Genomic DNA, 283,580 nt, shown 5'->3' with positions numbered 1-283,580 from the left:
TTTTGCATCAGTTTCACTCTTCTTAGATACTGCTACGAAAATCAAAATACCAACATTTTCTGCAGACCAATCTCATGTAGCCTGACAGGATATCATAATTCATTGTCATTCCTGCCCAAGTGTTCTTGAGGGAACTTCAGGCTCTTTTTTGATTAGTATTCTAGCCCATAATTGCCCAAGGCTTATGCTTTGCTCTCTCCTCTGTTGTCTTCTGTCCCTCCAGATTAGGTAAGTAGATGACTTCTCTGAGCTGTGTCTAACTGGATTCTAACAGGGCTTTGGATGAAGCCCTCATGTATTCCTTCTAGTGTGGATGACCCTTGTTGCAAGTAACACAAAATTCAGTGTTAGTATTTGTTTTATTCTGAAACTAGTTTCCTGGTGGATTTTGGTTTTGTTGTATAAACTTGTCCAACAAGAGCTTTTTGGCCACTTCTGTCTAATCTCCAGTCATTGGTGCTACTTGAAACAGAAAGTGAATACTGAGGGCTGATGAAATGTTAGTGTGAAAAGATGTTGTAAGCCACATCAAAAATAGTTTACAAGTAAAAGGGCTTTGTTCTAAAACCAGTTTTTAAATATGTAGAAACAGAACAGTGTGTCTGGATCGTCATCAAGTTAATTTACAAATAGACGTGCCCCAGCATATCCCAGATACAGTGACACAAACACCTGGATATCTGATGGTAAGTTACAGTTATTGCTTTTTCCCTTGGTTTGGTGTACCAAGAACACATCTTAAATACCTCCTTAGCATATTACCTTCATGTTAATGTAGTACATATCCCACATCTCTTGGGTATTTGGGAGATTTTTAGCTTTTTTAGTTTCTCTGTTGCTTAAGTGTGTCAGATTTTCCCTTAATCTTTAGCTTGACCTCAAATTGTTTTGTAGGTGGCTCTGAGTTTACCTTAGATTTTCTCCTGCATTGGAGGCTCGTGTTCTATGGGAAGAGGGCATTTGTTCTGTTTATTCCTTTCCTCTATCAATTTAGAACATAAACCAAAATAGGCAAAGATTAAAGGTCCTGTAAATGTCATTATTTTTGTAGTAGAGCAAACACAATCCTCTGGAGTGAAGAAACGTTGCAGTGGAAGATCATGCCTGTTTAACAAGAGTTGAAGGGAGGATTTTTCCTTCTCTGTCACGTTGATGCAGACTTCCTGAAAAATGAGTATATTCTGGCCTTGTCAATTGAACCAAATATTTTCTCTATTTGCACTGTCCATAGACATGGGATATAAATTCTCTCTTCTAGATGGAGCAGTTGCTTCCTACTAAGGTGTCATTGTGGTTTTGAAAACAGTTTTGATAGAATCCTGTTACATTCAGACTGCCATTTTTTAGTAGTTAAATAGTCATGAAACCTTCCTGGTTACTGGTTTGACTTTGCTATAGTGGTTCTTCACATCTCAGTAACAGTTTGTATGTCAAAACTCCCTTCACTTGGCTTTTCAGTCCCGACTTTCTAGTCTTCCTGTACAGCAGTACTGTAGAGTCTGTCTCGTCTCCACCTTGGATAATGATTGCTGAGGGCAGATGTGTAGACACTGGTGCTTCCTTTCAAGGTTAGTACTTGAATCTGAGAACTGCTGGGTGCTTTCCTTTTTGGATGAGCTGCTTACACTTTCTTCCTCTCCTGTCTTTTGCTAGAATTCAGGTGCACTCAAGTCATGCAATCCCATTCCCAAAAATCATAGGTTGTGAGAATAGACAATAAAAACTGGGTGGATTCCTTGGTGTCACTCCATTTCTGCCTAATAAATAAGCTTTTGTTGGCAGCTGGTAGTTGAAACTCGTTGATAACCTATAGATACAATCTGAGTGCCTGAAACCTGGACAGATTTCATAACACTCCTGTTATAAACTTGTACTTCCCTTTTGTGCACTCAAGACAGCAGTTGTGGCCTCTTTCCTCATCTAGTTCTGCTTCTGCTGACTGCAGAGCCTGGATATATGTCTTACAAATCAGTTGTCAATTGGATAAGTGTTCACTGTCTCTTTTGTTTAGAACTCGGTATCATGTTGCTTTCCTTTAAGAATCTCTAGTTGCACTGTGAGAGTTTTAGGGTTTTAGTAAGTGGAAATTACCTTTCTGGTCTTCTTTTCTGTCTGGCCTCATACACTCAGCTGTATCTCAGTACTTGTGCCTAGCATGAGCCTTTGGATGAAATGCACCAGCATTTTGTGAATTGGTGTTCTTGATAGCTTATGTCAAGCATTTTCTGTGCAAAAAGAGGGAAGGCGTCACGCTTCCCCAGTCAGTTCTTCTAAATCTCATTGTAAGGTTGGAGAACACTTAAAATTAAGCTTGGATGATGTGAAATGCCTTCACTAGTGTTCATTTAAGTGGAATACCACCAAGACCTAATAGATCTTGCTCTATAAACTTGTGTCCAGTCTGGACTGGGCTATGGACAGTTACTATTCATAAGGATTCATTCATTCAGGATTATTCCTAATCTTTGGAGTAATAAGAGGTCATCATCTTCTGAAATGCATGTGTACAGCAGTATTTGTCATCTCTTTAGGCTGGAAAGAGGTAGGTCTTCTTCAATATGAAAACGTCTCATTAACTTAAGAAACCATCAGTTGTCTTTATAACGTATTTTATGCTTTCAGATTCTGCCTCTCCACGTTGTAAATGCAGCAAACTACTTTGGTCAAAGAGTAGATCAGCAGAAGAACCAATATACAATTCTTGCTGAAGGAATTAATGGGTATTTTAAGGAACCTGGTAATAAGATTGCTGTTAAAAATGTGGAGAAAAGACACATTTCACACTTTTCTGTGGGGAAAAGAGGGTATTTCTGTTGGGATTTAGAGGGGAAAAGTGCGGGTTTGTGGGAGTTGTGAGGGATAACATGAGGTGTGGGGGCAAATCTGAGGGGAAAAGTGAGGTTTGGGTGGCATTTTACAGGAAAACAGTTGGGATTTGGGTGGAATTGTGTAGAGGAAAAGCGGTGTTTTTGAGCAATTCTGAGGGAAAAAGTAGAGTTTTTGTTTATTTCTGAGAGCAAAAGTGAGGTTTTGTTGGAGTTTTAGGAGAAAAAGTGGGTTTTGGTGCATCTTTGCAGGGAAAAGTGTAGTTTGGAAGAGTTTTGAGAGGCAAAGTGGGGATGGAGTACATTTCTGAGGGCCAAAAGCAGTGGAGTTGTGGGATAAAATGAGGCTTTGGTGCAATTCTGAGAGAGAAAAAAAAGGATTTTGGAGGAGTTTTGATGCAAATTGCCTTTGCATCAGGCCAGTGCAGAGAGCCTCAGGTTCCATCAGAAATCATCTGCTGGTTGTTTCAAGTGCAGAGCACAGAGTCTGGATAAATGTCCAGCAAGAACTGTAAAGGGAGAATCCCAGGCAACAAATGTGAAAAGGGGGGTGGAAAAGGGAGGGAGAATTCTCAAGTCCAGGTGGCCAAAATGTCAAACCAAACGCAAAGTAAAGTCCCCAGGAGATCAACAGAAACTTGTCACCACTGCAGTGAGAGGGAGACTTTTAAAACACCCCTTGTTTGCTCTTCCAGATGCTGGGTTAGTGAGGAAACACTGGGCTGGAGAAGAGCAGGAAAGAACAGGCAGCTGCGTCATTGAAACACCATCACTCAGTTTTGCTACTACCCAGACGACAGCCAAAGTATGTGCTGTAGAAGATACCACATCTGATGTTTTCCTTTATGTGACAATAAAAGGTGAAAAGGTAAGATATTTTTATCTCTACAAACCTCTTTGTGCACTGTGCTGTAGAAGTTATAACTTTGTGACAAATTTAAGACGGAAAAGTGTTATTTGCAAGTGAATTTTGTAATTTGCCATATACAGTAGAAGTGCAATCATTAACTTACAAGAAGATTTCTTTTCTAAATCGGTTGTTTGTGAACTTTGGAATGAATTCTGTGAGGTGGAAACTTGTGAACCGCTTTGGAAGGTATTGACAAGCAAATGAAGTCCCCCAAGTACTTCAGATGAACAACTATGTGAGTTTACTGTACTCTTGTCCTTCTTTGTGATACACTTAAAGATATTTCAAGAAGGCAGTTGCATGGTGTTATGAAAATAAATACAAGTTCATATGTGCATAAGGCTGAGTTCCCAAACAGTTGGGAGAAAGGAAGAAAGCTCGTTGCACTTACCAAAGTGCGTAACTCCTGCTAAATCTCTGCTGCAGCTACTGTCAGACTTAAGCAGCTGCCTAGTAGACAAAAATAAATGTGTTTGAAAACTGCTACCATTTGGAGTATTTTACCAAGACTTTTAACATTAGAGCTGTGGTCTTCACTGTAGACAATAACTTGGATTACATCTTAATTTGAATACCTTCTCTGTTCAGAGTCACAGTTGGCAAGTGTCACTTCTCTCTGAGCCAGTGAGAACTTTTAAGTTGAATATTGTTTTTTCCTGCCAGGTTTGGATGCACTCTGAATCAAAGGGACATAAAACTAAGATAGTTTTTCTAAAAATGTTTAAAGCTCGTAGAAAACTGAGCACAGAATTTTAGGCAAAAGCATGAAACTGGTAAGTAACACCTCTTTGGAGAACATAGAGGAAGATATGACCAACTTTCCTGTCCTGGAATGAGTACTCTTCAGAAAGCATTTGTACATACTGCATATGTCTTCCTGTTGTCTCCAGCTTCAAGTAAATTCTACAGCAGTATGTGATGGTGACTTGCTTGTTGATTCTGGTCAGTCAAAGACTTGGGTTTTTTAGGTATGCATTAATGATGATCTCGTCTTAAGCAGCTTTGCTCATTTTGAGCAAGCTGAAGAGAATGCAGTGAGTTCAGCAGATTATCAGGAGACCCAAACATCATTAAATCTTGACTCTCTTCCAATGAAAGTTGTTAATCCTGCACGTGATTTGAGGACAGTGCTGCTCCAGCAGAAGGTATCAACAGATCCTGAAACAAGTGGGAACCGTGTGTGTTGGCAGCAATCATTCATGCAGTGCATCATTTGTCTTTACCTGGATATATTGAACTACTGTATCAGTTGGAATCCAACAAGTGGAACAAAAGGTATCCTAACAAACACTGCCTATGTATCAGACTTTACAAAGAGCAATCAAATCAGCAGATGCAGGAATATTCTAAAGCATTTTGTACTTGATAAGACAAAGGGTGAGTTGCAGGGTCATTTGTTGATATGCTGAAAAGCATTAGATACTGTTGAAATAACTTGTAGCATTGATCAGTGATACCTTACTGTTTGATTTGAGTTTAGAGGGATTTCTCTACACAGAGGTAACTTGAATGTTTTCTGTGAGTTGTCTTGTTTAAAACAGACTGGAATCACTATAAATATCCTCTGTCCTTGTTCACTCGGTTCATGTGCATATCTTTTTGTAAATACAACTGTCTTTTGGTTGTTCTTTTTGCCATTAGAAATGAGACAAGCAGAGAAAGAAGTCAGTTGCAACCAACTGTAAAAAGACTGGCCTTTCATAGATTCAGATAATCACAAACGTGTTTCTACATCTTTTAAAATTGTCTTTCTAGATCTTGCTGTATCTGGTTCTGTTCTTGAAAAGACATGACAAAGCTCCAACACAGATGACAGTGAAACTACCACATCTGTAAGTGTTAGATTTTCTATTCAAATGTCAGAATGAATTAAGTTAAGCATCTGTAAGGCAGATTAGGAATACTGTAGTCAGCTATCACGTCCTTTCATGTAACAAATCTGGGACTAACTCTTGATCTAGTTAAAAGAGAACGTTGTCCTTCAAGTTTGTGGTTCTGGTGGTTTTGGTTTTTTAGATTGCAACGATGGACTTTGAACAGGTTGTGTCTCCTTTTGTACTCACTTGCTCTAGTGCTGTGAAGATGTGTAGTGGTTTTGTGTGGCCAGCTTTTGGTAGTTGTTGGGGGAATACAGGGGCGGATTCTTCAAAGAAAGAGCTGCCAGAAGCTATAGCTTGAGCTGTGAACATGAACTGATTCTCCTGTGTGGTTGATGTTCTTGTTGCATGCTTGATTCTTAATGAAGAAAATTCGGTTAGGTAAGAAAACCACCTTGAGCTCAGTAATCTTTTTTTTCTAAAATGTTGCTCTTAAACAGTATTTTACTGCCAGAAAAGGGTTTGTCTTTTCTTGATAGATTGTCAAAACAACCCCGGGATTGCCTTTCAAGGAAACTCCAGCAGTTCACACAGACAGGTATGGTACAGTATGTTACATATTTGAACCAATTGTGTAGCCAGATAATTAGGAGCTGTAGTATGTTTCCAGTTACTCTTCTTAGACAGCTAAAAGGGCAGAGGGTAAGACCAGATGTGTGCACATGGTATTGGGGAAGGAGGCCATTAGAAGCTGCTGATACTTATCCAGACCACAGTAAAAATAGCAAATCTTTCTAAACAGTAACTTGAAAACAAGGCTGTGATGAGGCAGTACGTTTCTGCACACTCAGCATATTCAGTTGCCTTCTCTTATTCTTAGTGTGATTTATAAAGTTTTCAAGCTGAATGAAATCTGACTGAGTTGACTTGTGCAAGGCTTTTGTTATGCTGCAAATCACTTGCTGCATATGTAAACAACCTGAGGGGTGTTTTTAATTCAAGTTTTAACTGTTGCAAAGATACATTGTTTCATGGTTTTGCAACTTTAAGACACCTTTTTCCTGCAGTCCCATCTGATTTTCTTCTGAAGTTGAGGAACCCACCAATTGTCTTGGTTAAAAAAACCTTTGGGTTATTTTCAGATACCTAAAACCTAATAGTAAATTTTACATCCAAAATGGTCCTTTTTGATTTCTTCTGTCATATTTGAGGGTTTTTGTTGGCACAGGTAATACATCAGAGATATTTTGTAGGAGAACTGTTTCGTGCCATTTAGAAATATTGGTGATATTTATCGATTGCACTTTCCTTTTGCATTTACATTGAATTTAATATTTGTATATTTCTCAGGCTTCAGCAGTACTTAAATTCTGATCCTTTGAAGACACATAGAACTGAAAATGAGCAACAGGTAATTCCAGGATATAACTTCCATTTAAACCTCTGCAAACGTGTGTCATATATGTGGAGGTGTGGGTAGTGTTGAGGCTACAAGAGTGGTCATTGTGGAGGGACTCTGTGGAGGGACATCAGGGACTGAATCCAGCCACATCAGCAACAAGACCAGACCAAAGGTCAGCAAGCCAGCAAAGTTGATGGTGCCTCTGTGAAAATATGAAGGGCAAAAAAAAATGCAGGGGAAGAGACAAAAAGAAAAAAAGCAAGAAACAGAGGCAACGGCCAAGTCAGGGGATAGTAGGAGTCTCAGCACTGTTCTGTGTGACGTGTGTGTGAGTTGTACTTCATTTGTGTTTACATTTCTTTGGCTAATTCTTCTCAAAAAAAACAGTTTTTAAGTTGGATGTAAGCTCAAACCCATCTACTAAGTATTGCCTTTGTCATCTATTTCATATGGTTTCAGAGTTTTCAAAATCTTGAAGAAAGAAACTTTGTCTTTCTTGACAAGAAAATGAAGCCACCATCAATTCTGGAAACAGCACCACTTCTTGAAGATCTGGAAAGGGTAATGCTAACGTAATACATTACATTTAGTATTTTTAAGACTAGTATCATACCTTAACTTTCAGATACTAAATATGACAGTAGCTAATTTTGATTGAGTAATGTGTAGGAGGTTGTTCATACGGTTGAGTAAATTATGCTTCAGAGAGACTGTAGAATTGTACAGTTTCATCTGATCTATCAACCACTGCTACAAATGATGGCATTTGAATGAGATGTAAGAATTTAACTCCTCATCCCAGAAGAACTCTTATCATATTGTGTGTTAAGGAAATGTATTATGCAGTGGGTCAAAGGCTTTTAAATTGCTCAGTGCTTTGTGTTGCCTTGTTGGTGTTTCAAGCACACGATTTTCAGGTAGAACTCTTCATTTCTCTTTCTGTAGGAACTTACTTGGAAAAAAGTTTTAGGCCGTAACTCCACTGAATCTTACTGTTGGCCACCAATAGCTCAAGGATGCGATGTAGTTGCCATCTCATGTCAGGGAAATAATCCTTTCTTGTATATTCCACCAATTCTTACACTTTTGCAGTCGAGCAGTTGCTACAAACCTTGAGAAACAGGAGTGGAGGATGTATATATTAGATTACTGCAGGTTTTGTGTTCTAAGGTGCAAATGTCAATGAATGATCCAAAAGGTAGTGCATGTTGAGAATGGGTGCATCTGATGTAGTCTTAGAGTATCTTCATGATGCTTCCCAGGTTATTTAGGCCATCTGCTTAGACATTGACAGAGATGGACTGCATGAGTGTGGGAGTCTGTAACTTATTTATCAAGTAATATCTAACAAGTGGTTAATGTCATATCACTTTCATACTTGATGAAGCTTGATTTTTAAGGGGCTGTTACATAGTGAAATGGAAATGTCTGGTTTGATTTTTAAAACATTGTCATTCATTTTCTAATGCATTAGATCACAGAAACATAGACTTACTGAGGCTGTAAGGGACCACTGAAAATGGCTCACACAGCTCCAAGTAAGACAAGATGTTTCTGCTTCTATGAAACTTTTGGACCTTTCACCGTGTGTTGCTGCACATCCATTTGTCTCCAGCTTGGTGCACGGTTCCTCGGGCCTGTACCATCTGCATTTAAGAGGTGATATGGTGTTAAAAGCTTCTGTTTGAAGCATTGAAAGGCCTGTTTTGCGGATTTTAGTTTTGCCCTAAATTCTGAAATAGTACAATGACTAAGATTCTAAACAGTTGTCTCATGCTATACTGTAACTCTTTTGTACATACACACCTAGCCACTAGCACTTATCTTGTGTCCTGGGTGGAAGAAGGCACAACTTGTTTTTGAGCTACTGAAAACATACCAGAGATGCTCCAGACAGCTTCATCCAATGTTGTTAATACTTGGGCAGAACAAAGAAGCAGCTAAAAGTGTGAAAATCCGAGGATGTAAGAATACTTCTGTCGTCTTAATGACACTTGAAAGCAATGTAGGCTGTCTTAGTTGCACAAAACTGTAAGAAATGAAGTTTTACTTTTTCCTATAAAATGATCATTTTGTTTCTTAGATGCTGTAACTCTAGTGATGCATGAAAGTTCATTAATGCTATTGAACAGTAAATAGCATTAAAGCTGTTAAAATGATCTGTGTTTTTGCAAGTCTCATAACCACTTTTTTGAGTCAAATGAGTGGGAGGGGTTTGCTGAGGTTCATGCTGAATTAAGATTCATCATAGATGTTCCTGATTTAGAAGCAGGTTTTACGATAGTGGTTTTATTTTTACATGTGTGTATTTTTACATACATGTGTAGATATGGAAGATACAATATTGGCTTTATTTTGTTGCTAAAACCAAACTTCTAAAGGCTATGCTTGAATGTATTTAAATATTTACCTTCTATTGATCTGGTTCTACCATGGTCCTGTTGGGAAATGAAATGACATCCTGCTCTGTAAAGCTGTTAACAAAGATTTTCAGTGTTTCAGAAACACAGTTTTGCCTACTCAGATCTTAAAGCCACACAGGGGTAAAGAAATAGAAGCGAACTAAAATGACTGTTGACTAGAAGTCAGAACATGGAGTTATATGGTTCCTATTTAAAACAAACCAAAACAAAAACCCCAACCAAAAATGAGGATAAAAGCTATGGTATTGAAGATAGCTCCCACAGGAAAGCAGCTGCAAATGTTGACACAGTGCTGGCTGATAGACTGCATGTGGACCTACTTACCAGTGAAGATAAGGTCTGCCTTCCTGCTTTCTGGTAGCTCCCATACTCAGTGGTATACCTTAACAGACACATGTATTTTTTCAATGAGTGCTCAGGAGAAAAAGTGTGGTATTGAAGATAGCTCCCACAGGAAAGCAGCTGGAAATGTGACACTGTGCTTACTGATAGACTGCATGGAGACCTACTTACTAGTGTAGCTGGGGTCTGCCTTCCAGCTTTCTTGTAGCTCCCATACTCAGTGGCATAACTTAACAGACAAAATGTATTTTTTTCAATGGGAGCTGAGGAGAAAAAGTGTGGTATTGAAGATAGCTCCCACAGGAAAGCAGCTGCGAATCTTAACACCATGCTTACTGATAGACTGCATGGGGACCTACTTACTCCTGTAGCTGGGGTCTGCCTTCCTGCTTTCTTGTAGCTCCCATACTCAGTCGTGTAACTGAACCGAGAACATGTATTTTTTTCAGTGGGAGATGAGGAGAAAAAGAGTGTGGTATTGAAGATAGCTCCCACACGAAAGCAGCTGCAAATGTGACACCATGCTGGCTGATAGACTGCATGGGGACCTACTTACTACTGTAGCTGGGGTCTTCCTTCCTGCTTTCTTGTAGCTCCCATACTCAGTCGTGTAACTGAACCGAGAACATGTATTTTTTTCAGTGGGAGATGAGGAGAAAAAGAGTGTAGTATTGAAGATAGCTCCCACACGAAAGCAGCTGCAAATGTGACTCCGTGCTGGCTGACAGACTGCATGGGGACCTACTTAGTACTGTAGCTGGGGTCTGCCTTTCTGCTTTCTTGTAGCTCCCATACGCAGTGGTGTAAGTTAACCCACAACATGTATTTTTTTCAATGGGAGTTAAGGAGAAAAAGATTGTGGTATAGAAGATATCTCCCACACGAAAGCAGCTGCAAATGTGACGCCGTGCTGGCTGATAGCCTCCATGGGGACCTTCTTACTACTGTAGCTGGGATCTGCCTTCCTGCTTTCTTGTAGCTCCCATATGCAGTTGTATAACTTAACAGTCACATGTATGTCTTCAATGGGAGCTAGGGAGAAAAAGAGTGTGTTATTGAAGATAGCTCCCACAGGAAAGCAGCTGCAAATGTGACACCGTGCTGGCTGATAGACTGCATGGGGACCTACTTACTACTGTAGCTGGGGTCTGCCTTCCTGCTTTCTTGTAGCTCCCATATGCGGTGGTGGAACTTAACCGACATGTATTTTTTCCAATGGGAGATGAGCCGCCCCCGCACAAATTCCGAAAACCCAAGCCTGCTACGGGTCCGGGGTCCGTTGCGCTTCTCCACCGTCACCCCGACAACGACTTCATTGTGACGCAGGCCGACCCCGCCCAAACCTTGCAAACCCAGGCCTGCTGCAGGCCTTGGGTCTGTTGCCCCTCTCCGCTGTCACCCCGACAACGGCTTCCTTGTGACGCACGCTGCTCCCGCCCAAATTCCGCAAACCCAGGCCGGCTACAGTTCTGGGGACCGGTACCCCTCTCCGCCGTCACGCCGACAACGGATTCATTGTGAAACAAGCCACCCCTGATCAAACCTTACAAACCCAGGCCTGCTGCGGTCCCGGGGTTTTTTGCCCTTCTCCGTCGTCACCCCGACAACGGGCTCATTGTGACGCAGGCCGCCCCCGCCCAAACCTTGCAAACCCAGGCCTGCTGCGGGCCTTGGGTCTGTTGCTCCTCTCCGCCGTCACCCCGACAACGGGTTCATTGTGACGCAGTCCGCCCCCGCCAAAACTTTGCAAACCCAGGCCTGCTGCGGGCCCTGAGTCGGTTGCCCCTCTCCGCCGTCACTCCGACAACGGCTTCCTTGTGACGCAGGCCTCCCCTGCCCAAATTCCACAAACCCAGGCCGGCTGCGAGCCTGGAGACCATTGCCCCTCTCTTTTGTCACCCCGACAAGGGGTTAATTGTGACACAGGCCGCCCCTGACTAAACCTTGAAAACCCAGGCTTACTGTATGCCCAATGTTTTTTGCCCCTCTCCGCCGTCACCCCGACAACGACTTCCCTGTGACGCAGGCCGCCACCACCCAAAATTCCGAAAACCCAAGCCTGCTACGGGCCCGGGGACCGTTGCCCCTCTCCGCCGTCACCCTGACAACAGGTTCATTGTGACGCAGGCCGCCCCCGCTCAAATTTCGCAAACCCAGGCCTGCTATGGGCCTTGGGTCCGTTGCCCCTCTCCGCTGTTACCCCGACAACGACTTCCTTGTGATGCAGGCCAACCCTGACCAAACCTTACAAATCCAGGCTTGCTGCGGTCCCAGGTTTTTTTGTCCCTCTCCGCCGTCACCCCGACAACGGGTTCATTGTGACGCACGCCGCCCCCGCCCAAACCTTGCAAACCCACACCTGCTACGGGCCCTGGGTCCGTTGTACCTCTCCGCCGTCAATCCAATAACGGCTTCCTTCTGACGCAGGCCTCCCCTGCCCAAATTCCGCAAACGCAGGCGTGCTACAGGCCTTGGGTCCATTGCCCCTCTTCGCCGTAACCCCGACAACAGGTTCATTGTGACGCAGGCCGCCCCCGCCCAAACTCCGCAAACCCAGACCCGCTGCAAGCCTGAGGTCCGTTGCCCCTCTCCACCGTCACCGCGACAACAGGTTCATTGTGACGCGGGCCGCCCCCGCCCAAACCTTCCAAACCTAGGCCTGCTCTGTACCCTGGGTCCGTTGCCCCTCTCCACCGTCACCCCGATAACAGGTTCACTTTGATGCAGGCCGCCCCCGCCCAAACTCTGCAAACCCAGGCCTGCTACAGGCCCTGGGTCTGATTCCCCTCTTCGCCGTCACCGCGACAAGGACTTCCCTGTGACGCAGCCTGCCCCCGCCCAAATTCCGCAAACCCAGGCCTGCTACGGGCCCAGGGTCTGTTGCAGCTCTCCTCCCTCACCCCGAAAACGAATTCATTGTGACAGAGGAAGCCCCCGCCCAAACCTTGCAAACCCAGGCCTGCTGCAGGCCCTGGGTCTGTTGCCCCTCTCCTCCGTCACCCCGACAACGACTTCCCTGTGACACAGGCCGCCCCCGCACAAACCCTGCAAACACAGCCCTGCTGCGGGCCCGGGGTTTTTTTCCCCACTCCGTCATCACCCCAACAACGGGTTCATTGTTACACAGGCCGCCCCAGCCAAAATTTTGCAAACCCAGACCCGCTGCGAGCCTGGGGACCGTTGCCCCTCTTTGCCGTCACTCTGAGAACGGCTTCTTTGTGACGCAGGCCGCCACCGCCCAAACTCCGCAAACCCAGGCCTGCTATTGGTCCGGGATCCGTTGCCCCTCTCCGCCGTCACCCCGACAACAGGTTCATTGTGAAGCAGGCCGTCCCCGCCCAAATTTCGCAAACCCAGGCCTGCTGCAAGCCTGGGGACCGTTGCCCCTCTCTGCCATCACCCCGACAACAAGTTCATTTTGATGTGGGCCGCCCCCGCCCAAACCTTGCAAACCCACGCCTGCTGCGGGCCCTGGGTCCGTTGTCCCTCTCCGCCGTCACCCTGACAACAGGTTCATTGTGACGCAGCCCACCTACAGCCAAACCTTGCAAAACCAGGTCTGCTATAGGACCGGGGTCCGTTGCCCCTCTCCGCCGTCACCCCGACAACGACTTCCTTATGACGCAGGCCGCCCCCGCCAAAATTCCACAAACCCAGGCCCGCTAAAGGCCTGGGGACCGTTACCCCTCTCCGCCGTCACCCTGACAATGTGTTAATTGTGACGCAGGTTGCCTCTGCCCAAACCTTGAAAACCCACGCCTGCTGCGGGCCCTGGGTCCGTTGCCCCTCTCTGCCGTCACGCCGACAACTTCTTCCTTGTTTCGCAGGCTGGCCCCGCCCAAATTCCGCAAATGTAGGCCTGCTATGGGCCCGGGGTCCGTTCCCCTCTCCGCCGTCACCTCGACAACGGCTTCCTAGTGACGCAGGCCACCGCCACCCATATTCCGCAAACGCAGGCCCGCTCCGAGCCTGAGGACCGTTGCCCCCTCCGCTGTTTCCCTGACAACGGGTTCATTGTGACACAGGCCATCCCTGACCAAACCTTGAAAACCCAAGCCTTCTACGGGCCCGGGGTCCGTTGCCCCTAACCGCCAGCACCCCGACAACAGGTTCATTGTGACGCAGTCTGCTCCCGCCCAAACCCCGCAATCCCAGGCCCGCTGCAGGCCCGGAATTTTTTGCCCCTCTCCGCCGTCACCCTGACAACGGCTTCCTTGTGACGCAGGCCGCCCCCGCCCAAATTCCGCAAACCCAGGCATGCTACGGGCCCGGGGTCCGTTGCCCCTCTGGGCTGTCACCCCGACAACAGGTTCATTGTGACGTGGGCCGCCCCCACCAAAACCTTGCAAACCCAGGCCTGCTGCAGGCCCTAGGTCCGTTGCCCTTCTCCGCTATCACCCCGACAACGGGTTCACTGTGACGCAGGCTGCCCCCACCCAAACCTTGAAAACAGATACCTGTGAGGGCGCTCAGTCCGTTGCCCCTCTCCGCCGTCACCCCGACAATGGGTTCATTGTGACGCAGACCATGCCCGCCCAAACCTTGCAAACCCAGGCCTTCTGCTGTCCCTGGGTCTGTTGCCCCTCTCCGCCGTCACACCGACAACGACTTCCCTGTGACGCAGGCCGCCCCCGCCCAAATTCCGCAAACCCAGGCCCGCTGCGAGCCTGGGAACCATTACCCCTCTCCGCTGTCACCACGAAAACGGGTTCATTGTGACGCAGGCTGCCCCTGACCAAATTCCACAAACTACAGGCCTGCTGCGGGCCCGGTGTTTCTTGCCCCTTTCCGACGTCGCCCTGACAATGAGTTCCCTGTGAGGCAGGCAGCCCCCGCCCAAGTTCTGGAAACCCAGGCCTGCTGTGGGCCTGGGGACTGTTGCCCCTCTCCGCCATCACCCCGACAACAGGTTCATTGTGAGGCGGGCCGCCCCCACCCAAACCTTGAAACCCAGGCCTGCTGCGGACCCTGGGTCCGTTGCCCCTCTTCGCCATCACCCCGACAACAGGTTCATTGTGATGCAGGCCGCCCCCACCCAAACCTTGCAAACCCAGGACTGCTGCGGGCCCGGTGTTTTTTGCCCCTCTCCGCCGTCACCTCAACAACGACTTCCCTGTGACGCAGGCCGCCCACGCCCAAATTCCGCAAACCCTGGCCCGCTGCGAGCCTGGGGACCGTTGCCCCTCTCCGTCGTTACCCCGAAAACACGATCATTGTGACGCAGGCCGCCACAGGCCAGATTCCACAAACCCAGACCCGCTGCGGGCCCGGGATGCGTTGCCCCTCTCTGCCGTCACCCCGACAACGGCTTCATTGTGACGCAGGCCGCCCCCACCCAAACTTTGCAAAGCCAGGCCTGCTGCGGGCCCTGGGTCTGTTGCCCCTCTCCGCTGTCACCCCAACAACAGCTTGATTGTGACGCAGGCCGCTTCTGCCCTAATTCCGCAAACCCACGCCAGCTACGAGCTTGGGGTCCATTGCCCCTCTCTGTCGTCACCCTCACAACAGGTTCATTGTAACGCAGGCCGCCCCCGACCAAACATTACAAACCCAGGCCTGCTGCCGGCCCTGGGTCTCTTGTCCTCCGCCATCACCCCGACAACGGCTTCCTTGTGATGCAGGCCGCCCCCGCTTAAATTCCGTAAAAACAGACCCGCTGCGGGCCCGTTGACCGTTGCCCCTCTCCGCTGTTACCCCGACAACGACTTCCCTGTGACGCAGGCTGCCCCTGCCCAAATTCCGCAAACCCAGGCCTGCTGCGAGCCTGGGGACCGTTGCCCTTCTCATCCATCTCCCCGACAACAGGTTCATTGTGATGCAGGCCGCCCCCACCCAAACCTTGCAAACCCAGGCCTCCTGCGTGCCCTGGGTCTGTTGTCCCTCTCCGCCGTCACCCCAATAAAGGATTCATTGTGACGCACGCCGCCACTGCCAAAACATTGCAAACCCACGCCTGCTGCGGGCCCTGGGAGACTTGCAGCTCTCTGCCGTCACCCCCACAATGGGTTCCTTGTGACGCAGGACGCCCCTGCCCAAATTCCGCAAACTCACGCCTGCTACGGGCCCGGGGTCCGTTGCACCGCTCCTCCGTCACCCCGACAACGGGTTCATTGTGACGCAGGAAGCCCCTGCCCAAACCTTGCAAACCCAGGCCTGCTGCGGTCCCTGGGTCCGTTGCCCCTCTCCGTCATCACCCCGACCACGGCTTCCTTGTAACGTAGGCCCCCCCTGACCAAACCTTGCAAACCCAGGCCTGCTGCAGGCCCAGGGTCCGTTGCCCCTCTCCTCCGTCACCCTGACAATGCCTTCCTTGTGACGTAGGCCGCCCCCGTCCAAACCCAGCAAGCCCAGGCCCGCTGCAGCCCCGGGGTTTTTTACCCCTCTCCAACATCACTCCGACAACAGCTTCATTGTGACGCAGGTCCCCCCCGCCCAAACCTTGCAAACCCAAGCCTACTGCAGGCCCTGGGTCTGTTGCCCCTCTCCGCCGTCACCCCGACAACAACTTCCCTGTAACGCAGGCCGCCCCTGCCCAAATTCCGCAAACCCAGGCCTGCTGCGAGCCTGGGGACCGTTGCCCCTCTCCGCCGTCACCCCAACAACGGGTTCATTGTGACGCCGGCCACCCCCGGCCAAATTCCGCAAACCCAGGTCTGCTACGGGCCCGGGATCAGTTGCAGCTCTCCGCCGTAACCCCCACAACAGGTTGTGTCGCACACCGCCCCCGACCAAACCTTGCAAACCCAGGCCTGCTACGGGCCCTGGGTCTGTTGCCCCTCTCCGCTGTCACCCCGACAACGGCTTCCTTGTGACGCAAGCCGCCACCACCCAAATTACGCAAACCCAGGCCTGCTACGGGCCCGGGGTCTGTTGCCCCTCTCCACCATCACGTCGACAACGGGTTCATTGTGACGCAGGAAACCCCCGGCCAAATTCTGCAAACCCAGGCCTGCTACGTGCCCCTGGTCCGTTGCCCCTCTCCGTCGCAACCCCGACAACAGGTTCATTGTGACGCAGACCGCCCCTGACCAAACCATGTAAACCCAGGCCTGCTACGTGCCCCGGGTCCGTTGCCCCTCTCCAACATCACTCCGACAACGGCTTCCTTGTGACGAAGGACGCCCCCGCCCAAATTCCGCAAACCCAGGCCTGCTACGGGTCCGGGGTCTGTTGCCCCTCTCTACCGTCACCCTGACAACGGGTTCATTGTGACGCAGGCCGTCCCTGCCCAAACCTTGCAAACTGTCCTGGTTTGAGCCAGGGTAGAGTTAATTCCCATGAGGAACCAGGAAAGGGCACAGCCTGAACAGCTGACCCAGGCTGGCCAGCAGGTATTTGATACCATCCTAACCGTCATGCCCAGGGTACTGGTGGTGGCTGGCTGGAATAAGCTGTTCCCCGGAATAAGCTTCCGGGGGCGCGTACTCTCGGTCGCCGGTTGGGAGCAGTCGCTCTCGTCGGGTCCCGGGTGCTGAGCAACTGTATCACTCACCAGTTTTCTTTGTAATATCCCCTTGTCTTTGTTCAATTTCCCCAGTAAACTGTTCTTATTTCAACTTACGTGGGCTCTTTTACTTTTTTCCTCCCTCTCCGATCCCCTCCACATTCCGTCGGGAGGGGGAGGAGTCGCGGTTTCCTTCCCCTTTGCTCCGGCTGGGCAAAACCACGACATTTATTGGCGCCCAACGTGGGGCCCGCGAGGTTGAAATAGAACAGAGTGGGTTTAAACAAAATCCTTGTGTACACTCCTGACACTAGCTGATTGCTGATCACAATGTTGGTTGATATGCTCATATGGTGGTATTACATGTCCTCTTATCTGCATCATATATGTCCTGTGATAGTGTTTCTCGTCGGTGGAAAATGTATAAAAATTCCCATGCTACTGCACTGGATGGGATTGGCTTATGATATGATTTTGTCGTGGGTTATTAAGTTGGGTTGGAATGTGTACATGGCTTTTCTATCTCTTCCACACTTTCTCCTAGAACTTAATAATGGCACTCAATTTATGGGAAAAGCTGACATGTGTAATTCCTCTCACTATGTCATTTACCCTCATTTCAATAATATTTGGAATGTTCTAATTACCATATCTGTATTATTTTCCCATGTTTCTACCTTGGCTTGGATTGTAAAATTTTTTTTGAGAGCTGTGAGGAAAGGCATACAGAATATGGACAGGTGTCCAGGGAGCTTTTTACCTGTAAAGATTTGGAGAACACAGGAACCCTCATTTTATCCCTCAGAAATACCCCAAAACCTCATTTTATCCCCCCAAATTGCCCCAAAACCTCACATTTCCCCTCAAAACTCCACTTTTCCCCTCAGAAACACCCCAAACCCCCACCTTTCCCCTCAAAACTCCTCCAAAACCCCACTTTTCCCCTCAGAATTGCTCCAAAACCTCACTTTTCACCTCAAAACTCCTCCAAAACCCCACTTTTCCCCTCAGAATTGCCACAAAAGCTCATTTTATCCCCCCAAATTGCCCCAAACCCCCACTTTTCCCCTCAGAATGGATGTGCGGCCTACCCAGACTCTGACCTTTGGCACTGGGAGGCAACTGGGAGGGAACTGGGAGGCAACTGGGAGCGGCTCCTGCTTCTGAGCGCGGCCACGGGCGCTGATTGGACGGAGAGAGGAGGGCGCCGAGCGCTGATTGGTTGCTATGGGGGTGGAGTCTGCCCGGCAACGGGACTAAAGAGAGATGATTGGCTGAGAGGCGGAGCAGCGTCTGTGTGTTGGGGGGGGGAATGGGAGGGAGCTGAGATGAACTGGGGAGGGAACTGGGGAGGGACGGGGATGAGCTGGGAGGGACTGGGAGGGAACTGGGACAAACTGGGAGGGCATTGAGAGGGAACTGGGAGCAACTGGGATGAGCTGAGAGGGCACTGGGAGGGACTGGGAGCAACTGAGAGGGACTGGGAGCAACTGGGAGGGAACTGGGAGCAACTGGGATGAGCTGGGAGGGCACTGAGAGGGAACTGGGAGCATCTGGGAGGGAACTGAGAGCAACTGGGATGAGCTGGGAGGGCACTGAGAGGGAACTGGGAGCAACTGGGAGGGAATTGGGAGCAACTGGGATGAGCTGGGGGGGACTGAGGGGGCTGGGAGCAACTGGGAAGGAACTGGGATGAACTGGGGAGGAACTGGGAGGGAACTGGGAGCAACTGGAATGAGCTGAGAGGGCACTGGGAGGGAACTGGGAGCAACTGGGAGGGGACTGGGATGAACTGGGAGGGAACTGAGGGGAACTGGAGGGAACTGGGAGCAACTGGGATGAACTGGGAGGGAACTGAGGGGAACTGGAGGGAACTGGGAGCAACTGGGATGAACTGGGAGGGGACTGGGATGAACTGGGATCAATTGGGAGGGGACTGGGACAAATTGAAGGGAACTGGGAGGGACTGGGAAGGGGTTTTGGTTTTTTATCCCACTTTCAGCCAGTTTTGACCCATTTTTTACCCATTTATTGCATTATCCTCCAATTTTATCCCATTTTCAGCCAGTTTTGACCCATTTTGACCCATTTTTTACCACATTTATTCCATTAACCTCCAATTTTATACCACTTTCAGCCATTTTTGACCCATTTTGAGCCATTTTTGACCCATTTTGACCCATTTTTTACCCATTTATTGCATTATCCTCCAATTTTATCCCACTTTCAGCCATTTTTGACCCATTTTTGACCCATTTCGACCCATTCCCCCCATTTTTGACCCATTTTTGACCCCATTTATTCCATTTCCCCCATTTTTTACCCATTTTGACCCATTTTTGACCCATTTATTCCATTATCCTCCAATTTTATACCACTTTCAGCCATTTTTTACCCATTTCCCCCCATTTTTGACCCATTTTGAGCCATTTGACCCATTTTCGACCCATTTCCCACCCATTTCCCCCCAGTTTTGACTCATTTCCCTCCATTTTCAGCCATTTCTGACTCATTTTCGACCCATTTCCCCCCATTTATCCCAGTATCTCCCACTTTTATCCCATTTTTGATGCATTTTGACCCGTTTTTGACCCATTTATTCAATTTTCCCCCATTTTTTACCCATTTTGACCCATTTTTGACCCATTTATTCCATTATCCTCCAATTTTATCGCACTTTCAGCCATTTTTGACCCATTTCCCCCCATTTTCAGACATTTTTGAACCATTTCCCCCCATTTTGCCCCATTTCTGCCCCATTTCCACCCCATTTTGCCCCATTTCTGCCCCATTTCCCCCCATTTCCCTCCATTTTGACCCATTTTTGCCCCATTCCCGCCCCATTTTTGCCCCTCAGCCTGCCCCCTCCAGTGCCAGGTAGATCCCCACGGGACAGTGGTCGCTGCCTTTGGCCCGCTGCTCGATCCTGCTGTCGCACAGATCCTTCCTGCCCCTCTGGGACCACAGGCAGTAATCCAGCCTCCAGCCCACGTTCCTGGCCCTGGCCCCGCTCAGGTAGGTCCAGAAGGTGAAGGCGTTGGGCAGTGAGGGGTTAAACACCCAGAAGCTGTCGAGGAAGCCCGCCCCCAGCAGCTCCCCGAACGCCTCCCTCTCCTCCCGCGTGAACCCGGGGCTCCTCTTGTTCCCCGACAGGTTCCTCAGGTCCAAGGGCTGGTGGGCGACGTTGAGGTCGCCGCAGATGGCGACCGGTTTGGACCGGTCCAGCTGGGACACGAAGGAGTGGAAGCGCTCGTCCCAGGCCTGCCGGAAGCTCAGGCGGCCCAGGCCTCGCCTGGAGTTGGACACGTAGACGCAGACGACACGCAGGGCAGGGAACTCGGCCGTCAGCACGCAGCCCTTGGCGTCCAGCTCGGGGTCACCTGGCAAGGGGACACACAGACGGGGATAAAAAGGTGCTTTAGGGGCCCAAAAAGGGGCTCTAGAGGCCCAAAAAGTCACTTTAGTCCTCAAAAATCAACTTTAATGGCCTAAAAAGGCACTTTAGTGGCTCAGAAAGTCACTTTAGAGGCCTAAAAAGGGGTTTTAGAGGCCGAAAAAGTCACTTTAGAGGTCAAGAAGGGGATTTATTGGCTCAAAAAGGGGCTTGAGTGGCCCAAAAAGGGACTTTAGAGGCCTAAAAAGTCACTTTTGTACCTAAAAAGGGACTCTAGTAGCTCAAAAAGGGGCTTTAGTGGCCCAAAAAGTCACTTTAGTGGCCAAAAAGGGGCTTTAGAGGCCTAAAAAGTCATTTTGGGGCTCAAAAAGTCACTTTAGAGGTCAAAAATGGGGTCCAGTGGCCTAAAAATACACTTTAGTGGCTCAAAAAGTCACTTTAGTAGCCAAAAAGGTCCTTTAGTGGCCAAAAAAGTCACTTTAGGGGCCCAAAAAGGGACTTTAGAGGTCAAAAAGGGGCTTTAGTAGCTCAAAAAGGGGGTTTAGAGGTCTAAAAAGTCACTTTCGTAGCCAAAAGGGACTTTAATGGCCTAAAAAGACATTTAGAGGCCTAAAAAGGGGCTTTAGAGGCCCAAAAAGTCACTTTAGAGGTCAAAAAGTGGCTTGAGAAGCCCAAAAAGTCACTTTAGTGGCCCAAAAAGTCACTTTAGTGGCCAAAAAGGGGCTCTAGAGGCCTAAGAAGTCACTTTTGTAGCCAAAAAGACACTGTATTGTCCCAAAAGCCACTTTAGATGCATAAAAAGATACTTTAGTAGCTAAAAAGAGGGTTTAGAGGTCTAAAGAGTCACTTTAATGGCTCAAAAAGTCATTTTATTGCCCAAAAAGGGGCTTTAGAGGCCTAAAAAATCACTTTAGAGGTCAAAAAGGGGCTTTAGAGTCTCAAAAATGGACTTTAGAGGCCTAAAAAGTCACTTTACTGGCCAAAAAGTCAATTTAGAGGCCCAAAAAGTCACTTTTTGGCCTAAAAAGTCATTTTACTGGCCTAAAGAGTCACTTTAGAGGCCTAAAACGTCACTTTTGTGGCTTTAATGGCTCCTGAGGGCCCCAAATGGCCACTTAAGGCCTCAAAATGCCCACTTAAGGCCTAAAAATGGCTCCTAAAGGGCCCCAAATGGCCAGTGAAGGGCCCCAAATGGCCACTTAAGGCCCAAAATGGCCACTGAAGGGCCCCAAATGGCACTTAAGGCCTCAAAATGGCTCCTGAGAGCTTCTGGTGGCCATTAAGAGCCCCAAATGTCCACTTAAGGCCTCAAAATGGCTCCTGAGAGCCCCAAATGGCCACTTAAGGCCTGAAAATGGCCACTGAAGGCCCCAAATGGCCACTTAAGGCCTCAAAATGCCTCCTGAGACCCCCAAATGGCCACTTAAGGCCCCAAATGGCCACTGAAGGCCTCAAAATGTCTCCCGCGAGCCTGTGGCGGCCACCCAGGGCCTGGAAATGGCCAGCAGCGCCCCAGCTTTGGCTACTCACCCATGCCATAGGTGACAGCCAGGAGTTTGGTCCTGCTGAGCAGCCCCACGCCGCTGTAGCCGGGCCGGTCGCTGGGGCTGTGCTGGTGAGGGAAGGCCCCGAGGCTCCGCAGCTCCTCTGGCACCGACTCGGCCCCACATTTGGTCTCCTGGAGGCAAAGGACTTCGGGGGCATCGGCCTGGACCCATTGGGGGGGGGGGGGGGGGAAGGGAGGTTTTGGGGCGATTTGAGGCGGTTTCGGGGCCGTTTTGAGCCCGTTTCAGGCGCCATGTTGAGTCTCTTGGCGGGCGCCATTTCGTGGGGGGGTTTTGAGGCATTTTTGGGTTGTTCTGAGGCGCTTTTGGGTCATTTTCTGAGTCATTTCTTTGGATCTGTGTTTAAGAGGTTTTTTTGGGTCATTTTGGGTCATTTTGAGTGATTTTGAGTCACTTTTAAGTGGTTTTTTAAGGCCTTTTTGCATCCATTTCTGGCGCCATTTTCTGTCGGGTTTTTGAGGCATTTTTGGGTCATTCTGAGGCACTTTTGGGTCATTTTTTAGGTCATTTCTTTGGATCTGTGTTTAAGAGGATTTTTTGGGTCATTTTGGGTCATTTTGAGTGATTTTGAGTCACTTTTAAGTGGTTTTTTAAGGCCTTTTTGCATCCATTTCTGGCGCCATTTTCTGTCGGGTTTTTGAGGCATTTTTGGGTCATTCTGAGGCACTTTTGGGTCATTTTTTAGGTCATTTCTTTGGATCTGTGTTTAAGAGGATTTTTTGGGTCATTTTGGGTCATTTTGAGTGATTTTGAGTCACTTTTAAGTGGTTTTTAAAGCCCTTTTTGCATCCATTTCTGGCACCATTTTGTGTCTCTTTGTGGGTCATTCTGAGGCATTTTTGGGTCGTTCTGAGGCACTTTTGGGTCATTTTTTGAGTAATTTCTTTGAATCTGTGTCTAAGAGATTTTTTTGGGTCATTTTGGCTCATTTTGAGTGATTTTTAGTCACTTTTAAGGGTTTTTTTAAGACTTTTTGCATCCATTTCAGGCACCTTTTTTAGTCCTGTGATGTCACAGAGCACTATTGCAGTGCCCAGATGTGCTGTCATGTCACACAGCCCTGCTGCAAAGCCCAGATGTGCTGTTGTGTTACACAGTCCTGTTGCACTGTGCACATGTTCTGTGATGTCACAGAGCACTGCTGCCTTTCCCAGATGTGTTGTGATGTCACAGAGCACCGTGCCAGTGCCTAGTGATGCTGTTATATATCACAGCAGTGACTGAGTGCTCAGATGTCTTGTAATGTCACAGAGCACTGTAGCAGTGTGCAGTTGAGAGAAGATGTTATAGAGCACTGTTGCAGTGCCCAGATGTGCTGTGATGTCAGAGTCCTGTTTCAGTGCCCAGATATTATGTGAAGCCTTAGAGCACTGCTACAGTGCCCAGACGTCCTGTGATGTCACACAGCACTGTTGCAGTGCCCAAAGGTGATGTGATGTCACAGGATACTGCCGCAGTGTCCAGATGTGATGTGATGTCACAGAGCCCCGTTCCAATGCCTAGATAAGCAATGATGTCACAGAGCAGTGTAGTGGTGCCCAGATGTGCTGTGATGCAACACACACAGCACATCCTCTGCAATGCCCACATCTCCTGCAATGTCACACAGCTGTGTTGCAGTACCTAGTTGTGCTGTGATGTCACAGAGCACTGTTGCAGTGACAACGTCTGCTGTGATGCCACAGAGTCCCGTTTCAGTGCCCAGATATGATGTGAAGTCTTAGAGCACTGCTACAGTGCCCAAAAGTGCTGTCATGTCACACAGCCCCGCTGCAAAGCCCAGATGGGCTGTTGTATTACACACTCCTGTTGCAGTGCGCACCTGTGCTGTCATGTCACAGAGCACTGTTACAGTGCCCACATGTCCTGTGATGTCACAGAGCACTGTTGCAGTGTTCAGTTGTGCTGTGATGTCAAACGTCCGCGTAAGAGGAAGACGGAGCACTGGAACAGGCTGCCCACAGGGTTTTTGGAGTCTCCTTCCTTGGAGGACTTCAGCATAAGCCTGGACACGTTCCTGTGCGACCTGATCTAGGTGAACTTGATTCTGGAGGAGGGGGTTGGTCTAGATGATCTCTAATGGTCCCTTCCAACCCCTACCATTCTAGGATTCTATGATGTCACACAGCCTGGATGCAGTACCCACATGTGCTGTGATGTCATGGAGCACTGTTGCAGCGTCCAGAGGTGATGTGATGTTATAGAGCACTGTAGCAGTGCCCAGATGAGCTGTGATGTCACACAGCCTCTCTGCAATTCCTCCATGTGCTGCAATGACAGAGCCCCATTGCAGTACCAACATGTGCTGCAATATCACACAGCCCTGTTGCAGTTCCCAGATGTGATGTCGCAGAGAACTCTTGCAGTGCCCAGATGTGCTGGATGTAATAGACTCCCACTGCAGTTCCCAGATTTGCTGTGATGTCACAGAGCACAATGGCAGTGCCCAGATGTGCTGTAAGGTCACAGAGCACTGTAACAATGTCCATTTGTGCTGTGATGTCACAGAACACTCTTGCAGTGCCCTGGAGTGCTGTGATGTCACAGAGCACTGTTGCAGTGTTCAGATGTGCTGTGATGTCAAACGTCCGTGGAAGAGGAAGGTGAAGCACTGGAACAGGCTCTCCAGAGGACCTTAATCTGAATGAACAAATTGGGTAATGTCACTCACAGTAGAAAAACAAAAGGTTCAAAACCATTGCTCCCCATGCACTGCAGCAAAAATGTGTCTTAAACATTTGACCCTTAAGGGGGAAGATCTGTTCCAATATATACACCCCCTCTCACTTACCCGCTCCCCAACATGAACCTGAACAGGGACCCAGCAACCTGACAAGGATACATCCTGGAGGGCTGGTTCTAGGGAGGGCTCCCAGCCCTGTCCAGATAGTAGTAATGTGGAAAAATGAGGACTCTGACACAGAATCTTCCTCATTGGTGTCCATGAGAACTCAATGCTGTACTCATTTAATAACCACCTTAAACATCCCCTTAAATTCTAAAGTCAAACAGCATATAATTGCCCCATTAAGGCAGGGTGAGCCAGTACACATGAAAGTGCCTTTCTCACCTTCTGATTTAATTCTCTGAGAAAAAATCAACTGATCAATACTATAAGGAGCATCCAGATAAAGTTGGAAAGATAAAAAAAAAAAACAAAAGAGGAAAAAAACCCCACCAAAAAAAAGGAAAAAAAAACCCAACAGAGAACAGAACCCAATATAAACATGGGATTAATGCATTCAGTTTTAAATACATGTAGAGGCACAAAAGGAACTAAAACTGCAAATATTGTGGCAGCCACAGGGAAAGAGGAAAATGGTCCATTTTTGCAACCCTTAAATTTGCAATTTGGCAATAAAGTGATAACATATGAATTTTTGTATGTTCCAGAATGTCCCATACCCCTGATGGGGAGGGACTTGTTGTCTAAATTAAATGCACAAATTGTCTTTGAAAAGGGAGACTTGTTACTAAAAATATTTGCATCAAAGACAGGACAAATATTGATGATAAAAGAAAAACTAAAGGTGCTAGAATTACCTCCAGAAGTGGAGAATGCAGCGATCCCAATGGTGTGGGAAACTGAGATTCCAGGAAAATCGCAATTGACACAACCAGTAAAAATTGAAATTAAAAAAAAAAGTAAAATCGGTCAGGGTGAGACAATACCCAATAAAACCTGAGGCAAAACAAGGATTAAAAGTACCAATTGACAAATTTCTGAAATATCAAAATCTAGAAGAATGTCAGTCAGAGGATAACACACCTATTTTACCAGTACGGAAACTGAATGGAGAGTATAGGTTAGTTCAGGACTTAAGGCCCATAAATCAGATTGTGAAAGATATACATCCAGTTGTAGCAAATCTATATACCTTACTCACAGCTCTGAGAGAAAATGATCAGTGGTTTATAGTGCTTGATTTAAAAGATGCTTTCTTTTGTATCCCTTTGGAAAAGGAAAGTCGGAAACTATTTGTTTTTGAGTGGGAAAGCCCCAAACAGGACACAAGGTGCAGTTAACAGGGACACGGCTACCCCAAGGATCCAAGAACAGCCCGACTATCTTTGGAAGACAACTAGCAAAAGAACTGGAACTCTGGACTAATGAAACGGCAGTGAAACCGAGACCAGAGCATCTGCTTCTCCAATATGTGGATGACACCCTAATTGCCACAAGGGAAAGGTCAGCCTGCATACAAGTAACATTGAACTTTTAAACTTTTGGGCATTAAACAGGTACAAGGTATCAAAAGAAAAAGCTCAAATAGCAGCCAAACAGTGATATATTTGGGCCTTGAAATTTCAAAAGGAGAACGGAGGCTGGGCACAAATGGAAAGGAAGCGATTTGTGCTATTCTGGAGCCACACACTGTGCATGAGTTACGGGCATTTTTGGGAATGACAGGATGGTGCAGGCTCTGGATCATGGATTATGGTCTTATAGTCAAACCATTATATGAAGGCCAAAAATCTACCCTTTTACGTGGGGCAAAGAACAGCAGGAAGCTTTCCGGAAGCTTAAAATAGCTCTGATGACAGCCCCAGCCTTAGGCTTGCCAGATTGAACCAAAGACTTTCAGTTATTTGTTCATGAAAACCAGCATTTGTCTCTAGGAGTTCTGACACAGAAACTAGGAAGCTGGAAGAGACTGGTGGGATATTTTTCCAAACAACTGGACTTGGTGAGCAAGGGATGACCTTCCTGCCTGCGAGCAGTAGGTGCAACTGTCACACTGATCCAAGAAGCAAGAAAGCTGACCTTGGGAAGGACTGTTACAGTCTGTGTCCCACATATGGTAACCACAGTCTTGGAGCAAAAGGGGGGACATTGGTTATCCCCGAGCCAAATGATGAAATACCAGGTAATTCTCACTGAGCAGGATGATGTGGTGTTGAAAACAACTCACCTTCTAAATCCTGCAGTGTTTCTGAGCACTTCACAGGAAGAGCAACAACTGGAACATGACTGCATTGCAACCATTGAACATACATATTCCAGCAGAGAGGACCTGAAGGATGATCCTCTTGAAAACCCTGAATGGGAACTGTTCACAGGTGGCAGCATCTTCGTCATGAATGGAACTCGCCACGCAGGATATGTGGTAACAACCGAAAACATGATAATAGAAGCAAATGCATTGCCAAGCACAACTTCTGCACAGAAGGCAGAACTGATTGCATTGACAAGTGCTTTGGAATTCAGTAAAGGAAAACGAGTTAGTATTTGGACTGATTCAAAATATGCTTTTGGAGTAGTCAGGTCCATGGCACCCAACATTGTCTGAGTTACTAAATGCAGAGAAAAATTCAGAAGGATGGTGGACGACAAGTACAGGTCAGGTAGTATTGCCTCCCTTAGTCATGAGAGAGATTTTGCAAACAAAGCACAGGGAGTGTCATTGGGGTGCAGAAGCTATGACTCAGCTTCTGAAAAGAAGTGTAATATCAATAAAATGTTGGAAATGGCCAAATGAGTAATTGTGAAATGTGAAATTTGTTTAAAGAACAATCCAATAGTAAAAAAAAGGGCACAGATGGGTGCTGAAGATGACGGGAGACAAGCCCACCCTGTAGTGCAACAAGTCTCAACTTTATTTGCAAAGATACAACTCTTTTATAGATACAATAATCAGGCTCATACATATTGCAAAAGCTAAGCTCATCATTGGTTCCCAATTACGTACAAACCCCCCCCCCCCCCCCCCCCCCCCCATTTCAACATACTTCGGATGCTTGCGGCTGCTCAACCCAAACCAGGCTCCTGATTTTCTCATCCTGTTATCATACCACTCTCTTGCTCTCACAGCCTTGAGCAGGAGTCCACTATCTTATCGCTTAGTGCTCACTGCCTAACCAGCTGTATTCTATCATGTCCTCTTTTCTCTAGCCAAGTCTCTACAAAACTCCCCACATTTCCCCCGTTTTCTTTTTGGAAAATGGTATTAGCCTGCCACATCCTCTCAAATGTTCTTTCTATTGTCTGTGGGCTAATAAAAGTCTATGGCAGCTCTATTTCGTAGCACTGCATGATTTACACTTTGAACATCAGCTGTTAACATACCAATAATTTCTGAAGTTTAATTGACCTCGTCCTTAATCCAACATCCTAACTGTTTAGCCAAATTCATGGCCTTATTGGCTGCTGCTCCTGGCAAAAAGGGTGGCAACTATGACTTGCTTCAGTTCACTCCAAAATCGTGGGAGACCAATATTAGCACAATCAAACTCATAATAACTACGTTTTTTGCGGGAGCTATTATTATGGTCAGCAAGCTGCATTAGCGCGGTTAAGTTAGGGTGGAATAAAGAGAGTTTCCCCAAAGAACAGGGTCCACCTGGGGGATTTACTGGTATTCCGTTCCAGGCCCTTTCCCCACAGGTTAAAAATATAACCGTGGGTAATTTCTTCGGTGATGTGATACTAGAGCCATTACAGCTGGAATGCAATTGCTTAAATACCATTTCTGACTTCAAAGAAGAGTCTAAGGTGGCCCAATATTTTCAATTTCTATTAAAATTGTGGATATCCCATGACATAAAACTTACCCAATTTTCCCCCAGTTCCATTAATACCAAAGCTTGCATTGGCACTTTCAAACAGATCTATTTCCTCAGGGGGTGAGGCTAATGTGGTATTAAGGGACTTAATTATCTTACATTGATGTTTCTCATCCTAATTGTGCTTAGTCCCGTTCTATTACACAAGGTGTTATTATCTATTAATCCACAAAGTTTCACACGGGCAATCCTATCAAACATGTTTTAAAAGGATTAGTAACCCCTCCCAAACTAAGACAAAGAGATGATTGACCAGTTTGATTACAAAGGTTATCCAAATATTATCTCTAGGCTGATTAAAATGCATCAAGCTGTTAGCAATGATAGTTACACTAAAAGCTATGGTTATAACAAAACATTACATTATTATTCATTAAAAATCGCTATATTTCTGTTATATAACCTTCAGTCTTTTGATTGTTAGCCAGTCCTCCAATGACTGCAAGACGAGGGTGTATGTATTCTTCAATCTCTTCCTGTCCTTTTTCATCAGATGATTTGATCTCTGCAGCTTCAAGGACAGCTCTTGTCCACTTGGCTGGCACCCAAATGGATCCTGTATGAGAATCAACACACAAATACCCACGTCCCCAGTATAATACTTTGGCCAGAGGCTGCCATATCCCTGTTTTAGGGTCACGATATTTAACCCCTTGTTTACACCATGTGCTCACACCTGCCACCACCAGCACCTCCTCTCACTCCACCCCGTGCCCACCTCTACTGTACCTTTCACCTCTCACGTTACAACCGGAGATCTTCCGGATGCCTACCACATCTCCCGTTCCCTATGCTTGATGACTCCAGTGTCCTGTGGCACGGGCTGATACACAACGTGTCTGCCCAGCACATGTGCTAGCTCAGCCAATTGCAGGAAGATATGATCAGGTGCTGGTCGTGTTCCACTTCACTATTCAATCTTGCCAATAGTTGAGTGACTCCATCTTGATCTGCGTCACGGCGAGCACTCCGAGAAACACGTAAATCTGCAAGAGAGACTCAGTAGACCGTTATATCTTCTATGCCCCATGCTCTCCCCCTCCCTAAGACTAGTGTGAGGGATACCATGGCTCAATGCATGGGGATAGCTGGTATGTCCATGACCCCTGCGGGCAGCCTATAACTCAAATTGTACTAACAAGCATCAGACCTCCATAATCAGCAGCAAAGCCAGCGTGTTTATAGTACTTCTAATTGGTCCTTTCTCTAAAAGCCAGCTGTAGTTTTCTGCAAGAAGCCTTGCAGTTTCACATGCTGCCTCAGCCTCCTCCTTGCTCCAAGTTGTTATCTCGTAGGTATTTTTGCTTCTTTGTTTCTCATAGTAGAGAGCAGCTCAAGGACAATCTGCACATTAATTTTAGCAACTCATGCCTGGTAAGCTTCTTCTTATACACTGAAAAAAAAAAACACAGCTGACAAACAAAGTTATTATACTTGTGCTAAAGGTAAAATCTCTAGCAGGTCTATGTTGCAAAGTTGTATGGCTGATACTACTTACATCACTAATCAAGCCTTCTAATGTCATTGAGGTTTGGTTACTTTGTTTGCTAAGCCAGCATCCTAATTTGCATAGCTGAGTTAATAAAGCAGATACTCCTACACCTGGAGCAAATATACTAGTTGCTGTTATTGCTGAGGAAGACCAAAGGTAACATGGTCATCACATTTGTCAGTAAATGCATGCACAAATTGTTTTGGACAATGATGTTTCTAAATCATTGTGTGATTAGGCATCAAGAGCGTCAGTTGTCCCAAACTGCATGGTCCCCTTTGTAATCTTGAGGGTATCCCAGGCCATGTCTGGTCCCCACAGATCAGAAAAATTCCCTTTGGTAACTGTATAGGCACAAGACTAGACCTGGATCTTTTTGGTGAAGTATAATTGCACCAAGATGTTGTGTTCTTATACACGCCCAGGATGGGATCCACATTCTGTCCCAAATGTTTTGGTATTGCTGGTAAAATTAAACATAACACAAAAATCCATCTTTATAGATCCCAATAATTCTAACTCCTGTGGCTCTGTTGTTATTATTGGCAACCAGGAAATGATCAAATCCCACCTGTCAACTTTGCCATTACCCTGAACTAAGGGATTTGTTTTTAATGCATTTGGTGCAGGCCATTGTGCCACATCTGATGGAACTCCCACCAAACAGGTAGAAAAAGGATTATCTGGAGTGGCCATTGATAAACATATTGTAGACTGATTGATTGCTTTGGCCAGTGTAAGCCACATGTTTTGCTTGGTTTGTTGAAATTGCCTAAAACTATTTACTACAATCATTTGAAGCATCATCAGTCCTGATAAAAAAATCCTTCACCAATGAGTCTAAAACACAAACCACCTTTTAGCTTCTCAATGTCAAAATGTTCTGTTCCTGACACCTAAAACACCTTAGAAAGTTTCCACTGTAAGAAAACCACTATTCACCATCACATTTACAGCAAAATGCATAACATCACGACCAACAGCTTTTACACTCGTTGAGGCAAGGGACTGAGGATGGAAAGGACGAGCCCAGCGGTCCGTGAGGGCCGGGGCCGGCGGTGTCGGCGCGGTGTGTGTGGGGGGCTCCGGAGACACCGACCGGGCGCGGGAAGCGGCTGCGCGGCGGCGGCTGCGGATGGAAGGGGCGGGGGGATCTGGCTCACTCCGTGCCGTCCCCGGCGCCGGCGGCGCAGCCGCTGTTACTCTCTCCCGTGTTTTCTTTGTCTCCCCTCACATGCCGATGGTGCCCAGTCTAACACGGGGTCGCGCTCCCCCACTCTCCTCTGATCATCCTGCGCTGCATCCCCGCCCGACTCCGCCCGCTCGGCATTCCCCTGCGAGTCGTCCCAGGGGTAACTCGGCGGGCTGGGCTCGAATGGGAAGCAGCTGTCCCGCTGGGGCTCTGCTCTGAAGCCCCTTCGCCTCTCTGACTTTGTAAAAACTCTTGTGTAGAGAAGAACCTTTTTCTTTTTTCTTTCTTTTCTTTTTTTCTCTCAGCACGCCCCGCTCAGCGCCGGGCGGCACCGGGCTGGCTTTCAGTGGCGACAGGCTGTGTTTCCATGGTCTCTTGTTGCTCCAGTTTCTTTAATACTTCCTGCAGGAACCTGTCCGTTCCCTTGTCTGTCTCCTTCAGCCTCGGCGCAACAGTCAACGCCTGGGCTGCAGCCATGGCCACACGCTGCTCTGCTTGCATTTCTTTTAAATTATTTATCACGTCTCTCCAAACGAGACCTAAATTTTTACTGATCTTACTATTGTCCTTATCACCATTAATAGTGGCTTCCCAGAGAAGGTTTCCAATTTCTCGCCACTCACCAGAAAAGGGAGGTGAGATATAATTAGTCCTGATACCAAACAGTCCAGCTGTTGATTCGGCTACAGTCTCAGGCATATCAAGCCGCTGAGTTACAGCAGCGGCCAAATCCTTTTCCAACTTATACTTTTTCAAACAGTTAATTACTTCTCTCCATGGTTTTATCAGTTTCCGAGCAGTCTTATCTTCGTCTATAACCAAGTCCCAAAGACAAGTCCCATATGCTCTCCACTCCTCCTCATCAAAATATTTCTCAGAGTCCTTAAAAACGCCTTTACAATTACCATGTACAAGTAGACCAGACAAATCGGTCAGTTTAAAGTCCACCCCCTGCTTTTCTAAAAAGCGATGTGAAAGTGAGAGTGCTGCCTCCTTATCCATGTTGTCGGATCCTCGTCTCACCGCAACCTGTAGTCACTCCCCCGGGTACAGCAACCTCTGCTTGGGGTCCGGCAGGCTTCCTCCGACGACTGCCTCTGCCTCCGGATTTTCAAGTCTCAGCTCCCCACAGGCAGGCTCCTTACCCGGTAACACCCAGTGATGGCCCCACGTTGGGCGCCATATGCCACGAAGTTTTCGGCTCTTGGCCTGAAAAACCCAGGCTCGAAGCCTGAAACCAGGCTCGAAGCCTGAAACCCAGGCACAAAGCCTGAAAAACCCAGGCTCAAAGCCTGAAACCAGACCCTAAGTCTGAAACCAGACGCTAAGTCTGAAAAACCCAGGCTTGAAGCCTACTTCATGCGGCGATCAACCCAGGGTCCGATTCTCAGCTGGGTGGGAAGAAATCAGTCCTACTCAATGTGAGTGATAGCAGAAATCTTCTTTATTGAGAGCAGGCTCTAACTTATATACACAGCAGCTTCAAAGCTAGCTCAGCAACAGCAGCTAATAGATTACATTCTTGTGTTCATCCTACCTGTGGTTTCTGCCATAAGCAAGCTCCCTCACATCTTCCCATCTTGTTTTTCTCCGAAGTTGTTTTCCACCTTGAGCTGTTAGCTCGTTAGCTGAAAACAGCCCGAGAGAAAGAGAGAAGAGAAGAGAAGAGAAGAGAAGAGAAGAGAAGAGAAGAGAAGAGAAGAGAAGAGAAGAGAAGAGAAGAGAAGAGAAGAGAAGAGAAGAGAAGAGAAGAGAAGAGAAGAGAAGAGAAGAGAAGAGAAGAGAAGAGAAAGCGGCCTGCTGTCTGCATGACAGCAACTGCTTTAACCATGGTTCTGACTCTGGTCTTGATTGTGCATTAAATTCGTATAACTAGAACTCAGATTGCCTTGCCCCATCAGGCCTAACATTATACCCCGGGATCCATGTCCATGCTCCCTCATTTTTTCTCCACAGTCCTCATCTGAGAAGACAGAAGCGGCAGAGCCCATCTATGAGAGACTGAGCACATCCCCCATTCCCTGCCCCCCTGAGCCACTGAGAGGCGAGGAGGTAGAGATATCAGGAGCAGTGAAATGGGATGGGGAAGAAAGGAGGGATGGGGGAGGGAGATCTTAAAGTGCCAGTTGTAATATTCATCATCCTGCTCCCTTTTTGCTTTTATTCCATTCTGTTTCTTGTAGAATAAACTTTCCTATTTTCCTCTCTCAGTCGAGCACTGGAGTCTGTTTTGCCTGGAACTGTAATTGACAGCGAGCCCTCCCTGCCCTTGTCTTAATCCACAACAATCTTGCTTATCTTTTTACTCCCATTTCACTGAGGTCTCTGCCGTCCTAACAAGGGTGGGGGTGAATGGGGGCATCGAGTGAGAGACTGTGCTGGTGCTGCTGTGCTGGCTGGGCCAAACCACGACAGGACATTTGGGTACTGTAGCAGTGCTCTGAGACATAACATAATATCTGGGCACTGAAACGGGACTCTGTGGCATCACAGCACATGTGGGCACTGCAACGGTGCTCTTTAACGTCATATCATAACTGGAGATTGCTACAATGCTCTGTGACAGCATATCTCGACACTGCACCAGTGCTCTGTGACATCACAGCATATGTAGGCACTGGTAGGGGGCTGTGTGACATCACAGAATATCTCTGCACTACAACAGTGCCCCGTGAAATCACAGCAATCCAAGATACTGCAGCGGGGTTCTGTGACATCACATCACCACTGGGCACTGCACCAGTGCTCTGTGACATCACAGCACATGTGCACACTGCAACAGGACTGTGTAACACAGCAGCACTTCTGGGCTTTGCAGCGGGGCTGTGTGACATGACAGCACGTCTGGTCACTGCAAAAGTGCTCTGTGACAACACAGGACGTCTGAGCACTGTAGCGGTGCTCTATGACTTCACAATATATCTGGGCATTGATGGGACTCTGGCATCACAGTAAAGGTGGGCACTGCAACAGTGCTCTGTAACATCATATCACAACTGCACATTGCTACATTTCTCTGTGACATCATATCTCAACACTGCAACAGTGCTTTGTGACATCGTAGTATATCTTGGCACTGGAAGGGGGCTGTGTGATATAATAGAACATCTTGACACTGCAACAGTGCTCTGTGAAATCACAGCACTCCAGGACACTGCAGCGGGATTCTGGGATGTCACATCACCAGTGGGCACTGCAATGGTGCTGTGTGACATCACAGCATATGTGAACACTGCAACATGATTCTGTAACAGAAAAGCACATCTGGGCGTTGCAGCGGGGCTGTGTGACATGACAGCACATCTGGGCACTGCAAAAGTGCTCTGTAACATTACAGGACGTCTGGGCACCGTAGCAGTGCTCTGATGTATAATAGCATATCTGGACACTGAAACAGGACTCTGTGGCATTACTACACATGTGGGCACTGCAACAGTGCTGTATAACATCACAACTGCACATTGCTACAGTGCTCTATGACATCACAGCAGTACTAGGCATTGCACCAGTGTTCTGTGACATCATAACATATCTAGGCACTGGAAGGGGGCTGTATGACATCATAGAACATCTTGGCACTGCAACATTGCTCCGTGGAATCACAGCACTCCTGGACACTGCAGTGGCATTCTGTGATATCACATCACCACTGGGCACTGCAACAGTGCTCTGTGACATTACAAGACATCTGGGGAGTCCATCACTGCTGTGATATATAATAGCATATCTGGGCACTGCAATAGTGCTCTGTGACATCACAGGATGTCTGGGCACTGTAGCAGTGCTCTAAGACATAATATCATATCCTGGCAATGAAACGGGACTCTGGCATCACAGCACACGTGGACACTGAAACAGTGCTGTATAACTTCATGTCACAACTGCACATTGCTACAGTGCTCTGTGAAAACACAGCATATCTAGGCACTGGAAGGGGGCAATGTGACATCATAGAGCATCTTGGCACTGCAACAGTGCTCCGTGAAATGACAGCACACCAGGGCACTGCAGCGGGGTTCTGTGACGTCACATCACCTCTGGGCACTGACACATTGCTCTGTGACATTAAAAGATGTAGAATCTTAGAATCATAGAATCATAGACTGGTAGGGGTTGGAAGGGACCTTTAGAGATCATCTAGTCCAACCCCCCAGCAGAAGCAGGGTCACCTAGATCAGGTGGCATAGGAACATGTCCAGGAGGGTCTTGAAGACCTCGAAGGAAGGAGCCTCCACAACTCCTCTGGGCAGCCTGTTCCACTGCCCTGTCACTCTCATGTTGGAGGCCTGTGGCCAGTGGGGTTCCACAGGGATGGGTTCTGGGGCCAGTCTTGTTCAATGCCTTCATCAAGGACCTGGATGAGGGGACAGAGGGACCCTCAGTGAGCTCCCTGATGGCACCAAACTGGGAGCACTGGCTGACTCCCCAGAGGCTGTGCTGCCAGTCAGTGAGAGCTGGACAGGCTGAGAGTTGGGCAGAGAGGAACCTGCTGAGGGTCACCAGGAGTAAGGGCAGAGTCCCCAGCTCCAGAGAGACAGGGAACGGCTGGAGAGAGGCAACACGGGGCTACTGAGATGCTGAGGGGATGGAACATGTGTGTGAGGAGGAAAAGCTGCGGGCCTTGGGGCTGTTTAGGTAAGAGGAGACTGCAGGGGGTTCTCATTAATACTGACAGATATGTCACTGGTGGGTGTCAGGGGGCTAGGGCAGCACTTTTGTTCTGTTGTATCCAGTGACAGGACAAGGGCTGATGGAAAGAAGCTGCAACACAAAATGTCCCATTGAAACATGAGCAAAAGCCATTTCCCTGCTGAGGTGAGGGAGCCCTGGCCCGGGCTGCCCAGGGAGGCTGCGGAGGCTCCTTCTCGGCAGGTTTCCAAGCCCAGCTGGACACGCTCCTGTGTGACCTGATCTAGGTGGGACCCGCCTGAGATGGGGGTTGGGCTGGATGAGCTTTAGGGGTCGCTTCCAACTGCCACCGTTCTGTGACTCTTTTTAGTGACGGCCCTTCCAGCTGCCACCCTCGGGCGATTCTTACGCCTGTGCCCAGAGGTGATGATGCTGCTGGGCGGGAGCGGGAGCGGGAGCAGCGGCAGCCGCGGGACAGGCGCCGTTTCCCCGCGGCCGCCCCGCGGACTCCATTTCCCGTCAGCGCCCGCGCCTCGCTGTCGCGCAAAGCCGCCGGCGGGAGCCGCGGTGCCTGCCGGGAGTCGTAGTCCCAGCGTGCCCCGCGCGGAGCCCGCGCCGCCGCCCCGCTCGCGCCGCCGCTCGCGCTGCCGGGGTCTCTCAGCGCGGGGGCGGCGCCGGCGGCTGCTCCCGGGGGTCCCGGCGGAGGCGGCTCCGGCCGTGTCGGGCGAGGAGGCGGCCGAGCTCCCCACGGCTGCGCGCCGGGCGGCGAGCGAGCGCAGGATGGGGGGCGCGTGGCCGGCGGTGAGCGCGGACCGCGGCCGGGCCGGGGGGCGGCGGGAGGGCGGCGGGGAGGGGGCTCCGCAGCGGGCCGGGGGTGTCCGGTGAGGCGGGGCCGGGCGGAGGCGGCGGCGGGCCCGGGGCGGGCGGCGAGGCCCCGGGAGTCCGAGAGCCGCCCGCGGGCGCCGGTGGGGGGGAGGCGGCCGAACGCGGCTCCGCGGCGGCTCCTCGGGCCCCGGCGGCGGCGCGGAGCGGGGCGGGGGGAGGCGGGGCCGCGCCGTCCCTCCGTGCCGCGGGGGAAAGCGGGAGCGGGGTCCGGGCCCGGCGGGGGCTGCCGCCCGCGGCCCGCCCCGGCGCTGCCCCGCTCCGCTCTTCTGTTCGGGGTTTGACCCGCTCCCGCTTCCCCGCCGCCGCCTCCCGCTGCAGCCGGGCAGCCGCGGCGGAGCGGGACGAGCCCCGGGCAGCCGGGAACGACCGGGCTGGGCCCCGTTCTGCGGCGGGGAGTCCCGGGGGAGGCGGCCCCGGCGCTGGCAGCTGCCTGGGACACGCTTCGCTCACCGCAAACACTTTGTGTCCCGCTCTTCCCCCGCCCCGCGTTATTTCCTTCGCGCTGTTGTGTTTAAACGCTGCTTGATGCGGTCCCATGGCGGGGGAGGGGGAGGAAGTTCAGCCCCAGAGAGGGGTGACAGCAGCTGAAAGGGCTCCTGGAGCCCCCCTGGAATCGCATCGGTAGTGCCAGGTCCCTCTCTCCAGCAGCTGACTTGGGGATTTCTTCTGAAGCCACCTCTCTGGAGGGGACGGTGGCTGCAGCTCAGGAGGGAGCCACGGGGCTGTGGGGCGGCTGCCTCTGGCCTGGCTTCCTTTTGGGACGGGAGGTTGCAACTTTGGCTCAGTCTCTCTGCTGCCACTTCTCCCTCACGGGTGGTGTGAGCACGTCTGGGGGCAGCAAACACACAACTGTGGTGAAAAGTTGGTTGCCCCACAGGTTCTCATCTGAGTCAGGTGTTTTAAAGTGATATAAAGGGCTTTGGATTCCCTACAGGAAGCCCCGTGAGGGCCATCAGTGGGAGGGGGCTCTTGGTCAGTGCTGTCTGCTCCTTGGGTTCATGTGGTGGGCACAGCTCTTTGTTCCTCTTCCCACTGGGTGTGGTTGAACTTGTCCTGCCCTCACCTCTGTGTGTCCCTCTGAACTCCCTCCTTTGGGGTTTTATCTGTACTTCCAAGTCTACTCCTCCCTTTTGAATGCTTGTGGCAGGCAGGAAGGTGACAAAAGGAGTTGTGTTGGTGATTTGTTGGGTAGTTGCAAGGCTTTGGGCTCTCACTGGGTGTTGTCAGCACCCTCCTGCTCAGAGCCATCCCCTTCCCCTAAACCACACACCATCAGTCACAGAAACAGCCCCCAGCAGAGGCACTTCCCAAACCAGCCTCATGCAAAAACCAAGGTGCTCACAGAAAGAGGAGAAGCTCGGAGGGTTTGGAAACATCTGGGGGTGAACTTTGTGAGTCCCTGTGCAGTGTTCCAACTGGAGCTGTGAAAACCTTCTCCAAGCCTCATTCCACTGGGGTGTCTGACTGTCCCCAGCCCCTTTCTCTTGATGATCTGAGTTGAGAGCCTTGTCCTCTTTTAGGAGAGAGCCAGATCCTGCAGGTTGCTGGTTGTTGACGTGCTCTGTGTTTGTGTTTCAGGGGCCCTGTGGGCGGTGGTGGAAGCGGCCAGCGCCGGCACCTCGGTTCTCTGCCTGTGTGAGAAGGGAGATGCCAAGGTCACAGAAGAGACAGGCGAGATCTCCAAGAAGGAAAAGGAAATGAAAACAGGTGAGACCCATCCCCAAAGAGATTGTTTCCTTTTCATCCACTGTTGTGTTTCAGGCTCCCGTTGGGCAGCTGGCGTGAATGGGCAAGGGCACAGAGAGCAGGGCTGTGGCTGGTGTAAGAAATGCTTCATTCTTCCCAGAAAGCCCAGTTTTAACCCAAATCCTGCTGCTGAAGCATCACTAATGAGCTTCAGCTTCCCAGCTGGATACATTCAGTCATCCAGGATGGGCAAGAAGGCCAAGGGCACCCTGGCCTGGATCAGGAACAGTGTTGTCAGCAGGAGCAGGGAGCTGATCGTTGCCCTGGACTCGCCTTTGGTGAGGCTGCACCTCCAATAGTGTGCTCAGTTCAGGGTCTCTCTCTACAAGAAGGACATATTGGTGCTGGAGAGGATCCAGAAGCAGCTACCAAGCTAGGAAAGGAATTGGAGCACGTCTCAGATGAGGAAGGGCTGGGGGGACTGGGGCTGTTTAGCCTGGAGAACAGAAGGCTCAGGGGAGACCTTCTCACTTTCTACATCTACCTGAAAGGAAGCTGCAGCGAGGTGAGGGTCAGTCTGTTGTCCCTGATAACAAGCAATAGAAGAAGAGGAAACAGCCTCAAGTTGTGCCAGGGGAGGTTCAGACTGGATGTGAGGAGGAATTTCTTTGCTGACAGGACTGTCAGGCCTTGGAACAGCTGCCCAGGGAGCTGCTGGAGTCACCGTCCCTGGAGGGGTTTCAGAGCCGAGTGGGTGTTGCACTGAGGGAAATGGGCTGGTGGGTGATGGGGCTGGGACAAAGGCTGCACTCCAAGAGCTGAAAGGTCTCTCCCAGCTGAAATGATCCTGTGATCCTGTGATGCCTGTGAAGTGATGTGACTGTTGGGCTGTGTGGGGCTCTGCAGGGAAGGCCACGTCCAGCCGTGACTGTGGCAGCTGGAGACAGGGCCTGGCTGCTCCCCACAGAGTCACAGAATGATGGGGAACCTTTAGAGATCCTTCAGCCCAACCCCCTGCTAAAGCAGGTTCTGCTTGGTCAGGGGCACAGGAACATGTGCAGGTGGCTTTGGAAACCTGCCGAGAAGGAGCCTCCACACCCTCCCTGGGCAGCCTGGGCCAGGGCTCCCTCACATTAACAGGGAAATATGTTAGTTATGTTTAAATGGAAGCTCCTCCTAAAGCCCACAGGGGATACTTGCAGCAGCTTTTCACACAAGCCAGTGTTTGCCCATGGGATAGAAAGCAGGGGAATCTGGGGCACTTGTGGCAGGTTCTGTCCCTTCCCTGTCCCTCTGACCATGTGGCAGGATGGAGCTCAGCCCAGACGGCACCGTGCCAGGGTTCCTCTCTGCCTGGACACACTCCGTGTCCAGGCTTTGACCCTAAGCTGTTCCTGCTTTACTTCCTTGGCCTGTGGTTGTTGTTCTGTGGGGACAGGCTGAGCAGGTGTCACCTCCTTCACCCCATGAGCTGGGGACAAGGAGGGCTGCGTGGGTAGTGCCCGTTGGCTCTGCAGGGCAAGGGCTCAGCAGCTGGAGGCAGGTAGCCACGGCTGCCCACTGCCTGTCCTCAACTTGCCATCTCCTCTGCTAGGAAAGTGCCACGTCCTTGTTGCTGTTCCGAGGGTGGTGTTTCTCACAGAGCCTGCGGCAGCTGATCTTCAAGATCCTGCAGGAGATCTGCAGCCTACTGGCAGTACCTCCTAGGTAGGCACCGAGCCCTTTGGACTGGCTGTTTCTGCACTGCGTGTGTCTCCTCCTGGAGCTGCAATGTGCTGCAGAACAGCCGGGGCTTCCTGCCCCCGTGGCTGCCGCAGCCGCTGCCCTGGTGCTCTGAGAGACGTGGGCTCCGGCGTCAGGTTTCCCTGCAGCGCTGCGGGTGCAGCTCAGCAGCTCCTGTCAGCCCGGCTGAGCCTGCTGGGTGGTGCCTGCCCCATGCTTCTGCTCTCCCGCAGGCTACCTGCTGCTCGGGGGCTTCGTGGCCTTGGGTGTGTGCTCCAGGAACGGCCCAGTGGAGAACCAGCGCAGCATCTGTCGCCTCTGCTGGGGCCTGCAGCTCCTGCTCACGGCTCAGGCATCCAGCTCCATTCTGTGTCCTTGCCCGTGCTGCTCACTGTCGCCTGCACCGAGAACATCGAGCACGTGGCCTCTTGGGCTTCCACTGCCCACAGGGGAGAACTCTCAGCGCCCTGGCTGGCTCCTGGTGCCCCTCTGGCTTTACAGATGGGGAGAGGGGGGTACAGGAGCTGAGGGGTGTGTGGAAGCCGGGCGTGCTGGGGAGGAAGGGCAGATACTGCTTGTGGATTTAAGTCTGTTTCTGGTTTTAATAAAGATGTATTTTGTAGCTAATGAGACCGTCTGTAATTCAATGAGTATCAGAGAATCACACGGGAACAGTGTCCAAGTGGGTCTTGAAGAGCTTCAAGGAAGGAGCCTCCACACCCTCCCTGGGTAGTTTGTCTGGGACTCCCTCACCCCCTCAGTCTCCTCCAGACTAAACAGCCCCAGGTCCCGCAGCCTTTCCTCGTAAGGAAGATGCTCTGGTCCCCTGATCATCTTGGTGGCCCTGCACTGGCCTCTCTCCAGCAGTTCCCTGTCCCTCTGGAGCTGGGGAGCCCAGAGCTGGACACCTACAGATGAGAGGGGGAGGAGAACCTCCTTTGATCTGCTGCTCATACTCTAGATGCCCCCAGGCTGCCATTGGCTTCTTGCCCACGAGGGCACGTTGCTGGCTCACATTCAGTTTATCAACCAGCACTCCCAGGTCTCTCTCTGCAGAGCTGCTCTCCATCAGGTCACCCTGAGCCTGTCCTGGTGCAGGGGGTTGTTCCTCCCCCACTGCAGGACTCTGAACTTGTCCTTGTTGAACCTCAGGAGGTTCCTCTCTGCCCAACTCTCCAGCCGGTGGAGATGCTGCTGAATGGCAGCACAGCCTCTGGGGAATCAGCTGGGGCTGGGCCAGAGCTTGGCAGGGGACAAAGCCAGAAGAGCTGCCCCAAGCTGACCCCAGGGGGATTCCATGCCCTGGGGTGCCCTGCTCAGCAACACAAGCCCAGAGGAAGAAGAAGTCATTGAGTCATTTGTCTTCCAAAGCACCTGCAGGGCATCCTGAGGCCCTTCTTCCCACAAAGGGGCTGGGCAGCAGGAGTCAAAGGGAAGGAGAGAAGGAAATGTTGTTCCCCTTTGCTGCCACACACAGCCTTTGCTTTTCTTTGTGAAACTGTCTTTGTCAGGATATGTGTCATTCCTGCTGTTGCTGGTGGTGTCTATGCTTGCAATGTTGCTCTGGAAATGTTTGGCTTCCTCTCCCTTCATCTCAGGCCTGAACCTGCTCTGTCCCAGCTGCAGCCCATTGAGCAGCGAGTGCGAGGCTTCCTCAGAGCTGGCTCGCTCACAGCATCTCTCTGTTGGAACGGGATGCAGTGGGTTTGTGTGGGCAGGTTTGGCAGTGGGGGGCTCCAGGGGTGGCTGCTTTAAACAAAGAGCTGCCAGGAGCTTCCCCTGTATCTGGCAGGGCCAGGCCAGTCAGCTCAGGGCTGGACCCGCTGCTGCCCAAGGCCTGGCCAGTGAGTGATGGAGGTAAGGCCTCTGTGATGGACGGACTGGAGAAGGGGAAGAAGATGCTGCAGCAGAAGGGAGTGAGAAAGTGAGAACAACATGTTAGGGGTGCCTGTATGTGGGTGTGAGGTGACATCCCTGCAGTGCCCCCCACGGCCATGGGGCTCAGTGTGGAGCATCCATGTGCAGCGAGGCCGTCCCAGGGGCCAGGAGCTGCGATTGGCGTCTCTGCGAGGCCGAAGGAGCAGCCCCGGCAGGAGCAGTGGGGCTGGGGGTGTGTCGGGGCCCGTGGGGCTGTGCCTGGGCTGGGTGCCAGGAGGAAACCTCAGGCTTCCTGGCTGGGCGCTGTGGGGGAAGCGCAGCGAGTGCTGCGAGGCCGCGGGGGCTGCGGTTTGTGCAGCTGCAGCTGCAGCTCCCGATGCATCTGCCTGCAGGGAACAACGGCCCCTGGGGGACACGGGGACGGCTGGGGACACGCTGGGGCCTCTCCTGCTGCCGGGCTGGGGACGTGTCCCAGCGCGGCTCCTGCCGGGGCCCTGTCCTGAGGCTCTCCAGGAGGGATGTTCCTGCAGGCCGGGGCTGCAGCTCTGCCCCCAGCCCAGGGCTGTCCCACAGGGGCTGCAGCAGGGCAGGGGCTGTTCCCTTTCCACCCCAACACAGAGCCAGTGCAGCCCCACAGCTCGGGGGCTGCTGGACGCTGCCCTTGTGGGTTCTCTGATGAGTGTACCCTGGGGATGCTCAGTGCTCCCAGTGCTCCCAGTGCTCCCAGTCGAGGGCCTGGAGACCCATCTCCCCTCTGCACCTGCCTCGGCCCATAACTCTGCCCCATGGCAGCAGCCGTGGCACCCGCATTGGGACCGTGGTGTCCCTCATATATGGGCATGAAGGGCACTGGAGAAGCTCATTGGCGGGCTGAGCTGTGTAAGAGGGGAGAGAGCTCCTGATCACATCTCAAAAGGTGCTACTGCTTGGATTGGCTCCTGCAGCTGCGTTGGCATCTCTCAGAGATCTCACCCTCCCATCAGCAGCAGCCCCACGAGGGTGCGGGAGCCGTGCCGGGGAGTGGGGAGCAGCAGGGCTGTGCCCGCGGGGCAGGAGGCTCAGGATGGGCACGGAGGGACTCCTGTGGCCTCGGGTGCTGTGGCTGCTCCTCGGGCTGCAGCTGTGCAGGGGTAAGTGCTGGCTCCATTGTCCCACAGCCAGGGCCAGTGGGCACCAGCGTGCTCATCGGGATACCTCTGTCAATTCGGTTTCTTCACGGGTGCCGCTGGGACGAGGGGCAGAAGGTGCTCAAGGGAGTCGATGCTGTGCCTGTGTGGGTGGGAGAGGGAGGTGTGGGGCTGCGGCACGGGGCCATACGGGGGTTGCTGTGCTGGGGAGGAGAGAGGGGATATGGGAAAGGGGGGTTTGAATTAGTGGGGATGTGCTGCAGGCTGTGGGGCTGTGAATGGTACAGCAGGTCTGCTGCTGGGCAGCCTCAGCCCTTTGCAGAGCTGGGGAGAAAATGGACCCCCAGACTGCCCCAGGGACAGCCCAGGATGAGGAGGACTGTCCCTCAGGTGCCTTTACCTCTGGCTGGGCAGGGGGGACCCCAGAGCTGTAATCTGGAGCTCAGTGCTCTCCTGACCAGCCCCGTGTTGGCGTTTCAGGGGCTGCAGAGTTGAGGCTGGTGGATGGCGGCAGCCGCTGCGCTGGGAGAGTGGAGGTGGAACACGAGGGACACAGTGGGGAACTGTCTGTAGTGTCAACTGGGACTTGAAAGATGCTGCAGTGGTTTGCAAGCAGCTGGGATGTGGGTCTGCTGTTCAAGCTTTTCGGCACGGAAATTTCGGTCCAGGATCTGGCCCCATTTGGTTGATTGATATTCAGTGTCGTGGCTCCGAGCCTGCCCTGTCCAACTGTACACACAGCGGATGGGGTGAGAACAACTGTGTTCACAGCATGGACGCTGGGGTGAGCTGTTCAGGTAAGAGGCCAGAAAGGGTCCTGGCTGTGTCCTCCAGGAGCAATGAGTGTGTGTGAGAGCAGGGTCCAGGCTGGCTGGTCACACTGCCAAGCTGCAGCTGGTGTTGCTGGTGTCTCCAGTCCCGACAAAGGGCAATAGGAACCCAGCCCGGGTTCTCATCACAAACCTGGACCCTGAGGTTGCTCAGCTCACTCTCAGTCGGTGCCTGCCCTGCCTCCTCCCTGCCCCATTGTGTCTCAGTTCCCATCTTCCTCCTCCCACTAAGCCAGGAGCAGTCTGGCATTGCCACGGGCCAGGTCCCACCATGCCAGAGGCACCCACAGCCCTGGGGAACAGCAGGAGACAACAAGGGACTTTGGGGCTATTGGCACCTTATTCCTCTGCCAGTGTGACCCTCTGAGCTGCATCCCACAGAAACACATGCCATGCAGTTGGGGTGACCTGTTGCTGCACCTTTCCTGCCTACCCCAGCCCCAGCTGCCCTGTGCCACAGGAGCTTTGCCAGCACTTGCACTGTCCTCAGTGCCCGTCCTTACCGTGGGAGCTGTTGCAGCCCAGAACTGTTCCTGGTGTGTTTGTGACAGCGGCATCCACTGGGAGCTGCTGCAGAGCTTGTGGGGCGCTTTGTGGCCTCCTTGGAGATGAGGTGGGATGAGGGCAGGTAACTGCCAGCAGGCTCTGGGAACTCACAGGGGATTTGTCTGCTCCAGGGTTTGTCCGGCTGGTCGGAGGGGACAATGACTGCTCAGGACACGTGGAGATCCATGATGGGGAGAAGTGGAAAAGTGTCTGTGCCTCAGCCTTTGGTGCCAGAGCTGCTGCTGTGGTCTGCAGGGAGCTGCAGTGTGGGGCAGCCCTGAACATCCAAGGGGCAGCTCGTGATGGAGCCAGCACCGGTGCCATGTGGGACAGAGAGCTGCAGTGTGCAGGGAATGAACCCTTCCTCCAGTTGTGCCCCAGGGAGCCCCCAGAGACCAGCTCTGCACCCCCAGAGCTGCTACTTGGCTCAGCTGCACACGTAAGGACTCTCACTGGGGTGTAAAACACCAGGGATGTGCTGGGGACAGGGCAGCGGGGCAGGGACCGTGCTGGGCCTGAGGACAGAGGGGCTGATGTGGGGTCTGCAGCCCCACAATGATGCGGGAAGAGGTGGAGGAGGAGGATGGCAGCTCTCCTCCATTTGACCTCTCCCCAGCTCCTGAAGGAGCCAGAGCACAAGTCCATCCCCTTCCATTGTTCTCTGTCTCTGTGCTTGCAGGGTTCAGGCTGGTGAACGGCAGCACGGCGTGCGAGGGGAGGGTGGAGCTGCATGTGCAGGGGACCTGGGGCAGCCTCTGTGCCTCCCGCTGGCACCTCTCCGACGCCCACGTCCTCTGTGGCCGCCTGGGCTGTGGCTTTGCCGTGTCCCTTCCCAGAGGAGGGAGTTTTGGGAGAGGAATGGGCCCCGTCTGGAGAGACTCGTTCCACTGCAGTGGGACTGAAGCCCACCTGGGACAGTGCCCAGTGACCGTGCTGGGGGCCTCCCCGTGCTCCCATGAGGATGCTGCTGCTGTCGTCTGCTCAGGTGAGGGCTGGCAAACCCTGGATTCGCTCCTTTGTCTCCTGGCATGACAGCAGCCCAAGGCAGTGGACCTGGGGCAGGCCCAGGCTGCACTTCCCCCTGCAGAAGCCCTGAGGACTGCAGAGACAGGTTGTCCCTGCCCCCCAGGGCAGCCCCAAGGGCCACCTCCAGGCTCAGGCTCTCTTGATGTCCCCCGTGGCGCTGGGTGCGGGACAGGGCTGTGGGGCTCATCCCACCCCTCTGGCTGCAGACAGCCCTGTCCCAGCAACACAGAAATAGCCCCAGGCATGATCTCAGCCCCACGGGGCTGCCTGGCTGCCCCCAGCAGCAGCAGCAGAGCAGGGGGTGAGGCACAGAGCCAGGCTGAGGCTTCTGGTGAGCACCAGCCCCAAAGCTGTCCTTTCTGCTGGGGCAGACTCCTCAGCTCTGCTCCCTGCCAGGGACACTGGCTGCCAGGGCCCATCTCCAGCAGAGAACCAACGGTTTAGGTTGGAAAAGGCCTTGAAGCTGCTTCAGTCCCAGCCCTGCCCTCACCCTGCCAAACCCACCACTGACCGAGCACCTCAGCTCCAATCTCAGCCTGCTCTAGGGAAACCTGAGCCCAGCCCTGAAGGGATCCCAAAGCCGTGGGGCTGAGGTGCTGAGGGCCGTGGGTCAGTGCTGGGCTGGGCAGGGTGAGGGCAGGGCTGGGGCTGCAGCAGCTTCAGGGGCTTTTCCCGTCAGCCCAAAGGGTTGTGTGAGTCCATGATCGGTGATTCCACGACTCCCCAGGCCCCGCTGGCTCCGGGTCCCTGCGGCTGGTGGGGGGAGGGAGCCGGTGCACCGGGCGAGTGGAGATCTTCCAGCACGGGACGTGGGGCAGAGTCCTGTCTGAGCAGTGGGACGTGGCGGAGGCCCGTGTGGCGTGTCGGCAGCTGCGGTGTGGAGAGGCAGAGATGGCCTACAACCCGCCCAAGGCCGAGCGAGGGCCGGGCCCCGTGGGGCTGCGAGGGGTGCGGTGCCAGGGGCACGAGGCCCAGCTGAGCCTCTGCAACGTCTCCTGGCCGGCAGCGGGGGTCGTGGAGGACGTGGGGGTGGTTTGCCAGGGTGAGTGTCCCCACGGGCCCACCGGGGCACAGGGTGGGTGGGCAGCCGGCCCCCGCCGCCATCTGGGCTCCATCCCCGCCGCAGGGAGCCGGCGCGTGCGGCTGGCTAACGGGCCCGGGCGCTGCGCTGGGAGAGTGGAGATCTACTCCCAGGGCAGCTGGGGCAGCGTCTGCGACTACGGCTGGGACCTGCCCGATGCCGCCGTCGTGTGCCGGCAGCTGGGCTGCGGAGAGGCCGTGGAGGCGCCGGGCTCTGCCGCCTTTGGGGAGGGCTCCGGGCACATCTGGCTGGACGGCGTCAACTGCTCCGGGGCCGAAGCCGCTCTCTGGGACTGCCCGGCCGGGCCCTGGGGGCGGCACGACTGCGGGCACAAAGAGGACGCCGGAGCCGTCTGCTCGGGTGCGTGGCGGGAGCTGTGGCGGGAGGCTGGTGCTCAGGGAGGCCGGGCCAGCAGGAGAGCCGGGCACGGCCAGCGCTGGCCCGGGCTGCCGCTGAGCTCCTGCGCGGGCACGTCCTGCGCACAGCCAGGCACGGGCAGCCCCGGGGCCGCCGGGGTCCCTGGGGAGCTCAGCTGTGCCTGGGGGTGGGCGGCAAGGGCAGCGGTGTGCGGCCCTCAGGGACTCGTCTCCCTCCCCTGCCAGAGTTCACGGCCCTGAGGCTGGAGAGCAGCGACGGCTGCTCCGGCCGCCTGCAGGTTTTCTACAACGGGACGTGGGGCAGCGTTTGCTCCAACTCCATGACCCCCAAAACGGTGTCACTGGCGTGCGAGGAGCTGGGCTGCGGGAAGGAAGGGACTCTGGATACACAATGGCCACGGGGCAGAGTGTCTGGCCCCGCCTGGCTGGACCGTGTGGAGTGTGAGGAGAGACACGGCTCCTTCTGGCTGTGTCCCTCCGATCCCTGGAACCCGCGGTCGTGCGACGAGCTGCGAGATGTGACCCACATCACCTGCCGTGGTAATTCTGAGCTGCATGGGCACCAGCATCCACCCAGCAATTCCTCCCTGCTGGCTGGGATCAGCACTGGGGTGGCAGCAGGAGCAGGGCAGGGATTGTCCCCTGTGCTGGGCTCTGGTGAGGCTGCAGCTCGAGGGCTGTGTTCAGTGCTGGGCCCCTCACTCACTGCCAGAGGGACACTGAGGGGCTGCAGCGTGGCCAGAGCCGGGCAGCAGAGCACGGAAGGGAGCTGGAGCACAAGGGTGCTGGGGAGGGGATGTTGAGCCTGGATAAGAGGAGGCTGAGGAGAGACAGGAGCAGTCTCTGCAACTCCCTGGCAGGAGAGTTCGGAGTTCGAACTCCAAATGAGGTGGGAGTTGGTCTCTTCTCTCCAGTAATGAATGACAGGACAAGAGGAAAGGGACTCAAGTTGCCCCAGAGCAGGTTCAGGTGTGAGTGTACAAGTACCTAAAGGGTGGGTGTCAGGGGAGGGGATGATATTTTTTCTGTACTGTCCAGTGACAGATGTCACAGAGAACTGTTACAGTGCCCAGGTGTGCTCCAATGTCACACAAACCAGATGCAGTTCCGAGATGGGTTCTGATGTCACAGAGAACTGTTGCAGTTCCCAAATGTTCTGTGATGTCACAGAGCACGGTTTCAGTGGCCATATGAGCTGTGATGTCACAGAGAACTGTTTCAGCACCTAGATGTGCTGTGATGTCACAGAGCACTGTAACAGTGCTCTATGACATCTAGAACATCTGGGAACTACAATGGGGTTGTGTCACATCACAGCAATTCTGGGCACTCCTAAAGTGGTCTGTGACATCACAGCACATCTGGGCACTGCTACAGTGCTCTGTGACATCACAGTTCATACGGCAACTGCAATGACACAACTCTTGACATCACATCACAACTGGACACTTAATGCTCAGTGATATTACAGCACAACTAGGCCATGCAATGGGGCTGTGTGGCATCACATCTGGTACCTGCAACAGCATTGTGTGACAAAACACAACACTTGAGCATTGCAACAGGGCTGGATGACATCACAGCACATCTGGGCATTGCAACAGTTCTCTGTGACATCACAGCTCATATGGCAACCGCAACAGTTCCTGTGAGAACACATCACTACTGGCTACTTAATGCTCTGTGACATCACAGCACTTCTGAGCACTTCCACAGTTCTTTGTGACATCACAGCTTGAACATGCAAATGGACTATGTGACATCACAGCATATGTAGCTTTGCAGTTGGACTGTGTGACATCACAACATATCTGGGCACTGAAACAGGACTGTGTAACATCCCGGCACATTTGGGCATTGTAGCAGGTCTCTGTGACAGCAAAGCACATCTGGGGACTATGAAAGTGCTTTGTGACAGAACAGCTCATCTGGACACTGCAACAGTGCTCTAGAACATCACATCACAACTGGACACTGAAACAGTGCTGTGTGACATTACAGCACATGTGGGCAATGCATGTGGGCTGTGAGACATCACAGCACATGTGGGAACTGCAGTAGGAGTCTGTGACACAACAGAATATCTAGGCACTGCAGCATTGCTCTGTGATATCACGGAACATTTCGGCACTGTAATAGTGTTGTGTGACATCACAGCACATCTGGGAAGTGCAACAGGGATGTTTATCATCACATCACATCTGGGTTTTGTAATGGGGCTCTGTGACATGACAGCCCACCTGGGCACTTCCATGGGGCTGTGTGACATCACAGCACATGTGGACATTGCAGAAGTCCTGTGTCACATCACAGCACAGATGGGAACTGCTACAGTGCTGTGTGACATCACAGCTCTTGTGCGCACTGCAACAGGGCTGTGTAACACAACAGCACGTCTGGGCTTTGTAGCAAGCTGTATGACATCCCAGCACATCTGGATGTGGTAGGTGTCCAGAAGATCTCGGGTTGTAACGTGAGTGGTGGAAGGTACAGAAGAAGTGGGCACAGGGTTCCTTGGTTGCCTGGCTGTGGTGGATACATGTGACTCCAAACCGTCCTTGGGTCCAGGCTGACTAAGAAGCAGCAGGCCTCACATGTGAGGTGAGCCTGTGTGCTGGGGAGCCCTGGGCTCATGGCACGGAGTGAAGGTGCCTTGGAAAGATATTTTGGAAAGTCTCTTTCAAATCCAATAAGGCAAAACAACCAAAGGACAGAACAAGATTCCTGAGCTAAAACAAAGACATCTCTTGTCTATACTATTGACTAGCAGCCAACTACTGCACTCCATAAATATCACCCTCAGGATGGGCTCAGTTTGAGCACTCCCCAACTGCAGCTGGGCTGCACAGCACGTGACTCTCCCCTTGAGCAAGGGCTGCCAGTTAACCTTAGGGATTCCTTACCTGAGACTAAAAGACCCTTCCTTCCCCAAGGCAGAGAGATTCTTTCCCTGCGACAGATCCTGGGTGAGGGACTGACAGCATGCTGAATTAACTAATGAAACACTGCTAATCCATGTAGCTGCTCAATAGAGGTATAAACACTGTTCAGAGAACTCTGTTAGGAATAAACTGTGTTTCAGGTCTGAGACTAAGATTGATGCAGATTGGATTGGATCCACACCTTGGCCGGGTAAAGAGTTTAGAAAGCAAGGGGGTCCGCTCTGAACCTTGTGACTCACTGGGAGGGTCTTCCTTACTCTTTGTGTCCCCACGTGAATCTGTTTCTGTGTGAATCATTCTACCTTTCTAAGTTTCTTCCGTGCAGGAATTTATCAAGTGAGGCTTGACATCAAACTTCCTGAACCTTGTCAAACCACTGCCCAACTTTGTTACATCCCATCAAACGTGTTGCACTCAGGTTATTATTTTGCCTCAGTACTGCTCCCTCTCTCTTTTGAGCGAGTTGCATTCCACTTATCTGCAACAGATGCCTGTACTCAAGGAGCTTTTCAGGAACAACACGTGGGGGATTCTCTCTGTGCACCTGCTGCTTGAGATGAGCTTGAAGCAGCTGCCTGAGTGCCCGGAGCTCCTCAATGGGACGGGCAACAGGCTGGGTGAGGTTGTGCCTGAGGGTCAGAGAGACCAGTGAGGGAAAGATCTTGCTGGGAGATAAAGAACTTGCACCCAGCATGAGGAAGTGGGCAGAGTCTTAGGCTCTCTAAGGGTGTCTTTGGATCAATGACCTCAGCTCTTGCTGTTGGCTGGTATTCACCAATAACATGTGAAACTGAGGGGAGCCGATACTACACTGGAGGCATGAAAGACTTACTCTGAGTGGCAGAGGATCATGTTAGGGAACATGTAGGCAAATTGGATAGAAACAACTCTGTGGGGCGGGACAGATGCAGCCATGAGTGCTGAAGGAGCTGGCCAATGTCGTTCCCAGCCTGCTTTCAGTTCCCTTTGAAGGATGGTGAAGCTGGACTGTGGTTCCAGAGGACTGGCAGAAAGTAACTGTTACTTGGATCCTAAAGAAGGATGATGAGGAGACTCCAGGTAGTCAGTCAGCCTTCCCCATGTGCCTGGGAAGGTGATGGAGAAATTAGTTCTGCCAACTGTTTGCAGACAAGCGACAGACAGGAACATGACTGGGACGAGTCAGCAAGAGTTTATGGAAAAGAAAATGAGGTGAAGCAACTTGGCAGCTTCCACTACCTGACATCATAGGGTGGTGGAGGGTGGTGGATGGAAGAAGAGCAATGGGTGTGGTAGTTAGTAAGGCTTCTGGCACTCTCCCACAACATCCTCATAGACAAGCTGGTGAAGTATGGACCAGGTAAGTGGAAAGTGAGGTAGTTTGGAAGTTGGACGAACACCTGGGATCAGAAGGATGTGACCAGAGATACACAATCCAGCTGAAGGTCATTCACCACAGCTGTACATTCACTACAGCTGTACATGGAGAGTTGATACCAAGGCCAACTAGCCAGCCCTGTTTAGCAGCTTCATTACTGGCCTGGACTATGGGGCACAGCTCACACTCAGCAGGCTGGCCAGCGACCTGAAACTGAGAGGAGCAGCTGATACACAAGATGATTGTGCTGCTGGACCTCAGCTGGCTGGAGAAATGAGCAGAGGGGAACCTCATCAAGTTCAATGAGGAGAAATGCCCAGGTAGCAGTAACACCATTCACAGTGATGTGCTGGAGGGCAACAACTAGAAACCAGCTTTGCAGAGAAGGACCTTAGTTTTCTGGTGAACAACAAGCTGAACGTGAGCTCTCCATGTGCTCCTGCAGCAAAGACAACCACCAGTATCCTGGTGGCCAGGGGCCTGTCAGTATCCTGGGCTGGGATGGACAATATAGGTAGATTGATTTCCTTTTCCTTCCTGCTCTGCAGAAGGCTTGTGGTCATGATTGTGAGATGATGCTGGGACATGGGGATCAGCAGAGAAGACCACCAGCAGCTTCCCTTCACACCTGGGTAGGGAGAAACACACCCAGTGCTGCTCCTGAGTGAGGAGGATGACACAGGAGGCATCGTGAGGTGCAGTGCAGGGAGACAACTCTTGCCACGTGTCTTGGGTCCCCTCAAGACACCCCTGAGCCCTTGAGCAGCAGCAACTCCTGTCATGGCTGTGAGGAACTGCTCTGGCTGCAGAGGGGCTACAGTCAGACCTCCCAGCCATGCTGTCCCCTGAATTCACATTCCCACCCTTTTGCCAGATGCATCCTGCTGCCTCCCAGCCCAACTGTGCAGGCACCACACAGGGGAAGGTGCAGCCAGGGTGGGGAAATGTCCTGCTGGCCTGCTGTGACAGCAGACCACAGTGTCCCGTCCCCTGGCACCCTCCTGTTCTGGTAGCCCTCTCCAGCATCCAGCCAGGCTGGATTTTGTCTGCAGCCAGCCACAATCCACAGTCAGTCTGGGAAGGGTTTGATGTTCTGACAGTGTAGACGGATGTCAGAGATCAGCCCAAGTCTGGACTGTGGTAAATGGCCAGTTCAGGAAGGGAGAGCCACAAAGGTATGAGACTGGGGATGAGTTTGGGGGTAGGAGCCAGCACACAGCAGGGTGGGGGGAGACCGTGTGACGGACATGTGCTGGGCACATAGACAGCAGTGACTTGACATGGCTGCTGGGTCACGCTTCCCTCAGTGAAAGCCCTGACACAGGGTCCCAGCCTTCCTCTCCATACCACCCTTCAGGAGAGAAGACCGCACTAAGAGAGTGTGGGGCACCAGCTCTTCTTCAGCCATCTTCAGGCCTGCTGGAGCACCAGGACAGCAAGGACTTCAGGCTCTGACCTTGAGCCAGCGTCACTGTTACTCCAAGCAGGACCAGGCTCCCCTCTTTAAGGACACCACCTACAAGTTCATGTGTGGGACAGCCTTTGGATACATACCTCTGCTGCTGTTCACCAGCTTTAGAAGAAGAGCCCAGTGCACCAGGGACATCACACTTTATTACAGACATGATGAGAGTCACCTCTGACAATGACATTGCTGATCATGAGAATGCTCACCAGCAAATATAAACCAGCAAGACACAGAGGCCTGTAATGGGACATGCTGGGATTCATTTGTGCAGAGTGTTGAGAGCTTTCTCACTGCTGAGAAATAGCCATGAAATTACTTTCTTAATAGAGTCCTTGAGCTCCTGGTTCCTGATGCTGTAGATGAGGGGGTTCACTGCTGGAGGCACCACCGAGTACAGCACTGCCATCACCATATCCAGGGATGGGGAGGAGATGGAGGGGGGCTTCAGGCAGGCAAAGGTGGCAGTGCTGAGAAACAGGGAGAGCACGGCCAGGTGAGGGAGGCAGGTGGAAAAGGCTTTGTGCCGTCCCTGCTCAGAGGGGATCCTCTGCACCACCCTGAAGATCTGCACGTAGGACAGAACAATGAACACAAAACACCCCCAAAAGACACAAGCACTAAACACAAGGAGCTGAAACTCCCTGAGGTAGGTATCAGAGCAAGAGATTCGAAGGATCTGGGAGATTTCACAGAAGAACTGGTCCACAGCATTGCCCTGGCAGAGGGGTAGGGAAAATGTACTGGCCGTGTGCAGGAGAGAATAGAGAAACCCACAGCCCCAGGCAGCTGCTGCCATGTGGGCACAAACTCTGCTGCCCAGGAGGGTCCCGTAGTGCAGGGGCTTGCAGATGGCAAGGTAGCGGTCGTAGCACATGACAGTGAGGAGGAAATACTCTGCTGACATGAAAAAGACAAACAGAAACACCTGTGCAGCACATCCCATGTAGGAAATGGCCCTGGAGTCCCAGAGGGAACTGGCCATGGCTTTAGGGACAATGGTGGAGATGGAGCCCAGGTCAAGGAGGGAGAGGTTGAGCAGGAAGAAGTACATGGGGGTGTGGAGGCGATGGTCGCAGGCCACGGCGGTGATGATGAAGCCATTGGCCAGGAGGGCAGCCAGGTAGATGCCCAGGAAGAGCCCAAAGTGCAGCAGCTGCAGCTCCCTCCTGTCTGCAAATGACAAGAGGAGGAACTGGGTGATGGAGCTGTTGGACATCTGCTGTTTTTAGGCATGTGGGGCTGTTGCAGGAGAAAAAGTGACAAGTTAGAAGAGGCTTCTCAGAGCAAAATCAAAGCCATTTCTCACAGACCTTCCCCTATCACATACAGAGCCCTTTTCCTTTTCAAGGAGACCTTCCTTCAGCTCTAAGGCTAGAGCCCAGCTCAAGTGCCATGAAGAGCAGAGCCTCTGCCCATGGGCTCTTACCAGCCAGCCCTGCCCTGAAGTTGGTTCATGGGGATGGTAGGGGCAGAGGCCAGTCCTGATGTTTGATTTGTCAGGTGGAATTGCTCCTGATGCAGAAGGGCTTGTCAGCATCTGCACTCACAGCACTAAAGAATGGAGAAGGCAACTGAGTTCTTGTTCTTTTGACACCATCTCCCATGTGGAGTGTTCTTGGGTGTCAGAAACCCTCAGCAGTTGTGCTGTACTCACGGAGCAGAGAGGGAGCCCTGCAAGGCAAAAGACTTGCCTGTGGCTTAGAGCAGAGCAAAGGGAGCTGGTTTCCCCTTCTGTCCAGTTCTCTGATTCCCTGGGCTGGCCTCTTTCAGAAGTGGAAGGTGATCACAATCCCATGTGATCCTGAAAAGCCACCAGAGACTGCTGAGAGCAGAGGGATCCATGGCAGGCAACAAAAAGTCTCACTCCATTTCAGTCAAGGACACACAGAGCTCACTCACCAGCCACAAAGCATTTCCTCAGCTCTAAAGGCTCTGGGTCTCTTTGGGGCTTTCAGATCACACCAAGCTGCTGTGGGACAGGTTTATATCCTGCAGGCAGCTCACTGCTTGGAAGGCCACTTTGAGGAGGCAGCCAAGGGTCCTAACGATGATCTCTACAGAGGAAAACCAGCTCGTTCCCCAGCCCCACAGGTCAGAGGAAAGCTGGGACACTTGTTCCCACGCACACTCCCACATAACTGCACCCACAGATCAGTGTGTGACTCGGCAGCTGAAACTCCCATCCCTAGAGAGTCTGACTGAGAGAACAAGACAACCATCACACAGGCAAGTGCAGAGACAGGAAAACTGAGTGAGAGTCTGTGTGAGAGGCCAGGGCAGAGGCAGCCGGGCACTCGGGACAGCCTGACCCTCCCCAGCCTGACACCTCCCAGACCCATCCGTGCTGGGCAGCTGCTCTCAGCCCCGAGCTCTGCAGAGAGACCTGGGCATGGGGCTGGAGAGCTGCCCCACGGCTCTGCTGGAGCTCTGTCGGCAGAGAAGGAAGGTCAAGCCTTGTGCCCAGGGCCCTGAGGGCAGAGGCTTTGATGGGTGAGGAGGCCAGGGGGCTTGCTCAGAGGAAGGGCTCTGCATTGGAGGGGATGACACAGGATTTTCCCAATTCTCCCTCCCAAAACATTTTATGTTTCGTTTCCTCTCCTTCTGCTGACAGAAGATTTTCCTTCTAGGAGATGTTTCCCTGTCCCGTGTCTTTTCCCTGATCACAGACCCCATCCCAACCTCTCTGCACTCCCCTGGGCCCTCCAGAAACCTGCCTGTTTATGGGGCACTGGCTGGGCACATGTTCCAGTCTGGAGGTTCAAAAGGTTGGAGCAACCTGATGGGTCCAGCAAAGGTGATGCTGGTACTGTCCAAAGCCAGGGAAGTGGCTGAGGCACTTTAGGAGGCTTTTAGCAGACCTACTGACCACTCAAAGTTACGTCTCAGGGACTTATTTCAACTTGACAGGTCCTTTTCTACTTCTCTTTTCCACTCCTACCACACACTTGGACCCCCACTCTCAGAGAAGGAAACCGAAAACACCCACTTGGGGAAACTCCCTCTCTTTAGAGTAAACCCTGCCTTGATCTTCCTCTTGAAACGTCTCCTGGAATCTGCTAGTGCTCACCTGGAGCTGTGAACAGTCCTGACCCAACTTCTTGACAGCAGAACACCGCAGACATACCTGAGAGAGGGCTCCTGCTCTGCCCCGTCCCTCCGATGCTGCAGCAGCCAAGCCCTGTCTGGATCATGTTCTTCCCCTCCACAGCACAGAAACTGTGAGACACCTCCTGACCAAGCCTGTCAGCTGTGAGATGTACCAGCTTTGGGACATCCCTCCAGGACCCACACCTGCACCATCCTACAGCCAGAGACTTACCACCTTAAGGACAGGGAAGATCTGTTGCTCAGTCAGCTCTCAGCAGCCTCCCACTCTCCAATGCCTGTCCCATCTCTCTGCCTCACTCCACTCCTCTCGCTGCCTGCAGGCACTTCTGCCTCTTGCACGGGAGCTGCTCCTGGGCAGAGCTGTCTCTCATAAGCACTGCCCAGGTCTCATGGGCTCTCTCCATCCCAGGAGCCTGGCCCAGCTCAGCAGCAGAGGACCAGCCCATGGCAGCACTTGCTCTGCCCCTCTAGGCTCCCTCAGGTGGGGCTCCTGGGGCTCCAGCACAATCTGCTGGGAAACAGGCTGAAGCAATCACTGATATTCCCTCCCACATCTGGGGACAGACTCATGCCCTGTGGCATTTCTGTTATTGCAAAAAGAGTTGGCTGTGAGAATCACTTGTTCCCATACGAGACAGCACACCAGGAAGGCAAAAAGAACAACAACCTAGGTTTGTCCAAGCTAGGAGGGTGATAATGTAGTGAACGAAGGCATTTCCTCCTGGGTGTCGGGGCAAGAAAGGCTTTCAGAAATCTTTTGTCCATGCCATTTTGCTCTGAGGCAAAGCCTCTGCACAGGCAGGGCCTTGGGCACCTGGTAGCAAGTTTCCAGGCTTGTCTGGTGCCAAAGCTGGGGTGCTTCAGCCCAAATGTGCAGCAATGCCTCAGCCAAGATGAGCTGGAGCCATTACTATGAGACAGAGCTCTGGCACTGGTGGGACTCGAAGCGGGACTCTGGAGGAGAACAGACAGTAGTGGATGGGGATCAAGTCACGAATTACTGGAACTAATGCAATCCTTATCAGTCCCTGGAAGCAGAGGGGGGTCCCAGGGAGCTGAGGGAGCAGCACAATAGTAATAGAATAGCTGTGCTTGGTGTGCTTTTTCTTTGTATAAGACCTGCTCCAGAGAGGATAATGGAACTTTTTGACCAAGAACTGTAAGATGTGGAATTTGTATCACTTTTGCAAATAAAATGAGAAATCCCAGCGCACACTGACAGACATCAGGGCTCTGCCTTCTACAGCAGCGTACGAATCGCTTCAGAATCATCCAAAGAGATGCCATATGAATAATGCAAAACCAATCAGCTTGCTTACTGGGCCCTACTCCAGATTGAAACGGGGAAATCTGGATGTCAGAGCTACTTCTTCCCTCTTGCAGCCCAGAGGCTCCAAACATTTTAGACTATGCTGCAAATAATTAACTAAAAGAATACAAAAGCTGGAATAGCATTTGAAATAAGGGTTTTAGCTGAATCCAATGGAATGACTGAACACTCTACAGGACCGTGAGTCCTGGTAATGTGCTCCAATTGTTGATGGTCATCCATGAAAAGTGGCATTTCCCTCGCATGTGAACTTAGTATGTGGAATCTTCTGAGGACACCTTGGTAAAACTGATAGAACAGCTAGTCATCAACATGGGAGAGTGACTGCTTTCTCCTGAAAGCTAAACAGGAGCGGACAGTGTGAAAAGGCATGTAATTGCAGCCTTGGGATGTAGACCATGATTAAAAAGGACAGGTAATAGAAAACAAAGCTGGGAAGCATGATCCAGATAGTCCATCCTGCTCCCTAGAGGCAGGATCAGTTCTACTTTAGCTATTTCTCACAGTTTCTCTATTTTTAAATGCCTTTAGTCATGGAGATTCCACAAACCCTCTAAGTCATGTTTCACTACTTCTCTTCTTACTGTTCAAAACCTTTTCCTAGCACTTGGCCTGAATTTTCCTCTCTGAAATCCAAGATTGCTGCTTTCTCACGAGAGTATTTCTTTTCTGCATCAGCATTTTACAGCTCTCAATAGCTGTCACAGTTTACTTCTATTTTCTTCAGCCCGTATGAACTCAGTCTTTTCAGTCTTTCTTGTTCCCCTGTGTCTTCTTGATTTCTAAACCATTTTTGATGGGTCTCTTCTGATCCTTTTTAGTTGGTCCACCTTTTTCTTCTAGAGTACCTAAGCCTCACCACTGCTTTGTAGACTGGAAAAGCTCTTCCACGCTGACTCTGTGTTCCATGTCAGTTTACATCATTTGTGGAATAAAAAGGACATTTTTCTCCTCACAACCAACGGTGCTCCAAATGTCCCTGCTTTTAGTAAATTTTAGGTGCTTCTCTTTCAGGTTTCAAGAGACATTCTGGGGTCTGACCTCCACAGTGCAAACAGCACTTCTCAGGTTGGTAAATGTCAATAAATACACTGAGCAGTCCATTGCTGGCAGAGTTAATGAAAACAAATTTTAACACACTCTGGATGCAACCCTTTTAAGCCTTTGGTTTGATGCTGAACCACTGCTAATTTCTCCTTGGACCAAAAACCCTTCAAAAAGAAAAGAGAATTCCTGTTCCACAACTGATGCCCACAAGGGTCTACATGAGTCTCCTGGGTCTATAGACCAGTGCTGTGAATTCCCGTTGCTTTCCCACAGGCTTGTTTGTGCGATGCAGTTTCCTCTCCAGAAATCCACACTACTCGCCATCCCCTGGGTATTCTGTACATTATTTGTTCCAGTATCTTTCTGAGCATTGTTACACTAACCATCATACAGTTCTCCTGAAAAGTAGGTTAACAAAGGATATCACACTTTCCTGGAGAGTCGCATTCATCCTCCAACAGTCTTCAAACTTAAACAATGAGATTTCAATTGTTCCTTGAGCTAATTCTTCTAAGGTGCACATCTGCATGTTCAACCTACCTGAAAACACCTAATCTTATGTTCCAATGGGACTTTTTGTGTTCCAGCTTCATCCCATCACCCCTTGTCCTGTTGCTAGAAAAAAGTGCTGCCCCAACCACCTGACACACACCCTTTAGATGTTTGTAAATATTAATGAGCTCCCCCCCCTCAGTCTCCTCTTCTCCAGACTGAACAGCCCCAGGCCCCGCAGCCTTTCCTCAGAAGGAAGATGCTCCAGTCCCCTGATCATCTTGGTGTCCCTGGACTGACCTCTCTCCATCAGTTCCCTGTCACTCTTGAACTGATGGAGCCCCGAACTGGACACAGGACTCCAGATGAGGACTCTCCAGATATGGCAGAGGAGAGGGGGAGCAGAACCTCCCTCACTCTGCTGCTCACACTCTTCTTGATGCACTCCAGGATGCCATTGGCCTTCTTGCCCACGAGGGCAGGTTGCTGGCTCATGGTCAGTTTTTTATCAACCTGCACTCCCAGGTTTCTCTCCTGGAGTTCCTCTCCATCAGGTCAATCCCCAGCCTGGCCTGATGCAATAGGTTAATCACAGAGGCATTACTTCAGTCACTAATTTGCCGGGCCAATTAATTGGCCAGGCCTGGGTCAGCTGCAGATCCAACTTAGAACTGACTGGCATTAGCCCTGTCAGGGAAGCTTCTGGCAGCTCTTTGTTTAAAGAAGCCAGCCCTTATAACCCCCTGCTACCAAAACTTGTCCCAGGCAAAACCACTACACCTGTGCCAGTGCTCCCTCACCCTCAGAGTAAAGAAGTTTTCCTCGTGTTGCAGTGGCACTTTCTGTGTTCCAGCTTGTGCCTGTTACTCCTTGTCCTGTCACTGAGCACTATGCAAAAAACACTGGCCCCAGCCTCTCCACACCTGCCCCTCACATGTTTAAAAGTGTTGTAAGATCCCTGTCCTGGTTTAGGCCCATCCAGGTACAAAGACCTCGATCGGGCCCAAGCACTTGAGGGCCTTTGGAACTCCCTAAGGACAGGGAGGGCTCTCTCACCACCTGTGGTTCTGGGAAAACAGACAGGACTACTCGACTGGGGGAAGAAAACAAGCACTAATTTGATGGGAGATCCCCTTTTATTGAGGAGTTGTTCTTGGACAGGTCATACCTCACTAAGCACTGTGGCCCTGTCAGACACAGGCAGATGAAACCTCCAGAGAAGCAGTATGAACTGAAGAAACGTGTCAAAGTATGATTGCAGAAAGGAAGAAAACAGACAGGTGGGATGAGATATACGCTGAGAACCGTGTAGAGAAAAACAGTCATGTTATGGTGAGTGAAACAGGATCCTTTGGGTAACTGCACAGAGCATCCTTGAGCTCCTGGTTCCTCATGCCATAGATGAGGGGGTTCATTGCTGGAGGCACCACAGAGTACAGCACTGCCAACACAAGATCCAGGGATGGGGAAGAGATGGGAAGGGGGCTTCATGTCAGAAAATATGGCTGTGCTGAGAAACAGGGAGAGCACGGCCAGGTGAGGGAGGCAGGTGGAAAAGGCTTTGTGCCGTCCCTGCTCAGAGGGGATCCTCTGCATGGCCCTGAAGATCTGCACATAAGACACCACGATGAACACAAAACACACCAAACCTAAAGCAATGCTAACATAAGAAGCCCAACTTCCCCGAGGTAGGTATGTGAGCAGGAGAACTTGAGAATCTGTGGGATTTCACAGAAGAACTGTCCCACAGCATTGTCCTGGCAGAGGGGCAGTGAAAATGTATTGGCTGTGTGCAGGAGAGAATTGAGAAACCCACTGGCCCAGGCAGCTGCTGCCATGTGGGCACAAACTCTGCTGCCCAGGAGGGTCTCGTAGTGCAGGGGCTTGCAGATGGCAGTGTAGAGGTTGTAGCACATGACAGTGAGGAGAAAATACTCTGCTGACATCAAGAAGACTAAGAAAAAGAGCTGTGCAGCACATGCTGAGTAGGAGATCTCCCTGGTGTCCCAGAGGGAATTGGCCATGGCTTTGGGGACAGTGGTGGAGATGGAGCTCGGGTCGCAGAGGGAGAGGTTGAGGAGGAAGAAGTCCATGGGGGTGTGGAGGCGGTGGTCTCAGGCTATGGTGGTGATGATGAAGCCTTTGGCCAGGAGGGCAGCCAGGGAATTCACCTTTCCGACACATCTCTGACTTCAGTTTCCCCTCATTCCCTAACCATCTCATAACAATCGCTCCATGTTGCAGCTCAGGTGTCTCAGTGACTTGTTCAAGCATTAGAGATATTTTTCCATTTCTCCCCATGAATTCCCCAATAGTAGGAAACTTGAGAACACAGTCTCAGGAAAGCTCCTTCCCCTAACAGTAATCTCTGCCTTCATCTGCCCCTGGGAAAGTGACCTCAGCCATGTCCTGGGGGTGATGGAGATCTAGGACCAGCCCTGACCCACACGGCACCCCCTGACAACAGAAAAAGGTCCCTTCCCTGCCAGAAGATTCTTTTAACCTCTCTCCCACTTCATTTCCTTCCTCTCTCTCCCCTTTGGGCTCCCTCCAGCTGTCCCTGGGTCTCCAGCTTTGAAACAGGCTGAAACCATCCCTGATGTTTCTTCTTTCAAGCAGCCACATTTCTCCCCTCAGAGGCAGAGTTGGCTCTAAGACCAGGAGGCAAAATAGACAAAATTTACATTTTGAGGCTCTGGACTTAGTTTATTCTGTCTTAGTTCCTCTCTTTCTTTCTCAGCCTCAATGCCACCTTAACGGGGTTTTGAATATCTGCAGTTAGGGCCTCCAGTTCATTGCTTTAACGAGTCCCTGGAGAAGCTTTATCAGTAACAGCCCTCAGTGGGACCCATTAATGCTTCAAGGTACGTGGAGTTCTGCTTCTGACTTGGACTTCTTGAGACATTTCCTTGGTCTCCTTCATCATCTGATGTTCATGGACTCAGCTCCTCAGACACCATGGGGCTCATTAAAGTACAGAAAGCCCTAATGAGCTCTTTCATTTCACTTTCTTCAAGTGTTCACAACTTGTGCAGGTAATTGGAGTCATTTCATTGTGCAGTTAAAGAGGAAGATTTCCAAGTGCACTTAATAACAAATGGACTTAGGGAGTCCATAACCATAGAGTCAGATAGTGAGTCAGTGAGACATCAGGTCACAGAGTCACAGTCACAGAATTATGAATTCAATGTCTCACAGAGTCATAAATCAGTGAGCCAGCAAGTCACAGAGTGATAGAGTCAAAGTGTCAGAGTCATAGAATCAGGGTCATTGAGCCATGAAAGCAGTAACAGATTCACAGTGTCAGTCACAGATTCCTTGACTCAGAGTCAGTGAGTCACAGAATCACAGAGACAGTGACTCAGAGTCACCCCAAGGTGGTGGAACTCTGTCATAATGGGAGCCCCTGACACTCTCTAACAATCCATTTCCATCTGCTGGTGGACTTCCTCCTCTCTGAGGTCCACCAGCCTTTGCAGACACTCTCTATTCCCATATCTTCCTTACAAATAGCATATTGATTTCTTCCCAGCCAAGGCTTGGGCTGGCTCATTCCTGGTAGCCACCCCTCCCCTTTGGTCTCAGGGCTCCAAGCTGTCATGGTTTGACATAACAGCCTTACCTGGTAAGGGGGAAGGGGCTGTAAAGATGGCTCCTGTAAGAAGTTGCTCTCAACTCTCCCCAGCTCTGAGCCAGACCCACTGCTGGGGCTGAGCCGATTAGACGCCTCCATGGTCACTTTTTAAGAAGAAACTGGAAGAGGAGGTTTCTCCCTCCATCTTCCTCTATATTCTTCCTTCTTCTGCCCCATCTTCTTCTTCTGGCTGCTGGTGGTGCAAGGAGTAGGAACAGTGAGAGAAACAACCATGTGGATTCCAAGGTCAGTGATGGAAGAGAGGAGGTGTGCTGCAGCAGAGACTCCCCTGCATTCTATGGACAGAACTGGTGAAGCTGAGATTTATTTTCATTTCTTTAAAGACCCTACATCAGAGGTAGAGACTTGTTTTGATAATGACCTCAGACCAGGGGCAGCGATTCACCTCATTAAAGGCCCTGAGCCAGGGACAGTGACTATGGCCGGAGTGTTGCCACCACCAACAACACCACCAGGCCGCCTGCATGGATTACTCAGCCCCCCCACTGAGGGGACACGGATCACCACACACTCAGCATGGATGATACTTTATTCCAACCCCTTGTTTACGCCATGTGCTCACATCTGCTACCACCAGCACCTCCTCTCACTCCACCCCGTGCCCACCTCTTCTGTACCTTCCACCTCTCACGTTACAACCCGAGATCTTCCGGACGCCCACACACTAAACATCTCCCCCTCCCTATGCTCCATGACTCCAGTGTCCTGTGGCACGGGCTGATACATAACGTGTCTGCCCAGCACATGTGCCAGCTGAGCCAATTGCGGGAAGATATAAACAGGTGCTGGTCATGTTCCACTTCACTGTTCAATCTCGCCAACAGTTGAGTGACTCCATCTTGATCTGCGTCACGGCGAGCGCTCCAAGGAACACGTCAATCTGCAAGAGAGACTCAGTAGATGGTTATACTCATATCTTCTATGCCCCATGCTCTCCCCCTCCCTAAGGCGGTTGAGCAAAAAGCACAGCTGACAAACAAAGTTATTATACTTGTGCTAAAAGTAAAATCTCTAGCAGGTCTGTTGCAAAGTTGTGTGGCTGATACTACTCACATTACTAATCAAGTCTAAAATACAAACCATCCCCGGTCTCCGCACCAGACTCCATCTTCTAGCTCTCATTTCTGCCATTCCTCTGGGTACATCACTCATCTTCGGTGGTCAATGAGGCAGTTGACTTTTCTGGGTATCACCCGCCTCAGTGCCGCTCCCGGCGCCGGCGCCGCAGTCGGTATCACTCTCTCCTGCGTCTTCTCCGTTTCTCCTCACGTACCCAGTGGTACCCAGTCTAACATGGGGTCGCGCTTCCCCACTCTCCCCTGATCGTCCTGCACCGTACTCCCGTCCGACTCTGCCCGCTCGGCATTCCCTATCTGCACGGCATTCCCTGTCTGCTCGACATTCTCCGTCTCCTCTCCCAGATTCTCTACCTCCATGCTCGTCTCCTGATCTCTACGAACTCTCTCCTCTGTCCGCACTCTCCGTTCCTTCCCCCAGAGAGCTTCCTGCATTGATAACCGAAACTGTTTTTTCTCTGCTGTTTTTACCAGAACCTTTTTAATATTTCCCCACGCATCAAAAAGCCGACCCATTCCCTCGGCCCCCTCTACGAAAGCCTGACACAGCTCCCTGTCCACCACCGTCCACTTCTGCACATTTAGTAATTCTATGGGTGTCCGTATCACACCCCACCCCTGCAACCACATGATGCAAGTGGCTGTGGGCATGTACTGAATCTGTTCAACCACCTCAGACGCCGTTGTCTTAAGTCCCTCAATCATTTGCTCCAACTGTGCCATGGCTGCGGACATCCTGCGTTCCGCCGATCACGTCGGGGTCACCATATGTTGCCGCCACAGCAACACCACCAGGCCGCCTGCACGGATCACTCATCCCCCCTGCTGAGGGGACAAGGATCACCACACACTCAGCATGGATGATACTTTATTCCAACACCTTGTTTACACCATGTGCTTATATCTGCTACCACCAGCACCTCCTCTCACTCCACCCTGTGCCCACCTCTGTACCTTCCACCACTCACGTTACAACCCAAGACATCTACCACATCCAGATGTGCTGTGATGTCATACAGCTTGCTGCAAAGCCCAGATGTGCTGTTGTGTTACACAGCCCTGTTGCAGTGCGCACAAGAGCTGTGATGTCACACAGCACTGTAGCAGTTCCTATCTGTGCTGTGATGTGACACAGGAATTCTGCAATGCCCACATGAGCTGTGATGTCACACAGCCCCATGGAAGTGCCCAGGTGGGCTGTCATGTCACAGAGCCCCATTAGAAAACCCAGATGTGATGTGATGACAAACATCCCTGTTGCACTTCCCAGATGTGCTGTGATGTCACACAACACTATTACAGTGCCGAAATGTTCCGTGATATCACAGAGCACTGCTGCAGTGCCTAGATATTCTGTTGTGTCACAGACTCCTACTGCAGTTCCCACATGTGCTGTGATGTCTCACAGCCCACATGCATTGCCCACATGTGCTGTAATGTCACACAGCACTGTTTCAGTGTCCAGTTGTGATGTGATGTTCTAGAGCACTGTTGCAGTGTCCAGATGAGCTGTTCTGTCACAAAGCACTTTTATAGTGCCCAGATGTGCTTTGCTGTCACAGAGACCTGCTACAATGCCCAAATGTGCCGGGATGTCACACAGTCCTGTTTCAGTGCCCAGATATGTTGTGATGTCACACAGTCCAACTGCAAAGCTACATATGCTGTGATGTCACATAGTCCTTTTGCATGTTCAAGATGTGATGTCACAGAGAACTGTGGAAGTGCTCAGAAGTGCTGTGATGTCACAGAGCATTAAGTAGCCAGTAGTGATGTGTTCTCACAGGAACTGTTGCGGTTGCCATATGAGCTGTGATGTCACAGAGAACTGTTGCAATGCCCAGATGTGCTGTGATGTCATCCAGCCCTGTTGCAATGCTCAAGTGTTGTGTTTTGTCACACAATGCTGTTGCAGGTACCAGATGTGATGCCACACAGCCCCATTGCATGGCCTAGTTGTGTTGTAATATCACTGAGCATTAAGTGTCCAGTTGTGATGTGATGTCAAGAGTTGTGTCATTGCAGTTGCCGTCTGAACTGTGATGTCACAGAGCACTGTAGCAGTGCCCAGATGTGCTGTGATGTCACAGACCACTTTAGGAGTGCCCAGAATTGCTGTGATGTGACACAATCCCATTGTAGTTCCCAGATGTTCTAGATGTCATAGAGCACTGTTACAGTGCTCTGTGACATCACAGCACATCTAGGTGCTGAAACAGTTCTCTGTGACATCACAGCTCATATGGCCACTGAAACCGTGCTCTGTGACATCACAGAACATTTGGCAACTGCAACAGTTCTCTGTGACATCAGAACCCGTCTCGGAACTGCATCTGGTTTGTGTGACATCAGAGCACACCTGGGCACTGTAACAGTTCTCTGTGACATCACAGTACATCTGGGAACTGCAGTGACAGAACTCTTGACATCACATCACATCTGGCTTTTGTAACAGGGCTCTGTGACAGCACAGCCCACTGAGCGCTTCAATGAGGCTGTGTGATATCACAGCATATGTGGGCATTGCAGCCCCATTGCAGTGCCCAGATGTGCTGTGATGTCACACTGCCAGGTTGCAGATCCCAGAGGTGCTGTGATACCACAGAGCCTTGTTTCAGTGCCCAGATGTTATGTGACGTTACAGAGCACTGCTACAGTGTCCAGACATCTGTGATGTCACACAGCACTGTTGCAGTGTCCAGATGTGCTGTGATGTCACAGAGAACTATTGCAGTGCCCAGGTGTGCTCTAATATCACAGAGAAGTGTTGCAGTTGCCATATGAGCTGTGATGTCACAGAGAACTGTTGCAGTGCCCAGATATATTGTGATGTCACATACCCCCATTGCGATGCTTGTCCTTCTGTGATGTCACACAGTCCTGTTGCAGGTCCCAGATGTGAGGTCCCAGAGGACTGTGGCAGTGCTGAGAAGTGCTGTGGTGTCACAGAGTGCCATGGCAATGCCCAAATGTGCTCGGATGTCACACATTTCTTTGTTTCAGGGCCCAGGTGTACTGTGATGTCACAGGAAACCGTTGCAGTGCCCACGTGTGCTGGGATGTCATTGAGTACTGATGCAGTGCTCAGATGTGCTATGATGTCACATAGCCCGGATGCAGTTCTCTCATGTACAATAACGTGACAGAGCACTGTTGCAGTGCCCAGATCAGCTGTGAAGTCACAGAGCACTTTTGCAGTGCCCAGAAGAGCTGATCTGTCCCAGAGTTCAGCTGCAAAGCGCAAATGTGCTGGGAGGTCACGCAGGCCTGTTATAGTGCCCAGATGTGCTGTGATGTCATAGAGCTCTGATGCAGTGTCTAGACGTGCTATTTATCAGAGCAGTGATTGAGAGCCCAGATTTGCAGTAATTTCACAGAGCACTGGAGCAGTGCCCTGATTTGCTGTGATTTGACACAAGCCCCCCTGCAATGTCCACATGTACTGCTATGTCACACAGCCTTGTTGCATAGCCAGGATGACCTGTGAGGTCACAGTGTCCCCTTGCAATGCTCAGATGTACTGTGATGTCACAGAGAACTATTGCAGTGCTCAAATGTGTTTTGAATTCACACAGCCCTGTTGCAGTGCCCAGGTGTGCTGTGAGGTCAGACAGGTATGTTGCAGATCCCAGAGGTGCTGAGGTATCACAGAGCCTCGTTTAAAATTGCCCAGATGTTATGTGATATTACAGAGCACTGCTACAGCGTTGAGACATCCTGTGATGTCACAGAGCACTATTGCAGGGTCCACATGTGCTGTGATGTCATACAGCTTGCTGCAAAGCCCAGACGTGCTGTTGTGTTCCACAGCCCCGTTGCAGCGCACACATGAGCTGTGATGTCACAGAGCACTGTAGCAGTTCCCATCTGTGCTGTGATGTGTCACAGGACTTCTGCAATGCCCACATATGCTGTGATGTCACACAGCCCCATGGAAGTGCCCAGGTGGACTGTGATGTCACAGAGCCTCGTTACAAAACCCAGATGTGATGTGATGACAAACATCCCTGTTGCTGCACCCAGATGTCCTGTGATGTCACAGAGCACACTTTCAGTGGCCATATCAGCTGTGATGTCACAGAGAACTGTTGCAGTGCCCAGATGTGCTGTAATGTCACAGGTTCCCACACTGACTGTGATGTCACTCAGCAGCACTGCAAACCCCAGATATTCTGTGATGTAATAGACCACAGCTTCACTACCCAGATGTGCTGTGATGTCTAACAGTCTGGATACAGTTTCCAGAATAGCTGTGATGTCACAGAGCACAGGTTCAGTGGCCATGTGAGCTGTAATGTCACAGAAGACTGTTGCAGTAACTAGAAGTGCTGTGATTGTCACAGAACAATGCAACATCACAACACATCTGGGAACTGCAACAGGGATGTTTGACATCTGTCCTGGTTTAGCAAGGAGCAGCTTTTGGCTTGGTAACAGGGGGAGCGGGTTGCAGTGAAGACGCTCCCCCGGCTCCTAGGTTCAGACCCACCTCCGGCCCGGCTGGGCCAATCTGGCGCCTCTGCCAGCACTATTTAGGGGACGGGAATTTGAAATGCGAGTCAGGAGGTGGAGAGTGATACAAGATGGAGGCCACCACGCGGACCCTTCAGCCAGAGAAGGAGGAAGGAAGGAGAAGCAGTAGACCGGAGACCCTTCTGCAAGCTGTGGCGAGAATACAAGCTGTGCCCCTGAAACCTATGGAGATTCGTGGCAAGACTGAGAGCCACCAACAGCTCCGTGTGAGTGAGCCCGGACGGGCGGGGGACTGTGTGGGGAGGGGCCATGGCCCAGGCCGTGCTGGAGAGCCTGCACGCCGCAGAGCAGCCCCACACGAGAGGCAGAGACGAGCTGCAGCCTTTGGAGTCAGTGGGCATCGGAGCAGCCCGTGCAGGGCTGCCATGCGTGTGAGTTACCCCACGGACTCGCAGGGAGGACTGGTGTGGAGTTCAACCGGCCTGAGGAGGGACAAACGGCAGAAGCTCTCGGAAACCGACTAACTGAACCCCCCACTGCCTGCCCCCCCGAACCGTTCGGGGGGGGCAAGGTAAAAACACCGGGATCAGGGCTCTGAGCCCGGGAAGAGGGGAGGGGTGGCAAGAAGGTGTTCTTAAAAAGGCTGGTTGGACTCTTCATTGATGTATTACTCTGGGTTGTTTCATTTTGGTTATGTTTTGGTTGATTTTGCATTAAATTATTTTCTGTTTTCTTCCCCAAACCGAGTGGCCTGGTCTGTTTTGTCCTGAACCTTAAGCGGCAATTAAGCCCTCCCTGCCCTCGAGCAATCCTCAGCCTCTTCGGTACTCGAGGCTAATCGTGGCCTTTGTTCCCTGATGGGCCTAAACCACGACAACATCACATCACATCTGGGTTTTGTAACGGGACTCTGTGACATCAAAGACCACCTGGGCGCTTCCATGGGGCTGTGTGACATCACAGCTCATGTGGGCATTGCAGAAGTCTTGTGACACATCACAGCACATCTGAGAACTGCTACTGCGCTCTTTGCTATCACAGCTCATGTTCGCACTGCAACGAGGCTGTGTAACACAACAGCACATCTGGGCTTTGCAGCAGGGCTCTGTGACATCCCAGCACATGTGGGCACTGCAACTGTTTCCTGTGACATCACAGTACATCAGAGCTCTGTAAAAAAGAAATGTGTGACATCCGAGCACATTTGGGCTTTGCCGTGGCACTCTGTGACACCACAGCACTTCTCAGCACTGCCACAGTTCTCTGGGACCTCACAGCATATCAGAGAACTGTTGTGTGACATCACAACACACATCAGACTCAATGGTCTTAAAGGTCTTTTCCAGCTGCAATGATTCCATAGGTCTATGAGCTATTGCACAGCCGTGGAGCTGAGGTGCTGAGGGACAGGGGTTGGTGATGGGCTCGGCAGGCCGAGGCTGGTGATTGGACTTAATGATCTCAAAGATCTTTTCCAACCCAAAGGATTCTTTGATTCAATGATTCTATGTCAGGATGGAAATGTCTGTGTCAGCAGGAATCTTCCCCAGGGACCAGAGGCCCTTGCAGACCCTGAGCCCGCTGTCCCCAAGACGTGCCCCTTCCCCACTGTCACGTCTTTGTGCTCTGATCCCCCCCAGTCAGCCTCGGGGACAGTCCTTGACCCTTGGGCAGCCTGGCACCAGCTCTGGCCCAGACCCCCAAGGGATTTTAATCAGAACAAAGAGGAGGCACAGCCTGAACACAGGACACTGAAGGCAGAGGAAATGGCTGGCAAGGGCCGAGGGCTCCCTGGAGCTCAGGGCTCTCCCAGCCGCACAGCTCCCTCCTCCCTCCCAGCTGCTCCCAGCCCCGCGGCAGTGACGGGCTCTCCTGGCCCGGGGATGGGCCACCCTTGTGCCCTGAGCTGCGGTGTCACGGCCTCGCTGTCCTCAGGGGGATGTGCCAGGGACACCTCTTGGGCATCGTCGTAGCTCCAGCTCTCTGGGCACAGGCACTGGGCATCTCCCTCAGCTCCAGGGGCCCCGGCACTGCTCTGGGAGCACAGCTTTGTCTCTGCAAAGCAGCAAGGCAGGCTGTAGCACATTTGGACATCTCCTTCCTTCCTTCTCCTCACCACTTCAGAGATGCTGAGCCCTGTCCCTCATTCTCATCCCCATCCCCTCACCTCCAGGTGCGTCCCTGGGCCCTGCTCCCTCCTCCGCTGCCCTGGGCACTTCCCAGCCTCTGTGCCCAAACACAAGGTCCTCCCCAGGGTCAGAAACCTCCCTGGCATCATCATAGCCATCTGCTGGGCCACCTCTGGGCAGGACAGGGACATCTGGAAGCAGAAAGGAGCCGAGGTTGTTGAGAAGATGCATAGTGCAGAGAAGAGGACGGGAGGAAGCACAGGGACACGGGGCTCAGACACTGGTGGCTACAGCGGCACAGGAGATCCCCATCTGCTCCCCAACTCTGATGGTGGCACTCAGGGGCACCACTGTCCATCTCGAGTCTGCAGGGATGAGACATCAACCCCTTCCTGCCCCCCACTACCTCGTGCTGACCCCAGACCATCTTCCTCCTCGCTGTCCATGTGATGGAGCTGCAGTTTGGTCAGGGACCCCTCCAAATAGGAGCCTGGAGAGGGGACCCACAAAGCCAGGGCTGAGTGGGGAGGAGGGCCCAGGACTGACCCTCTGCCCTGGGACAAACCCAGCTGGGGTGGGCAGAGCTGATGGGGAGGAAGCTTCTGTCCTGGGCCAGGACGTCTCTGTTCTCCCCACATTGCTGCAGGGACCTTGGGCCTGGGGGCTGCAGGGAGTCAGCTGCAGGTGGGGACCAGGGGACAGAGTGCCCAGGGATGGACCCAGACCCACCTGATGGGCTGAATCTCGCCTGCTCCTCCCACACAGGGCTATAACCGATCTCCTGGTACACGGCCTCAGGGAAGGGCTCCAGGGCTGTCTGGGAGCCTGTGGATAGAGGCCGCTCTGGCTCACGGACAGGCAGCTCCCACCTTCCCTCCCCTCTGCAGCTGCCCCCTCTCTGCCCCATGGATCCACAGCACAGCCCCTGCACTGCCACGGGGAGCTGAGGGCTGGGCAGAGGAGCAGCCTGGGGCCTGACACCACGGGAATGGACCCTGCTGCCCTGCATTCCTCCTGTGCCCATCTGCCCCAGCCCAGCTCTGGCCACTTCTGGCCCCATCCCCAACTCCCCCGTGTCGGGACTCTCTTCCCCTGGCTGCTGCTGGCCCATCATCAGGCAGTCAGTGGCACAGCAGCAGCACACGCCTGTGCCCCCAGCTCTGCCTGTGCTGACACACACACCCCACAGCGCCCTGGCCCTGCCAAGAGGCACCTTCCCGTGGCAGCGTGGGGCAGGACCCACCTCTGCGCTCAGTCCTGGCGCTGAGCACTCTCCAGGCCAGGAGGGCCAGCAGCAGGGAGACAAGGGCTCCCAGGATCATGCACATGATGACGGGCAACGAGACGCTTCTGCTGCTGGTCGGGCGGCCCCGAGTGGGATCTGCACAGGCAGCGACACACAGAGGGAAGCACCAGGCCAAGGAGCAGTGGGGGGCTGGAGCACCCAGCCCTGACCCCCATCATACTGTGGGCAACTCACAGCCCTCCCCACCCCCGGCACCCATAACCCGCTGCCTCCTCTTGGGAGTTTCACCCCCAGTGAGGATCCCCTTCCCTCTGGCTGGGTCACAGCCCTGCCCCGAGGAGACTCGTTGCTGATGGGAAGGACACGTCACCTGCTCGAGGGGTCGGTGCTGCTGTCCCGGACGCAGCTGCAGAGGAGGAGAAGGAGAGATGAGCTGAGAGGGGGGTACGTGGGTACCAGGAGCCTCCACCCTTACCTGGCCTGTGTGTGCAGACACCCCTGGCACAGCCCCCCTGAACCACCCCTTCCACAGGGCTGCTCAGGGGGCTGCGACAGAGCCCAGGGCCCTGCTCTGGGCCTTGGCCAGGGCAGCACCAGCAGCCTGGGAGTTCAGAGACTCATTGGATAGTGGGGGTTGGAATGGATTTCCAGAGCTCATCCAGCTCACATCCTGCTACAGCAGGTTCCCCTCGCTCAGGGGGCAGAGGAACGTGACCAGGTGGGCTTGGAGAAGGAGCCTCCACACCCTCCTTGGGCAGCCTGGGCCAGGGTTCCCTCACATTAATAGTGTAAGAGCTTCTCTTTGTGTTTTAGTGGAGCTTTTTGTTTTGCAGCTTTTGTCCATTACCCCTTGTCCTGTGACTGGACATTGCAGAAAAAATGTCACCCCATCCCCCTGACACCCACCCTTTAGGTACTTGTCAGTGTTAATGAGATCTCCCCGAAGCCTCCTGCAGACTAAACAGCCCCAGGCCCCACAGCCTTTCCTCATAAGGAAGATATTCCAGTCCCCAGATCATCTTGCTGGCCCTGCACTGGCCTCTCTCCAGCAGCTCCCTGTCCCTCTGCAGCTGGGGTGCCCAGAACTGGACATAGGACTCCAGATGACGCCCCACCAGATATGGCAGAGCAGAGGGGGAGTAGAATCTCTCTCGACCTGCTGCCCACCCTCTTCCTGATGCCCTCAGGATACCATTGGCCTTCTTGCCCACGAGGGCATGTTGCTGGCTCATGTTCAGTTTATCAACCAGGACTCCAAGGTCCAGAAGTGCCCCTGGGGCTGCACAGCCTGGCCGGGCAGCAGCTGGAGGACATCCAGCCCCGCAGAAGCTGCTGCCCACATGGGACCAGGCTGCCATGCTCTGCAGGAACAGCCTCGCTCTCCAGAGCTCTGAGGGCAGGATGGGACCTGCCCCAGCTCCATGCAGTGCCCCGGGCAGAGCTGCAGCCCCTGCACTCACCCGCGCAGCGCACGGCCGCATCCTCCTTGTGCCGGCAGAGCCCGCGGTCCCCGGGCCAGGCCCAGCAGTGCTGCAGAGCCGCCTCTGTGCCCTGACACTCCACCTGCTCCAGCCAGATGGGGCCCGTGCCCTCCCCAAAGGCAGCCTCAGGCAGGGCGGCCATGGCGGGCCCACAGCCCAGCTGCCTGCAGGCCACCTCGGCATCCTGCACGTCCCACGCGTCGTTGCACACCGTCCCCCAGGAGCCGCGGTGCCACAGCTCCACCCGGCCCGAGCAGCCGTCCTCTCCTCCCACGGCGCGGATCCTCTCCCTGTCTGCAGGAGGCAGAGAGCTGCTGGGGCAGCAGGACGGTGGGCACAGCCCTGCCAGGCCAGAGGGGCAGCAGAGGAGCAGCTCCCTACCTGTGCAGCTCGTGGCGTTGGGGCACGCAGAGCCCGGGGTTGGGGTCATTTTGGGCCGTGTCCCTGCAGAAGGAGATCAGAGAATCATGGAGTCATGGAATCATTTGGGTAGGAAAAGCCCCTGAGGCTGCTGGAGTCCCAGTCCTCCCCTTACCCTGCCCATCCCACCACTGACACACGGCCCTCAGCACCTCAGCTTTGGGATCCCTCCAGAGATGAGGACTCCCCCACCTCCCTGGGCAGCCTGGTACAGGGGCTGACAAGCCTCTCAGGGAAAAAGTTCTGCCTCAGCTCCAATCTCAACCTCCCCTGGGGCAACTTGAGTCTTTTTCCTCTTGTCCTGTCACTCATTACTGGAGAGAAGAGACCGACCCTAACATCACTCCATCTCCTGGCAGGGTTTTGCACAGACTACTCCTGTCTCATCTCAGCCTCCTCTTATCCAGGCTCAACTCCCTGATTCCCTCAGCCCCTCCCCAGCACCCTTGTGCTCCAGCTCCCTTCCGTGCTCCTCTGCCCGGCTCTGGCCACGCTGCAGCCCCTCAGTGTCCCTCTGGCAGTGAGTGAGGGGCCCAATACTGAACACATCCCTCGAGCTGCAGCCTCACCAGAGCCCAGCACAGGGGACAATCCCTGCCCTGCTCCTGCTGCCACCCCAGTGCTGATCCCAGCCAGCAGGGAGGAATTGCTGGGTGGATGCTGGTGCCCGTGCAGCTCAGAATTACCACGGCAGGTGATGTGGGTCACATCTCGCAGCTCGTCGCACGACCGCGGGTTCCAGGGATCGGAGGGACACAGCCAGAAGGAGCCGTGTCTCTCCTCACACTCCACACGGTCCAGCCAGGCGGGGCCAGACAGTCTGCCCCGTGGCCCTTGTGTATCCAGAGTCCCTTCCTTCCCGCAGCCCAGCTCCTCGCACGCCAGTGACACCGTTTTGGGGGTCATGGAGTTGGAGCAAACGCTGCCCCACGTCCCGTTGTAGAAAACCTGCAGGCGGCCGGAGCAGCCGTCGCTGTTCTCCAGCCTCAGAGCCGTGAACTCTGGGAGGAAAGGCCCCAGAGGGGAAGGGGCTGGTCTGGGGCTCTGGGAGCAGGGACAGCCCAGCTCCCCCCAGCCGCTCAGCCGGGCAAAGTGCCCCTTTGCAGCCACCGGCACAGACACGTCTGTGATGGACACACGGCCCTGCCCTGGGCCATGGCGGAGCAGCACAGGGAGCCCGGGGCACGGAGGGGACCCTGCGTGGCCGTCCCTGGGCTGGGCTGGGGCAGGAGCTCAGAGGCAGCCAGGAACAGTTTGTGCCCTGGGCCCTGGGCTCCCGCCACACACCTGAGCAGACGGCTCCGGCGTCCTCTTTGTGCCCGCAGTCGTGCCGCCCCCAGGGCCCGGCCGGGCAGTCCCAGAGAGCGGCTTCGGCCCCGGAGCAGTTGACGCCATCCAGCCAGATGTGCCCGGAGCCCTCCCCAAAGGCGGCAGAGCCCGGCGCCTCCACGGCCTCTCCGCAGCCCAGCTGCCGGCACACGACGGCGGCATTGGGCAGGTCCCAGCTGTCGTCGCAGACGCTGCCCCAGCTGCCCTGGGAGTAGATCTCCACTCTCCCGGCGCAGCGCCCGGGCCCGTTCGCCAGCCGCACGAGCCGGCTCCCTGTGGCGGGGACGGAGCACAGATGGCGGCGGGGGCCGACTGCCCACCCACCCTGTGCCCCGGGGGGCCTGTGGGGACACTCACCCTGGCAAACCACCCCCACGTCCTCCATGACCCCCGCTGCCGGCCAGGAGACGTTGCAGAGGCTCAGCTGGGCCTCGTGCCCCTGGCACCGCACCCCTCGCAGCCCCACGGGGCCCGGCCCTCGCTCGGCCTTGGGCGGCTTGTAGGCCGTCTCTGCCTCTCCGCACCGCAGCTGCCGACACGCCACACGGGCCTCTGCCACGTCCCACTGCTCAGACAGGACTCTGCCCCACGTCCCGCGCTGGAAGATCTCCACTCGCCCGGCGCACCGGCTCCCTCCCCCCACCAGCCGCAGGGACCCGGAGCCAGCAGGGCCTGGGGAGTCGTGGAATCACCAATCATGGACTCACACAACCCTTTGGGCTGACGGGAAAAGCCCCTGAAGCTGCTGCAGCCCCAGTCCTGCCCTCACCCTGCCCAGTCCAGCACTGACCCACGGCCCTCAGCACCTCAGCCCCACGGCTTTGGGATCCCTTCAGGGCTGGGCACTGCCCCAACTCCCTGGGCAGCCTGGCACAGGGGCTCACACCCCTCTCATAGAAAAAGTTCTGCCCCAGCTCCAACCTAACTAATGAATGACAAGACAGGAGAAAACAGGCTCAGGCTTCCCTAGAGCAGGTTGAGATTGGAGCTGAGGTGCTGGGTCAGTGGTGGGTTTGGCAGGGTGAGGGCAGGGCGGGGACTGCAGCAGCTTCAAGGCCTTTTCCAACCTAAACCGTTGGTTCTCTGCTGGAGATGGGACCTGGAAGCCAGTGTCCCTGGCATGGAGCAGAGCTGAGGAGTCTGCCCCAGCAGAAAGGACAGCTTTGGGGCTGCTGCTTACCAGAAGCCCCAGCCTGGCTCTGTGCCTCACCCCCTGCTCTGCTGCTGCTGCTGGGGGCAGCCAGGCAACCCCGTGGGGCTGAGATCATGCCTGGGGCTATTTCTGTGTTGCTGGGACAGGGCTGTCTGCAGCCAGAGGGGTGGGATGAGCCCCACAGCCCTGTCCCGCACCCAGCGCCCCGGGGGACATCAGAGGAGCCTGAGCCTGGAGGTGGCCCTTGGGGCTGCCCTGGGGGGCAGGGACAACGTCTCTCTGCAGCCCTCAGGGCTTCTGCAGGGGGAAGTGCAGCCTGGGCCTGCCCCAGGTCCCCTGCCTTGGCCTGCTGTCATGCCAGGAGACAAAGGAGCGAATCCAGGGTTTGCCAGCCCTCACCTGAGCAGACGACAGCAGCAGCATCCTCATGGGAGCACGGAGAGGCCCCCAGCACAGTCACTGGGCACTGTCCCAGGTGGGCTTCAGTCCCACTGCAGCGGAAGGAGTCTCTCCAGACGGGGCCTGTTCCTCTCCCAAAACTCCCTCCTCTGGGAAGGGACACGGCAAAGCCACAGCCCAGGCGGCCACAGAGGACGTGGGCGTCGGAGAGGTGCCAGCGGGAGGCACAGAGGCTGCCCCAGGTCCCCTGCACATGCAGCTCCACCCTCCCCTCGCATGCCGTGCTGCCGTTCACCAGCCTGAACCCTGCAAGCACAGAGACAGAGAACAATGGAAGGGGATGGACTTGTGCTCTGGCTCCTTCAGGAGCTGGGGAGAGGTCAAATGGAGGAGAGCTGCCATCCTCCTCCTCCACCTCTTCCCGCATCATTGTGGGGCTGCAGACCCCACATCAGCCCCTCTGTCCTCAGGCCCAGCACGGTCCCTGCCCCGCTGCCCTGTCCCCAGCACATCCTTGGTGTTTTACACCCCAGTGAGAGTCCTTACGTGTGCAGCTGAGCCAAGTAGCAGCTCTGGGGCTGCAGAGCTGGTCTCTGGGGGTCTCCCTGGGGCACAACTGGAGGAAGGGTTCATTCCCTGCACACTGCAGCTCTCTGTCCCACATGGCACCGGTGCTGGCTCCATCACGAGCTGCCCCTTGGATGTTCAGGGCTGCCCCACACTGCAGCTCCCTGCAGACCACAGCAGCAGCTCTGGCACCAAAGGCTGAGGCACGGACACTTTTCCACTTCTCCCCATCATGGATCTCCACGTGTCCTGAGCAGTCGTTGTCCCCTCCGACCAGCCGGACAAACCCTAGAGCAGACAAATCCCCTGTGAGTTCCCAGAGCCTGCTGGCAGTTACCTGCCCTCATCCCACCTCATCTCCAAGGAGGCCACAAAGCGCCCCACAAGCTCTGCAGCAGCTCCCAGTGGATGCCGCTGTCACAAACACACCAGGAACAGTTCTGGGCTGCAACAGCTCCCAGGGTAAGGACGGGCACTGAGGACAGTGCAAGTGCTGGCAAAGCTCCTGTGGCACAGGGCAGCTGGGGCTGGGGTAGGCAGGAAAGGTGCAGCAACAGGTCACCCCAACTGCATGGCATGTGTTTCTGTGGGATGCAGCTCAGAGGGTCACACTGGCAGAGGAATAAGGTGCCAATAGCCCCAAAGTCCCTTGTTGTCTCCTGCTGTTCCCCAGGGCTGTGGGTGCCTCTGGCATGGTGGGACCTGGCCCGTGGCAATGCCAGACTGCTCCTGGCTTAGTGGGAGGAGGAAGATGGGAACTGAGACACAATGGGGCAGGGAGGAGGTAGGCCAGGCACCGACTGAGAGTGGGCTGAGCAAACTCAGGGTCCAGGTTTGTGGTGAGAACCTGGGCTGGGTTCCTATTGCCCTTTGTCGGGACTGGAGACACCAGCAACACCAGCTGCAGCTTGGCAGTGTGACCAGCCAGCCTGGACCCTGCTCTCACACACACTCATTGCTCCTGGAGGGCACAGCCAGGTCCCTTTCTGGCCTCTTACCTGAACAGCTCACCCCAGCGTCCATGCTGTGAACACAGTTGTTCTCACCCCATCCGCTGTGTGTACAGTTGGACAGGGCAGGCTCGGAGCCACGACACTGAATATCAATCAACCAAATGGGGCCAGATCCTGGACCGAAATTTCCGTGCCGAAAAGCTTGAACAGCAGACCCACATCCCAGCTGCTTGCAAACCACTGCAGCATCTTTCAAGTCCCAGTTGACACTACAGACAGTTCCCCACTGTCCCTCGTGTTCCACCTCCACTCTCCCAGCGCAGCGGCTGCCGCCATCCACCAGCCTCAACTCTGCAGCCCCTGAAACGCCAACACGGGGCTGGTCAGGAGAGCACCGAGCTCCAGACTACAGCTCTGGGGTCCCTCCTGCCCAGCCAGAGGTAAAGGCACCTGAGGGACAGTCCTCCCCATCCTGGGCTGTCCCTGGGGCAGTCTGAGGGTCCCTTTTCTCCCCAGCACTTGGAGCACTGGGAGCACTGAGCATCCCCAGGGCTACACTCATCAGAGAACCCATGAGGGCAGTGTCCAGCAGCCCCCGAGCTGTGGGGCTGCACTGGGTCTGTGTCGGGGTGGAAAGGGAACAGCCCCTGCCCTGCTGCAGCCCCTGTGGGACAGCCCTGGGCTGGGGGCAGAGCTGCAGCCCTGGCCTGCAGGAACATCCCTCCTGGAGAGCCTCAGGACAGGGCCCCGGCAGGAGCCGCGCTGGGACACGTCCCCAGCCCGGCAGCAGGAGAGGCCCCAGCGTGTCCCCAACTGTCCCCGTGTCCCCCAGGGGTCGTTGTTCCCTGCAGGCAGATGCATCGGGAGCTGCAGCTGCAGCTGCACAAACCGCAGCCCCCGCGGCCTCGCAGCACTCGCTGCGCTTCCCCCACAGCGCCCGGCCAGGAAGCCTGAGGTTTCCTCCTGGCACCCAGCCCAGGCACAGCCCCGCGGGGCCCCGACACACCCCCAGCCCCACTGCTCCTGCCGGGGCTACTCCTTCGGCCTCGCAGTGACGCCAATCGCAGCTCCTGGCCCCTGGGACGGCCTCGCTGCACACGGATGCTCCACACTGAGCCCCACGGCCATGGGGGACACTGCAGGGATGTCACCTCACACCCACATAGAGGCACCCCTGACATGTTGTTCCCACTTTCTCACTCCCTTCTGCTACAGCAGCTTCTTCCCCTTCTCCAGTCCGTCCATCACAGAGGCCTTACCTCCATCACTCACTGGCCAGGCTTTGGGCAGCAGCGGGTCCAGCCCAAAGCTGACTGGCCCTGGCCCTGGCAGGTACAGGGGAAGCTCTGGAAACACCTCCTGCTCAACAACAACCTGCAGCTGCTCAACAACTTGGGCAACTTCATCAACAGGTTGCGTGCCAGGCTGGCAGGGGGCTGCTCCTCGTGCCCAGGCTGTGCTCTCCTCACACTCTGCTCTCCCCGTTTCACAGAGCGAGCGTGTTTGTGTGTAAGTTCTTTGGTGGCATCATCCCTGACACGATCTAGACCCCAGATGACAAGAGGGTCTTGGCCCGTGTCACCCTTGAACTGCACCAGTGCCACCAGTTGCTGGAAAAAGCCCAGTAGATACCCAAAAATCTTGAGGCTGGTCACAAGAGCTGGGGGAGGAGTGGTGATGCCCCAGAGTGCTGATCAATGGCACAGAGTCGAGTTGGAGGCCTGTGGCCAGTGGAGTTCCACAGGGGTGGGTTCTGGGGCCAGTCTTGTTCAACATCTTCATCAACCACCTGGATGAGGGGACAGAGGGACCCTCAGCAAGTTCCCTGCTGGCACCAAACTGGGAGCACTGGCTGATTCCCCAGAGGCTGTGCTGCCATTCAGCAGGATCTCAATCAGCTGGAGAGTTGGGCAGAGAGGAACCTCCTGAGGTTCAACAGGGACAAGGGCAGAGTCCTGCAGCTGGGGAGGAACAACCCCCTGCACCAGGACAGGCTGGGGATGACCTGCTGGAGAGGGAGCCCTGGCCCAGGCTGCGCAGGGAGGGTGTGGAGGCTCCTTCCTTGGAGCTCTTCAAGACCCACCTGGACACTGTTCCCGTGTGACCTGATCTAGGTGGGACCTGCTTCTGCAGGGGAGTTGGGCTGGATGATCTCTACAGGTCCCTTCCAACCCCACCATGCCGTGATTCTTTGATACTCATTGAATTACAGACGGTCTCATTAGCTACAAAATACATCTTTATTAAAACCAGAAACAGACTTGAACCCACAGAGGGGATGGAAGAACACAGAACCAGGCGGAAAAGAGGGCAGGGAGGAAAAGGCAGACACAGCAGGGGAGTGAAGCCTGGAAGGGAAATAAACACACAGCAAAAGCCCCAGCAGTGGCGAGACTGAGGTCTGGGCCAGCTGGTTGGGGCACTCCAGGGGTAGGAGTTCTTCGTCAAGAGCTGCTCCTCAAGGAAGCTGCTGCCCAGGCCGTGCTCCAGCTTCCCAACAGTGCCGTCTGGGTTGAGCTCCATCCTGCCACATGGCCAGAGGGGCAGGGAAGGGACAGAACCTGCCACAAGTGCCCCAGATTCCCCTGCTTTCTATCCCATGGGCAAACACTGCCTTCTGTGAAAAGCTGCTGCAAGTATCCCCTGTGGGCTTTAGGAGGAGCTTCCATGTAAACACAAGGAACATATTTCCCTGTTAATGTGAGGGAGCCCTGGCCCAGGCTGCCCAGGGAGGGTGTGGAGGCTCCTTCTCGGCAGGTTTCCAAACCCACCTGCACACGTTCCTGTGCCCCTGACCAAGCAGAACCTGCTTTAGCAGGGGGTTGGGCTGAAAGATCTCTAAAGGTTCCTGACAAGCCCCATCATTCTGTGACTCTGTGGGGGGCAGCCAGGCCCTGCCTCCAGCTGCCACAGTCACGGCTGGACGTGGCCTTCCCTGCAGAGCCCCACACAGCCCAACACAGCCACATCACTTCACAGGCATCACAGGATCACAGGATCATTTCAGCTGGGAGAGACCTTTCAGCTCTTGGAGTGCAGCCTCTGTCCCAGCCCCATCACCCACCAGTCCATTTCCCTCAGTGCAACACCCACCTGACTCTGAAACCCCTCCAGGGCCTGACAACCCTGTCAGCAAAGAAATTCCTCCTCACATCCAGCCTGAATCTCCCCTAGCACAACTTGAGGCTGTTTCCTCTTGTTCTGTTGCTTGTTACCAGGGAGAACAGATTGACCCCCACCTCGCTGCAGCTTCAAGTAGTTGTAGAAAGCCCCAGACCCCTCAGCCCTTCCTCATCTGAGATGTGCTCCAAATCCTTTCCTGGCTTGGTAGCTGCCTCTGGATCCTCTCCAGCACCTCCATGTCCTTCTTGTAGACAGGGGCCCTGAACTGAGCCCAGCATTGGAGGTGCAGCCTCACCAAAGGCGAGTCCAGGGCAATGATCAGCTCCCTGCTCCTGCTGACAACACTGTTCCTTATCCAGGCCAGGATGCCCTTGGTCTTCTTGCCCACCCTGGATGACTGAATGCATCCAGCTGGGAAGCTGAAGCTCATTAGTGACGCTTCAGCAGCAGGATTTGGGTTAAAACTGGGCTTTCTGGGAAGAATGAAGCATTTCTTACACCAGGCACAGCCCTGCTCTCTGTGCCCTTGCCCATTCACACCAGCTGCCCAACGGGAGCCTGAAACACAACAGTGGATGAAAAGGAAACAATCTCTTTGGGGATGGGTCTCACCTGTTTTCATTTCTTTTTCCTTCTTGGACATCTTGCCTGTCTCTTCCGTGACCTTGGCATCTCCCTTCTCACACAGGCAGAGAACCGAGGCGCCGGCGCTGGCCGCTTCCACCACCGCCCACAGGGCCCCTGAAACACAAACACAGAGCAGGTCAACAACCAGCAACCTGCAGGATCTGGCTGTCTCCTAAAGGAGGACAAGGCTCTCAACTCAGATCATCAAGAGAAAGGGGCTGGGGACAGTCAGACACCCCAGTGGAATGAGGCTTGGAGAAGGTTTTCACAGCTCCAGCTGGAACACTGCACAGGGACTCACAAAGTTTACCCCCAGATGTTTCCAAACCCTCCCGGCTTCTCCTCTTTCTGTGAGCACCTTGGTTTTTGCAAGAGGCTGGTTTGGGAAGTGCCTCTGCTGGGGGCTGTTTCTGTGACTGATGGTGTGTGGTTTAGGGGAAGGGGATGGCTCTGAGCAGGAGGGTGCTGACAACACCCAGTGAGAGCACAAAGCCTTGCACCTACCGAACAAATCACCAACACAACTCCTTTTGTCACCTTCCCGTGTGCTACAAGCAACAAAAAGGGAGAATTAGACTTGCAAGTACAGATAAAACCCCAGTGGAGGGAGTTCAGAGGGTAGCAGCACAGAAAGAGGTAGGACACATCAAACTGAACCAGCATGAAGAGGAACAAAGAGCTGTGCCCACCACATGAACCCAAGGAGCAGACAGCACTGACCAAGAGCCCCCTCCCACTGATGGCCCTCACGGGGCTTCCTTTAGGGAATCCAAAGCCCTTTATATCACTGAAAACACCCGACTTATATGACAACCCGTGGGGCTTCCAACTTTTCACCACAGTTGTGTGTTTGCTGCCCCCAGACGTGCTCACACCACCCGTGAGGGAGAAGTGGCAGCAGAGACACTGAGCCAAAGTTGCAACCTCCCGTCCCAAAAGGAAGCCAGGCCAGAGGCAGCCGCCCCACAGCCCCGTGGCTCCCTCCTGAGCTGCAGCCACCATCCCCTCCAGAGAGGTGGCTTCAGAAGAAATCCCCAAGTCAGCTGCTGGAGAGAGGGACCCGGCACTACCGATGCGATTCCAGGAGGGCTCCAGGAGCCCTTTCAGCTGTTGTCACCCCTCTCTGGGGCTGAACTTCCTCCCCCTCCCCCGCCATGGGACCGCATCAAGCAGCGTTTAAAGACAACAGCGCGAAGGAAATAACGCGGGGTGGGGCGGGGAAAGAGCGGGACACACAGTGTTTGGGGTGAGCGAAGCGAGTCCCAGGCAGCTGCCAGCGCCGGGGCCGCCTCCCCCGGGACTCCCCGCCGCAGAACGGGGCCCAGCCCGGTCGTTCCCGGCTGCCCGGGGCTCGTCCCGCTCCGCCGCGGCTGCCCGGCTGCAGCGGGAGGCGGCGGCGGGGAAGCGGGAGCGGGTCAAACCCCGAACAGAAGAGCGGAGCGGGGCAGCGCCGGGGCGGGCCGCGGGCGGCAGCCCCCGCCGGGCCCGGGCCCCGCTCCCGCTTTCCCCCGCGGCACGGAGGGACGGCGCGGCCCCGCCTCCCCCCGCCCCGCTCCGCGCCGCCGCCGGGGCCCGAGGAGCCGCCGCGGAGCCGCGTTCGGCCGCCTCCCCCCCACCGGCGCCCGCGGGCGGCTCTCGGGCTCCCGGGGCCTCGCCGCCCGCCCCGGGCCCGCCGCCGCCTCCGCCCGGCCCCGCCTCACCGGACACCCCCGGCCCGCTGCGGAGCCCCCTCCCCGCCGCCCTCCCGCCGCCCCCCGGCCCGGCCGCGGCCCGCGCTCACCGCCGGCCACGCGCCCCCCATCCTGCGCTCGCTCGCCGCCCGGCGCGCAGCCGTGGGGAGCTCGGCCGCCTCCTCCTCGCCCGACACGGCCGGAGCCGCCTCCGCCGGGACCCCCGGGAGCAGCCGCCGGCGCCGCCCCCGCGCTGAGAGACCCCGGCAGCGCGAGCGGCGGCGCGAGCGGGGCGGCGGCGCGGGCTCCGCGCGGGGCACGCTGGGACTACGACTCCCGGCAGGCACCGCGGCTGCCGCCGGCGGCTTTGCGCGACAGCGAGGCGCGGGCGCTGACGGGAAATGGAGTCCGCGGGGCGGCCGCGGGGAAACGGCGCCTGTCCCGCGGCTGCCGCTGCTCCCGCTCCCGCTCCCGCCCCGCAGCTTCATCACCTCTGGGCACAGGCGTAAGAATCGCCCGAGGGTGGCAGCTGGAAGGGCCGTCACTAAAAAGAGTCACAGAACGGTGGCAGTTGGAAGGGACCCCTAAAGCTCATCCAGCCCAACCCCCATCTCAGGCGGGTCCCACCTAGATCAGGTCACACAGGAGCGTGTCCAGCTGGGCTTGGAAACCTGCCGAGAAGGAGCCTCCGCAGCCTCCCTGGGCAGCCCGGGCCAGGGCTCCCTCACCTCAGCAGGGAAATAGCTTTTGCTCATGTTTCAATGGCACATTTTGTGTTGCAGCTTCTTTCCATCAGCCCTTGTCCTGTAACTGGATACAACAGAACAAAAGTGCTGCCCCAGCCCCCTGACACCCACCAGTGACATATTTGTCAGTATTAATGAGAACCCCCTGCAGTCTCCTCTTACCTAAACAGCCCCAGGGCCCGCAGCTTTTCCTCCTCACACACATGTTCCATCCCCTCAGCATCTCAGTAGCCCCGTGTTGCCTCTCTCCAGCCGTTCCCTGTCTCTCTGGAGCTGGGGACTCTGCCCTTACTCCTGGTGACCCTCAGCAGGTTCCTCTCTGCCCAACTCTCAGCCTGTCCAGCTCTCACTGACTGGCAGCACAGCCTCTGGGGAGTCAGCCAGTGCTCCCAGTTTGGTGCCATCAGGGAGCTCACTGAGGGTCCCTCTGTCCCCTCATCCAGGTCCTCGATGAAGGTGTTGAACAAGACTGGCCCCAGAACCCATCCCTGTGGAACCCCACTGGCCACAGGCCTCCAACATGAGAGTGACAGGGCAGTGGAACAGGCTGCCCAGAGGAGTTGTGGAGGCTCCTTCCTTCGAGGTCTTCAAGACCCTCCTGGACATGTTCCTATGCCACCTGATCTAGGTGACCCTGCTTCTGCTAGGGGGTTGCACTAGATGATCTCTAAAGGTCCCTTCCAACCCCTACCAGTCTATTATTCTATGATTCTATGATTCTACATCTTTTAATGTCACAGAGCACTGTGTCAGTGCCCAGTGGTGATGTGATGTCACAGAACCCCGCTGCAGTGCCCTGATGTGCTGTCATTTCATGGAGCACTGTTGCAGTGCCAAGATGCTCTATGATGTCACACAGCCCCCTTCCAGTGCCTACATATGCTGTGATGTCACAGAGCACTGGTGCAGTGTTGAGATATGCTGTGTTTTCACAGAGCACTGTAGCAATGTGCAGTTGTGACATGAAGTTATACAGCACTGTTTCAGTGCCCACGTGTGCTGTGATGCCAGAGAGTCCCGTTTCATTGCCAGGATATGATATTATGTCTTAGAGCACTGCTACAGTGCCCAGACGTCCTGTGATGTCACAAAGCACTATTGCAGAGCCTGGATATGCTATTATATATCAGAGCAGTGATGGAGTGCCCAGATGTCTTGTAATGTCACAGAGCACTGCTGCAGTGCCCAGTGGTGATATGAAATCACAAAACCCCGCTGCAGTTCCCTGGAGTGCTGTGATTTCATGGAGCACTGTTGCAGTGCCAAGATGTTCTATGATGTCATACAGCCCCCTTCCAGTGCCTAGATATGTTATGATGTCACAGAACACAGGTGCAGTGCGTAGTACTGCTGTGATGTCACAGAGCACTGTAGCAATGTGCAGTTTGATATGATGTTGTAGAGCAGTGTTGCAGTGCCCACATCTGCAGTGATACCACAAAGTCCCATTCCAGTGCCCACATATTATGTGAACTCACGAGCACTACTACCGTGCCCAGACATCCTGTGATTTCACAGAGCACTATTGCAGTGCCCAGATATGCTATTATATATCACAGCAGTGATGGACTGCCCAGATGTCTTGTAATGTCACAGAGCACTGTTGCAGTGCCCAGTGATGATGTGATATCACAGAATGCCACTGCAGTGTCCAGGAGTGCTGTGATTCCACGGAGCAATGTTGCAGTGCCAAGATGTTCTATGATGTCATACAGCCCCCTTCCAGTGCCTAGATATGTTATGATGTCACAGTGCACTGGTGCAGTGCCTAGTACTGCTGTGATGTCATAGAGCACTGTAGCAATGTGTAGTTGTGATGTTATACAGCACTGTTGCAGTGCCCACATGTGTAGTAATGCCACAGAGTCCTGTTTCAGTGTCCAGATATGCTATTATACATCAGAGCACTGCTACGGTGCCCAGACGTCCTGTAATGTTACAGAGCACTTTTGCAGTGCCCAGATGTGCTGTCATGTCACACAGCCCCGCTGCAACGCCCAGATGTGCTTTTCTGTTACAGAATCACGTTGCAGTGTTCACATATGCTGTGATGTCACACAGCACCGTTGCAGTGCCCACTGGTGATGTGACGTCACAGAATCCCGCTGCAGTGTCCTGGAGTGCTGTGATTTCACAGAGCACTGTTGCAGTGTCAAGATGTTCTATTATATCACACAGCCCCCTTCCAGTGCCAAGATATACTACGATGTCACAAAGCACTGTTGCAGTGTTGAGATACGATGTCACAGAGAAATGTAGCAATGTGCAGTTGTGATATGATGTTACAGAGCACTGTTGCAGTGCCCACCTTTACTGTGATGCCAGAGTCCCATCAATGCCCAGATATATTGTGAAGTCATAGAGCACTGCTACAGTGCCCAGACGTCCTGTGTTGTCACAGAGCACTTTTGCAGTGACCAGACGTGCTGTCATGTCACACAGCCCCGCTGCAAAGCCCAGATGTGCTGCTGTGTTACACAGTCCTGTTGCAGTGTGCACGTGTGCTGTGATGTCACAGAGCACTGGTGCAGTGCCCAGTGGTGATGTGATGTCATAGAACCCCGCTGCAGTGTCCTGGAGTGCTGTGATTTCACGGAGCACTGTTGTAGTGCAGAGATATTCTGTGATGTCACACAGCCCCCTACCAGTGCCTACATATGCTGTGATGTCACAGAGCACTGGTGCAGTGTCGAGATATGCTGTCACAGAGCATTGTAGCAATCTCCAGTTATGATATGACGTTAAAGAGCACTGTTGCAGTGCCCACATGTGCTGTGATGCCACAGAGTCCCGTTTCAGTGCCCAGATATTATGTTATGTCTCAGAGCACTGCTACAGTACCCAAATGTCCTGTCGTGGTTTGGCCCAGCCAGCACAGCAGCACCACGACAGTCTCTCGCTCAGTGCCCCCATTCACCCCCACCCTCGTTAGGACGGCGGAGACCTCAGCGAAATGGGAGTAAAAAGATAAACAAGATTGTTGTGGATTAAGACAAGGGCAGGGAGGGCTCGCTGTCAATTACAGTTCCAGGCAAAACAGACTCCAGTGCTCGACTGAGAGAGGAAAATAGGAAAGTTTATTCTACAAGAAACAGAATGGAATAAAAGCAAAAAGGGAGCAGGATGATGAATATTACAACTGGCACTTTAAGATCTCCCTCCCCCATCCCTCCTTTCTTCCCGATCCCATTTCACTGCTCCTGATATCTCTACCTCCTCGCCTCTCAATGGCTCAGGGGGGCAGGGAATGGGGGATGTGCTCAGTCTCTCATAGATGGGCTCTGCCGCTTCTGTCTTCTCAGATGAGGACTGTGGAGAAAAAATGAGGGAGCATGGACATGGATCCCGGGGTATAATGTTAGGCCTGATGGGGCAAGGCAATCTGAGTTCTAGTTATATGAATTTAATGCACAATCAAGACCAGAGTCAGAGCCATGGTTAAAGCAGTTGCTGTCACACAGACAGCAGGCCGCTTTCTCTTCTCTTCTCTTCTCTTCTCTTCTCTTCTCTTCTCTTCTCTTCTCTTCTCTTCTCTTCTCTTCTCTTCTCTTCTCTTCTCTTCTCTTCTCGTCTCGTCTCGTCTCGTCTCGTCTCGTCTCGTCTCGTCTCGTCTCGTCTCGTCTCGTCTCGTCTCGTCTCGTCTCGTCTCGTCTCTTTTCTCTTCTCTTCTCTTCTCTTCTCTTCTCTTCTCTTCTCTTCTCTTCTCTTCTCTTCTCTTCTCTTCTCTTCTCTTCTCTTCTCTTCTCTTCTCTCTTTCTCTCGGGCTGTTTTCAGCTAACGAGCTAACAGCTCAAGGTGGAAAACAACTTCGGAGAAAAACAAGATGGGAAGATGTGAGGGAGCTTGCTTATGGCAGAAACCACAGGTAGAATGAACATGAGAATGTAATCTATTAGCTGCTGTTGCTGAGCTAGCTTTGAAGCTGCTGTGTATATAAGTTAGAGCCTGCTCTCAATGAAAAAGATTTCTGCTATCACTCACATTGAGTAGGACTGATTTCTTCCCACCCAGCTGAGAATCGGACCCTGGGTTGATCGCCGCATGAAGTAGGCTTGGGGCTGGTTTTTCAGGCTTTGAGCCTGGGTTTTTCAGACTTCGAGTCTGGTTCATTTTTCAGGCTTCGAGCCTGAGTTTTTCAGGTTTCGAGCCTGGGTTTCAGGCTTTGAGCCTGGGTTTTTCAGACTTAGAGTCTGGTTTCAGGCTTCGAGCCTGGTTTGCAGACTTCGAGTCTGTTTTTTTCAGGCCAAGAGCCGAAAACTTCGCGGCATATGGCGCCCGAACAGGGACATCACTGGGTGTTACCGGGTAAGGAGCCTGCCTGCGGGGAGCTGAGACTTGAAAATCCGGAGGCAGAGGCAGTCGTCGGAGGAAGCCTGCCGGACCCCAAGCAGAGGTTGCTGTACCCGGGGGAGTGACTACAGGTTGCGGTGAGACGAGGATCCGACAACATGGATAAGGAGGCAGCACTCTCACTTTTACATCGCTTTTTAGAAAAGTGGGGGGTGGACTTTAAACTGACCGATTTGTCTGGTCTACTTGTACATGGTAATTGTAAAGGCTTTTGTAAGGACTCTGAGAAATATTTTGATGAGGAGGAGTGGAGAGCATATGGGACTTGTCTTTGGGACTTGGTTATAGACGAAGATAAGACTGCTCGGAAACTGATAAAACCATGGAGAGAAGTAATTAACTGTTTGAAAAAGTATAAGTTGGAAAAGGATTTGGCCGCTGCTGTAACTCAGCGGCTTGATATGCCTGAGACTGTAGCCGAATCAACAGCTGGACTGTTTGGTATCAGGACTAATTATGTCTCACCTCCCTTTTCTGGTGAGTGGCGAGAAATTGGAAACCTTCTCTGGGAATCCACTATTAATGGTGATAAGGACAATAGTAAGATCAGTAAAAATTTAGGTCTCGTTTGGAGAGACGTGATAAATAATTTAAAAGAAATGCAAGCAGAACAGCGTGTGGCCATGGCTGCAGCCCAGGCGTTGACTGTTGCGCCGAGGCCGAAGGAGACAGACAAGGGAACGGACAGGTTCCTGCAGGAAGTATTAAAGAAACTGGAGCAACAAGAGACCATGGAAACACAGCCTGTCGCCACTGAAAGCCAGCCCGGTGCCGCCCGGCGCTGAGCGGGGCGTGCTGAGAGAAAAAAAAAAAAAGAAAAGAAAGAAAGAAAAAAAAAAGTTCTTCTCTACACAGGAGTTTTTACAAAGTCAGAGAGGCGAAGGGGCTTCGGAGCAGAGCCCCCGCGGGAGAGCTGCTTCCCATTCGAGCCCAGCCCGCCGAGTTACCCCTGGGACGACTCGCAGGGGAATGCCGAGCGGGCGGAGTCGGGCCGGGGTGCAGCACAGGATGATCAGAGGAGAGTGGGGGAGCGCGACCCCGTGTTAGACTGGGCACCATCTGGCATGTGAGGGGAGACAAAGAAAACACAGGAGAGAGTAATACCGGCTGCGCCGCCGGCGCCGGAGACGGCACAGAGTGAGCCAGACCCCCCCCGCCCCTTCCATCCGCAGCCGCCGCCGCGCAGCCGCTTCCCGCGCCCGGTCGGTGTCTCCGGAGCCCCCCCACACACATCGCACCGACACCGCCGGCCCCGGCCCTCACGGACCGCTGGGCTCGTCCTTTCCATCCTCAGTCCCTTGCCTCAACGAGTGTAAAAACTGTTGGTCGTGATGTTATGCATTTTGCTGTAAATGTGATGAACAGTGGTTTTCTTACAGTGGAAACTCTCTAAGTCGTTTTAGGTGTCAGGAATGGAACTTGGAAGAACAGAACATTTTGGCATTGAGAAGCTAAAAGGTGGTTTATGTTGATGCTTCAAATGATTGTGGTAAATGGTTTTAGGCAATTTCAACAAACCAAGCAAAACATGTGGCTTACACTGGCCAAAGCAATCAATCAGTCTACAATATGTTTATCAATGGCCACTCCAGATAATCCTTTTTCTACCTGTTTGGTGGGAGTTCCATCAGATGTGGCACAATGGCCTGTATCAAATGCATTAAAAACAAATCCCTTAGTTCAGGGTAATGGCAAAGTTGACAGGTGGGATTTGATCATTTCACGGTTGCCAATAATGACACCAGAGCCACAGGAGTTAGAATTATTGGGATCTATAAAGATGGATTTTTGTGTTATGTTTAATTTTACCAGCAATACCAAAACATTTGGGACAGAATGTGGATCCCATCCTGGGCGTGTATAAGAACACAACATCTTGGTGCAATTATACTTCACCAAAAAGATCCAGGTCTAGTCTTGTGCCTGTACAGTTACCAAAGGGAATTTTTCTGATCTGTGGGGACCAGACATGGCCTGGAATACCCTCAAGATTACAAAGGGGACCATGCAGTTTGGGACAACTGACACTCTTGATGCCTAATCACACAATGATTTAGAAACATCATTGTCCAAAACAATTTGTGCATGCATTTACTGGTGAATGTGATGACCATGTTACCTTTGGTCTCCCTCAACAATAATAGCAACTAGTATATTTCCTCCAGGTGTAGGAGTATCTGCTTTATTAACTCAGCTATGCAAATTAGGATACTGGCCTAGCAAACAAAGTAACCAAACCTCAATGACATTAGAAGACTTGATTAGTAATGTAAGTAGCATCAGCCATACAACTTTGCAACATAGACCTGCTAGAGATTTTACCTTTAGCACAAGTATAATAACTTTGTTTGTCAGCTGTGCTTTTTTTTTCAGTGGATAAGAAGAAGCTTACCAGGCATGAGCTGCAAAATTAATGTGCAGATTGACCTTGAGCTGCTCTTGACTGTGAGAAACGAAGAAGCAAAAATACATACGAGATAACAACTTGGAGCAAGGAGGAGGCTGAGGCAGCATGTGAAACTGCAAGGCTTCTTGCAGAAAACTACAGCTGGCTTTTAGAGAAAGGACCAATTAGAAGTACTATAAACACGCTGGCTTTGCTGCTGATTATGGAGGTCTGATGCTTGTTAGTACAATTTGAGTTATAGGCTGCCCGCAGGGGTCATGGACATACCAGCTATCCCCATGCATTGAGCCACGGTATCCTTCACACTAGTCTTAGGGAGGGGGAGAGCATGGGGCATAGAAGATATGAGTATAATGGTCTACTGAGTCTCTCTTGCAGATTGACGTGTTTCTCGGAGTGCTCGCCGTGATGCAGATCAAGATGGAGTCACTCAACTATTGGCGAGATTGAATAGTGAAGTGGAACACGACCACCACCTGATCATATCTTCCTGCAATTGGCTCAGCTGGCACATGTGCTGGGCAGACACGTTATGTATCAGCCCGTGCCACAGGACACTGGAGTCATGGAGCATAGGGAGGGGGAGATGTGGTAGGCGTCCAGAAGATCTCGGGTTGTAACGTGAGAGGTGAAAGGTACAGAAGAGGTGGGCACGGGGTGGAGTGGGAGGAGGTGCTGGTGGTAGCAGATATGAGCACATGGCGTAAACAAGGGGTTGGAATAAAGTATCATCAATGCTGAGTGTGTGGTGATCCGTGTCACCTCAGTGGGGGGGCTGAGTAACCCGTGCGGGCGGCCTGGTGGTGTTGCCGGTGGCGGCAACAACTATTTATGACTGCAAGAGCCAGAGCATGGGAAGCTGCATTTTTAACCTAACCCAGTATGATCTATGTAGAGAAGGGAACAGGACCATCCTAAAGAACTCCCTTATCAATATTGGGGAGAAATGAGGACAAATTCGGGAAAAGGGAGATTAACTGGAACAAGTAACGTTATAACCAGTGTGAACGCATCGGTGTCGCTCATTCTGGATGCATGTGATATTATAGATGATGATCCAAGCACTAATTGCAGGGAGATGGTACTATAGGAATCAACCAAAGTATGTTTGCCCAGGTGGAAGCCACTCCAGACTAGATCCTAATAATGTAGTTTCTCAAACAGCCCTCGGCATTTGGTCAGGACACCTCTGTGGAAGCAATGGATGGTCCTGTGTGTGCTGGGATACTGCAGGCGGTAAATCTGAGAGACAATGTGGGAATTTACAAGCTTCAATCACCGGGATGCAAACAGACGGTAACTGTACACCCAAAGCCTGCAGCCCAGGAAATTTAACCCTTATAAATCCAGGAATTTGGAAACAGAAACAAATAACCAACATTGGACTTATGAGATATGGATCCGGGTGTAGCTAGTAATGCTGGAATAAAAGAAAGGACAAGGGAATCGGTGCAGCATAGGCTGTTATTTAACTCATTTTGTCACGAAATGGAAACAGGAGGGAAACATGAAGTTCCCACAGCTGCTAAAAATCTATCTGTAAACCTTGCTGAAAACATTGCCAAGTCATTGAATGTAAGTAATTGTTGTGTCTGTGGTGGGACAAACCAAGGGGAACGATGGCCATGGGAGTCTATGGAGAGCAACATCAGTGATCCCCAAGTATGGAAAACAATGGAAAAGGGTAACGGGAAACAACAATGGGTGCTCCAAATGAGTGTCATTGGAAGGAGTTGTTGGCAAAATCTAAGAGAAGATGGAGTACAAGTATGTACTTGTACTTCACATTTGGAATGTGAAGGAGATTACCTACGGAACGAAACTAGGAGTAGATGGGATAAGTGGGGAAGACCACTGGAAATGGATCATCAATTTAAGAATTGGATCAATGGGACAAACATACCAAATGGCTGGCCAGCTCCTGAAGGACATGATTGCATTTGCACTAGACTGGCTTATGCATATTTGCCACCAAATTGTGCAGGATCCTGTACATTAGGGACTATAAGGCCCAGTTTTTTCCCGCTACCTATAAATCGGGGAGAGCGATTGGGAGTCCAAGGGTATGCTGAAGCTGATGAGTGAAGAAAAAGGCGCCATAAACGGAGCCTACAAGTTGGAGATTGGAAAGATAACAAATGACCTCCCGAGATAATCATTGTCCACTACCATCCAGCTACATGGGCAGAAGATGGATCCTGAGGCTATAGGACCCCAATATATATGCTAAATAGAATAATTAGATTACAAACTGTAGTAGAAATAGTTGTAAATGAAACTGGAGATGCACTTGGATTAATTGCGAAACAAAACACCAAGATGAGAACTGCTTTGTATCAAAATCGCCGAGTTTTGGACTATTTGTTAGCAACAGAAGGGGGCGGTTGTGGAAAATTTAATCTTAGTAACTGTTGTTTAGAAATTGGTGATGAAGGAAACACTCTAAATGAACTTGTAAAAGAAATGAAGAAAATTGCACATGTCCCAGTTCAGACTTGGAATGGAATCGATCTGGGAGGACTATGGGGGAACTTGATGAAGGGTGATTGGCTTACTAACATTGGGATAGTAGTACTGGGGATATTTGGAGGATTGTTAGTAATTCCATATTTAATACCTTTTTTTAAGAGAGTACTACACTTGGTTGTACAAGGAATGCAGATAACTGCAGGGCCTGTTGATTCAGAACCAGGGAAAGAGAAAACTCATTCCTTGATGATACTAAAAACAAAAGAAGATCCGAAATTGATACCAATTCGGCAAGTAGTGACTCGATTAGAAACAAAACCACGAATCAGTATCATACAAAACAAGATGGGGGATTGTGAAATGTGTTCACCTGATTCGTGTCCCTATGAAACAATGCTGGGGCCCCAGGGTGAAATGTGACTTTTAACCATTCTGTTTGTCCCTGTATAACCACAGGTTTCGGAGAAGCAGGATGGTGTGTATATAGTTCCTATTTTTATGTATATAGTTGTTTCTTGCAAAGGCCACCTGGCAGACACTCTGGTAGAGCAGCTTAGGCCGTTTCTTGTTGCTACCTGCACGCTGTTAGGTAAGAGAGGCCTATTGAGCGCAGGCCTATGGATATGTATTAGCAGAGGAAATACAAACCGACAACTGGAGCTGTGCGGCGTGCATCTTGGTTGAGCAGAGACTCCCGGTGCACCCAGCACTGTTTGCTTGCCTCTGTTTACTCAGTTGTGAGTTTCACTGGAATCCTGTTTGGGACTAAGTCATTTATCACACAGGTGGAAGTGGAAGGCGAGCACGGAACGGCATTCACATGAACCACGTGGGTTGTGCTGCGGAACCCATTGGCGGCCCTGCACCCTCCAGCTGGCGTGGGCTAGCAGGGGAGCTGGGGCTCTGTGGTGGGGACACCCTGGGTCTGCCTGGGCTGTCCTGCAGGCAGCAGCAGAGGCCGGGAACGGCCCAGCTCAGCACCCTCGGGGCCCTAGGAAAAGGACACCTTGTGACAGGGCTTGTGCTGCCAGGTTTAACATCGACAAGTCGCTCTTCAGAGGTGGCCATGCTCAGAGAATCGCAGAAACACAGAATGGCAGGGCATGGAAGGGACTTTCCAAGGTCATCAAGTCCAAACCCACTGCTACAGAAGGTGCAACTAGATGAGGTCACACGGAGCAGCAGGAGGCGGGTTTGGAAACCCTCCCTGTGGGCAGAGCAGAGGGGGAGCAGAACCTCCCTCCCCCGCGGCCCACACTCTGCTGCTGCCCCCAGGCTGCCGCGGCCCTTCTTGCCCACGAGGGCACGCTGCTGCTCAGGGTCTGTTTATTATCAACCTGGCGCTCCAAAACGCCGGGTGCCTGGGGAACGGCCACGGCCTGGGCAGAGCCGGGTGGTCCCGGCCCCTGGACGGCTGCGGGGGGCGACCGAGGGGCGAGTTCGCAGCCGAAGCGAAGAGCTCCCGGGCGGAAGGATACGGCAGCGCGGCCGGGCGCGCACAACGAGCGACACGAGCGCTCACACCGGCCCTCCCCGCCATTGGCCGGCCGGGCCGCCACTCAGCGATCTCGCGCGCCGATTGGTCGGGGCGGCGCGCCGTGGGCGGGCCTCGCCGTTCCCCTCAGAGCGCCGGCGGCAGCGCGGGGGGAGGGAGGGAGCGGTCCGGGCGCTCTGGCGGCGTCCCGCCGCGCCTCAGCCCGAGGAGGCCGAGAGCCGGCAGCAGAGCCGGAGGCAGAGCGTTTGCTGTCGCCCCTGTGCGAGGCCGGCGTGAGCATGGAGGGGGCTGACAGCAGCCGTGTCCCGGGGCTGGGCGTGCAGCCGGCACCGGGCTGCTGAGATGGCCCCTGGCTGCAGGGCAGAGGGAGGGCAGCCAGGCCGTGCCACAGGGCCATGAGGAGGCAAAAGGGGCTTCTTTCATTCCTTAAGGCTTTTCTTGGTTATAACTCTGTGTCAGTACTTTTCCATGTCAAGGTTCCATGGCACGCACACCCCTGCGGCTCTGTGGCATCCCTGCACAGGCCCAAGACACAGCCAAACTTCACAGCAGCAACAAGAGAGGCAGGCGGTGGTTTAGCCCTGGCTGAACGGTAACCAAAGCACCCGGTCACTCACTGCCACGGGCCAGCTGCTGCCCTGATGTCCCGAGTGTGACGGCACTTGGGATAGAGCAGCCTGGCCACGCTCCCTGGCCTAGGTGAGGCACACGGGCCACCTGCACGTACTGGTTGCACTCCACGGGCCGGTCCAGCTCCAGCAGGGCAATGTCGTAGTCGGTGATGTTGAAGGAGCTCTGGTGGAGCAGCGCCCGTGTGGTGTATCGCACCTGCACCTCGGGGCCCGTCAGAGTCAGCTGGTTGGCCCCAATCACCACTCAAAACCATGTCTTGTTCCTGGAAGGCAGATGGGGAGCAGAGGGCTCAGTGCCACTCAGCTGCTGGGTGTGGGCTGCTGGATGTGTCCGACGAGGACCAGAGGAGCAGGAAGAGCCGCAGTGGCTCTGCATGGTGTGAAGGACTCCAGCAGCTGCTGGATCTCCTTGCAGTGCTCCAGCTGCGTGTTGGTGTTCCTCTGCAGCCAGGATGCGCTGCCTGCGCCTGCTCTCTGCTCTCCGTCATCGTCCTCAGCTCATCCAGCTGCAGGAAAGGCAGGCGGCCTCGGCTCAGAGAAGGGATGGACGTGGCCAACAAGCCCAGGTGCCCTGGAGGCTCACTCAATGACCCCATCCAGCCAGGGGCCGTGGCTGGCACCCCCCCAGGACCTGCCTGCCAAGCCAACAGGCAGCTGGAGTGCTGCCCCTCGCCTGCCCCTGCAGCTGCTCGGCCACTGTGGCCACCAAACCCCACTGGTCCCCTCAAAACTCCATCAAGACCCCGCTTTTTCCTCAAAACACCACCAAAACTCAAGTTTGCTCTCTAACCTTCAGCAAAATTCAATCTTTTCCCCCCAAACTCCACCTCTTTCCCTCAAAACACAACCAAAATCCCATTTTCTCATCCCCATTTTTAAGCCCCATCAAATCTCAACCTTTTCCCCTCAAACCTCTAGAAAAAAATATCACTTTCCCCTCTCAAGTTTACCAAAAAGCCATCCTTTTCCCTGAAACTGAACCAAAGCCTCACTTTTGCCTTCAACATCCCACCACAACCCTACATTAGCCTAAAAACCCCACCAAAACCCCACCTTTCCCTCAAAACTCAACCAACCCCCCACATTTCCCTCAACACTACACCAAAAAACGCACTTTCCCTTCAGAACTCCACCAAAACTTCACTATTTCCTTCAAAACTCCAACACTGCTCCACCTTTTCCTCAAAACTCCACCGACGCTGCGCTTTTCCTGCCAACACTCCATCAAACCGCCACGTTTCCCTCAGGACTTCACCAACCCCCTGCTTTTCCCATCAAACTCCATCAAAAACCTCACCTTTCCCTCATACAAAAAACACAAACTTTTGCCCTCAAAGTGCACCACAAACACCACTTTTGCCCTCAAAATACTATCACAACCCCACATTTGCCTCAGAACTCCAAGAACCCCACAGCTTTTGCTCTCAGAGGTCCACAAAACCCCCACTTTTGCCCTCAAAACTCCATTACAACTCCGCTTTTCCCCCTCACAACTGCACCAAAGCTCAGTTTAATCCTGCAAACTCCATGAAAAAAATCACTTTCCCCAGAAGTTAACTTTTACCCTCAAACAGTACTAAACCCCCACGTACCTCTCAAAACACCACCAAGATCCAATTTTCCCTCAAAATCTCCAACAAACCCCAACTTTTACTGTAAAAACACCACCAAAACTCCACCTTTACCCTCAAAACCCCAACCAAAACTCCACCGTCTCCCTCAAAACCCCAACCAAAACCCCCAGACCTTGATAAAATCCCGTCTTTTCCCTCAAAACTTGTACAAAACCACACCTATGGGCTGCCAAGTGCCCAGGATGAGCTTTCTAGGGCTTGGGCCAGAAAAGTGTCATTTTCTGCCCCAAGAGAAGGCTACGGCCAGGGACAGCTCGTGGAGATGCCTCCTCCCCTGGGGCAGCACCCACTCTCTGCAACCTCCCGTGCCCTGCAGTGGGGGAGAGCCCCCGACGGTGTGCGTGATGTGCAGATTGTCCACTGAGCACAGGGCTCTGCACAGAGCTGAAGGAAAATCCTCAGTGTGTGTCTCGAGTCCCAAACTGGGAACTGAATCTCCCGCTTGGACAACAAAGCTGTCTGTGGGACCTCTCTCCTCTCACCTTCAACACGCACCTATGAGGCTCTGTCTGAAGCCCTGGGAGGATGATGGCAGAGGGCTGGGAGGTGCAGGGGGTTGATTCCATCTCCAGCGGGATATGGAGGTTTCTCAGCCACTTCTGCACGAAGCAGTTGTCTGAAACGTGCAGCTGTGGGCTCTGGAGTGGGGGCAGATGAGCTGCGCTGGCTGGGCAGGGCTCTGGGCTGGTGAGGGACAATGTCACAGGGCTGTGTGGCAGTTGGGAGACATTTTCCAGGCACTGGCAGTTCCATGTGTTGTGGGGTGCAGCTCTCAGGGGTTCTAGGCATTGCAGGAGGACTGCTTGGGCACAAGAAGTAGCTGCGGGTCTCCATGCTGCATCCTGAAGCTGAGGTGGTGCCACTTTCTCCAGCCCTCTCAGGACTTTGCATCCTTCCTTCGGGCTGTGAGCAGAAAGTCTTTAATCTCCTCAGTCTTGCGAGGCATGGCTGCGGCCCAGGCTCAGTGTGCTACAACCCACAACGGCCACCAGCTCCACTGACCGTTGCGTTTCGGGTTTCTAAGGACTGCTGGAAGATGTTTCTTTGTCTGGTTCCTCCTGGGCTGTTCACAGACCTTTACAAGAAGGAAAACTTAAATATCTCCAGTAACTAAATACACAAAACTAGAGTTTTTGGGGGTCCCTGAGGGAGTTTGGGGGATCCCTGAGGAGCTTTAGGGTGTGGGGGGGTCCAGTGGCTGTGGGGTGACCCCGATTTTGAGGGGGATCCCCCTTTTCCCCTCAGTCAGTGAATGGGCGGCAGATTGGGCCTAAAGGCTTTGGAGGGCCCCTGAGGGGATTTGGGAGCCATGAAGAGGTTTTGGGGTCCCTAAGGGGATCTGGGGGGATCCCGTGTCTGTGGGGTGACCCCGTTTTTGAGGGAGGTCCCGCTTTTTCCCTCGGTCACTGAATGGGCAGCAGATTGGGCCTAGAGGCTTTGGGGGGTGCCTCGGGGGGTTTTGGGGCTCCCTGGGGGGATTTGGGAGTCCCTGAAGAGATTTTAAGGGTCCCTGAGGGGATTTTGGGGGTCCCTAGGGAGCTTTAGGTTATGGAGGGGCTCTGTGACTGTGCAGTGACCCTGTTTTTGGGGGAGGATCCCCTTTCCTAGTCAGTGAATGGGCAGCAGATTGGGCCTAAAGGCTTTGAGGGATCCCTGAGGAGATTTGGGGGTCCTGAAGCAATTTGGGGGTCCCTGAAGAGATTTTAGCTGTCCCTGAGGGGATTTGGGGGGTCCCAGAAGCGCTTTAGGGTGTGAGGGTTCACATGACTGTGGGGTGATCCCTTTATTCGGGCGGGTCCCCGATTTTGGGGGGGGGTCCCCCTTTTCCCTCAGGCACTGAATGTACAGATTTGACCTAAAGGTTTCAGGGGGAAATTTGGGATCCCTGAGGGGATTTGGGGGTCCTTGAGGAGCTTTAGGTTGTGGGGAGGCCCCATAGCTGTGGGGTGACCCCGATTTTGAAGGGGTGTCCCCCCTTTTTCCCCCAACCCAGTCTCTGATTGGGTGCCAGATGTGGCACTGAATGGATTCGGGGGGGTGTCCCTCAGGGTTTTCGGGATCCATGAAGAATTTTCATGATCCCTGAGGGAGTTTTGGGGGTCCCTGAGGAGCTTTAGGTTGTGAGGGGATCCCATGGCTGTGGGGTGACCTCGTTTTTGGGGCAATCCCCCTTTTCTTCTCAGTCACTGAATGGGCAGCAGATTGGGCCTAAAGGTTTTGGGGGGGTCCCTGTGGGGATTTGAGGGTCCTTGAAGAGATTTTAGGGGTCCCTGAGGGGATTTTGGGGGTCCCTGAGGAGCTTTAGGTTGTGGGGGGGGTCCCATAGCTGTGGAGTGATCCCGATTTTGAGGGGGATCCCCCTTTCCTCCTCAGTCACTGAATGGGCAGCAGATTGGGCCTAGAGGCTTTGGGGGTCCCTGAGGGGATTTGGGGTTCCCTGAAAAAGTTTTAGGGATCCTTGGGGGGGGGTTTGGGGTCCCTGAAAAGCTTTAGGGTGTGGGGGGGGTCCCGTGACTGTGTAGTGACCTTGATATTGAGGGGGGTCCCCCCTTTTTCTCCCACCCAGTTTCTGGTTGGGTGCCAGATGTGGCACTGAATGGTTTTGGGGGGGTGTCCCTCAGGGTTTTGGGGTTTCTGAGGGGTTTTGGGGGTCCCTGAGGGAGTTTTGAGGGTCCCTGAGGAGCTTTAGGTTGTGGGGGGATCTCCTGACTGTGAGGTGACCCCGATTTTGGGGGGAATCCCCGTTTTCCCATCAGTCACTGAATGGCTGGCAGATTGGGCCTAAAGGCTTTGGGGGGTCCCTGGGGGAAGTTGGAAGCCCCTGAAGAGATTTTGATGGTCCCTGAGGGAAATTTGGGGTTCCTGGAGAGGTTTTGGGGGTCCCTGAGGAGCTTTAGGTTGTGGTGGGCCCCCGTGGCAGTGTTGTGACCCCGTTTTTGGGGGAGATCCCCCTCTTTTTTCCCCCCCCAGTCCCTGGATGGGTGGCAGATCTGGGGCCCGGGGGGCTTCGAGGGGGGGAAATAGGGGCAGGGACCGAGCCTACAACAGAGGTAAAGCGGGACGGGGGGAGGGGTTTTGGGGGGTCACTTGGGTTTTGGGGGGTCTGGGAGGGGTCTTTGAGGGAGTATGGAGGGTCCTGGGAGCGGTTTGGCAGGGGTTTGAGAGTCTCTGAGGGAGTTTGTGGGGTCCTGATAAGGGAGTTTGAGGGGGCACTTGGGTTTTAGGGGTCCTGGGGTGGGTTTGAGGGGGTTTGGGGGTCACTGAGGGGGTTTGGAGGGTCCTGACAGGCGGGTTTGGATGTGCACTTGTATTTTGGCGGGTGCTGAGGAGGATTTGGGTGGGTTTGGGGGTCACTGAAGGGGATTTAAGGGGTTCGTGGGAGGGAGTTTGAGGGGGGCACCTTGGTTTTGGGGGGACATCTCGGGGGGGGGGGGGAGGGGAGGGCTTGGAAATCTGCCTCCAGGACCCGTAGGGGGAGCGTCTGAGCTGCATCTGAAAACCTCATCCCTAGCCAGCTGCAAAACCACAGCAGCAGCAGCCCAGCAGATCTAACCCAGTTCATCCATGAGCTGAGGCAAACCCTCTGAACGCAGCGAAGGACGCTGAGGGCTGGCCTAACAGGAGGAAGGATGTAGATGGCTGGTGTAAGAGCTGCCTTTCTTATGCCATGCCCACTGCAGATGACACTGGAGCAAAAGCCCTGCTCCAGCACCAGGGTACTGAAGCCCCATGGGCATGGCTGCACATTGACTTGAAGAGCCCCTGTCAGTGACAGCTTGAAACACCAAATGCACCGTGGTAGTTGTAGCTGCTTTTAGTCAGTGGGTAGAAACCCTCCCCTGCAAAACCACCCCTGCAAAGCTGCTGTTTAACAAGTTCTTTTCTCAGTGGGGTCAGCATATGATCCCTGACCATTTCAGGGGCCCTTTCCCAAAGCTCCTCCGGCCTGACGACGTTTTAGCTCTACTGGTTACATCTGGATGCAGGTACCAGCACAATCCCTTTCCTCAGTCTCCTGGCCATGCTCCTGGTCACACAGCCCAGGAAAGTCTTGGCCTCCGTTGCTCCAGGGCACATGGCTGTCTCCTGCCCAGATCACTGATCCAGCACAAAGATCCACATCACAATGACTTTAAACGGTTCCTTGCACAACAATTCTTTCATGATTTGTTTAACGAACACGACCTTTTCCATTACATACACTACACAACATACACTAACTACATTGACAGTAATTAACACAGACACACTGCCAGGTGCCTCAGTTGTCACCATCAGGGAGCGCCAGCCTTGGCCCACGGTCGTCCCGTCCCGCCTTGGGCTCAAGATGTTGATCCTCCGTTTGGGTTACGGTGGTCGAGCAGGCAGCTGGTTCCTGAGGGACATCAAAGAGCTCCTCATAGTATGTGATGAGCAGCTCTACCACCCAGCTCTGGTAACGGCAATCCACAAGTGACGACAAAGCATCTTCTTGACGTGACCTGAGTAGATTTGGGCCAAAGATCACGCCGAGGTTACTGGCTGACATTTGGTTTTCATCAGACTGTTCCATAATCCTGCCAAAAGAGGGATAAAACCCCAAATCCCCAGCAGTTAGAGGGTTTTATTGCTTCTGAAATATTTTAGATATCAAAACATTGTGTCTAAAAGCGCTAAAGGACAATAACAAATCTGACCCTTCAGTGCAGACGGCACTGGGCAGCAGCTGAGGCCAAGTGCTTTCTACACAGGGTGTTTTATGCGTCCCGTTTGGTGAACGTTATTTGTGGCTCCTGGGCATTACAAGGGTTGGGGAAAAGAACATCTGTCTCATTGTGAGCAGGAACACAGCTGTGGCCCAGTATCATCCATTTGGTTTCCAGCCATGGGTTTGGTACACCCTCACACAACCCAGCAGCTGGAGGACAAGGAAGTGCAGCGTCACTGGGGAATGGTTATTAACAGACATGACAGGAGTTTCCATTTGCTGCTAATAGCCACCAAATCCCTGCCTCATCCGGCCCCGTCCTGATTGAAATCACACCGAGGTCCCGACAGCTGCCACTAGTCACTACTCGCCGAGCCAAGTGGTTGTGGAGACTCAGCAATAACAGAGCTCGGCTCTCCCTCTCCTTTCCTTCCATCTCAGATTCTTTTTTTCCCCCAGTGTCATGAATTCTCAGGGGAAAGGAAACAGCAACACAACAAGGTATCCTAAGGCACGTGGGACCTCTTCCTCTACAGTGACCAAAAGGGTACAGAGTTTCCCAAGACACAGCGTGTTGCAGATTGTTTTTCAACAGCCTTTTCCCTGTGAAGACTTTTCTCACCTGTGAAGGTGCCCAATAAGGTACTGCAGAGTGTTGTAGTGTGGTAGTGGCAGCTGTTTCAGGAGATCCTTCATTTGAATGATGACCCTGTTTGGTTCCATCCCCACGGAACGTCCTTTCCCGGCCCCGGGGCTCGTTTCATTAGCGTTCAGTTCCTCATGCTCAGCCTGACTTTCTTTGGCCAGTCCAATGAACTCGTTGTAAAGCCCAAACGACATCAAGGGTTCTGGAAGCTGAAGGAATCAGAACGTTTCAGAAACACACTCAAGCCTCAATTTTAACTTGTCTTCTTCCCGTTTTCCGTCAACTTTCTTCTCTGGCCTGTTCTTAGACCATGACATCGTTTCATCTTCACTCATTAGCTCAAACCACAACTTGTCCAACACAACCCCAGCTAACAAAACCACTCCTCCCTGCACCTTTCTCCACAGCTGTTTTGCCAGCCCTTGCCCGCAGCATCTTTGAGACTGAGTGTTGATCAACACAGCCACAGAGTTCAAGGCAGTGATGGCCGTGGGGCATCTGCAACACTGCACAAACACCATCAGCACTGAGCAGCAGGAACACTAGATCAAACCTGAAATGGTTACTTTCAAACAGGACCTACTTAACTCAGGATTCTGTCTTTACAATGTCCTTACTGCATGTCTCTAGTACTGCTCCTGCCTTTAAAATGAGCAGGTTGACCTAAAACCCCACACCAACAGCTCAGCTACAAAAGCTTCTGCTGCAGGGCTGCTGAAAACGGGGGTTATTTTCCTGTTTTGGACCAAAGAAGTACACTGCACTGCTTTGGTTTTCCATCTGACCCCGCAAGCACATACCTGGCGGAGATAGGCCTTGAGAACACCGCTGATGTCATGTACAGAGACCTCCGAGAGCTCGACCAAATCCCTTCCCTTTTCAAAGTCCCGACAAAGCTTTTCAATGCGCGATTTGGTTCCGCACACGCGATGGATGCCCTGGAGTTAACAGACCCAAACGACTCTCTTAAGTGGAGAGGCAAGTGCAAACCACAGAGATGAACAGCACAGCATTAACACCTGCAGAGGCGTTTTTGTTTCCAGAGAAGGCTGTTCACGTTGAAGGTTCATACACTTGAGCATACACACCTCCACATCCAGCACTCTGCTCTCGATTTCCGATGCGCACGCTCTGAGGAGGAAAGGGATGCTATCGGGATCATTTTGAGCAGCTTGGCCAAGCTCCACTCCGAACAAACGAAGCCTTCCACCAAGTTTCTTGTGCCCACATTGAATAGTTAAAGCTGCTAAACAGTTCTTATGGCACACAAGTGAACACTGCAGAGGAGGACAAAAAGCATGTGGTTTGACACAGTGTGACACCCTAAGAGATGCCTCTGCCATCTGTCACCCCACGTGTGAGCAAAAGGAAAGACTTCTTAGTCCGGGCTGCTTTCGCTTGGAGTCCAGGAGCATTCTGGAAGCCACAACATCTTCTGTACTTCTTACACAGAAACATAACGCAAGCATCCAAACCTCCCGGCTCTGCATCAATCCCAAGCAGCAGTTTCAAGTGCTTTCAGGCTCACCTCCTGACACTCAGCTCCGTGAAGGATCACAAAGCGGCCACACACTCTGCATTTAGCTGGAACTCTCAGCTTCCGCAGCTGGTGTGTTCGTGCTGCTTTGGACGCAGCCGCGCTTCTGAAAGGACCTGCAGAACTGGCAGCCTCCCGTGTCGGATCCTTGGCACCTGGAGAGCATTTCTCTGTTGCAGCCATTCGAGGATCTCCTGTTGGATTAGGGGATGGGTTCCCATGTTTTAGAACTGTCAGGCAGGACACAGCAATCTGTCAGTAACAGCAGCTATCAACGTGGCCAATCAAACCCATTTCCACAAGGAAGCCAAACAACGTCACACTGTGCGCAACAGACACAGGAGTTACCCAATCTCCTTACAAACGGAATCAGGCCATTGGGGCTGCATGTTTAAGTGCTTTGGTTTTCTCTTGTATGAGTGGCATGTGAAAACGTCAGGACACTTTCATTCCAATGCTCTGCAGTTCAAGCAGTGGGTGAAAGTTCTGTTCTAGGGATCTCAGAGCCCTGCACCAGAGGATGAGAGATGGCACTCTGGCGTGGCCTGTAGTGTTCCTGCAACACCCAAAGCTCCTGCAAAGCTCAGGCCCTGACTGCACAACACAACTCAACCTGGCAGGTGAAAGGAACATTCAGGACGCTGTCAGGATCAGCTCCACCCAATGGCTCATTGTCACTTCAAGCTCTGTCCCACACTGTCTAAAGCAGCAACGATGCCTTGGCTGACATCAAGCAGCCCCAAGAAAAGACTTCCAATGAGCAGAGCAGCAGGTGCAGCTGTACCTGGGCTGGCAGGTGGAGAATCCTTGGGCCCTGCCTCGTCGCTTCCCCCTGCGCTGTCAGAAGCGCTGCACGGCCCTTGTGCAGCGCTGCCCTGGGGCTCCTGTCCCAGCCCCAGCGCTGCAGCTCTGGGTGCAGCTCCCACATCCTCCACCTGCTGCAACGACAAGGAACAGAGACAGGGGCGCTCAATGAGACGTGCCATGGCACGCTGAGAAGCCGCTGCTGGAGAGCTGCAGCCAGCTGCAAAGAGCAAAGGCATCTCCTGAGCGTGACGCTGCCAGCAGCCAGACATTTGTCTCCGTTACCAGGCAGGGACAGAACTTTTCTGCTTTGAACCAACGCTGACGGGGTTGATGAGAAAGCAAAAGGCCCAAAAGCCCTTCAGCCAAGAAGCTGCCCATGAATTGACTCGCAGAAACAGGCTCCAGAGCTGAAAGAGCTGCTGGATGTTTAGAGCAGGTGCTGCAGGGGCCCTCCCGCTGCCCTGGTGCGCCCTGTCACCAGCCTGGCCGGGAAGGACGGGCAGGCCTGGCCTGTCTTGGGCAGACTCTCCTCCCAGCCTTGGCATCACACAAATGGACACCCAGATCAGGGCTAGGGAGCAAGGCGATTTCATGGCCTGTGCCCACTCACTGCCGGTAGAGTCTACTCTGCAAAGGGCCTGGGGGAGACTGACCTGCTCCTGCTGCTGCACTGGGACGTACTTCTCCTGCGGCCGCTCTGGCACCTGCAGCAGCTGCTGCTGCCGCCCCTGGAGGTGACTGGGCTCCTCCTCCCAGGGCTTCTCCAGAGTATCCTCCTCCCTCTGAGGGTTCTTCCCTCTTGATGTGCTGAGCGCTGTGGAGACCAGAGCACACAGTCAGGCTCTCAGTGCCTCAGGAGCACCCAGTGGTATGGGATGTGTTTGGACAGCCCTGAGCATAGTGGTTCTCAACGACACAGGGGCTCCCAATGGTGTCCCAATTCATGTTTCCAAAACCCATTTATCCTGGGACTGCTTCTTTGCTTGATATCTGGAAAAACCCCCCATGTTTTCCTGATGCTTCCTATCATGGTATCAGACTGTGCTCATCTGTTTCAGAAGAGCAACAGCCAAGAGGTAGAACCGCGGCAAAAGCCACAAAGCCCCTTGCCACTGGGCTCCGGAAGACACTCCAGGGCAGGGATGCGGCTCCCCCAGGATCGGGTGCTGGGGAGGAACTGCTCTGCTGGAAAAGGAGACAATCCCTTTGGTGTCCCTTTGCTTGTGCTACTCACCCACTCCATCCCTCAGCTTGGCAGGATCATCTCTAGAGTCCTTCCTACTTGCAAGGACATTTTCCTCCTGTTCAAGGAGAAAGAGAGAAACCTGTATCAGCGCTCCCTGGGCCACGCCATCTGCTTTGCAGAGGCCCTGCCCGTCCTTATGCCGCCCTGGGCAGAGCCACACAGACCCCAGCCACGGCTCCTGCCCCTGAAGAACAAGAGCTGCCGTTCCCGGCTTCCCCAAGGTGCCCCCCTTCCATCTGGGCTGCAGGACACGGCGAGGGCAGGCGCTGCAGGGCCCGTGACAGCGGGGTCAGCCCCGTCCCTGCAGCCAGAGAGTAGCCCCCGAGCCCAGAGCAGCGTCGCTCCCCTCTCGCCGCCCCGCCACCCGCACACCCCAGCACCGCCAGCCAGGAGCCACAGCACCAGCCCGGCCCAGGGAGGAGAAGGGGAGGTGCAAGTACCCTCTGGTCCTGGCTCCCAATGCGGGGAAAACACTTGGAGCAGCACTTGCCCATCCTGGCAGCACCACGACCAAGCCAGACTGAGGCACAGCTTGCCTCTGACAAAGCCTCCGGCGATGCCACCATCACAATGGGGGTTGCCAGGCGGGGCTGGGCCAGAGCCCGTTGGCTCCCTGATGCCTCCCAGGCACTGCGGTCACAAGAGACCAAGGGGGCACCCAACGGGGGCTGTGGCCGGGTGGGGGGCCCACGCAGAGGGGCAGAGCAGCGGGTGCGCAGCAGCTGCCTTCCCCAGGGCAGCCTGGAGCAGGTCCTGCAGACGGTGGGGTTGCGGCTGCAGCCCTGGGCCAGGCGACTCCAAGACAACTGTGGCCAGTGCTCTGCTGCCAAAGGGATCCAGGAGCCGCTGGGCCGGTCACCGTGGGAGGCGTTTGCCGCTCCTTCCCCGTTCGACTCGCCTCAGCCTCCAACACGCTGCTGGGATCCCCATTAGGCATTCAGGCAGAATCAGCCATCTCTGAGAGGTGGAAACAGGGGCTGGCTCCTTGGGAAGAGTACAGGAACATTGCCAGGGCAGGCAGGGGTGCAACTAGGAAGGCCAGAGCCCTTCTGGAATTAAATGTAGCCAGGGATGTTAAGGACAGGAATGAGGCATTTTCCAAGTCCATCAGCAGCAGAAGGATGACGAGGGGGAATGTGGCCCCGCTGCTAAACACAGGGGCTACCCTGGTGTCTGAGGATGCAGAGGAGGCCCAAGTACTGAATGCCTTCTTTGCTTCAGTCTTTACAGCCAAGGCTAGCCCTCGGTTAGCCCAGTCTGGCCAGGATAACAGGATGGCCAGGACAGCAGAGCACTTGCCCTGGGTGGAAGAGGAAGAGGTCAAAGTCTTGTTGGCCAAGCTTAAGGCTCATAGGTCAATGGGTCCTGATGGGATGCCTCTGAGAGTGCTGAGGGAGCTGCTGATGTGGTTGCTAAGCCTCTCTCCGTCATGGACAGGAGAGGTGCCTGAGGGATGGAGAAAGGCCAATGTCACTGCAGGCTGCAGAAAGGGCAGGAAGGACGACCCAGGAAACTATGGGCTGCGCAGCCTCACCTCCATCCCTGGAAAAGTGATGGAACAGCTCATCCTGAATGTTATCACTGAACATATGAAGGAAAAGGTGGTTATCAGGGGGAGTCAACATGGATTCACCAAGGGGAAATCCTGTTTGCCCAACCTGATGCCTTCTATGAGTGCAGAACTGGCTGGCTGGATGAGGGGAGAGCAGCAGATGTCATCTACCTTGACTTCAGCAAGGCTTTTGACACTGTCTCCCACAACATCCTCATCAGAAAGCTCAGGCAGTGTGGCTGGATGAGAGGACAGTGAGGTGGATGGAGAGCTGCTGAATGACAGAGCCCAGAGGGGAGTGATCAATGGCACAGAATGGAGTTGGAGGCCTGTGGCCAGTGGAGTTGCACAGGGATGGGATCTGGGACCAGTCTTGTTCAACATCTTCATCAATCACCTGGGTGAGGGGACAGAGGGACCCTCAGCAAGTTCCCTGCTGGCACCAAACTGGGAGCACTGGCTGATTCCTCAGAGGCTGTGCTGCCAGTCAGTGGGATTTCAACCGGCTGGAGAGTTGGGCAGAGAGGAACCTGCTGAGGTTCAACAAGGACAAGGGCAGAGTCCTGCATCTGGGAAGGAAAAACCCCATGCACCAGGACAGGCTGGGGGTGACCTGCTGAAGAGCAGCTCCAGGAGAAGTACCTGGGAGTGCTGGCTGAAAATAAACTGACCATGAGCCAGCAACGTGCCCTCGTGGGCAAGAAGCCAATGGCATTCTTGGGGCATGAAGAAGAGTGTGGGCAGCAGGGTGAGGGAGGTTCTTCTCCCCCTCTGCTCTGCCCTGGTGAGGCCTCATCTGGAGTCCTGTGTCCAGTTCTGGGCCCCCCAGCTGGAGGGACTAAGAACTGCCAGAGAGACGCCAGTGCAGGGCCACAGAGACTGGAGCATGTTTCAGATGAGGAAAGGCTGATGGACCTGGGGCTGTTTAGTCTGGAGGAGACTGAGGGCAGACCTTATTAACATTGACAAATATCTAAAGGGTGGGTGTCAGGGGGTTGGGACATCCCTTTTCTCTGTTGTAGCTAGCAACAGGACAAGGGGTGATGGGATGAAACTGGAACACAAAGTTCCATTGAAACACAAGAAAAAACTCTTTTACTATGAGGTGAGGGAGCCCTGGCCCAGGCTGCCCAGGGAGGGTGTGGAGGATCCTTCCTTGGAGGGCTTCAAGGCCCACCTGGACACGTTCCTGTGTGACCTGATCTAGGTGGGAGCTGCTTCTGCAGGGGATTGGACTGGATGATTTCTAAAGACCCCTTCCAACCCCATCATTCTCTGATTCTATTCTATGATTCTATGAAATCTCTGAAGTCTGGTACCTGGTTCAGGCATTAAAGGTGTCCCACCTGGGAAGCCTGCTTCCCTTTTCCTTGCAGCTGGTATTTAGAACATAGACAGTTGCTTTTTGAAAGCAAAACCACCACAATAAAACCCCAAAGAACCAGCTGCGTGATTTCCCTTCCCCAGGGCTGGCCACTGGACAAGGTGCTGGTCGGCAGCACTCTCAGGGTGCAGGGCTGGGCCCAGGACAGGCCTTTTGCAGGCACCACACTTCTGGAGGCTCCTGCTAATGCAGCTCCTGGGCACTGCTCAAGGAATGAGGGCAGTTGTCCATAATTGCTGGCTTTGGTCCCTCCCCATCGGTTCTGGCTCCCTGCCCTCATCTTTCACCTCCTCCCTCTCTGTCTTTACCCCACCACTGTTTTTTCTTTCTCTTTCTCTGTAGGACTCCTTGTCTGTATTTTCTAACCCCTCCCTGTGTTTCCTACATCCTGTTCCTATTTTTCCTTTCTCCTCTCCTGCTCCCTGTCTTTTGCCTTTTTCTATCACCATGTTGTCATTCCTGGCCTTATTTTCCCTCTCTCCCCCACAGCCTGTCCCCACTTTCCTGCCCATCTCCCTAGCTCAACTTGTCTCTTCTCTCCAGGCCTCCATCCTGCTCCCCATCCCCTTTTAGCTCTTCCTCTGACTCTCTCAGCCCATCGCTGTTCCGCCCTCCTGCGCCTCCTTCTGCTGATCCACATCCCTCTGTTCCTCGCTCTCTCCGGATGCTTTCCCTTCCTTCTCTGTCCCTGCCTTCTGCCCCTGTCTCTCCCTTTCTCTCTCCTTTCCCTTGTCTCTCTGTCCTAATTCCTGTCCCATTTCTCTGTCACTCCACTGTCCTGCTGCCTTTTCTGTCTCTCTGTCCCCGTCCCACTCCCACTCCCTGCCTGTGTCTGTGTATCCCCCCATCCTCCTTTCTGCCCTTCCAATCCTCTCTCTGTCCCTCTCTGCTGTGCTTGTTGCTCTTTTTCCTCCTCACTCCCTGTCTCCTTAAGCGCCATCCCTTTCCTGCTCTGTCCCTCTGCCCTGCTCCTCCCCATATTTTCCTCCTCCTCCTCCTTTGGCTCCTCCTGGGGCTGGGCCTGTGCAGCCCTGGGGAGGCGGCCATGGGGCTGCAGGGTCAGGGGGCCCTGGCCAGGGGCTGGTGTCCCTGCAGGGTCAGGCAGCAGGAAGGAGGCCCCGGGGCGTGTGGGAGCTGTAGGCCTGGGGCACTGGCTGTTGGCTCCTGGGCCATGTGGGAGCTGTAGCCCTGGGCTGCCAGCCGTCCCTGTTCATTCCTGGGCCAGCCAAGGGCACTGAGGGCTCATTTCCCCGCCCAGCAGCACTGTCTGTGCCTCAGTGTGTCTGTGCTCTCTGTGGGGCACTGACACAGCACAGAGATCCCAGCCAGAGCTGCTGTGGCCTGAGCCAGAGGCTCCCTCAGCGCCCAGCCCCGGGGCAGCCAATGGCAGCGCAGCAGGCGGGACAGCCCTGATTGACGTGTGAGCGGCGGCCAATCAGAGGTGGCATAGCCTCAGGGAGGGCGGGACCAGGCAGGGCAGTGACAGCCCCGCAGCCAATCAGAGGCGGCGGCGCCTCAGGGAGGGCGAGACCAGGCAGGGCAGTGACAGCCCCGCGGCCAATCAGAGGCGGCGGCGCCTCAGGGAGGGCGGGCCCAGGCAGGGCAGTGACAGCCCCGCAGCCAATCAGAGGCGGCGGCGCCTCAGGGAGGGCGGGACCAGGCAGGGCAGTGACAGCCCCGCGGCCAATCAGAGGTGGCGGCGCCTCAGAGGGGGCGGGACCAGGCAGGGCAGTGACAGCCCCGCGGCCAATCAGAGGCGGCGGCGCCTCAGGGAGGGCGGGACCAGGCAGGGCAGTGACAGCCCCGCAGCCAATCAGAGGCGGCATCACCTCAGGGAGGGCGAGACCAGGCAGGGCAGTGACAGCCCCGCAGCCAATCAGAGGCGGCATCACCTCAGGGAGGGCGGGACCAGGCAGGGCAGTGACAGCCCCTCAGCCAATCAGAGGCGGCAGTGCCTCAGGGAGGGCGGGACCAGGCAGGGCAGTGACAGCCCCGCAGCCAATCAGAGGCGGCGGCGCCTCAGGGAGGGCGGGACCAGGCAGGGCAGTGACAGCCCTGCAGCCAATCAGAGGCGGCGGCGCCTCAGGGCGGGCTCTGGCCCCTCCCGCCCTGTGCTGCAAAGCCCCTGAGCCACAGGCAGAGGCAGAGGCAGGGCCAGAGAGACGGGAGCTGCTGGACACAGGCCCCGAGGGGCCGAGTGCTGAGGGGCCGGCACATGGCTGTGGGCAGCAGAGGCTGCGGCCCTGCAGAGGAGAAGGCTGAGCTCAGGGGCCCTTCTCAGCGCTGAGGGCTCCCTGCAGGGCGGGGGGCGAGAGGCTGGGGCCGCTGTGTGCTGTGTGGTGGGCAGGGACGGGACACGGGGTGCCGGGCACACGCTGACACAGGGGCGGCCACCCAAGGCCCTCCCTGGGTACCCCCAGGCACTGCCCATGTGCAGCCTGGGGTGTGAGGGGACGCGGCACGCAGCGGCCGCACGGGCACAGAGACACACAAGGGCAGCATCTGCCCAGCTCCTGCTTGTGCCCTCCAAGGGGAGGCCTTGGCAGCTCAAAAGGAGGGGGTTTACCCAACAAGGTGTGTTAGAAAGCTAAAACGAGGCCTTGGATGCTGATAACTGAGGTTGAGACCCGAGAATGAGGGATTGAAAGCTGAAAAGGAACAGGTTAAAGCTAAAAAGAAGAACCTGGGCCACAAAGTGAGACTTTAGAACAAAAACTGGAGGACTGTGCTCCAAGCAATAAGGTTAAAAAAGGCAAAAAGGAGGCTTTGGAAGCTCAAAATGAGCATCTGAGCCACAAAACGAGCCTTTTGAGGTTAAAATTGAGTGTTTGGAAGCAAAGAAATGAGGGTTTGAGCACAAAAATGAGACTTTGAAATAAAGGTGATGGTTTGGACCTAGAAGAGGATGATTTGAAATCTAATCCCAAGGTCTGGAAGGTGAAAACTGGGCTTTGGGAGAAAATTAGGGTTTGGGTCAGCAAGTGAGGTTTGAAAGATTTACATGGCGGCTTAGTCCTGAAAATAAGGCATTGGAAGCTAAAAAGGAGGGTTTGGGCCCCCAGAGGAGGGTTTGGAAGCAAAACCTCTCGCTTGGGATGGTGAAAATGAGGATTTGTTCCAAAAAGTACCACTTTGGAAGCTAAAAATGAGGTTTGGATGCAAACCAGGAGATCTTGGGCCCCAGACCGAGGACTGAGCCAGCCAAGTTCTACCTTCCCAGCCCTTTAGGTGTGGGAGCTGCCCTCAGTCGTGTGCAGTTCGTCTGCTCAGCCCAGATGAACAAATGCAGGGTGCAGGCCAGAGAGATGGGGTGGGCACTGAGGCACACAAGGAAGAACCCAGCCGCAGCTTTCCTACCTCTGTCATACAACCATGCAATTGTTAAGGTTGGAAAAGGCCTCTCAGATGATGAAGTCCAAGCCCTCACCTCACACTGCCAGGCCCATCGCTGAACCACATCCCTCAGCGCTTCATCTACGCGACTTGTGAATATCTCCAGGGGTGGGGACTGCACCAGCTCCCTGGGCAGCCCGTCCCAGTGCTTCACAACCCTCTGAGTGACAAACTTCTTCCTGATGTCCAACCTGAACCTGCCCTGGCGCAGCTCAAACCCGTTTCCTCGTGTTCTGTTATTGGGTACTGGAGAGAAGAGCTCGACCCCCATCTCACTACAACCCCCTTCAGGCAGCTGTAGAGAGTGATCCTGTCTCCTCTCAGCCTCCTCTAGGCTCAACGTCCCCAGCTCCCTGAGCCTCTCCTCATCAGACCTGTTCTCACGACCCTTCCCCAGCTTCGCTGTGACTCTGACACCCAGCTGAACCCACGGTGCAGTTGCTGGCAGCAACAGGTTCCCCAGGTGCTGGTGGGCTGCTGGGGATGGACACAGCGTCTGCCAAAGCTCGTGCAGATGTTGAGGCTGTGAATAGTGCAGCAGGAGATGAGAGAAGCGATAGTGCAGAGGATTTCTGAGCTTCCCCAGCCAGCCCTTGACACAACCAGCTCTGAGCCAGAGGTGTCCCTGTGGGGGCAGAGAGGTGCAGCCATCGGCTGCTCCCAGGAGTCAGAGGCAGCCTGATCTGGAACCTTCCCTGACGGATTCACGATGGTGTCTTCCCTAACAGCCCCTTTCTTAAGCCATTTCTACAGTCTCTTTCCCTTCAAAGTAGGGCTGGAGTGACTCTGGTCACACACACCTTCATCTGGATTGCTGTGTAATGCTCTCACGTTGCTTTTAAAGGTGTGGGGTGAGGAGAATGCAGAGCACATGCTGAGTGAGGGCTGGTGGCACCTTGAGCTGTGTGGGCTTTGGGATGGAGCTGTGTTTTGGTGTTATAATGAGAGTCTAATGAGCAAAGTTCACCCAAAACCCAGCGTTTTTTCAGACAATGACAGGCTGTTGGCCCAGGTGTCAAATGAATTGCAGATGTTACAGAAGCCTCAGAGCACAGAAGCATCATTCAGCCAGAAATCTGCAAGAACACATTTGTAAGTGTTTGGTGTCTGAAATACTGGCATTAGGAACTTGTTCCCTTGTGGCAGTACAAGCTTCAGGACATTGCTGATCTTGTAGAGCCACAAGAAGCCATCACTGCAGCACATCTCACTCCTGTTGTCATCTGGCAAGAGCAGAACTTATCTTGGAACAATCAGAGTGAGAGAAGTGAATCAGCAACTGCTCAAGCCTGTCCTGATGTCTGGACAAACACCAGGAAGCCAAAGGTGAAGAATACACTGTGAGGAAGACTCAGACCTTCATCCTCAATGGCCCCCGAGGCCCAGCGAAGGAGGCGTGAGGGAGCTGTGGCCTGGGCAGACTGAGGCAGGACAATGGGGGGAACTCATGAAGAAGTGCAATGAACATGCAAATCTAGTCTGGGACATGTGGAAAGTTTTGCTCTAAGCAGGGCACACACTTGGTGGAGCCATCCCCTGTGTGCCCAGCGCTGCCAGAAGGAATCCCTGCTTGACAGTCACATTGGCTATTGAGTCCTGATTGGCACTTTCCTGGCATCACAAACATCAGAGAGGATTTCTTGCTCCCCAGCTGCCTCCTCCCTGGAGCCCTGCTCAGTGTCAGACTTTCCCTGACAGTGTGAGCAGTGCTGTGCCTTTAGTAGAAGTTGAAGTTCCAAAGTATTGCCAGGAATGATTCCAGAGGCCATCCCAGGGCAGGGGCAGCGCTGTGGCCGTCACCAAGGGAGACAGAGAATGTTGGGCAGTGCTGATGTCAGGGGCTGTTCCAGACCCCACCCTGCGTTTGTGACCTCACCTGGCCAGAGTCTATAAAGCCTCCCAGCGGGACAGCCAGAGCCAGTTGGGCTGAGCTGCCCTCGGGACAACTCGACTCCTTCCTTTGCTTTTTGCCTTCGTGCTTTTACTCCAAATATTTCCCCGTTGCTGCCCAGTTCTCAACTCCCGTTTTCTTCCAAAGGTAAGAATGACCCAAACTCTCAGGACAGGGAAGAGGATGTAGACAGGGATGACAGGAGAGGCTGCTCTGCACCTCCCAGTCCATTTCCAGGCTGAGCTCTTCCACCTCCAGAGCCTGGCCAAGGCTATGGGTAGTGTTGCTGTCTGGTGATTCTTCTGTTGACCACAAGATGAGGCTTTGGAAGCTAAAAGCAATGCTTTGGGCCCAAACATGAGGGTTTAGAGCACAGAGCTGGTAGAGCAGAGCTGTGAATGGAAGGAGCAGCCGGAAACCTGCTCCTAGCAATAGCTCAAGCAATTCCTGTTCCCTTGCCTGGGACTACAGCTTGGCTGCAGCTTGTGGTTTTGGTGTGGTGGTTCAGCCCTGGCTGGGTGCCAGGTGCCCAGCAAGTCGCTCTATCCCTCCCCCTCCTCAGCTGGACAGGGGAGAGAGAAATAAAACAAGAGGTTTGTGAGGCAAGGAAAGGACAGGGAGATCCCTCAGCAATTAATGTCTGGGGCAAACCAGACTCAGTGTGGGGAGAAAAGGTTTGATTTATTAATGAACCCTTGAAACTGAGCAGGGAGAGGAGACCTCCTCCTCTGGAGGTCTTCAAAACCCACCTGGACATGTTCATAGAATCATAGAATCACAGAATGGTGGGGGCTGGAAGGGACCTTTAGAGATCAACCAGTGCAACCCCACTGCTTTGACAGCCAGTGTGTGTCTGTGGGAAATGTTCCACAACCAGTGTGTGAGTGTGTGTGCAAAGGTTTGATCCTTTTTAGCCCTGCTCAGTGTCAGACTTTTCCTGACAGTGTGAACAATGCTGTGCCTCTAGCAGAAGTTCTAAATTATGGCCAGTAGTGATTCCAGAGGCCATCCCAGGGGAGGGGCAGCACTGTGGCCGTCACCAAGGGAGAGGGAGACCTTTGGGCAGTGCTGATGTCACACAGGGGCTGTTCCAGACCCCACCCGGCGTTGTGACCTCACCTGGCCAGGACCTGTGGAGCCTCCCAGCGGGACAGCCAGAGCCAGTTGGGCTGAGCTGCCCTCGGGAGGACTCAGCTCCATCTGTAGCTACTTGCCTTTGTGCTTTCTTCAACAACTGCTTGTTTGCTGCCCACTTCTCCTCAACTTCCATCCACTTCCAAAGGCAAGGATGAACGAAATCTGCACCTCCAGTTCGATCTCTAGGCTGAGCTCTTGCCCCTGCCTAGGCTGGCCGCGCCTATGGGAAGTATTGGTCTGTTCTAGTTTAGATTGTGGACCAAAAAGGAGGCTACAGAGGAAGGTTTGTGCCCAAACAGGAGGGTTTGGAAGCTCGAGATAGTAGAGCAGAGCTGTGAGTTTCAGGAGCAGCTGGAAAACTGCTCCTGGAAATACCTCAAGGCATTTGTGCCACTTTTGCCTTCCTGTTTCTTTCCCTGTGTCTATTTGAACGTGCTGTCTGTGTCTCCTGCTAGATCCTGCTGAGGCTGTGTGCAATGTCTCTGCGCTTCTGCAGCGTGATCCCATACGTCGTGCCCGGAGCGCTGGCACTGCTGGGCTGCTGGTGGCTCTATTCCTCCCGCAAAGCGCAGGCCAGAGACCGTGAGGAACCGGCCACAGCTGCTGAGGAAGCGCTGGAGGAAGGAGGCACAGAGAAGGAATCGTGGCCCCAGATAGAAGCCTGTGTCCCTCAGGGACTCTCTTCCTCATTGGAAGAGGAATGCCCAGAGACTGAGCTTCCAGAAGTGTCAACAGCACCAGTTGTGCCGAGCACCCAGGAGGATGACAAAGACAGAGAAGAGCCAGCAGGATGTGCAGGGGAAAGCAGCGTCCCTGCTGCTGTTTCTGTCCCCGTGCAGAGCACAGAGTGTCCCGGCAGCGCTGCAGCCAGCCCCGCACAGGGCTCAGGCTCAGGCGCCGACGCAGAGCAGCGGCCGTCAGCAGCGCCGGCAGCGCCAGGAGCCGGGCAGAAGCTGAGCTATGCCCAGATAGCTGCTGCGCTGCCGCCATCTCCCCTGGCGGCGGGCATCCATGCGCGTGGCGCGGCAGGTAAGGGCTGTGCCGGGCTGCTGGGCACCTGCCTGGGCTGGGGCACCGACACAAACGGCTGCTGCTCCACTTGGGGCAGCGTTTGCTCAGCACTGCTTGGGCTGTCTTGCCTCTCTTACTGGGGAAAGGGTCACTGGGTTTGAGGGGCTGCTGCTGAACTCGGGCCTCCTCCTGTTGCATTCCCAGAGGCGGGCTGGTTACTCTCCAGGCATCAAGGGTGTGTGATGGGACTTGACCCTTCGTGACTTCCTGGGGAACCTGATGGAGGAGCATCCCCATGGAATGCGTAGCAAGTGCTCAGTGTCACCTCTCTAGGAAAGGATCTCATTGCCTGGCCTGCAGTGTGGCAGCTGCACTGCGTGGGCTGTCTGAATGCTGACCTGTGTGCCTGTCTTGCAGGTGTAAATGGCTCTGACAAGCACTCGGAGGACACAGACGGTCCCGAGTGCCAGACAGTGACCCGAAAGAAGCGCAGCCAAAGAGGAAAATCCAAGGTGGTTGTCTGGGCAATAGAGGTGCCAAAGGTAAGCAGCCACTGTCCTGCTCGTGCATCCTGCTCTGCCCTGCCACTTTCAGCTACCTTGGGGACCCAACAGGAATGAAGAAGAGGTGCAGAGATGGAAAGAAGAGGCATGTTAGGGCTACACCCAGGGCTGGTGGTTGGAGTCCTTCTCCAGCACCTTCCACCCTGATCTGTCAGGGCGATGCTCTGAAAGCCTTCAGAAGGCTTTGAGGGTTCACAGTCCTTGAGAGCAGGGGATGAATTGTGGTGCTTTCCACTGTGCAGGATGGTCACGCTCCCGCTGCCTGTCCAAACCCACCCTGCAAATGAGCTGCAGGAACCAGGAAGATGGGCAAAAGAAGCCCCAGGGCACAGTGGGGTTTGATGTACATTTCTGTCCTTGACTCTTGCTTTCTTGTCTTTCATCAAGGATACAGTCTCACGCTTGATTGGCAAGCAAGGACAGTTTATTAACAGCTTGCAGAGAGAGTCTGGGGCCAAAATTTCTCTCTCAGCGGTCCCTGATGTTGATGACTACAAAGTCTGTCACATCAAAGGTAAGAGGAATGCCTCTTTGTTCAGAGTCTAGAAAGTAGCTTGGGGGATTTAATTAGACCAGAAATGGATTCAGTGGCTTGGCAAGGCCGTGGCTTTTACCCAAGTGTTCTGCTCACGGCTGTTCCAGCAGAGGGATGTGGCAAGTGGCCTGGGCCTGGGCATGTGCAGCCCCTTTGTAGGGCTGGGAATGCATTTGAGCAGCTTTGGCTGCTGGAGCTGAACCAGCCCCTTTTGCAGGATCCCTTTGGGCTTGAAGCAGCAGATAGGGGATGCTTTTCAGCATCTTGTCTGGGAACGTTGTTGGAGCAATTGGGGCTGAAAAGTGTCTGTCAGTGAGTCTCTATGCTGGAGGCCAAAGCCATTCCAAGTGGGGCCTGGGGCTCTGAGCTGCTCACGTTGGTTGGATATCAGGGTCTGTGTCCAATCTGTTCCAACTGAACTTGTCAGTGCAGCTCAGGAGGCTTCTGGCAGCTGGGCTGCTTCCCATGGCAGGGCTGGAGGTGTCCTCAGCCTACCTGTGCTGCTGACCTTGGGTGGGATTCTTGTCTTCCAGGCCTCTCCCATGAAGTTGAAGGAGCGCTGAGCCTGATTGGCAGGAGGTTCAAACACCTGTGTCTCGAAAACATCTACCATCTGCATCCCCCTGCACCGGTGACACGTCCTTCTGTCCCTAGGACTGCAAAGTCCCAGACGCCTCAAGCGCTTGCAGTAGAGAAAAAGAAGAGGAAATAGTAGTAATTGTAGTAAATAGTAGTAATTGTAGTAAATACACTGCAAAATAAAGTCTAATGTTGCCAAAGAAAAACACGGGAAACAAAGGAAACTTGACAGAAAGTGAAGTACAGAAACTTGAGGGAAAGCCAGAGCCCCAGGCAGCTGCTGCCACCTGGACACAGGCTCTGCTGCCCAGGGGGGCCCCTAGTGCAGGGCTTTGCAGATGGCCAGGGAGCGGCTGTAGCACATGATGGGGAGAAGATACCGCTGTCCTGAAATGAAAAGGAGAGTCCTCAATGTGTGGGCAGCACATCCCAAGTAGGAGATGTCCCAATTGTTCCAGTGGGAATTGGCCATAGCTTTGGGGACAGTGGTGAAGGTGTCCCCAGAAGGGCAGCCAGCCCAAATGCCAGCCCATCTGAGTGGGAACCACAAGTCGTCAGGTTCTCTGTTGGGGGCAACTGGTGGGAGCAGTGGGTGGGTGGTGTGTGTTCTGGGCAAAACAGACTCCAAGTGCTTGACTGAGAGAGGAAAGTAGGAAAGTTTATTCTACAAGAAATAGGAAGGTGGGAGCTCTCGTCATTCGTGTGCAGTCAGTCTGCTCAGCCCAGACTCAAATAAAGGCTGCCTGGGACCCCTCTACAGCAGTAGGATGGACACCTTGTGACTGGGTTTGTGGTGCCAGCTTTGACGTGAACAAACCATTCTTCAAAGCTGGCCATGGTCAGGGAATCACAGAATCACAGAGTGGTGGGGTTGGAAGGGAGCTTTAGAGATCATCTAGTCCAACCTGTCATGTCACACAGGAACGTGTCCATGTAGGTTCTGAGAGCTCCAAGGAAGGAGCCTCCACACCCTCCCTGGGCAGCCTGTGCCAGGGCTCCCCCACCCAGCAGCACTGTCTGTGCCTCAGTGTGTCTGTGCTCTCTGTGGGGCACTGAGACAACACACAGCTCCCAGGCAGAGAACAGACAGGACATGGACAGAGCTGCTTGTGCCTGACCCAGAGGCTCCCTCAGGCTCCAGCCCCCTGTGAGGCCAAACCCCATAGGCCCAGCTGGTTGCCAGGCTCCGGCTGCCTCACTTTTTTTGAGGGGAAAAAAATGTTTTGGGGTAAGAATCACTTCTTTGAGGCAAACTAAGTTGATCTGAGAGGGATAAAATCCCTCTGAGGTGGGAAAAGCGCCTTTCTGAGAGGGAAAACCGCTTTTTGGGTGAAAATCGCTGCTTTGAGAAAAACTGAGTTGATCCGAGGCTTTGTGTGAGGGAAGAAGCCACTTTGTGCGGGGGATAGTCACTTTTTCAGAGGGAAAAGTGCTTTTTTGGGGGAAAAATCACTGCTTTGAGGTAAATTAAGTTCATCTGACGGGGGAAGAAATCCCTTTGAGGCAGGAAAAGCACCTTTCCGAGGGGAAAAATGTCTTTTTGGGGTGAAAATCACTGCTTTGAGGGAAATTAAGTTGATCTGAGGGGTGAAAAGTCCCTTTGAGATGGGAAAAGTGCAATTCTGAAGGGATAAACTGCTTTTCTGGGGTGAAAATCGCTGCTTTGAGGCATATTAGGCTCATCTGAGGAGGAAAAGTTCCTTTCTGAGGGGGAAAAATGATTTTTGCGGTGAAAATTGCTGCTTTGAGGCAGATTAGGCTCCCCTGAGGAGAGAAAAATCCCTTTGAAGTGGGAAAAGCGCCTTTCTGAGGAAAAAAATCTGCTTTTTGGGGTGAAAATAGCTGCTTTGAGGCAAATGAAGTTGATGCGAGGCTTTGTGTGAGAAAAAAATCCAGTTTGTGTGGGGGAAAGTCACATTTTGAGGGGAAAAAAACTCTGGTTTAGGGTAAAAATCACTGCTTTGAGGCAAATTAAGTTCATCTGAGGGGGGAGATATCCTTTTGAGGCGGGAAAATTGCCTTTTTGAGGGTAAAAACTGCTTTTTTTGGGGGGGGGTCGCTGCTTTGAGGCAAAATTAGCTCATCTGAGGGGAAAAGGTTCTTTTTAAGGTTAAAATCAGCTTTTTTAGGGGGGAAATTGCTGCTTTGAGGCAAATTGAGTTAATATGAGGGGAGAAAAGTCCCTTTAAAAGGGAAAATTGCCTTTCTGAGGGGAAAAACTGCTTTTTGGGGTGAAAATCGTTGTTTTGAGGAAAATGAAGTTGATTCCAGGCTTTGTGTGAGGGAAAAAGCCACTTTATGTGGGGGAAAGTCACATTTTTAGGGGAAAAAAACCTATGTTTTAGGGTAAAAATCACTGCTTTGAGGCAAATTAAGTTCATCTGAGGGGAGAGAAATCCTTTTGAGGCGGGAAAAGCGCCCCTTTGAGGGGAAAAACCTCTTTTTTGGGTGAAAATCGCTGCTTTGAGGAAAACTGAGTTATCTGAGGGGGGAAAAATCCCTTTAAGGCAGGAAAATCGCTGTTCTGTGGGGAAAAACAGCTTTTTTTTGGAAAATAGCTGCTTTGAGGCAAATCAAGTTAATCTGAGAGGGGGAAAAAATCCCTTTGAGGCGGGAAAAGCGCCTTTCTGAGGCAAAAACTACTGGTTTAGGGCAAAACCGCCGCTTTGAGGGCGAAAATGGGAATCATTTGAGGTATAAAACAAAGGTGTGAGGGGAAATCTAATCTCTGAGGGCAAAACGGTCCCTCTAAGGTCAACAACCCGCCGCTTTCTGGGGTAAAATGGAGCAATTTAAACCATTCTCTCCCCGTTCCTGCCAGCCCTGCGCCTCCCAACACCTTTCTCCGGCTCCCTCTCGCGCCCCTCCTCCTCCCCGTGCCCCTCCCCGCTGTTCCTCGCCCTCGCTTTTGACGTCAAAAGCCGCTTTTTCTCCGCCTCCTCCCTCCCCTCAGCCGGGCGGAAGCGGGAAAACGCGCGCTCGGCACAAAATGGCGGCCGCCTCTGTCCTCACCCAACATGGCGGCGCCCTCACAGCACCCGCCCCCTTCACCGTAACGGCGTCCGTACAACATGGCGGCGTCCGCACAGCCACCATGTTGGGTGCTTTGTACCTCCCACGAGCTCCTTTTCCCACCTCACAGCAGCGGTTTTGCCCCTAAAACGGCCGTTGTCGCCTCAAATCAAACCTGTGACCAACTCGCCCTCATTTTGTGACTCGAAACCCCCATTTTGGTTGGGTTTTCGGACCATTTGGGGCGTTGCGGGCTCATTTGGGGGGGACTTGGGGCTCATTTTTTGGGGGTTTGGGTTCATTTTGTGGGGTTTGGGCTCCTAATTGGGCTCCCCCCCAATTCCCCTCCCAGCTTACCCCGAGGGACATTTTGGGGGCGGGAGGGGGAGTTATTGCACCATCAGGGGGGTGGAGCCCCCCTAAACCCCACCTACCCCCCCAAAAAGTGGGTGGGCTTCGGCTCGACCACCCCCCACGCTCTTTTCCCCTCCTCCAGCCTCCCTACGTCTTTGGGGGCTATAAGGGACAGCCCCCCATCATCCGGGGCGCGGTCTGAGATGCCCCAGGGAAGCAGAAACTCGTCGAGAGAGGGGGAGGTGAGTTGGGGCGTCTTGGGGGCCTTTGGGGGGTGGTGTGGGGTTGTTTGGGGTGGTGTGGGAGCGTTTGAGGGGGTCTGTGGGGGTTTGGGGGGTTTTAGGGTCGATTGAGGGGATATGGGGTCACTTGGGGGGATTGGAGTCCTTTGGGGGGGATTGAGGTTATTTAGGGGGCGTTGGGTTCATTTGGAGGGGTTTTGGGGTCATTTGGGAGTGCTTGGGGTCGTTTGGGGGGATATGGGGTCACTTGGGGGGCTTGGGGGGATTTGGGGTGGTTTCGGGGGGGTTGGGGATTATTTGGGGAGGTTAGGGGGGAGTGTGGGTCGTTTGGTGGGATTTGGAGTCGTTTGAGGGGGTTTGGGGTTATTATGGGGGGTTTTGTGCTCATTTGGGTTGATTTGGGGGAGCTTGGGTCCATGTGGGGGCTCTGGGGTCATTTGGGGCTTTTGGGCTCATTTGCAGGAGTTTTGGGTCATTTGGAGGGGATTCGGGCCATTTTGAGGGGTTTTGGGATCATTTGGGGGGTTTTGGGGCTCATTTGGAGGGAGTTGGGGTCATTTGGGGAGGTTTTGGGCTCGTGGGGGGCTTTTGGGACCATTTTGGGGGGTTTTGGGTCAATTGAGGAGGTTTCAGGTTCATTTGGGGGGGTTTGGGCCTCATTTGGGGGGGTTTGGGCCTCATTTGGGGGGGTCTTGGGCTCATTTGGGGGAATTTTGAGTCTTTTGGAGGGAGTTGGGGCCATTTTGAGGGATTTTGGGATCATTTGGGGGGTTTTGGGGCTCATTTGGAGGGAGTTGGTCATTTGGGGAGGTTTTGGGCTCGTAGGGGGCTTTTGGGCCATGTTGGGGAGTTTTGGGTCATTTGAGGAGGTTTCAGGCTCATTTAGGGGGGTCTTGGGCTCATTTGGGGGAGTTTTGGGTCATTTGGGGGGTATGGGGCCATTTAGGGGAGTTTTGGGTTCATTTGGGGGTTTTTGGGTCATTTGGAGAGGTTTTGGGCTCGTGGGGGGCTTTTGGGGCCATTTTGGGGGGTTTTGGGTTTTGAGGAGGTTTCAGGTTCATTTAGGAGAGTTTGGGCCTCATTTTGGGGGATTTTGGGGGGTCTTGGGCTCATTTGGGGGCATTTTGGGCTCATTTGGGGGAGTTTTGGGTCTTTTGGAAGGAGTTGGGGCCATTTTGAGGGGTTTTGGAATCATTTGGGGAGTTTTGGGGCTCATTTGGAAGGAGCTGGGGTCATTTGGGGAGGTTTTCGGCTCGTGGGGGGGTTTGGGGCCATTTTGTGGGGTTTTAGGTCATTTGAGGAGGTTTCAGGCTCATTTAGCGGGGTTTGGGCCTCATTTTGGGCTCATTTGGGGGGTCTTGGGCTCATTTGGGGGTGTTTTGGGTCATTTGGAGGGGGTTGGGACCATTTTGAGGGGTTTTGGGATCATTTGGGGAGTTTTGGGTCTCATTTGGTGGGAGTTGGGGTCATTTGGGGAGGTTTTGGGCTCATGTGGGGGGCTTTTGGGACCATGTTTGGGGATTTTGGGTTTTGAGGAGGTTTCAGGTTCATTTAGAGGGGTTTGGGCCTCATTTGGGGGGGTCTTGGGCTCATTTGGAGGAGTTTTGGGTCATTTTGAAGGGAGTTGGGGCCATTTTGAGGGGTTTTGGGATCATTTGGGGGGTTTTGGGGCTCATTTGGAGGGAGTTGGGGTCATTTGGGGAGCTTTTGTGCTCGTGGGGGGCTTTTGGGACAATTTTGGGGTGTTTTGGGTCATTTGAGGAGGTTTTAGGTTCATTTAGAGGGGGTTGGGGCTCATTTGGGGGGATTTTGGGCTCATTTGGGGGGGTCTTGGGCTCATTTGGGGGAGTTTTGGGTCATTTGGGGGGGTATGGGGCCATTTAGGGGAGTTTTGGGATCATTTGGGGAGGTTTTGGGCTCATGTGGGGGCTTTTGGGGCCATTTCGGGGGTTTTGGGTCATTTGAGGAGGTTTCAGGTTCATTTAGGGGGGTTTTGGGCTCATTTTGGGGGGGATTTTAGGCTCATTTGGAGGGGTTGGGGTTCATTTGGGGGCATCTTGGGTCATTTGGGGAGGTTTGTGCCCTTTGCCTTTTTCCTCGTGGCTTGGGGGGGGATGTTTTTTTTGGGGGAGGGGACGTCCCCTTGCCATGGTGCCCCGGGTGTAAGAAATATTGATGTTGCTTTTGCAGAATTAGAACTTAAGACAAGGAGTTTCGACTGCTGTCTGTGTCTGTGTGGTGTAAATCAGTGCACTGACCATAAGACAGTTACCTGCTTGTTTGTAGTGTTAACTAGAGTTTTAAATCTCAGGCCTGTGGGGAATGGGTCATAATGTACAAAAACCAGCCATCCCCTGAGGGGATTGTAGGTGCCTGGAGAAGTTGTAAACCTTGGAGTACCTGATCAATGGGGAAACAAGGGAGGGACCCTGGACAGGGAATAACAAGCCGAATGTTGTACCTGTCAGGTGTGCTGCTGGCTAGGACACCGCTCTTGCAAGAACGCTTCATACATGTGCTTCCCTGCAGAGTCTGACCCGAGTCTTTCACGAGGAAGCTTGTTTTGTTCCTCACATAGATGTTCTGTCATTTCTTTTTATGTGTTAGAGGTGTTTATACTTGTTTAATCTCAACAGTGGTCAGTAGGGATGCAGCTAAAATCTAAACTGGAAGCTGTGCAACGTAATCTTAAATACAGTGCAGTATAGTGCTAGATTCTACTCAATTCCACAAGGCATCAGGGAAAAGTCCCTTTCCCAGAATATAGCTAGGACAGCTAACCCCAACTGCCCAAGGGACGTTCCATCCCATAGGATGTTGTTCTCAGCAATAAAACCTGTGGGGAAGGAGGAGAAAAGGGGAAGCCAAATTCAATAAGTAGAGACGTTCCCAAGTCAGTGTTAATACACGCTGAAGCCTTCCAGGAGATGCATAAACATCTGGCCACCGATGGGAAACGATGTATTCCTCATTTTGCTTTGCTTCTACACCTAGCTTTTGTTTTACCCCTTGAGGTGTTTACCTATTTCACCCATCAACCTAGCAGTTTTCTCACTTTAATCCTTCCAGGTCTGTTAATCATCCCACTGCAGGAGAGTTAGGAAGCAGCTGTGTGGTGTTGAACTGGGATTAACCCCTAAGAGCAGGAGACCCAGATCAGAGGAGAGACTGGGATAGAACTGGTTACAAAGGCTAAGCAGAAAGCTATGACTCTATCATAAAGAAAGCAACTGTCCTGTAGACTCTTGAGCATGAAGAAAAGCCCGTTGATGGGGTTTGTTGTGTGTTCTGTGTTTTCATACATAGTTCTTGAAAACAATAGGGAAGCCTTATGTCTCTGAACTTTACACAGTGTTTGGTTTAACAAACTGTTTAGATAACAGCAATACCTTTTAGATTGTATGTGCCATTAATTACAGTGCTGAAGAAACTTGAAAGCTGAGAAGTCATTTAATGACCTAATGGCTTGAAAGATGTTTTGCTTGTTGACATTCTGTATGCTCAGTATCCAGCCCCAGTACTTTTTAACGGGCCTCACTAAAGATTAAGTTTCGTTTTTAGATTTGCTGCTCAGATAGCTTCTGCTCAAATAATGGGATGTTTTTAAGTCTAATATTACCTGGTTTTGTTATCTCCTCCTTGCCCTAGGTTGAAAGTCCGAGTTGCTTCTGGGTTCCTATGAAAGGATGTGAGCCTTACACAGTCGATGAAATAGAATATAAAAACCTGACTGCTGAAATGAATCAGCTCTACCACACACCTTACAAAGATGTGGATGAGGTAAAACCAGTCACGGTAGAAGAAGGACAGGTAAAAGCACCGTTCTGTTGTGTAGATAGCAAGAGTCTTTGCATTGATTTGGGGCTGAAGTATCCAGGATGCTTTTTCAAAACAATATTGTCATGTATAAAAACAGCTCATGGTATCAGTGTGAGTTGTGTCTTCCTATCTGTAACCTTCAGAACTGCATAAGTTGTAATGCCTGTGTTTTAAAAGCAAGTTGAGGCCGTATAATCAGTACTGTAGTCTCGCTTCTAAACAAACCTGAGAGTAATTCACTCCATTTAGAAGAACGTACGGTCTTGTTCTTTCTCTTTCAGGTTTGTGTGGTTTTCAGTGGAGAGCTCAAGTGCTGGTGTAGAGCAGTTATTAAGTCAATCATATGCTGTACAGACCATTGTCAAACACAATGTTTCCTTGTGGATTATGCCAAATATATTTTTGTTAAGTCAGATGAGTGTGTGTTTGGATTATTTTGACAGTTTTTCGTTAGTTGATGCATACAAATACTGCTGAAGGCTTCTTAAGATTGGTAGTAGCAAGGCTTTGGTTTAATTGAGGCGTGGCTCGAGCCCACGAGAAACTTCTAGCCATGTAAGAGGCCATTGCAAGTGTGCATGCAAACCAGTCTTGTTCTGTGGATCTTTTCCCCACTGCAGTTTACTGGCTTGTTTGCTAAGAGCTGTCAGTCTGTCTTGACATACTGCGATGCAAAAAGAGTTTTTACAGGTTCCTAGTTGTAAATAAAACCACTGTGAACCTGCAGTTTCTGAAATCTTGAGAAATACGGTTTGCAGAATAACTGTTCTGAGTTTTTAGCTACATTTAAAGTTAGTTTCTCTAATAAAGTATGCAGCTTTGAGTACAAGAAGCTTTACCATTTTTTTCGATATTCTGCAAAATGAAGCTTATTTTAAAATAAATCTCAAGTTAAACAATGTTTTTAAATTGGATGTATTGGAAACCAGGTTGACAATGCCTCAAGTTAAAAGTATGTTCAACCAGAAGTAAACCTGTGGGGTTTTTTAATTGCAAAAGAAAGATTTAAAGATAATTGATAGATATATGGATCTTAAATCTTGCTGTATAAGGTGTTTTGCTGGTTGTTAAATGTCTCAGGTGAAATCAAGTGTAAAAGGTAAATTAACACTCTGGTGATAGCTTTACAAAGAATAAGTTATTTCTGGGAAAGTGAGTGCAAATGCACATTAGTGTATTTATCAGGATTGCTTCTTGCTGGTATTAATGATACCTGGTTTCTCACAGCAGTAATTATTGTAGAGGGGAATAAATGGTGCCAGGTGCTATATGTAGTAGTAGTATGAGGGCTGAATGCCATGAAAATACTTCAGATTTTATGGCAAAAGATCAGAAAGACTTTAAGTAAAGTCTAGGTGAAGTCTAGGTAAAGTCTAGTCTAAGAAGACTAGGATGCCATAAGAAGTCTAAGTAAAGCCTAGGTAAAGTCCAGTCTGATCTAGGTGAAGCTGCTTCTGCAGGGGGGTTGGACTAGATGATGTCTAAAGGTCCCTTCCAACCCTGCCATTCTATGATTCTACGATTCTAAATAGGAAGTATGTTCATACCTGGAGCGAATCTATAGATTAATTGCTCCTGGTAGCACCTCTCTTGGAGAGAAAAATGATGATTCCAGGATGTACCACAGTGGGAGCTAAACTTCTGGAAGAACTGTATTGTCAGACACCAGACAATGGAAGAATGTATATGAGACCAATGACTTTTGAAGAATAAAATCTACTTTGTAAAAGGAGATTATTTCTGCTTTGTTTTTAAGCATTCAGGTGGCACTGGAAGCATTCATGTGGATCCCATATAGAGCAAAGAAATGTAGACTGTATCGCACACAGCCAGTGCCACTGCATGTCAACTTCTGTGGAAGTACTGCAGGAACAGTGTAAGTAGAGTTTAATAACTGTATTAGTAAGTTTCCTAAGCATGAAGTCTAGTTACATCAGTTATTTTTAGAAGAGATTGTGTTTCAAGAAGAAGGTAGGAAATGAGGTTACAAAACCTGTTTCAGAAGAGCAGTTCTTAAACAGAACCGATTAGTGATTAATGAATGTTTCTTCCTTAGTGATTCCAGTTTTATTATTGACCTGTTTTAATCCTTTGTTATGTCTCATTGGTGCACTTCTTAAGATTTGTCATGACTTGAAGTAATCTCTTGACATGTATCCAAAGCTTTTTCCAAAGTTGTTAGTTTTAGTTGAGGTAGGATGGTTGGTTGTGTTTATTTTCCTAGAGCAGCTAAAAGATGGGATAATGCTGCTACTCAGTATTTTCAAAACCTTCTCAAAGGTAAATAAAATGTCCTGCCAAAATGGTCATTGGTATTTCTGTTTTGGGAAAAAGAAACCGTTGAAGAATTGTAGTACTTGTATTTTGTATTTATTTAAGAATGTTGTATGTTAAAAATACAGAAAGAAGCTACATGAGTGGTTTCTGTGTGGACTAAGGCAAAAACATTTGTGGAGCTGCATGTTGAGTACTGTGGGCTTCCATGCTGCATCAGTTTTGACAGTTGACTAGAGGGCATCTGGCTCTTGGATAGGCTAAATAACGTAGGACTCGTGACAGTTGTTTTGAACAATGAAGCCTTTCTGTCTGTTTGTCCTGAATCTTTGATTCAGCATCACAAATGTATTGTTGTAGTTTTGTATGGAGATGTCACAATCTGGCTTACGGATTTACCCTGTCAGTTCTTGTTTGACGAGGATGTAAGCAGCAGCTCAGAAGAGGAGTATCTTTGTTACACATGTTAAAAAGAGATTGAGCTCTAAGTAGTCACTTTATTGTCCAGAACTGCTTTCTCTTTAATCTCTTCTTGTCTTTTCCCATATTTGAAGTTTCAATGGGTCATCCAGTCTTTTTGTGATAGCTTTTGGTCTTACTAGAAAAGCAACTCTTCACTGAGGCATCCTAATCTTGCGTTATATTCTTCTACCTGAAAAACTACCTGCCCATTTACTTACCTTTTATGTGGAGTTTTCTGTACTTGTATGTGGGGAGGAGAGGATGAGTTTATGAAAATGAGAAAGGGTCTTTAGGCTGATCAACTCCCCAAGGTAACCAGTAAGCAACGCTTCTCATGATTTACTTATTTTTTCCCCACACCCAGCTGTGTGTCACCATGCAGAGTAAAGGGAAAGGTTCCTAAGGAAGCAGTAATAACACTGAATTTCATTTCCCAGACTGTACCGTACGCAGTGATAATTTTTTTTCATTGCTGCCACATCCTTAGTGTGTGCAGAAGCAGTGCTTCACAGTTGACTCGTGGACTTCATCAGCTGTGTTTGCTTGGATGAAGAGCCTAACTAAGCTATACACATGTACAAATAAAGCTTCTTTCAAGAAAAGTAAAGGTCAAGCTTGGGAAGTATGCATTTGTACTACAGATTAGCTCATCTTTTAGACTCTGACAAAGATTTTTAGTGTAGAACTAGGACTAGTTTGTGTGTGGAAGTCATTAATCTGTTTTGGCTCTCAATTTTCCTTCAAAGACTAAGGAGAACTTCATTTTTGTAACCCTTCTTATTGCCCTGTTACTTTCTTATTTCATTTAAAAGTTACAACAGTTGTAGTAGCTTCTCTAAAGAGATGGTGTAAACATCTAATTGTGATTTCTATTTTTGTCTGTGTCAAAAGGTGGAAGTGACAAATACTGATAATTTTGTTTGGGTTTAATCTTTTTCCTTGTTCCTGTATTTATAACTCTGTTTAGCAACTACCCAGATAACAGCCAAAGTATGTGCTGTAGAAGATACCACATCTGATGTTTTCCTTCATGTGACAATAAAAGGTGAAAAGGTAAGATATTTTTCTCTCTACAAACCTCTTTGTGCACTCTGCTATAGAAGTTATAACTTTGTGACAAATTTAAGACTGAAAAGTGTTATTTGCAAGTGAATTTTGTAATTTGCCATATACAGTAGAAGTGCAATCATTAACTTATTAGAAGATTTATTTTCTAGATCTGTTGTTTGTGAACTTTGGAATGAATTCTGTGAGGTGGAAACTTGTGAACCGCTTTGGAAGGTATTGACAAGCAAATGAAGTCCCCCAAGTACTTCAGATGAACAACTATGTGAATTTACTGTACTCTTGTCCTTCTTTGTGATACACTTAAAGATATTTCAAGAAGGCAGTTGCATGGTGTTATGAAAATAAATACAAGTTCATATGTGCATAAGGCTGAATTCCCAAACAGTTGGGAGAAAGGAAGAAAGCTCGTTGCACTTACCAAAGTGCATAACTCCTGCTAAATCTTTGCTGCAGCTACTGTCAGACTTAAGCAGCTGCCTAGTAGACAAAAATAAATGTGTTTGAAACCTGTTGCCATTTGGAGTATTTTACCAAGGCTTTTAACATTAGAGCTGTGGTCTTCACTGTACACAATAACTTGGATTACATCTTAATTTGAATACCTTCTCTGTTCAGAATCACAGTTGGCAAGTGTCACTTCTCTCTGAGCCAGTGAGACCTTTTAAGTTGAATATTGCTTTTTCCTGCCAGGTTTGGATGCACTCTGAATCAAAGGGACATAAAACTAAGATAGTTTTTCTAAAAATGTTTAAAGCTGATAGAAAACTGAGCACAGAATTTTAGGCAAAAGCATGAAACTGGTAAGTAACACCTGTTTGGACAACATAGAGGAAGATATGACCAACTTTCCTGCCCTGGAATGAGTACTCTTCAGAAAGCATTTGTACATACTGCATATGTCTTCCTGTTGTCTCCAGCTTCAAGTAAATTCTAAAGCAGTATGTGATGGTGACTTGCTTGTTGATTCTGGTCAGTCAAATACTTGTTTTTTTTTAGGTATGCATTAATGATGATCTCGTCTTAAGCAGCTTTGCTCATTTTGAGCAAGCTGAAGAGAATGCAGTGAGTTCAGCAGATTATCAGGAGACCCAAACATCATTAAATCTTGACTCTCTTCCAATGAGAGTTGTTAATCCTGCACTTGATTTGAGGAGAGTGCTGCTCCAGCAGAAGGTATCAACAGATCCTGAAACAAGTGGGAACCGTGTGTGTTGGCAGCAATCATTCATGCAGTGCATCATTTGTCTTTAACTGGATATATTGACCTACTGTATCAGTTGGAATCCAACAAGTGGAACAAAAGGTATCCTAACAAACACTGCCTATGTATCAGACTTTACAAAGAGCAATCAAATCAGCAGATGCAGGAATATTCTAAAGCATTTTGTCCTTGATAAGACAAAGGGTGAGTTGCAGGGTCATTTGTTGATATGCTGAAAAGCATTAGATACTGTTGAAATAACTTGTAGCATTGATCAGTGATACCTTACTGTTTGATTTGAGTTTAGAGGGATTTCTCTACACAGAGGTAACTTGAATATTTTCTGTGAGTTGTCTTGTTTAAAACAGACTTGAATCACTATAAATATCCTCTGTCCTTGTTCACTCGGTTCATTTGCATATCTTTATGTAAATACAACTGTCTTTTGTTTGTTCTCTTTGCCATTAGAAAATGAGACAAGCAGAGCAAGAAGTCAGTTGCAACCAACTGTAAAAACACTGGCCTTTCATAGATTCAGATAATCCCAAACGTGTTTCTGCATCTTTTAAAATTGTCTTTCTAGATCTTGCTGTATCTGGTTCTGTTCTTGAAAAGACATGACAAAGCTCCAACACAGATGACAGTGAAACTACCACATCTGTAAGTGTTAGATTTTCTATTCAAATGTCAGAATGAATTAAGTGAAGCATCTGTAAGGCAGATTAGGAATACTGTAGTCAGCTATCACGTCCTTTTCTGTAACAAATCTGGGACTAACTCTTGATCTAGTTAAAAGAGAACATTGTCCTTCAAGTTTGTGGTTCTGGTGGTTTTGGTTTCTTAGATTGCAACGATGGACTTTGAACAGGTTGTGTCTCCTTTTGTGCTCACTTGCTCTAGTGCTGTGAAGATGTGTAGTGGTTTTGTGTGGCCAGCTTTTGGTAGTTGTTGGGGGAATACAGGGGCGGATTCTTCAAAGAAAGAGCTGCCAGAAGCTATAGCTTGAGCTGTGAACATGAACTGATTCTCCTGTGTGGTTGATGTTCTTGTTGCATGCTTGATTCTTAATGAAGAAAATTCGGTTAGGTAAGAAAACCACCTTGAGCTCAGTAATCTTTTTTTTTCTAAAATGTTGCTCTTAAACAGTATTTTACTGCCAGAAAAGGGTTTGTCTTTTCTTGGTAGATTGTCAAAACAATCCCAGGATTGCCTTTCAAGGAAAATCCAGCAGTTCACACAGACAGGTATGGTACAGTATGTTACATATTTGAAACAATTGTTTAGCCAGATAATTAGGAGCTGTAGTATGTTTCCAGTTACTCTTCTTAGACAGCTAAAAGGGCAGAGGGTAAGACAAGATGTGTGCACATGGTATTGGGGAAGGAGGCCATTAGAAGCTGCTGATACTTATCCAGACCACAGTAAAAATAGCAATTCTTTCTAAACAAGGCTGTGATGAGGCAGCACGTTTCTGCACACTCAGCATATTCAGTTACCTTCTTTTATTCTTAGTGTGATTGATAAAGTTTTCAAGCTGAATGAAATCTGACTGAGTTGACTTGTGCAAGGCTTTTATTATGCTGCAAATCACTTGCTGCATTTGTAAACAAGCTGAGGGGTGTTTTTAATTCAAGTTTTAACTGTTGCAAAGATACATTGTTTCATGGTTTTGCAACTTTAAGAAACCTTTTTCCTGCAGTCCCATCTGATTTTCTTCTGACGTTGAGGAACCCACCAATTCTCTTGGTTGAAAAAACCTTTGGGTTATTTTCAGATACCTAAAACCTAATAGTAAATTTTACATCCAAAATGGTACCTTTTGATTTCTTCTTACATATTTGAGGGTTTTTGTTGGCACAGGTAATACATCAGAGATATTTTGTAGGAGAGCTGTTTCGTGCCATTTTAGAAATATTGGTGATATTTATCGATTACGCTTTCCTTTTGCATTTACATTGAATTTAATATTTGTATATTTCTCAGGCTTCAGCAGTGCTTAAATTCTGATGCTTTGAAGACACATGGAACTGAAAATGAGCAACAGGTAATTCCAGGATATAACTTCCATTTAAACCTCTGCAAACGTATGTCATATATGTGGAAGGTGTGGGTAGTGTTGAGGCTACAAGAGTGGTCATTGTGGAGGGACTCTGTGGAGGGACATCAGGGACTGAATCCAGCCACATCAGCAACAAGACCAGACCAAAGGTCAGCAAGCCAGCAAAGTTGATGGTGCCTCTGTGAAAATATGAAGGGCAAAAAAAAATGCAGGGGAAGAGAGAAAAAGAAAAAAAGCAAGAAACAGAGGCAATGGCCAAGTCAGGGGACAGTAGGAGTCTCAGCACTGTTCTGTGTGACGTGTGTGTGAGTTGTACTTCATTTGTGTTTACATTTCTTTGGCTAATTCTTCTCAAAAAAAATTAGTTTTTAAGTTGGATGTAAGCTCAAACCCATTTACTAAGTATTGCCTTTGTCATCTATTTCATATGGCTTCAGAGTTTTCAAAATCTTGAAGAAGGAAACTTTATCTTTCTTGGCAAGAAAATGAAGCCACCATCAATTCTGGAAACAGCACCACTTCTTGAAGATCTGGAAAGGGTAATGCTAACGTAATACATTACATTTAGTGTTTTTAAGACTAGTATCATACCTTAACTTTCATATACTAAATACTATAGTAGCTAATTTTGATTGCGGAATGTGTAGGAGGTTGTTCATACGGTTGAGTAAATTATGCTTCAGAGAGACTGTAGAATTGTACAGTTTCATCCGATCTATCAACCACTGCTACAAATGATGGCATTTGAATTAGATGTAAGAATTTAAGTCCTCATCCCAGAAGAACTCTTATCATATTGTGTGTTAAGGAAATGTATTATGCAGTGGGTCAAAGGCTTTTAAATTGCTCAGTGCTTTGTGTTGCCTTGTTGGTGTTTCAAGCACACGATTTTCAGGTAGAACTCTTTATTTCTCTTTCTGTAGGAACTTACTTGGAAAAAAGTTGTAGGCCCTAACTCCACTGAATCTTACTGTTGGCCACCAATAGCTCAAGGATGTGATGTAGTTGCCGTCTCATGTCAGGGAAATAATCCTTTCTTGTATATTCCACCAGTTCTTACACTTTTGCAGTCGAGCAGTTGCTACAAACCTTGAGAAACAGGAGTGGAGGATGTATATATTAGAGTACTGCAGGTTTTGTGTTCTAAGGTGCAAATGTCAATGAATGATCCAAAAGGTAGTGCATGTTGAGAATGGGTGCATCTGATGTAGTCTTAGAGTGTCTTCATGATGCTTCCCAGGTTATTTAGGCCATCTGCTTAGACATTGACAGAGATGGACTGCATGAGTGTGGGAGTCTATAACTTATTTATCAAGTAATATCTAACAAGTGGTTAATGTCATATCACTTTGATACTCGATGAAGCTTGATTTTTAAGGGGCTGTTACATAGTGAAATGGAAATGTCTGGTTTGATTTTTAAAACATTGTCATTCATTTTCTAATGCATTAGATCACAGAAACATAGACTCACTGAGGCTGTAAGGGACCACTGAAAATGGCTCACACAGCTCCAAGTAAGACAAGATGTTTCTGCTTCTATGAAACTTTTGGACCTTTCACCGTGTGTTGCTGCACATCCATTTGTCTCCAGCTTGGTGCACGGTTCCTCGGGCCTGTACCATCTGCATTGAAGAGGTGATATGGTGTTAAAAGCTTCTGTTTGAAGCATTGAAAGGCCTGTTTTGCGGATTTTAGTTTTGCCCTAAATTCTGAAATAGTACAATGACTAAGATTCTAAACAGTTGTCTCATGCTCTACTGTAACTCTTTTGTACATCCACACCTAGCCACTAGCACTTATCTTGTGTCCTGGGTGGAAGAAGGCACAACTTGTTTTTGAGCTACTGAAAACACACCAGAGATGCTCCAGACAGCTTCATCCAATGTTGTTAATACTTGGGCAGAACAAAGAAGCAGCTAAAAGTGTGAAAATCTGAGGAAGTAAGAATACTTCTGTCGTCTTAATGACACTTGAATGCAATGTAGGCTGTCTTAGTTGTTTGTGACCAGAATGTTCAGAATGTTTTTGTGGTTGTTGATTGAGTGGCAGAACTACAAGTGAGTTTTCCAAAGACAGAGCTAGTAAAATGCTTGTTTGACTGCTCTGTGCCACACAGTGCAGAAATTAATTTGACCTAATATTTTGAGAAAGCTACTGTATATCCTGAGGTGTCTTCTCATGGAACTTCCAGTCAGTGTGGTATAGAGCTGAACAATTGTATAAAATGTTACAAGGATGATCTGAATTCTTCAGTGACTCAAAACATAATCATTTGGGGATTGAGAATGTTGGGAAGTCTCTAAGACCAGACATTCTGAGCATGACATGAAACTGGAAAAACATCACTTTTTGTGAAAAGTCTAGTGATTTGGCAGCACTGCAAATGTCCATGTTTTGGTGCTTTTGTTTAAGACTATCTGAGGTAGTGCACTGTGCTTATGGAGTGTGAAACTTCTTCAGTGGTACTTCAGTGAGAAACTTCAACACTGACAAATCATCAAAAATCACACGTGTAAGAAAATACTGATGTGAGATTTTGATTGTGATGGGTTTTAATTTTGCTTCTGGAAGCTGTCAGAAATTCACACCCTTTGTGAGAGTTGTATATTGTACATTATAAGTTTAACAGAAGATTTAGGATTTACCAATGTTCTTTGGCATATAACAATGCTTCGTGCTTCTTAAAAGAAGAAATACACAGTAAAGCATGTCTAGATTACATGAATTACCAGCCCTCTGGTTTGTATCCACCTTTAGGTTGTACAGCCTTGTATGGACAGTGAAAGAACCGCTGTGTTACTCAAAATACTGGCTTTTACCCACAGTAATCTTCAGAAGGTGCTGACATTCACTAATTCAGGAGATGAGGCAGAAATGGTTCATCGGGTGAGCATCATTTTACACAGGTAGGTGGGGCTTTTCATTATTAAGATATAACAAACTAAAATATCTTGACTTCTAAGAATAAAGGAGGTTTGTGAATTTGTAATTTAACTACTTCTGCTAAAAATAGCCTCAACCCTGCCCTTCTGCCAGCTAGAAGAAAGGCTGACAGGAATGTCTGACACAGAATGCATTCATGATGACATTTTTAACTATGTTCTGTCTCATTTTGATAAATCCCAATATGGTTCCTCCCCACAGTTACAGCTGTGGAATATTGGGTCCCTCCTTCGGGACACGGCCTGCTCTGGCCATAGTGATAAAGAAGGAAATCACTGCCCCTGGCTCGGGGCCATTAATGAAGTGAATCGCTGCCCCTGGACTGGGGCCAGCTTTAGCAAAATGAGTCTCTACCGCTGCTGTAGGGTCTTTAAAGAAATGCAAACAAACCTCAGCTTCCCCAGTTCTCTCCATAGAATGCAGGGGAGTCTCTGCTCCAGCACACCTCCTCCTCTCTTTCATCGCTGACCTTGGAGTCTGCATGGTTGTTTCTCTCACTGTTCCTACTCCTTGCACCACCAGCAGCCAGAAGAAGAAAGGGCAGAAGAAAGAAGAATGGAGGAAGAAACCTCCTCTTCAGGCTTCTCTTAAAAAGTGATGATGGAGGCTCATTGGCTCAGCCCCAGCAGTGGGTCTGGCTCAGAGCTGGGGAGAGCTGCGAGCAGCTTCTTCCAGGAGTCATCTTTACAACCCCTTCCCCCTCACCAGAAAAGGCTGTCATGGCAAACCATGACAAAGTGGTTTGGGAAGGACCTTTTTTCTTAATTCTTAAATCAGTGGATGGAGAGATGGAAACAGCCACTGTTAAAGTGATGTCACACTTCACATGCTTCGAGTAGTACACTTACAAGTGTGTATAAACCGTGTGCTCAGCTTTAACAGATGAATGCATGCAGTCTTTGGAAGCTACAGATGCCACTTGTGTGACACATTTCAGTTTTCCTCTCCAAGAATCTTTGCTCATCGTGTACACAGCATGCCTGACAACTTCTGTAATGCGATAAAGGTTTGACAAACCGTTACCAGGTTAATAGTGCATTTGATCACAAAGTAGTGGATACACAGAAGCTGTTAAAAATACGTGTGTATTTGGTTTAGGATTCTTCTGTAGACCAAGAGATCACAAAGGCACAGTCAGTCGTTCTGTTAACAGAAAACAATGAGTGTGATGCACTTGGGATCCTCCGCTATTTGCAGCAGGCAGAAGCTGAAGTTCCCCCAGAACTGCCTGGTTTGACTGCCAAGGTGCTAAAAGATGAAGAATACCAGAAATTGTCAAGGCCACTGTGTACCCATCTTAAAACATTTGGGGCTTGCAGGTAAGGAATTGCCAAGCTTTCTTACCACCCATACTGGTGTAGGAAGGTGGTATATGCCTCAATCATGGCTGCTTCTGTTTTCTTGCTCAATTTTCCTGTTGGATACTTTTATGAAACCATTTTTTGCTCATGACTCTTTTTCTTGTGGTTACTTTTGCATCAGTTTCACTCTTCTTAGATACTGCTACGAAAATCAAAATACCAACATTTTCTGGAGACCAATCTCATGTAGCCTGACGGGATATCATAATTCATTATCATTCCTGCCCAAGTGTTCTTGAGGGAACTTCAGGCTCTTTTTTGATTAGTATTCTAGCCCATAATTGCCCAAGGTTTATGCTTTGCTCTCTCCTCTGTTGTCTTCTGTCCCTCCAGATTAGGTAAGTAGATGACTTCTCTGAGCTGTGTCTAACTGGATTCTAACAGGGCCTTGGATGAAGCCCTCATATATTCCTTCTAGTGTGGATGACCCTTGTTGCAAGTAACACAAAATTCAGTGTTAGTATTTGTTTTATTCTGAAACTAGTTTCCTGGTGGATTTTGGTTTTGTTGTATGAACTTGTCCAACAAGAGCTTTTTGGCCACTTCTGTCTAATCTCCAGTCATTGGTGCTACTTAAAACAGAAATTGAATACTAAGGGCTGATGAAATGTTAGTGTGAAAAGATGTTGTAAGCCACATCAAAAATAGTTTACAACTAAAAGGGTTTTGTTCTAAAACCAGTTTTTAAATATGTAGAAACAGAACAGTGTGTCTGGATCGTCATCAAGTTAATTTACAAACAGACGTGCCCCAGCATATCCCAGATACAATGACACAAACACCTGGATATCTGAAGGAAAGTTACAGTTATTGCTTTTTCCCTTGGTTTGGTGTACCAAGAACACACCTTAAATACCTCCTTAGCATATTACCTTCATGTTAATGTAGTACATATCCCACATCTCTTGGGTATTTGGGAGATTTTTAGCTTTTTTAGTTTCTCCGTTGCTTAAGTGTGTGTCAGATTTTCCCTTAATCTTTAGCTTGACCTAAAATTGTTTTGTAGGTGGTTCTCAGTTTACCTTAGGTTTTCTCCTGCATTGGAGCCTATGTTCTATGGGAAGAGGGCATTTGTTCTGTTTATTCCTTTCCTCTATCAATTTAGAACATAAACCAAAATAGGCAAAGATTAAAGGTCCTGTAAATGTCATTATTTTTGTAGTAGAGCAAACACAATCCTCTGGAGTGAAGAAACGTTGCAGTGGAAGATCATGCCTGTTTAACAAGAGTTGAAGGGAGGATTTTTCCTTCTCTGCCACGTTGATGCAGACTTCCTGAAAAATGAGTATATTCTGGCCTTGTCAATTGAACCAAATATTTTCTCTATTTGCACTGTCCATAGACATGGGATATAAATTCTCTCTTCTAGATGGAGCAGTTGCTTCCTACTAAGGTGTCATTGTGGTTTTGAAAACAGTTTTGATAGAATCCTGTTACATTCAGACTGCCATTTTTAGTAGTTAAATAGTCATGAAACCTTCCTGGTTACTGGTTTGACTTTGCTGTAGTGGTTCTTCACATCTCAGTAACAGTTTGTATGTCAAAACTCCCTTCACTTGGCTTTTCAGTCCCTACTTTACTAGAGAGTCTTCCTGTGCAGCAGTACTGTAGAGTCTGTCTCATCTCCACCTTGGATAATGATTGCTGAGGGCAGATGTGTAGACACTGGTGCTTCCTTTCAAGGTTAGTACTTGGATCTGAGAACTGCTGGGTGCTTTCCTTTTTGGATGAGCTGCTTTCACTTTCTTCCTGTCCTGTCTTTAGCTAGAATTCAGGTGTGCTCAAGTCATGCAATCAATGGGTGTTCCCCATTCCCAAAAATCATAGGTTGTGAGAATAGACAATAAAAACTGGGCGGATTCCTTGGTGTCACTCCATTTCTGCCTAATAAAGAAGCTTTTGTTGGCAGCTGGTAGTTCAAACTCGTTGATAACCTATAGATACAGTTTGAGTGCTTGAAAGCTGGACAGATTTCATAATACTCCTGTTACAAACTTGTACTTCCCTTTTGTGCACTCAAGACAGCAGTTGTGGCCTCTTTCCTCATCTAGTTCTGCTTCTGCTGACTGCAGAGCCTGGATATATGTCTTACAAACCAGTTGTCGATTGGATAAGTGTTCACTGTCTCTTTTGTTTAGAACTCGGTATCATGTTGCTTTCCTTTAAGAATCTCTAGTTGCACTGTGAGAGTTTTAGGGTTTTAGTAAGTGGAAATTACCTTTCTGGTCTTCTTTTCTGTCTGGCCTCATACACTCAGCTGTATCTCAGTACTTGTGCCTAGCATGAGCCTTTGGATGAAATGCACCCAGCATTTTGTGAATTGATGTTCTTGGTAGCTTATGTCAAGCATTTTCCGTGCAAAAAGAGGGAAGGCGTCACGCTTCCCCAGTCAGTTCTTCTAAATCTCATTGTAAGGTTGGAGAACACTTAAAATGAAGCTTGGATGATGTGAAATGCCTTAGTGGTTAGTAGCTTGACAGGTAATACTGTAGTTCACTAGTGTTCATTTAAGTGGAATACCACCAAGACCTATAGATCTTGCTCTGTAAACTTGTGTCCAGTCTGGACTGGGCTATGGACAGTTACCATTCATAAGGATTCATTCATTCAGGATTATTCCTAATCTTTGGAGTAATAAGAGGTCATCATCTTCTGAAATGCATGTGTACAGCAGTATTTGTCATCTCTTTAGGCTGGAAAGAGGTAGGTCATCTTCAACATGAAAACGTCTCATTAACTTTAGAAACCATCAGTTGTTTTTATAACGTATTTTATGCTTTCAGCTTCTGCCTCTCCACGTTGTAAATGCAACAAACTACTTTGGTCAAATAGTAGATCAGCAGAAGAACCAATATACAATTCTTGCTGAAGGAATTAATGGGTATTTTAAGGAACCTGGTAATAAGATAGCTGTTAAAAATGTGGAGAAGCTGGCATTTCATGGTTTATGTCAGAAAACAGTTGTTCACAGGTAAAAATGTGGATTTTTTTTGGTTGAAATTATTCATGTGCACTTTTTAATACAAAGTAGTTTAGAACTTTTACTGCTAAGTTAAAGTTAACCCACCATGAAAACTAGCAAAAAAAATCTCTGCTGTACAAATTGTTGTTTAAAAGCTCTCCCATGCTGCCTGTGCTGAAGGGAAGCCAGAATGGCTCCACATACACACCACTGAACATTGTGCTGTGAAAGTTTAATCTTTTTTAGACACAAGTAGGTGAAGAAACTTTACAACTATAAAGAGTTGGTTATTTTTTAATTGTCTGGACAAGTTCATCAGAAAGGCCACCCCTCCATCTCAGGATCATGACGTGCCTCTTGTGGCTGCTTTGTCCTGTCCAAGAGTACAGTTAGTTAGTGTTTTGGAATGTGTGATGCTGTTTTCCATCTGACCATTCAGTCAATTTCAGATGAAAAATAAAGTGGAAATGGGGAATTCCTGGAAGTAATTCTCCTTAGCAGCTTCCTTTTCCATATGGCACATCTCAACCTTTTTCTGATTGCCACGCTTTTGTTCTTGTTTAGAGTTTTTCTAACTGTGTCCCCCCAGCAGTTTTCTTCTTCTATTTTGGTCTAGGAAGTTATTCTGTGTGGTGTGTATTTCAGCTGTAACTTGTGTAATCAGGGCTCAGATTGTTTACTTGGTTGCTCTCTTGGTTGTGTTCCATGGAGTTAACTACGAGTTCCTTACGACACTATTATGATGAAAAAGATGGCAATATCTGGAGAAGAATTAAACACGGGAACGTGCCTGTTGGGACATTGGGAGAAAACCAATTACTTACAGGTATCAATAAATGGGTACATGTTTAAAGTTTCACTTAGAGCAGCTTAGAGTTAGACTACTGATGAGTTATGGTTTCAACTTGGTGTGTTTTGTCATCCAAGGTCCAGGTTACCAGGCTTCCAGGCTTGAAGATGTCAGTTAACGAATACGACGTTCAATCTGAGGTTTTGCCTACAGGTCTGGGAACTGACAATGCAGAACATAGAACACAACTTCAGAAGCTGTGCAGCCACATGAACATATTGGACATGCAGCAAACTTGGAGCCCTTGTAAGAGTTTACAAGGTTTTTTGAGCATACACTTTATGAAAAAAGAATGCTACAATTAAGGAGATGTTTTCATGGTTGATATTACTGACTGTGTGTTTCGTTTGAACACAAAAACAATAGTGTTTGTAATATGTCTGCAGTCCTGTGACTGTCTGTAGTGGGTCTGGGATGGTAGTGACTTTCCACAGCAGCTCCTGCAGTGCTGTGCTTACTGTTGATATCAATATTATGACTACCGCTCGCACAGCATCAGGGCTGTCCCTCCAGCATTCCTTCCCCCACCTTCACCAATAGCTGTGGGTGGGCATGATCTTGGGAGGGACTATGGCCAGGACAGCTGACCCAGGCTGACCAAGGAGATATTCCATACCCTATGACGTCAGCTCAGGAATATAAACTGGGGGAGAGGAGCAGGAAGGGGAGGCGAGATTCATTTCTGGCCTTCCCAAAGCAACCGCTACGCGTACCGCAGCCCTGCTTCTCGGGAGGTGGCCGGACATCGCTGCTGATGGGAAGTGGAGAGGAACAGCTTTATCTGCTTCTGCTTTGCTTCCCGCAGGCAGCTTTGCTGCTTCTTTATTAAACTGCTTCTATCTCAACCCACGAGACTCCCATCTTATTTTTCTCTCCTTTCCTGGCTTGCTGAGGAGGTGGGGGACAGAGTGGTGTGGTGGGCACCTGGCATCCAGCCAGGCTCAAACTACCACACCTACTTACCACTGTAGTTGGGGTCTGTGTACCTGCTTTCTTGTAGTGTCCACACGCAGTGGCATAACTTCTACTGGCAGCCTGTGTGTTTTCAATGGGAACTGAGCAGCCCAAGCGCAGGGGATTGGAGCTAAGTCCCACAGGAAAGCAGCTGCAAATGTGACACAGTGCAAGATGATAGACTACAAAGGGACCTACTTACCACTATAGGTGGAGTCTGCCTTCCTGCTTTCTTGTAGCTCCCATACGCAGTGCTGTAGCTTATCCGATACCATGTATTTTTTCAATGGGAGCTGAGGAGTCCCAGTGAGTGGGAATGGAGATAGCTCCCTCAGGAAAGCAGCTGCAAATGTGACACAGTGCTGGCTGATAGACTGCATGGGGACATCACAGCACACGTGTGCACTGCAATGGGGTTCAGTGACATTGCCGCACATGTGGCAATTGCAGAGAGACTCTTTGACATCACAGCAGACGTGGGCATGGCAAAAGTGCTCTATAACATCACATCACCTCTGGACACTCTAACAGTGCTCTGTGACATCACAGCACATGTGGGTACTGCATCCAGGCTGTGTGACATCATAGAATCCTAGAATGGTAGGGGTTGGATCGGACCATTAGAGATCATCTAGACCAACCCCCTCCCCCAGAATCAAGTTCACCTAGATCAGGTCGCACAGGAACGTGTCCAGGCTTATGCTGAAGTCCTCCAAGGAAGGAGACTCCACCAGCCCTGTGGGCAGCCGGTTCCAGTGCTCCGTCTTCCTCTTCCGCGGACGTTTGACATCACAGCACAACTGAACACTGCAAGAGTGCTCTGTGACATCACAGCACAGGTGCGCACTGCAACAGGAGTGTGTAATACAACAGCCCATCTGGGCTTTGCAGCGGCGCTGTGTGACATGGCAGCACTTTTGGGCACTGTAGCAGTGCTCTAAGACTTCACATCATATCTGGGCACTGAAACGGGTTTCTGTGGCATCACAGCAGACGTTGGCACTGCAACAGTGCTCTGTGACATCACACCACAACTAGGTACTGCAACATGGCTGTGTGACACTGCAGGAGATGTGGGCATTGCAGAGGTTGTGCTGTGTGTATTGCATCACAGCACATCTGGGCACCACTACACTGCTCTGTGACATCATTGCTTATCTAGGCACTGGAATGGGGCTCTGTGACATCACATCACATCCGGACACTGCGGCACTATTCTGTGACGTCACATCACCTTTGGGCACAGCAACAGTGCTGTGTGACATCACAGGACGTCTGGGCACTGTAGCAGTGCTCTAAGGCTTCACATAATATCTGGGCACTGAAACAGGACTCTCTGACATCACAGCACATCTGGGCACTGCAACAGTGCTCTATAACATCTCAACTGCACACTGCTACAGTGCTCTGTGACATTACAAGACATCTGAGCACTCAATCACTGCTGTGATATATAACAGCATCACTAGGCACTGGCACGGTGCTCTGTGACATCACAGCACATCTGGGAAAGGCAGCAGTGCTCTGTGACATCACAGAACATGTGCACAGTGCAACAGGACTGTGTAACACAACAGCACATCTGGGCTTTGCAGCAGGGCTGTGTGACCTTACAGCACATCTGGGCACTGCAATAGTGCTCTGTGACATCACAGGACGTCTGGGCACTGGACACACACTGCTCTGAGACTTCACATAGTATCTGGGCACTGAAACGAGACTCTGTCATCACAGCAGACGTGGGCACTGCAACAGTGCTCTGAAACATCCTGTCACAAGAGGACATTGCTACAGTGTCTGTGAGATCACAGCACAAGTGGGAACTGCAGTGGTACTCTGTGACATCACAGCACATCTGGGCACTGCAACAGTGCTCTGTGACATCATAGCACATCTGGGCATTACAAGGGGGTGTGTGAAATCAGAGAACATCTAGGCACTACAACAGGACTGTGTGGCATAGCAGTACAAGTGGGCATTGCAGAGGATGTGTGGTGTGCGTCACATCACAGCACATCTGGGCAGTGCTACACTGCTCCGTGACATCATAGCATATCTAGGCACTGGAACGGGGCTGTAGGATATCACAGAAAATCTGGGCACTGCAACAGGAGTGTTTGACATCACATCACATCCAGACACTGCCGTGGGGTTCTGCGACGTTCTAGTACTAGGCAGTGCAACAGTGCTCTGTGACATCACAGCACATCTGGGAAAGGCAACAGTACTCTGTGACATCATAAGACGTGTGCACTGCAATAGGACTGTGTAACGCAACAGCACATCTGGGCTTTGCAGCAGGGCTGTGTGATATGACAGCACATCTGGGCACTGCAATAGTGCTCTGTGACATCACAGGACGTCTGGACACTGGACACACAGTGCTCTGAGATTTCACACAATATCTGGGCACTGAAATGAGACTCTGTGACATCACAGCAGACGTGGGCATGGCAACAGTTCTCTATAACATCACATCACCTCTGGACACTCTAACAGTACTCTGTGACATCACAGCACATGTGGGTACTGCATCTAGACTGTGTGACATCATAGAATCCTAGAGCGGTAGGGGTTGGAAGGGACCATTAGAGATCATCTAGAGCAACCCCCTCCCCCTGAATTCAGTTCACCTAGATCAGGTGGCACAAGAAAGTGTCCAGGCTTGTGCTGAAATCCTCCAAGGAAGGAGACTCCACAAGCCCTCTGGGCAGCCTGTTCTGCAGGGTTTCTTTTTCTTTGTGCAGGGGTTCTTCTTTGTTGCGTGAAACGGGAGTGACCAGACACCAATCTGATGTGCATCAGCTCCAATTTATTGTCACATCATCATCACTTTTGTACCTTTTCCAAATGCTTTGTACGTGCCACAATTCATGGCAAATAGTTAATACTAAGCATCACGCACTATGCATAAGGCCTCAAAGTTTCATTTTGGTAAGAACTTAAACACCAACCTCACTGTGTTTGAACACCATCCTTATTGTGCATAAAACATCAGCCTTATTGTGTCTAAAATATCACCCCATCTGTTCGGCCTTCACTTAGTTTTCTCTCACACTATGGTTATGCTTACCTTACGTTTAGTTACCTTTATATTATTGTTAGTTACATATGTTACCATTTATTAGTCAAGTACAGTCAATCATACAATGCTAAATTGAATGCTATATTCAGTCCTCTAACAATGCTTGGTTTAATGTCCTGTCCTATCTTCTTGCTTTGACCTTGTTTCTGTTACAATCTGCTGTTTCGGTTTTCCCCTTGCTCAAGCTTGCTATGGATGTGGACGAGGAGGTGCAAGCCGGTCCATCACAACTTTATCCGTCCATAATTAACCTCAACTCCCATTGAAAAAATACAAACTGTCGGTAGAAGTTATACCACTGCGTATGAGAGCTACTAGAAAGCAGGAAGGAAGACCCCAGCTACAGTTGTACGTAGGTCCCATTGTAGACTATCAGCCAGCACTGTGTCCCATTTGCAGCTGCTTTCCTGTGGGAGCTATCTTCAGTCCCACTCATTTGGACTGCTCAGCTCCCATTGAAAAAATACATGTTGTCGGTTAAGTTATACCACTGAGTATGGGAGCTACAAGAAAGCAGGAAGGCAGATCCCAGCTACAGTAGTAAGAAGGTCCCCATGGAGTCTATCAGCCAGCACGGTGTCACATTTGCAGCTGCTTTGCTGTGGGAGCTATCTTCAATACCACACTCTTTGTCTCCTCATCTCCCATTGAAAAAATACATGTGTCTGTTAAGTTACAGCACTGCGTATGGGAGCTACAAGAAAGCAGGAAGGCAGATCCCACCTATGTGGGGAGTTTTGTGGAGACTTGGCTAGAGAAAAGAGGACATGATAGAATACAGCTGGTTAGGCAGTAAGCACTAAGCGATAAGATATTGGACTCCTGCTCAAGGCTGTGAGAGCAAGAGAGCTGTATGATAACATGATGAGAAAGCAGGAGCTTAGTTTGGATTAAGCAGCCACACGTATCTGGAGTATGTTGAAATAAGGGCGAGGTTTGCACCTAACTGGGAACCAATGATGAGCTTAGCTTTTGCAATATGTATGAGCCTGATTATTGTATCTATAAAAGAGTTGTATCTTTGCAAATAAAGTTGAGACTTGTTGCACTGCAGGGTGGGCTTGTCTCCCGTCGTCTTCAGCAAATGGTGACCCCGACGTGATACGTGAAGGACGTGATATACCGACTGGGCGCCACGGCAGAGCGACGAAGGGGTTCGGGTCCTATGCAGCAAGGACGGCAATAAGCGTGAAAATTGGGAACACGCCGTGCCCTGGGTGACCGTATAGCCGAGCCCGGCCGATACGTGCCGCTGGACCTTGAAGGGCTGCAACAGCGCGCTGACAAATAGGTGTGGAAAGGCAAGCGGCATATGATTTATTTACTGCATTCTTGCAGAAGCGGCAGATAAAGGGTATAGATCTGCAAAAAGACCTACCAGGGTTGTTAGCTTATGGGTATGCTAAGGGAGTGTTTCAGAATCCACAGACAGTGCATGAATTGAGCGAATGGCGTAGATTTGGGGATTTGCTGTGGGAAGCTACCCTGGAGGACGATGAGATAGCTGAAAAGTTAGGGAAGTTTTGGCGGATAGTGCACAATGAGTTGTTGCAACATCAGGCAGAAAAGAAGGCTGCTGAGCACGCATCAGCAGCACAGAGTAAGAACAAAAACGATGAGCGTGACTGGTTCCAATCCACCCCGCTGGCTCCTACCGTCTCCAAAGTAATGCTCCCCCCCCGTCGTGAAGCGCCGAGAGAAGTGCCAGGAGAGGCACTGCGAGAAGAGCCGGGAGACGGGCTGAGAGCAGTGCCGGGAGAGGTGCTGAGGCGGATGATACCGAGAAAAGACAAAAGTCAGCCACCCCACGATCCGCCAAAGTTGACGTCTGATGGAAATGGAGGCAGGACAAAAGAGAAAAGTCAGGCGTCTCGTTGGCCACCGAAGATGAGTGATCTACGTGGAGGAGTGGCAGAAATGAGAGCTAGAAGACGGAGTGTGGTGAGGGGACAGGGGGTGGTGTGGGTACGCGGAGTGAGGAAAAAAGTTCTTCTCTACACAGGAGTTTTTACAAAGTCAGAGAGGTGAAGGGGCTTCGGAGCAGAGCCCCTGCAGGAGAGCTGCTTCCCATTCAGAGCCCAGCCCGCCAAGTTTCCCCTGGGACGACTTGCAGGGGAATGTCGAGCGGGCGGAGTCTGGCCGGGGTGCGGCGCAGGATGATCAGAGGAGAGTGGGGGAGCGCGACCCCGTGTTAGACTGGGCACCATCGGGCACGCGAGGGAAGAAAAAGAAAACACGGGAGAGAGTAACAGCGGCTGCGCCGCCGGCGCCGGCACGGAGTGAGCCAGACCCCCCCGCCCCTTCCATCCGCAGCCGCCGCCGCGCAGCCGCTTCCTGCGCCCGGTCAGTGTCTCCGGAGCCCCCCCACACACATCGCACCGACACCGCCGGCCCCGGCCCTCACGGACCGCTGGGCTCGTCCTTTCCATCCTCAGTCCCTTGCCTCAACGAGTGTAAAAACTGTTGGTCGTGATGTTATATCAATTGGAGCTGAACAGTCCAAGTGAGTGGTATTGAAGATAGCTCCCACAGGAAAGCAGCTTCAAATGTGAAACAGTGCTGACTGATAGACTGCATGGGGACCTACTTGATACTGTAGCTGGGGTCTGCCTTCCTGCTTTCTTGTAGCTCTCATACTCAGTGGTATACCTTAATTGACAATATGTATTTTTTCAATGGGAAGGGAGCAGTCCAAATGAGTGGGATTCAAGATAGATCCGATAGGAAAGCAGCTGCAAGTGTGACACAATACTGAGTAATAGACTGCATGGGGACCTACTAACTACTGTAGCTGGGGTCAGCCTTCCTGCTTTCTTGTAGCTCCCATACACACTGGTATAACTTCTAACGACAGTCTGTATTTTTTTAATGCGACTTGAGGAGTCAAAGTGAGTGTGATTGGTGATAGCTCCCACAGGAAAGCAGTTGAAAATGTGAGACAGTGCTGGCTGATAGACTGAACGGGAACCTACTTATCACTGTAGTTAGTGTCTGCATTCCTGCTTTCTTGTAGCTCCCATACTCAGTGGTATAACTTAACCCACAACATTTATTTTTTCAATTGGAAATGAGGACAAAAATAGTGTGGTATTGAAGATAGCTCCCACATGAAAGCAGCTGCAAATGTGACACCGTGCTGGCTGATAGACTGCATGGGGACCTACTTGCTACTGTAGCTGGAGTCTGACTTCCTGCTTTCTTGTAGTTCCCATGCGCAGTGGTATAAGTTAAGGGAGGGCATGTGCTTTTTCAATGGGAGCTGAGCAGTCCAAGTTAGTGGGATTGAAGATAGCTCCCACAGGAAAGCAGGTGCAAGTGTGTAACAGTACTGGCTGATAGACTGCATGGGGACCTACTTACTACTGTAGTTGGGGTCAGCCTTCCTTTTTTCTTGTAGCTCCCATACCCATTGGTATAACTTCAACCGACAGTTTGTATTTTTTCAATGGGAGTTGAGGAGTCAAAGTGAGTGTGATTGGAGATAGCTCCCACAGGAAAGAAGCTGCAAATGTGAAACATGGCTGGCTGATAGAATGCTAGGGGACCTGTTATTACTGTGGTTGGTTTCTGCATTCTTGCTTTCTTGTAACTCCCATGCTCAGTAGTATAAGATAAGGGAGGGCCTGTGTTATTTCAATGGGAGCTGAGCATTACAAGTGAGTGGGATTGGAGATAGATCCAACAGGGAAGCATGTGCAAATGTGACACAGTGCTGGCCCTTAGATTGCATCAGGACCTGCTTACTACTGTAGCTGAGGCCTGCCTTCCTGCTTTCTTGTAACTGCCATACGCAGTGGTATAACTTAACCCAGAACATGTATTTTTTCAATGGGAGATGAGGAGAAAAAGTGTGGTATTGAAGATAGCTCCCATAGGAAAGTAGCTGCAAATGTGACACCGTGCTGCCTGATAGACTGCATGGGAACCTACTTGATACTGTAGCTGGGGTCTGCCTTCCTGCTTTCTTGTAGCTCCCATACTCAGTGGTATAACTTAACAGACACATGTATTTTTTTAATGGGAGTTGAGGAGAAAAAGCGTGGTATTGAAGATAGCTCCCACAAGAAAACAACTGCACATGTGACACCATACTGGCTGATAGACTACATGGGGATCTACTTGATACTGTAGCTGGGGTCTGCCTTCCTGCTTTCTTGTAGCTCCCATACGCAGTGGTATAACTTAACTGACAACATTTATTTTTTCAATTGGAAATGAGGACAAAAATAGTGTGGTATTGGAGATAGCTCCCACAGGAAAGCAGCTGCAAATGTGACACCGTGCTGGCTGATAGACTGCATGGGGATCTACTTACTACTGTAACTGGGGTCTGCCTTCCTGCTTTCTAGTAGCTCTCATATGCAGTGGTATAACTTAACAGACAAATGTATTTTGTCAGTCGAGCTAAGGAGAAAAAGTGTGGTATTAAAGGTAGCTCCCACAGGAAAGCAGGTGCAAATGTGACACCGTTCTGGCTGATACACTCGATGGGGACCTACTTACTACTGTAGCTGGGGTCTGCCTTCCTGCTTTCTTGTAGCTCCCATACGCAGTGGTATAACTTAACAGACACCTGTATATTTTCAATGGGAGATGAGGAGAAAAATAGTGTGGTATTGAAGATAGCTCCCACACGAAAGCAGCTGCAAATGTGACACCGTGCTGGCTGATAGACTGCATGGGGACCTACTTACTACTGTAGCTGGGGTCTGCCTTTCTGCTTTCTTGTAGCTCCCATGCTCAGTGGTATAACTTAACAGACACATGTATTTTTTCAATGGGAGCTAAGGAGAAAAAAAAATGTGTGGTTGAAGATAGCTCCCACACGAAAGCAGCTGCAAATGTGACACCGTGCTGGCTGATAGACTGCATGGGGACCTACTTACTACTGTAGCTGGGGTCTGCCTTTCTGCTTTCTTGTAGCTCCCATACTCAGTGGTATAACTTAACAGACACATGTATTTTTTCAATGGGAGTTGAGCAGTCTAAATGAGTGGTATTGAAGATAGCTCCCACAGGACAGCAGCTGCAAATGTGACACAGTGCTGGCTGATAGATTGCATGGGGACTTACATACTAATGTAGCTGGGGTCTGCCTTCCTGCTTTCTTGTAGCTCCCTTTCTTGGTTTAGGCCCATCAGGGAACAAAGACCATGATCAGCCATGTGTACCAAAGAGGCTGAGAATTGCTCAAGGGCAGGGAGAGCTTAATTGTCGCTTAAGGATCAGGACAAAACAGACCAGGTTACTGGGTTTGGGGAATAAAACAGAAAAAAAACCCCAATTTAACGCAACATCAAGTAAAACATACCCCCAAAACCCTAAAACATAACCAAAATGAAAGAATACAGAGTAATACATCAATGAAGAGTCCAATCAGCCTTTTTAAGAACACCTTCTTGCCACCCCTCCTTTCTTCTCGGGCTCAGAGCCCTGATCCCGGGGTTTTTACCTTGTCCCCCTCTGAACAGTTCAGAGGGGCAGGCAGTGGGGGTTTCAGTTAGCCTGTTCCCCATAGCTTCTGCCGTTTGTCCCTCCTCAGGACGGGTGAACTCCACACCAGTCCTCCCTGGGAGTCCGTGGGGTAACTCACACGCATGGCAGCCCTGCACAGGCTGCTCCGATGCCCACTGACTCCAAAGGCTGCAGCTCGTCTCTGCCTCTCGTGTGGGGCTGCTCTGCGGCATGCAGGCTCTCCAGCACGGCTTGGGCCATGGCCCCTCCCCACACAGTCCCTCTCCCGTCCGGGCTCACTCACACGGAGCTGCTGGGAACTCTCGCTCCTGCCATGGATCTCCATAGGCTGCGGGGGCACAGCTGCATTCTCGCCACGGCTTGCAGAGGAGTCTCTGGTCTGTTGCTTCTCCTTCCTTCCTCCTTCTCTGGCTGAAGGGTCCGCGTGGTCGCCTCCAGCTTGTATCACTCTTACACCTCCTGCCTCGCATTCGAAATTCCCGTCCCCTAAATAGTGCTGGCAGAGGCGCCAGATTGGCCCAGCCGGGCCGGAGGTGGGTGTGAACCCAGGAGCCGGGGGAGAGTCCGCAAACTCTTTCTCGGGTCTTCACTGCAACCCGCTCCCCCTGTTACTAAGCCAAAAGCTGCTCCTTGCTAAACCAGAACACAGGGTCCAAATCTTTGTTTGACCACACAAAGCATCATTCTAGGACTCTGAGTTTCATTTGAAGACCCAAAGTGTAAAACTGCACCGTCACATGCCCATGGGCAATTAACCCCCTGGGCTACAGGACAACCCCTTGTGGCTAGCAACCCACAGAGACACCCTTGATCTACCAGATACTCCTCCTGGGCTACCAACTGACAGGAAATCCCTCCAGCCTTTTCCATTTGGCAACTGACCTCCCTGGGCTACCAGACACTCTTCCTGGGCTACTGACCTACAAAGAGCCTCCCTGTCTATGTATATGAGCTACTGTGCCCCTTGGGCTACCAGATCTCCCTCTGGGCTACTGACCCATGGAGCCTCCACTATCTCATGCTCATTGGCAATTTAATTCCCCGGGACTACCAGAAAGCCTTTTGTGGCTACCAATCTACAGAGACACTCCCCCATCCTGTGTCTATGCACTAATACACCCTGGGGGCTACAGGACAACTCCTGTGGGCTACCAAGCCACAGGGATCCTTCCAGCTGTGTCAACAGGCTACTGAGCCCCCTGGACTACCAAACCCCTCTCCTGGACTGCCAACCCATAGGGAACCCCCATCTGTGTCCATGAGCTGCAGAGCCCAGGGACTACCATATTCACCCCTGGGGCTACTGACCCACAGAAACACCCCTATCTGTGTCCAGATGCTACTGAGCCCCTTGGACTACCAGATACCTTCCCTTGGCTACCAACCAGCAGGGTTGTCCCCAGCCCTTTAAACTTGGCAATTGATCTCCCTGGACTACCAGACACACCCCATGGACTACTGAGCCACAGGGAGCCCCCTTGTCATTGTCCAGGAGCTGCACCACTTGGGCTACCAGAGACCCTTAATGATCCCCTGCTGGGTTTAATTTGGCAGCAGTTAAACCCCGTTGCTTTCCAACTGACCTCAGACAATTCTGGGTGGCTGGAGGTGGCTGGGCTTCACTCCTGAGTGATGTCCAATCAAACAGGTGACTGTGGTCAGGTTTTGTATGCTCTCGGGAACAGAATTAAGACTAAAAATGGAGTCAATCGCTAAACCACTTTATTTTACCCACAACAAACAACATTGTAGGGGAAAGGAGAGAAAGAAAGAAGAGAGAGAGACAGAGAGAGAGAAGTTACAACAGCCACCACCAGGATCCACAGCCCCCCATTCGAGTGGTGCCACTGGAAGCAGCTCTGGAGGGTGAAGGAGCACGAGCACTGGGTCAAGAATGACCTCTCCAAATACCCATGAGGAGGAGCAACCATTGAAGGAAGCTGCTTGTCTGACCTGGCTGAATGAGCTCCAGGGCAAAAAGGCAGCAGCCAGGAGGTGGCAGCAGGGGAAGAAGGGAGGAATTGCAAAACCTTGTGCAAGGATGTCGGGATGACACCAAAGCCAAAGCTTTGGAAAGGCAGCAGAAGCCAAGAGAGCTGAAGGAACCACAAAATCACGGGTTTTGACTTGTTGCACAGCTGGTGGTGAAATCCAGTGTCTGGGTCCAGTAGCCAGGGCTTTACGGTCTCTGTGGGAATGACTCCACCTCTGTAAATGGTGGCACCATGATCCAAAGTGACTCTGCACCAGGGGAACAGTGCCTGTCATGGCCCAGACCCGTGTGTGATGGAACATGGACCACTCAGTTCTCCTTGGAAAGAAAAGGCACACCAGCAAGCTTCAGGTGTGTCAACCTGTGTCTCCTGTGGAGATAAAGACCACTGGGGACAAAAAGACCATCAGGTCTCCAGTTATGAGGGAAAGGAAAACAAGGTGACACAGACCCATGGAGACACCTTGCTAACGGAAGAGAAGTGGGATGGATATTAGAAGCCATTTTTAGGCCTCAAACCACCTTGTTTCCAGATTTTATGTGGTCATGTAATCTGTGGGGACAATTTCTGTTCTATTTGGAATTTCTGTTGATGCAAACACAGGAAGGGGGCTACAAGATGCGAAAATCAGTCACAAGCCACGTCTAAGATGGCTTCACAGGAGAGATGAGCACTGCAGCTAATGTTACTCCATGACCACAGGGTTTGCGAGAATCTCCCTTGTGTTCCCTGTAGAGATAAAGACCATTGGAGACATTGGTCCCTTATTGCACACGTTACTCATGTATAGACATTTCCAAATCACTTGGCAATAACTGAGCTAAGCTGCTGATTACCTGCTGGGCTAGACCAGAAAGGAAATAATTACCTGGTGTTCTGGACCAGGATGTTGCAGGGCTTCAGGGCACTGAGCAGCTTCATGGATAACTTCACAAACTCTTTTCTTCTTCCTTGGCAGCAGTTGCTGCCAACATTGCTCTTGGCTGTTTCATGGCCCGCAGGTGCTCAGTTCTGAACAGTCCCCCTGGTTCTCTCTCTCATCCCATGGTGCCTGATTTCCAATTAATGTTCTTCCCTCTGGGAGCAGCTTCACAAAGGAGGCCGAGTTTTGCTGAGCTCTAAAATCTGGTCAATTTACTTAAAAATAACTTTGATAAAATCACTTAAATTTTTATAGTTTCTAGAACATTTCTAAGATGGATTCTGTGACTCTGACTCTGTGTTTGATGCTGTGGCTCTGACTCTGTGATTCTGTGACTCTGTGTCTCTGTGATGGATGCTGTGACCCTGTGACTCTGTGTTTGATGCTGTGACTCTGACTCTGTGATGGATCCTGTGACCCTGTGACTCTGTGTTTGATGCTGTGACTCTGTGTTTGATGCTGTGACTCTGACTCTGTGATGGATCCTGTGACCCTCTGACTCTGTGTTTGATGCTGTGGCTCTGTGACACTGTGATGGATACTGTGACCCTGTGACTCTGTTTGATGCTGTGACTCTGACTCTGTGATGGATTCTGTGACTCTGTGTCTCTGTGATGGATGCTGTGACCCTGTGACTCTGTGTTTGATGCTGTGACTCTGTGTTTGATGCTGTGACTCTGACTCTGTGATGGATTCTGTGACCCTGTGACTCTGTGTTTGATGCTGTGACTCTGACTCTGTGATGGATTCTGTGACTCTGTGTTTGATGCTGTGACTCTGTGACCCCGAGACCCTGGCACTGCTGCCAGCAGCTCCTGCTTTAGGGAAGAGACACAAACATCTCCTGTGCCATGGAAATGTGCTCCCCTGAGCCTCCTCCTTGGCCAGGCAGGGGGCTGGGCCACTGCTTTGGGCTGCAGCCGTTGTTCCCCTGAGGCGGGTGGATGCACCAGGAGCTGCAGCTGCAGCTGCACAAACCGCAGCCCCCACGGCCTCGCTCCCCCCGCAGCGCCCGGGCAGGAAGCCAGTGGTTTCCTCCTGGCTCCGTGCCCAGGCACAGACCCGCGGGGCCCCCCCAGAGAACCCCACTGCAACTGCTCCTGCCAGGGCTGCTCCTTCGGCCTCACAGGGACAGGGACAGCAGCTCCCAGCCCTCGGGACGGCCTAGGCACGGCACGTGGCCTCTCTGCGCCAGGCCCCAGAGCACGAGGTGCCGTCGGTGCCGGGACCTCACACCCTGCTCCAGCCCCTGCTGAGCTGGCAGGAGATTCCCTGCTACATGTGGGGGACTGGGACTGGGGGCTTGTGCTGCTGCTGGTTCAGCCGCAAACCTGCCCTGGGCCGTGGTGTACAGAAGCTGTTGTGGGTTTGTGTGGAGCCGTGGCTGGTTCTGGGGAAGGGGCTGCAGTGGTGGCTCCTGTGAGGAGTTGCTGGAAACTTCCACTGGCACAGAGGGGGCTGGAGCAGGGCCAGGGGCTGTTTCCCTGCTCTCCTGACCCCGTCCCTGCTGCAGCCCCGGCCCTGTGGTTCTGGAGCACGGGGATGGCTCAGACGCTGCTACCGCAGGCTCTTGGCTGTGCCCAGCAGAGGAGATGCTTGGGGCTGCTGCTCCACACTCCGTGGTTCGAGGGCTGAAAAGCTGGTCCCCCCTCAGCTCCTCTGGCTCTGCCTGGTGACAACCCCCCAGCACAGTGCTGTGACCCCGCAGCAGAGCCGTCTCTCAAATATGGTCATGAACGGTGCTGGAGAAGTTCATTGGAGGCCTGGGCTGTGTGGCAGGGGAGAGAGCTCCTGATAATATCTCCAAAGGTGCTGCTGCTGCTTTGATTGGCTGCTGCTGCAGCTGGGCTGGCATCTGCAGAGAGAACTTGCCCTGCCCTGGCCACTGTCTCCGGGAGGTTCAGGAGCCGTGGCAGGGAGCGTGGTGCAGCAGGGATGTGCTGGCGAGGCAGGAGGCTCAGGATGGGCCCCGAGGGACTGGGCTGCCCTCAGATGCTGTGGCTGCTCCTCTGGATTCAGCTGTGGAGGGGTAAGTGCTGGGTCCCTCGTCCTACAGCCCAGAGCCAGCGGGTACCTGTGTGCCCAGTGGCATCTGTCTGGGAATGGGGTCCCTTTGGGGGTGCTCCTGAGAGCAGAGGCAGAAGGTGCTCAAGTCCATGGAGCCTGTGCCCTCCCCTGTGCCCTTTTGGGTGGGAGAGTGTCTGCTTTTGCAGGGTTCCAGTGCTCAGGGCAGCCTGTCCCTAGCTGCATTCACAGAGCCCGTGTCCTGGGACAACCTTTTGCCAGCACTGTGCCCCTGGAGCTGGTGGTGTCCTGGCTGTGCTGGCAGCCCCCAGAGATGCCCAGGGCACTGCAAATGGCTGGGGTGCCCCAGGGTGTTGGATGCTGCTCCTCTTGGCCTTGGTCCAGGAGATTCCTGACCCCACGAGCGCAGCTTGTGCCCCTCCCAGAGAGGAGAACCAGGGTGTCTGTAGCAGAGAGACACAAAGAGCACGAAGCACCTTCAGTCCCTTTATGGCCGTTGTCCCCCTGGGGCAACTGGATGCTGTTTCCTGTTGTCCTTTCACCAGTTACTTGGGAGAGGAGACTGACTGAGTTAATTACCTGCATCACCTAGAGGGGCAGCCTGACCTGACACTTGCCTGGTGGTTCCCCATTTCTAAATGTCTGGTTGCTCACTGAGAGCAGGCTGTAGCATTCAGTGACTGGGCTGGGGGCAGCTCTGCAGCTCAGCAGGTCCGTGGCACCATCAGGTTCCCATCCTTGTGCCAAGATCCCCTGGTGTTGCCAACATCTAAGGCTGCAGAGGACAAAGCAGATTCCTTCACTGCTGTTCCTTCTCTCCAAATGTGGATGTAGCTTTAGTTTCCAGGAGTGCAAATAAGTCTCAATGAGTCCTCTGAGCAGCAAGGCAGAGGATTTCCCCAACCCCACAGTGCTGGGGCTCAGGGCTGCTCTGACAGGTCCTTTGTCAGTATCTGAAGGTGCTGTGGAGGTGAGGCTGGTGGATGGTGGACAACACTGTGCTGGGAGAGTGGAAGTGAGACAAGAGCATGAGTGGGGCACCGTGTGTGATGACCTCTGGGACATGGCCGATGCAGAGGTGGTTTGTAAGCAGCTGGGCTGTGGGGCTGCCCTTGGAGCTCCCCATGTTGGCTATTTTGGGCCAGGATCTGGCCCCATCTGGATGACTGATGTGCTCTGTAACGGCACCGAGTCTTCCCTGTCTGACTGCAAATATAGAGGATGGGGCATATACAACTGCGCTCACAGTGAGGATGCTGGAGTGATTTGTTCAGGTAAAGGGTCAACTTCAGGTCGATATTTGGTGCTGGGTTGGGGGAAGGGACTTGACTGTGCCCTGAGGTTGCTGGTCACCAGTGTGTTCCCCAGGGCTCAGTGCTGGGATTTGTTCTGTTTAACACGTTCACCTGTGATCTGAATGAGGGGATGGAGGGCCGCCTCAGTCAGGTCACAGTTGACACCAAGCTGGGTGGGAATGTGGTTCTGTGTGAGGGCGGGTAGGGCTGCAGAAGGCTTTGGCCAGGCTGGAGGCATGGGCAACGTGCAAGTGCAGGGTCCTGCCCTTGGGCCACACCAAGTCCAGGTACCGCTCCATGATGGAGCAGAGGGACTGGAAAGGTGCCCAGAGAGCAAAAGCCTAGTGGAGTTGGTGTCAGTGGCTGAACAGCAGTGTGCCCAGATGGGTCAGTGGCTGAACAGCAGTGTGCCCAGATGGGCAAGAAGGCCAAGGGCATCCTGGCTTGTATTAGCAGTGGTGTGGAAGCTGGCCCAGGCAAGTGGTTGTCCCCCTGTGCTGACCTCTAGGGAGGTGCAGCTCCAATGCTGAGTTCAGTGTTGGGCCCCTTGCTTCCAGAGGGACACTGAGGGGCTGGAGCGTGGCCAGAGCCGGGCAGCGGAGCTGAGGAAGGGGCTGGAGCACAAAGGTGCTGGAGAGGGGCTGAGGGAATGGGAGTGTTCAGCCTGGAGAAGATGATGCTGAGGAGGGACAGGAGCACTCTGAAACTACTTGACAGCGGCTTGCAGTAAGGTGGCCATCAATGTCTTCTCTCAAGTGATGAATGACACGGAACGAGGTGCTGTCTCAGGGTCTGAAGGTGCTGTGGAGCTGAGGCTTGTCGGTGGTGGACAACGCTGTGCTGGGAGAGTGGAAGTGAGACGAGAGCACGAGTGGGGCACCGTGTGTGATAACTCCTGGGACATGGCCGATGCAGAGGTGGTTTGTAGGCAGCTGGGCTGTGGGGCTGCCATTGAAGCTTCCAAGCGTGGCAATTTTGGGCCAGGATCTGGCTTCATCTGGATGGATGATGTGAACTGCAACAGCACCGAGTCTTCCCTGTCTGACTGCAAATATGGAGGATGGGGCAAACATAAGTGCTACGAGATACAGGAGGCTGGAGTGATTTGTTCAGGTAAGAGGTCAGCCTGGGGCTGATATTTGGGGCTGGGTTGGGGGAAGGGAACCTGGCTGTAGCCTGAGGGGGCCCCTGAGGAGAGGAGGAAACGCTGCAGGCGTGGGTCTGTTCAGGCTGGAGAGGAGAAGGCTGAGCTCAGGGGCACCTCATCAGCACGTTGTTTCTTGGCAGGATTTGTGCGTCTGGTGGGAGGGCAGAGCCGCTGCTCAGGACGTGTGCAGGTCCATGCCGAGGGACAGTGGAAAGGCGTCTGTGGCTCCCACTTTGGTGCCCAAGCTGCCGCTGTGGCCTGCAGGGAGCTGCGCTGCGGCGGGGCCCTGTCTGTGTCTGGCACAGCTGCCTCTGGAGCGGGGCTGGGTGCCAGCTGGGACAGAGAGCTGCGCTGCGTGGGGAATGAATCCCAGCTCATCTCCTGCCCCACGGGGCCCTTGGGGGAGCGGCCCTGCAGCCAGCAGGACAGCGCTGTCCTCACCTGCACACGTAAGGGCTGCGGGACGGGGGCTGGAGGCCGGGGCTGTGCTGGGGCTCGGGGAGCAGAGGCAGGACGTGGCTGTGGGGCCAGGAGGGCTGCTGGGCTTGTGTGCAGCAGGCTGCCAGCGCCCAAGGACAAAGGCGTGCTGGCCCTGGGGCCTCTGTGCCAGCTGCTGCGGGCCCAGGAGCCCCAGGGCAGCCCCTCTCCTCCTCCTCCTGTGTCCCCAGAGTACGCAGGGTTCAGGCTGGCCAACGGCAGCACAGCGTGCGAGGGGAGGGTGGAGGTTCAGCTGCTGGAGACCTGGGGGACCCTCTGTGCCTCGCGCTGGGATCTGGCCGATGCCCACGTTCTCTGTCGGCAACTGGGCTGCGGCTTTGCCGAGTCCATTCCTGGAGGAGAGCGTTTCGGCCCGGCGCCCGGCCCTGTCTGGAGAGACTCCTTCCACTGCGACGGGACTGAAGCCCGGCTGAGCCAGTGCCCAGTGACCACGCTGGGGGCCTCCCCGTGCTCCCGCGGGAACAACGCCGTGCTCATCTGCTCAGGTGAGCGCCGGGAAGATGCCGCCTTCACCCCATTTGGCCTCAGAGTGCCGTGTGGCCGCCCAAAGAAGGGGTCCCGTGGCAGCAGCAGGCTGAATGTCTCCCTGGAGAAAGCCTGGCTTCCCCAGGAGCCCGTGTGGTGTCCATGATAGAATATGGGGTACCAGGCACAGGCTGGAACACAGGGAGTTCCACTGGAACAGGAGGAGCACAGACTGCCCAGGGAGGATTTGGAGGCTCCTTCTTGGGACATTTCCCAGCCTGCCTGGACAAGTTATTGTGCTCTCTGAGGGGAACCTGCTTTAGAAGGGAGATGGGCTGGAGGATCTGTGCAGGGCCCTTCCTGCCCCCACCTCACTGTGCTTCTGTGATTCTGAAGTGCAGAAAGGGCCCGAGCTTAGCCTATATTTTCATCAGCACAAGGCTCCATCTTGTCATGTTTAGTACAAAACCCCTGCCTTGCCCTTCTCCCTGAAGAGTGCCCCGGGCCCTGTTGCCACTGATGGTGGTAAGGGCCATGGGGTGGTGGTGGCCGTGGCAGGGTGAGGGGAGGGCTTGGACTGCAGCAGCTTCAAGGGCTTCTCCAACAGAAAGGATTGGCAATTGTCTGCTCTCTGCAGGCCCCGTCGGCTCCGGGTCCCTGCGGCTGGTGGGGGGAGGGAGCCGGTGCGCCGGGCGAGTGGAGATCTTCCAGCGCGGGACGTGGGGCAGAGTCCTGTCTGAGCAGTGGGACGTGGCGGAGGCCCGTGTGGTGTGTCGGCAGCTGCGGTGCGGAGAGGCAGAGACGGCCTACAACCCGCCCAAGGCCGAGCGAGGGCCGGGCCCCGTGGGGCTGCGAGGGGTGCAGTGCCAGGGGCACGAGGCCCAGCTGAGCCTCTGCAACGTCTCCTGGCCTGGGAGGCCGGCGGCAGCGGGGATTGTGGAGGATGTGGGGGTGGTTTGCCAGGGTGAGTGTCCCCACGGGCCCCCCGGGGCACAGGGTGGGTGGGCAGCCGGCCCCCGCAGCCATCTGGGCTCCGTCCCTGCCACAGGGAGCCGGCGCGTGCGGCTGGCGAACGGGCCCGGGCGCTGCGCCGGGAGAGTGGAGATCTACTCCCAGGGCAGCTGGGGCAGCGTCTGCGACGACGGCTGGGACCTACCCGATGCCGCCGTCGTGTGCCGGCAGCTGGGCTGCGGAGGGGCCGTGCGGGCGCCGGGCTCTGCCGCCTTTGGGGAGGGCTCCGGGCACATCTGGCTGGACAGCGTCAACTGCTCCGGGGCCGAAGCCGCTCTCTGGGACTGCCCAGCCGGGCCCTGGGGGCGGCACGACTGCGGGCACAAAGAGGACGCCGGAGCCGTCTGCTCGGGTGCGTGGCGGGAGCTGTGGCGGGAGGCTGGTGCTCAGGGAGGCCGGGCCAGCAGGAGAGCCGGGCACGGCCAGCGCTGGCCCGGGCTGCCGCTGAGCTCCTGCGCCGGCACCTCCTGCGCACAGCCAGGCACGGGCAGCCCCGGGCCGCCGGGGTCCCTGGGGAGCTCAGCTGTGCCTGGGGGTGGGCGGCAAGGGCAGCGGTGTGCGGCCCTCAGGGACTCGTCTCTCTCCCCTGCCAGAGTTCACGGCCCTGAGGCTGGAGAACAGCGACGGCTGCTCCGGCCGCCTGCAGGTTTTCTACAACGGGACGTGGGGCAGCGTTTGCTCCAACTCGCTGACTCTCGAGACAGTGTCGCTGGTGTGCAAGGAGCTGGGCTGCGGGGACACAGGGACCCTGGAATCGCTCCTGCCCCATGGCAGGGTGTCTGGCCCCACCTGGCTGGACAACATCCAGTGTGGGGAGAGAACCAGCTCTTTCTGGCAGTGTCCCTCCGCTCCCTGGAACCCGCAGTCCTGTGTCGATCTGCGGGAGGAGATCCACATCACCTGCAATGGTAACTCGGAGCCACCCAGGCACCCGGGTCACCCCAGCTCCTGCTCCCCCTGGGCATGGCCAAGGCAGAGAATACTGGAATCACAGAATTGTTTGGGTTGAAAAAGACCTTGAAAGTCATTGAGTCCCAGCCCTCCCCTCACACCACAAAGCCCACCATTGACCCATGGCCCTCAGCACCTGAGCTCCACGGTGTTGGGGTTGCTCCAAGGATGTGGAGTCCCTCACCTCCTTGGGAAGCTTTAGAATGGGGCTGTCAACCCTCTCAGGGAAACAGTTCTTCTCAGCTCTAATATAAACCTCCCCTGGGGAAACTTGAGGCTGTTTCCTCTTGTCCTATCACTCCTTACTTGGGAGAAGTGACCGATCCTCTCCTCACTCCGACCTCCTGCCAGGCAGCTGCAGAGAGTGATCGTGTCTGTCCTCAGTCTCCTCTTTGCCAGCCTGAACACCCACATTCTCTCAGCCCCTCCCAGTCAGAGTTGTGCTCCAGCCCCTCATAAAACTGGCCTCAGCCCATGCCTCCACTGTGATGGTGAGGGGCACAGGAACGGGCTGCACAGAGGGGCTGTGGAGTCTCCTCTGGTGACTTTCCAAACCCACCTGGATGAGTTCCTGTGTGACCTACTCTAGGTGGCCCTGCTCTGGCAGGGGAATTGCACTGGATGAGGTCTCGAGGTCCCTTCCCAACCTTAGGATTCCATGATTGTGTGATTCTGTGCTCACTCTCCTCTGCCCCATCCCCCGAGCAGCCCCTTCACCACAGCGTTTCCTCCTCCAGGGCTTCGCTCTGCAGTGCCCCCGACCCCGCCGGCCCCGTGCCCCAACGCCACGAGCTGCACAGGTAGGGAGCTGCTCCTCTGCTGCCCCTCTGGCCTGGCAGGGCTGTGCCCACCGTCCCGCTGCCCCAGCAGCTCTGTGCCTCCTGCAGACAGGGACAGGATCCGCGCCGTGGGAGGAGAGGACAGCTGCTCGGGCCGGGTGGAGCTGTGGCACCACGGCTCCTGGGGGACGGTGTGCGACGACGCGTGGGACGTGCAGGATGCCGAGGTGGCCTGCAGGCAGCTGGGCTGTGGGCCCGCCGTGGCCGCCCTGCCCGAGGCTGCCTTTGGGGAGGGCACGGGCCCCATCTGGCTGGAGCAGGTGGAGTGTCAGGGCACAGAGGCGGCTCTGCAGCAGTGCTGGGCCTGGCCCGGGGACCGCGGGCTCTGCCGGCACAAGGAGGACGCGGCCGTGCGCTGCGCGGGTGAGTGCAGGGGCTGCAACTCTGCCCGGGACAGGGGCAGGGGGTTGGGGAAGGGATTTGGGCTCGCTTGGGCCTGGCATCATGGCCCTGGCCTCTCATGGAGTTCGTCAGGCTGGAAAAGTCCTTTGAGATCATGGAGTCCAAGTGTTGCCCTCACACTGCCAAGCTCACCACTGACCCATGGCCCCCAGCACCTCAGCTCCACGGCTTTGGGATCCCTCCAGGGCTGAGGACTCCCCCACCTCCCTGGGCAGCCTGGCACAGGGGCTGACAACCCTCTCAGGGAAACAGTTCTGCCTCAGCTCCAACCTCAACCTCCCCTCGGACAGCTTGAGGCTGTTTCCTCTTGTCCTATCACTCCTTACTCGGGAGAAGTGATTTATCCCCACCTCACTCCACTCTCCTGTCAATCACCCCTCAGTGTCCTTCTAACTGGATCAAGCTCCAAGCCCCCAGTCCCTGGGAAGGGCCATCCCCACGTTTTCCCCCTCTCCAGAGCCAGAACCTCCCTGTGCAGTGCAGGCGCCTGGTGCCGAGTGGCAGCAGCCTCAGTGGAATCAGCCATCCCGCGGCCACTGCCCATGGGGCCCAGCAGCCCTGGGGCTGGCCCCTGGCTACCTGGGTCATCCCACCGGCTGCCCGGATCACAGGCACTGGGCCTCATCCTGCTCTGGCTTTGCAGCACTGCAGGATGGGGCAGCTTGGGCTGTGGGATGTGTCAGGGCCACCCCAGATACAGGGGGCTATGGTGGGGAGGGGGCTCCCTGATGCCCGCACAACCTCAGAAGCACAGCTCTGCTTTTCCTCCCCTGCAGCTCCAGTTGCGACAGCAGCATCACCACCCCGAGCAGGTAACTTGTCTTGTCCCTGGGGATCCCTGGGGCTGGGCTCTGCCCCAAAGCCTGAGGGAAGGGGCTGCTTGCTGGGGGGTGCAAATGTGGTGGGAGGAGGCCCTGGGCTGGGGCTGAGGGGCTGGAGAGGGTTGTAAGTGGCTCAGCAGGGTGGGAGCTGCCCCAGTACTGGATCCTGGGCTGCTCCGTGTGTGCTGGCAGCCAGGACTGGTGCTGCCTCCAGCTCCCCAGCCCCGGATGGCGCTGCCCCTTCCGTGCTCTTGCCCATACAGGTCCCACACGAGGCCGTGTGAGCAGCGGCGGGAGAGTCTCGGTGCCCGTCATCGTCTGCATCGTCCTGGGGGCCCTTCTCTGCCTGCTCCTGGCCCTCCTGGTCAGGCAAGTGCTGAGGCGCAGAGGTGGGTCCTTGCAGAACGGTCCCGGGGGCAGATGGCTCCTGGCAGGGCTGTGGGGGCTGTGGGGTGGCACCGAGGGGCAGAGGCAGAGCCGAGGGGATGAGGCTGGGCGCTGCCTGGAGCAGCTGCAGAGCGTCTGCGCAGCGCCATTGCCCTCCCTGGGGATGTGGCAGCCACGGCTGGGCAGCGCAGTGGGGCTGGAGCAGCCCTGGGCTGGCCCCAGGAACAGGTCTGGGGGAGCACGGTGGGGTCCTGCAGCCCCTCTGCCCGTCCCTGTGCCCAGGCTCCAGGAGAGCTCAGCAGCCCTTCCCCGAGGCCGTGTACGAGGAGATCGATTACAGCCCGGTGTGGAAGGAGCAGGAGAGGTTTGGGCGCTCAGGTGGGTGCGGGGCTTTCCTGGGGGCACATCTGCAGGCCCCTTTCCCCTGGCCCCGAGACAGGGCTGGTCCCTCACAGGCCCCAGGCCCTGCAGCACGTGGGCTGTGCAGGGAACATCTGGGTCGTGGCCCAGCCAAAGCAGCTCCCTCCCCTCCAGCTTTCCCTGCCCATCCGGACAGCCCCTCTCCTCCTGGCCACCACCAGACCCCCGAGGATGGAGGGAGAGAGGGAGGGAGAGAAGGGACTGTGCTGTGAGACAGTCTCTCATAGGTGGGGTTTGTCCAAGGGGAGCTGGGTGTATTCCCAGCCGGCCTCATCCCTGTGCAGCCCCAGCTCTGGGAGTCCTCCTTCCCCTTCCCCAGCAGCTGTGGGGGCTTCGCTGCATGATACCCACTGTGCATCTCCCCAGGCTCCTCCTCAGAGGGGTCCCTGCCCCGGCTGCAGCCCTCCCCTGTGGCCAGCGAGGAGGAGGATGCTGTGGGAGCAGCTCCAGGTAAGGCTGGGATGGAACGAGGCGGCCCCGAGTGTCACCATGGGAGACGGGGAGGCCATGAGGGGGTCTCCTGTGGTCTCAGCCCCATGTCCCTGCACATCCACCCTCCCTCTGCTCCATGTGAGGCGTCTACTCCCTGTCAGCGCCTCCCCTCTCCTTCCAGACAGTCCCGTCCTGCCCCCAGGCGGCCCAGCGGATGGCTACGATGATGCCAGAGAGGTTTCTGAGCCCGAGGAGGCTGCTGGCCCTGGACAGGGAGCTTGGCAAAGGCCCAGGGAGCCGGAGGAGGGAGCAGGGCCCGGGGACTCAGCCGGAGGTGAGAGGGAAATGTGGCGCCGGCAGGGCCCTGGTGCCACCCGAGTCGCTGCCGTTAGCGAGGCCCAAAGCTGCCGGGAAGGGCGAAGCTGCCAAGGAGTGTTCCTTGGAAGGGCCGGGGCTGGCAGCAGGAGCTGCAGGTGGTGAGGAGCAGGGAGGAGGGGGACGCGCAGGAGGGGAAACTGCAACGTCCTGCCTCGCTGCTGGCAGGGGCGAAGCTGCGCTCCCGCAGAAGCGCCGGGGTCCCTGGAGCTGGAGGAGAGCCCTCGTCCCTGTCCCGGGGGAGCTGCGGCTACGATGACGCCCAAGAGGTGTCTGTGGCACGTCCCTGTGAGGACATCGAGGCCGTGGCACCGCAGGTCGGGGCACAACAGCCCCCGACGGGAGCGCGCGGTGCTGCCGCGGGGCCGCAGCAACCGGGAGAGCCCTGAGCACCAGGACACTGTCTGCACCCAGGGGCGGCAGAAGGAGTTTCCTCTGGCTTTGGCCTCGTGCCGAGCCTCAGTGTCGCGGTGGTTGTGATTAAAAGCCTCGGGGGGTTGCCCCGCAGCCGGTGCTTCCCTGTGCAGGCGTCGCGGTGTCTCGTGGCGCTGGGAAGGAGCCCGTCCCAGGGGCAGCGGGTTTGGGGTCGGGCTTTGGGGCCGCGGGAGCCCCTGAGCCCTTGGGCACGTGCCCCTGGCACAGACACTGCCACACCGCCAGCCGCGGGGCCGGCACAAAGGGCCCTGTGGGAGGTGCCGCCACGTGCCCCCGTGGCAGTGCCCATCTCCTCAGCTCCCAGCGGGGTCAGGAGGCAGCTGTGCTCCCCGCCACCCTGATGTGGGCCACACAGGCTGGGATTCCCTCTCCCCACCCTCTGCCATCATCCCGCTCACTGGGGGCCATTCCTGCTGCCTCAGGGCCTGGCACAGCCCCAGCGCTCTGGGCACAGCGGCAGAGCCGCCTCCCCCTTCAGCAGGGCCTGGGGTGTTCCACAGCAGTCCTGGGACCCCCTTGTGCAGCTCCCCTCCAGCCCCCACCTCTGCCCTCCTGCTGCCTCAACAGGGATGTCACTTTGGGCTTGTGCAGGCTCAGAATTTGTGTGTGGGAGCAGGGGGCTGGGAGCAGAGAGGCTGGGGACACCTTTCTGTCACTCAGCACTGCTGGAGGGCCAGGCCAATGGAGATGGGATGCCCAGGAGACAGGTGCTGCAGCCCAAAGCAGTGGCCCAGCCCCTGGCCTGGCTGAGGAGGAGGCTCAGGGGAGCACGTTTCCATGGCACAGGAGATGTTTGTGTCTCTCCCCTAAAGCAGGAGCTGCTGGCAGCAGTGCCAGGGTCCCTCTCCCATGCTCAGGGTTTTCACCTGCCTGGCTGCCCACAGCAGGGAAATCTCTTACACTGAAGCCAGGAGGGGAGGATGGTTGGACACTCAGGCATGGCCTGGCTCCCAGACTGCCGCCATTGCAGCTGGGTCACAGAGCCACAGCATCAACCACAGAGTCACAGAGCCACAGCATCAGCCACAGAGTCACCGAGTCACAGATTCCATCACAGAGTCACCGAGTCACAGCATCAACCACAGAGTCACAGAGCCACAGCATCAGCCACAGAGTCACCGAGTCACAGATTCCATCACAGAGTCACCGAGTCACAGCATCAGTCATAGAAACGTTATCAAAAGTAGCAAATTTAAGTGATTTTATCAAATAGGTAAAGAAAATTTACAACTAACTTAGCAGAGCTCAGCAGAACAGGGATTGTTGCCTGGGGAGGTGGGCTGTGAGGTGGTGCTCCCCATCTCCCTCTGCCACCTTTCCCTTTCCCCCAGTGACTGCAGATGTTTGCTGACTTCACGCTCCTCAGGCACCATCAGCCTTTGGGCTTTCTGAGGCAGGAGCTTCCCTTCTTATCAGCCACTTACCAGGTTCACACAATGAAGCTGTGGATTCATGGTCATCCCAAGCTAGTGTTCCTTCAGCCTCAACATTAATTCCTTCTAACCACCACAGCCTGTTTCTCAAGGTACTTTGCTCCTTGTCCTTGCTTTCAAGGAAAATGACATTCCATGAAGAAGAACAAAGATGCATCTTGGAGGCTAAAAATAAGTGGTGAGGTGCTAAAAATGCCTCTTTGGAGTCTAAAACCAGGTTCTGGAAACACAAATGAAGATTTAGGAAAAGAAAAAAGGAAGCTTTGGAGCTTACAGAAGAGCTTTTAGGACCCCAAAAGGAAGATTTTAATGTTTAAAATGAGACTTAGGGTTCCAAGAAGGAGGTTTTGGGCTGTAAAACAAGGAGTTGGGCTCTCACTTCTTTCTTTAGGCCTTAAAAATGAGATTTTGAGGCCTTAAAAGTGAGGATCTGGACCCTACAAATGAGAGTTTGAGCTGTAAGAATGAGGTTCTGGGCCTTAAAATAAGGATTTGGACACTATAAATGAGGGTTTGGACACTCAAGATGCAGCTTAGAGTCTAAAAAGAACAGGTCAGATGCTGAAAATGCAACTTTGGAACCTAAAACAAAGCTCTGGAAGCTGGAAAGAAGATTCTGGAAAGCAAGAATGAGGATTCAGTCCTGAAAAAATGAAAGCTGTGGGTTTTTGACTTCAAAATATTGGACTTTGACTGCTAAAGACAAGACTTTGAGCCCCACAAAATGAGGCTTTGTGTCCTCAAAATAAGGTGTTGGACCTTAAAATAAGGCTTTGGGCCTTAAAAAGGAGACTTTGAGCTCTAAAAATGTAGCTTTGGGCCCTAGGAGGAGGCTTTGGGCCCTAATTTGAGGTTCTGCGCCTAAAAATTGTGGCTTTGGACTGTAAACATAGGAGTTTGGACCCTAAAGTATAGCTTTGGGACATAATATGAGGTTTTGGACACTAAAAATGTGGCTTTAGTGCTGAAAAATGAGGTGCTGAGCTTGGTTGGCTGCAGCCCATGTCACATTGATGAACAACCTGTGTGAGAGTGACCATGGTAAGCTCCATCCCTCCACGTTGCAGCTCTTCACATCAGGCCAGAAATAATTCACCGTTATTTTTCCAACCCAGGTCCATCTCAGTCCCTTCTGCCTCAGCAGCCTGATGCACCTCTTGGGCTTTTTGATGTTCTTCAGCGGCCACACTCTCAGGGTTTTATTTCCACAGGCAGCTTTTGCAGCTGCCCGTCGATGTCTTGCCGCAGCAGGGCAGAAATGGGAGCCAGGGCTCTGCTGTGGGTGTGAGGACACAGCCCTGCATGGTGTGGGCTACACCATGGCGTGAGCCCCTCGCATGTTGGGCTGTTCTGCCGTTGAGTGAATGTCCCAATGGATGATGGAAACTTCTCCTGGATGTGTGGTTGCAGATGTGTCTCCAGTTCCTGTGCTGGAACCCACCGTGTATCCCAGCAGTGAGGGCTCTGTCTTGAGGGGCTGCACAGACTAAACTCTCCAATAGCCAGATTTTATTAATCAGAAATTGAACTTTACTCATTCTGTTCAAGTCTTGAAGGAGCTGGGAACAAGTCTGAAACAGAAAACAGTTCTGAGACGTTTAATGAGATTGTAAAGAGACTGGTGTGTAAACCTGTCCCTGAACCAAAAGCCTTGGGAAGCTGAGGGTTTATATCCTCCACAGCCTGGTCCAGTGACGTGCATTTTGCCTGCCTGGCTCCTATTGAAAATACAGGCAGCTGCTGCTCAGAGACATGCCACTGCACCTGGGAGCTACAAGAAAGTGCACAGGCAGACCTTGCCTACACTGGTAGGTAGGTCCCCGGGTAGCCTATCAGCCAGCACTGTGCACCCTTCCCAGCAGCTTTCCTGTGGGAGTGTGGCATTATTACTGGAGGCAAGAGGATTTACACCAATCGAATAAAGGTATTTATGACTAGAGTGTCTCAAACTGCACCTTGAAGGTGAAAAAAGGTATAAAAGGGTTAAAGAAAAGCGGGGTATTTGGGGGAAGACACCATCATGAACAAGTCAGGGGAGCTCCTTCACAAACTGCCTCTGACCCAGAGGGTCAACTGACGGACTGGATCTCTCTTCCTCCCCTACTTGGGACGCCTTGGGTGAGACTGAAACTGAGTAACTCCTCTTTAACTTTTTATAGCCAGGCTTGTAACTTCTCACTCTGTTATTTACAGATCTGTTTTTTGCTCATGCTTTCTTCTGCAGACAGTCACTCTCACCAGGAATCCCCAAGAACCTGTAGATCTGCTGCATGAATCAACTGCACTGTTTCAGTAGCCAGTCGTCACAGTTACTCACTGAACACGACCAGACCCTGGAGTCTGGCTGTGCTGGTTCATGGGCACAACTGGACTGAAGCTGGTGGAGCAGCTGATAGTGAATTGTTTGCTGGGGTTTCCCTTTCTGGAGCTTGCTCATCCAAGTCCCTTGTCGCCAGTGCCTCACACTTCTTCGTAGTTACACAGAATCACTGACTCTCAGAATCTGGAGGGTTGGAAGGGACATGGAAAGCTCATCCAGTGCAACCCCCCTGCCAGAGCAGGACCAGCTACAGTAGGTCACACAGGAACTTGTTCATGTGGGTCTGGAATGTCTCTAGAGAAGGAGCCTCCACAGCCCATCTGAGCAGCCCCTTCCAGTGCTCCCTCACCTCAACAGTGAAGAAATTCCTCTTTGTGCTCCTTTGGAACCTCTTGTTTTCCAGTTTATACCCATTGCCCCTTGTCCTATCATTGGTCATCCTTGAGCAAAGCCTGGCTCCAGCCTCCTGACACCCACCATTGATGGATTTGCAACCATGAATGAGGTCACCCCTCAGCCTCCTCTTCTCCAAGCTACAGAGCCCCAGCTCCCTCAGCCTTTCATCAAAAGGCAGATGCTCCACTCCTCTGATCATCTTTGTGGCCCTGCACTGAACTCTCTCCAGCAGCTCCCTGTCCTTCTGAACTGAGGGGCCCAGAACTGGACATAATACTTCTCACAAGGGCAGAGGAGAGGAGGAGTAGAACCTCTCTCCACCTGCTAACCACAGCCCTTCTAACCCACCCCAGGATGCCACTGGACTTGCTGGCTCATGCTCATCCTGCTGCCCACTGGCACCCTCAGCTCCCTTTCCCCTACACTTCTCTCCGAGTTCATTCCCCAACCTGTACTGGTACATGGGGTTGTTCTTGCCCAGATGCGAGACTCTACACTTGCTCTTGTTGAACTTCATTAGATTTTTCTCTGCCCGACCCTCCAGCCTGTCCAGGTCTGGTTGAATGGCAGCACAGCCTCTGGGGTGGCAGCTACTGCCCCTAGTTTAGTATCATCAGCAAACTTGCTGACAGTGCCTCTGTTCCCTCAGCAAGGTCATTAATGAAGAGATTGAACAGTACTGGTCCCAGCACCGACCCCTGCGGGAGTCACAGGCCTCCAACTAGACCCTGACCTGTTGATCACCACTCTCTGCCTTCTTCCCTTCAACCAGTTCACAACCCACCTCGCCACCTGATCATCCAGCCCACACTGTCTCAGTTTTGCGGCCAGGATGCTGTGGGAGACGGTGTCAGATGCTGGACTGAAATCGTTGCCTGCCCGTCCTCCCTGCTCGCCCTGCCTGTGCCACCTGCCGCACAAGCTGCTGTGCCAGGCCCTGGCTGATGCCCAGGCTCTGTTTGCCCATCCTGGTCACTGAGCTCCCTGGGGAATGTTTAAACCTCTGTGGTTGCAGCGGCTCCAACACTCACCAGGAGCATCCTCTTGTGAGACCTGCTGGCTCCTGGCGGGGCTCCTCGCTTCTCCTCCGTTCCCTGCGCTCCAGGAACCCCCAGATACCCTCAACCGGCCGCTCAGCCAGAAAGAAACGAGCCTGGCACTGCCGCGTGTCCCTCTGATACAATGCCAACTCTGCCAGAGAAGAGTCATTGCTACATTCTTCCTCAATTCTTCCCAGTCATCATTGCACAGGGAGTGGTGGAACAACTTGGTAGGCACCAGGCAGCCAGTCAGAATAAAACCATCACATGAGCCCAAAACCCAAGAAAGCTGCAGCTGAGAAAGATGTGCTTGGTAGGGAGAGACACAAGAAAGGTCCCAGCCTCAGGTTTTCATCTCCTTAAGAGAGGCCCCAGGGTTGTCTGTCAGCCAGCAAAGTTCTACCTTCCCAGCCCTACTGCTGTGGGAGCTCTCCTCAGTTGTACGCAGGGAGTCTGCTTAACCCCGACTGAAAAAGCCAGGCTGCAGCTGGGAAAGAGACAGAATAGATCCTGAGGGACAGCAGAAAGGCCCCAGCCCAGGTATCCCACTCCTGTAGAGGGGTCCCAGGGCAGCCGTTTTTCAGTCTAGGCTGAGCAGACTGAATGCACACGAATGAGGAGAGCTCCTACACCAAGAGTAGTATGAAGGCAGAACTTTGTGGGCAGACAGGCTGCCATGGAACCGCTGAAAAGTGCGAGAAACTGCGAGAAACCTGGGGCTGGGGGCTTTTGGGTGTCCCTCAATGTCCACCCTGTTCCCTGAATCTCTCTTGGCTGCATCTGGGCTTTTTCAGTCTCTCCTGAGCAGATTAGAAAGAAAACACAGGTGCCCTGCACAATCTTTCTGTTCCTGTTTCAGGGGGTTTCCCTTTGGTCCCTGTAGGATGCCGCCACAGCGGCGTCACCACGGCTCCTGCAATAAAGACGAGCCCATGATGCAGCCCTGGGCTGGGTGTCCCTGGCACTGGGGCTTGGCCAGGGGGGACACGCCGTAGGGAAGAAGACTGAAGCCAGCAGCTCGGCACTTTGGCACTTTGACAGTTGCATGGCAAGGGGATGGGGTGGGATGGTAGTGCCCAGGGAGAGCACCAGGGGTGATGGACAATGGCTGGAACAGAAGAAGTTTCAGTGAAGGAAAAGCTTCTTTAGAGGAAGGGTGAGGGAGCTCTGGCACAGGCTGCCCAGGGAGGGTGTAGAGGCTCCTTCCTTGGAGCTCTCAGAACCTACATGGACACGTTCCTGTGTGACCTGACGGAGATAGACCTGCTTTAGCAGGGGGAGTTGGACTAGATGATCTCTAAAGCTCCCTTCCAACCCCACCACTCTGTGATTCCGTGATTCCCTGACCATGGCCAGCTTTGCAGAATGGTTTGTTCACGTCAAAGCTGGCACCACAAACCCAGTCACAAGGTGTCCATCCTACTGCTGCAGAGGGGTCCCAGGGCAGCCTTTATTTGAGTCTGGGCTGAGCAGACTGACTGCACACGAATGACGAGAGCTCCCACCTTCCTATTTCTTGTAGAATAAACTTTCCTACTTTCCTCTCACAGTCAAGCACTTGGAGTCTGTTTTGCCCAGAACACACACCACCCACCCACTGCTCCCACCAGTTACCCCCAACAGAGAACCTGACGACTTGTGGTTCCCACTCAGATGGGCTGGCATTTGGGCTGGCTGCCCTTCTGGGGACACCTTCACCACTGTCCCCAAAGCTATGGCCAATTCCCACTGGGACAATTGGGACATCTCCTACTTGGGATGTGCTGCCCACACATTGAGGACTCTCCTTTTCATTTCAGGAGAGCATTATCTTCTCCCCATCATGTGCTACGGCCGCTCCCTGGCCATCTGCAAAGCCCTGCACTAGGGGCCCCCCTGGGCAGCAGAGCCTGTGTCCAGGTGGCAGCAGCTGCCTGGGGCTCTGGCTTTCCCTCAAGTTTCTGTACTTCACTTTCTGTCAAGTTTCCTTTGTTTCCCGTGTTTTTCTTTGGCAACATTAGACTTTATTTTGTAGTGTTTTTACTACAATTACTACTATTTACTACAAATTACTACTATTTCCTCTTCTTTTTCTCTGCTGCAAGCGCTTGAGGTGTCTGGGACTTTGCAGTCCTAGGGACAGAAGGACGTGTCACCGGTGCAGGGGGATGCAGATGGTAGATGTTGTCGAGACACAGGTGTTTGAACCTCCTGCCAATCAGGCTCAGCGCTCCTTCAACTTCATGGGAGAGGCCTGGAAGACAAGAATCCCACCCAAGGTCAGCAGCACAGGTAGGCTGAGGACACCTCCAGCCCTGCCATGGGAAGCAGCCCAGCTGCCAGAAGCCTCCTGACCTGCACTGACAAGTTCAGTTGGAACAGATTGGACACAGACCCTGATATCCAACCAACGTGAGCAGCTCAGAGCCCCAGGCCCCACTTGGAATGGCTTTGGCCTCCAGCATAGAGACTCACTGACAGACACTTTTCAGCCCCAATTGCTCCAACAACGTTCCCAGACAAGATGCTGAAAAGCATCTCCTATCTGCTGCTTCAAGCCCAAAGGGATCCTGCAAAAGGGGCTGGTTCAGCTCCAGCAGCCAAAGCTGCTCAAATGCATTCCCAGCCCTACAAAGGGGCTGCACGTGCCCAGGCCCCGGGCCACTTGCCACATCCCTCTGCTGGAACAGCCCTGAGCAGAACACTTGGGTAAAAGCCACGGCCTTGCCAAGTCACTGAATCCATTTCTAGTCTAATTAAAGCCCCCAAGCTACTTTCTAGACTCTGAACAAAGAGGCATTCCTCTTACCTTTGATGTGACAGACTTTGTAGTCATCAACATCAGGGACCGCTGAGAGAGAAATTTTGGCCCCAGACTCTCTCTGCAAGCTGTTAATAAACTGTCCTTGCTTGCCAATCAAGTATCTGACTGTATCCTTGATGAAAGACAAGAAACCAAGAGTCAAGGAGAGAAATGTACATCATACCCCACTGAGCCCTGGGGCTTCTTTTGCCCATCTTCCTGGTTCCTGCAGCTCATTTGCAGGGTGGGTTTGGACAGGCAGCGGGAGTGTGACCCTCCTGCACAGTGGAAAGCAACACAATTCATCCCCTGCTCTTAGGAGCTGTGAACCCTCAAAGCCTTCTGAAGGCTTTCAGAGCATCGCCCTGACAGATCAGGGTGGAAGGTGCTGGAGAAGGACTCCAACCACCAGCCCTGGGTGTAGCTCTAACATGCCTCTTCTTTCCATCTCTGCACCTCTTCTTCATTCCTGTTGGGTCCCCATGGCAGCTGAAAGTGTCTCTGTAGGGCAGGGCAGGAGGCACGAGCAGGACAGTGGCTGCTTACCTTTGGCACCTCTATTGCCCAGACAACCACCTTGGATTTTCCTCTTTGGCTGCGCTTCTTTCGGGTCACTGTCTGGCACTCGGGACCGTCTGTGTCCTCCGAGTGCTTGTCAGAGCCATTTACACCTGCAAGACAGGCACACAGGTCAGCATTCAGACAGCCCACACAGTGCAGCTGCCACACTGCAGGCCAGGCAATGAGATCCTTTCCTAGAGAGGTGACACTGAGCACTTGCTACGCATTCCATGGGGATGCTCCTCCATCAGGTTCCCCAGGATGTCACGAAGGGTCAAGTCCCATCACACACCCTTGATGCCTGGAGAGTAACCAGCCCACCCCTGGGAATGCAACAGGAGGAGGCCCGAGTTCAGCAGCAGCCCCTCAAACCCAGTGACCCTTTCCCCAGCAGCAGAGGCAAGACAGTCCAAGAAGTGCTGAGCAAACGCTGCCCCAAGTGGAGCAGCAGCCGTTTGTGTCAGTGCCCCAGCCCAGCCAGGTGCCCAGCAGCCCGGCACAGCCCTTACCTGCAGCGCCACGCGCATGGCTGCCCGCCGCCAGGGGAGATGGCGGCAGCGCAGCAGCTATCTGGGCATAGCTCGGCTTCTGCCCGGCTCCTGGCGCTGCCGGCGCTGCTGACGGCCGCTGCTCTGCGTCGGCGCCTGAGCCTGAGCCCTGTGCGGGGCTGGCTGCAGCGCTGCCGGGACACTCTGTGCTCTGCATGGGGACAGAAACAGCAGCAGGGACGCTGCTTTCCCCTGCACATCCTGCTGGCTCTTCTCTGTCTTTGTCATCCTCCTGGGTGCTCGGCACAACTGGTGGTGTTGACACTTCTGGAAGCTCAGTCTCTGGGCATTCCTCTTCCAATGAGGAAGAGAGTCCCTGAGGGACACAGGCTTCTATCTGGGGCCACGACTCCTTCTCTGTGCCTCCTTCCTCCAGCGCTTCCTCAGCAGCTGTGGCCGGTTCCTCACGGTCTCTGGCCTGCGCTTTTCGGGAGGAATAGAGCCACCAGCAGCCCAGCAGTGCCAGCGCTCCGGGCACGACGTATGGGATCACGCTGCAGAAGCGCAGAGACATTGCACACAGCCTCAGCAGGATCTAGCAGGAGACACAGACAGCACGTTCAAATAGACACAGGGAAAGAAACAGGAAGGCAAAAGTGGCACAAATGCCTTGAGGTATTTCCAGGAGCAGTTTTCCAGCTGCTCCTGAAACTCACAGCTCAGCTCTACCATCTCGAGCTTCCAAACCCTCCTGTTTGGGCACAAACCCGCCTCTGTAGCCTCCTTTTTGGACCACCATCTAAACTAGAACACAGCAACACTTCCCATAGGCGCGGCCAGCCTAGGCAGGGGCAAGAGCTCAGCCTAGAGATCGAACTGGAGGTGCAGATTTGGTTCATCCTTACCTTTGGAAGTGGATGGAAGTTGAGGAGAAGTGGGCAGCAAACAAGCAGTCATTGAAGAAAGCACAAAGGTAAGTAGTTACAGATGGAGCTGAGTCCTCCCGAGGGCAGCTCAGCCCAACTGGCTCTGGCTGTCCCGCTGGGAGGCTCTACAGCCCCCGGCCAGGTGAGGTCACAACGCCGGGTGGGGTCTGGAACAGCCCCTGTGTGACATCAGCACTGCCCAAAGGTCTCCCTCTCCCTTGGTGACAGCCACAGCGCTGCCCCTCCCCTGGGATGGCCTCTCGAATCACTACTGGCCATAATTTAGAACTTCTGCTAGAGGCACAGCATTGTTCACACTGTCAGGAAAAGTCTGACACTGAGCAGGGCTAAAAAGGATCAAACCTTTGCACACACACTCACACACTGGTTGTGGAACATTTCCCACGGACACACACTGGCTGTCAAAGCAGTGGGGTTGCACTGGTTGATCTCTAAAGGTCCCTTCCAGCCCCCACCAGTCTGTGATTCTATGATTCTATGAACATGTCCAGGTGGCTTTTGAAGACCTCCAGAGGAGGAGGTCTCCTCTCTCTTCTCAGTTTGAATGGTTCATTAATAAATCAAACCTTTTCTCCCCACACTGAGTCTGGTTTACCCCAGACATTAATTGCTGAGGGATCTCCCTGTCCTTACCTTGCCTCACAAACCTCTTGTTTTATTTCTCTCTCCCCTGTCCAGCTGAGGAGGGGGAGGGATAGAGCGACTTGGTGGGCACCTGGCACCAGCTCCTGAACCACCACACCAAAAACCACAAGCTGCAGCCAAGCTGTAGTCCCAGGCAAGGGAACAGGAATTGCTTGAGCTATTGCTAGGAGCAGGTTTCCGGCTGCTCCTTCCATTCACAGCTCTGCTCTACCAGCTCTGTGCTCTAAACCCTCATGTTTGGGCCCAAAGCATTGCTTTTAGCTTCCAAAGCCTCATCTTGTGGTCAACAGAAGAATCACCAGACAGCAACACTACCTTGGCCAGGCTCTGCAGGTAGAAGAGTTCAGCATGGAAACTGACTGGGAGGTGCAGAGCAGCCTCTCCTGTCATCCCTGTCTACATCCTCTTCCCTGTCCTGAGAGGTTAGGTCAGCCTTACCTTTGGAAGAAAACGGGAGTTGAGAAGTGGGCAGCAAATAAGAAATGGCTGGAAGCAATCAGGAAGGCGAGTAGCGAGGGAAGGAGTCGAGTTGTCCCGAGGGCAGCTCAGCCCAACTGGCTCTGGCTGTCCCGCTGGGAGGCTTTATAGTCCCTGGCCAGGTGAGGTCACAAACGCCAGGTGGGGTCTGGAACAGCCCCTGACATCAGCAGTGCCCAACATTCTCTGTCTCCCTTGGTGACGGCCACAGCGCTGCCCCTGCCCTGGGATGGCCTCTGGAATCATTCCTGGCAATACTTTAGAACTTCAACTTCTACTAAAGGCACAGCACTGCTCACACTGTCAGGGAAAGTCTGACACTGAGCAGGGCTGCAGGGAGGAGGCAGCTGGGGAGCAAGAAATCCTCTCTGATGTTTGTGATGCCAGGAAAGTGCCAATCAGGACTCAATAGCCAATGTGACTGTCAAGCAGGGATTCTTTCTGGCAGCACTGGGCACACAGGGGATGGCTCCACCAAGTGTGTGCCCTGCTTAGAGCGAAACTTTCCACATGTCCCAGACTAGATCTGCATGTTCATTGCACTTCTTCATGAGTTCCCCCCATTGTCCTGCCTCAGTCTGCCCAGGCCACAGCTCCCTCACACCTCCTTCACTGGGCCTCGGATGCCATTGAGGATGAAGGTGTGAGTCTTCCTCACAGTGTATTCTTCACCTTTGGCTTCCTGGTGTTTGTCCAGACATCAGGACAGGCTTGAGCAGTTGCTGATTCACTTCTCTCACTCTGATTGTTCCAAGATAAGTTCTGCTCTTGCCAGATGACAACAGGAGTGAGATGTGCTGCAGTGACGGCTTCTTGTGGCTCTACAAGATCAGCAATGTCCTGAAGCTTGTACTGCCACAAGGGAACAAGTTCCTAACGCCAATATTTCAGATACCAAACACTTACAAATGTGTTCTTGCAGATTTCTGGCTGAATGATGCTTCTGTGCTCTGAGGCTTCTGTAACATCTGCAATTCATTTGACACCTGGGCCAACAGCCTGTCATTGTCTGAAAAAATGCTGGGTTTTGGGTGAACTTTGCTCATTAGACTCTGATTATAACCGAAACACAGCTCCATCCCAAAGCCCACACAGCTCCAAGGTGCCACCAGCCCTCACTGAGCATGTGCTCTGCATTCTCCTCACCCCACACCTTTAAAAGCAACGTGAGAGCATTACACAGCAATCCAGATGAAGGTCTGTGTGACCAGAGTCACTCCAGCCCTACTTTGAAGGGAAAGAGACTGTAAAAATGGCTTAAGAAAGGGGCTGTTAGGGAAGACACCATCGTGAATCCGTCAGGGAAGGTTCCAGCTCAAGCTGACTCTGACTCCTGGGAGCAGCCGATGGCTGCACCTCTCTGCCCCCACAGGGACGCCTCTGGCTCAGAGCTGGTTGTGTCAAGGGCTGGCTGGGGAAGCTCAGAAATCCTCTGCACAGTCGCTTCTCTCATCTCCTGCTGCACTATTCGCAGCCTCAACATCTGCACGAGCTTTGGCAGACTCTGTGTCCATCCCCAGCAGCCCACCAGCACCTGGGGAACCTGTTGCTGCCATCAACTGCACCGTCGCTTCAGCTGGGTGTCAGAGTCACAGCGAAGCTGGGGAAGGGTCATGAGAACGGGTCTGATGAGGAGAGGCTCAGGGAGCTGGGGATGTTGAGCCTAGAGGAGGCTGAGAGGAGACAGGATCACTCTCTACAGCTGCCTGAAGGGGGTTGTAGTGAGATGGGGGTTGAGCTCTTCTCTCCAGTACCCAATAACAGAAAATGTGGAAATGGGTTTGAGCTGCGCCAGGGCAGGTTCAGGTTGGACATCAGGAAGAAGTTTGTCACTCAGAGGGTTGTGAAGCACTGGGACGGGCTGCCCAGGGAGCTGGTGCAGTCCCCACCCCTGGAGATATTCACAAGTCGCGTAGATGAAGCGCTGAGGGATGTGGTTCAGCGATGGGCCTGGCAGTGTGAGGTGAGGGCTTGGACTCCATCATCTGAGAGGCCTTTTCCAACCATAACAATTCCATGGTTGTATGAAAGAGGTAGGAAAGCTGCGGCTGGGTTCTTCCTTGTGTGCCTCAGTGCCCACCCCATCTCTCTGGCCTGCACCCTGCATTTGTTCATCTGGGCTGAACAGACTAACTGCACACGACCGAGGGCAGCTCCCACACCTAAAGGGCTGGGAAGGTAGGACTTGGCTGGCTCAGTCCTCGGTCTGGGGCCCAAGATCTCCTGGTTTGCATCCAAACCTCATTTTTAGCTTCCAAAGTGGTACTTTTGGGAAAAAATCCTCATTTTCACCATCCCAAGCGAGAGGTTTTGCTTCCAAACCCTCCTCTGGGGGCCCAAACCCTCCTTTTTAGCTTCCAATGCCTTATTTTGAGGCCTAAGCCCCCATGTAAATCTTTTAAACCTCACTTGCTGACCCAAACCCTAATTTTCTCCCAAAGCCCAGTTTTCACCTTCCAGACCTTGGGATTAGATTTCAAATCATCCTCTTCTAGGTCCAAACCATCACCTTTATTTCAAAGTCTCATTTTTGTGCTCAAACCCTCATTTCTTTGCTTCCAAACACTCAATTTTAACCTCAAAAGGCTCGTTTTGTGGCTCAGATGCTCATTTTGAGCTTCCAAAGCCTCCTTTTTGCCTTTTTTAACCTTATTGCTTGGAGCACAGTCCTCCAGTTTTTGATTCCAAAGTCTCACTTTGTGGCCCAATTTCTTTTTAGCTTTAACCTGTTCCTTTTCAGCTTTCAATCCCTCATTCTCGGGTCTCAACCTCAGTTATCAGCATCCAAAGCCTCGTTTTAGCTTTCTAACACATCTTGTTGGGTAAACCCCCTCCTTTTGAGCTGCCAAGGCCTCCCCTTGGAGGGCACAAGCAGGAGCTGGGCAGATGCTGCCCCTGTGTGTCTCTGTGCCCGTGCGGCCGCTGCGTGCCGCGTCCCCTCACACCCCAGGCTGCACATGGGCAGTGCCTGGGGGTACCCAGGGAGGGCTTTGGGTGGCCGCCCCTGTGTCAGTGTGTGCCCGGCACCCCGTGTCCCGTCCCTGCCCACCACACAGCACACACCGGCCCCAGCCTCTCGCCCCCCGCCCTGCAGGGAGCCCTCAGCGCTGAGAAGGGCCCCTGAGCTCAGCCTTCTCCTCTGCAGGGCCGCAGCCTCTGCTGCCCACAGCCATGTGCCGGCCCCTCAGCACTCGGCCCCTCGGGGCCTGTGTCCAGCAGCTCCCGTCTCTCTGGCCCTGCCTCTGCCTCTGCCTGTGGCTCAGGGGCTTTGCAGCACAGGGCGGGAGGGGCCAGAGCCCGCCCTGAGGCGCCGCCGCCTCTGATTGGCTGCGGGGCTGTCACCGCCCTGCCTGGTCCCGCCCTCCCTGAGGCTATGCCACCTCTGATTGGCTGCCGCTCACACGTCAATCAGGGCTGTGCCCGCCTGCTGCGCTGCCATTGGCTGCCCTGGGGCTGGGCGCTGAGGGAGCCTCTGGCTCAGGCCACAGCAGCTCTGGCTGGGATCTCTGTGCTGTGTCAGTGCCCCACAGAGAGCACAGACACACTGAGGCACAGACAGTGCTGCTGGGCGGGGAAATGAGCCCTCAGTGCCCTTGGCTGGCCCAGCAATGAACAGGGACGGCTGGTAGCCCAGGGCTACAGCTCCCACATGGCCCAGGAGCCAACAGCCAGTGCCCCAGGCCTACAGCTCCCACACGCCCCGGGGCCTCCTTCCTGCTGCCTGACCCTGCAGGGACACCAGCCCCTGGCCAGGCCCCCCTGACCCTGCAGCCCCATGGCTGCCTCCCCAGGGCTGCACAGGCCCAGCCCCAGGAGGAGCCAAAGGAGGAGGAGGAGGAAAATATGGGGGAGGAGCAGGGCAGAGGGACAGAGCAGGAAAGGGTGGAGCTTAAGGAGACAGGGAGTGCAGGAGGAAAAAGAGCAACAAGCAGCAGCAGAGAGGGACAGAGAGAGGATTGGAAGGGCAGAAAGGAGGATGGGGGGATACACAGACACAGGCAGGGAGAGGGAGTGGGACAGGGGGGCAGAGAGACAGAAAAGGCAGCAGGACAGTGGAGTGACAGAGAAATGGGACAGGGATTAGGACAGAGAGATAAAGGAAAGGAGAGTGAAAGGGAGAGACGGGCAGAAGGCAGGGACAGAGAAGAGAAGGAAGGGAAAGTATCCGGAGACAGCGAGGAACAGAGGGATGTGGATCAGCAGAAGGAGGCACAGGAGGGTGGAACAGCAACGGCCTCAGAGAGTCAGAGGACGAGCTAAAAGGGGATGGGAAGAAGGATGGAGGCCTGGAGAGAAGAGAGAAGCTCCAGCCAGCTGAGCAAGAGAGATGAGCAGGAAAGTGGGGACAGGCCGTGGGAGAGAGGGAAAATAAGGCCAGGAATGACAACATGGTGATAGAAAAAGGCAAAGGACAGGGAGCAGGAGAGGAGAAAAAATAGCAACAGGATGTAGGACAGACAAGGAGTCCTACAGAGAAAGAGAAAGAAAAAACAGTGGTGGGGTAAAGACAGAGAGGGAGGAGGTGAAAGATGAGGGCAGGGAGCCAGACTGAGTGATGGGGAGAGACCAAAGCTAGCAATTATGGACAACTGCCCTCATTCCCTGAGCACTGGCCAGGAACTGCATTAGCAGGAGCCTCCAGAAGTGTGGTGCCTGCAAAAGACCTGTCCTGGGCCCAGCCCTGCACCCTGAGAGTGCTGCCGACCAGCACCTTGTCCAGTGGCCAGCCCTGGGGAAGGGAAATCACCCAGCTGTTTGTTTGGGGTTTTTTTGTGATGGTATTGCTTTCAAAAAGCAACTGTCTATGCTCTAAATACCAGCTGCAAGGAAAAGGGAAGCAGGCTTCCCAGGTGGGACACCTTTAATGCCTGAACCAGGTACCAGACTTCAGAGATTTCGTAGAATCATAGAATAGAATCAGAGAATGGTGGGGTTGGAAGGGGTCTTTAGAAATCATCCAGTCCAATCCCCTGCAGAAGCAGCTCCCACCTAGATCAGGTCACACAGGAACGTGTCCAGGTGGGCCTTGAAGCCCTCCAAGGAAGGAGCCTCCACACCCTCCCTGGGCAGCCTGTGCCAGGGCTCCCTCACCTCTCAGTAAAAGAGTTTTTTCTTGTGTTTCAATGGAACTCTTTGTGTTCCAGTTTCATCCCATCACCCCTTGTCCTGTTGCTAGCTACAACAGAGAAAAGGGATGTCCCAACCTCCTGACACCCACCCTTTAGATATTTGTAAATGTTAATAAGGTCTCCCCTCAGTCTTCTCCAGACTAAACAGCCCCAGGTCCATCAGCCTTTCCTCATCTGAAACATGCTCCAGTCTCTGTGGCCCTGCACTGGCGTCTCTCTGGCAGTTCTCTGTCCCTCCAGCTGAGGAGCCTAGAACTGGACACAGGACTCCAGATGAAGCCTCACCAGGGCAGAGCAGAGGGGGAGAAGAACCTCCCTCACCCTGCTGCCCACACTCTTCCTCATGCCCAAAGAATGCCATTCAGTTCTTGCTCACAAGGGCACGTTGCTGGCTCATGTTAAGTTTATTTTCAGCCAGCACTCCCAGGTACTTCTCCTGGAGCTGCTCTTCAGCAGTTCAACCCCCAGCCTGTCCTGGTGCAGGGGGTTGTTCCTTCCCAGATGCAGGACTCTGCCCTTGTCCTTGTTGAACCTCAGCAGGTTCCTCTCTGCCCAACTCTCCAGCTGGTCAAAATCCCGCTGAATGGCAGCACAGCCTCTGGGCAATCAGTCAGTGCTCCCAGTTTGGTGCCAGCAGGGAACTTGCTGAGGGTCCCTCTGTCCCCTCATCCAGGTGGTTGATGAAGATGTTGGTCCCAGGGCAGCCTTTTTTCAGTCTAGGCTGAGCAGACTGAATGCACACGAATGAGGAGAGCTCCTACACCAAGAGTAGGATGAAGGCAGAATTTTGCGGGCAGACAGGCTGCCATGGAACCTCTGAAAAGTGCGAGAAACCTGGGGCTGGGGGCTTTTGGGTGTCCCTCAATGTCCACCCTGTTCCCTGAATCTCTCTTGGCTGCATCTGGGCTTTTTCAGTGTCTCCTGAGCAGATTAGAAAGAAAACACAGGTGCCCTGCACAATCTTTCTGTTCCTGTTTCAGGGGGTTTCCCTTTGGTCCCTGTAGGATGCCGCCACAGCGGCGCCACCACGGCTCCTGCAATAAAGACGAGCCCATGACGCAGCCCTGGGCTGGGCGTCCCTGGCACTGGGGCTTGGCCAGGGGGGACACGCCGTAGGGAAGAAGACTGAAGCCAGCAGCTCGGCACTTTGGCACTTTGACAGTTGCATGGCAAGGGGATAGGGTGGGATGGTAGTGCCCAGGGAGAGCACCAGGGGTGATGGACAATGGCTGGAACAGAAGAAGTTTCAGTGAAGGAAAAGCTTCTTTAGAGGAAGGGTGAGGGAGCTCTGGCACAGGCTGCCCAGGGAGGGTGTGGAGGCTCCTTCCTTGGAGCTCTCAGAACCTACATGGACACGTTCCTGTGTGACCTGACGGAGATGGACCTGCTTTAGCAGGGGGGGTTGGACTAGATGATCTCTAAAGCTCCCTTCCAACCCCACCATTCTGTGATTCTGTGATTCCCTGACCATGGCCAGCTTTGAAGAATGGTTTGTACACGTCAAAGCTGGCACCACAAACCCAGTCACAAGGTGTCCATCCTACTGCTGTAGAGGGGTCCCAGGGCAGCCTTTATTTGAGTCTGGGCTGAGCAGACTGACTGCACACAAATGACGAGAGCTCCCACCTTCCTATTTCTTGTAGAATAAACTTTCCTACTTTCCTCTCTCAGTCAAGCACTTGGAGTCTGTTTTGCCCAGAACACACACCACCCACCCACTGCTCCCACCAGTTGCCCCCAACAGAGAACCTGACGACTTGTGGTTCCCACTCAGATGGGCTGGCATTTGGGCTGGCTGCCCTTCTGGGGACACCTTCACCACTGTCCCCAAAGCTATGGCCAATTCCCACTGGGACAATTGGGACATCTCCTACTTGGGATGTGCTGCCCACACATTGAGGACTCTCCTTTTCATTTCAGGACAGCGGTATCTTCTCCCCATCATGTGCCACGGCCGCTCCCTGGCCATCTGCAAAGCCCTGCACTAGGGGCCACCCTGGGCAGGAGAGCCTGTGTCCAGGTGGCAGCAGCTGCCTGGGGCTCTGGCTTTCCCTCAAGTTTCTGTACTTCACTTTCTGTCAAGTTTCCTTTGTTTCCCGTGTTTTTCTTTGGCAACATTAGACTTTATTTTGTAGTGTTTTTACTACAATTACTACTATTTACTACAAATTACTACTATTTCCTCTTCTTTTTCTCTGCTGCAAGCGCTTGAGGCGTCTGGGACTTTGCAGTCCTAGGGACAGAAGGACGTGTCACCGGTGCAGGGGGATGCAGATGGTAGATGTTTTCGAGACACAGGTGTTTGAACCTCCTGCCAATCAGGCTCAGCGCTCCTTCAACTTCATGGGAGAGGCCTGGAAGACAAGAATCCCACCCAGGGTCAGCAGCACAGGTAGGCTGAGGACACCTCCAGCCCTGCCATGGGAAGCAAGCCAGCTGCCAGAAGCCTCCTGAGCTGCACTGACAAGTTCAGTTGGAACAGATTGGACACAGACCCTGATATCCAACCAACGTGAGCAGCTCAGAGCCCCAGGCCCCACTTGGAATGGCTTTGGCCTCCAGCATAGAGACTCACTGACAGACACTTTTCAGCCCCAATTGCTCCAACAGCGTTCCCAGACAAGATGCTGAAAAGCATCCCCTATCTGCTGCTTCAAGCCCAAAGGGATCCTGCAAAAGGGGCTGCTTCAGCTCCAGCAGCCAAAGCTGCTCAAATGCATTCCCAGCCCTACAAAGGGGCTGCACGTGCCCAGGCCCAGGCCACTTGCCACATCCCTCTGCTGGAACAGCCCTGAGCAGAACACTTGGGTAAAAGCCGTGGCCTTGCCAAGCCACTGAATCCATTTCTAGTCTAATTAAATCCCCCAAGCTACTTTCTAGACTCTGAACAAAGAGGCATTCCTCTTACCTTTGATGTGACAGACTTTGTAGTCATCAACATCAGGGACCGCTGAGAGAGAAATTTTGGCCCCAGACTCTCTCTGCAAGCTGTTAATAAACTGTCCTTGCTTGCCAATCAAGTATCTGACTGTATCCTTGATGAAAGACAAGAAAGCAAGAGTCAAGGAGAGAAATGTACATCAAACCCCACTGAGCCCTGGGGCTTCTTTTGCCCATCTTCCTGGTTCCTGCAGCTCATTTGCAGGGTGGGTTTGGACAGGCAGCGGGAGCGTGACCCTCCTGCACAGTGGAAAGCACCACAATTCATCCCCTGCTCTCAGGGACTGTGAACCCTCAAAGCCTTCTGAGGGCTTTCAGAGCATCGCCCTGACAGATCAGGGTGGAAGGTGCTGGAGAAAGACTCCAACCACCATCCCAGGGTGTAGCCCTAACATGCCTCTTCTTTCCATCTCTGCACCTCTCCTTCATTCCTGTTGGGTCCCCATGGCAGCTGAAAGTGTCTCTGTAGGGCAGGGCAGGAGGCACGAGCAGGACAGTGGCTGCTTACCTTTGGCACCTCTATTGCCCAGACAACCACCTTGGATTTTCCTCTTTCGCTGCGCTTCTTTTGTGTCACTGTCTGCCACTCTGGACCGTCTGTGTCCTCTGAGTGCTTGTCAGAGCCATTTACACCTGCAAGACAGGCACACAGGTCAGCATTCAGACAGCCCACACAGTTCAGCTGCCACACAGCAGGCCAGGCAATGAGATCCTTTCCTAGAGAGGTGACACTGAGCACTTGCTACGCATTCCATGGGGATGCTCCTCCATCAGGTTCCCCAGGATGTCACGAAGGGTCAAGTCCCATCACACACCCTTGATGCCTGGAGAGTAACCAGCCCACCTCTGGGAATGCAACAGGAGGAGGCCCGAGTTCAGCAGCAGGCCCTCAAACCCAGTGACCCTTTCCCCAGTAACAGAGGCAAGACAGCCCAAGAAGTGCTGAGCAAACACTGCCCCAAGTGGAGCAGCAGCTGTTTGTGTCAGTGCCCCAGCCCAGCCAGGTGCCCAGCAGCCCGGCACAGCCCTTACCTGCCGCGCCACGCGCATGGCTGCCCGCCGCCAGGGGGGATGGCGGCAGCGCAGCAGCTATCTGGGCATAGCTCGGCTTCTGCCCGGCTCCTGGCGCTGCCGGCGCTGCTGACGGCCGCTGCTCTGCGTCGGCGCCTGAGCCTGAGCCCTGTGCGGGGCTGGCTGCAGCGCTGCCGGGACACTCTGTGCTCTGCACGGGGACAGAAACAGCAGCAGGGACGCTGCTTTCCCCTGCACATCCTGCTGGCTCTTCTCTGTCTTTGTCATCCTCCTGGGTGCTCGGCACAACTGGTGCTGTTGACACTTCTGGAAGCTCAGTCTCTGGGCATTCCTCTTCCAATGAGGAAGAGAGTCCCTGAGGGACACAGGCTTCTATCTGGGGCCACGATTCCTTCTCTGTGCCTCCTTCCTCCAGCGCTTCCTCAGCAGCTGTGGCCGGTTCCTCACGGTCTCTGGCCTGCGCTTTTCGGGAGGAATAGAGCCACCAGCAGCCCAGCAGTGCCAGCGCTCCGGGCACGACGTATGGGATCACGCTGCAGAAGCGCAGAGACATTGCACACAGCCTCAGCAGGATCTAGCAGGAGACACAGACAGCATGTTCAAATAGACACAGGGAAAGAAACAGGAAGGCAAAAGTGGCACAAATGCCTTGAGGTATTTCCAGGAGCAGTTTTCCAGCTGCTCCTGAAACTCACAGCTCTGCTCTACCATCTTGAGCTTCCAAACCCTCCTGTTTGGGCACAAACCCTCTTCTGTAGCCTCCTTTTCGGACCACAATCTAAACTAGAACAGAGCAACACTTCCCATAGGCGCGGCCAGCCTAGGCAGGGGCAAGAGCTCAGCCTAGAGATTGAACTGGAGGTGCAGATTTGGTTCATCCTTACCTTTGGAAGTGGATGGAAGTTGAGGAGAAGTGGGCAGCAAACAAGCAGTCGTTGAAGAAAGCACAAAGGCAAGTAGCTACAGATGGAGCTGAGTCCTCCCGAGGGCAGCTCAGCCCAACTGGCTCTGGCTGTCCCGCTGGGAGGCTCTACAGCCCCTGGCCAGGTGAGGTCACAACGCCGGGTGGGGTCTGGAACAGCCCCTGTGTGACATCAGCACTGCCCAAAGGTCTCCCTCTCCCTTGGTGACGGCCACAGCGCTGCCCCTCCCCTGGGATGGCCTCTCGAATCACTACTGGCCATAATTTAGAACTTCTGCTAGAGGCACAGCATTGTTCACACTGTCAGGAAAAGTCTGACACTGAGCAGGGCTAAAAAGGATCAAACCTTTGCACACACACTCACACACTGGTTGTGGAACATTTCCCACAGACACACACTGGCTGTCAAAGCAGTGGGGTTGCACTGGATGATCTCTAAAGGTCCCTTCCAGCCTCCACCATTCTGTGATTCTATGATTCTATGAACATGTCCAGGTGGCTTTTGAAGACCTCCAGAGGAGGAGGTCTCCTCTCCCTGCTCAGTTTGAATGGTTCATTAATAAATCAAACCTTTTCTCCCCACGCTGAGTCTGTTTTGCCCCAGATACTAATTGCTGAGGGATCTCCCTGTCCTTTCCTTGCCTCACAAACCTCTTGTTTTATTTCTCTCTCCCCTGTCCAGCTGAGGAGGGGGAGGGATAGAGCGACTTGCTGGGCACCTGGCACCCAGCCAGGGCTGAACCACCACACCAAAACCACAAGCTGCAGCCAAGCTGTAGTCCCAGGCAAGGGAACAGGAATTGCTTGAGCTATTGCTAGGAGCAGGTTTCCAGCTGCTCCTTCCATTCACAGCTCTGCTCTACCAGCTCTGTGCTCTAAACCCTCATGTTTGGGCCCAAAGCATTGCTTTTAGCTTCCAAAGCCTCATCTTGTGGTCAACCGAAGAATCACCAGACAGCAACACTACCCATAGCCTTGGCCAGGCTCTGGAGGTGGAAGAGCTCAGCCTGGAAATGGACTGGGAGGTGCAGAGCAGCCTCTCCTGTCATCCCTGTCTACATCCTCTTCCCTGTCCTGAGAGTTTGGGTCATCCTTACCTTTGGAAGAAAACGGGAGTTGAGAACTGGGCAGCAACGGGGAAATGTTTGGAGGAAAGCACGAAGGCAAGGAGCAAGGGAAGGAGCCGAGTTGTCCCGAGGGCAGCTCAGCCCAACTGGCTCTGGCTGTCCCGTGGAAGGCTTTATAGACTCTGGCCAGGTGAGGTCACAAACGCCGGGTGGGGTCTGGAACAGCCCCTGACATCAGCAGCGCCCAACATTCTCTGTCTCCCTTGGTGACGGCCACAGCGCTGCCCCTGCCCTGGGATGGCCTCTGGAATCATTCCTGGCAATACTTTAGAACTTCAACTTCTACTAAAGGCACAGCACTCCTCACACTGTCAGGGAAAGTCTGACACTGAGCAGGGCTGCAGGGAGGAGGCAGCTGGGGAGCAAGAAATCCTCTCTGATGTTTGTGATGCCAGGAAAGTGCCAATCAGGACTCAATAGCCAATGTGACTGTCAAGCAGGGATTCCTTCTGGCAGCGTTGGGCACACAGGGGATGGCTCCACCAAGTGTGTGCCCTGCTTAGAGCAAAACTTTCCACATGTCCCAGACTAGATCTGCATGTTCATTGCACTTCTTCATGAGTTCCCCCCATTGTCCTGCCTCAGTCTGCCCAGGCCACAGCTCCCTCACGCCTCCTTCGCTGGGCCTCAGGGGCCATTGAAGATGAAGGTCTGAGTCTTCCTCACAGTGTATTCTTCACCTTTGGCTTCCTGGTGTTTGTCCAGACATCAGGACAGGCTTGAGCATTTGCTGATTCACTTCTCTCACTCTGATTGTTCCAAGATAAGTTCTGCTCTTGCCAGATGACAACAGGAGTGAGATGTGCTGCAGTGACGACTTCATGCGGCTCTACAAGATCAGCAATGTCCTGAAGCTTGTACTGCCACAAGGGAACAAGTTCCTAACACCAATATTTCAGACACCAAACACTTACAAATGTGTTCCTGCAGATTTCTGGCTGAATGACGCTTCTGTGCTCTGAGGCTTCTGTAACATCTGCAATTCATTTGACACCTGGGCCAACAGCCTGTCATTGTCTGAAAAAACGCTGGGTTTTGCGTGATCTTTGCTCATTAGACTCTCATTATAACACCAAAACACAGCTCCATCCCAAAGCCCACACAGCTCCAAGGTGCCACCAGCCCTCACTCAGCATGTGCTTTGCATTCTCCTCACCCCACACCTTTAAAAGCAAAGTGAGAGCATTACACAGCAATCCAGATGAAGGTGTGTGTGACCAGAGTCACTCCAGCCCCACCTGGAAGGGAAAGAGACTGTAAAAATGGCTTAAGAAAGGGGGCTATTGGGGAAGACACCATCGTGAATCAGTCAGGGATGGTTCCAGCTCAGGCTGCCTCTGACTCCTGGGAGCAGCCGATGGCTGCACCTCCCTCCCCCCACAGGGACGCCTCTGGCTCAGAGCTGGTTGTGCCAAGGGCTGGCTGGGGAAGCTCAGAAATCCTCTGCACTATCGCTTCTCTGATCTCCTGCTGCACTATTCGCAGCCTCAACATCTGCACGAGCTTTGGCAGACGCTGTGTCCATCCCCAGCAGCCCACCAGCACCTGGGGAACCTGTTGCTGCCAGCAACTGCACCGTGGGTTCAGCTGGGTGTCAGAGTCACAGCGAAGCTGGGGAAGGGTATGAGAACAGGTCTGATGAGGAGAGGCTCAGGGAGATGGCAACGTTGAGCCTAGAGGAGGCTGAGAGGAGACAGGATCACTCTCTACAGCTGCCTGAAGGGGGTTGTAGTGAGATGGGGGTTGAGCTCTTCTCTCCAGTACCCAATAACAGAACACGAGGAAACGGGTTTGAGCTGCACCTGGGCAGGTTCAGGTTGGACATCGGGAAGAAGTTTGTCACTCAGAGGGTTGTGAAGCACTGGGACGGGCTGCCCAGGGAGCTGGTGCAGTCCCCACCCCTGGAGATATTCACAAGTTGCGTAGATGAAGCGCTGAGGGATGTGGTTCAGCGATGGGCCTGGCAGTGTGAGGTGAGGGCTTGGACTCCATCATCTGAGAGGCCTTTTCCAACCACAACAATTCCATGGTTGTATGACAGAGGTAGGAAAGCTGCGGCTGGGTTCTTCCTTGTGTGCCTCAGTGCCCACCCCATCTCTCTGGCCTGCACCCTGCATTTGTTCATCTGGGCTGAGCAGACGAACTGCACACGACTGAGGGCAGCTCCCACACCTAAAGGGCTGGGAAGGTAGAACTTGGCTGGCTCAGTCCTCGGTCTGGGGCCCAAGACCTCCTGGTTGGCATCCAAACCCTCATTTTTAGCTTCCAAAGTGGTACTTTTGGGAACAAATCCTCATTTTCACCATCCGAAGTGAGAGTTTTTGCTTCCAAACCCTCCTCTGGGGGCCCAAACCCTCCTTTTTAGCTTCCAATGCCTTATTTTGAGGCCTAGACCACCATGTAAATCTTTCAAACTTCACTTGCTGACCCAAACCCTAATTTTCTCCCAAAACCCAGTTTTCACCTTCCAAACCTTGGGATTAGATTTCAAATCATCCTCTTCTAGGTCCAAACCATCACCTTTCTTTTCAGTCTCATTTTTGTGCTCAAACCCTCATTTCTTTGCTTCCAAACACTCAATTTTAACCTCAAAAGGCTCGTTTTGAAGTCCAAATGCTCATTTTGAGCTTCCAAAGCCTCCTATTTGCTTTTTTTAACCTTATTTCTTGGAGCACAGTCCTCCAGTTTTTGATTCCACTTTGTGGCCCAATTTCTTTTTAGCTTTAATCTGTTCTTTTTCAGCTTTCAATCCCTCATTCTCGGGTCTCAACCTCAGTTATCAGCATCCAAAGCCTCGTTTTAGCTTTCTAACACACCTTGTTGGGTAAACCCCCTCCTTTTGAGCTGCCAAGGCCTCCCCTTGGAGGGCACAAGCAGGAGCTGGGCAGATGCTGCCCTTGTGTGTCTCTGTGCCCGTGCGGCCGCTGCGTGCCGCGTCCCCTCACACCCCAGGCTGCACATGGGCAGTGCCTGGGGGTACCCAGGGAGGGCCTTGGGTGGCCGCCCCTGTGTCAGCGTGTGGCCGGCACCCCGTGTCCCGTCCCTGCCCACCACACAGCACACAGCGGCCCCAGCCTCTCGCCCCCCGCCCTGCAGGGAGCCCTCAGCGCTGAGAAGGGCCCCTGAGCTCAGCCTTCTCCTCTGCAGGGCCGCAGCCTCTGCTGCCCACAGCCATGTGCCGGCCCCTCAGCACTCGGCCCCTCGGGGCCTGTGTCCAGCAGCTCCCGTCTCTCTGGCCCTGCCTCTGCCTCTGCCTGTGGCTCAGGGGCTTTGCAGCACAGGGCGGGAGGGGCCAGAGCCCGCCCTGAGGCGCCGCCGCCTCTGATTGGCTGCGGGTCTGTCACCGCCCTGCCTGGTCCCGCCCTGCCTGAGGCACCGCCACCTCTGATTGGCTGCGGGGCTGTCACTGCCCTGCCTGGTCCCGCCCTCCCTGAGGCGATACCGCCTCTGATTGGCTGCGGGGCTGTCACCGCCCTGCCTGGTCCCGCCCTCCCTGAGGCTCCGCCGCCTCTGATTGGCTGCCGCTCACACGTCAATCAGGGCTGTGCCCGCCTGCTGCGCTGCCATTGGCTGCCCCGGGGCTGGGCGCTGAGGGAGCCTCTGGCTCAGGCCACAGCAGCTCTGGCTGGGATCTCTGTGCTGTGTCAGTGCCCCACAGAGAGCACAGACACACTGAGGCACAGACAGTGCTGCTGGGCGGGGAAATGAGCCGTCAGTGCCCTTGGCTGGCCCAGGAATGAACAGGGATGGCTGGCAGGCCAGGGCTACAGCTCCCACATGGCCCAGGAGCCAACAGCCAGTGCCCCAGGCCTACAGCTCCCACACGCCCCGGGGCCTCCTTCCTGCTGCCTGACCCTGCAGGGACACCAGCCCCTGGCCAGGCCCCCCTGACCCTGCAGCCCCATGGCCGCCTCCCCAGGGCTGCACAGGCCCAGCCCCAGGAGGAGCCAAAGGAGGAGGAAAATATGGGGGAGGAGCAGGGCAGAGGGACAGAGCAGGAAAGGGATGGAGCTTAAGGAGACAGGGAGTGCAGGAGGAAAAAGAGCAACAAGCAGCAGCAGAGAGGGACAGAGAGAGGATTGGAAGGGCAGAAAGGAGGATGGGGGGATACACAGACACAGGCAGGGAGAGGGAGTGGGACAGGGGGACAGAGAGACAGAAAAGGCAGCAGGACAGTGGAGTGACAGAGAAATGGGACAGGAATTAGGACAGAGAGACAAGGGAAAGGAGAGACAAAGGGAGAGACAGGGGCAGAAGGCAGGGACAGAGAAGGAAGGGAAAGCATCCAGAGAGAGCGAGGAACAGAGGGATGTGGATCAGCAGAAGGAGGCGCAGGAGGGCGGAACAGCGATGGGCTGAGAGAGTCAGAGGAAGAGCTAAAAGGGGGTGAGGAGCAGGATGGAGGCCTGGAGAGAAGAGACAAGTTGAGCTAGGGAGATGGGCAGGAAAGTGGGGACAGGCTGTGGGGGAGAGAGGGAAAATAAGGCCAGGAAGCACAACATGGTGATAGAAAAAGGCAAAAGACAGGGAGCAGGAGAGGAGAAAGGAAAAATAGGAACAGGATGTAGGAAACACAGGGAGGGGTTAGAAAATACAGACAAGGAGTCCTACAGAGAAAGAGAAAGAAAAAACAGTGATCGGGTAAAGACAGAGAGGGAGGAGGTGAAAGATGAGGGCAGGGAGCCAGAACCGATGGGGAGGGACCAAAGCTAGCAATTATGGACAACTGCCCTCATTCCCTGAGCACTGGCCAGGAGCTGCATTAGCAGGAGCCTCCAGAAGTGTGGTGCCTGCAAAAGGCCTGTCCTGGGCCCAGCCCTGCACCCTGAGAGTGCTGCCGACCAGCAGCTGGGGAAGGGAAATCCCCCAGCTGTTTCTTTGGGGTTTTATTGTGATGGTTTTGCTTTCAAAAAGCAACTGTCTATGCTTTAAATACCAGCTGCAAGGAAAAGGGAAGCAGGCTTCCCAAGTGGGACACCTTTAATGCCTGAACCTGGTACCAGACTTCAGAGATTTCATAGAATCATAGAATAGAATCAGAGAATGATGGGGTTGGAAGGAACCTTTAGAGATCATCCAGTCCAACCCACTGCAGAAGCAGCTCCCACCTAGATCAGGTCACACAGGAACGTGTCCAGGTGGGCCTTGAAGCCCTCCAAGGAAGGAGCCTCCACACCCTCCCTGGGCAGCCTGGGCCAGGGCTCCCTCACCTCACAGTAAAAGAGTTTTTTCTTGTGTTTCAATGGAACTGTTTGTGTTCCAGTTTCATCCCATCACCCCTTGTCCTGTTGCTGGCTACAACAGAGAAAAGGGATGTCCCAACCTCCTGACACCCACCCTTTAGATATTTGTCAATGTTAATAAGGTCTCTCCTCAGTCTCCTCTTCTCCAGACTAAACAGCCCCAGGTCCATCAGCCTTTCCTCATATGAAGCATGCTCCAGTCCCCTGATCATCTCTGTGGCCCTGTACTGGCGTCTCTCTGGCAGTTCTCTGTCCCTCCAGCTGGGGGGCCCAGAACTGGACACAGGACTCCAGATGAGGCCTCACCAGGGCAGAGCAGAGGGGGAGAAGAACCTCCCTCACCCTGCTGCCCACACTCTTCTTCATGCCCCAAGAATGCCATTGGCTTCTTGCCCACGAGGGTACGTTGCTGGCTCATGGTCAGTTTATTTTCAGCCAGCACTCCCAGGTACTTCTCCTGGAGCTGCTCTCCAGCAGGTCACCCCCAGCCTGTCCTGGTGCATGGGGTTTTTCCTTCCCAGCTGCAGGACTCTGCCCTTGTCCTTGTTGAACCTCAGCAGGTTCCTCTCTGCCCAACTGTCCAGCCAGTCGAAATCCCACTGACTGGCAGCACAGCCTCTGGGGAATCAGCCAGTGCTCCCAGTTTGGTGCCAGCAGGGAACTTGCTGAGGGTCCCTCTGTCCCCTCACCCAGGTGATTGATGAAGATGTTGAACAAGACTGGTCCCAGATCCCATCCCTGTGCAACTCCACTGGCCACAGGCCTCCAACTCCATTCTGTGCCATTGATCACTCCCCTCTGGGCTCTGTCATTCAGCAGCTCTCCATCCACCTCACTGTCCTCTCATCCAGCCACACTGCCTGAGCTTTCTGATGAGGATGTTGTGGGAGACAGTGTCAAAAGCCTTGCTGAAGTCAAGGTAGATGACATCTGCTGCTCTCCCCTCATCCAGCCAGCCGGTTCTGCACTCATAAAAGGCACCAGGTTGGGCAAACAGGATTTCCCCTTGGTGAATCCATGTTGACTCCCCCTGATAACCACCTTTTCCTTCATATGTTCAGTGATAACATTCAGGATGAGCTGTTCCATCACTTTTCCAGGGATGGAGGTGAGGCTGCGCAGCCCATAGTTTCCTGGGTCGTCCTTCCTGCCCTTTCTGCAGCCTGCAGTGACATTGGCCTTTCTCCATCCCTCAGGCACCTCTCCTGTCCATGACGGAGAGAGGCTTAGCAACCACATCAGCAGCTCCCTCAGCATTCTCAGAGGCATCCCATCAGGACCCATTGACCTATGAGCCTTAAGCTTGGCCAACAAGACTTTGACCTCTTCTTCTTCCACCCAGGGCAAGTGCTCTGCTGTCCTGGCCATCCTGTTATCCTGGCCAGACTGGGCTAACCGAGGGCTAGCCTTGGCTGTAAAGACTGAAGCAAAGAAGGCATTCAGTACTTGGGCCTCCTCTGCATCCTCAGACACCAGGGCAGCCCCTGTGTTTAGCAGCGGGGCCACATTCCCCCTCGTCATCCTTCTGCTGCTGATGGACTTGGAAAACGCCTCATTCCTGTCCTTAACATCCCTGGCTACATTTAATTCCAGAAGGGCTCTGGCCTTCCTAGTTGCACCCCTGCCTGCCCTGGCAATGTTCCTGTACTCTTCTCAAGGAGCCAGCCCCTGTTTCCACCTCTCAGAGATGGCTGATTCTGCCTGAATGCCTAACGGAGATCCCAGCAGCGTGTTGGAGGCTGAGGCGAGTCGAACGGGGAAGGAGCGGCAAACGCCTCCCACGGTGACCGGCCCAGCGGCTCCTGGATCCCTTTGGCAGCAGAGCACTGGCCACAGTTGTCTTGGAGTCGCCTGGCCCAGGGCTGCAGCCGCGACCCCACCGTCTGCAGGACCTGCTCCAGGCTGCCCTGGGGAAGGCGGCTGCTGCGCACCCGCTGCTCTGCCCCTCTGCGTGGGCCCCCCACCCGGCCACAGCCCCCGTTGGGTGCCCCCTGTTGGTCTCTTGTGACCTCAGTGCCTGGGAGGCATCAGGGAGCCAACGGGCTCTGGCCCAGCCCCGCCTGGCAACCCCCATTGTGATGGTGGCATCGCCGGAGGCTTTGTCAGAGGCAAGCTGTACCTCAGTCTGGCTTGGTCGTGGTGCTGCCAGGATGGGCAAGTGCTGCTCCAAGTGTTTTCCCCGCATTGGGAGCCAGGACCAGAGGGTACTTGCACCTCCCCTTCTCCTCCCTGGGCCGGGCTGGTGCTGTGGCTCCTGGCTGGCGGTGCTGGGGTGTGCGGGTGGCGGGGCGGCGAGAGGGGAGCGACGCTGCTCTGGGCTCGGGGGCTACTCTCTGGCTGCAGGGACAGGGCTGACCCCGCTGTCACGGGCCCTGCAGCGCCTGCCCTCGCCGTGTCCTGTAGCCCAGATGGAAGGGGGGCACCTTGGGGAAGCCGGGAACGGCAGCTCTTGTTCTTCAGGGGCAGGAGCCGTGGCTGGGGTCTGTGTGGCTCTGCCCAGGGCGGCATAAGGACGGGCAGGGCCTCTGCAAAGCAGATGGCGTGGCCCAGGGAGCGCTGATACAGGTTTCTCTCTTTCTCCTTGAACAGGAGGAAAATGTCCTTGCAAGTAGGAAGGACTCTAGAGATGATCCTGCCAAGCTGAGGGATGGAGTGGGTGAGTAGCACAAGCAAAGGGACACCAAAGGGATTGTCTCCTTTTCCAGCAGAGCAGTTCCTCCCCAGCACCCGATCCTGGGGGAGCCGCATCCCTGCCCTGGAGTGTCTTCCGGAGCCCAGTGGCAAGGGGCTTTGTGGCTTTTGCCGCGGTTCTACCTCTTGGCTGTTGCTCTTCTGAAACAGATGAGCACAGTCTGATACCATGATAGGAAGCATCAGGAAAACATGGGGGGTTTTTCCAGATATCAAGCAAAGAAGCAGTCCCAGGATAAATGGGTTTTGGAAACATGAATTTGGACACCATTGGGAGCCCCTGTGTCGTTGAGAACCACTATGCTCAGGGCTGTCCAAACACACCCCATACCACTGGGTGCTCCTGAGGCACTGGGAGCCTGACTGTGTGCTCTGGTCTCCACAGCCCTCAGCACATCGAGAGGGAAGAACCCTCAGAGGGAGGAGGATGCTCTGGAGAAGCCCTGGGAGGAGGAGCCCACTCATCTCCAGAGGCGGCAGCAGCAGCTGCTGCAGGTGCCAGAGCGGCCGCAGGAGAAGTACGTCCCAGTGCAGCAGCAGGAGCAGGTCAGTCTCCCCCAGGCCCTTTGCAGAGTAGACTCTGCCGGCAGTGAGTGGGCACAGGCCATGAAATCGCCTTGCTCCCCAGCCCTGATCTGGGTGTCCATTTGTGTGATGCCAAGGCTGGGAGGAGAGTCTGCCCAAGACAGGCCAGGCCTGCCCGTCCTTCCCGGCCAGGCTGGTGACAGGGCGCACCAGGGCAGCGGGAGGGCCCCTGCAGCACCTGCTCTAAACATCCAGCAGCTCTTTCAGCTCTGGAGCCTGTTTCTGCGAGTCAATTCATGGGCAGCTCCTTGGCTGAAGGGCTTTTGGGCCTTTTGCTTTCTCATCAACCCTGTCAGCGTTGGTTCAAAGTAGAAAAGTTCTGTCCCCGCCTGGTAACGGAGACAAATGTCTGGCTGCTGGCAGCGTCACGCTCAGGAGATGCCTTTGCTCTTTGCAGCTGGCTGGAGCTCTCCAGCAGCGGCTTCTCAGCGTGCCATGGCACGTCTCATTGAGCGCCCCTGTCTCTGTTCCTTGTCGTTGCAGCAGGTGGAGGATGTGGGAGCTGCACCCGGAGCTGCAGCGCTGGGGCTGGGACAGGAGCCCCAGGGCAGCGCTGCACAAGGGCCGTGCAGCGCTTCCGACAGCGCAGGGGGAAGCGACGAGGCAGGGCCCAAGGATTCTCCACCTGCCAGCCCAGGTACAGCTGCACCTGCTGCTCTGCTCATTGGAAGTCTTTTCTTGGGGCTGCTTGATGTCAGCCAAGGCATCGTTGCTGCTTTAGACAGTGTGGGACAGAGCTTGAAGTGACAATGAGCCATTGGGTGGAGCTGATCCTGACAGCGTCCTGAACGTTCCTCTCACCTGCCAGGTTGAGTTGTGTTGTGCAGTCAGGGCCTGAGCTTTGCAGGAGCTTTGGGTGTTGCAGGAACACTACAGGCCACGCCAGAGTGCCATCTCTCATCCTCTGGTGCAGGGCTCTGAGATGCCTAGAACAGAACTTTCACCCACTGCTTGAACTGCAGAGCATTGGAATGAAAGTGTCCTGACGTTTTCACATGCCACTCATACAGGAGAAAACCAAAGCACTTAAACATGCAACCCCAATGGCCTGATTCCGTTTGTAAGGAGATTGGGTAACTCCTGTGTCTGTTGCGCACAGTGTGACGTTGTTTGGCTTCCTTGTGGAAATGGGTTTGATTGGCCACGTTGATAGCTGCTGTTACTGACAGATTGCTGTGTCCTGCCTGACAGTTCTAAAACATGGGAACCCATCCCCTAATCCAACAGGAGATCCTCGAATGGCTGCAACAGAGAAATGCTCTCCAGGTGCCAAGGATCCGACACGGGAGGCTGCCAGTTCTGCAGGTCCTTTCAGAAGGGTGGCTGCGTCCAAAGCAGCACGAACACACCAGCTGCGGAAGCTGAGAGTTCCAGCTAAATGCAGAGTGTGTGGCCGCTTTGTGGTCCTTCACGGAGCTGAGTGTCAGGAGGTGAGCCTGAAAGCACTTGAAACTGCTGCTTGGGATTGATGCAGAGCCGGGAGGTTTGGACGCTTGCGTTATGTTTCTGTGTAAGAAGTACAGAAGATGTTGTGGCTTCCAGAATGCTCCTGGACTCCAAGCGAAAGCAGCCCGGACTAAGAAGTCTTTCCTTTTGCTCACACGTGGGGTGACAGATGGCAGAGGCATCTCTTAGGGTGTCACATTGTGTCAAACCACATGCTTTTTGTCCTCCTCTGCAGTGTTCACTTGTGTGCCATAAGAACTGTTTAGCAGCTTTAACTATTCAATGTGGGCACAAGAAACTTCGTGGAAGGCTTCGTTTGTTCGGAGTGGAGCTTGGCCAAGCTGCTCAAAATGATCCCGATAGCATCCCTTTCCTCCTCAGAGCGTGCGCATCGGAAATTGAGAGCAGAGTGCTGGATGTGGAGGTGTGTATGCTCAAGTGTATGAACCTTCAACGTGAACAGCCTTCTCTGGAAACAAAAACGCCTCTGCAGGTGTTAATGCTGTGCTGTTCATCTCTGTGGTTTGCACTTGCCTCTCCACTTAAGAGAGTCGTTTGGGTCTGTTAACTCCAGGGCATCCATCGCGTGTGCGGAACCAAATCGCGCATTGAAAAGCTTTGTCGGGACTTTGAAAAGGGAAGGGATTTGGTCGAGCTCTCGGAGGTCTCTGTACATGACATCAGCGGTGTTCTCAAGGCCTATCTCCGCCAGGTATGTGCTTGCGGGGTCAGATGGAAAACCAAAGCAGTGCAGTGTACTTCTTTGGTCCAAAACAGGAAAATAACCCCCGTTTTCAGCAGCCCTGCAGCAGAAGCTTTTGTAGCTGAGCTGTTGGTGTGGGGTTTTAGGTCAACCTGCTCATTTTAAAGGCAGGAGCAGTACTAGAGACATGCAGTAAGGACATTGTAAAGACAGAATCCTGAGTTAAGTAGGTCCTGTTTGAAAGTAACCATTTCAGGTTTGATCTAGTGTTCCTGCTGCTCAGTGCTGATGGTGTTTGTGCAGTGTTGCAGATGCCCCACGGTCATCACTGCCTTGAACTCTGTGGCTGTGTCGATCAACACTCAGTCTCAAAGATGCTGCGGGCAAGGGCTGGCAAAACAGCTGTGGAGAAAGGTGCAGGGAGGAGTGGTTTTGTTAGCTGGGGTTGTGTTGGACAAGTTGTGGTTTGAGCTAATGAGTGAAGATGAAACGATGTCATGGTCTAAGAACAGGCCAGAGAAGAAAGTTGAAGGAAAATGGGAAGAAGACAAGTTAAAATTGAGGCTTGAGTGTGTTTCTGAAACTTTCTGATTCCTTCAGCTTCCAGAACCCTTGATGTCGTTTGGGCTTTACAACGAGTTCATTGGACTGGCCAAAGAAAGTCAGGCTGAGCATGAGGAACTGAACGCTAATGAAACGAGCCCCGGGGCCGGGAAAGGATGTTCCGTGGGGATGGAACCAAACAGGGTCATCATTCAAATGAAGGATCTCCTGAAACAGCTGCCACTACCACACTACAACACTCTGCAGTACCTTATTGGGCACCTTCACAGGTGAGAAAAGTCTTCACAGGGAAAAGGCTGTTGAAAAACAATCTGCAACACGCTGTGTCTTGGGAAACTCTGTACCCTTTTGGTCACTGTAGAGGAAGAGGTCCCACGTGCCTTAGGATACCTTGTTGTGTTGCTGTTTCCTTTCCCCTGAGAATTCATGACACTGGGGGAAAAAAAGAATCTGAGATGGAAGGAAAGGAGAGGGAGAGCCGAGCTCTGTTATTGCTGAGTCTCCATAACCACTTGGCTCGGCGAGTAGTGACTAGTGGCAGCTGTCGGGACCTCGGTGTGATTTCAATCAGGTCGGGGCCGGATGAGGCAGGGATTTGGTGGCTATTAGCAGCAAATGGAAACTCCTGTCATGTCTGTTAATAACCATTCCCCAGTGACGCTGCACTTCCTTGTCCTCCAGCTGCTGGGTTGTGTGAGGGTGTACCAAACCCATGGCTGGAAACCAAATGGATGATACTGGGCCACAGCTGTGTTCCTGCTCACAATGAGACAGATGTTCTTTTCCCCAACCCTTGTAATGCCCAGGAGCCACAAATAACGTTCACCAAACGGGACGCATAAAACACCCTGTGTAGAAAGCACTTGGCCTCAGCTGCTGCCCAGTGCCGTCTGCACTGAAGGGTCAGATTTGTTATTGTCCTTTAGCGCTTTTAGACACAATGTTTTGATATCTAAAATATTTCAGAAGCAATAAAACCCTCTAACTGCTGGGGATTTGGGGTTTTATCCCTCTTTTGGCAGGATTATGGAACAGTCTGATGAAAACCAAATGTCAGCCAGTAACCTCGGCGTGATCTTTGGCCCAAATCTACTCAGGTCACGTCAAGAAGATGCTTTGTCGTCACTTGTGGATTGCCGTTACCAGAGCTGGGTGGTAGAGCTGCTCATCACATACTATGAGGAGCTCTTTGATGTCCCTCAGGAACCAGCTGCCTGCTCGACCACCGTAACCCAAATGGAGGATCAACATCTTGAGCCCAAGGCGGGACGGGACGACCGTGGGCCAAGGCTGGCGCTCCCTGATGGTGACAACTGAGGCACCTGGCAGTGTGTCTGTGTTAATTACTGTCAATGTAGTTAGTGTATGTTGTGTAGTGTATGTAATGGAAAAGGTCGTGTTCGTTAAACAAATCATGAAAGAATTGTTGTGCAAGGAACCGTTTAAAGTCATTGTGACATGGATCTTTGTGCTGGATCAGTGATCTGGGCAGGAGACAGCCATGTGCCCTGGAGCAACGGAGGCCAAGACTTTCCTGGGCTGTGTGACCAGGAGCATGGCCAGGAGACTGAGGAAAGGGATTGTGCTGGTACCTGCATCCAGATGTAACCAGTAGAGCTAAAACGTCGTCAGGCCGGAGGAGCTTTGGGAAAGGGCCCCTGAAATGGTCAGGGATCATATGCTGACCCCACTGAGAAAAGAACTTGTTAAACAGCAGCTTTGCAGGGGTGGTTTTGCAGGGGAGGGTTTCTACCCACTGACTAAAAGCAGCTACAACTACCACGGTGCATTTGGTGTTTCAAGCTGTCACTGACAGGGGCTCTTCAAGTCAATGTGCAGCCATGCCCATGGGGCTTCAGTACCCTGGTGCTGGAGCAGGGCTTTTGCTCCAGTGTCATCTGCAGTGGGCATGGCATAAGAAAGGCAGCTCTTACACCAGCCATCTACATCCTTCCTCCTCTTAGGCCAGCCCTCAGCGTCCTTCGCTGCGTTCAGAGGGTTTGCCTCAGCTCATGGATGAACTGGGTTAGATCTGCTGGGCTGCTGCTGCTGTGGTTTTGCAGCTGGCTGGGGATGAGGTTTTCAGATGCAGCTCAGATGCTCCCCCTGCGGGTCCTGGAGGCAGATTTCCAAGCCCTCCCCCCCCCCCAGATGTCCCCCCAAAACCAAGGTGCCCCCCTCAAACTCCCTCCCAGGAACCCCTTAAATCCCCTTCAGTGACCCCCAAACCCACCCAAATCCTCCTCAGCACCCGCCAACATACAAGTGCACATCCAAACCCGCCTGTCAGGACCCTCCAAACCCTCTCAGTGACCCCCAAACCCCCTCAAACCCACCCCAGGACCCCTAAAACCCAAGTGCCCCCTCAAACTCCCTTATCAGGACCCCACAAACTCCCTCAGAGACTCTCAAACCCCTGCCAAACCGCTCCCAGGACCCTCCATACTCCCCTGAAGACCCCTCCCAGACCCCCCAAAACCCAAGTGACCCCCCCAAAACCCCTCCCCCCGTCCTGCTTTACCTCTGTTGTAGGCTTGGTCCCTGCCCCTATTTCCCCGCCTCGAAGCCCCCCGGGCCCCAGATCTGCCGCCCATCCAGGGACTGGGGGGGGAAAAAGAGGGGGATCTCCCCCAAAAACGGGGTCACAACACTGCCACGGGGGCCCACCACAACCTAAAGCTCCTCAGGGACCCCCAAAACCTCTCCAGGGACCCCAAATTTCCCTCAGGGACCATCAAAATCTCTTCAGGGGCTTCCAACTTCCCCCAGGGACCCCCCAAGGCCTTTAGGCCCAATCTGCCACCCATTCAGTGACTGAGAAGAAAAGGGGGATTGCCCCAAAAACGAGGTCACCCCACAGCCATGGGATCCCCTCACAACCTAAAGCTCCTCAGGGACCCCCAAAACTCCCTCAGGGATCATGAAAATTCTTCATGGATCCCGAAAACCCTGAGGGACACCCCCCCGAATCCATTCAGTGCCACATCTGGCACCCAATCAGAGATTGAGTTGGGGGAAAAAGGGGGGACACCCCTTCAAAATCGGGGTCACCGCACAGCTATGGGGCCTCCCCACAACCTAAAGCTCCTCAAGGACCCCCAAATCCCCTCAGGGATCCCAAATTTCCCCCTGAAACCTTTAGGTCAAATCTGTACATTCAGTGCCTGAGGGAAAAGGGGGACCCCCCCCCCAAAATCGGGGACCCGCCCGAATAAAGGGATCACCCCACAGTCATGGGAACCCTCACACCCTAAAGCGCTTCTGGGACCCCCCAAATCCCCTCAGGGACAGCTAAAATCTCTTCAGGGACCCCCAAATTGCTTCAGGACCCCCAAATCTCTTCAGGGACCCCTCAAAGCCTTTAGGCCCAATCTGCTGCCCATTCACTGACTAGGAAAGGGGATCCTCCCCCAAAAACAGGGTCACTGCACAGTCACAGAGCCCCTCCATAACCTAAAGCTCCCTAGGGACCCCCAAAATCCCCTCAGGGACCCTTAAAATCTCTTCAGGAACTCCCAAATCCCCCCAGGGAGCCCCAAAACCCCCCGAGGCACCCCCCAAAGCCTCTAGGCCAAATCTGCTGCCCATTCAGTGACCGAGGGAAAAAGCAGGACCTCCCTCAAAAACAGGGTCACCCCACAGACACGGGATCCCCCCAGATCCCCTTAGGGACCTCAAAACCTCTTCATGGCTCCCAAATCCCCTCAGGGGCCCTCCAAAGCCTTTAGGCCCAATCTGCCGCCCATTCACTGACTGAGGGGAAAAGGGGATCCCCCTCAAAATCGGGGTCACCCCACAGCCACTGGACCCCCCCACACCCTAAAGCTCCTCAGGGATCCCCCAAACCCCCTCAGGGACCCCCAAAAACTCTAGTTTTGTGTATTTAGTTACTGGAGATATTTAAGTTTTCCTTCTTGTAAAGGTCTGTGAACAGCCCAGGAGGAACCAGACAAAGAAACATCTTCCAGCAGCCCTTAGAAACCTGAAACGCAACGGTCAGTGGAGCTGGTGGCCGTTGTGGGTTGTAGCACACTGAGCCTGGGCCGCAGCCATGCCTCGCAAGACTGAGGAGATTAAAGACTTTCTGCTCACAGCCCGAAGGAAGGATGCAAAGTCCTGAGAGGGCTGGAGAAAGTGGCACCACCTCAGCTTCAGGATGCAGCATGGAGACCCGCAGCTACTTCTTGTGCCCAAGCAGCCCTCCTGCAATGCCTAGAACCCCTGAGAGCTGCACCCCACAACACATGGAACTGCCAGTGCCTGGAAAATGTCTCCAACTGCCACACAGCCCTGTGACATTGTCCCTCACCAGCCCAGAGCCCTGCCCAGCCAGCGCAGCTCATCTGCCCCCACTCCAGAGCCCACAGCTGCACGTTTCAGACAACTGCTTCGTGCAGAAGTGGCTGAGAAACCTCCATATCCCGCTGGAGATGGAATCAACCCCCTGCACCTCCCAGCCCTCTGCCATCATCCTCCCAGGGCTTCAGACAGAGCCTCATAGGTGCGTGTTGAAGGTGAGAGGAGAGAGGTCCCACGGACAGCTTTGTTGTCCAAGCGGGAGATTCAGTTCCCAGTTTGGGACTCGAGACACACACTGAGGATTTTCCTTCAGCTCTGTGCAGAGCCCTGTGCTCAGTGGACAATCTGCACATCACGCACACCGTCGGGGGCTCTCCCCCACTGCAGGGCACGGGAGGTTGCAGAGGGTGGGTGCTGCCCCAGGGGAGGAGGCATCTCCACGAGCTGTCCCTGCCCGTAGCCTTCTCTTGGGGCAGAAAATGACACTTTTCTGGCCCAAGCCCTAGAAAGCCCATCCTGGGCACTTGGCAGCCCATAGGTGTGGTTTTGTACAAGTTTTGAGGGAAAAGATGGGATTTTATCAAGGTCTGGGGGTTTTGGTTGGGGTTTTGAGGGAGATGGTGGAGTTTTGGTTGGGGTTTTGAGGGAGAAGGTGGAGTTTTGGTGGTGGTTTTACAGTAAAAGTTGGGGTTTGTTGGAGATTTTGAGGGAAAATTGGATCTTGGTGGTGTTTTGAGAGGTACGTGGGGGTTTAGTACTGTTTGAGGGTAAAAGTTAACTTCTGGGGAAAAGTGATTTTTTTCATGGAGTTTGCAGGATTAAACTGAGCTTTGGTGCAGTTGTGAGGGGGAAAAGCGGAGTTGGAATGGAGTTTTGAGGGCAAAAGTGGGGGTTTTGTGGACCTCTGAGAGCAAAAGCTGTGGGGTTCTTGGAGTTCTGAGGCAAATGTGGGGTTGTGATAGTATTTTGAGGGCAAAAGTGGTGTTTGTGGTGCACTTTGAGGGCAAAAGGTTGTGTTTTTGTATGAGGGAAAGGTGAGGTTTTTGATGGAGTTTGATGGGAAAAGCAGGGGGTTGGTGAAGTTCTGAGGGAAACGTGGCGGTTTGATGGAGTGTTGGCAGGAAAAGCGCAGCGTCGGTGGGGTTTTGAGGAAAAGGTGGAGCAGTGTTGGAGTTTTGAAGGAAATAGTGAAGTTTTGGTGGAGTTCTGAAGGGAAAGTGCGTTTTTTGGTGTAGTGTTGAGGGAAATGTGGGGGGTTGGTTGAGTTTTGAGGGAAAGGTGGGGTTTTGGTGGGGTTTTTAGGCTAATGTAGGGTTGTGGTGGGATGTTGAAGGCAAAAGTGAGGCTTTGGTTCAGTTTCAGGGAAAAGGATGGCTTTTTGGTAAACTTGAGAGGGGAAACTGATATTTTTTCTAGAGGTTTGAGGGGAAAAGGTTGAGATTTGATGGGGCTTAAAAATGGGGATGAGAAAATGGGATTTTGGTTGTGTTTTGAGGGAAAGAGGTGGAGTTTGGGGGGAAAAGATTGAATTTTGCTGAAGGTTAGAGAGCAAACTTGAGTTTTGGTGGTGTTTTGAGGAAAAAGCGGGGTCTTGATGGAGTTTTGAGGGGAACAGTGGGGTTTGGTGGCCACAGTGGCCGAGCAGCTGCAGGGGAAGGCGAGGGGCAGCACTCCAGCTGCCTGTTGGCTTGGCAGGCGGGTCCTGGGGGGGTGCCAGCCACGGCCCCTGGCTGGATGGGGTCATTGAGTGAGCCTCCAGGGCACCTGGGCTTGTTGGCCACGTCCATCCCTTCTCTGAGGCCGCCTGCCTTTCCTGCAGCTGGATGAGCTGAGGACGATGATGGAGAGCAGAGAGCAGGCGCAGGCAGCGCATCCTGGCTGCAGAGGAACACCAACACACAGCTGGAGCACTGCAAGGAGATCCAGCAGCTGCTGGAGTCCTTCACGCCATGCAGAGCCACTGCGGCTCTTCCTGCTCCTCTGGTCCTCGTCGGACACATCCAGCAGCCCACACCCAGCAGCTGAGTGGCACTGAGCCCTCTGCTCCCCATCTGCCTTCCAGGAACAAGACATGGTTTTGAATGGTGATTGGGGCCAACCAGCTGACTCTGACGGGCCCCGAGGTGCAGGTGCGATACGCCACGCGGGCACTGCTCCACCAGAGCTCCTTCAATGTCACCGACTACAACATTGCCCTGCTGGAGCTGGACCGGCCCGTGGAGTGCAACCAGTACGTGCAGGTGGCCTGTGTGCCTCACCTAGGCCAGGGAGCGTGGCCAGGCTGCTCTATCCCAAGTGCCGTCACACTCGGGACATCAGGGCAGCAGCTGGCCCGTGGCAGTGAGTGACTGGGTGCTTTGGTTACCGTTCAGCCAGGGCTAAACCACCGCCTGCCTCTCTTGTTGCTGCTGTGAAGTTTGGCTGTGTCTTGGGCCTGTGCAGGGATGCCACAGAGCCGCAGGGGTGTGCGTGCCATGGAACCTTGACATGGAAAAGTACTGACACAGAGTTATAACCAAGAAAAGCCTTAAGGAATGAAAGAAGCCCCTTTTGCCTCCTCATGGCCCTGTGGCACGGCCTGGCTGCCCTCCCTCTGCCCTGCAGACAGGGGCCATCTCAGCAGCCCGGCGCCGGCTGCACGCCCAGCCCCGGGACACGGCTGCTGTCAGCCCCCTCCATGCTCACGCCGGCCTCGCACAGGGGCGACAGCAAACGCTCTGCCTCCGGCTCTGCTGCCGGCTCTCGGCCTCCTCGGGCTGAGGCGCGGCGGGACGCCGCCGGAGCGCCCGGACCGCTCCCTCCCTCCCCCCGCGCTGCCGCCGGCGCTCTGAGGGGAACGGCGAGGCCCGCCCACGGCGCGCCGCCCCGACCAATCGGCGCGCGAGATCGCTGAGTGGCGGCCCGGCCGGCCAATGGCGGCGAGAGGCGTCGCTCGAAGCCCTCCGCGCGCCGCGGCGCCGGGGAGGGCCGGTGTGAGCGCTCGTGTCGCTCGTTGTGCGCGCCCGGCCGCGCTGCCGTATCCTTCCGCCCGGGAGCTCTTCGCTTCGGCTGCGAACTCGCCCCTCGGTCGCCCCCCGCAGCCGTCCAGGGGCCGGGACCACCCGGCTCTGCCCAGGCCGTGGCCGTTCCCCAGGCACCCGGCGTTTTGGAGCGCCACGTTGATAATAAACTGACCCTGAGCAGCAGCGTGCCCTCGTGGGCAAGAAGGGCCGCGGCAGCCTGGGGGCAGCAGCAGAGTGTGGGCCGCGGGGGAGGGAGGTTCTGCTCCCCCTCTGCTCTGCCCACAGGGAGGGTTTCCAAACCCGCCTCCTGCTGCTCTGTGTGACCTCATCTAGTTGCACCTTCTGTAGCAGTGGGTTTGGACTTGATGACCTTGGAAAGGCCCTTCCATGCCCTGCCATTCTGTGTTTCTGTGATTCTCTGAGCATGGCCACCTCTGAAGAGCGACTTGTCGATGTTAAACCTGGCAGCACAAGCCCAGTCACAAGGTGTCCTTTTCCTAGGGCCCCGAGGGTGCTGAGCTGGGCCGTTCCCGGCCTCTGCTGCTGCCTGCAGGACAGCCCAGGCAGACCCAGGGTGTCCCCACCACAGAGCCCCAGCTCCCCTGCTAGCCCACGCCAGCTGGAGGGTGCAGGGCCGCCAATGGGTTCCGCAGCACAACCCACGTGGTTCATGTGAATGCCGTTCCGTGCTCGCCTTCCACTTCCACCTGTGTGATAAATGACTTAGTCCCAAACAGGATTCCAGTGAAACTCACAACTGAGTAAACAGAGGCAAGCAAACAGTGCTGGGTGCACCGGGAGTCTCTGCTCAACCAAGATGCACGCCGCACAGCTCCAGTTGTCAGTTTGTATTTCCTCTGCTAATACATATCCATAGGCCTGCGCTCAGTAGGCCTCTCTTACCTAACAGCGTGCAGGTAGCAACAAGAAACGGCCTAAGCTGCTCTACCAGAGTGTCTGCTAGGTGGCCTTTGCAAGAAACAAGAACTATATACATAAAAATAGGAACTATATACACACCATCCTGCTTCTCCCAAACCTGTGGTTATACAGGGACAAACAGAATGGTTAAAAGTCACATTTCACCCTGGGGCCCCAGCATTGTTTCATAGGGACACGAATCAGGTGAACACATTTCACAATCCCCCTTCTTGTTTTGTATGATACTGATTCGTGGTTTTGTTTCTAATCGAGTCACTACTTGCCGAATTGGTATCAATTTCGGATCTTCTTTTGTTTTTAGTATCATCAAGGAATGAGTTTTCTCTTTCCCTGGTTCTGAATCAACAGGCCCTGCAGTTATCTGCATTCCTTGTACAACCTAGTGTAGTACTCTCTTAAAAAAAGGTATTAAATATGGAATTACTAACAATCCTCCAAATATCCCCAGTACTACTATCCCAATGTTAGTAAGCCAATCACCCTTCATCAAGTTCCCCCATAGTCCTCCCAGATCGATTCCATTCCAAGTCTGAACTGGGACATGTGCAATTTTCTTCATTTCTTTTACAAGTTCATTTAGAGTGTTTCCTTCATCACCAATTTCTAAACAACAGTTACTAAGATTAAATTTTCCACAACCGCCCCCTTCTGTTGCTAACAAATAGTCCAAAACTTGGCGATTTTGATACAAAGCAGTTCTCATCTTGGTGTTTTGTTTCGCAATTAATCCAAGTGCATCTCCAGTTTCATTTACAACTATTTCTACTACAGTTTGTAATCTAATTATTCTATTTAGCATATATATTGGGGTCCTATAGCCTCAGGATCCATCTTCTGCCCATGTAGCTGGATGGTAGTGGACAATGATTATCTCGGGAGGTCATTTGTTATCTTTCCAATCTCCAACTTGTAGGCTCCGTTTATGGCGCCTTTTTCTTCACTCATCAGCTTCAGCATACCCTTGGACTCCCAGTCGCTCTCCCCGATTTATAGGTAGCGGGAAAAAACTGGGCCTTATAGTCCCTAATGTACAGGATCCTGCACAATTTGGTGGCAAATATGCATAAGCCAGTCTAGTGCAAATGCAATCATGTCCTTCAGGAGCTGGCCAGCCATTTGGTATGTTTGTCCCATTGATCCAATTCTTAAATTGATGATCCATTTCCAGTGGTCTTCCCCACTTATCCCATCTACTTCTAGTTTCGTTCCGTAGGTAATCTCCTTCACATTCCAAATTACCTACTTGTACTCCATCTTCTCTTAGATTTTGCCAACAACTCCTTCCAATGACACTCATTTGGAGCACCCATTGTTGTTTCCCGTTACCCTTTTCCATTGTTTTCCATACTCGGGGATCACTGATGTTGCTCTCCATAGACTCCCATGGCCATCGTTCCCCTTGGTTTGTCCCGCCACAGACACAACAATTACTTACATTCAATGACTTGGCAATGTTTTCAGCAAGGTTTACAGATAGATTTTTAGCAGCTGTGGGAACTTCATGTTTCCCTCCTGTTTCCATTTCGTGACAAAATGAGTTAAATAACAGCCTGTGCTGCACCCATTCCCTTGTCCTTTCTTTTATTCCAGCATTACTAGCTACACCTGGATCCATATCTCATAAGTCCAATGTTGGTTATTTGTTTCTGTTTCCAAATTCCTGGATTTATAAGGGTTAAATTTCCTGGGCTGCAGGCTTTGGGTGTACAATTACCGTCTGTTTGCATCCCGGTGATTGAAGCTTGTAAATTCCCACATTGTCTCTCAGATTTACCGCCTGCAGTATCCCAGCACACACAGGACCATCCATTGCTTCCACAGAGGTGTCCTGACCAAATACCGAGGGCTGTTTGAGAAACTACATTATTAGGATCTAGTTTGGAGTGGCTTCCACCTGGGCAAACATACTTTGGTTGATTCCTATAGTACCATCTCCCCGCAATTAGTGCTTGGATCATCATCTGTAATATCACAAGCATCCAAAATGAGCGACACCGATGCGTTCACACTGGTTATAACGTTACTTGTTCCAGTTAATCTCCCTTTTCCCGAATTTGTCCTCATTTCTCCCCAATATTGATAAGGGAGTTCTTTAGGATGGTCCTGTTCCCTTCTCTACATAGATCATACTGGGTTAGGTTAAAAATGCAGCTTCCCATGCTCTGGCTTTTGCAGTCATAAATAGTTGTTGCCGCCACCGGCAACACCACCAGGCCGCCCGCACGGGTTACTCAGCCCCCCCACTGAGGCGACACGGATCACCACACACTCAGCATTGATGATACTTTATTCCAACCCCTTGTTTACGCCATGTGCTCATATCTGTTACCACCAGCACCTCATCCCACTCCACCCCGTGCCCACCTCTTCTGTACCTTTCACCTCTCACGTTACAACCCGAGATCTTCTGGACGCCTACCACATCTCCCCCTCCCTATGCTCCATGACTCCAGTGTCCTGTGGCACGGGCTGATACATAACGTGTCTGCCCAGCACATGTGCCAGCTGAGCCAATTGCGGGAAGATATGATCAGGTGGTGGTCATGTTCCACTTCACTATTCAATCTTGCCAATACTTGAGTGACTCCATCTTGATCTGCATCACGGCGAGCACTCCGAGAAACACATCAATCTGCAAGAGAGACTCAGTAGACCATTATACTCATATCTTCTATGCGCCATGCTCTCCCCCTCCCTAAGACTAGTGTGAAGGATACCGTGGCTCAATGCATGGGGATAGCTGGTATGTCCATGACCCCTGCGGGCAGCCTATAACTCAAATTTTACTAACAAGCATCAGACCCTTACAATCAGCAGCAAAGCCAGCGTGTTTATAGTACTTCTAATTGGTCCTTTCTCTAAAAGCCAGCTGTAGTTTTCTGCGAGAAGCCTTGCAGTTTCACACGCTGCCTCAGCTTCCTCCTTGCTCCTTGTGTAGGTATTTTTGCTTCTTCGTTTCTCACAGTAGAGAGCAGCTCAAGGACAATCTGCACATTAGTTTTAGCAACTCATGCCTGGTAAGCTTCTTCTTATACACTGAAAAAAAAGCACAGCTGACAAACAAAGTTATTATACTTGTGCTAAAGGTAAAATCTCTAGCAGGTCTATGTTGCAAAGTTGTATGGCTGATACTACTTACATCACTAATCAAGTCTTCTAATGTCATTGAGGTTTGGTTACTTTGTTTGCTAAGCCAGCATCCTAATTTGCATAGCTGAGTTAATAAAGCAGATACTCCTACACCTGGAGCAAATATACTAGTTGCTATTATTGCTGAGGGAGACCAAAGGTAACATGGTCATCACATTTGTCAGTAAATGCATGCACAAATTGTTTTGGACAATGATGTTTCTAAATCATTGTGTGATTAGGCATCAAGATCGTCAGTTGTCCCAAACTGCATGATCCCCCCTGTAATCTCGAGGATATTCCAAGCCACGCCTGGTCCCCACAGATCAGAAAAATTCCCTTTGGTAACTGCATAGGCACAAGACTAGACCTGGATCTTTTTGGTGAAGTATAATTGCACCAAGATGTTGTGTTCTTATACACGCCCAGGATGGGATCCACATTCTGTCCCAAATGTTTTGGTATTGCTGGTAAAATTAAACATAACACAAAAATCCATCTTTATAGATCCCAATAATTCTAACTCCTGTGGCTCTGTTGTCATTATTGGCAACCATGAAATGATCAAATCCCAGCTGTCAACTTTGCCATTACCCTTAACTAAGGGATTTGTTTTTAATGCATTTGGTATAGGCCATTGTGCCACATCTGATGGAACTCCCACCAAACAGGTAGAAAAAAGATTATCTGGAGTGGCCATTGATAAACATATTGTAGACTGATTGATTGCTTTGGCCAGTGTAAGCCACATGTTTTGCTTGGTTTGTTGAAATTACCTAAAACCATTTACCACAATCATTTGAAGCATCATCAGTATGACAAAATCCTTTTTTTTTTTTTACTCCTGAAAAAAAAAAAATCCTTCACCAATGAGTCTAAAACACAAACCACCTTTTAGCTTCTCAATGCCAAAATGTTCTGTTCCTGACACCTAAAACACCTTAGAAAGTTTCCACTGTAAGAAAACCAGTATTCATCATCACATTTACAGCAAAATGCATAACATCACGACCAACAGCTTTTACACTCGTTGAGGCAAGGGACTGAGGATGGAAAGGACGAGCCCAGCGGTCCGTGAGGGCCGGGGCCGGCGGTGTCGGCGCGGTGTGTGTGGGGGGCTCCGGAGACACCGACCGGGCGCGGCAAGCGGCTGCGCGGCGGCGGCTGCGGATGGAAGGGGCGGGGGGGGTCTGGCTCACTCCGTGCCGTCCCCGGGGCGGGCGGCGCAGCCGCTGTTACTCTCTCCTGTGTTTTGTTTGTCTCCCCTCGCGTGCCCGATGGTGCCCAGTCTAACACGGGGTCGCGCTCCCCCACTCTCCTCTGATCATCCTGCGCCGCACCCCGGCCCGACTCCGCCCGCTCGGCATTCCCCTGCGAGTCGTCCCAGGGGTAACTCGGCGGGCTGGGCTCGAATGGGAAGCAGCTCTCCCGCGGGGGCTCTGCTCTGAAGCCCCTTCGCCTCTCTGACTTTGTAAAACTCTTGTGTAGAGAAGAACTTTTTTTTTTCTTTTTTTTCTTTTCTTTTTTTTTTCTTTTTTTTTTTTCTCTCAGCACGCCCCGCTCAGCGCCGGGCGGCACCGGGCTGGCTTTCAGTGGCGACAGGCTGTGTTTCCATGGGCTCTTGTCGCTCCAGTTTCTTTAATACTTCCTGCAGGAACCTGTCCGTTCCCTTGTCTGTCTCCTTCGGCCTCGGCGCAACAGTCAACGCCTGGGCTGCAGCCATGGCCACACGCTGCTCTGCTTGCATTTCTTTTAAAGTATTTATCACGTCTCTCCAAACGAGACCTAGATCTTTACTGATCTTACTGTTGTCCTTATCACCATTAATAGTGGATTCCCAGAGAAGGTTTCCAATTTCTCGCCACTCACCAGAAAAGGGAGGTGAGATATAATTAGTCCTGATACCAAACAGTCCAGCTGTTGATTCGGCTACAGTCTCGGGCATATCAAGCCGCTGAGTTACAGCAGCGGCCAAATCCTTTTCCAACTTATACTTTTTCAAACAGTTAATGACCTCTCTCCATGGTTTTATCAGTTTCCGAGCAGTCTTATCTTTGTCTATAACCAAGTCCCAAAGACAAGTCCCATATGCTCTCCACTCCTTCTCATCAAAATATTTCTCAGAGTCCTTAAAAAAGCCTTTACAATTACTATGTTCAAGTAGACCAGACAAATCGGTCAGTTTAAAGTCCACCCCCTGCTTTTCTAACAAGCGATGTAAAAGTGAGAGTGCTGCCTCCTTATCCATGTTGTCGGATCCTCGTCTCGCCTCAACCTGTAGTCACTCCCCCGGGTACAGCAACCTCTGCTTGGGGTCCGGCAGGCTTCCTCCGACGACTGCCTCTGCCTCCGGATTTTCAAGTCTCAGCTCCCCGCAGGCAGGCTCCTTACCCGGTAACACCCAGTGATGTCCCTGTTCGGGCGCCATATGCCGCGAAGTTTTCGGCTCTTGGCCTGAAAAAAACAGACTCGAAGTCTGCAAACCAGGCTCGAAGCCTGAAACCAGACTCTAAGTCTGAAACACCCAGGCTCAAAGCCTGAAACCAGGCTCGAAGCCTGAAAAACCAGCCCCAAGCCTACTTCATGTGGTGATCAACCCAGGGTCCGATTCTCAGCTGGGTGGGAAGAAATCAGTCCTACTCAATGTGAGTGATAGCAGAAATCTTCTTTATTGAGAGCAGGCTCTAACTTATATACACAGCAGCTTCAAAGCTAGCTCAGCAACAGCAGCTAATAGATTACATTCTTGTGTTCATCCTACCTGTGGTTTCTGCCATAAGCAAGCTCCCTCACATCTTCCCATCTTGTTTTTCTCCGAAGTTGTTTTCCACCTTGAGCTGTTAGCTCGTTAGCTGAAAACAGCCCGAGAGCAAGAGAGAAGAGAAAGCGGCCTGCTGTCTGCGTGACAGCAACTGCTTTAACCATGGCTCTGACTCTGGTCTTGATTGTGCATTAAATTCGTATAACTAGAACTCAGATTGCCTTGCCCCATCAGGCCTAACATTATACCCCGGGATCCATGTCCATGCTCCCTCATTTTTTCTCCACAGTCCTCATCTGAGAAGACAGAAGCGGCAGAGCCCATCTATGAGAGACTGAGCACATCCCCCATTCCCTGCCCCCCTGAGCCATTGAGAGGTGAGGAGGTAGAGATATCAGGAGCAGTGAAATGGGATGGGGAAGAAAGGAGGGATGGGGGAGGGAGATCTTAAAGTGCCAGTTGTAATATTCATCATCCTGCTCCCTTTTTGCTTTTATTCCATTCTGTTTCTTGTGGAATAAACTTTCCTATTTTCCTCTCTCAGTCAAGCACTGGAGTCTGTTTTGCCTGGAACTGTAATTGACAGCGAGCCCTCCCTGCCCTTGTCTTAATCCACAACAATCTTGCTTATCTTTTTACTCCCATTTCGCTGAGGTCTCCGCCGTCCTAACGAGGGTGGGGGTGAATGGGGGCATCGAGCGAGAGACTGTCGTGGTGCTGCTGTGCTGGCTGGGCCAAACCACGACAGGACATTTGGGTGCTGTAGCAGTGCTCTGAGACATAACATAATATCTGGGCACTGAAACGGGACTCTGTGGCATCACAGCACACGTGGGCACTGCAACAGTGCTCTTTAACATCATATCATAACTGGAGATTGCTACAATGCTCTGTGACAGCATATCTCGACACTGCACCAGTGCTCTGTGACATCACAGCATATGTAGGCACTGGTAGGGGGCTGTGTGACATCACAGAATATCTCTGCACTACAACAGTGCTCCGTGAAATCACAGCACTCCAGGACACTGGAGATGGGTTCTGTGACATCACATCACCACTGGGCACTGCACAAGTGCTCTGTGACATCACAGCACACATGCACACTGCAACAGGACTGTGTAACACAGCAGCACATCTGGGCTTTGCAGCGGGGCTGTGTGACATGACAGCACGTCTTGTCACTGCAAAAGTGCTCTGTGACAACACAGGACGTCTGGGCACTGTAGCGGTGCTCTATGACTTCACAATATATCTGGGCATTGATGGGACTCTGGCATCACAGTAAAGGTGGGCACTGCAACAGTGCTCTGTAACATCATATCACAACTGCACATTGCTACATTTCTCTGTGACATCATATCTCAACACTGCAACAGTGCTTTGTGACATCGTAGTGTATCTTGGCACTGGAAGGGGGCTGTGTGATATAATAGAACATCTTGACACTGCAACAGTGCTCTGTGAAATCACAGCACTCCAGGACACTGCAGCGGGATTCTGTGACGTCACATCACCACTGGGCACTGCAACGGTGCTGTGTGACATCACAGCATATGTGAACACTGCAACATGATTCTGTAACAGAAAAGCACATCTGGGCGTTGCAGCGGGGCTGTGTGACATGACAGCACATCTGGGCACTGCAAAAGTGCTCTGTAACATTACAGGACGTCTGGGCACCGTAGCAGTGCTCTGATGTATAGTAGCATATCTGGACACTGAAACAGGACTCTGTGGCATTACTACACATATGGGCACTGCAACAGTGCTGTATAACATCACAACTGCACATTGCTACAGTGCTCTATGACATCACAGCAGTACTAGGCACTGCACCAGTGCACTGTGACATCATAACATATCTAGGCACTGGAAGGGGGCTGTATGACATCATAGAACATCTTGGCACTGCAACAGTGCTCCGTGGAATCACAGCACTCCTGGACACTGCAGTGGCATTCTGTGATATCACATCACCACTGGGCACTGCAACAGTGCTCTGTGACATTACAAGACATCTGGGCAGTCCATCACTGCTCTGATATATAATAGCATATCTGGGCACTGCAATAGTGCTCTGTGACATCACAGGATGTCTGGGCATGGTAGTAGTGCTCGTGAGTTCACATAATATGTGGGCACTGGAATGGGACTCTGTGGTATCACTGCAGATGTGGGCACTGCAACACTGCTCTATAACATCAAATAAACTGCACATTGCTACAGTGCTCTATGACATCACAGCAGTACTAGGCACTGCACCAGTGTTCTGTGACATCATAACATATCTAGGCACTGGAAGGGGGCTGTATGACATCATAGAACATCTTGGCACTGCAACAGTGCTCCATGAAATCACAGCACTCCAGGGAACTGCAGCAGGGTTTTGTGATTTCATATTACCACTGGGCACTGCAACAGTGCTCTGTGACATTACAAGACATCTGGGCACTCCATCACTGCTCTGATATATAATAGCATATCCGGGCACTGCAATAGTGCTTTGTGACATCACAGGACGTCTGGGCACTGTAGCAGTGCTCTAAGACATAATATCATATCCTGGCAATGAAACGGGACTCTCTGGCATCACAGCACACGTGGGCACTGAAACAGTGCTGTATAACTTTATGTCACAACTGCACATTGCTACAGTGCTCTGTGAAAACACAGCATATCTCAACACTGCACCAGTGCACTGTGACATCACAGCATATCTAGGCACTGGAAGGGGGCGATGTGACATCATAGAGCATCTTGGCACTGCAACAGTGCTCCGTGAAATGACAGCACTCCAGGGCACTGCAGCGGGGTTCTGTGACGTCACATCACCACTGGGCACTGACACATTGCTCTGTGACATTAAAAGACGTAGAATCATAGAATCATAGAATAATAGACTGGTAGGGGTTGGAAGGGACCTTTAGAGATCATCTAGTCCAACCCCCCAGCAGAAGCAGGGTCACCTAGATCAGGTGGCATAGGAACATGTCCAGGAGGGTCTTGAAGACCTCGAAGGAAGGAGCCTCCACAACTCCTCTGGGCAGCCTGTTCCACTGCCCTGTCACTCTCATGTTGGAGGCCTGTGGCCAGTGGGGTTCCACAGGGATGGGTTCTGGGGCCAGTCTTGTTCAACGCCTTCATCAAGGACCTGGATGAGGGGACAGAGGGACCCTCAGTGAGCTCCCTGATGGCACCAAACTGGGAGCACTGGCTGACTCCCCAGAGGCTGTGCTGCCAGTCAGTGAGAGTTGGACAGGCTGAGAGTTGGGCAGAGAGGAACCTGCTGAGGGTCACCAGGAGTAAGGGCAGAGTCCCCAGCTCCAGAGAGACAGGGAACGGCTGGAGAGAGGCAACACAGGGCTACTGAGATGCTGAGGGGATGGAACATGTGTGTGAGGAGGAAAGGCTGCGGGCCCTGGGGCTGTTTAGGTAAGAGGAGACTGCAGGGGGTTCTCATTAATACTGACAGATATGTCACTGGTGGGTGTCAGGGGGCTGGGGCAGCACTTTTGTTCTGTTGTATCCAGTGACAGGACAAGGGCTGATGGAAAGAAGCTGCAACACAAAATGTCCCATTGAAACATGAGCAAAAGCCATTTCCCTGCTGAGGTGAGGGAGCCCTGGCCCGGGCTGCCCAGGGAGGCTGCGGAGGCTCCTTCTCGGCAGGTTTCCAAGCCCAGCTGGACACGCTCCTGTGTGACCTGATCTAGGTGGGACCCGCCTGAGATGGGGGTTGGGCTGGATGAGCTTTAGGGGTCCCTTCCAACTGCCACCGTTCTGTGACTCTTTTTAGTGACGGCCCTTCCAGCTGCCACCCTCGGGCGATTCTTACGCCTGTGCCCAGAGGTGATGATGCTGCGGGGCGGGAGCGGGAGCGGGAGCACCGGCAGCCGCGGGACAGGCGCCGCTTCCCCGCGGCCGCCCCGCGGACTCCATTTCCCGTCAGCGCCCGCGCCTCGCTGTCGCGCAAAGCCGCCGGCGGCAGCCGCGGTGCCTGCCGGGAGTCGTAGCCCCAGCGTGCCCCGCGCGGAGCCCGCGCCGCCGCCGCTCGCGCTGCCGCTCGCGCTGCCGGGGTCTCTCAGCGCGGGGGCGGCGCCGGCGGCTGCTCCCGGGGGTCCCGGCGGAGGCGGCTCCGGCCGTGTGGGGCGAGGAGGAGGCGGCCGAGCTCCCCACGGCTGCGCGCCGGGCGGCGAGCGAGCGCAGGATGGGGGGCGCGTGGCCGGCGGTGAGCGCGGGCCGCGGGCGGGCCGGGGGGCGGCGGGAGGGCGGCGGGGAGGGGGCTCCGCAGCGGGCCGGGGGTGTCCGGTGAGGCGGGGCCGGGCGGAGGCGGCGGCGGGCCCGGGGCGGGCGGCGAGGCCCCGGGAGCCCGAGAGCCGCCCGCGGGCGCCGGTGGGGGGGAGGCGGCCGAACGCGGCTCCGCGGCGGCTCCTCGGGCCCCGGCGGCGGCGCGGAGCGGGGCGGGCGGAGGCGGGGCCGCGCCGTCCCTCCGTGCCGCGGGGGAAAGCGGGAGCGGGGCCCGGGCCCGGCGGGGGCTGCCGCCCGCGGCCCGCCCCGGCGCTGCCCCGCTCCGCTCTTCTGTTCGGGGTTTGACCCGCTTCCGCTTCCCCGCCGCCGCCTCCCGCTGCAGCCGGGCAGCCGCGGTGGAGCGGGACGAACCCCGGGCAGCCGGGAACGACCGGGCTGGGCCCCGTTCTGCGGCGGGGAGTCCCGGGGGAGGCGGCCCCAGCGCTGGCAGCGGCCTGGGACACGCTTCGCTCACCGCAAACACTTTGTGTCCCGCTCTTCCCCCGCCCCGCGTTATTTCCTTCGCGCTGTTGTGTTTAAACGCTGCTTGATGCGGTCCCATGGCGGGGGAGGGGGAGGAAGTTCAGCCCCAGAGAGGGGTGACAACAGCTGAAAGGGTTCCTGGAGCCCTCCCGGGTCAGGAATTGCTTCGGTAGTGCCGTGCCCCTCTGTCCTGGGTGGGCTCCCTTTGGCCAGGGTTCTTTTTGGGGTGGGAGGTTGCCACTTTGGCTCATCCTCTGCTGCTGCTGCTTTTCCCTCACGGGTGGTGTGAGCACGTTTGGGAGAAGCAAACACAGAGCTGTGGTGAACAGTTGGTTGCCCCACATGTTCTCATCTGAGTCAGGTGTTTTAAAGTGATATAAAGGGCTTTGGATTCCCTAAAGGAAGCCCTGTGAGGGCCATCAGTGGGAGGGGGCTCTTGGTCAGTGCTGTCTGCTCCTTGGGTTCATGTGGTGGGCACAGCTCTTTGTTCCTCTTCATGCTGGTTCAGTTGGACGTGTCCTACCCTCACCTCTTTCTGTGCTGCTACCCTCTGAACTCCCTCCACTGGGGTTTTATCTGTACTTGCAAGTCTAATTCTCCCTTTTTGTTGCTTGTAGCACATGGGAAGGTGACAAAAGGAGTTGTGTTGGTGATTTGTTGGGTAGGTGCAAGGCTTTGTTGCTCTCACTGGGTGTTGTCAGCACCCTCCTGCTCAGAGCCATCCCCTTCCCCTAAACCACACACCATCAGTCACAGAAACAGCCCCCAGCAGAGGCACTTCCCAAACCAGCCTCATGCAAAAACCAAGGTGTTCACAGAAAGAGGAGAAGCTGGGAGGGTTTGGAAACATCTGGGGGTAAACTTTGTGAGTCCCTGTGCAGAGTTCCAGCTGGAGCTGTGAAAACCTTCTCCAAGCCTCATTCCACTGGGGTGTCTGACTGTCCCCAGCCCCTTTCTCTTGATGATCTGAGTAGAGAGCCTTGTCCTCTTTTAGGAGACAGCCAGATCCTGCAGGTTGCTGGTTGTTGACGTGCTCTGTGTTTGTGTTTCAGAGGCCCTGTGGGCGGTGGTGGAAGCAGCCAGCACCGGCGCCTCGGTTCTCTGCCTGTGTGAGAAGGGAGATGCCAAGGTCACGGAAGAGACAGGCAAGATGTCCAAGAAGGAAAAAGAAATGAAAACAGGTGAGACCCATCCCCAAAGAGATTGTTTCCTTTTCATCCACTGTTGTGTTTCAGGCTCCCGTTGGGCAGCTGGCGTGAATGGGCAAGGGCACAGAGAGCAGGGCTGTGGCTGGTGTAAGAAATGCTTCATTCTTCCCAGAAAGCCCAGTTTTAACCCAAATCCTGCTGCTGAAGCGTCACTAATGAGCTTCAGCTTCCCAGCTGGATGCATTCAGTCATCCAGGATGGGCAAGAAGGCCAAGGGCATCCTGGCCTGGATCAGGAACAATGTTGTCAGCAGGAGCAGGGAGCTGATCATTGCCCTGGACTCGCCTTTGGTGAGGCTGCACCTCCAATAGTGTGCTCAGTTCAGGGTCTCTCTCTACAAGAAGGACATGGAGGTGCTGGAGAGGATCCAGAAGCAGCTACCAAGCTAGGAAAGGAATTGGAGCACGTCTCAGATGAGGAAGGGCTGGGGGGACTGGGGCTGTTTAGCCTGGAGAAAAGAAGGCTCAGGGGAGACCTTCTCACTCTCTACATCTACCTGAAAGGAAGCTGCAGCGAGGTGAGGGTCAGTCTGTTCTCCCTGATAACAAGCAATAGAAGAAGAGGAAACAGTTCAGACTGGATGTGAGGAGGAATTTCTTTGCTGACAGGGCTGGCAGGCCTTGGAACAGCTGCCCAGGGAGCTGCTGGAGTCACCGTCCCTGGAGGGGTTTCAGAGCCGGGTGGGTGTTGCACTGAGGGAAATGGGCTGGTGGATGATGGGGCTGGGACAAAGGCTGCACTCCAAGAGCTGAAAGGTCTCTCCCAGCTGAAATGATCCTGTGACTGTGTGATGCCTGTGAAGTGATGTGGCTGTGTTGGGCTGTGCGGGGCTCTGCAGGGAAGGCCGCGTCCGGCTGTGACTGTGGCAACTGGAGGCAGGGCCTGGCTGCCCCCCACAGAGTCACAGAATGATGGGGCTTGTCAGGAACCTTTAGAGATCTTTCAGCCCAACCCCCTGCTAAAGCAGGTTCTGCTTGGTCAGGGGCACAGGAACGTGTGCAGGTGGGTTTGGAAACCTGCCGAGAAGGAGCCTCCACACCCTCCCTGGGCAGCCTGGGCCAGGGCTCCCTCACATTGACAGGGAAATATGTTCCTTATGTTTAAATGGAAGCTCCTCCTAAAGCCCACAGGGGATACTTGCAGCAGCTTTTCACAGAAGCCAGTGTTTGCCCATGGGATAGAAAGCAGGGGAATCTGGGGCACTTGTGGCAGGTTCTCTCCCTTCCCTGCTCCTCTGGCCATGTGGCAGGATGGAGCTCAACCCAGACGGCACTGCTGGGAAGCTGGAGCACGGCCTGGGCAGCAGCTTCCTTGAGGAGCAGCTCTTGACGAAGAACTCCTACCCCTGGAGTTCCCCAACCAGCTGGCCCAGACCTCAGTCTCGCCACTGCTGGGGCTTTTGCTGTGTGTTTGTTTCCCTTCCAGGCTTCACTCCCCTGCTGTGTCTGCCTTTTCCTCACTGCCCTCTTTTCCGCCTGGTTCTGTGTTCTTCCATCCCCTCTGTGGGTTCAAGTCTGTATCTGGTTTTAATAAAGATGTATTTTGTAGCTAATGAGACCGTCTGTAATTCAATGAGTATCAGAGAATCACGGCATGGTGGGGTTGGAAGGGACCTGTAGAGATCATCCAGCCCAACTCCCCTGCAGAAGCAGGTCCCACCTAGATCAGGTCACACGGGAACAGTGTCCAGGTGGGTCTTGAAGAGCCCCAAGGAAGGAGCCTCCACACCCTCCCTGCGCAGCCTGGGCCAGGGCTCCCTCTCCAGCAGGTCACCCCCAGCCTGTCCTGGTGCAGGGGGTTGTTCCTCCCCAGCTGCAGGACTCTGCCCTTGTCCCTGTTGAACCTCAGGAGGTTCCTCTCTGCCCAACTCTCCAGCTGATTGAGATCCTGCTGAATGGCAGCACAGCCTCTGGGGAATCAGCCAGTGCTCCCAGTTTGGTGCCAGCAGGGAACTTGCTGAGGGTCCCTCTGTCCCCTCATCCAGGTGGTTGATGAAGATGTTGAACAAGACTGGCCCCAGAACCCACCCCTGTGGAACTCCACTGGCCACAGGCCTCCAACTCGACTCTGTGCCATTGATCAGCACTCTGGGGGATCACCACTCCTCCCCCAGCTCTTGTGACCAGCCTCAAGATTTTTGGGTATCTATTGGGCTTTTTCCAGCAACTGGTGGCACTGGTGCAGTTCAAGGGTGACACGGACCAAGACCCTCTTGTCATCTGGGGTCTAGATCGTGTCAGGGATGATGCCACCAAAGAACTTACACACAAACACGCTCGCTCTGTGAAACGGGGGGAGCAGAGTGTGAGGAGAGCACAGCCTGGGCACGAGGAGCAGCCCCCTGCCAGCCTGGCACACAACCTGTTGATGAAGTTGCCCAAGTTGTTGAGCAGCTGCAGGTTGTTGTTGAGCAGGAGGTGTTTCCAGAGCTTCCCCTGTACCTGCCAGGGCCAGGGCCAGTCAGCTCTGGGCTGGACCCGCTGCTGCCCAAAGCCTGGCCAGTGAGTGATGGAGGTAAGGCCTCTGTGATGGACGGACTGGAGAAGGGGAAGAAGCTGCTGTAGCAGAAGGGAGTGAGAAAGTGAGAACAACATGTCAGGGGTGCCTGTATGTGGGTGTGAGGTGACATCCCTGCAGTGCCCCCCATGGCCGTGGGGCTCAGTGTGGAGCATCCATGTGCAGCGAGGCCGTCCCAGGGGCCAGGAGCTGCGATTGGCATCTCTGCGAGGCCGAAGGAGCAGCCCCGGCAGGAGCAGTGGGGCTGGGGGTGTGTCGGGGCCCCGCGGGGCTGTGCCTGGGCTGGGTGCCAGGAGGAAACCTCAGGCTTCCTGGCCGGGCGCTGTGGGGGAAGCGCAGCGAGTGCTGCGAGGCCGCGGGGGCTGCGGTTTGTGCAGCTGCAGCTGCAGCTCCCGATGCATCTGCCTGCAGGGAACAACGGCCCCTGGGGGACACGGGGATGGTTGGGGACACGCTGGGGCCTCTCCTGCTGCTGGGCTGGGGACGTGTCCCAGCGCGGCTCCTGCCGGGGCCCTGTCCTGAGGCTCTCCAGGAGGGATGCTCCTGCAGGCCAGGGCTGCAGCTCTGCCCCCAGCCCAGGGCTGTCCCACAGGGGCTGCAGCAGGGCAGGGGCTGTTCCCTGTCCACCCAGACACAGACCCAGTGCAGCCCCACAGCTCGGGGGCTGCTGGACGCTGCCCTTGTGGTTTCTCTGATGAGTGTACCCTGGGGATGCTCAGTGCTCCCAGTGCTCCCAGTTGAGGGCCTGGAGACCCATTTCCCCTCTGCGCCTGCCTCGGCCCATAACTCTGCCCCAAGGCAGCAGCCGTGGCACCCGCATTGGGACCGTGGTGTCCCTCATATATGGGCATGAAGGGCACTGGAGAAGCTCATTGGCGGGCTGAGCTGTGTCAGAGGGGAGAGAGCTCCTGATCACATCTCAAAAGGTGCTGCTGCTTGGATTGGCTCCTGCAGCTGCGTTGGCATCTCTCAGAGATCTCACCCTCCCATCAGCAGCAGCCCCACGAGGGTGCGGGAGCCGTGCCGGGGAGTGGGGAGCAGCAGGGCTGTGCCCGCGGGGCAGGAGGCTCAGGATGGGCACGGAGGGACTCCTGTGGCCTCAGGTGCTGTGGCTGCTCCTCGGGCTGCAGCTGTGCAGGGGTAAGTGCTGGCTCCCTTGTCCCACAGCCAGGGCCAGTGGGCACCAGCGTGCTCATCGGGATACCTCTGGCAATTCAGTTTCTTCACAGGTGCCGCTGGGACGAGGGGCAGAAGGTGCTCAAGGGAGTCGATGCTGTGCCTGTGTGGGTGGGAGAGGGAGGTGTGGGGCTGGGACATGGGGCCATACAGAGGTTGCTGTGCTGGGGAGGAGAGAGGGGACATGGGAAAGGGGGGTTTGAATTAGTGGGGATGTGCTGCAGGCTGTGGGGCTGTGAATGGTACAGCAGGTCTGCTGCTGAGCAGCCTCAGCCCTTTGCAGAGCTGGGGAGAAAAGGGACCCCCAGACTGCCCCAGGGACAGCCCAGCATGGGGAGGGCTGTCCCTCAGGTGCTTTTACCTCTGGCTGGGCAGGGGGGACCTCAGAGCTGTAGTCTGGAGCTCAGTGCTCTCCTGACCAGCCCCGTGTTGGCGTTTCAGGGGCTGCAGAGTTGAGGCTGGTGGATGGCGGCAGCCGCTGCGCTGGGAGAGTGGAGGTGGAACACGAGGGACAGTGGGGAACTGTCTGTAGTGTCAACTGGGACTTGAAAGATGCTGCAGTGGTTTGCAAGCAGCTGGGATGTGGGTCTGCTGTTCAAGCTTTTCGGCACGGAAATTTCGGTCCAGGATCTGGCCCCATTTGGTTGATTGATATTCAGTGTCGTGGCTCCGAGCCTGCCCTGTCCAACTGTACACACAGCGGATGGGGTGAGAACAACTGTGTTCACAGCATGGACGCTGGGGTGAGCTGTTCAGGTAAGAGGCCAGAAAGGGACCTGGCTGTGCCCTCCAGGAGCAATGAGTGTGTGTGAGAGCAGGGTCCAGGCTGGCTGGTCACATTGCCAAGCTGCAGCTGGTGTTGCTGGTGTCTCCAGTCCCGACAAAGGGCAATAGGAACCCAGCCCAGGTTCTCACCACAAACCTGGACTCTGAGGTTGCTCAGCCCACTCTCAGTCGGTGCCTGGCCTACCTCCTCCCTGCTCCATTGTGTCTCAGTTCCCATCTTCCTCCTCCCACTAAGCCAGGAGCAGTCTGGCATTGCCACGGGCCAGGTCCCACCATGCCAGAGGCACCCACAGCCCTGGGGAACAGCAGGAGATAACAAGGGACTCTGGGGCTATTGGCACCTTATTCCTCTGCCAGTGTGACCCTCTGAGCTGCATCCCACAGAAACACACGCCGTGCAGTTGGGGTGACCTGTTGCTGCACCTTTCCTGCCTACCCCAGCCCCAGCTGCCCTGTGCCACAGGAGCTTTGCCAGCACTTGCACTGTCCTCAGTGCCCGTCCTTACCCTGGGAGCTGTTGCAGCCCAGAACTGTTCCTGGTGTGTTTGTGACAGCGGCATCCACTGGGAGCTGCTGCAGAGCTTGTGGGGCGCTTTGTGGCCTCCTTGGAGATGAGGTGGGATGAGGGCAGGTAACTGCCAGCAGGCTCTGGGAACTCACAGGGGATTTGTCTGCTCCAGGGTTTGTCCGGCTGGTTGGAGGGGACAACGACTGCTCAGGACACGTGGAGATCCATGATGGGGAGAAGTGGAAAAGTGTCTGTGCCTCAGCCTTTGGTGCCAGAGCTGCTGCTGTGGTCTGCAGGGAGCTGCAGTGTGGGGCAGCCCTGAACATCCAAGGGGCAGCTCGTGATGGAGCCAGCACCGGTGCCATGTGGGACAGAGAGCTGCAGTGTGCAGGGAATGAACCCTTCCTCCAGTTGTGCCCCAGGGAGACCCCCAGAGACCAGCTCTGCACCCCCAGAGCTGCTACTTGGCTCAGCTGCACACGTAAGGACTCTCACTGGGGTGTAAAACACCAGGGATGTGCTGGGGACAGGGCAACGGGGCAGGGACCGTGCTGGGCCTGAGGACAGAGGGGCTGATGTGGGGTCTGCAGCCCCACAATGATGCGGGAAGAGGTGGAGGAGGAGGATGGCAGCTCTCCTCCATTTGGCCTCTCCCCAGCTCCTGAAGGAGCCAGAGCACAAGTTCATCCCCTTCCATTGTTCTCTGTCTCTGTGCTTGCAGGGTTCAGGCTGGTGAACGGCAGCACGGCGTGCGAGGGGAGGGTGGAGCTGCACGTGCAGGGGACCTGGGGCAGCCTCTGTGCCTTCCGCTGGCACCTCTCCGACGCCCACGTCCTCTGTGGCCGCCTGGGCTGTGGCTTTGCCGTGTCCCTTCCCAGAGGAGGGAGTTTTGGGAGAGGAACGGGCCCCGTCTGGAGAGACTCGTTCCACTGCAGTGGGACTGAAGCCCACCTGGGACAGTGCCCAGTGACCGTGCTGGGGGCCTCCCCGTGCTCCCATGAGGATGCTGCTGCTGTCGTCTGCTCAGGTGAGGGCTGGCAAACCCTGGATTCGCTCCTTTGTCTCCTGGCATGACAGCAGCCCAAGGCAGGGGACCTGGGGCAGGCCCAGGCTGCACTTCCCCCTGCAGAAGCCCTGAGGGCTGCAGAGAGACGTTGTCCCTGCCCCCCAGGGCAGCCCCAAGGGCCACCTCCAGGCTCAGGCTCCTCTGATGTTCCCCAGGGCACTGGGTGCGGGACAGGGCTGTGGGGCTCATCCCACCTTTGTGGCTGCAGACAGCCCTGTCCCAGCAACACAGAAATAGCCCCAGGCATGATCTCAGCCCCACGGGGCTGCCTGGCTGCCCCCAGCAGCAGCAGCAGAGCAGGGGGTGAGGCACAGAGCCAGGCTGGGGCTTCTGGTGAGCACCAGCCCCAAAGCTGTCCTTTCTGCTGGGGCAGACTCCTCAGCTCTGCTCCCTGCCAGGGACACTGGCTGCCAGGGCCCATCTCCAGCAGAGAACCAACGGTTTAGGTTGGAAAAGGCCTTGAAGCTGCTTCAGTCCCAGCCCTGCCCTCACCCTGCCAAACCCACCACTGACCCAGCACCTCAGCTCCAATCTCAACCTGCTCTAGGGAAACCTGAGCCCAGCCCTGAAGGGATCCCAAAGCCGTGGGGCTGAGGTGCTGAGGGCCGTGGGTCAGTGCTGGGCTGGGCAGGGTGAGGGCAGGGCTGGGGCTGCAGCAGCTTCAGGGGCTTTTCCCGTCAGCCCAAAGGGTTGTGTGAGGCCATGATCGGTGATTCCACGACTCCCCAGGCCCTGCTGGCTCCGGGTCCCTGCGGCTGGTGGGGGGAGGGAGCCGGTGCGCCGGGCGAGTGGAGATCTTCCAGCACGGGACGTGGGGCAGAGTCCTGTCTGAGCAGTGGGACGTGGCGGAGGCCCGTGTGGCGTGTCGGCAGCTGCGGTGCGGAGAGGCAGAGACGGCCTACAACCCGCCCAAGGCTGAGCGAGGGACAGGCCCCGTGGGGCTGCTAGGGGTGCGGTGCCAGGGGCACGAGGCCCAGCTGAGCCTCTGCAACGTCTCCTGGCTGGCAGCCGGGGTCGTGGAGGACGTGGGGGTGGTTTGCCAGGGTGAGTGTCCCCACGGGCCCCCCGGGGCACAAGGTGGGTGGGCAGCCGGCCCCCGCCGCCATCTGGGCTTTGTCCCTGCCGCAGGGAGCCGGCGCGTGCGGCTGACGAACGGGCCCGGGCGCTGCGCCGGGAGAGTGGAGATCTACTCCCAGGGCAGCTGGGGCAGCGTCTGCGATGACGGCTGGGACCTGCCCGATGCCGCCGTCGTGTGCCGGCAGCTGGGCTGCGGAGGGGCCGTGCGGGCGCCGGGCTCTGCCACCTTTGGGGAGGGCTCCGGGCACATCTGGCTGGACGGCGTCAACTGCTCCGGGGCCGAAGCCGCTCTCTGGGACTGCCCGGCTGGGCCCTGGGGGCGGCACGACTGCGGGCACAAAGAGGACGCCGGAGCCGTCTGCTCGGGTGCGTGGCGGGAGCTGTGGCGGGACGCTGGTGCTCAGGGAGGCCGGGCCAGCAGGAGAGCCGGGCACGGCCAGCGCTGGCCCGGGCTGCCGCTGAGCTCCTGCGCGGGCACGTCCTGCACACAGCCAGGCACGGGCAGCCCCGGGGCCGCCGGGGTCCCTGGGGAGCTCAGCTGTGCCTGGGGGTGGGCGGCAAGGGCAGCGGTGTGCGGCCCTCAGGGACTCGTCTCTCTCCCCTGCCAGAGTTCACGGCCCTGAGGCTGGAGAACAGCGACGGCTGCTCCGGGCGCCTGCAGGTTTTCTACAACGGGACGTGGGGCAGCGTTTGCTCCAACTCCATGACCCCCAAAACGGTGTCACTGGCGTGCGAGGAGCTGGGCTGCGGGAAGGAAGGGACCCTGGAGATACAATGGCCACGGGGCAGAGTGTCTGGCCCCGCCTGGCTGGACCGTGTGGAGTGTGAGGAGAGACACGGCTCCTTCTGGCTGTGTCCCTCCGATCCCTGGAACCCGCGGTCGTGCGACGAGCTGCGAGATGTGACCCACATCACCTGCCGTGGTAATTCTGAGCTGCACGGGCACCAACATCCACCCAGCAATTCCTCCCTGCTGGCTGGGATCAGCACTGGGGTGGCAGCAGGAGCAGGGCAGGGATTGTCCCCTGTGCTGGGCTCTGGTGAGGCTGCAGCTCGAGGGCTATGCTCAGTGCTGGGCCCCTCACTCACTGCCAGAGGGACACTGAGGGGCTGCAGCGTGGCCAGAGCCGGGCAGCGGAGCACGGAAGGGAGCTGGAGCACAAGGGTGCTGGGGAGGGGCTGAGAGAATGGGGATGTTGAGCCTGGATAAGAGGAAGCTGAGGAGAGACAGGAGCAGTCTCTGCAACTCCCTGACAGGAGAGTTCGGAGTTCGAACTCCAAATGAGGTGGGAGTTGGTCTCTTCTCTCCAGTAATGAATGACAGGACAAGAGGAAAGGGACTCAAGTTGCCCCAGAGGAGGTTCAGGTGTGAGTGTACAAGTACCTAAAGGGTGGGTGTCAGGGGAGGGGGTGATATATTTCTGTGCTGTCCAGTGACAGAACAAGCTTTAATGGACAAAACCTGGAACACAAAAAGTTCCCCTGACACACAAGGAAAAACTCCTTTGGTGTTGAGGTGAGGGAGCCCTGGCCCAGGCTGCCCAGGGAGGGTGTGGAGGCTCCTCATATCCACATACCCACCTGTCAGCTCATCTCTCCTTCTCCTCCTCTGCAGCTGTGCCCAGGACAGCAGCACCGACCCCTCGAGCAGGTGACGTGTCCTTCCCATCAGCAACGAGTCTCCTCGGGGCAGGGCTGTGACCCAGCCAGAGGGAAGGGGATCCTCACTGGGGGTGAAACTCCCAAGAGGAGGCAGCGGGTTATGGGTGCTGGGGGTGGGGAGGGCTGTGAGTTGCCCACGGTATGATGGGGGTCAGGGCTGGGTGCTCCAGGCCCCCACTGCTCCTTGGCCTGGTGCTTCCCTCTGTGTGTCGCTGCCTGTGCAGATCCCACTCGGGGCCGCCTGACCAGCAGCAAAAGTGTCTCGTTGCCCGTCATCATGTGCATGATCCTGGGAGCCCTTGTCTGCCTGCTGCTGGCCCTCCTGGCCTGGAGAGTGCTCAGCGCCAGGGCTGAGCGCAGAGGTGGGTCCTGCCCCACGCTGCCACGGGAAGGTGCCTCTTGGCAGGGCCAGGGCACTGTGGGGTGTGTGTGTCAGCACAGGCAGAGCTGGGGCACAGGCGTGTGCTGCTGCTGTGCCACTGACTGCCTGATGATGGGCCAGCAGCAGCCAGGGGAAGAGAGTCCCGACACGGGGGAGTTGGGGATGGGGCCAGAAGTGGCCAGAGCTGGGCTGGGGCACATGGGCACAGGGGGGAAACAAACGAGGAAGGGCCAGTGTCAGAGCTCTGGGCAGCTCTGGAGGGGGCTGTGGGGCAGGGGAGGTGCCAGGAGGAATGCAGGGCAGCAGGGTCCATCCCCGTGGTGTCAGGCCCCAGGCTGCTCCTCTGCCCAGCCCTCAGCTCCCCGTGGCAGTGCAGGGGCTGTGCTGTGAATCCGTGGGGCAGAGAGGGGGCAGCTGCAGAGGGGAGGGAAGGTGGGAGCTGCCTGTCCCTGAGCCAGAGCGGCCTCTATCCACAGGCTCCCAGACAGCCCCGGAGCCCTTCCCTGAGGCCATTTACCAGGAGATGTGTTACAGCCCAGTGTGGGAGGAGCAGGAGACATTCAACCCATCAGGTGGGTCTGGGCCCATCCCTGGGCGCTCTGTCCCCTGGTCCCCACCTGCAGCTGACTCCCTGCAGCCCCCAGGCCCAAGTCCCTGCAGCAATGTGGGGAGAGCAGAGATGTCCTGGCCCAGGACAGAAGCTTCCTCCCCATCAGCTCTGCCCACCCCTGCTGGGTTTGTCCCAGGGCAGAGGGTCAGTCCTGGGCCCTCCGCCCCACTCAGCCCTGGCTTTGTGGGTCCCCTGTGCCCATCAGCACAGAGCAGCAGCCTGGTCAGCAGAGCTCACCCCCACAGCACCCACTCACCTCTCTCCAGGCTCCTATTTGGAGGGGTCCCTGACCAAGCTGCAGCCCCACCACAGGGACAGCAAGGAGGAAGACGGTCTGGGGTCAGCACGAGGTATTGGGGGGCAGGAAGGGGTTGATGTCTCATCCCTGCAGACTCGGGATGGACAGTGGTGCCCCTGAGTGTCACCATCAGAGTTGGGGAGCAGATGGGGATCTCCTGTGCCGCTGTCTGAGCGCTGTGTCCCTGCGCTTCCTCCCGTCCTCCTCTCTGTACGATGCTTGCAGATGTCCCTGTCCTGCCCAAAGGTGGCCCAGCAGATGGCTATGATGATGCCAGGGAGGTTTCTGACCCTGGGGAGGACCTTGTGTCTGGGCAGAGAGACTGGGAAGTGCCCAGGGCAGCAGAGGAGGGAGCAGGGCCCAGGGACGCACCTGGAGGTGAGAGGATGGGTATGAGGATGAGGGACAGGGCGGGTGGAGGGGGGCTCAGCATCTCTGAAGTGGTGAGGAGAAGGAAGGAAGGAGATGTCCAAATGTGCTACAGCCTGCCTTGCTGCTTTGCAGAGACAAAGCTGTGCTCCCAGAGCAGTGCCGGGGCCCCTGGAGCTGAGGGAGATGCCCAGTGCCTGTGCCCAGAGAGCTGGAGCTACAACGATGCCTAAGAGGTGTCCCTGGCACATCCCCCTGAGGACAGCGAGGCCGTGACACCGCAGCTCAGGGCACAAGGGTGGCCCATCCCCGGGCCAGGAGAGCCCGTCACTGCCGCGGGGCTGGGAGCAGCTGGGAGGGAGGAGGGAGCTGTGCGGCTGGGAGAGCCCTGAGCTCCAGGGAGCCCTCGGCCCTTGCCAGCCATTTCCTCTGCCTTCAGTGTCCTGTGTTCAGGCTGTGCCTCCTCTTTGTTCTGATTAAAATCCCTTGGGGGTCTGGGCCAGAGCTGGTGCCGGGCTGCCCAAGGGTCAAGGGCTGTCCCCGAGGCTGACTGGGGGGGATCAGAGCACAAAGACGTGACAGTGGGGAAGGGGCACGTCTTGGGGACAGCGGGCTCAGGGTCTGCAAGGGCCTCTGGTCCCTGGGGAAGATTCCTGCTGACAGAGACATTTCCATCCTGACATAGAATCATTGAATCAAAGAATCCTTTGGGTTGGAAAAGATCTTTGAGATCATCAAGTCCAATCGGCAGCCTCACCCTGCCGAGCCCATCACCAACCCCTGTCCCTCAGCACCTCAGCTCCACGGCTGTGCAACAGCTCATAGACCTATGGAATCATTGCAGCTGGAAAAGACCTTTAAGACCATTGAGTCTGATGTGTGTTGTGATGTCACACAACAGTTCCCTGATATGCTGTGAGGTCCCAGAGAACTGTGGCAGTGCTCAGAAGTGCTGTGGTGTCACAGAGTCCCACGGCAATGCCCAAATGTGCTCAGATGTCACACATTTCTTTTTTACAGCGCTCTGATGTACTGTGATGTCACAGGAAACAGTTGCAGTGCCCACATGTGCTGGGATGTCACAGAGCCCTGTAGCAGTGCCCAGATGTGCTGTGATGTCACACAGCCCCATGGAAGCGCCCAGGTGAGCTGTGATGTCAGAGCCCCGTTACGAAACCCAGATGTGATGTGATGACAAACATCCCTGTTGCAGTTCCCAGATTTGTTGTGATGTTGTGATGTTCTGTGACATCACAGCACTTCTAGTTACTGCAACAGTTTTCTGTGACATTACAGCTCATATGGCCACTGAAACTGTGCTCTGTGACATCACAGCACATCTGGAAACTGTATCCAGGCTGTTAGACATCACAGCACATCTGGGCAGTGAAGCTGTGGTCTATTACATCACAGAATATCTGGGGTTTGCAGTGCTGCTGATCACAGTCAATGTGGGAACCTGTGACATTACAGCACATCTGGGAACTCTATCCAGGCAGTTTGACATCACAGCACATCTGGGCACTGCAACAGTTCTCTGTGACATCACAGCTGATATGGCCACTGAAACTGTGTTCTGTAACATCACAGCACATTTGGGTGCAGAAACAGGGATGTTTGCCATCACATCAGATCTGGGTTTTGTAACGAGACTCTGTGACATCACAGCCCACCTGGGCACTTCCATGGGGCTGTGTGACATCACAGCACATGTGGGCATTGCAGAATTCCTGTGTCACATCACAGCACAGAGGGGAATTGCTACAGTGCTGTGTGACATCACAGCTCTTGTGCGCACTGCAACGGGGCTGTGTAATACAACAGCACATCTGGGCTTTGCAGCAAGCTGTATGACATCACAGCACATCTGAACACCGCAATAGTGCTCTGTGACATCACAGGATGTCTGGACACTGTAGCAGTGCTCTGTAACATCACATAACATCTGGGCATTTTTAAACGGGGCTCTTTGGTACCACAGCACCTCTGGCATCTGCAACATACCTGTCTGACCTCACAGCACACCTGGGCACTGCAACAGGGCCGTGTGAATTCAAAACACATTTGGGCACTGCAGCATTTCTCTGTGACATCACAGCACATCTGGGCATTGCAAGGGGACCCTGTGACATCACAGCACATCTAGGCTCTGCAACAAGGCTGTGTGACATAGCAGTACATGTGGGCATTGCAGGGGGGCTGTGTCAAATCACAGCAAATCAGGGCACTGCTCCAGTGCTCTGTGAAATTACTGCAAATCTGGGCTCTCAATCACTGCTCTGATAAATAGCACATCTAGACACTGCATCACAGCTCTATGACATCACAGCACATCTGGGCACTATAACAGGCCTGCGTGACCTCCCAGCACATTTGCACATTGCAGCTGAACTCTGGGACAGATCAGCTCTTCCGGGCACTGCAACAGTGCTCTGTGACTTCACAGCTCATCTGGGCACTGCAACAGTGCTCTGTCACGTTATTGTACATGAGAGAACTGCATCCGGGCTATGTGACATCATAGCACATCTGAGCACTGCATCAGTACTCAATGACATCCTAGCACACGTGGGCACTGCAACGGTTTCCTGTGACATCACAGTACACCTGGGCCCTGAAACACAGAAATGTGTGACATCCGAGCACATTTGGTCATTGCCATGGCACTCTGTGACACCACAGCACTTCTCAGCACTGCCACAGTTCTCTGGGACCTCCCATCTGGGACCTGCAACAGGACTGTGTGACATCGCAGAAGGACAGGCATTGCAATGGGGGTATGTGACATCACAATATATCTGGGCACTGCAACAGTTCTCTGTGACATCACAGCTCATATGGCAACTGCAACAGTTCTCTGTGACATCACATCACACCTGGACACTGCAACAATGTTCTGTGACACAACAGCACATCCGGGCTTTGCAGCAGGGCTGTGTGACATCACAGCACATCTGGGCACTGCAACAACGCTCTGTGACAACAACACATCTGGGCTTTGCGGCGGGGCTGTGTGACATCTCAGCACATCTGAACACTGTAACAGTGCTCTGTAACATCAAATAACATCTGGGCACTGGAACAAGGCTCTGTGGCATCACAGCACCTCTGGGATCTGCAACCTGGCAGTGTGACATCACAGCACCTCTGCGCACTGCAATGGGGCTGCAGTGCCCACATATGCTGTGATATCACACAGCCTCATTGAAGCGCTCAGTGGGCTGTGCTGTCACAGAGCCCTGTTACAAAAGCCAGATGTGATGTGATGTCAAGAGTTCTGTCATTGCAGTTCCCAGATGTGCTGTGATGTCACAGAGAACTGTACAGTGCCCAGATGTGCTCTGATGTCACACAAACCAGATGCAGTTCCGAGATGGGTTCTGATGTCACAGAGAACTGTTGCAGTTCCCAAATGTTCTGTGATGTCACAGAGCACGGTTTCAGTGGCCATATGAGCTGTGATGTCACAGAGAACTGTTTCAGCACCTAGATGTGCTGTGATGTCACAGAGCACTGTAACAGTGCTCTATGACATCTAGTACATTTGGGAACTACAATGGGGTTGTGTCACATCACAGCAATTCTGGGCACTCCTAAAGTGGTCTGTGACATCACAGCACATCTGGGCACTGCTACAGTGCTCTGTGACATCACAGTTCAGACGGCAACTGCAATGACACAACTCTTGACATCACATCACAACTGGACACTTAATGCTCAGTGATATTACAACACAACTAGGCCATGCAATGCAGCTGTGTGGCATCACATCTGGTACCTGCAACAGCGTTGTGTGACAAAACACAACACTTGAGCATTGCAACAGGGCTGGATGACATCACAGCACATCTGGGCATTGCAACAGTTCTCTGTGACATCACAGCTCATATGGCAACTGGAACAGTTCCTGTGAGAACACATCACTACTGGCCACTTAATGCTCTGTGACATCACAGCACTTCTGAGCACTTCCACAGTTCTTTGTGGCATCACATCTCAAACATGCAAAAGGACTATGTGACATCACAGCATATGTAGCTTTGCAGTTGGACTGTGTGACATCACAACATATCTGGGCACTGAAACAGGACTGTGTGACATCCCGGCACATTTGGGCATTGTAGCAGGTCTCTGTGACAGCAAAGCACATCTGGGCACTATAAAAGTGCTTTGTGACAGAACAGCTCATCTGGACACTGCAACAGTGCTCTAGAACATCACATCACAACTGGACACTGAAACAGTGCTGTGTGACATTACAGCACATGTGGGCAATGCATGTGGGCTGTTAGACATCACAGCACATGTGGGAACTGCAGTAGGAGTCTGTGACACAACAGAATATCTAGGCACTGCAGCATTGCTCTGTGATATCACAGAACATTTGGGCACTGTAATAGTGTTGTGTGACATCACAGCACATCTGGGAAGTGCAACAGGGATGTTTGTCATCACATCACATCTGGGTTTTGTAACGGGGCTTTGTGACATGACAGCCCACCTGGGCACTTCCATGGGGCTGTGTGACATCACAGCTCATGTGGGCATTGCAGAATTCCTGTGTCACATCACAGCACAGATAGGAACTGCTACAGTGCTGTGTGACATCACAGCTCATGTGGGCATTGCAGAATTCCTGTGTCACATCACAGCACAGATAGGAACTGCTACAGTGCTGTGTGACATCACAGCACATGTGGGCATTGCAGAAGTCCTGTGTCACATCACAGCACAGATGGGAACTGCTACAGTGCTGTGTGACATCACAGCTCATGTGCGCACTGCAACGGGGCTGTGTAACACAACAGCACATCTGGGCTTTGTAGCAAGCTGTATGACATCCCAGCACATCTGGATGTGGTAGGTGTCCAGAAGATCTCGGGTTGTAACGTGAGTGGTGGAAGGTACAGAAGAAGTGGGCACAGGGTTCCTTGGTTGCCTGGCTGTGGTGGATACATGTGACTCCAAACCGTCCTTGGGTCCAGGCTGACTAAGAAGCAGCAGGCCTCACATGTGAGGTGAGCCTGTGTGCTGGGGAGCCCTGGGCTCATGGCACGGAGTGAAGGTGCCTTGGAAAGATATTTTGGAAAGTCTCTTTCAAATCCAATAAGGCAAAACAACCAAAGGACAGGACAAGATTCCTGAGCTAAAACAAAGACATCTCTTGTCTATACTATTGACTAGCAGCCAACTACTGCACTCCATAAATATCACCCTCAGGATGGGCTCAGTTTGAGCACTCCCCAACTGTAGCTGGGCTGCACAGCACGTGACTCTCCCCTTGAGCAAGGGCTGCCAGTTAACCTTAGGGATTCCTTACCTGAGACTAAAAGACCCTTCCTTCCCCAAGGCAGAGAGATTCTTTCCCTGCGACAGATCCTGGGTGAGGGACTGACAGCATGCTGAATTAACTAATGAAACACTGCTAATCCATGTAGCTGCTCAATAGAGGTATAAACACTGTTCAGAGAACTCTGTTAGGAATAAATTGTGTTTCAGGTCTGAGACTAAGATTGATGCAGATTGGATTGGATCCACACCTTGGCCAGGTAAAGAGTTTAGAAAGCAAGGAGGTCTGCTCTGATCCTCATGACTCACTGGGAGGGTCTTCCTTACTCTTTGTGTCCCCACGTGAATCTGTTTCTGTGTGAATCATTCTACCTTTCTAAGTTTCTTCCGTGCAGGAATTTATCAAGTGAGGCTTGACATCAAACTTCCTGAACCTTGTCAAACCACTGCCCAACTTTGTTACATCCCATCAAACGTGTTGCGCTCTGTCAGGTTATTATTTTGCCTCAGTACTGCTCCCTCTCTCTTTTGAGCAAATTGCATTCCACTTATCTGCAACAGATGCCTGTACTCAAGGAGCTTTTCAGGAACAACACGTGGGGGATTCTCTCTGTGCACCTGCTGCTTGAGATGAGCTTGAAGCAGCTGCCTGAGTGCCCGGAGCTCCTCAATGGGATGGGCAACAGGCTGGGTGAGGTTGTGCCTGAGGGTCAGAGAGACCAGTGAGGGAAAGATCTTGCTGGGAGATAAAGAACTTGCACCCAGCATGAGGAAGTGGGCAGAGTCTTAGGCTCTCTAAGGGTGTCTTTGGATCAATGACCTCAGCTCTTGCTGTTGGCTGGTATTCACCAATAACATGTGAAACTGAGGGGAGCCGATACTACACTGGAGGCACGAAAGACTTACTCTGAGTGGCGGAGGATCATGTTAGGGAACATGTAGGCAAATTGGATAGAAACAACTCTGTGGGGCGGGACAGATGCAGCCATGAGTGCTGAAGGAGCTGGCCAATGTCGTTCCCAGCCTGCTTTCAGTTACCTTTGAAGGATGGTGAAGCTGGACTGTGGTTCCAGAGGACTGGCAGAAAGTAACTGTTACTTGGATCCTAAAGAAGGATGATGAGGAGACTCCAGGTAGTCAGTCAGCCTTCCCCATGTGCCTGGGAAGGTGATGGAGAAATTAGTTCTGCCAACTGTTTGCAGACAAGCGACAGACAGGAACATGACTGGGACGAGTCAGCAAGAGTTTATGGAAAAGAAAATGAGGTGAAGCAACTTGGCAGCTTCCACTACCTGACATCATAGGGTGGTGGAGGGTGGTGGATGGAAGAAGAGCAATGGGTGTGGTAGTTAGTAAGGCTTCTGGCACTCTCCCACAACATCCTCATAGACAAGCTGGTGAAGTATGGACCAGGTAAGTGGAAAGTGAGGTAGTTTGGAAGTTGGACGAACACCTGGGATCAGAAGGATGTGACCAGAGATACACAATCCAGCTGAAGGTCATTCACCACAGCTGTACATTCACTACAGCTGTACATGGAGAGTTGATACCAAGGCCAACTAGCCAGCCCTGTTTAGCAGCTTCATTACTGGCCTGGACTATGGGGCACAGCTCACACTCAGCAGGCTGGCCAGCGACCTGAAACTGAGAGGAGCAGCTGATACACAAGATGATTGTGCTGCTGGACCTCAGCTGGCTGGAGAAATGAGCAGAGGGGAACCTCATCAAGTTCAATGAGGAGAAATGCCCAGGTAGCAGTAACACCATTCACAGTGATGTGCTGGAGGGCAACAACTAGAAACCAGCTTTGCAGAGAAGGACCTTAGTTTTCTGGTGAACAACAAGCTGAACGTGAGCTCTCCATGTGCTCCTGCAGCAAAGACAACCACCAGTATCCTGGTGGCCAGGGGCCTGTCAGTATCCTGGGCTGGGATGGACAATATAGGTAGATTGATTTCCTTTTCCTTCCTGCTCTGCAGAAGGCTTGTGGTCATGATTGTGAGATGATGCTGGGACATGGGGATCAGCAGAGAAGACCACCAGCAGCTTCCCTTCACACCTGGGTAGGGAGAAACACACCCAGTGCTGCTCCTGAGTGAGGAGGATGACACAGGAGGCATCGTGAGGTGCAGTGCAGGGAGACAACTCTTGCCACATGTCTTGGGTCCCCTCAAGACACCCCTGAGCCCTTGAGCAGCAGCAACTCCTGTCATGGCTGTGAGGAGGGGCTACAGTCAGACCTCCCAGCCATGCTGTCCCCTGAATTCACATTCCCACCCTTTTGCCAGATGCATCCTGCTGCCTCCCAGCCCAATTGTGCAGGCACCACACAGGGGAAGGTGCAGCCAGGGTGGGGAAATGTCCTGCTGGCCTGCTGTGACAGCAGACCACAGTGTCCCGTCCCCTGGCACCCTCCTGTTCTGGTAGCCCTCTCCAGCATCCAGCCAGGCTGGATTTTGTCTGCAGCCAGCCACAATCCACAGTCAGTCTGGGAAGGGTTTGATGTTCTGACAGTGTAGACGGATGTCAGAGATCAGCCCAAGTCTGGACTGTGGTAAATGGCCAGTTCAGGAAGGGAGAGCCACAAAGGTATGAGACTGGGGATGAGTTTGGGGGTAGGAGCCAGCACACAGCAGGGTGGGGGGAGACCGTGTGACGGACATGTGCTGGGCACACAGACAGCAGTGACTTGACATGGCTGCTGGGTCACGCTTCCCTCAGTGAAAGCCCTGACACAGGGTCCCAGCCTTCCTCTCCATACCACCCTTCAGGAGAGAAGACAGCACTAAGAGAGTGTGGGGCACCAGCTCTTCTTCAGCCATCTTCAGGCCTGCTGGAGCACCAGGACAGCAAGGACTTCAGGCTCTGACCTTGAGCCAGCGTCACTGTTACTCCAAGCAGGACCAGGCTCCCCTCTTTAAGGACACCACCTACAAGTTCATGTGTGGGACAGCCTTTGGATACATACCTCTGCTGCTGTTCACCAGCTTTAGAAGAAGAGCCCAGTGCACCAGGGACATCCCACTTTATTACAGACATGATGAGAGTCACCTCTGACAATGACATTGCTGATCATGAGAATGCTCATCAGCAAATATAAACCAGCAAGACACAGAGGCCTGTAATGGGACATGCTGGGATTCATTTGTGCAGAGTGTTGAGAGCTTTCTCACTGCTGAGAAATAGCCATGAAATTACTTTCTTAATAGAGTCCTTGAGCTCCTGGTTCCTGATGCTGTAGATGAGGGGGTTCACTGCTGGAGGCACCACCGAGTACAGCACTGCCATCACCATATCCAGGGATGGGGAGGAGATGGAGGGGGGCTTCAGGCAGGCAAAGGTGGCAGTGCTGAGAAACAGGGAGAGCACGGCCAGGTGAGGGAGGCAGGTGGAAAAGGCTTTGTGCCGTCCCTGCTCAGAGGGGATCCTCTGCACCACCCTGAAGATCTGCACGTAGGACAGAACAATGAACACAAAACACCCCCAAAAGACACAAGCACTAAACACAAGGAGTTGAAACTCCCTGAGGTAGGTATCAGAGCAAGAGATTCGAAGGATCTGGGAGATTTCACAGAAGAACTGGTCCACAGCATTGCCCTGGCAGAGGGGTAGGGAAAATGTACTGGCCGTGTGCAGGAGAGAATAGAGAAACCCACAGCCCCAGGCAGCTGCTGCCATGTGGGCACAAACTCTGCTGCCCAGGAGGGTCCCGTAGTGCAGGGGCTTGCAGATGGCAACGTAGCGGTCGTAGCACATGACAGTGAGGAGGAAATACTCTGCTGACATGAAAAAGACAAACAGAAACACCTGTGCAGCACATCCCATGTAGGAAATGGCCCTGGAGTCCCAGAGGGAACTGGCCATGGCTTTAGGGACAATGGTGGAGATGGAGCCCAGGTCAAGGAGGGAGAGGTTGAGCAGGAAGAAGTACATGGGGGTGTGGAGGCGATGGTCGCAGGCCACGGCGGTGATGATGAAGCCATTGGCCAGGAGGGCAGCCAGGTAGATGCCCAGGAAGAGCCCAAAGTGCAGCAGCTGCAGCTCCCTCCTGTCTGCAAATGACAAGAGGAGGAACTGGGTGATGGAGCTGTTGGACATCTGCTGTTTTTAGGCATGTGGGGCTGTTGCAGGAGAAAAAGTGACAAGTTAGAAGAGGCTTCTCAGAGCAAAATCAAAGCCATTTCTCACAGACCTTCCCCTATCACATACAGAGCCCTTTTCCTTTTCAAGGAGACCTTCCTTCAGCTCTAAGGCTAGAGCCCAGCTCAAGTGCCATGAAGAGCAGAGCCTCTGCCCATGGGCTCTTACCAGCCAGCCCTGCCCTGAAGTTGGTTCATGGGGATGGTAGGGGCAGAGGCCAGTCCTGATGTTTGATTTGTCAGGTGGAATTGCTCCTGATGCAGAAGGGCTTGTCAGCATCTGCACTCACAGCACTAAAGAATGGAGAAGGTAACTGAGTTCTTGTTCTTTTGACACCATCTCCCATGTGGAGTGTTCTTGGGTGTCAGAAACCCTCAGCAGTTGTGCTGTACTCACGGAGCAGAGAGGGAGCCCTGCAAGGCAAAAGACTTGCCTGTGGCTTAGAGCAGAGCAAAGGGAGCTGGTTTCCCCTTCTGTCCAGTTCTCTGATTCCCTGGGCTGGCCTCTTTCAGAAGTGGAAGGTGATCACAATCCCATGTGATCCTGAAAAGCCACCAGAGACTGCTGAGAGCAGAGGGATCCATGGCAGGCAACAAAAAGTCTCACTCCATTTCAGTCAAGGACACACAGAGCTCACTCACCAGCCACAAAGCATTTCCTCAGCTCTAAAGGCTCTGGGTCTCTGTGGGGCTTTCAGATCACACCAGGCTGCTGTGGGACAGGTTTATATCCTGCAGGCAGCTCACTGCTTGGAAGGCCACTTTGAGGAGGCAGCCAAGGGTCCTAACGATGATCTCTACAGAGGAAAACCAGCTCGTTCCCCAGCCCCACAGGTCAGAGGAAAGCTGGGACACTTGTTCCCACACACACTCCCACATAACTGCACCCACAGATCAGTGTGTGACTCGACAGCTGAAACTCCCATCCCTAGAGAGTCTGACTGAGAGAACAAGACAACCATCACACAGGCAAGTGCAGAGACAGGAAAACTGAGTGAGAGTCTGTGTGAGAGGCCAGGGCAGAGGCAGCCGAGCACTCGGGACAGCCTGACCCTCCCCAGCCTGACACCTCCCAGACCCATCCGTGCTGGGCAGCTGCTCTCAGCCCCGAGCTCTGCAGAGAGACCTGGGCATGGGGCTGGAGAGCTGCCCCACGGCTCTGCTGGAGCTCTGTCGGCAGAGAAGGAAGGTCAAGCCTTGTGCCCAGGGCCCTGAGGGCAGAGGCTTTGATGGGTGAGGAGGCCAGGGGGCTTGCTCCGAGGAGGAAGGGCTCTGCATTGGAGGGGATGACACAGGATTTTCCCAATTCTCCCTCCCAAAACATTTTATGTTTCATTTCCTCTCCTTCTGCTGACAGAAGATTTTCCTTCTAGGAGATGTTTCCCTGTCCCGTGTCTTTTCCCTGATCACAGACCCCATCCCAACCTCTCTGCACTCCCCTGGGCCCTCCAGAAACCTGCCTGTTTATGGGGCACTGGCTGGGCACATGTTCCAGTCTGGAGGTTCAAAAGGTTGGAGCAACCTGATGGGTCCAGCAAAGGTGATGCTGGTACTGTCCAAAGCCAGGGAAGTGGCTGAGGCCCTTTAGGAGGCTGTTAGCAGACCTACTGACCACTCAAAGTTACGTCTCAGGGACTTATTTCAACTTTACAGGTCCTTTTCTACTTCTCTTTTCCACTCCTACCACACACTTGGACCCCCACTCTCAGAGAAGGAAACTGAAAACACCCACTTGGGGAAACTCCCTCTCTTTAGAGTAAACCCTGCCTTGATCTTCCTCTTGAAACGTCTCCTGGAATCTGCTAGTGCTCACCTGGAGCTGTGAACAGCCCTGACCCAACTTCTTGACAGCAGAACACCGCAGACATACCTGAGAGAGGGCTCCTGCTCTGCCCCGTCCCTCCGATGCTGCAGCAGCCAAGCCCTGTCTGGATCATGTTCTTCCCCTCCACAGCACAGAAACTGTGAGACACCTCCTGACCAAGCCTGTCAGCTGTGAGATGTACCAGCTTTGGGACATCCCTCCAGGACCCACACCTGCACCATCCTACAGCCAGAGACTTACCACCTTAAGGACAGGGAAGATTTGTCGCTCAGTCAGCTCTCAGCAGCCTCCCACTCTCCAATGCCTGTCCCATCTCTCTGCCTCACTCCACTCCTCTCGCTGCCTGCAGGCACTTCTGCCTCTTGCACGGGAGCTGCTCCTGGGCAGAGCTGTCTCTCATAAGCACTGCCCAGGTCTCATGGGCTCTCTCCATCCCAGGAGCCTGGCCCAGCTCAGCAGCAGAGGACCAGCCCATGGCAGCACTTGCTCTGCCCCTCTGGGCTCCCTCAGGTGGGGCTCCTGGGGCTCCAGCACAATCTGCTGGGAAACAGGCTGAAGCAATCACTGATATTCCCTCCCACATCTGGGGACAGACTCATGCCCTGTGGCATTTCTGTTATTGCAAAAAGAGTTGGCTGTGAGAATCACTTGTTCCCATACGAGACAGCACACCAGGAAGGCAAAAAGAACAACAACCTAGGTTTGTCCAAGCTAGGAGGGTGATAATGGAGTGAACGAAGGCATTTCCTCCTGGGTGTCGGGGCAAGAAAGGCTTTCAGAAATCTTTTGTCCATGCCATTTTGCTCTGAGGCAAAGCCTCTGCACAGGCAGGGCCTTGGGCACCTGGTAGCAAGTTTCCAGGCTTGTCTGGTGCCAAAGCTGGGGTGCTTCAGCCCAAATGTGCAGCAATGCCTCAGCCAAGATGAGCTGGAGCCATTACTATGAGACAGAGCTCTGGCACTGGTGGGACTCGAAGCGGGACTCTGGAGGAGAACAGACAGTAGTGGATGGGGATCAAGTCACGAATTACTGGAACTAATGCAATCCTTATCAGTCCCTGGAAGCAGAGGGGGGTCCCAGGGAGCTGAGGGAGCAGCACAATAGTAATAGAATTGCTGTGCTTGGTGTGCTTTTTCTTTGTATAAGACCTGATCCAGAGAGGATAATGGAACTTTTTGACCAAGAACTGTAAGATGTGGAATTTGTATCACTTTTGCAAATAAAATGAGAAATCCCAGCGCACACTGACAGACATCAGGGCTCTGCCTTCTACAGCAGCGTACGAATCGCTTCAGAATCATCCAAAGAGATGCCATATGAATAATGCAAAACCAATCAGCTTGCTTACTGGGCCCTACTCCAGATCGAAACGGGGAAATCTGGATGTTAGAGCTACTTCTTCCCTCTTGCAGCCCAGAGGCTCCAAACATTTTAGACTATGCTGCAAATAATTAACTAAAAGAATACAAAAGCTGGAATAGCATTTGAAATAAGGGTTTTAGCTGAATCCAATGGAATGACTGAACACTCTACAGGACCGTGAGTCCTGGTAATGTGCTCCAATTGTTGATGGTCATCCATGAAAAGTGGCGTTTCCCTTGCATGTGAACTTAGTATGTGGAATCTTCTGAGGACACCTTGGTAAAACTGATAGAACAGCTAGTCATCAACATGGGAGAGTGACTGCTTTCTCCTGAAAGCTAAACAGGAGCGGAGAGTGTGAAAAGGCATGTAATTGCAGCCTTGGGATGTAGACCATGATTAAAAAGGACAGGTAATAGAAAACAAAGCTGGGGAGCATGATCCAGATAGTCCATCCTGCTCCCTAGAGGCAGGATCAGTTCTACTTTAGCTATTTCTCACAGTTTCTCTATTTTTAAATGCCTTTAGTCATGGAGATTCCACAAACCCTCTAAGTCACGTTTCACTACTTCTCTTCTTACTGTTCAAAACCTTTTCCTAGCACTTGGCCCGAATTTTCCTCTCTGAAATCCAAGATTGCTGCTTTCTCACGAGAGTATTTCTTTTCTGCATCAGCATTTTACAGCTCTCAATAGCTGTCACAGTTTACTTCTATTTTCTTCAGCCCCTATGAACTCAGTCTTTTCAGTCTTTCTTGTTCCCCTGTGTCTTCTTGATTTCTAAACCATTTTTGATGGGTCTCTTCTGATCCTTTTTAGTTGGTCCACCTTTTTCTTCTAGAGTACCTAAGCCTCACCACTGCTTTGTAGACTGGAAAAGCTCTTCCACGCTGACTCTGTGTTCCATGTCAGTTTACATCATTTGTGGAATAAAAAGGACATTTTTCTCCTCACAACCAACGGTGCTCCAAATGTCCCTGCTTTTAGTAAATTTTAGGTGCTTCTCTTTCAGGTTTCAAGAGACATTCTGGGGTCTGACCTCCACAGTGCAAACAGCACTTCTCAGGTTGGTAAATGTCAATAAATACACTGAGCAGTCCATTGCTGGCAGAGTTAATGAAAACAAATTTTAACACACTCTGGATGCAATCCTTTTAAGCCTTTGGTTTGATGCTGAACCACTGCTAATTTCTCCTTGGACCAAAAACCCTTCAAAAAGAAAAGAGAATTCCTGTTCCACAACTGATGCCCACAAGGGTCTACATGAGTCTCCTGGGTCTATAGACCAGTGCTGTGAATTCCCGTTGCTTTCCCACAGGCTTGTTTGTGCGATGCAGTTTCCTCTCCAGAAATCCACACTACTCGCCATCCCCTGGGTATTCTGTACATTATTTGTTCCAGTATCTTTCTGAGCATTGTTACACTAACCATCATACAGTTCTCCTGAAAAGTAGGTTAACAAAGGATATCACACTTTCCTGGAGAGTCGCATTCATCCTCCAACAGTCTTCAAACTTAAACAATGAGATTTCAATTGTTCCTTGAGCTAATTCTTCTAAGGTGCACATCTGCATGTTCAACCTACCTGAAAACACCTAATCTTATGTTCCAATGGGACTTTTTGTGTTCCAGCTTCATCCCATCACCCCTTGTCCTGTTGCTAGAAAAAAGTGCTGCCCCAACCACCTGACACACACCCTTTAGATGTTTGTAAATATTAATGAGCTCCCCCCCCTCAGTCTCCTCTTCTCCAGACTGAACAGCCCCAGGCCCCGCAGCCTTTCCTCAGAAGGAAGATGCTCCAGTCCCCTGATCATCTTGGTGTCCCTGGACTGACCTCTCTCCATCAGTTCCCTGTCACTCTTGAACTGATGGAGCCCCGAACTGGACACAGGACTCCAGATGAGGACTCTCCAGATATGGCAGAGGAGAGGGGGAGCAGAACCTCCCTCACTCTGCTGCTCACACTCTTCTTGATGCACTCCAGGATGCCATTGGCCTTCTTGCCCACGAGGGCAGGTTGCTGGCTCATGGTCAGTTTTTTATCAACCTGCACTCCCAGGTTTCTCTCCTGGAGTTCCTCTCCATCAGGTCAATCCCCAGCCTGGCCTGATGCAATAGGTTAATCACAGAGGCATTACTTCAGTCACTAATTTGCCGGGCCAATTAATTGGCCAGGCCTGGGTCAGCTGCAGATCCAACTTAGAACTGACTGGCATTAGCCCTGTCAGGGAAGCTTCTGGCAGCTCTTTGTTTAAAGAAGCCAGCCCTTATAACCCCCTGCTACCAAAACTTGTCCCAGGCAAAACCACTACACCTGTGCCAGTGCTCCCTCACCCTCGGAGTAAAGAAGTTTTCCTCGTGTTGCAGTGGCACTTTCTGTGTTCCAGCTTGTGCCTGTTACTCCTTGTCCTGTCACTGAGCACTATGCAAAAAACACTGGCCCCAGCCTCTCCACACCTGCCCCTCACATGTTTACAAGTGTTGTAAGATCCCTGTCCTGGTTTAGGCCCATCCAGGTACAAAGACCTCGATCGGGCCCAAGCACTTGAGGGCCTTTGGAACTCCCTAAGGACAGGGAGGGCTCTCTCACCACCTGTGGTTCTGGGAAAACAGACAGGACTACGCGACTGGGGGAAGAAAACAAGCACTAATTTGATGGGAGATCCCCTTTTATTGAGGAGTTGTTCTTGGACAGGTCATACCTCACTAAGCACTGTGGCCCTGTCAGACACAGGCAGATGAAACCTCCAGAGAAGCAGTATGAACTGAAGAAACGTGTCAAAGTATGATTGCAGAAAGGAAGAAAACAGACAGGTGGGATGAGATATACGCTGAGAACCGTGTAGAGAAAAACAGTCATGTTATGGTGAGTGAAACAGGATCCTTTGGGTAACTGCACAGAGCATCCTTGAGCTCCTTGTTCCTCATGCCGTAGATGAGGGGGTTCATTGCTGGAGGCACCACCGAGTACAGCACTGCCAACACAAGATCCAGGGATGGGGAAGAGATGGGAAGGGGGCTTCATGTCAGAAAATATGGCTGTGCTGAGAAACAGGGAGAGCACGGCCAGGTGAGGGAGGCAGGTGGAAAAGGCTTTGTGCCGTCCCTGCTCAGAGGGGATCCTCTGCATGGCCCTGAAGATCTGCACATAAGACACCACGATGAACACAAAACACACCAAACCTAAAGCAATGCTAAACATAAGAAGCCCAACTTCCCCGAGGTAGGTATGTGAGCAGGAGAACTTGAGAATCTGTGGGATTTCACAGAAGAACTGTCCCACAGCATTGTCCTGGCAGAGGGGCAGTGAAAATGTATTGGCTGTGTGCAGGAGAGAATTGAGAAACCCACTGGCCCAGGCAGCTGCTGCCATGTGGGCACAAACTCTGCTGCCCAGGAGGGTCCCGTAGTGCAGGGGCTTGCAGATGGCAGTGTGGAGGTTGTAGCACATGACAGTGAGGAGAAAATACTCTGCTGACATCAAGAAGACTAAGAAAAAGAGCTGTGCAGCACATGCTGAGTAGGAGATCTCCCTGGTGTCCCAGAGGGAATTGGCCATGGCTTTGGGGACAGTGGTGGAGATGGAGCTCAGGTCGCAGAGGGAGAGGTTGAGGAGGAAGAAGTCCATGGGGGTGTGGAGGCGGTGGTCTCAGGCTATGGTGGTGATGATGAAGCCTTTGGCCAGGAGGGCAGCCAGGGAATTCACCTTTCCGACACATCTCTGACTTCAGTTTCCCCTCATTCCCTAACCATCTCATAACAATCGCTCCATGTTGCAGCTCAGGTGTCTCAGTGACTTGTTCAAGCATTAGAGATATTTTTCCATTTCTCCCCATGAATTCCCCAATAGTAGGAAACTTGAGAACACAGTCTCAGGAAAGCTCCTTCCCCTAACAGTAATCTCTGCCTTCATCTGCCCCTGGGAAAGTGACCTCAGCCATGTCCTGGGGGTGATGGAGATCTAGGACCAGCCCTGACCCACACGGCACCCCCTGACAACAGAAAAAGGTCCCTTCCCTGCCAGAAGATTCTTTTAACCTCTCTCCCACTTCATTTCCTTCCTCTCTCTCCCCTTTGGGCTCCCTCCAGCTGTCCCTGGGTCTCCAGCTTTGAAACAGGCTGAAACCACCCCTGATGTTCCTTCCCTCAGCTGGGGTGGGACTCTTCCTTCAAGCAGCCACATTTCTCCCCTCAGAGGCAGAGTTGGCTCTAAGACCAGGAGGCAAAATAGACAAAATTTACATTTTGAGGCTCTGGACTTAGTTTATTCTGTCTTAGTTCCTCTCTTTCTCAGCCTCAATGCCACCTTAACTGGGTTTTGAATATCTGCAGTCAGGGCCTCCAGTTCATTGCTTTAACGAGTCCCTGGAGAAGCTTTGTCAGTAACAGCCCTCAGTGGGACCCATTAATGCTTCAAGGTACGTGGAGTTCTGCTTCTGACTTGGACTTCTTGAGACATTTCCTTGGTCTCCTTCATCATCTGATGTTCATGGACTCAGCTCCTCAGACACCATGGGGCTCATTAAAGTACAGAAAGCCCTAATGAGCTCTTTCATTTCACTTTCTTCAAGTGTTCACAACTTGTGCAGGTAATTGGAGTCATTTCATTGTGCAGTTAAAGAGGAAGATTTCCAAGTGCACTTAATAACAAATGGACTTAGGGAGTCCATAACCATAGAGTCAGATAGTGAGTCAGTGAGACATCAGGTCACAGAGTCACAGTCACAGAATTATGAATTCAATGTCTCACAGAGTCATAAATCAGTGAGCCAGCAAGTCACAGAGTGATAGAGTCAAAGTGTCAGAGTCATAGAATCAGGGTCATTGAGCCATGAAAGCAGTAACAGATTCACAGTGTCAGTCACAGATTCCTTGACTCAGAGTCAGTGAGTCACAGAATCACAGAGACAGTGACTCAGAGTCACCCCAACGTGGTGGAACTCTGTCATAATGGGAGCCCCTGACACTCTCTAACAATCCATTTCCATCTGCTGGTGGACTTCCTCCTCTCTGAGGTCCACCAGCCTTTGCAGACACTCTCTATTCCCATGTCTTCCTTACAAATAGCATATTGATTTCTTCCCAGCCAAGGCTTGGGCTGGCTCATTCCTGGTAGCCACCCCTCCCCTTTGGTCTCAGGGCTCCAAGCTGTCATGGTTTGACATAACAGCCTTACCTGGTAAGGGGGAAGGGGCTGTAAAGATGGCTCCTGTAAGAAGTTGCTCTCAACTCTCCCCAGCTCTGAGCCAGACCCACTGCTGGGGCTGAGCCGATTAGACGCCTCCATGGTCACTTTTTAAGAAGAAACTGGAAGAGGAGGTTTCTCCCTCCATCTTCCTCTATATTCTTCCTTCTTCTGCCCCATCTTCTTCTTCTGGCTGCTGGTGGTGCAAGGAGTAGGAACAGTGAGAGAAACAACCATGTGGATTCCAAGGTCAGTGATGGAAGAGAGGAGGTGTGCTGCAGCAGAGACTCCCCTGCATTCTATGGACAGAACTGGTGAAGCTGAGATTTATTTTCATTTCTTTAAAGACCCTACATCAGAGGTAGAGACTTGTTTTGATAATGACCTCAGACCAGGGGCAGCGATTCACCTCATTAAAGGCCCTGAGCCAGGGACAGTGACTACGGCCGGAGTGTTGCCACCACCGACAACACCACCAGGCCGCCCGCACGGGTAACTCAGCCCCCCCACTGAGGGGACACGGATCACCACACACTCAGCATTGATGATACTTTATTCCAACCCCTTGTTTACGCCATGTGCTCACATCTGCTACCACCAGCACCTCCTCTCACTCCACCCCATGCCCACCTCTTCTGTACCTTCCACCTCTCACGTTACAACCCGAGATCTTCCGGACGCCCACACACTAAACATCTCCCCCTCCCTATGCTCGATGACTCCAGTGTCCTGTGGCACGGGCTGATACATAACGTGTCTGCCCAGCACATGTGCCAGCTGAGCCAATTGCGGGAAGATATAAACAGGTGCTGGTCATGTTCCACTTCACTGTTCAATCTCGCCAACAGTTGAGTGACTCCATCTTGATCTGCGTCACGGCGAGCGCTCCAAGGAACACGTCAATCTGCAAGAGAGACTCAGTAGATGGTTATACTCATATCTTCTATGCCCCATGCTCTCCCCCTCCCTAAGGCGGTTGAGCAAAAAGCACAGCTGACAAACAAAGTTATTATACTTGTGCTAAAAGTAAAATCTCTAGCAGGTCTGTTGCAAAGTTGTGTGGCTGATACTACTCACATTACTAATCAAGTCTAAAATACAAACCATCCCCGGTCTCCGCACCAGACTCCATCTTCTAGCTCTCATTTCTGCCATTCCTCTGGGTACATCACTCATCTTCGGTGGTCAATGAGGCAGTTGACTTTTCTGGGTATCACCCGCCTCAGTGCCGCTCCCGGCGCCGGCGCCGCAGTCGGTATCACTCTCTCCTGCGTCTTCTCCGTTTCTCCTCACGTACCCAGTGGTACCCAGTCTAACATGGGGTCGCGCTTCCCCACTCTCCCCTGATCGTCCTGCACCGTACTCCCGTCCGACTCTGCCCGCTCGGCATTCCCTATCTGCACGGCATTCCCTGTCTGCTCGACATTCTCCGTCTCCTCTCCCAGATTCTCTACCTCCATGCTCGTCTCCTGATCTCTACGAACTCTCTCCTCTGTCCGTACTCTCCGTTCCTTCCCCCAGAGAGCTTCCTGCATTGATAACCGAAACTGTTTTTTCTCTGCTGTTTTTACCAGAACCTTTTTAATATTTCCCCACGCATCAAAAAACCGATCCATTCCCTCGGTCCCCTCTACGAAAGCCTGACACAGCTCCCTGTCCACCACCGTCCACTTCTGCACATTTAGTAATTCTATGGGTGTCCGTATCACACCCCACCCCTGCAACCACATGATGCAAGTGGCTGTGGGCATGTACTGAATCTGTTCAACCACCTCAGACGCCGTTGTCTTAAGTCCCTCAATCATTTGCTCCAACTGTGCCATGGCTGCGGACATCCTGCGTTCCGCCGATCACGTCGGGGTCACCATATGTTGCCGCCACAGCAACACCACCAGGCCGCCTGCACGGATCACTCATCCCCCCTGCTGAGGGGACAAGGATCACCACACACTCAGCATGGATGATACTTTATTCCAACACCTTGTTTACACCATGTGCTTATATCTGCTACCACCAGCACCTCCTCTCACTCCACCCTGTGCCCACCTCTGTACCTTCCACCACTCACGTTACAACCCAAGACATCTACCACATCCAGATGTGCTGTGATGTCATACAGCTTGCTGCAAAGCCCAGATGTGCTGTTGTGTTACACAGTCCTGTTGCAGTGCGCACAAGAGCTGTGATGTCACACAGCACTGTAGCAGTTCCTATCTGTGCTGTGATGTAACACAGGAATTCTGCAATGCCCACATGTGCTGTGATGTCACACAGCCCCATGGAAGTGCCCAGGTGGGCTGTCATGTCACAGAGCCCCATTAGAAAACCCAGATGTGATGTGATGACAAACATCCCTGTTGCACTTCCCAGATGTGCTGTGATGTCACACAACACTATTACAGTGCCGAAATGTTCCGTGATATCACAGAGCACTGCTGCAGTGCCTAGATATTCTGTTGTGTCACAGACTCCTACTGCAGTTCCCACATGTGCTGTGATGTCTCACAGCCCACATGCATTGCCCACATGTGCTGTAATGTCACACAGCACTGTTTCAGTGTCCAGTTGTGATGTGATGTTCTAGAGCACTGTTGCAGTGTCCAGATGAGCTGTTCTGTCACAAAGCACTTTTATAGTGCCCAGATGTGCTTTGCTGTCACAGAGACCTGCTACAATGCCCAAATGTGCCGGGATGTCACACAGTCCTGTTTCAGTGCCCAGATATGTTGTGATGTCACACAGTCCAACTGCAAAGCTACATATGCTGTGATGTCACATAGTCCTTTTGCATGTTCAAGATGTGATGTCACAAAGAACCGTGGAAGTGCTCAGAAGTGCTGTGATGTCACAGAGCATTAAGTAGCCAGTAGTGATGTGTTCTCACAGGAACTGTTGCGGTTGCCATATGAGCTGTGATGTCACAGAGAACTGTTGCAATGCCCAGATGTGCTGTGATGTCATCCAGCCCTGTTGCAATGCTCAAGTGTTGTGTTTTGTCACACAATGCTGTTGCAGGTACCAGATGTGATGCCACACAGCCCCATTGCATGGCCTAGTTGTGTTGTAATATCACTGACCATTAAGTGTCCAGTTGTGATGTGATGTCAAGAGTTGTGTCATTGCAGTTGCCGTATGAACTGTGATGTCACAGAGCACTGTAGCAGTGCCCAGATGTGCTGTGATGTCACAGACCACTTTAGGAGTGCCCAGAATTGCTGTGATGTGACACAATCCCATTGTAGTTCCCAGATGTTCTAGATGTCATAGAGCACTGTTACAGTGCTCTGTGACATCACAGCACATCTAGGTGCTGAAACAGTTCTCTGTGACATCACAGCTCATATGGCCACTGAAACCGTGCTCTGTGACATCACAGAACATTTGGCAACTGCAACAGTTCTCTGTGACATCAGAACCCGTCTCGGAACTGCATCTGGTTTGTGTGACATCAGAGCACACCTGGGCACTGTAACAGTTCTCTGTGACATCACAGTACATCTGGGAACTGCAATGACAGAACTCTTGACATCACATCACATCTGGCTTTTGTAACAGGGCTCTGTGACAGCACAGCCCACTGAGCGCTTCAATGGGGCTGTGTGATATCACAGCATATGTGGGCATTGCAGCCCCATTGCAGTGCCCAGATGTGCTGTGATGTCACACTGCCAGGTTGCAGATCCCAGAGGTGCTGTGATACCACAGAGCCTTGTTTCAGTGCCCAGATGTTATGTGACGTTACAGAGCACTGCTACAGTGTCCAGACATCTGTGATGTCACACAGCACTGTTGCAGTGTCCAGATGTGCTGTGATGTCACAGGAAACCGTTGCAGTGCCCACGTGTGCTGGGATGTCATCGAGTACTGATGCAGTGCTCAGATGTGCTATGATGTCACATAGCCCGGATGCAGTTCTCTCATGTACAATAACGTGACAGAGCACTGTTGCAGTGCCCAGATCAGCTGTGAAGTCACAGAGCACTGTTGCAGTGCCCAGAAGAGCTGATCTGTCCCAGAGTTCAGCTGCAAAGCGCAAATGTGCTGGGAGGTCACGCAGGCCTGTTATAGTGCCCAGATTTGCTGTGATGTCATAGAGCTCTGATGCAGTGTCTAGACGTGCTATTTATCAGAGCAGTGATTGAGAGCCCAGATTTGCAGTAATTTCACAGAGCACTGGAGCAGTGCCCTGATTTGCTGTGATTTGACACAAGCCCCCCTGCAATGTCCACATGTACTGCTATGTCACACAGCCTTGTTGCATAGCCAGGATGACCTGTGAGGTCACAGTGTCCCCTTGCAATGCTCAGATGTACTGTGATGTCACAGAGAACTATTGCAGTGCTCAAATGTGTTTTGAATTCACACAGCCCTGTTGCAGTGCCCAGGTGTGCTGTGAGGTCAGACAGGTATGTTGCAGATCCCAGAGGTGCTGAGGTATCACAGAGCCTCGTTTAAAATTGCCCAGATGTTATGTGATATTACAGAGCACTGCTACAGCGTTGAGACATCCTGTGATGTCACAGAGCACTATTGCAGGGTCCACATGTGCTGTGATGTCATACAGCTTGCTGCAAAGCCCAGACGTGCTGTTGTGTTCCACAGCCCCGTTGCAGTGCGCACAAGAGCTGTGATGTCACAGAGCACTGTAGCAGTTCCCATCTGTGCTGTGATGTGACACAGGACTTCTGCAATGCCCACATATGCTGTGATGTCACACAGCCCCATGGAAGTGCCCAGGTGGACTGTGATGTCACAGAGCCTCGTTACAAAACCCAGATGTGATGTGATGACAAACATCCCTGTTGCTGCACCCAGATGTCCTGTGATGTCACAGAGCACACTTTCAGTGGCCATATCAGCTGTGATGTCACAGACCACTGTTGCAGTGCCCAGATGTGCTGTAATGTCACAGGTTCCCACACTGACTGTGATGTCACTCAGCAGCACTGCAAACCCCAGATATTCTGTGATGTAATAGACCACAGCTTCACTGCCCAGATGTGCTGTGATGTCTAACAGTCTGGATACAGTTTCCAGAATAGCTGTGATGTCACAGAGCACAGGTTCAGTGGCCATGTGAGCTGTAATGTCACAGAAGACTGTTGCAGTAACTAGAAGTGCTGTGATTGTCACAGAACAATGCAACATCACAACACATCTGGGAACTGCAACAGGGATGTTTGACATCTGTCCTGGTTTAGCAAGGAGCAGCTTTTGGCTTGGTAACAGGGGGAGCGGGTTGCAGTGAAGACGCTCCCCCGGCTCCTAGGTTCAGACCCACCTCCGGCCCGGCTGGGCCAATCTGGCGCCTCTGCCAGCACTATTTAGGGGACGGGAATTTGAAATGCGAGTCAGGAGGTGGAGAGTGATACAAGATGGAGGCCACCACGCGGACCCTTCAGCCAGAGAAGGAGGAAGGAAGGAGAAGCAGTAGACCGGAGACCCTTCTGCAAGCTGTGGCGAGAATACAAGCTGTGCCCCTGAAACCTATGGAGATTCGTGGCAAGACTGAGAGCCACCAACAGCTCCGTGTGAGTGAGCCCGGACGGGCGGGGGACTGTGTGGGGAGATGGCCATGGCCCAGGCCGTGCTGGAGAGCCTGCACGCCGCAGAGCAGCCCCACACGAGAGGCAGAGACGAGCTGCAGCCTTTGGAGTCAGTGGGCATCGGAGCAGCCCGTGCAGGGCTGCCATGCGTGTGAGTTACCCCACGGACTCGCAGGGAGGACTGGTGTGGAGTTCACCCGTCCTGAGGAGGGACAAACGGCAGAAGCTCTCGGAAACCGACTAACTGAACCCCCCACTGCCTGCCCCCCCGAACCGTTCGGGGGGGGCAAGGTAAAAACACCGGGATCAGGGCTCTGAGCCCGGGAAGAGGGGAGGGGTGGCAAGAAGGTGTTCTTAAAAAGGCTGGTTGGACTCTTCATTGATGTATTACTCTGGGTTGTTTCATTTTGGTTATGTTTTGGTTGATTTTGCATTAAATTATTTTCTGTTTTCTTCCCCAAACCGAGTGGCCTGGTCTGTTTTGTCCTGAACCTTAAGCGGCAATTAAGCCCTCCCTGCCCTCGAGCAATCCTCAGCCTCTTCGGTACTCGAGGCTAATCGTGGCCTTTGTTCCCTGATGGGCCTAAACCAGGACAACATCACATCACATCTGGGTTTTGTAACGGGACTCTGTGACATCAAAGACCACCTGGGCGCTTCCATGGGGCTGTGTGACATCACAGCTCATGTGGGCATTGCAGAAGTCTTGTGACACATCACAGCACATCTGAGAACTGCTACTGCGCTCTTTGCTATCACAGCTCATGTTCGCACTGCAACGAGGCTGTGTAACACAACAGCACATCTGGGCTTTGCAGCAGGGCTCTGTGACATCCCAGCACATGTGGGCACTGCAACTGTTTCCTGTGACATCACAGTACATCAGAGCTCTGTAAAAAAGAAATGTGTGACATCCGAGCACATTTGGGCTTTGCCGTGGCACTCTGTGACACCACAGCACTTCTCAGCACTGCCACAGTTCTCTGGGACCTCACAACATATCAGAGAACTGTTGTGTGACATCACAACACACATCAGACTCAATGGTCTTAAAGGTCTTTTCCAGCTGCAATGATTCCATAGGTCTATGAGCTGTTGCACAGCCGTGGAGCTGAGGTGCTGAGGGACAGGGGTTGGTGATGGGCTCGGCAGGCCGAGGCTGGTGATTGGACTTAATGATCTCAAAGATCTTTTCCAACCCAAAGGATTCTTTGATTCAATGATTCTATGTCAGGATGGAAATGTCTGTGTCAGCAGGAATCTTCCCCAGGGACCAGAGGCCCTTGCAGACCCTGAGCCCGCTGTCCCCAAGACGTGCCCCTTCCCCACTGTCACGTCTTTGTGCTCTGATCCCCCCCAGTCAGCCTCGGGGACAGCCCTTGACCCTTGGGCAGCCCGGCACCAGCTCTGGCCCAAACCCCCAAGGGATTTTAATCAGAACGAAGAGGAGGCACAGCCTGAACACAGGACACTGAAGGCAGAGGAAATGGCTGGCAAGGGCCGAGGGCTCCCTGGAGCTCAGGGCTCTCCCAGCCGCACAGCTCCCTCCTCCCTCCCAGCTGCTCCCAGCCCCGCGGCAGTGACGGGCTCTCCTGGCCCGGGGATGGGCCACCCTTGTGCCCTGAGCTGCGGTGTCACGGCCTCGCTGTCCTCAGGGGGATGTGCCAGGGACACCTCTTGGGCATCGTCGTAGCTCCAGCTCTCTGGGCACAGGCACTGGGCATCTCCCTCAGCTCCAGGGGCCCCGGCACTGCTCTGGGAGCACAGCTTTGTCTCTGCAAAGCAGCAAGGCAGGCTGTAGCACATTTGGACATCTCCTTCCTTCCTTCTCCTCACCACTTCAGAGATGCTGAGCCCCCCTCCACCCGCCCTGTCCCTCATTCTCATCCCCATCCCCTCACCTCCAGGTGCGTCCCTGGGCCCTGCTCCCTCCTCCGCTGCCCTGGGCACTTCCCAGCCTCTGTGCCCAAACACAAGGTCCTCCCCAGGGTCAGAAACCTCCCTGGCATCATCATAGCCATCTGCTGGGCCACCTTTGGGCAGGACAGGGACATCTGGAAGCAGAAAGGAGCCGAGGTTGTTGAGAAGATGCATCGTGCAGAGAAGAGGACGGGAGGAAGCACAGGGACACGGGGCTCAGACACTGGTGGCTACAGCGGCACAGGAGATCCCCATCTGCTCCCCAACTCTGATGGTGGCACTCAGGGGCACCACTGTCCATCCCGAGTCTGCAGGGATGAGACATCAACCCCTTCCTGCCCCCCATTACCTCGTGCTGACCCCAGACCATCTTCCTCCTCGCTGTCCATGTGATGGAGCTGCAGTTTGGTCAGGGACCCCTCCAAATAGGAGCCTGGAGAGGGGACCCACAAAGCCAGGGCTGAGTGGGGAGGAGGGCCCAGGACTGACCCTCTGCCCTGGGACAAACCCAGCAGGGGTGGGCAGAGCTGATGGGGAGGAAGCTTCTGTCCTGGGCCAGGACGTCTCTGTTCTCCCCACATTGCTGCAGGGACCTTGGGCCTGGGGGCTGCAGGGAGTCAGCTGCAGGTGGGGACCAGGGGACAGAGTGCCCAGGGATGGACCCAGACCCACCTGATGGGCTGAATCTCGCCTGCTCCTCCCACACAGGGCTATAACCGATCTCCTGGTACACGGCCTCAGGGAAGGGCTCCAGGGCTGTCTGGGAGCCTGTGGATAGAGGCCGCTCTGGCTCACGGACAGGCAGCTCCCACCTTCCCTCCTCTCTGCAGCTGCCCCTCTCTGCCCCATGGATCCACAGCACAGCCCCTGCACTGCCACGGGGAGCTGAGGGCTGGGCAGAGGAGCAGCCTGGGGCCTGACACCACGGGGATGGACCCTGCTGCCCTGCATTCCTCCTGTGCCCATCTGCCCCAGCCCAGCTCTGGCCACTTCTGGCCCCATCCCCAACTCCCCCGTGTCAGGACTCTCTTCCCCTGGCTGCTGCTGGCCCATCATCAGGCAGTCAGTGGCACAGCAGCAGCACACGCCTGTGCCCCCAGCTCTGCCTGTGCTGACACACACACCCCACAGCGCCCTGGCCCTGCCAAGAGGCACCTTCCCGTGGCAGCGTGGGGCAGGACCCACCTCTGCGCTCAGTCCTGGCGCTGAGCACTCTCCAGGCCAGGAGGGCCAGCAGCAGGCAGACAAGGGCTCCCAGGATCATGCACATGATGACGGGCAACGAGACGCTTCTGCTGCTGGTCGGGCGGCCCCGAGTGGGATCTGCACAGGCAGCGACACACAGAGGGAAGCACCAGGCCAAGGAGCAGTGGGGGGCTGGAGCACCCAGACCTGACCTCCATCATACCGTGGGCAACTCACAGCCCTCCCCACCCCGGGCACCCATAACCCGCTGCCTCCTCTTGGGAGTTTCACCCCCAGTGAGGATCCCCTTCCCTCTGGCTGGGTCACAGCCCTGCCCCGAGGAGACTCGTTGCTGATGGGAAGGACACGTCACCTGCTCGAGGGGTCGGTGCTGCTGTCCTGGGCACAGCTGCAGAGGAGGAGAAGGAGAGATGAGCTGAGAGGGGGGTACGTGGGTACCAGGAGCCTCCACCCTTACCTGGCCTGTGTGTGCAGACACCCCTGGCACAGCCCCCCTGAACCACCCCTTCCACAGGGCTGCTCAGGGGGCTGCGACAGAGCCCAGGGCCCTGCTCTGGGCCTTGGCCAGGGCAGCACCAGCAGCCTGGGAGTTCAGAGACTCATTGGATAGTGGGGGTTGGAATGGATTTCCAGAGCTCATCCAGCTCACATCCTGCTACAGCAGGTTCCCCTCGCTCAGGGGGCAGAGGAACGTGACCAGGTGGGCTTGGAGAAGGAGCCTCCACACCCTCCTTGGGCAGCCTGGGCCAGGGTTCCCTCACATTAATAGTGTAAGAGCTTCTCTTTGTGTTTTAGTGGAGCTTTTTGTTTTGCAGCTTTTGTCCATTACCCCTTGTCCTGTGACTGGACATTGCAGAAAAAATGTCACCCCATCCCCCTGACACCCACCCTTTAGGTACTTGTCAGTGTTAATGAGATCTCCCCGAAGCCTCCTGCAGACTAAACAGCCCCAGGCCCCACAGCCTTTCCTCATAAGGAAGATATTCCAGTCCCCAGATCATCTTGCTGGCCCTGCACTGGCCTCTCTCCAGCAGCTCCCTGTCCCTCTGCAGCTGGGGTGCCCAGAACTGGACATAGGACTCCAGATGACGCCCCACCAGATATGGCAGAGCAGAGGGGGAGTAGAATCTCTCTCGACCTGCTGCCCACCCTCTTCCTGATGCCCTCAGGATACCATTGGCCTTCTTGCCCACGAGGGCATGTTGCTGGCTCATGTTCAGTTTATCAACCAGGACTCCAAGGTCCAGAAGTGCCCCTGGGGCTGCAGAGCCTGGCCGGGCAGCAGCTGGAGGACATCCAGCCCCACAGAAGCTGCTGCCCACATGGGACCAGGCTGCCATGCTCTGCAGGAACAGCCTCGCTCTCCAGAGCTCTGAGGGCAGGATGGGACCTGTCCCAGCTCCATGCAGTGCCCCGGGCAGAGCTGCAGCCCCTGCACTCACCCGCGCAGCGCACGGCCGCATCCTCCTTGTGCCGGCAGAGCCCGCGGTCCCCGGGCCAGGCCCAGCAGTGCTGCAGAGCCGCCTCTGTGCCCTGACACTCCACCTGCTCCAGCCAGATGGGGCCCGTGCCCTCCCCAAAGGCAGCCTCAGGCAGGGCGGCCATGGCGGGCCCACAGCCCAGCTGCCTGCAGGCCACCTCGGCATCCTGCACGTCCCACGCGTCGTCGCACACCGTCCCCCAGGAGCCGCGGTGCCACAGCTCCACCCGGCCCGAGCAGTCGTCCTCTCCTCCCACGGCGCGGATCCTCTCCCTGTCTGCAGGAGGCACAGAGCTGCTGGGGCAGCAGGACGGTGGGCACAGCCCTGCCAGGCCAGAGGGGCAGCAGAGGAGCAGCTCCCTACCTGTGCAGCTCGTGGCGTTGGGGCACGCAGAGCCCGGGGTTGGGGTCATTTTGGGCCGTGTCCCTGCAGAAGGAGATCAGAGAATCATGGAGTCATGGAATCATTTGGGTAGGAAAAGCCCCTGAGGCTGCTGGAGTCCCAGTCCTCCCCTTACCCTGCCCATCCCACCACTGACACACAGCCCTCAGCATCTCAGCTTTGGGATCCCTCCAGAGATGAGGACTCCCCCACCTCCCTGGGCAGCCTGGTACAGGGGCTGACAAGCCTCTCAGGGAAAAAGTTCTGCCTCAGCTCCAATCTCAACCTCCCCTGGGGCAACTTGAGTCTTTTTCCTCTTGTCCTGTCACTCATTACTGGAGAGAAGAGACCGACCCTAACATCACTCCATCTCCTGGCAGGGTTTTGCACAGACTACTCCTGTCTCATCTCAGCCTCCTCTTATCCAGGCTCAACTCCCTGATTCCCTCAGCCCCTCCCCAGCACCCTTGTGCTCCAGCTCCCTTCCGTGCTCCTCTGCCCGGCTCTGGCCACGCTGCAGCCCCTCAGTGTCCCTCTGGCAGTGAGTGAGGGGCCCAACACTGAACACATCCCTCGAGCTGCAGCCTCACCAGAGCCCAGCACAGGGGACAATCCCTGCCCTGCTCCTGCTGCCACCCCAGTGCTGATCCCAGCCAGCAGGGAGGAATTGCTGGGTGGATGCTGGTGCCCGTGCAGCTCAGAATTACCACGGCAGGTGATGTGGGTCACATCTCGCAGCTCGTCGCACGACCGCGGGTTCCAGGGATCGGAGGGACACAGCCAGAAGGAGCCGTGTCTCTCCTCACACTCCACACGGTCCAGCCAGGCGGGGCCAGACACTCTGCCCCGTGGCCCTTGTGTATCCAGAGTCCCTTCCTTCCCGCAGCCCAGCTCCTCGCACGCCAGTGACACCGTTTTGGGGGTCATGGAGTTGGAGCAAACGCTGCCCCACGTCCCGTTGTAGAAAACCTGCAGGCGGCCGGAGCAGCCGTCGCTGTTCTCCAGCCTCAGGGCCGTGAACTCTGGGAGGAAAGGCCCCAGAGGGGAAGGGGCTGGTCTGGGGCTCTGGGAGCAGGGACAGCCCAGCTCCCCCCAGCCCCTCAGCCGGGCAAAGTGCCCCTTTGCAGCCACGGGCACAGACACGTCTGTGATGGACACACGGCCCTGCCCTGGGCCATGGCGGAGCAGCACAGGGAGCCCGGGGCACGGAGGGGACCCTGCGTGGCCGTCCCTGGGCTGGGCTGGGGCGGGAGCTCAGAGGCAGCCAGGAACAGTTTGTGCCCTGGGCCCTGGGCTCCCGCCACACACCTGAGCAGACGGCACCGGCGTCCTCTTTGTGCCCGCAGTCGTGCCGCCCCCAGGGCCCGGCCGGGCAGTCCCAGAGAGCGGCTTCGGCCCCGGAGCAGTTGACACCATCCAGCCAGATGTGCCCGGAGCCCTCCCCAAAGGCGGCAGAGCCCGGCGCCTCCACGGCCTCTCCGCAGCCCAGCTGCCGGCACACGACGGCGGCATCGGGCAGGTCCCAGCCGTCGTCGCAGACGCTGCCCCAGCTGCCCTGGGAGTAGATCTCCACTCTCCCGGCGCAGCGCCCGGGCCCGTTCGCCAGCCGCACGTGCCGGCTCCCTGCGGCGGGGACGGAGCACAGATGGCGGCGGGGGCCGGCTGCCCACCCACCCTGTGCCCCAGGGGGCCTGTGGGGACACTCACCCTGGCAAACCACCCCCACGTCCTCCACGACCCCCGCTGCCGGCCAGGAGACGTTGCAGAGGCTCAGCTGGGCCTCGTGCCCCTGGCACTGCACCCCTCGCAGCCCCACGGGGCCCGTCCCTCGCTCGGCCTTGGGCGGGTTGTAGGCCATCTCTGCCTCTCCGCACCGCAGCTGCCGACACGCCACACGGGCCTCTGCCACGTCCCACTGCTCAGACAGGACTCTGCCCCACGTCCCGTGCTGGAAGATCTCCACTCGCCCGGCGCACCGGCTCCCTCCCCCCACCAGCCGCAGGGACCCGGAGCCAGCGGGGCCTGGGGAGTCGTGGAATCACCAATCATGGACTCACACAACCCTTTGGGCTGACGGGAAAAGCCCCTGAAGCTGCTGCAGCCCCAGCCCTGCCCTCACCCTGCCCAGTCCAGCACTGACCCACGGCCCTCAGCACCTCAGCCCCACGGCTTTGGGATCCCTTCAGGGCTGGGCACTGCCCCAACTCCCTGGGCAGCCTAGCACAGGGGCTCACACCCCTCTCATAGAAAAAGTTCTGCCCCAGCTCCAACCTAACTAATGAATGACAAGACAGGAGAAAACAGGCTCAGGCTTCCCTAGAGCAGGTTGAGATTGGAGCTGAGGTGCTGGGTCAGTGGTGGGTTTGGCAGGGTGAGGGCAGGGCTGGGACTGAAGCAGCTTCAAGGCCTTTTCCAACCTAAACCATTGGTTCTCTGCTGGAGATGGGCCCTGGCAGCCAGTGTCCCTGGCAGGGAGCAGAGCTGAGGAGTCTGCCCCAGCAGAAAGGACAGCTTTGGGGCTGGTGCTCACCAGAAGCCCCAGCCTGGCTCTGTGCCTCACCCCCTGCTCTGCTGCTGCTGCTGGGGGCAGCCAGGCAGCCCCGTGGGGCTGAGATCATGCCTGGGGCTATTTCTGTGTTGCTGGGACAGGGCTGTCTGCAGCCAGAGGGGTGGGATGAGCCCCACAGCCCTGTCCCGCACCCAGCGCCCTGGGGAACATCAGAGGAGCCTGAGCCTGGAGGTGGCCCTTGGGGCTGCCCTGGGGGGCAGGGACAACATCTCTCTGCAGCCCTCAGGGCTTCTGCAGGGGGAAATGCAGCCTGGGCCTGCCCCAGGTCCCCTGCCTTGGGCTGCTGTCATGCCAGGAGACAAAGGAGCGAATCCAGGGTTTGCCAGCCCTCACCTGAGCAGACGACAGCAGCAGCATCCTCATGGGAGCACGGGGAGGCCCCCAGCACGGTCACTGGGCACTGTCCCAGGTGGGCTTCAGTCCCACTGCAGCGGAACGAGTCTCTCCAGACGGGGCCCGTTCCTCTCCCAAAACTCCCTCCTCTGGGAAGGGACACGGCAAAGCCACAGCCCAGGCGGCCACAGAGGACGTGGGCGTCGGAGAGGTGCCAGCGGGAGGCACAGAGGCTGCCCCAGGTCCCCTGCACGTGCAGCTCCACCCTCCCCTCGCACGCCGTGCTGCCGTTCACCAGCCTGAACCCTGCAAGCACAGAGACAGAGAACAATGGAAGGGGATGGACTTGTGCTCTGGCTCCTTCAGGAGCTGGGGAGAGGTCAAATGGAGGAGAACTGCCATCCTCCTCTTCCATCTCTTCCTGCATCATTGTGGGGATGCAAACCCCACATCAGCCCCTCTGTCCTCAGGCCCAGCACGGTCCCTGCCCCGCTGCCCTGTCCCCAGCACATCCCTGGTGTTTTACACCCCAGTGAGAGTCCTTACGTGTGCAGTTGAGCCAAGTAGCAGCTCTGGGGGTGCAGAGCTGGTCCCTGGGGGGGGCCCTGGGGCAGAACACAAGGGAAGATTCATTCCCTGCACACTGCAGCTCTCTGTCCCACATGGCACCGGTGCTGGGTCCATCACGAGCTGCCCCTTGGATGTTCAGGGCTGCCCCACACTGCAGCTCCCTGCAGACCACAGCAGCAGCTCTGGCACCAAAGGCTGAGGCACAGACACTTTTCCACTTCTCCCCATCATGGATCTCCACGTGTCCTGAGCAGTCGTTGTCCCCTCCGACCAGCCGGACAAACCCTAGAGCAGACAAATCCCCTGTGAGTTCCCAGAGCCTGCTGGCAGTTACCTGCCCTCATCCCATCTCATCTCCAAGGAGGCCACAAAGTGCCCCACAAGCCCCCCAGGAGCTCCCAGTGGGTGCTGATGGCACAAACACACCAGGAGCAGCCCTGGGCTGCAGCAGCTCCCAGGGTAAGGACGGGCACTGAGGACAGTGCAAGTGCTGGCAAAGCTCCTGTGGCACAGGGCAGCTGGGGCTGGGGTAGGCAGGAAAGGTGCAGCAACAGGTCACCCCAACTGCATGGGGTGTGTCCCTGTGGGCTGCAGCTCAGGGGTCACCCTGGCAGAGGAATAAGGTACCAATAAAGTCCCTTGTTATCTCCTGCCATTCCCCAGGGCTGTGGGTGGCTGCATGAGACAATGTGGGTGCCTCTGGCATGGTGGCAGCTGGTCCGTGGCCATGCCAGAGTGGTCCTGGCTTAGTGGGAGGAGGAAGATGGGAACTGAGACACAATGGGGCAGGGAGGAGGTAGGCCAGGCACCTACTGAGAGTGGGCTGAGCAACCTCAGGGTCCAGGTTTGTGGTGAGAACCCGGGCTGGGTTCCTATTGCCCGTTGTCGGAACTGGAGACACCAGCAACACCAGCTGCAGCATGGCAATGTGACCAGCCAGCCTGGACCCTGCTCTCACACACACTCATTGCTCCTGGAGGGCACAGCCAGGTCTCTTTCTGGCCCCTTACCTGAACAGCTCACTCCAGCATCCCAGCTGTGACCACAGTTGTTCTCACCCCATCCGCTGTGTGTACAGTTTAATAGGGCAGACTCGGAGCCACGACACAAAACATAATCCAACCAAATGGGGCCAGATCCTGGCCCAAAATGTGCATTCCCAAAAGCTCGAAGAGCAGACCCACATCCCAGCTGTTTGCAAACCACTGCAGCAGCTTTCAAGTCCCAGATGACACCACACACAGTCCCCCACTGTCCCTCGTGTTCCACCTCCACTCTCCCAGCGCAGCGGCTGCCGCCATCCACCAGCCTCAACTCTGCAGCCCCTGAAACGCCAACACGGGGCTGGTCAGGAGAGCACTGAGCTCCAGATTACAGCTCTGGGGTCCCCCCTGCCTAGCCAGAGGTAAAAGCACCTGAGGGACAGCCCTCCCCATCCTGGGCTGTCCCTGGGGCAGTCTGGGGGTCCCTTTTCTCCCCAGCTCTGCAAAGGGCTGAGGCTGCCCAGCAGCAGATCTGCTGTACCATTCACAGCCCCACAGCCTGCAGCACATCCCCACTAATTCAAACCCCCCTTTCCCATGCCCCCTCTCTCCTCCCCAGCACAGCAACCTCTGTATGGCCCCGTGCCCCAGCCCCACACCTCCCTCTCCCACCCACACAGGCACAGCATCGACTCCCTTGAGCACCTTCTGCCCCTCGTCCCAGCGGCACCCGTGAAGAAACCGAATTGCCAGAGGTATCCCGATGAGCACGCTGGTGCCCACTGGCCCTGGCTGTGGGACAAGGGAGCCAGCACTTACCCCTGCACAGCTGCAGCCCGAGGAGCAGCCACAGCACCTGAGGCCACAGGAGTCCCTCCGTGCCCATCCTGAGCCTCCTGCCCCGCGGGCACAGCCCTGCTGCTCCCCACTCCCCGGCACGGCTCCCACACCCTCGTGGGGCTGCTGCTGATGGGAGGGTGAGATCTCTGAGAGATGCCAACGCAGCTGCAGGAGCCAATCCAAGCAGCAGCACCTTTTGAGATGTGATCAGGAGCTCTCTCCCCTCTGACACAGCTCAGCCCACCAATGAGCTTCTCCAGTGCCCTTCATGCCCATATATGAGGGACACCACGGTCCCAATGCGGGTGCCACGGCTGCTGCCATGGGGCAGAGTTATGGGCCGAGGCAGGCGCAGAGGGGAAATGGGTCTCCAGGCCCTCGACTGGGAGCACTGGGAGCACTGGGAGCACTGAGCATCCCCAGGGCTACACTCATCAGAGAACCGACAAGGGCAGTGTCCAGCAGCCCCCGAGCTGTGGGGCTGCACTGGCTCTGTGTTGGGGTGGAAAGGGAACAGCCCCTGCCCTGCTGCAGCCCCTGTGGGACAGCCCTGGGCTGGGGGCAGAGCTGCAGCCCCGGCCTGCAGGAGCATCCCTCCTGGAGAGCCTCAGGACAGGGCCCCGGCAGGAGCCGCGCTGGGACACGTCCCCAGCCCGGCAGCAGGAGAGGCCCCAGCGTGTCCCCAACCGTCCCCGTGTCCCCCAGGGGCCGTTGTTCCCTGCAGGCAGATGCATCGGGAGCTGCAGCTGCAGCTGCACAAACCGCAGCCCCCGCGGCCTCGCAGCACTCGCTGCGCTTCCCCCACAGCACCCGGCCAGGAAGCCTGAGGTTTCCTCCTGGCACCCAGCCCAGGCACAGCCCCGCGGGGCCCCGACACATCCCCAGCCCCACTGCTCCTGCCGGGGCTGCTCCTTCGGCCTCGCAGAGATGCCAATCGCAGCTCCTGGCCCCTGGGACGGCCTCGCTGCACACGGATGCTCCACACTGAGCCCCACGGCCATGGGGGGCACTGCAGGGATGTCACCTCACACCCACATACAGGCACCCCTGACATGTTGTTCCCACTTTCTCACTCCCTTCTGCTACAGCAGCTTCTTCCCCTTCTCCAGTCCGTCCATCACAGAGGCCTTACCTCCATCACTCACTGGCCAGGCTTTGGGCAGCAGCGGGTCCAGCCCAGAGCTGACTGGCCCTGGCCCTGGCAGGTACAGGGGAAGCTCTGGAAACACCTCCTGCTCAACAACAACCTGCAGCTGCTCAACAACTTGGGCAACTTCATCAACAGGTTGCGTGCCAGGCTGGCAGGGGGCTGCTCCTCGTGCCCAGGCTGTGCTCTCCTCACACTCTGCTCCCCCCGTTTCACAGAGCGAGCGTGTTTGTGTGTAAGTTCTTTGGTAGCATCATCCCTGACACGATCTAGACCCCAGATGACAAGAGGGTCTTGGTCCGTGTCACCCTTGAACTGCACCAGTGCCACCAGCTGCTGGAAAAAGCCCAGTAGATACCCAAAAATCTTGAGGCTGGTCACAAGAGCTGGGGGAGGAATGGTGATCCCCCAGAGTGCTGATCAATGGCACAGAGTCCAGTTGGAGGCCTGTGGCCAGTGGAGTTCCACAGGGGTGGGTTCTGGGGCCAGTCTTGTTCAACATCTTCATCAACCACCTGGATGAGGGGACAGAGGGACCCTCAGCAAGTTCCCCGCTGGCACCAAACTGGGAGCACTGGCTGATTCCCCAGAGGCTGTGCTGCCATTCAGCAGGATCTCAATCAGCTGGAGAGTTGGGCAGAGAGGAACCTCCTGAGGTTCAACAGGGACAAGGGCAGAGTCCTGCAGCTGGGGAGGAACAACCCCCTGCACCAGGACAGGCTGGGGATGACCTGCTGGAGAGGGAGCCCTGGCCCAGGCTGTGCAGGGAGGGTGTGGAGGCTCCTTCCTTGGAGCTCTTCAAGACCCACCTGGACACTGTTCCCGTGTGACCTGATCTAGGTGGGACCTGCTTCTGCAGGGGAGTTGGGCTGGATGATCTCTACAGGTCCCTTCCAACCCCACCATGCCGTGATTCTCTGATACTCATTGAATTACAGACGGTCTCATTAGCTACAAAATACATCTTTATTAAAACCAGAAACAGACTTGAACCCACAGAGGGGATGGAAGAACACAGAACCAGGCGGAAAAGAGGGCAGGGAGGAAAAGGCAGACACAGCAGGGGAGTGAAGCCTGGAAGGGAAACAAACACACAGCAAAAGCCCCAGCAGTGGCAAGACTGAGGTCTGGGCCAGCTGGTTGGGGAACTCCAGGGGTAGGAGTTCTTCTTCAAGAGCTGCTCCTCAAGGAAGCTGCTGCCCAGGCCGTGCTCCAGCTTCCCAGCAGTGCCGTCTGGGTTGAGCTCCATCCCGCCACGTGGCCAGAGGGGCAGGGAAGGGAGAGAACCTGCCACAAGTACCCCAGATTCCCCTGCTTTCTATCCCATGGGCAAACACTGGCTTCTGTGAAAAGCTGCTGCAAGTATCCCCTGTGGGCTTTAGGAGGAGCTTCCATTTAAACATAAGGAACATATTTCCCTGTTAATGTGAGGGAGCCCTGGCCCAGGCTGCCCAGGGAGGGTGTGGAGGCTCCTTCTCGGCAGGTTTCCAAACCCACCTGCACACGTTCCTGTGCCCCTGACCAAGCAGAACCTGCTTTAGCAGGGGGTTGGGCTGAAAGATCTCTAAAGGTTCCTGACAAGCCCCATCATTCTGTGACTCTGTGGGGGGCAGCCAGGCCCTGTCTCCAGCTGCCAGAGTCACGGCTGGACGTGGCCTTCCCTGCAGAGCCCCACACAGCCCAACACAGCCACATCACTTCACAGGCATCACACAGTCACAGGATCATTTCAGCTGGGAGAGACCTTTCAGCTCTTGGAGTGCAGCCTTTGTCCCAGCCCCATCACCCACCAGCCCATTTCCCTCAGTGCAACACCCACCCGGCTCTGAAACCCCTCCAGGGACGGTGACTCCAGCAGCTCCCTGGGCAGCTGTTCCAAGGCCTGACAGTCCTGTCAGCAAAGAAATTCCTCCTCACATCCAGTCTGACCCTCCCCTGGCACAACTTGAGGCTGTTTTCCTCTTCTTCTATTGCTTGTTATCAGGGAGAACAGACTGACCCTCACCTCGCTGCAGCTTCCTTTCAGGTAGATGTAGAGAGTGAGAAGGTCTCCCCTGAGCCTTCTTTTCTCCAGGCTAAACAGCCCCAGTCCCCCCAGCCCTTCCTCATCTGAGACGTGCTCCAATTCCTTTCCTAGCTTGGTAGCTGCTTCTGGATCCTCTCCAGCACCTCCATGTCCTTCTTGTAGAGAGAGACCCTGAACTGAGCACACTATTGGAGGTGCAGCCTCACCAAAGGCGAGTCCAGGGCAATGATCAGCTCCCTGCTCCTGCTGACAACACTGTTCCTGATCCAGGCCAGGATGCCCTTGGCCTTCTTGCCCACCCTGGATGACTGAATGCATCCAGCTGGGAAGCTGAAGCTCATTAGTGACGCTTCAGCAGCAGGATTTGGGTTAAAACTGGGCTTTCTGGGAAGAATGAAGCATTTCTTACACCAGGCACAGCCCTGCTCTCTGTGCCCTTGCCCATTCACACCAGCTGCCCAACGGGAGCCTGAAACACAACAGTGGATGAAAAGGAAACAATCTCTTTGGGGATGGGTCTCACCTGTTTTCATTTCTTTTTCCTTTCCTTTCTTGCCTGTCTCTTCCGTGACCTTGGCATCTCCCTTCTCACACAGGCAGAGAACCGAGGCGCCGGCGCTGGCCGCTTCCACCACTGCCCACAGGGCCCCTGAAACACAAACACAGAGCACGTCAACAACCAGCAACCTGCAGGATCTGGCTGTCTCCTAAAAGAGGACAAGGCTCTCAACTCAGCTCATCAAGAGAAAGGGGCTGGGGACAGTCAGACACCCCAGTGGAATGAGGCTTGGAGAAGGTTTTCACAGCTCCAGCTGGAACACTGCACAGGGACTCACAAAGTTTACCCCCAGATGTTTCCAAACCCTCCCAGCTTCTCCTCTTTCTGTGAACACCTTGGTTTTTGCATGAGGCTGGTTTGGGAAGTGCCTCTGCTGGGGGCTGTTTCTGTGACTGATGGTGTGTGGTTTAGGGGAAAGGGATGGCTCTGAGCAGGAGGGTGCTGACAACACCCAGTGAGAGCACAAAGCCTTGCACCTACCCAACAAATCACCAACACAACTCCTTTTGTCACCTTCCCGTGTGCTACAAGCAACAAAAAGGGAGAATTAGACTTGCAAGTACAGATAAAACCCCAGTGGAGGGAGTTCAGAGGGTAGCAGCACAGAAAGAGGTGAGGGTAGGACACGTCCAACTGAACCAGCATGAAGAGGAACAAAGAGCTGTGCCCACCACATGAACCCAAGGAGCAGACAGCACTGACCAAGAGCCCCCTCCCACTGATGGCCCTCACGGGGCTTCCTTTAGGGAATCCAAAGCCCTTTATACCACTGAAAACACTCGACTTATATGACAACCCGTGGGGCTTCCAACTTTTCACCACAGTTGTGTGTTTGCTGCCCCCAGACGTGCTCACACCACCCGTGAGGGAAAAGCGGCAGCAGAGACACTGAGCCAAAGTTGCAACCTCCCGTCCCAAAAGGAAGCCAGGCCAGAGGCAGCCGCCCCACAGCCCCGTGGCTCCTTCCTGAGCTGCAGCCACCGTCCCCTCCAGAGAGGTGGCTTCAGAAGAAATCCCCAAGTCAGCTGCTGGAGAGAGGGACCCGGCGCTACCGATGCGATTCCAGGGGGGCTCCAGGAACCCTTTCAGCTGCTGTCACCCCTCTCTGGGGCTGAACTTCCTCCCCCTCCCCCGCCATGGGACCGCATCAAGCAGCGTTTAAACACAACAGCGCGAAGGAAATAACGCGGGGCGGGGGAAGAGCGGGACACAAAGTGTTTGCGGTGAGCGAAGCGTGTCCCAGGCAGCTGCCAGCGCCGGGGCCGCCTCCCCCGGGACTCCCCGCCGCAGAACGGGGCCCAGCCCGGTCGTTCCCGGCTGCCCGGGGCTCGTCCCGCTCCGCCGCGGCTGCCCGGCTGCAGCGGGAGGCGGCGGCGGGGAAGCGGGAGCGGGTCAAACCCCGAACAGAAGAGCGGAGCGGGGCAGCGCCGGGGCGGGCCGCGGGCGGCAGCCCCCGCCGGGCCCGGGCCCCGCTCCCGCTTTCCCCCGCGGCACGGAGGGACGGCGCGGCCCCGCCTCCCCCCGCCCCGCTCCGCGCCGCCGCCGGGGCCCGAGGAGCCGCCGCGGAGCCGCGTTCGGCCGCCTCCCCCAGACCGGCGCCCGCGGGCGGCTCTCGGGCTCCCGGGGCCTCGCCGCCCGCCCCGGGCCCGCCGCCGCCTCCGCCCGGCCCCGCCTCACCGGACACCCCCGGCCCGCTGCGGAGCCCCCTCCCCGCCGCCCTCCCGCCGCCCCCCGGCCCGCCCGCGGCCCGCGCTCACCGCCGGCCACGCGCCCCCCATCCTGCGCTCGCTCGCCGCCCGGCGCTCAGCCGTGGGGAGCTCGGCCGCCTCCTCCTCGCCCCACACGGCCGGAGCCGCCTCCGCCGGGACCCCCGGGAGCAGCCGCCGGCGCCGCCCCCGCGCTGAGAGACCCCGGCAGCGCGAGCGGCGGCGCGAGCGGGGCGGCGGCGCGGGCTCCGCGCGGGGCACGCTGGGACTACGACTCCCGGCAGGCACCGCGGCTCCCGCCGGCGGCTTTGCGCGACAGCGAGGCGCGGGCGCTGACGGGAAATGGAGTCCGCGGGGCGGCCGCGGGGAAACGGCGCCTGTCCCGCGGCTGCCGGTGCTGCCGGTCCCGCTCCCGCCCCGCAGCATCATCACCTCTGGGCACAGGCGTAAGAATCGCCCGAGGGTGGCAGCTGGAATGGCCGTCACTAAGAAGAGTCACAGAACGGTGGCAGTTGGAAGGGACCCCTAAAGCTCATCCAGCCCAACCCCCATCTCAGGCGGGTCCCACCTAGATCAGGTCACACAGGAGCGTGTCCAGCTGGGCTTGGAAACCTGCCGAGAAGGAGCCTCCGCAGCCTCCCTGGGCAGCCCGGGCCAGGGCTCCCTCAGCTCAGCAGGGAAATGGCTTTTGCTCATGTTTCAATGGCACATTTTGTGTTGCAGCTTCTTTCCATCAGCCCTTGTCCTGTCACTGGATACAACAGAACAAAAGTGCTGCCCCAGCCCCCTGACAGCCACCAGTGACATATCTGTCAGTATTAATGAGAACCCCCTGCAGTCTCCTCTTACCTAAACAGCCCCAGGGCCCGCAGCCTTTCCTCCTGACACACATGTTCCATCCCCTCAGCATCTCAGTAGCCCTGTGTTGCCTCTCTCCAGCCGTTCCCTGTCTCTCTGGAGCTGGTGACTCTGCCCTTACTCCTGGTGACCCTCAGCAGGTTCCTCTCTGCCCAACTCTCAGCCTGTCCAGCTCTCACTGACTGGCAGCACAGCCTCTGGGGAGTCAGCCAGTGCTCCCAGTTTGGTGCCATCAGGGAGCTCACTGAGGGTTCTTCTGTCCCCTCATCCAGGTCCTTGATGAAGGCGTTGAACAAGACTGGCCCCAGAACCCATCCCTGTGGAACCCCACTGGCCACAGGCCTCCAACATGAGAGTGACAGGGCAGTGGAACAGGCTGCCCAGAGGAGTTGTGGAGGCTCCTTCCTTCGAGGTCTTCAAGACCCTCCTGGACATGTTCCTATGCCACCTGATCTAGGTGACCCTGCTTCTGCTCTAGGGTTGGACTAGATGATCTCTAAAGGTCCCTTCCAACCCCTACCAGTCTATTATTCTATGATTCTATGATTCTACGTCTTTTAATGTCACAGAGCAATGTGTCAGTGCCCAGTGGTGATGTGACGTCACAGAACCCCGCTGCAGTGCCCTGGTGTGCTGTCATTTCACGGAGCACTGCTGCAGTGCCAAGATGCTCTATGATGTCACAACGCCCCCTTCCAGTGCCTACATATGCTGTGATGTCACAGAGCACTGGTGCAGTGTTGAGATATGCTGTGTTTTCACAGAGCACTGTAGCAATGTGCAGTTGTGACATGAAGTTATACAGCACTGTTTCAGTGCCCACGTGTGCTGTGATGCCAGAGAGTCCCGTTTCATTGCTAGGATATGATATTATGTCTTAGAGCACTGCTACAGTGCCCAGACGTCCTGTGATGTCACAAAGCACTATTGCAGCGCCCGGATATGCTATTATATATCACAGCAGTGATGGAGTGCCCAGATGTCTTGCAATGTCACAGAGCACTGTTGCAGTGCCCAGTGGTGATATGAAATCACAAAACCCCGCTGCAGTTCCCTGGAGTGCTGTGATTTCACGGAGCACTGTTGCAGTGCCAAGATGTTCTATGATGTCATACAGCCCCCTTCCAGTGCCTAGATATGTTATGATGTCACAGAACACTGGTGCAATGCCTAGTACTGCTGTGATGTCATAGAGCACTGTAGCAATGTGCAGTTTATTTGATGTTATAGAGCAGTGTTGCAGTGCCCACATCTGCAGTGATACCACAGAGTCCCATTCTAGTGCCCACATATTATGTGAACTCATGAGCACTACTACCATGCCCAGACATCGTGTGATGTCACAGAGCACTATTGCAGTGCCCAGATATGCTATTATATATCACAGCAGTGATGCACTGCCCAGATGTCTTGTAATGTCACAGAGCACTGTTGCAGTGCCCAGTGATGATGTGATATCACAGAATGCCACTGCAGTGTCCAGGAGTGCTGTGATTCCACGGAGCAATGTTGCAGTGCCAAGATGTTCTATGATGTCATACAGCCCCCTTCCAGTGCCTAGATATGTTATGATGTCACAGTGCACTGGTGCAGTGCCTAGTACTGCTGTGATGTCATAGAGCACTGTAGCAATGTGTAGTTGTGATGTTATACAGCACTGTTGCAGTGCCCACATGTGTAGTAATGCCACAGAGTCCTGTTTCAGTGTCCAGATATGCTATTATACATCAGAGCACTGCTACGGTGCCCAGACGTCCTGTAATGTTACAGAGCACTTTTGCAGTGCCCAGATGTGCTGTCATGTCACACAGCCCCGCTGCAACGCCCAGATGTGCTTTTCTGTTACAGAATCACGTTGCAGTGTTCACATGTGCTGTGATGTCACACAGCACCGTTGCAGTGCCCAGTGGTGATGTGACGTCACAGAATCCCGCTGTAGTGTCCTGGAGTGCTGTGATTTCACAGAGCACTGTTGCAGTGCCAAGATGTTCTATTATATCACACAGCCCCCTTCCAGTGCCAAGATACACTACGATGTCACAAAGCACTGTTGCAGTGTTGAGATATGATGTCACAGAGAAATGTAGCAATGTGCAGTTGTGATATGATGTTACAGAGCACTGTTGCAGTGCCCACCTTTACTGTGATGCCAGAGTCCCATCAATGCCCAGATATATTGTGAAGTCATAGAGCACTGCTACAGTGCCCAGACGTCCTGTGTTGTCACAGAGCACTTTTGCAGTGACCAGACGTGCTGTCATGTCACACAGCCCCGCTGCAAAGCCCAGATGTGCTGCTGTGTTACACAGTCCTGTTGCAGTGTGCACATGTGCTGTGATGTCACAGAGCACTGGTGCAGTGCCCAGTGGTGATGTGATGTCATAGAACCCCGCTGCAGTGTCCTGGAGTGCTGTGATTTCACAGAACACTGTTGTAGTGCAGAGATATTCTGTGATGTCACACAGCCCCCTACCAGTGCCTACATATGCTGTGATGTCACAGAGCACTGGTGCAGTGTCGAGATATGCTGTCACAGAGCATTGTAGCAATCTCCAGTTATGATATGACGTTAAAGAGCACTGTTGCAGTGCCCACATGTGCTGTGATGCCACAGAGTCCCGTTTCAGTGCCCAGATATTATGTTATGTCTCAGAGCACTGCTACAGTACCCAAATGTCCTGTCGTGGTTTGGCCCAGCCAGCACAGCAGCACCACGACAGTCTCTCGCTCAGTGCCCCCATTCACCCCCACCCTCGTTAGGACGGCAGAGACCTCAGCGAAATGGGAGTAAAAAGATAAGCAAGATTGTTTTGGATTAAGACAAGGGCAGGGAGGGCTCGCTGTCAATTACAGTTCCAGGCAAAACAGACTCCAGTGCTCGACTGAGAGAGGAAAATAGGAAAGTTTATTCTACAAGAAACAGAACGGAATAAAAGCAAAAAGGGAGCAGGATGATGAATATTACAACTGACACTTTAAGATCTCTCTCCCCCATCCCTCCTTTCTTCCCCATCCCATTTCACTGCTCCTGATATCTCTACCTCCTCGCCTCTCAATGGCTCAGGGGGGCAGGGAATGGGGGATGTGCTCAGTCTCTCATAGATGGGCTCTGCCGCTTCTGTCTTCTCAGATGAGGACTGTGGAGAAAAAATGAGGGAGCATGGACATGGATCGTGGGGTATAATGTTAGGCCTGATGGGGCAAGGCAATCTGAGTTCTAGTTATACGAATTTAATGCACAATCAAGACCAGAGTCAGAGCCATGGTTAAAGCAGTTGCTGTCACGCAGACAGCAGGCCGCTTTCTCTTCTCTCTTTCTCTCGGGCTGTTTTCAGCTAACGAGCTAACAGCTCAAGGTGGAAAACAACTACGGGGGAAAAACAAGATGGGAAAATGTGAGGGAGCTTGCTTATGGCAGAAACCACAGGTAGGATGAACACAAGAATGTAATCTATTAGCTGCTGTTGCTGAGCTAGCTTTGAAGCTGCTGTGTATATAAGTTAGAGCCTGCTCTCAATAAAGAAGATTTCTGCTATCACTCACATTGAGTAGGACTGATTTCTTCCCACCCAGCTGAGAATCGGACCCTGGGTTGATCGCCGCATGAAGTAGGCTTCAAGCCTGGGTTTTTCAGACTTAGCATCTGGTTTCAGACTTAGGGTCTGGTTTCAGGCTTTGAGCCTGGGTTTTTCAGGCTTTGTGCCTGGGTTTCAGGCTTCGAGCTTGGTTTCAGGCTTTGTGCCTGGGTTTCAGGCTTCGAGCCTGGGTTTCAGGCTTTGAGCCTGGGTTTCAGGCTTCGAGCCTGGTTTCAGGCTTCGAGCCTGGGTTTTTCAGGCCAAGAGCCGAAAACTTCGTGGCATATGGCGCCCAACGTGGGGCCATCACTGGGTGTTACCGGGTAAGGAGCCTGCCTGTGGGGAGCTGAGACTTGAAAATCCGGAGGCAGAGGCAGTCGTCGGAGGAAGCCTGCCGGACCCCAAGCAGAGGTTGCTGTACCCGGGGGAGTGACTACAGGTTGCGGTGAGACGAGGATCCGACAACATGGAAAAGGAGGCAGCACTCTCACTTTCACATCGCTTGTTAGAAAAGCAGGGGGTGGACTTTAAACTGACCGATTTGTCTGGTCTACTTGTACATGGTAATTGTAAAGGCTTTTTTAAGGACTCTGAGAAATATTTTGATGAGGAGGAGTGGAGAGCATATGGGACTTGTCTTTGGGACTTAGTTATAGACGAAGATAAGACTGCTCGGAAACTGATAAAACCATGGAGAGAAGTAATTAACTGTTTGAAAAAGTATAAGTTGGAAAAGGATTTGGCCGCTGCTGTAACTCAGCGGCTTGATATGCCTGAGACTGTAGCCGAATCAACAGCTGGACTGTTTGGTATCAGGACTAATTATATCTCACCTCCCTTTTCTGGTGAGTGGCGAGAAATTGGAAACCTTCTCTGGGAAGCCACTATTAATGGTGATAAGGACAATAGTAAGATCAGTAAAAATTTAGGTCTCGTTTGGAGAGACGTGATAAATACTTTAAAAGAAATGCAAGCAGAACAGCGTGTGGCCATGGCTGCAGCCCAGGCGTTGACTGTTGCGCCGAGGCTGAAGGAGACAGACAAGGGAACGGACAGGTTCCTGCAGGAAGTATTAAAGAAACTGGAGTGACAAGAGACCATGGAAACACAGCCTGTCGCCACTGAAAGCCAGCCCGGTGCCGCCCAGCGCTGAGCGGGGCGTGCTGAGAGAAAAAAAGAAAAGAAAGAAAAAAGAAAAAGGTTCTTCTCTACACAAGAGTTTTTACAAAGTCAGAGAGGCGAAGGGGCTTCAGAGCAGAGCCCCAGCGGGACAGCTGCTTCCCATTCGAGCCCAGCCCGCCGAGTTACCCCTGGGACGACTCGCAGGGGAATGCCGAGCGGGCGGAGTCGGGCGGGGATGCAGCGCAGGATGATCAGAGGAGAGTGGGGGAGCGCGACCCCGTGTTAGACTGGGCACCATCGGGCATGTGAGGGGAGACAAAGAAAACACGGGAGAGAGTAACAGCGGCTGCGCCGCCGGCGCCGGGGACGGCACGGAGTGAGCCAGACCCCCCCCGCCCCTTCCATCCGCAGCCGCCGCCGCGCAGCCGCTTCCCGCGCCCGGTCAGTGTCTCCGGAGCCCCCCACACACATCGCACCGACACCGCCGGCCCCGGCCCTCACGGACCGCTGTGCTCATCCTTTCCATCCTCAGTCCCTTGCCTCAACGAGTGTAAAAGCTGTTGGTCGTGATGTTATGCATTTTGCTGTAAATGTGATGATGAATAGTGGTTTTCTTACAGTGGAAACTCTCTAAGTCGTTTTAGGTGTCAGGAATGGAACTTGGAAGAACAGAACATTTTGGCATTGAGAAGCTAAAAGGTGGTTTATGTTGATGCTTCAAATGATTGTGGTAAATGGTTTTAGGCAATTTCAACAAACCAAGCAAAACATGTGGCTTACACTGGCCAAAGCAATCAATCAGTCTACAATATGTTTATCAATGGCCACTCCAGATAATCCTTTTTCTACCTGTTTGGTGGGAGGTCCATCAGATGTGGCACAATGGCCTGTATCAAATGCATTAAAAACAAATCCCTTAGTTCAGGGTAATGGCAAAGTTGACAGGTGGGATTTGATCATTTCATGGTTGCCAATAATGACACCAGAGCCACAGGAGTTAGAATTATTGGGATCTATAAAGATGGATTTTTGTGTTATGTTTAATTTTACCAGCAATACCAAAACATTTGGGACAGAATGTGGATCCCATCCTGGGCGTGTATAAGAACACAACATCTTGGTGCAATTATACTTCACCAAAAAGATCCAGGTCTAGTCTTGTGCCTGTACAGTTACCAAAGGGAATTTTTCTGATCTGTGGGGACCAGACATGGCCTGGAATACCCTCAAGATTACAAAGGGGACCATGCAGTTTGGGACAACTGACGCTCTTGATGCCTAATCACACAATGATTTAGAAACATCATTGTCCAAAACAATTTGTGCATGCATTTACTGGTGAATGTGATGACCATGTTACCTTTGGTCTCCCTCAACAATAATAGCAACTAGTATATTTCCTCCAGGTGTAGGAGTATCTGCTTTATTAACTCAGCTATGCAAATTAGGATACTGGCCTAGCAAACAAAGTAACCAAACCTCAATGACATTAGAAGACTTGATTAGTAATGTAAGTAGCATCAGCCATACAACTTTGCAACATAGACCTGCTAGAGATTTTACCTTTAGCACAAGTATAATAACTTTGTTTGTCAGCTGTGCTTTTTTTTTCAGTGGATAAGAAGAAGCTTACCAGGCATGAGCTGCAAAATTAATGTGCAGATTGACCTTGAGCTGCTCTTGACTGTGAGAAACGAAGAAGCAAAAATACATACGAGATAACAACTTGGAGCAAGGAGGAGGCTGAGGCAGCATGTGAAACTGCAAGGCTTCTTGCAGAAAACTACAGCTGGCTTTTAGAGAAAGGACCAATTAGAAGTACTATAAACACGCTGGCTTTGCTGCTGATTATGGAGGTCTGATGCTTGTTAGTACAATTTGAGTTATAGGCTGCCCGCAGGGGTCATGGACATACCAGCTATCCCCATGCATTGAGCCACGGTATCCTTCACACTAGTCTTAGGGAGGGGGAGAGCATGGGGCATAGAAGATATGAGTATAATGGTCTACTGAGTCTCTCTTGCAGATTGACGTGTTTCTCGGAGTGCTCGCCGTGATGCAGATCAAGATGGAGTCACTCAACTATTGGCGAGATTGAATAGTGAAGTGGAACACGACCAGCACCTGATCATATCTTCCTGCAATTGGCTCAGCTGGCACATGTGCTGGGCAGACACGTTATGTATCAGCCCGTGCCACAGGACACTGGAGTCATGGAGCATAGGGAGGGGGAGATGTGGTAGGCGTCCAGAAGATCTTGGGTTGTAACGTGAGAGGTGAAAGGTACAGAAGAGGTGGGCACGGGGTGGAGTGGGAGGAGGTGCTGGTGGTAGCAGATATGAGCACATGGCGTAAACAAGGGGTTGGAATAAAGTATCATCAATGCTGAGTGTGTGGTGATCCGTGTCACCTCAGTGGGGGGGCTGAGTAACCCGTGCGGGCGGCCTGGTGGTGTTGCCGGTGGCGGCAACAACTATTTATGACTGCAAGAGCCAGAGCATGGGAAGCTGCATTTTTAACCTAACCCAGTATGATCTATGTAGAGAAGGGAACAGGACCATCCTAAAGAACTCCCTTATCAATATTGGGGAGAAATGAGGACAAATTCGGGAAAAGGGAGATTAACTGGAACAAGTAACGTTATAACCAGTGTGAACGCATCGGTGTCGCTCATTCTGGATGCATGTGATATTATAGATGATGATCCAAGCACTAATTGCAGGGAGATGGTACTATAGGAATCAACCAAAGTATGTTTGCCCAGGTGGAAGCCACTCCAGACTAGATCCTAATAATGTAGTTTCTCAAACAGCCCTCGGCATTTGGTCAGGACACCTCTGTGGAAGCAATGGATGGTCCTGTGTGTGCTGGGATACTGCAGGCGGTAAATCTGAGAGACAATGTGGGAATTTACAAGCTTCAATCACCGGGATGCAAACAGACGGTAACTGTACACCCAAAGCCTGCAGCCCAGGAAATTTAACCCTTATAAATCCAGGAATTTGGAAACAGAAACAAATAACCAACATTGGACTTATGAGATATGGATCCGGGTGTAGCTAGTAATGCTGGAATAAAAGAAAGGACAAGGGAATCGGTGCAGCATAGGCTGTTATTTAACTCATTTTGTCACGAAATGGAAACAGGAGGGAAACATGAAGTTCCCACAGCTGCTAAAAATCTATCTGTAAACCTTGCTGAAAACATTGCCAAGTCATTGAATGTAAGTAATTGTTGTGTCTGTGGTGGGACAAACCAAGGGGAACGATGGCCATGGGAGTCTATGGAGAGCAACATCAGTGATCCCCAAGTATGGAAAACAATGGAAAAGGGTAACGGGAAACAACAATGGGTGCTCCAAATGAGTGTCATTGGAAGGAGTTGTTGGCAAAATCTAAGAGAAGATGGAGTACAAGTATGTACTTGTACTTCACATTTGGAATGTGAAGGAGATTACCTACGGAACGAAACTAGGAGTAGATGGGATAAGTGGGGAAGACCACTGGAAATGGATCATCAATTTAAGAATTGGATCAATGGGACAAACATACCAAATGGCTGGCCAGCTCCTGAAGGACATGATTGCATTTGCACTAGACTGGCTTATGCATATTTGCCACCAAATTGTGCAGGATCCTGTACATTAGGGACTATAAGGCCCAGTTTTTTCCCGCTACCTATAAATCGGGGAGAGCGATTGGGAGTCCAAGGGTATGCTGAAGCTGATGAGTGAAGAAAAAGGCGCCATAAACGGAGCCTACAAGTTGGAGATTGGAAAGATAACAAATGACCTCCCGAGATAATCATTGTCCACTACCATCCAGCTACATGGGCAGAAGATGGATCCTGAGGCTATAGGACCCCAATATATATGCTAAATAGAATAATTAGATTACAAACTGTAGTAGAAATAGTTGTAAATGAAACTGGAGATGCACTTGGATTAATTGCGAAACAAAACACCAAGATGAGAACTGCTTTGTATCAAAATCGCCGAGTTTTGGACTATTTGTTAGCAACAGAAGGGGGCGGTTGTGGAAAATTTAATCTTAGTAACTGTTGTTTAGAAATTGGTGATGAAGGAAACACTCTAAATGAACTTGTAAAAGAAATGAAGAAAATTGCACATGTCCCAGTTCAGACTTGGAATGGAATCGATCTGGGAGGACTATGGGGGAACTTGATGAAGGGTGATTGGCTTACTAACATTGGGATAGTAGTACTGGGGATATTTGGAGGATTGTTAGTAATTCCATATTTAATACCTTTTTTTAAGAGAGTACTACACTTGGTTGTACAAGGAATGCAGATAACTGCAGGGCCTGTTGATTCAGAACCAGGGAAAGAGAAAACTCATTCCTTGATGATACTAAAAACAAAAGAAGATCCGAAATTGATACCAATTCGGCAAGTAGTGACTCGATTAGAAACAAAACCACGAATCAGTATCATACAAAACAAGATGGGGGATTGTGAAATGTGTTCACCTGATTCGTGTCCCTATGAAACAATGCTGGGGCCCCAGGGTGAAATGTGACTTTTAACCATTCTGTTTGTCCCTGTATAACCACAGGTTTCGGAGAAGCAGGATGGTGTGTATATAGTTCCTATTTTTATGTATATAGTTGTTTCTTGCAAAGGCCACCTGGCAGACACTCTGGTAGAGCAGCTTAGGCCGTTTCTTGTTGCTACCTGCACGCTGTTAGGTAAGAGAGGCCTATTGAGCGCAGGCCTATGGATATGTATTAGCAGAGGAAATACAAACCGACAACTGGAGCTGTGCGGCGTGCATCTTGGTTGAGCAGAGACTCCCGGTGCACCCAGCACTGTTTGCTTGCCTCTGTTTACTCAGTTGTGAGTTTCACTGGAATCCTGTTTGGGACTAAGTCATTTATCACACAGGTGGAAGTGGAAGGCGAGCACGGAACGGCATTCACATGAACCACGTGGGTTGTGCTGCGGAACCCATTGGCGGCCCTGCACCCTCCAGCTGGCGTGGGCTAGCAGGGGAGCTGGGGCTCTGTGGTGGGGACACCCTGGGTCTGCCTGGGCTGTCCTGCAGGCAGCAGCAGAGGCCGGGAACGGCCCAGCTCAGCACCCTCGGGGCCCTAGGAAAAGGACACCTTGTGACAGGGCTTGTGCTGCCAGGTTTAACATCGACAAGTCGCTCTTCAGAGGTGGCCATGCTCAGAGAATCGCAGAAACACAGAATGGCAGGGCATGGAAGGGACTTTCCAAGGTCATCAAGTCCAAACCCACTGCTACAGAAGGTGCAACTAGATGAGGTCACACGGAGCAGCAGGAGGCGGGTTTGGAAACCCTCCCTGTGGGCAGAGCAGAGGGGGAGCAGAACCTCCCTCCCCCGCGGCCCACACTCTGCTGCTGCCCCCAGGCTGCCGCGGCCCTTCTTGCCCACGAGGGCACGCTGCTGCTCAGGGTCTGTTTATTATCAACCTGGCGCTCCAAAACGCCGGGTGCCTGGGGAACGGCCACGGCCTGGGCAGAGCCGGGTGGTCCCGGCCCCTGGACGGCTGCGGGGGGCGACCGAGGGGCGAGTTCGCAGCCGAAGCGAAGAGCTCCCGGGCGGAAGGATACGGCAGCGCGGCCGGGCGCGCACAACGAGCGACACGAGCGCTCACACCGGCCCTCCCCGCCATTGGCCGGCCGGGCCGCCACTCAGCGATCTCGCGCGCCGATTGGTCGGGGCGGCGCGCCGTGGGCGGGCCTCGCCGTTCCCCTCAGAGCGCCGGCGGCAGCGCGGGGGGAGGGAGGGAGCGGTCCGGGCGCTCTGGCGGCGTCCCGCCGCGCCTCAGCCCGAGGAGGCCGAGAGCCGGCAGCAGAGCCGGAGGCAGAGCGTTTGCTGTCGCCCCTGTGCGAGGCCGGCGTGAGCATGGAGGGGGCTGACAGCAGCCGTGTCCCGGGGCTGGGCGTGCAGCCGGCGCCGGGCTGCTGAGATGGCCCCTGGCTGCAGGGCAGAGGGAGGGCAGCCAGGCCGTGCCACAGGGCCATGAGGAGGCAAAAGGGGCTTCTTTCATTCCTTAAGGCTTTTCTTGGTTATAACTCTGTGTCAGTACTTTTCCATGTCAAGGTTCCATGGCACGCACATCCCTGCGGCTCTGTGGCATCCCTGCACAGGCCCAAGACACAGCCAAACTTCACAGCAGCAACAAGAGAGGCAGGCGGTGGTTTAGCCCTGGCTGAACGGTAACCAAAGCACCCGGTCACTCACTGCCACGGGCCAGCTGCTGCCCTGATGTCCCGAGTGTGACGGCACTTGGGATAGAGCAGCCTGGCCACGCTCCCTGGCCTAGGTGAGGCACACGGGCCACCTGCACGTACTGGTTGCACTCCACGGGCCGGTCCAGCTCCAGCAGGGCAATGTCGTAGTCGGTGATGTTGAAGGAGCTCTGGTGGAGCAGCGCCCGTGTGGTGTATCGCACCTGCACCTCGGGGCCCGTCAGAGTCAGCTGGTTGGCCCCAATCACCACTCAAAACCATGTCTTGTTCCTGGAAGGCAGATGGGGAGCAGAGGGCTCAGTGCCACTCAGCTGCTGGGTGTGGGCTGCTGGATGTGTCCGACGAGGACCAGAGGAGCAGGAAGAGCCGCAGTGGCTCTGCATGGTGTGAAGGACTCCAGCAGCTGCTGGATCTCCTTGCAGTGCTCCAGCTGCGTGTTGGTGTTCCTCTGCAGCCAGGATGCGCTGCCTGCGCCTGCTCTCTGCTCTCCGTCATCGTCCTCAGCTCATCCAGCTGCAGGAAAGGCAGGCGGCCTCGGCTCAGAGAAGGGATGGACGTGGCCAACAAGCCCAGGTGCCCTGGAGGCTCACTCAATGACCCCATCCAGCCAGGGGCCGTGGCTGGCACCCCCCCAGGACCTGCCTGCCAAGCCAACAGGCAGCTGGAGTGCTGCCCCTCGCCTGCCCCTGCAGCTGCTCGGCCACTGTGGCCACCAAACCCCACTGGTCCCCTCAAAACTCCATCAAGACCCCGCTTTTTCCTCAAAACACCACCAAAACTCAAGTTTGCTCTCTAACCTTCAGCAAAATTCAATCTTTTCCCCCCAAACTCCACCTCTTTCCCTCAAAACACAACCAAAATCCCATTTTCTCATCCCCATTTTTAAGCCCCATCAAATCTCAACCTTTTCCCCTCAAACCTCTAGAAAAAAATATCACTTTCCCCTCTCAAGTTTACCAAAAAGCCATCCTTTTCCCTGAAACTGAACCAAAGCCTCACTTTTGCCTTCAACATCCCACCACAACCCTACATTAGCCTAAAAACCCCACCAAAACCCCACCTTTCCCTCAAAACTCAACCAACCCCCCACATTTCCCTCAACACTACACCAAAAAACGCACTTTCCCTTCAGAACTCCACCAAAACTTCACTATTTCCTTCAAAACTCCAACACTGCTCCACCTTTTCCTCAAAACTCCACCGACGCTGCGCTTTTCCTGCCAACACTCCATCAAACCGCCACGTTTCCCTCAGGACTTCACCAACCCCCTGCTTTTCCCATCAAACTCCATCAAAAACCTCACCTTTCCCTCATACAAAAAACACAAACTTTTGCCCTCAAAGTGCACCACAAACACCACTTTTGCCCTCAAAATACTATCACAACCCCACATTTGCCTCAGAACTCCAAGAACCCCACAGCTTTTGCTCTCAGAGGTCCACAAAACCCCCACTTTTGCCCTCAAAACTCCATTACAACTCCGCTTTTCCCCCTCACAACTGCACCAAAGCTCAGTTTAATCCTGCAAACTCCATGAAAAAAATCACTTTCCCCAGAAGTTAACTTTTACCCTCAAACAGTACTAAACCCCCACGTACCTCTCAAAACACCACCAAGATCCAATTTTCCCTCAAAATCTCCAACAAACCCCAACTTTTACTGTAAAAACACCACCAAAACTCCACCTTTACCCTCAAAACCCCAACCAAAACTCCACCGTCTCCCTCAAAACCCCAACCAAAACCCCCAGACCTTGATAAAATCCCGTCTTTTCCCTCAAAACTTGTACAAAACCACACCTATGGGCTGCCAAGTGCCCAGGATGAGCTTTCTAGGGCTTGGGCCAGAAAAGTGTCATTTTCTGCCCCAAGAGAAGGCTACGGCCAGGGACAGCTCGTGGAGATGCCTCCTCCCCTGGGGCAGCACCCACTCTCTGCAACCTCCCGTGCCCTGCAGTGGGGGAGAGCCCCCGACGGTGTGCGTGATGTGCAGATTGTCCACTGAGCACAGGGCTCTGCACAGAGCTGAAGGAAAATCCTCAGTGTGTGTCTCGAGTCCCAAACTGGGAACTGAATCTCCCGCTTGGACAACAAAGCTGTCTGTGGGACCTCTCTCCTCTCACCTTCAACACGCACCTATGAGGCTCTGTCTGAAGCCCTGGGAGGATGATGGCAGAGGGCTGGGAGGTGCAGGGGGTTGATTCCATCTCCAGCGGGATATGGAGGTTTCTCAGCCACTTCTGCACGAAGCAGTTGTCTGAAACGTGCAGCTGTGGGCTCTGGAGTGGGGGCAGATGAGCTGCGCTGGCTGGGCAGGGCTCTGGGCTGGTGAGGGACAATGTCACAGGGCTGTGTGGCAGTTGGGAGACATTTTCCAGGCACTGGCAGTTCCATGTGTTGTGGGGTGCAGCTCTCAGGGGTTCTAGGCATTGCAGGAGGACTGCTTGGGCACAAGAAGTAGCTGCGGGTCTCCATGCTGCATCCTGAAGCTGAGGTGGTGCCACTTTCTCCAGCCCTCTCAGGACTTTGCATCCTTCCTTCGGGCTGTGAGCAGAAAGTCTTTAATCTCCTCAGTCTTGCGAGGCATGGCTGCGGCCCAGGCTCAGTGTGCTACAACCCACAACGGCCACCAGCTCCACTGACCGTTGCGTTTCGGGTTTCTAAGGACTGCTGGAAGATGTTTCTTTGTCTGGTTCCTCCTGGGCTGTTCACAGACCTTTACAAGAAGGAAAACTTAAATATCTCCAGTAACTAAATACACAAAACTAGAGTTTTTGGGGGTCCCTGAGGGAGTTTGGGGGATCCCTGAGGAGCTTTAGGGTGTGGGGGGGTCCAGTGGCTGTGGGGTGACCCCGATTTTGAGGGGGATCCCCCTTTTCCCCTCAGTCAGTGAATGGGCGGCAGATTGGGCCTAAAGGCTTTGGAGGGCGCCTGAGGGGATTTGGGAGCCATGAAGAGGTTTTGGGGTCCCTAAGGGGATCTGGGGGGATCCCGTGTCTGTGGGGTGACCCCGTTTTTGAGGGAGGTCCCGCTTTTTCCCTCGGTCACTGAATGGGCAGCAGATTGGGCCTAGAGGCTTTGGGGGGTGCCTCGGGGGGTTTTGGGGCTCCCTGGGGGGATTTGGGAGTCCCTGAAGAGATTTTAAGGGTCCCTGAGGGGATTTTGGGGGTCCCTAGGGAGCTTTAGGTTATGGAGGGGCTCTGTGACTGTGCAGTGACCCTGTTTTTGGGGGAGGATCCCCTTTCCTAGTCAGTGAATGGGCAGCAGATTGGGCCTAAAGGCTTTGAGGGATCCCTGAGGAGATTTGGGGGTCCTGAAGCAATTTGGGGGTCCCTGAAGAGATTTTAGCTGTCCCTGAGGGGATTTGGGGGGTCCCAGAAGCGCTTTAGGGTGTGAGGGTTCACATGACTGTGGGGTGATCCCTTTATTCGGGCGGGTCCCCGATTTTGGGGGGGGGTCCCCCTTTTCCCTCAGGCACTGAATGTACAGATTTGACCTAAAGGTTTCAGGGGGAAATTTGGGATCCCTGAGGGGATTTGGGGGTCCTTGAGGAGCTTTAGGTTGTGGGGAGGCCCCATAGCTGTGGGGTGACCCCGATTTTGAAGGGGTGTCCCCCCTTTTTCCCCCAACCCAGTCTCTGATTGGGTGCCAGATGTGGCACTGAATGGATTCGGGGGGGTGTCCCTCAGGGTTTTCGGGATCCATGAAGAATTTTCATGATCCCTGAGGGAGTTTTGGGGGTCCCTGAGGAGCTTTAGGTTGTGAGGGGATCCCATGGCTGTGGGGTGACCTCGTTTTTGGGGCAATCCCCCTTTTCTTCTCAGTCACTGAATGGGCAGCAGATTGGGCCTAAAGGTTTTGGGGGGGTCCCTGTGGGGATTTGAGGGTCCTTGAAGAGATTTTAGGGGTCCCTGAGGGGATTTTGGGGGTCCCTGAGGAGCTTTAGGTTGTGGGGGGGGTCCCATAGCTGTGGAGTGATCCCGATTTTGAGGGGGATCCCCCTTTCCTCCTCAGTCACTGAATGGGCAGCAGATTGGGCCTAGAGGCTTTGGGGGTCCCTGAGGGGATTTGGGGTTCCCTGAAAAAGTTTTAGGGATCCTTGGGGGGGGGTTTGGGGTCCCTGAAAAGCTTTAGGGTGTGGGGGGGGTCCCGTGACTGTGTAGTGACCTTGATATTGAGGGGGGTCCCCCCTTTTTCTCCCACCCAGTTTCTGGTTGGGTGCCAGATGTGGCACTGAA

At 53.5% G+C, this 283,580-nt stretch overlaps 4 protein-coding genes, 2 long non-coding RNA genes and 1 pseudogene across 6 annotated transcripts; 1 reads left to right on the top strand and 6 right to left on the bottom strand.

The window, feature by feature from the left end:
* Positions 1-20,016: 20,016 nt before the first annotated feature.
* On the bottom strand, positions 20,017-22,381 carry LOC133629444 (DNA-(apurinic or apyrimidinic site) endonuclease-like). Its single transcript, XM_062020076.1, has 4 exons — positions 22,355-22,381; positions 22,088-22,235; positions 20,164-20,543; positions 20,017-20,118 (listed from the first exon to the last, which is right to left on the bottom strand). Exons 1-4 carry the CDS (start codon positions 22,379-22,381, stop codon positions 20,017-20,019), a joined length of 657 nt encoding a protein of 218 aa, XP_061876060.1.
* A 17,959-nt stretch (positions 22,382-40,340) lies between these two features.
* Positions 40,341-50,751, top strand: LOC133629443 (scavenger receptor cysteine-rich type 1 protein M130-like). The gene is made up of 11 exons (XM_062020075.1): positions 40,341-40,449; positions 40,526-40,644; positions 43,328-43,460; positions 43,778-43,852; positions 43,966-44,094; positions 45,353-45,658; positions 46,427-46,647; positions 46,774-47,140; positions 47,383-47,697; positions 50,425-50,435; positions 50,587-50,751. The coding sequence occupies exons 1-11, from the start codon at positions 40,341-40,343 to the stop codon at positions 50,749-50,751; spliced, it is 1,950 nt and encodes a 649-aa protein (XP_061876059.1).
* Positions 50,752-50,947: 196 nt separating this feature from the next.
* On the bottom strand, positions 50,948-54,140 carry LOC133629442 (olfactory receptor 14C36-like). The gene is made up of 2 exons (XM_062020074.1): positions 53,241-54,140; positions 50,948-51,028 (listed from the first exon to the last, which is right to left on the bottom strand). The coding sequence occupies exons 1-2, from the start codon at positions 54,138-54,140 to the stop codon at positions 50,948-50,950; spliced, it is 981 nt and encodes a 326-aa protein (XP_061876058.1).
* A 6,083-nt stretch (positions 54,141-60,223) lies between these two features.
* On the bottom strand, positions 60,224-61,060 carry LOC133629441 (olfactory receptor 14J1-like; annotated as a pseudogene).
* Positions 61,061-70,572: 9,512 nt separating this feature from the next.
* On the bottom strand, positions 70,573-259,536 carry LOC133629440 (scavenger receptor cysteine-rich type 1 protein M130-like). The gene is made up of 16 exons (XM_062020072.1): positions 259,518-259,536; positions 258,619-258,839; positions 258,126-258,492; positions 257,525-257,839; positions 77,828-78,142; positions 76,932-77,117; positions 76,263-76,568; positions 75,068-75,382; positions 74,669-74,983; positions 74,068-74,382; positions 73,343-73,405; positions 72,941-73,255; positions 71,851-71,886; positions 71,478-71,615; positions 70,964-71,059; positions 70,573-70,724 (listed from the first exon to the last, which is right to left on the bottom strand). The coding sequence occupies exons 1-16, from the start codon at positions 259,534-259,536 to the stop codon at positions 70,573-70,575; spliced, it is 3,474 nt and encodes a 1,157-aa protein (XP_061876056.1).
* LOC133629435 (uncharacterized) lies at positions 80,009-83,501 on the bottom strand. Its single transcript, XR_009821028.1, has 3 exons — positions 83,313-83,501; positions 82,037-82,080; positions 80,009-81,646 (listed from the first exon to the last, which is right to left on the bottom strand). It is a non-coding gene; the product is annotated as an uncharacterized LOC133629435 (long non-coding RNA).
* Positions 259,537-264,216: 4,680 nt separating the features above from the next.
* LOC133629436 (uncharacterized) lies at positions 264,217-267,777 on the bottom strand. Its single transcript, XR_009821029.1, has 3 exons — positions 267,602-267,777; positions 266,325-266,368; positions 264,217-265,934 (listed from the first exon to the last, which is right to left on the bottom strand). It is a non-coding gene; the product is annotated as an uncharacterized LOC133629436 (long non-coding RNA).
* Between the last annotated feature and the right edge of the window lie 15,803 nt (positions 267,778-283,580).

This window comes from Colius striatus, unplaced genomic scaffold, assembly GCF_028858725.1.
Source record: "Colius striatus isolate bColStr4 unplaced genomic scaffold, bColStr4.1.hap1 scaffold_45, whole genome shotgun sequence".
Taxonomy (NCBI): domain Eukaryota; kingdom Metazoa; phylum Chordata; class Aves; order Coliiformes; family Coliidae; genus Colius; species Colius striatus.
The sequence above is the reverse complement of the archived record's forward strand: the minus strand, read 5'-3'. Positions and strand labels throughout refer to the sequence as shown.

Coding starts and splice junctions, on each gene's coding strand:
- LOC133629444 (XM_062020076.1), bottom strand. CDS start 22,381: ATGGCGCCCGCCAAGAGACTCAACATG. Junction 20,544..22,087: donor GGCTGTCACCTATGGCATGG/GTGAGTAGCCAA, acceptor TCCCCTTGCCAG/GTGACCCCGAGCTGGACGCC. Junction 20,119..20,163: donor CCTACCTGAGCGGGGCCAGG/GCCAGGAACGTG, acceptor CTGTGGTCCCAG/AGGGGCAGGAAGGATCTGTG.
- LOC133629443 (XM_062020075.1), top strand. CDS start 40,341: ATGTGCTGCAGAACAGCCGGGGCTTCCTGCCCCCGTGGCTGCCGCAGC. Junction 40,450..40,525: donor GTTTCCCTGCAGCGCTGCGG/GTGCAGCTCAGC, acceptor GCTCTCCCGCAG/GCTACCTGCTGCTCGGGGGC. Junction 47,141..47,382: donor CGCCGGAGCCGTCTGCTCGG/GTGCGTGGCGGG, acceptor CTCCCCTGCCAG/AGTTCACGGCCCTGAGGCTG.
- LOC133629442 (XM_062020074.1), bottom strand. CDS start 54,140: ATGTCCAACAGCTCCATCACCCAGTTCCTCCTCTTGTCATTTGCAGAC. Junction 51,029..53,240: donor TCAAGGACTCTATTAAGAAA/GTAATTTCATGG, acceptor GACATTGGCCAG/CTCCTTCAGCACTCATGGCT.
- LOC133629440 (XM_062020072.1), bottom strand. Junction 76,569..76,931: donor TCGTGATGGAGCCAGCACCG/GTGCCATGTGGG, acceptor CTGTGCTTGCAG/GGTTCAGGCTGGTGAACGGC. Junction 70,725..70,963: donor GGCGAGATTCAGCCCATCAG/GTGGGTCTGGGT, acceptor TCCCCTCTCCAG/GCTCCTATTTGGAGGGGTCC.